Here is a 284778-nt window from a genome sequence, read left to right as displayed (position 1 = left end):
GGGCAGGCTACATTCGGTAGCCTGCCAGTTTGTCCAAAGTAGGAATGAGAAAATAAGATGTCATAATAAGATGTCGCGCGGCCGAGGATTACACGGCGCCAGGGGGCCAGTTGGTGGGTGTAATCCCCGCCTACTGTTGGAGGATCTGGGTGGAGGATGCTCGGCCCAAATCCGAGTAGGCTTGGAGATCTCGGCCTCGGAACCCGCGTGACTTTGTCCCTCTGCCAGTACCTTCATGTGTGCGGAGAGTGGTCTCAGCATGGTGGTGGCTGGTCCTGGAGGTCTTTAGCTGCTGGGGCCCTGGTCAGGGCGGGGAGGAAAGCTCAACCCGATCCCCTCCAAGGGGTCCCGGCGAGCTAGGACAGTCAGGCGCGGGGGCAGAAGACTCCCCCCCACCGCGCCTTACAAGATCAAACTACATAAATAATTTCCCCTGGCTAGAAAGTACTTCCAATGGATCCTGGGAAACAAAGTTTATGACCCAAAATTTAAGTAAGTCAGTAATGTTTTCACCAGGTAGACTTTGTCATACATATTTTACAAGATGTAAATAGAGGGCCAGAGATAATACAGGAGTTAAGACACTTTCCTTGTACACTATTCGACCAGTGGTCAATACCTGGCAACACATATGGTCCCCTGAGCATCACCAAGAAATGGTCCCTGAGCACAGAGGCAAGTAAGCCCTGAGCACTCCTGGATCAGGCCAGAAACCAAAAGACACACACACACACACACACACACACACACACACACACACACACAGAGCAGTCAATAGATCACAGACAGTCTCCATTCTTTTCAGAGTGTAATAGAGTTCATTTGACTGCTGTGTTTTCTCTTGAACTCACCAATATGAGATACTTGAAAATCCCGAGGTGTCCTGTGAAGAGAAACTGGGAAATGGGTAATTGAGGGTTTAACAGCATTAGGATCATTTAGTCATTTAGTCAGGGAAGAGTCAACAATCTAAGCATCACTTAATCACTTAATCACTTAACTTCCCGTTAGTCGTCGATTTGCTCGAGCGGGCGCCAGTAACGTCTCCATTTGTCCCTGTCGCGTGCTAGTGTAGCCCAATGGCATCTGTTCGCTCCGGGAACATGAAGGGCCTCAAACCGATCGCTCATGATCTTGACGAAGAAGTCTGACCATCTGGTAGGTGGGCAGCCACGCAGTCTCTTGACATCCCGTGGAATCCAATCAGTAACAGCTCTAGTCCAACGGTCGTCTTTAAATCTCATTACGTGACCAGCCCATCTGATTTTCGACACCTTGGCAAATGAGACAGCGTCCCTGATCCTTGATCGTCGACGGATGTCAGAACTCCGGATTCGTTCTCTCATTTGAGTGAAGCGTGATATTCCAAGCATAGCTCTTTCTATTCTTCTTTGGGAGACCTGAATGGCATTCTCATCTTGTTTGCGTAGGGCCCAGGTCTCTGAGGCATATGTTAATGCAGGAAGAACAGTGGAATCAAAGAGATGTGCCCGGAGCCGGAGGTTCTTCGTCCTCTTAGCTATTTCTTCGACGTTCTTGAAGGCGTTCCAAGCCGCTCTCTTCCTCCTGCGCAGCTCGGGTGCCAGGTCATTTCTCATGTTGACCTCTCGACCTAGGTACACATAGCTGTTGCATTCGGAGATGGTCGTTCCATTGAGAGCGAATGGGGCGTCAGGAACAAGGCTGTTTCTCATAAACATTGTCTTCGTAAGATTCAGCTGTAGTCCTATCTTTCCACACTCACGGTCAAAGTCGGCCAGCATTTGTGCCGCTTGGCTGATGTTTGGTGTTATTAAAACAATGTCATCAGCAAAGCGGAGGTGGTGTAGTTGCCGACCATCTATCTTCACTCCCATTCCTTCCCATTCCAGTCGTCGCATGATGTTCTCGAGGGTGGCACTGAAGAGTTTCGGTGAAATGGTATCACCCTGCCGCACCCCTCTCTTGACATCAACGATCACTTCTTTGTAGAATGGTGAGATCCTGGTAGTGAATCCGCAATACAGCTCACGGAGGATCCTGATGTATTGGGCTTGAATGCCCCGATTGGCTAGGGCTTCAATGACCGCTTCTGTCTCAACAGAATCAAAGGCCTTCTTTAAATCAATGAACGTTAAGCAGAGCGGCATCTTGAACTCCCGAGAAACCTCAATGAGCTTGGTTATCGTGTGGATATGGTCGATGGTGCTGAATCCTTTGCGGAACGCTGCTTGCTCGCATGGTTGTCCTTCATCTAATGTTCTGCCAATCCTATTCAGGATGACTCGAGTGAACAACTTGTAGATGACAGACAATAGGCAGATCGGGCGATAGTTGCCAATGTCATGGATGTCTCCCTTCTTGAACAGTAGTACGGTCCTGCTGGTTTTCCATTGGGACGGAACCTTGCATTCAGACAGGTAGCGAGTGAAGAGCCGAGCCAGTGTATTGATGAGTACTGACGGCAGGTTCTTCAGGTGTTCAGGTCTGACCTTGTCTGGGCCGGGTGCTGTTTGTTTCTTTACCGACGAAATGGCGTGTCGGATTTCGGAGGGGAGAACGTTGGGAACAACATACTACTTCCACTACTTCCACTACCCAGCCGTCTCCACACTCCAGGACGCTTTCCGGACCCGCGCGGCCGCGCGACACATCATAAGACACTAAATACCCGTCTTCTGGAATTGTCGTACCATATTTGACAGGGTTCAAATATGGTAACACCTACAAGGGTGATTAGAGGTCACCCCAAAAGCCTCTATCCCTCTCAGAAAGACTGGCAAGCTACCGAGAGTATTCCGCCCGCATGGAAGAGCCTGGCAAGCTATCCGCTGTGTACTCGATATGCCAAAACCAGTAACTACAACTGGTCTCATTCACCTGACCCTGAAGGCTTCACCGACATGGCAGCACTGAGAAGGATGAGAAAGGAGAGGCCGACAAAATCTCAAGGCCGATCTAGGCTGCCACAACGAAGGAAGACAAAAATGATCATCTGTACTTTCAATGCACGTACGCTAGCATCAGATGCATCCATCGAGGACCTGATGGTACAAGCACGAATGATCAAGTACGACATCATTGGTCTGACCGAGACAAGAAGGCACGAATCTCACCATGCTGTTTTCGACACTGGAGAAGAATTGTTCCTCGGAACATGCGATAAAAGAGGTGTTGGAGGCGTCGATGTCCTTGTCAACACAAACTTGGCCAAGAGCATTGATTCATTCGAATGCCTAACAACCCGAATCGGACGTTTACATTTGAATAGATGTGGCTCACTGCCTGCAGTTTCTATCTTCGTTGTCTACGCACCAACATCTCATTATGATGAAAGAGAAATCGAGAAGTTCTACATGGAGCTAGAGAAGTTCTATAAAGAAGACCACACCTTCTACAAGATCATTGTGGGTGATTTTAATGCCAAGATAGGACCGAGAAGATCAGCTGAAGAACTTCACATCGGGACCCATGGCCTAGAATGGAACGAACAGGGTGAGAGACTGTCGGAGTTCATCATGTCGACCAAGACCATCCATGGTAACTCACAGTTCCAGAAGGCAGAATCTAAACGATGGACATGGGAGTCTCCCGGTGGACGATTCCACAACGAAATAGACCACATCATATTCAATCGACGGTTTTGCCTGACTGATGTCGCTGTTGTCCCAAAATTTTGAACGGGATCGGACCACCGTCTCCTTCGTGCAAAATTCTACTTCACAGAGCGAGGAGAAAGGGCTGCAAAGTTCAAAAAGAGAACTCCCAGAATGACCACCAACTGGGAACTCTTTGGTACTATTGCGGCAACATGGGAAGATGCCATTGTTGACAACATTGACGAGGAATACGATCGACTGGTTCAGCACCTCCATGAATGTGCGAGGAACGCCAAGAGAGAGATAGCCACAAAAAGTCGCCTATCTTCGAAAACTCTTGAGCTAATTCGCCAGCGTGGTTTAGCGCATGCCTCAGGCAACCGCAAGCTAACGTCCGAGCTTGCAAAGCAGTGCAGAGATGCGATCAAGGAAGACCTCAAAGAGAGAAGAGCAGAAGTACTGGTAGATGTGGCAGAAGCCGGGAAAAGTATTCGTAAGGCCCGCCTGTCCTTCGCCAACTATAAGACCAAGATGACTGCCCTCCGACGTCCTGATGGTTCTATCACATCCTCCAGAACGGCAATGGAGAAGATTATCCATGACTTCTACTCAAATCTCTTCGATAGCCATGTCCACTTGCCAACATACCAAATTCCACAGGATGGAATCTAAGCATATATTTTTAAAAAAGATGATAATGTTGGAGATTTTAAAGACATAGGGGAAACGTGAGCTAAACAATATTGTCTAGAGAAGCACTCTCAAGTAATTAAACTATTAAAATACAAAACGTTAATCCCGATAAGTACCAGGATTTGGGCACTGTGGGGACTAAGGGCACTAAGGGGAACTTTCCCAGTGGGTTGCTGGTGTTGTTTCCACCTGTGACTCAGTTCCAGGCATATTCATCTAAAACTACTCAGAGTCCCAGCTTTTCCCTCTTAAGAAGAAAAGAGCCTGAGTTGGACTACAAAGAAGAATCCCTGAGCTCATCATAGAAGGAAGGACGATGCATTGACCATGGGAAAGAAGGCGCTGGCCCCATCTCTCTTACCAACGTAATGGAATAGGCCGGTGTGGTACTGCAGAGGGATCACAGGGCAGGGTCGACTCCTGACTTCTGAGTTCCCTCACGACTTTGAAAGGCCACTCCCTTTGGGATTCCCAAGTCTATCTGAACCTTAGGCGGTCAAGACAAACGCAGCTAGAGACCATAGTTGGAAGCTGATGTGTACTTCTGCCTTTGGAGTTAGCTGATTCAGCGTGTACAGTTTGCTCATGGGTGTTTCTGTAAAGACACTTGTGTGTTTTCAGGTTACGCAAACTGTGTCCGCATCCCAATCAGCTCCAGATCATCTTGACTAACTCACCAAGTGAATGATGTAGGAGTAAAGGAAAAACAGGGGAGCAAGGGGGAGAGTAGGTGAATCGTTTTTAAGTTTTATAATTGCATGTGACCCAGATGTCTCAAGTGTTTGCACAAGATGGGCCTCACCCCTGCATCTGAGGAAGTCTTAGCTTTGTTTAACATATGAAGGGCCTGAGACACAAAGAGTTTCCATGACTGGTTGCCCAGAACACGTTGCTATCAACTGGCAACTAAAATTTTATCCCAAGCACGTTGAGTTCAGATTCTGTGACCTTCACACTTGATCTCACTCACATCCCACCGCACAGAAGCAAAACACTCACTCCTTCAGGAACTCAATTTCTGTTGTGCCTTATAAAAATTACATCTCTCTCTTAACCCCTTGATCCTGACAGTTTCTTCTTCATGGTTCTAACATCAAAGGATTTTGTTTTCAAGTTCATTTTTAATTAATACACTGAGGTTTACTATAATGGTAAGGATGGGATTTCATGCATAACACAATCCTGCGCCATCCCAGCCCCCATGGTGTCATTTCACCACTGTTGTCCCAGCATCTCTCCAATCTAATCTCTGCCCTGCTCCCTTTGCTGTACACTTCCTGTTGAAGATCATTTCTCCTTCTCTGTTGCCTTGGGCCTCTGTTGTTATGGACCACTTTTCTTTGTATCCCTCCCATGAGAGAGTTCATTCTGGGCCTCTCCCTCCCCTTCTGAGTAACTTCAGTCATCCTGACACTTTCCACATCTATCCACATAGCAGCAAATGCATGACTTCATCTTTCCTTATGGCTAAGAAGTATTTCATCATGTACACATACCCTAGTTTCTTTGTCTGCTCACCTATGATCAGACAGCTGGGTCGCTCCCAGATTTAATCATCTGTGAATAGTGCTATAATGGACATAGGTCTGCAGATGTCTTACCCGAGTAGATTTTGGGTCCTTGGATAAACACAAAGAAGTGGAATTTCTGGGTCCTATGAAAGCTTCGATTTCTAGTTTTTTGAGGAGTTTCCAGATTGTTTTCCAAAAAATCATGGCTATTCCCCACCAGCGCGAATGAGGGTCCCTTCACAGCCACGCCAACACAGGTCGTTTTGTTCTTTGTGATGTTGGCCAGTCTCACCAGAGTGAGATAATATCTCATTGCTATTTTAATTATCATTTCCCTCATAAGTTATGTTGAGTATTTTTTTCATAATCTTTTGGGCATCTGTAGATCTTCTCTGAGAAAGTTTCTGTTCATTTCTACACCTCTCTTCTGTTCATTTCTACAATATATTGGTAAATTCCATGGGAAAAACGACACACTGGTTGCTTAATGAATTCTTTGTTGTCGAATTTCCTGCCTTGCTAATTTTGCTAAATGGTCAGGATAGGAGGCATCAGCACAATCTGCTACTGCCAGTATATTGTGACTGAACACTCCTGAAATTGGTTCAATTTTAAGTTAGTAAGTAAAAAATACATCTTATCCTTAAAATCATTAAATTAACCTTCTGCTCTCCGAGAGGGGCAGAGGAATCGAACTCGGGTCGGCCCAGCAAGCTACCGAGAGTATTCGATATGCCAGACACAGTAACAACAAAGTCTCCAATGGAGACATTACTGGGCCCGCTCGAGCAAATCGAGCAAACCTTCTGCATCTAGTGCTTTGCCATAATACATGGAACCATTGGTGACACATCATCTGGAATATTTCCAGTGATTTACATTCAGTTTATGAAATTTGACTAATACTGTTGAAAATGGGCTGGAGTGATAGCCCAGTGGGTAGGGCGTTTGCCTTGCACGCGGCCAACCTGGCTGACTCGGGTTCAATTTCTCCGCCCCTCTTGGAGAGACTGGCAAGCTACCGAGAGTATCTCACCCGCACGGCAAAGCCTGGCAAGATGCCCGTGACATATTTGATATGCCAAACACAGTAAAAACAAGTCTCACAATGGAGATATTACTGGGCCCACTCAAGCAAATCGATGAACAACAGGAGGACAGTGTGACATTGCTATGATTGATTTAATATACATGATTTAAATATGAAGAGACTTGGGATGTGGCCGACCCAGGTTCCATCCCCAGCCGCCCATATGGTCCCCCAAGCACTGCCATTGCTTGAGTAATTCCTAAGCCAGGAGTAAGCCCTGAGCATCACTGAGCGAAACCCAAAAAGTACACGAGAGAGAGAGAGAGAGAGAGAGAGAGAGAGAGAGAGACTTTGAACTCTTGACTCAGAGAAAGTGTTCAAAGAGATTTTCCATGGGGGGGGGGGGGGGAGACATGCAGTTAAACTGAGTTTTAGATACCCACCCACTCTAGAGATTTTGAGTTGTCTTGATTGGATATTGCTGTTGTTGACAATATGTTGTTATTATTGTTGTTGCTAACATGGTATTATCTACTCACTTCCTAAAGAACTGTCACTGTCCTTCCTTTGTTCATCGATTTGCTCGATCGGGCCCAGTAATGTCTCTATCATGAGACTTGTTGCTACTGAGCTTGCCAGGCTCTGCCATGCAGGCGAGATACTCTCGGGAGCTTGTGGGGCTCTCTGAGAGGGGCGGAGGAATCGAACCTGAGTCAGCCAGATTGGCCGCGTGCAAGGAAAACGCCCTACCACTGTGCTATCGTTCCAGCCCTTCCTAAAGAACAATGGACATAAACTATGAGAGTTCTGGGACAGACTTCATCCTTCTGGGGTTTTCTGACCGACCCCAACTAGAACGCATCATCTCCGTGGTGGTTGTCATCTCCTATCTCGTGACTCTGGTGGGAAACTCAACCATCATCCTGGTGTCTCACCTGGACGCCCAGCTCCACACGCCCATGTACTTCTTCCTCTCCAACCTCTCGCTCTTGGATCTCTGCTATACAACTGCCATTGTCACCCAGATGCTGGTGAATATGTGGGGGCCAAAAAGGTCGATCACATATGGAGGGTGTGTGCTCCAGTTCTTCTGTGCCCTGGACCTGAGCGCCACAGAGTGTCTGCTCTTGGCCATGATGGCCTATGACCGCTATGTTGCTGTGTGCCAGCCTCTGCACTACCCGGTGATAAAGCACCCTCGGTTCTGCCACAAGATGAATGGCCTTGAAAGTGCCATAGTTGTTTGCTCCTTGACTTTGAGCTTGCCAAAATGTGGACACCGAGAGGTGGATAATTTTTTCTGTTAGATGCAGGCGTTGATCAAGATTACTTGTGCTTATTCCAAAGTCATTGAGGTGGTAGCTTTTACTCTTGGAGTGGTGTTTCTCCTAGTTCCTCTGTCACTAATTTTCATCTCCTACGTGGTCTCATTCGCGACGTGATGAGGATCAAGTTCAAAGGAAGATGGAGAAAAATCCTCAACACCTGTGGCTCCCACTTCGCTGTGGTGACTCTATTCTCCAGAACACTCATGTCTATGTACATGAAGCCCCAGAGTAACAGCACAGCCCCCAATGAAGGCAAGTTCCTGATTCTTCTACACCATCATCACTCCCAGCCTGAACCCTGTGATCTACATACTGAGAAACAAAGATGTCAAGAGTGCAGTGAAGATGGGACTAGAGCAATGGCACAGCTTGTAGGGCGTTTGCCTTGCACGCAGCCAAAACAGGTTCAAATCCCAGCATCCCATATGGTCCCCTGAGCACCGCTAGGAGTTCCTGAGTGCAGACCCAGGAGTAACCTCTGTACATCGCCAGGTGTGACCCAAAAAGTAAAAAAAATAAAATAAAATAAAGAGTGCAGTGAAGAGGCTGCTGTAAAGAAATGCTCAGCACAGCTATGAGTTGCATGGAAAGGGGCGGGGGGGGGGGGGGGACTCTATCTAGGGAAGCACCCGGAAATAATACTGAACTGGTGCAACGGAATTTTACTCATCTATTGAATGAGCATTTATTCTATTCATCTATTCTGGGCCTCCTACACCCAGATCCCCCATCTTCCAGTAGCTAGACAGTTACACCCACCAACTGCCCCTGGCCCTGTGGAATTCCATCAACGGCCAAGATCCAGAGACTATAAAACCAAGCTCCGGGAAGCAACCGCTTATTGTCTAGTTCTTGCCTCGGAGAACCCAGCAGACTTCCAAGAGTATCCTGCCCACACGGCAGAGTCCGGCAAGCTCCCCATGGGGCTGGAGCGATAGCACAGCGGTAGGGCGTTTGCCTTGCACACAGCCAACATGGCCAACCCGAGTTCGATTCCTCCGCCCCTCTCGGAGAACCTGGCAAGCTACCGAGAGTATCTCGCCAGCACAGCAGAGCCTGGCAAGCTCCCCGTGACGTATTCGATATGCCAAACACAGTAACATGGTGTATTAGATATGCCAAAACCCAGTAAAAGTGATGGGTCTCATTTCCCTGACCTTGAAAAAGCCTCCAATGTGGCACTTGCTAAACTCTCAGGGCAAGGACGAATGGAGACATTACTGGTGCCTGCTAGAAGAAATCAATGAACAACGGGATGACAGTGATACAGTGATTCAATGAGCATCTCTTGATTCAGGGGAAGCCAAACCCAGTTTATGATTTTGTGAGTCCACTGAAATATCCAAAGAATCATTGGCTGCATCCTGGCTATCATTGTCATCCCGCTGGTAGACGAGAGCGCAAGGGTCCAGCCGACATGGTCATTATTTTCGCCGTATTCATCACGCCCAGTTAAGGTAGTAACCCAGTGCCCAGGGTCTCCACGGGGCCTGCCCTGCCCCAGAACAATTTCCAAATTCCTGATCCCGGGAGCGAGCACGACTACGTCCTCTCCTGCCGTGTCCGCTCAGGGCCACCAGGTGGCGGTGTTGAGAACTGACCGCGCCGCGGGCACTGCCACGGACCCGAGACCACGCAGTCTCCGCACAGGCTGCATCTCTGCTCCGGCCACTGCGGTCTGTCTGCAGGAGACCCTCCACCCACTTTTGCACGACACATTTCCCCCCCCCCAGGTGGACCCCGGGGGGCTCTCTGCGTAGCAGGATCCTATTTTCAGATCTTCCATCAGAAAAGCACGCAGTGCCGTCTCTCCCAGAGCCTGCGGCCTGGTCATTCTGGCAGAACTGCCTTGGGCCTGATGTTCTTGACGTCCGGATCAAAGTTCCCTCTTACAGTTCCATATCCGTGGACCGTTTGGGGGTTTTTTTCCCCTTCATCCATCCCGCAGTGTCCCGCGTTACCCCGCGTGCCCAGCAGAGGGCGCGCCGGACCGCCGCTGCCCGCAAGGGGCCTAGAGCTCATTGTCCATCTAAACCAATTTGAGGGTGGGGGAGAACTTTCCCGGACCCCCTGGGCCAGCGAGCAGGCGGAGGGAGGTGCGGAAAACGTGCACACGCCTGGATCTCCCCACACTCAGCCAACAGGGAAGCGTGTGGGTGCCTGAGCTTGCACGCCTGAGTCGGGGGGGGGGGGGGGGGCGGGAGGGGATGGTCACTGAGGGTCCCAGCCTAGACCACGGGTCCTGTTGTCCCTCTTCACGCATCTAAGGAGTCAAGAATCGAGTCCTCTACAGTGTCTCTGGCCTTACCGAGACTCAGAGGTGACTGTTACCCGTGAGATATGACCCTGAGCACCAACACACTGGCCTGGTGTCCACCCACGCTGGCCCCACGTGTGCCCAAAACTCAGGAGAAGTGCCACTGATCCAGCTGCAAGAAGGAGCCCTGAGCCACAAGCTGTTCGCAGTGCACCACCGTGGGCTGTGTGTGAGCACCACTCAAAGGGTTGTGACCCAGAAACAGGAGGATGTGCCAGCCGCAGCCAGCAGTTACTTGTGTGTGTGACATGACCACGTGGCTGAACAGGCCAGAGCGTGGTCTGCAGTGAAGCACTTGGGCAAGCACCACAACCAGGGGTGAGAACCCCACAACTGGAGCAGCAGTCCCCCGCGGGCACCACAGACGAAAAATTAAGAACAATATATGTGGGTCAGCACCAGAGACCTCTGGCTCCCACCACCGCAACAAGGAAGGGAAGTGGGGGAGAGGGAAGGTCGAGAAAGGAGTAAAAACTTGTCGATGCGTTTAAAATCGATGTTGTGTATGACCCAGTTGCTGCCCTCTGGCTGTGCGCCTGACAGTGTGGAATGGCTCATTTGAAGACATGCCTGGCATCCTGTGTCCAGTGTGGCTTTATTTACCGTCATCAGGGGTCCGAAACTACCGTGTGCCCATCAGCAGGTGACCGGGTAAAGAACTTAGAGGAGATGCTTCAAGGATACTATGAAGCTCTGAAGGATGACGTTCTGCCATTAACCACAGTGGACCGACCTTTCATGATGCTGAGTGAAACAGCTCAGACAAGGAGGACAAATACGTGTGGTCCCATTGTTGGGATCGGTAGTCCCCTGGCCCTGGGAGGCGCGGAGAGTCCAGACAGACACAATTCCTGCAGAAGTACAAATGGGGTTTATTTAGACCAGCATGCTGGGGCTCCACAGCATACCCCAGAGTGGGCAGTGGCTGAGACCCCCGAGCTTCTTCAAAGGAGGTCTTATATAGGCCTTCACTGGCCGTTACAGCAAGGCCCGCACATTTCATAGCCAATAGATTTGTAACAACATATACTTTCTTAACCAATCCATTTAAAAGTACCTCACTCCTTAGCCTATAGATTCAAAGATCAGCATTTACGTACATCGATTGTCAGCACAAGCAAGGTTATAGACGGAATCATTAAGCCTTAGGTAATCTCCCTCGACCATCCACATTTTGAGTTATCCTTTACCCAAGACATCTGCAGGGGTCTTTGCTAAAGACAACACGTTCCCGGAATGGGCAATCTACCCACATCCTGAGTTATCCTTTACCCAAGTCTGCAGGGTGCTTTACTGAGACAATACATTTCAGGAACAGTAAATACACCTGAATCCTGTCACACTTGGTTTGGAAAGAAGTTATGCCCTGTTCACATTCCAAGTCCCCCCCCAAGGTGCAAAGCAGCCAAGCAGTTTTACAGAAAGCAATGTTGCAAGGTAGCTGAAGCATGCAAAAATTTGATGCCCTAATATGGATTCTTTCACCATCAGGTATGGAACACGAAGAAACGAAGCAAAGAAACTGAATAAGACAAAGATAGACTTTTTTTGAGGGGGGGTCACACCCAGCGATGCTCAGGGGTTATTCCTGGCTCTGCACTGAGGAATTACTCCTGGCGGTGCTTGGGGGACCATATGGGATGCCAGGGATCGAACCCAGGTCAGCCGCATGCAAGGCAAACGCCCTACCCGCTGTGCTATCGCTCCGGCCCCAAAGACAGACTTTTAAACTACAAAATATAGCGATGTTCAGAAGAAGGCATCAGTGGGTGGGTCAGTTGGGGGAGGGGGTGAACCTTGAGGGGGGATGAAAATTGCTGCAATGAGCAGATGTTGAGGTGGAAGGTGGTACAGCTGCCTTTCCTCCCTGCTCTGGAGAAGCCCGTGTTCTCTCTTGAACACCTCTCTCTCTCTCTCTCTCTCTCTCTCTCTCTCTCTCTCTCTCTCTCTCTCTCTCTCCCCCTCTCTCCAGGCATTGTGTTTGCAATATGGATACTGAAAGGTTATCAGGAATATCCTTTGCCTACTTTTAATCCTCAGCTCTTGTCCAATGAGATCATTCCCAGCTGTTGTCATAGCGGTCTCTTCTCTATCTTACCTACCCTCAGCCCCACACACACTTGCGGTTAGTTCCAACCACTGACCAGTTCTCCTGTTTTCCCTGGCCTTGGATATTAATCTCATACTATTTTTTTTTACAATTACCACAAATGAATGCCATCATTCTATAGCTAACCCTCTTCTTCTGACTCATTCATTTCACTCAGCATGATCCTCTCCATTTCCATCCATTTGTAGGCAAATTTCATGACTTCATTTTTCCTGGTGGCTGCATAGTGTTCCACTGTGTAGATGTGCCATCGTTTCTTTATCCAGTCGTCTGTTCTCGGGCACTCAGGTTGTTTCTCAGATTCTGGTTCTGGTGAATAGTGCTGCAGTGCCCATAGGAGTCTAGATGGTGAATGAACTGCTTCTTGTCTCAGGCTTGACTCCGTGTATGTGTCTATGTGTGTGTGGCAGGGGTGAGAAGGCTGGTGGGCTCACCACAGCCAAACCCACTGCCACGTGGAGGCTCCAGACCCTGACTCAGCATTGCTGCTCCCTAGTTCCACATCTGATTCAAACGAGCTCCGTGGTGCAGGGTTTCCACCCACATATGGACCTGAGATGTGTACCCTTGCTTTTGCTCCCTCTGAATAATCCAACACCCTGTTTCATCAGTAAAGATGCGAACAACACCAAGCCCAGACAAGGTCAGGCCCGAACACTTGAAGAATCTGCCCTCAGTACTCATCAATACACTGGCTCAGCTCTTCACACGCTACCTGTCTGAATGCACGGTTCCGTCCCAATGGAAAACCAGCAGGACTGTACTACTGTACAAGAAAGGAGATATCCATGACATTGGCAGCTATCGCCCAATCTGCCTATTGTCTGTCATCCACAAGCTGTTCACTTGAGACATCCTGAATAGAATTGGAAGAACACTAGATTAAAGGACAACCATACAAGCAAGCTGGGTTCCTCAAAGGATTTGGCACGATCCACCATATTCGCACAATAACCAAGCTCATTGAGGTTTCTCAGGAGATCAAGATGCCACTCTGTCTAACGTTCATTGATTTAAAGAAGGCCTTTGACTCTGTTGAGACGGAAGCAGTCATCAAAGCCCTAGCCAAACAGGGCGTTCAAACTCAATACATCAGGATCCTCCGTGAACTGTAGGATTCACTACCAGGATCTCACCATTCTACAAAGAAGTGATCATCCATGTCAAGAGAGGGATTCGACAGGACGATACCATTTCACTGAAACTCTTCAGTGCCACCTCGAAACGTCATGCGACAACTAGAATGGGAAGGAATGGGAGTGAAGATAGATGGTCGGCAACTACACCACCTCCGCTTTGCTGATGACATCATTCTAATAACACCAAACATTAGCCAAGCAGCACAAATGCTGGCTGACTTCAACCGTGAGTGTGGAAACGTCGGACTCCAGCTGAATCTCACGAAGACAATGTTTATGAGAAACAGTTTTGTTCCTGACGTTCCATTCACTCTCAACAGGACGAACATCTCCGAATACAGCAGTTATGTGTACCTAGGTCGAGAAGTCAACATGATGAATGACCTGGCATCTGAGTTGCCCAGAAGGAAGAAGCGGCTTGGAACACCTTCAAGAGCATTGAAGAAATAGCTAAGAAGACGAAGAACCTCCGGCTCCAGGCACATCTCTTCGATTCCACTGTTCTTCCTGCATTAACATATGCCTCAGAGACCTGGGCCCTATAAAAACAGAATGAGAACACTATTCTGGTCTCCCAAAGAGGAATCGAAAGAGCTATGCTTGGAGTAACCTGCTTCACTCAAATGAGAGAAAGAATCCAGAGTTCCAACCTCCATCGATGGTCAAGAATCAGGGACGCTGTCTCGTTTTCCAAGGCGTCGAAAATCAGATGGGCTGGACACATAATGAGATTTTGAGATGACCGCTGGACTAGAGCTATAACCAACTGGATTCCATGGAACGTCAAAAGATTGCATGGCCGCCCACCTACAAGATGGTCAGACTTCTTCGTCAAGACCCTGAAAGATCGGTTTGAGGCTCTTCGAAATTCCTAGAATGAGCAGACACCATTGGGCTACACAAGCACACGACAGGGATGAATGGAGACATTACTGGTGCCCGCTCAAGCAAATCGATGAGTAACGGAATATCAAATGATCAAGTGATCAAGTGAAGAATCCTGAGTTATTTTCTTTTCCATTTTGGTGTTTTGAGTCACACCCTGCAGTGCTCAGGGCTTACTCCTGGGACCATGTGGTCGGTAACATGCTAACAGGGATTGAACCTAAATCAGCCGTGTGAAAAGCATGCGCCAAAACCCCCGTACAGTGTCCTCAGCCCCGCCCGTGACTTCTCTTGCTCTCTCCCCTCATACCTCTTTTAAGTAAATTTCTCTAAATAAAACTATTTTAAAAATTTTAACGGAGAGAACAATGCTCGTAAAATGAAATATGTATCTATAGCCCATCAGTACCTCTTAAATATATTCCCACCCAGAAGATATGCTTGGGTCAGAGCAATAGTACAGCGAGTACTTGCATGCAGCCAACCCAGGTTGAATACCTGCACCCCCCAAATGCCCCCATGCCTGTCAGAAGTAATCCCTGTGTGCAGAGTCAGCCCTAAGCACCACCAGGTATGGCCCCCTCTCTCAAAAAAAAAAAAAAAAGAGATGCTTACATGCAGATCAACAAATAAAATTTTCTTAAAGGAGCAGGGGAGGGCAGAAGACTGAGGTAATGTGGAGCAATGGTGGAGCAGGTCTACCTAAAGGGTGCGGTGTGGAGATGTTGCATGCATGAAAGCTCCACTGTCTGTCTGTCTGTCTGTCCTCCCGTTGTTCATCAAATTGCTCGAGCAGGCCCAGTAACATCTCCATTTTGAGACTTGTTGTTACTGTGTTTGGCATATTGAATACATCACAAGGAGCTTGCCAGGCTCTGCAGTGCAGGCGAGCTACTCTTGGTAGCTACTCTTGCTGGCGGGCTCTCCGAGAGGGGCAAAGGAATCCAACCCAGATCGGCCCGGCTGTCTGCGGGCAAGGCAAACGCCCTACCGCTGTGCTATCACTCCAGCATGAAAGCTTATCATTAGCTAAATTGTGGTACTTCGAATAAAAATTTTTGAGTTTATATGTCATCTTCATGTGAGTAAAAATCTGTGATTATCAAAAATGTCCAATGGTGGTGGGATTGGTGTTGGGATATTGAATGTAACAAATCATCATGAACAATGTTATTTTTAAAATAATTAAATAAAATTTTTTATGTCCATCAGTGAGTGAAGAGGAAATGATTGCACTGCATTCACGCCATGGAATGTTGTGCAACAATGGAAGGAAAGATACTGGATCTTAGCGATTCAAAGACAAGTGAATATAGGAAATTCCCAAAAGGATAGATAAAATTTGCTATCCTTTGGGGAGACTAAAAAAAGCAACTAAATATATTATCTATGTATTTGTATGCATGTGAACATATTAACACATAAATTTTATTCGAATTCAAGTATGTCAAGGACACACAAGCCAAGATCATGATTTCTTGGGGTCAAGAAGGAAAGAAGAGAGTAAAAATATGCAAGGTTGAAACTGAACTTAGTTTCTAGATTTTCATCTGAGTGGTAAGGAAATCCGAGTATCACTTTTAAAGCATTTTTGATTACTTTGAAAAGGCAATAGTCTTTAAGTAGGATAAATTGATAAAGCCAACTTGGAGAGAAAATGCTTGTAAAATTTGATATATATTTCATGTTCCATCAGTTCTGTTTTATGTATATTCACTACTACTTAGAATTACTTATTTTATATTGATCAACAAGTAGCTTCCTTCCTGTGCACATAGAAACTAGATAATTGCAGGATTTCTCAATATTTGCTGCCTCTCCTGTATAATTAACTAAATGCAATTAAATGTATTAATTTCTATATAGGGTTTACCATTATATTTTCAATGTTCAATATAATGCACAAGAACTTCATTTCTTGCATTAACTTCCATCGATAATTTTTTAATGGAAAGGAAAAGAAAATGTGAGACAACATCTTAAGGGATCTTTGTATAAAATTGCTGCTTGGATAAAGCCTCTGCCCATAGTCATAGATTTCTTAATCACCTCTGGGAGCACCAATTCCCAAGGTAGAAATCACTTCAGCAAAGCAAGCTTTAGACATGCATAAATGCCTCCTTCCACTAAGAAATGATTCTCGCTGTACATACGGAGACCATGCTGAGCATTTTGCTTAGTTAGGCAGAATCTATCTACAAAGGTCCTAGTGATACTCTGTCAAACTATACTTAACAAAACCTGGCTGACCAGCCCTACATTTGCCTGTGATTCCTCATCCACATTAGAGACCTGAGTGAAATCTCAGTTCGGCTGGCAGTCAAAGGTGAACGTGATTTTGGCAGTAGTACATAGAGCTGATGGTTAACACAAAATTTCTGGTAATATTGTAAGTGCTAACTGAGACACTAAATTCTCGGTGAAATGGAGAATAATCCGACTTGGAACAGCAGCACAGTTAGATGACAGGAGAGTTTGATTGCTGTGAGGTCTTCCCTCAGGGAGCAAAAATATGCTCTGATATCATTGGCTCCTAGTAAGTATTGTCTGTGGCCTCAACATGTTAGCAGTCAGAGTAGAAAACAGGTCTCAAAGAGCATAAACTTCACTCAAATATGAAAGGAGAAAGAGGAAAGGTATGTGAGATATTAATAAATATGGATATTCTATTGCCTCTCAGGGTTGGGGACTATATTAAATTTCGACAAGAGCAGCAGTGGGTTTTGATATTATTGAATGTTTTTTGTGTGCCAAGGATCTTGGTTAATGATTTGTATGTAACTGGGGGAGGGGAGTCCCTTGGGCTGCATTCAGCAGAGATCAGGGCTTACTTCTGACTCTACTCTCAGGGATCACTCCTGACAGTACGTGGGGGACAATGTGGGGTGCCAGGTATTGAATCCAGGTCAGCCACATTTAAGGCAGGTACCCAGATGGCCATACTACCTCTCTGGATCCTGTATATTTTATTTGGTTGTTTGTTTCTTTTTTTTTTCTTTTTTTTTTCTTTTTTTTTTCTTTTTTTTTTGCTTTTCGGGTTACACCTGGTGATGCTCTGGGATTACTCCTGGCTTTGCACTCAGAAATCATTCCTAGCAGTGCTCAGAGGACCATATGGGATGCTGGGAATTGAACCCAGGTTGGCTGCATGCAAGACAAACGCTCTACCCACTGTGCTATCACTCCAGCCCCTGGATCCTGTATATTTTAGATAATGTAGGTTGATCATAAGTTTTCATTCTCTTATAGCATCACAGCTCATCTGAACTGCTCTCTTAACTCTTAAACTCATCAAAATGCACCTTTTGAAAATCCATGTGTGTCAGTTAGAAAGAAATCAGGAAAGCTGGATAATTAAGGATTAGACATTTTTTCAGAAGAGCCAACAGTGACCAGTACCATTAATTAGGGAAAATCAATCTTGTATATATCTGATAACAGATTCTAATAGTAACAGACTCGAGAGACATGGGAGAAATATGAGTTAAACTAGATCGTCTAGAGAAGCTCACTCAGGTAATTAGGCTATTAAAATACAAGGAGTCGACCACTGAAAAGATCAGGAAATGGATATGAAGGAGAGGGGCAGGGGTCCTGGTCAGAGTCTTCTGAGCTGGAGGGGCTCTCAGAGGAGCTCCCAAGTGCTCATTCATGCTCTGCTTGCACCTGGGGATTGGTTACCAGAACATTCATTTTAATCATACAGCAACAGCATTTTTTGTCACTGAAAATTAAGCTCTTCCTGTCTCATGAGCTGGAGGAGAAGGCAGCTGGGATAGAGAAGGGATCACTAAGTCAATGGTGGTTGTAGGGATGGGAGATGTGTGCTGAAAGGAGATAAAGGACCAAACATGATGGCCTCTCAGTATCTGTATTGCAAACCATAATGCCCAAAAGTAGAGAGAGAATATGGGGGAAATTGTCTGCCATGGAGGCAGGGGGAGAATTGGAAGTGGGGGAGGGGGTAATACTGGGGGCATTAGTGGAGAATGTGCACTGGTGGAGGGATGGGTGTTCAATCATTGTATGATTGAAACTCAAACATGGAAGCATATAACTTTATCTCACGGTGATTCAAAAAAGAAGAAGAAAAGAAGAAGAAGAAGAAGAAGAAGAAGAAGAAGAAGAAGAAGAAGAAGAAGAAGAAGAAGAAGAAGAAGATTAAAGCACTTGTGTGGATATCACAAACAAGCATCTTTGAGTCCATCACTGGAAGGAAGTCAGAGTACTGATGAGGGGAAGCCCCCGTCCCGGCACCCCGATTCCTGATGGATGAGTTGGGAGACATGAACACCTATGGAAGACTCCCTAGGCTGGCCAGAGGCTGGACTCCAAATCTATCCCAGCCTTCAGTGGTTTAAAAAAATTTCAGTTGGGGACAGCGAGATAGTGCAGTGGAGAGGGTGTTTCCCTTGCACACAGTCCCATAAAAAGAAGAAAAGCTCAATTGTATTTTTTGTCATGGAAGCTTTGGGAAGCTCAAGCCCTCTCTTGCCTCTAGGGTTTGTGATATGTTTAGTTTGTTCATGTGCACGCTTACATACATATATATGCATATATATATGTACATATGTTGGTTTGGGGGTCACACCTGACAATGCTCAGTTTTACTCCTGGCTCTGCACTCAGGAATTATTCCTGGCAGTACTCAGGTGACTGTATGGGGCGCTGGAGATCTAACCTGGCTCCACTGAGTGCAAGGCAAGTGCCCTACCCTCTGTACTATCTCTCTGGCTCCATATTTTTGTGTTTTCTAGTAGTGCAATTTTCAACATTTCAATTAACTCAGATCATCATGACCAACTCACCAAAAGAAAAATAGAGAATAAAATAATAAAAGTATTTTGTATTTTATAATTAAATATGACCAATGTGCTCCAAAGTTTTTATAAGATGAAACTTCCCCACGAATTTGAGAAAAGAAGTACTATTGCCTTCATTTAAACATCAGAACTTCAAAGTTTGACTGCAGAGGATGCCTTGCCTCCAAATGGTGAACCTGGGATTTGCCTTCCTGAATGTGGTTTTTCGTTTTGGGGGCCACTCCTGGCCATGCTCATGCTAAACTCCTGGCCCTGCAGTCAAGAATCACTCCAGGTGATTCTCAGAGGGCCACATGGGATGCCAGAGACCGAACCCAGATGGGTCCCACAAAGCAGCCAGAGGTTTTGCATAGATTGGTACATTCCATCAGAAATTCAGTACACTGATTACTGAATGAATTCTTTTTGTTAAATTCTTTTTATTGAATTATCCTTGTTAATTTTTCTGAAGTCAGGTGATTAGATGCCAACACAAATGTTGCCACCCAAACATTGTAACCTAACACCTCTTAAATTAGATGAATTTTAACTCAGTAAATAAGACTATATATAATTCTTAAAATGATTCAACGACTTCCTGGATGTAGTGAATCATCATAATACATGAAGCATAAATAAATTGCATATTGAACCTTTTCAGTGATTTGTAATCACTATATCTGGTTTAACATACATGATTTAAACATGAAGAGTCTGGGGCTCTGAACTCAAGACACATTTTCTCTTTTTTCTTTTTTTTTATTAGTGAAACACCATGAAGTACAGTTATAGACTTACAAATTTTTGTGCTTGGGTTTCAGTTATACAATGATCAAGTACCCATCCCTCCACCAGTGCCCATTTCCCACCACCAGGGATCCCAGTATCCCTCCCTCCCCATACCCCGCCCCCAATCCCACCCTGCATCTGTGACAGGGCATTCTGTTTGTTCCCTCTCTCCTTTTGGGTGTTGTTGTTTGCAAAAGAGGCAATGCGTGGCAATCATGTTTGGTCTATAGTCTATTTTCAGCATGCTTCTCCCATCCTGGGAGGATCCTCCCAACACCCTTTTTTGGTGCTCCCTTCTCTATCTGAGCTTCCTTTTCCCCTAGCATGTGTGGCTGGCCTCCAAGTCATGGAGCAAAATTCCTGGTACTAATCTCAGCCACTCCTGGGTATTAGTCTCCCGTTTTGTTACTTTATGCTCCCCAGATGAATGCAATCTTCCTGAGGACACATTTTCTAAGTGTTGCTTCAAATGAGAAAATCATGAAATTAGTGCGTCTTGGATATCTACAACAGTTGATAGAGTTTTTTAGTTCTAACTGAAGCTGGCATATTTTGCTGTTATTGTTGTTGCTAACAAGCTATTATCTCCTCACTTCCTAAAGAACAATGGACGTAAACAATGAGAGTTATGGGACAGACTTCATCCTTCTGGGATTTTCTGACAGACCCCAATTAGAACGCATCATCTCCGCGGTGGTCGTCCTCTCCTATCTCGTGACTCTGGTAGGAAACTCAACCATCATCCTGGTGTCTCACCTGGACGCCCAGCTCCACACGCCCATGTACTTCTTCCTCTCCAACCTGTCGCTCTTGGATCTCTGCTATACAACCACCATTGTCCCCCAGATGCTGGTGAATATGTGGGGGCCAAAGAGGTCGATCACATACGGAGGGTGTGTGCTCCAGTTCTTCATTGCCCTGGACCTGGGCGCCACAGAGTGTCTGCTCTTGGCTGTGATGGCCTATGACCGCTATGCAGCTGTGTGCCAGCCTCTGCACTACACGGTGATCATGCACCCTCAGCTCTGCCACAAGATGGTGCTGGCTGCATGGTTAACCACTCTTGGCTGTGCAATAGTTGTTTCCACTTTGACTTTGATGTTGCCAAGATGTGGGCACCGAGAGGTGGATAATTTTTTTTGTGAAATGCCAGCATTGATCAAGATGGCTTGTGCGTCTTCAAAAGTAGTCGAGACTGTGGTCTTTTCTCTCGGAGTGATATATTTTCTAGTGCCATTATCACTAATTATCATATCTTATGGCATCATCATTCGTGCTGTGACGAGGATCAAGTCTGCAGGAAGATGGAGAAAAATCCTCAACACCTGCGGCTCCCACCTCACTGTGGTGACTCTCTTTTATGGAACAGCCATTTCTATGTACATGAAACCACAGAATAACAGTAAATCCCAAGAGAAGTTCCTGACTCTCTTCTACACCATCATCACTCCCAGCCTCAACCCTCTGATCTACACTCTAAGAAACAAAGATGTCAAGAGTGCAGTGAAGAGGCTGCTGTTTGCAAAGAAACGCTCAGCAGTTCTCTGAGTTATTTATTTAAATATTCAGGGTGTAGAGAAACAAGAAAATATTATGGACCTACAGAATATGGTGATTTCTTTATACAAAGAACAAAGAACCTTCTTCTTCTTCTACTTCTTCTTCCTCTTGTTCTTCTTCTTCTTCTTCTCCTCCTCCTCCTTCTTCTTCTTCTCCTCTTCCTCCTTCTCTTCCTTCTCCTTGTCCTCCTCCTTCTCCTCCTCTTCCTCTTCCTCTCCCACATCCTTCTTCTTTCTCCTCCTTCTCTTTCTTCTCTTCCTTCTCTTCTTCCACCTTCTTCTCGTCCTCCTCTTCCTACTTTTCCTCCTCCTCCTCCTCCTTTTTTATTTTTTGGTTTTGTTCTGTTTTGTTTTATTTTTGGCCACACCCAGTGGTGCTCAGGGGATACTCCCACTGTGCCCTGGAGGCTGCTCCCAGAAGCCACACACACATCTTCCGCTTGCAAAGAATTAGCCTGCTGCACTATCTCTCAGGGCACTCAAAAGCATCTCTTGGATGTTTTCTATGTAACAAGAGTTGAAATACCTGCCGATTTATAAATATAAGGAACTCATATAAATAAAGAGAAATAGATGGATAAACAAAGATCTAAATGCAAACCAAAATATACAAAAATCAAGGCTAATGAGAGACCCAGGTAGATAAACATGTCAGTATGAAATTTGATAATTACAATAATAAGGATATTAGTCTCTCATCCATGTGCTGACATCACATTCTCCAGGACCAGGCCTAAGTTGTGCCACATGAAGGACTGATATTCATGTGCTTTTGGGGTTGTTTTGTTTTGTTTTGTTTTTGGCTTTTTGGGTCACACCCAGCGATGCACAGGGGTTACTCCTGGCTTTGCACTCAGGAATCACTCCTGGAGGTCCTCAGGGGATCATATGGGATGCTGGGAATCGAACCTGGTTCGGCTGCGTGCAAGGCGAATGCCCAACCCTCTGTGCTATCATTCCAGCCCCTCATGTACTTTTGTTTTAATTTGGTTTTTGTTTGGGGGCCACCACCAGATATTCTCCAGAATTACTCAGTGCTCTGCACTCAGGAATTACTCCTGGCAGCTTCAGGGGACCATATGAGATGCCAGTGATCGAAGGGCCAGGAAGGGAAGTGCCTTACCTGCTACACTATCTTCCCAGCCCCTCACATACTTTTTTAAATAAATAAATAGCAGTCCTTTTTAGGAGATTGCCTTCCCCCGCGTGCGCGCACACACATAAATACATACACACACACACACACACACACACACACACACACCCCAATAATCTGGGAGTGTCCTGCTTTTCTTTACCTTCCCTTATAGAAAGTTTTTCCTGAATAAATAAATAAGGATAATAAAACACATTTATCAAAGATTATATAATAACTTGTATTCTAATGTCAGACCATAAAGACACTGTTATCGTCCATCCCGACTCCCTCTTCTACTTTCTTTTTTCAAAAATCACTCCCTGCCCTTCACCTAACATTGTCAAACGAGTCTTTGTCTTGTGAAAAGGAGCACAGAAATCTCCACTACATGCTTGCTTCAAGCTCTTTAGGGCCGAGGACCACCAAGATGCAATTTTCACTTCTTTCTCTGACCCAGTCACACACACAGAAGTCGGGTCTCATCTCCTCAGTTGTCTGCTCTCCTGAGACGCTACTTGCCATCAGCTCCCTCCAACCCCTTCCTCTTGGCCACAGTGTGCATCTAGAGAGTTTCCGGTCTATACCCCACCACCACCGCAGCACCGCCACCAAAAATAAACCCTAGATGTTGCAACAGTAAAGCAAGAACAGAGAACTGTACATGCAGATAAGTGCCTCCAAATATTTAAGGAGACAAAAGTCTGAATCATCTGAATCTGAGTTGAGCCATAGAACGTTAAGGTCTCTTTACTATAGTAGCTTTTGTATATTTTATATAAAATATATTAATATAAAGCTTTTGTATAAAAATACTACTATTTTTAGTAGTAAACCCTGAGAATCTCTTGATATGGCTCATAAAAAGAACAAAAAATGTTTTTGAAAAGAAAGAAAAAGAAATTTTTAAAAAGTGTGGTTTTTTTTAATGTAGGAGTACTGCTATTTATTCAGTAATCAGATTAGCTGATTGAATTGGGCATGAACTCCACCTTACTTTTTCATTTTCATAATTTTATTTATTTTTCTTCTTATATTTATTTATTGAATCACTGTGGGAAAAGTTACTAAGCTTTCAGGTTTAAGTCCCGGTCATACAATGATCAAACACCTTTCCCTTCACCAGTACTCATTTTTCACCACTAAGAACCCCAATATGCTCCCCCTCCCACCCCTCCCAATGCCTGTGAGACAGATGATTTCTACTTAACTCTTCTCTACATTGATTACATTCATTATTTCGACAAAAGATGCGCCATTATTGTTTAGAATTTTCCCCCCAACAATCAGAATTGCTGAAAAGGCATTGTGAAATACTTTGTTTTCTATTGCTGGTTATGGGAATCATATAATCTTGCGTGGCCGCAATAGCAGCCTTGCGATTTTGGATTTCTGCAAAGAGTCAGATAATTACGAGATTGGTTTCTGTGTGTCTGATGTTATGGCTGTGCCAGAGAGCCGCTCGTGGGGGGCAACTCGTGACCTCGGTAGGGCGTGAAGGATGAGCTGGTACCGCCCCCCTTCCCATGAAACTGCAGTTGCCCCGTCAACACCGGCTCATACCTGGCTTTTCAGAAAGCTCTGAGGTGGTGGCCACCTTGCTGTTGGGCGGGGAAAAGGCAGAAGGGAGCAACACCCTTTCCCTCCCAGGAAGGCATGGAGCCATAGTTTAATGCATGGTCCATTCACTTTTCTGCCACAAGCTGCCAGACTCTGGATTAAGTCCTTTTGCCTCTGGAGCCATGGCCGTGCCAGAGAGCCGCTCATGGGGGGCAACGCATGACCTCGGTAGGGCGAGAAGGACGAGCCAGTACCGCCCCCCTTCCCATGAGACTGCAGTTGCCCCATCAACGCCTGCTCATACCTGGCTTCCAAGAAGTTCTGAGGCAGTGACCACCTTGTATGCGGTCCAGATGCATTTCTGCCAAAAGCCACTGGGTTTCGAGATTTGTTTCTGAGTCTCTGGGATCATGGCCATTAATTAGGTTGATCAGGAGCCCAAGAGGCCGTTTGTAGGAGGCAACTTGGGGTCTCGCTGTGATGGGGAGGAAAGAGCTGGTTCCACCCCCATCTGGTGAGGCCCCGCGTGTCTCATCACTGCAGGCCCAAACCTGACTGTCCAGTAGCCTCTGGAGGATGGTGGTCACTGGGCTGCCAAGGGGAACAGGCCAAGGCACGAAACCTAGTCCCACCTGGATTGGCCCAGAGCCAGTAACCTACTGCAGGAACAGGACGCATTTCTGCCAAAAGCCTTTGGGTTCCAAGATTCGTTTCTGAGTCTCTGGGATTATGGCCATTTAGCAGTTCGATCAGGAACCAAAGAGGCCTTGCCTCCAATTATATAGCTGAGCGAGAGGTGGTTTGTGGGTGTGTCTCCCACATACCTAACTTTTGGCCTTTTACTTTCTTGGTAAACTTTGTCCCAAGTTTTTGGGGTCTGGCCAAAGGCAGAGCAGCAATTTTGGGGTATCTGAAAGCCTGATGGTGCCATCAGGCTGCTGATGCACTTACCTCACAGGTACAAATTGACCTGCTGGCGGCATCATACCCCCAAAAAAAGTTTTTTTAAGGTAACAATATAACTTATTTCTCATCTCAACTGATGTTACTGTAATATTTACATATATTAAAAAATTATGTAATCTAAATCTTGAGACACAAGTCGTAAAAGCAATATGGAAAATGTCTAAAAACTACAGAGAAAAGATCTCTATTGGGTTTACAAGATCAAACTATATAAAGAATTTCTCCTGGCTAGAAGGTAATTCCAATGGATCCTGGGAAACAAAGTTTATGACCCAAAATTTAATTAATTCAGTAATGTTTTCACCAGGTAGGCTTTGTCATATATATTTTACAAGATGTGACTAGAGGGCCAGAGATAGTACAGGAGTTAGGACACCTTCCTTGCACACAAGTCACCCAGGGTCAATACCTGGCACCACAGATGGTCACCTGAGCATCACCAGGAATGATCCCTGAGCACAGAGCCAGGAGTAAGCCCTGAGCACTGTTGGATTAGGCCAAACACCAATAGACACAAACACACACACATAAACACACACACACATGCACACACACACACAGAGCCGTCAATAGGTCACAGTCGTTCTCCATTATTTTCAGAGCATAATAGAGTTCATTTGACTGTTATGTTTTCTTTTGAATTTGCCAGTATGGGATATTTGAAAATCCCAAGGTGTCCTGTGAAGAGAAACTGGGAACTGGGTAGAACAGGGTTGAACAGCAATAGGCTCATTTAGTCCTTTATTCAGAGAAGAGTCAGCAATCTAAGCATATATTTTCGTATTAGATAATAATATTAAGGGATTTTAAAGACATAGGGGAAATGTTAGCTACATTGTCTAGAGAAGCACATCCGGTAATTAAATATAAGGCATCAATCCCAATAAGAACCAGGATCTGAGCACTGTGGATGGGGCACTAAAGGGAACTTTCCTGGGTGGTAGTCGATTTTGTTTCCACCTGGGTCTCAGTTCCAGGCATATTCACCTTAAACCACTCAGAGTCACAGCTTTTTCCTCTTAGAAAGAGCCTGGGGCTGGAGCGATAGCACAGCTTGTAGGGCATTTACCTTGCACAAGGCCAACCTGCGTTGAATTCCCAGCATCCCATATAGTCCCACAGCCACTGCCAGGAGTAATTCCTGAGTGCATGAGCCAGGTGTGACCCAAAAAGCGAAAGAAAGAAAGAAAGAAAGAAAGAAAGAAAGAAAGAAAGAAAGAAAGAAAAAGAAAAGAGCTTGAGTTGGTTTACAAAGAAGAATCCCTGAGCTCATCATAGAAAGAGGGAAGAGGCACTGACGGTGGGAAAGAAGGTGTTGGCCCCATCTCTGTTACCAAGGTGATGGAATAGGCCCGTGTGGTCCTGCAGAGGGATCACAGGGCAGGACTTCTGGATTCCATTGTGATTTTGAAATGTAGTCTGAGGAAGATTTCTGAAGAAGTCTTAACTTTGTTTAACATATAAAGGGCCTGAGACACAAAGAGTTTCCGTGACTGGTTGCCCAGAACACTTTGCTTCCAACTGGCAACGTGAATTTTATTCCAAGTACGTTGAGTCCAGATTCTGTGACCACCACATTTGATCTAACTCACATCCCACCCCACAGAAGCAGAACGCTCACTCCTTCGGGAAACTAAATTTATGTTGTGTCTTATAAAAATTACGTCTCTCCAGGGCTGGAGCGATAGCAAGTGGGTAGGGCATTTGCCTTGCACACAGCCAACCGGGATTCAATTCCCAGCATCCCACGTGGTTCCCTGAGCACTGCCAGGGGTAATTCCTGAGTGCAGAGCCAGGAGTGACCCTTGTGCATCACTAGATGTGACCTAAAGAGAAAAAAAAAACCTTACATCTCTCTCTTAACCTTTTGATCCTGACAGTTTATTTCTTCATGATTCTAACTGCAAAGGATTTTGCTTTCATTGTTCATTTTTATTTTAGACACCGAGGTTTACTATAATGGTAAGGATGGCATTTCATGCATAACACAATCCTGCACCATCCCGCCTCCATGACGTCACTTCACCCCACCTTTGTCCCAGCAAACCTCCAGCCTAATCTCTGCCCAGCTCCCTTTGCTGTAAACTTCCTTTTCTGTTGCCTTGGGCCTTTGTTATGGATCACTTTTCTTTGTAACCCTCACATGAGAGAGTTCATTCTGGGTCTGCCCCCCCCCCCCCCTTGCTTAAAGAATTCTTTGTTGTTGAATTTCCTGCCTTGCTAATTTTGCTAAATGACACTTCTGAAATTGGTTCAATTTTAAGTAAGTAAAAATACATCTTATCTTTAAAATCATTAAACTAACCTTATGCATTTAGTGCTTTGCCATAATACATGGAACCATTGGTGACATGTCATCTGGAAATACTTTCAGTGATTTACATTCAGTATGATTGGTTTAATATACATGATTTAAATATGAAGAGACTTGGGATGCAGCCAACCCAGAATCCATCCCCAGCCGCCCATATGGTCCCCCAAGCACTGCCAGGAGTAATTACTGAGTGCAGAGCCAGGAGTGAGCTCCGAGCATTACTGAGTGAAACTCTAAAAGTATACACACACACACATATACATATATATGAGAGAGAGATAAGAGACTTTAAACTCAAAACATGCAGTTAATCTGAGTTTTAGATACCCATCCACTCTAGAGATTTTGAGTTGTCTTGATTGTATATTGCTGTTGTTGACAATATGCTGTTGTTATTGTTGTTGCTAACACGGTGTTATCTCCTCACTTCCTAAAGAACAATGGACGTAAACAATGAGAGTTCTGGGACAGACTTCATCCTGCTGGGGTTTTCTGACAGATCCCAATTAGAACGCATCATCTCCGCGGTGGTCGTCCTCTCCTATCTCGTGACTCTGGTAGGAAACTCAACCATCATCCTGGTGTCTCACCTGGACGCCCAGCTCCACACGCCCATGTACTTCTTCCTCTCCAACCTGTCACTTTTGGGTATTTTTGTGGTTTTTTTTTTGTTTTGGGGGTCACACCTGGCAATGCACAGGGGTTACTCTTGGCTCTGCACTCAGGAGTTACTTCCTGGCAGTGCTCAGGGGACCATATGGGATGCTGGGAATCGAACTCAAGTTGCCCGCGTGCAAGGCAAACGCCCTACCGGCTGTGCTATCTCTCCAGCCCCTCCAACCTGTCGCTCTTGGATCTCTGCTATACAACCGCCATTGTCTCCCAGATGCTGGTGAATATGTGGGGGCCAAAAACGTCGATCACATACGGAGGGTGTGTGCTCCAGATCTTCTGTGCCCTGGGCCTGGGCGCCACAGAGTGTCTGCTCTTGGCTGTGATGGCCTATGACCGCTATGCAGCTGTGTGCCAGCCTCTGCACTACACGGTGATCATGCACCCCCAGCTATGCCACAATACGATCCGATCATAACATCCTGGTTAAGTGGCCTTGGAAGTGTCATAGTTATTTGCTCCCTAACTTTGAAATTGCCAAGAAGTGGACACCGAAAAGTGGATAATTTTTTTCTGTGAGATGCCAGCGTTGATCAAGATGGCTTGTGCTTCTTCAAAACTAGTTGAGACTGTGGTCTTTTCTCTTGGAGTGATATATCTTCTAGTGCCATTATGACTAATTCTCATATCTTATAGGGTCATCACTCATGCTTTGATGAGGAGCAAGTCCACAGGAAGATGGAGAAAGCATAGAGAAGCGCCCCTTGGCCCCTTTTATTTTGTATCCTACATACACACATCTAATGCACTCAATACAGAGAAATCATTAAGTGGGGGAGGGGGGCGTTTACAGGAGGTACAATAAAACATCAAGGAATATTTTGTCTTTCGTATCTGTACTCCCAATGGTCAACAAGCTAGGGATCCTGGCACCATGGGTAACAGCCGGCCCCTGGGGCCTTAAGGGTGTGTGAGGCAATGTCTGCATTCTGAAGCCCAGCTGGGTTAGGAGTCTGTGAGAAAGGGAAGATTGCTTCTATGTGATACTAAGATCTAAAAGGCAGCCAAAGGAAGAAATGTTTAACTCTTTCCAAACCAGTCCGGACACATGAGTCATAGCTCTCCCATTTTCAGGGTCCCTATGGTCCTGCCCTGTGCGGGTCAGTCTCTACGGGCTCATCCTGACAGTCTGGGTGGGCACCAACAATCTCCATGATCTCAGCTCCGCCTGAAACTCTTCTGTGATGGTGATGCGCCCAGAGAAGGTCTGGACCGCGGTGGCCGACTTCCCTTCCCTCGCCCCAGAAGGAACCCAGGGTTCCTTGAAAACTCAAGCGCTGGGCCCAGCTTCCATGTCCTGAGAACTAAGCGGGTTTCAGGCACAGCCTGATGGCTGGTGGAACGCGAGGGTCCGTGCCGCGTGCGTGCTGGTGGCAAATTTTACCATCCTAACCCAAGAGTTTCCCTGCAAGGCTGACATTGAGGTGACGCTGTCTTCGCTAGAAGAATTTCTGTGTATGTTGAGTAGGATAAAGGGACAGACCCTCCGTGGCTCCGCCAGAGCAACAGGGATGGGAGAAGCGCAGAGCGGAATCCTGGGGCCCAAGAGCACAGCTGTGTCACCTCGCCAATAAACTGTTTCTTTTTATTTTAACTTTTTTATTTAATCATCGTGAGATAGACGCTTACAAAACTGTTCATGATTGCATTTCAGTCATACAGTGTTCCAACACCCATCCCTCCACCAGTGTGCATTTCCTAGTCCCCAGGTTCCCTCCCATCACCCCCACCCCCAACCCCTGCCTGCCTCTATAATAGGCACTTTTCCTCTTCCCTCCCTCTCTCCCTCTCTCCCTCCCTCCCTCCCTCCCTCCCCCTCTCTCCCTGCCTCTCTTTCTCTCTCTCTGTCTCTGTCTGTGTCTCTCTGTCTCTCTCTGTCTCTCTCTCTGTCTCTCTCTCTGTCTCTCTCTCTCCTCTCTCTCCTATCAGGCATTGTGTTTGAAATATTGATACTCAAAGGTTATCAAGAATATCCCTTACCTACTTTTAACCCTCACTCAGATCTTGTCCAGCGTGATCATTCCCAACTATTATTGTCACACTGGTCTTTTTTCTATCTTACTTACCCTCAGCCCCACACACACTTGTGGTTAGTTCCAACCATTGACTAATCCTCCTAACCCCTGCTTACCCTGGCTTTGGATATTAATCTCTATTGGTGCCCAACCAGATTGTTAGGATGAGTTCTCGGAGACCTACTCGCAAACAGGCAAAACCTTGGACCACACTTTCACGAGTGGGCAAGTGAAGGCTTGTGTATCCGAACTGGTCTGGAAAGGGTTAACATTTGTCTTTAAGTGCCCTCAGCTTTAACCTATCTCCTAGTATAACAAAGCAATCTTCCCTTTCTCACAGATCCCTAACCCAGCCTGGTTTTGGAATGAAGACATTCTCCACATCCCCTATGGCTCCAGGTGTGGGGCTGTCACCTATGCCACCAAGATCCCTAAGTTGTTGACCACTGGGATTACATATTCAACAGGACAAAATATCCCTTGATGTCTTGTTGTCCCTCCTGTAGACTCCTTTTCCCCGTTAATGATTTCTCTGTACTGAGTGCATTAGATGTGTGTAAGTAAGATGGTAAATAAAAGGGTCTGAGGGGCGCTTCTCCATGCTTCTCTGCCGGAGCTAGCAAGAAGCCTCTCCAGAAAATCTCATTTCTCTCGTGTCTGTTATCTGAGCGTCCCCAACTGAAAGAACATTCACACAACAAATCTCATACTACATATATATATATATATATATATATATCACGAATAAATACCATCATTCTATAGCTGTCCCTCTCCTTCTGACTCATTCATTTCACTCAGTATGATACTCCATGTCCATCCACTTACAGGCAAATTTCATGACTTTATTTTTCCTGGCAGCTGTACAGTATTCCATTGTGTAGATGTGCCATGTATCTGTATCCAGTTTCTGTATCCAGTCGTCTGTTCTCTGGCACTCGGGTTGTTTCCAGATTCTGGTTCTGGTGAATAATGCTAAAGTGCCATAGGAGTGCAGATGGTGAATGAACTACTTCTGGTCTGAGGCTTCGACTCTGTGTGCTTGTGTGTGTCTGGCAGGGGTGAGAAGACTTGTGGGCTCACCACAGCCAAACCCACCACCACGTGAAGGCTCCAGACCCTGACTCAGCATTGCTGCTCCCTAGCTCCACATCTGGTTAAAACGAGCTCAGTGCAGGGTTCCCACCCACATCTGGACCTGAGATGTATCCCCCTGCTTTTTCCCCCTCTGGAGAAGCCTGGATTCTTTTCTTTTCCATTTTTGGTGTTTTGAGCTACACCCTGCAGTGCTCAGGGATTACTCCTGGGACCGTGTTGTCGGTAACATGCTAACAGGGATTGAGCCTGGACCAGCTATGTACAAGGCAAGCGCCAAAATCCCTGTACAGTGTCCTCGACCCCACATGTGGCTTCTCTTGCTCTCTCCCCTCCTACGCCTTTTAACTAAATTTCTCTAAATATAACGATTTAAAAACATTAATGGAAGGTTGGAGCAACAGCACGGCAGATAGGGCATTTGCCTTGCACGTGGCAGACCCAGGCCAATTTCCAGCATCCCATGTGATCCCCAGAGCACTGGCAGTAGTAATTCCTTAGTGCAGAGCCAGGAGTAACCCCTGTGCATCACCTGTTGTATCTCAAAAAGCAAAAAAAAAAATTTAATGGAAATAAAATGCATCCATGGTCCATAAGTACCTCTTAAATATACATCCAGAAGATATGCTTGTACTAGCATGCAGCCAACCCAAGTTGAAACCCGCACCCCCTACAGTCCCCTGAGTCTGTCAAGAGTGATCTCTGTGTGCAGGGTTAGGCGTAAGCCCTGAGCACCACCAGGTATGGAACCCTCTCCCAAAAAAAGAAAATAGATGCTTGAATGCAGATCAACAAATAAAATGTTCTTAATCGAGCAGGGAGAGGGTAGGATGCTGAGACAATGGAACAAATGGAAACTTTGGTGAAGGTGTGGTGTGGGGGACGTTGCATGTATGAAAGTTTTTCATTGGCTAAATTGTGCTGCTTCAAATAAAACCTTTTGAGTTCATATGTCATCTTAAAGTGAGTGAAAATCTGTAATTATCAAAGATGTTCTGTGGTGGTGGGATTCGTTTTGGGATATTGAACGTAACAAATCTTCATGAACAATTTTATCACTGGATCACTGTCATCCCGCTGCTCATGGATTTGCTTGAGCAGGCACCAGTAACGTCTCCATTCGTTCTAGCCCTGAGATTTTAGCAAGTGCCACTTTGGAGGCACTTTCAGGGTCAGGGAAATGAGACCCATCGTTGTTACTGGGTTTTGGCACATCGAATATGCCACGGGGACCTTGCCAGACTCTTCCATACAGGCAGAATACTCTCAGCAGCCTGCCGGGTTCTCCAACTGCAAGAACTAGACAATAAGAGGTTGCTTCCAGGAGCTTGGTTTTATAGTCTCTGGATCTTGGACGCTGATGGGATTACATGGCGCTGGCGGCAGTTGGAGGGTGTAACTGTCTAACTAACAGAAGATGGGGGATCTGGGTGGAGGAGGCCCAGTCCCAGTCTGAGTAGGCTTGGAGATCTCAGCCCCAGGTCCCACACACCTGGGTTCCTCTACCGGTTCCTTCATGCATGAGGCTCTTCCAAGTGTGTGGAGAGTGGTCTTGAGAATGGCTGTGACTGGTTCCAGAGATCTTCAGCTGTCAGGGTTCTGCTCAGGGTGGGGACGGAAACTCAACCCACCCACCTTCAAGGGCCCCCGGTGCGGACAGCCAGGACCGGGGCAGAAGACTCTTTATAAGTAAGTAAATAAATAAATAAATAAAATGTCTTACGTTCATCAGTGAGTAAAGAGGAAATGATTGCACTGCATTCACAGCATGGAATATTGCACAACAATGGAAGGGAAAATATTGAATCTTAGCGATTCGAAGGCAAGTGAAAATAGGAAATTCCCAAAAGGACATATAAAATAAGCTATCCTTTGGGGAGAATAAAAAACAACTAAATATGTTAGCTACGTATTCAAAAGTGTGTGATTATATTAACACATAAATTTTATCCTAAATCAAGTATGTCAAGGACAGACAAGCCATGACCATGATTTCTTGGGGTCAAGATGGAAGGGATAGAGTTAAAATATGCAAGGTTGGAACTGAGCTAAGTTTCTAGATTTTCATCTGAGTGGTAAGATCACAGGTACCAGACTATCAATTTTAAAGTATTTTTGATTACTTTGGAAAGTCTTTGAGTAGGATAAATTGATAAAGCCACCTTGGAGAGAAAATGCTTGTGAGATTTATTAAATATTTCATGCTCCATCATGTCTGTTTTATGTATATTCACTACTACAGCGGTAGGGCGTTTGCCTTGCACGCAGACAACATGGCCGACCCGAGTTCGAATCCTCCGCCCCTCTCGGAGAGCCCGGCAAGCTACCGAGAGTATCTCGCCCGCATGGCAGAGCCTGGCAAGCTCCCCGTGACGTATTCGATATGCCAAACACAGTAACAAGAAGTCTCCAATGGAGACGTTACTGGGCCCGCTCGAGCAAATCGATGAACAACGGGAGGACAGTGACAGTGACAATTAGAATTACCAATTTTATATTTATCAACAAATATCTTCTTTCCTGTGCACACAGAAACTAGATAATTGCAAGTTTTCTCCTCTTCTGTGTAATTAACTAAATTCCAATTAAATGTATTAATTTTTATAAATGGTTTACCATTATATTTTCAATGTTCAGTATAATGTATAAAAAGTTCACTTCTAACATTAACTTCCATCAATAATTTTTTTTGTCACACCTGGCGATGCACAGGGGTTACTCCTGGCTCTGCACTCAGAAATTACTCCTGGCGGTGCTCAGGGGATCATATGGGATGCTAGGAATCGAATCCGGGTTAGCTGCGTGCAAGGCAAACGCCCTACCCGCTGTGCTACTGTTCCAGCCCCCATCAATAATTTTTAAATGTAAAGAAAAAGAAAACATGGGACAACGTCTTAAGGGATTTTTGCATAAAATTGCTGCTTGGATAAAGCCTCTGCCCATTGTCAGAGATTTCTTAATCACCTCTGGGAGCACCAGTCCCCAAGGTAGAAATCACTTCAACAAAGTAGCCTTTGGACATGCATAAATGCTTCCTGCTGCTAAGGAATGATCTCACAGAACATACAGAGTCCATGCTGGGCATTTTGCTTAGTTTGGCAGAATCTACCTACAAAGGTGTCTAGAGATGCTCCATCAATCTACACTTTAGCAAAACCTGGCTGACCATCCACCAGTCCTACATTTACTTGTGATTCCTCATCCATATTAGAGATTTGAGTGAAGTCTCAGTTCATTTGGCAGTCAAAGGTGAACGTGATTTTGGCAGTCATATGTAGAGTTGGTCGTTAACCCACTATTTCTGACACTCAGTAAGTGGCTAAATGAGACACTAAATGCTCCGTGAAGTGGGAACAACAGAACAGCTGGATGACAGGAGAGTGTGATTGCTGTGAGTTCTTCCCTCAGGGAGCGAAAATATGCCCTGATATCTCCTATTGGCTCCTAGTAAGTATTCTCTGTGACCTCAACATGTTGGCAGCCAGAGTAGAAAACAGATCTCAAAGACCATAAACTTCATTCAAACATGAAAGGAGAAAGAGGAAAGGTATGTAAGGTATTAATAAAGATGAATATTCTATTGCCTCTCAGGGTTGGGGGCTATATTAAATTTCAACAAGAACAGTAGTGGGTTTTGACATCACTGAATGTTCTTTTTGTGCCAAGGATCTTGGTTAATGATTTGTATGTAATGGGGGGAAGGGGTCCTTTGGGCTGTATCCAGCAGAGGTCAGGTCTTAACTTCTGACTCTACTCTCAGGGATCATTCCTAACAGTGCTTGAGGGACAATGTGAGGTGCCAGGTATTGAATCCAGGTCAGCCACACTTAAGGCAAGCACCCTGATGGCCATACTACCTCTCTGGACCCTGCATATTTTAGATAATGTTACGTTGATCATAGAAGTTTTTGTTCTCTTATGATATCACAGCTCATCTAAAGTGCCCTCTTAGCTTTTGAATTCATCAAAATGAGGTTTTTGAAAATCCATGTGTGTCAGGTAGAGAGAAGCCAGGAAAGCTGGATAATTAAGGATTAGACACTATTCAGAAGAGCCAACAGTGTTCGATACCAATTATTAGGGAAGATCAATCTAGTGTATATCTGATAACAGATTCTAACAGTAACAGACCTGAGAGACATAGGAGAAATACGAGCTAAACCAGATTGTCTAGAGAAGCTCCCCCAGGTAACCAGGTTATTAAAATACAAGGAGTCGATCACTGTGAAGATCAGGATATAGATACTCAGTGGTCAGAGTGTTATGAGTGGGTAAGGCTCTCAGAGAAACTCCCGAATGCTTGGTCATGTTTCTGCTTGTACCTGGGGTCAGTTACAGGAACATTCATTTCAATCATCCAGCAGCACAATTTTTTTTTACTCCTTGGGTCAACCTGGTGATGCTCAGGGGTTACTCCTGGCTCTGCACTCAGGAGTTACTCCTGGTGGTGCTTGGGGGACCATGTGGGATGCTGAGAATCGAACCCGGGTCAATCACGTGCAAGGCAAGCACCCTACCCGCTGTGCTATCACTCCAGTCCCAGCAGCAGTAATTTTTGTTGCTGAAAATAAAAGCTCTTCTTGTCTCTTGAGCTGGGGAAGAAGGCAGCTGGAATAGAGAAGGGATCACTAAGACAATGATGGTTGGAGGAATTGTTCAGGATAGGAGATGTGTGCTGAAAGTAGATAAAAGACCAAACATGATAGCCTCTCAATATCTGTATTACAAACCATAATGCCCCAAAGTAGAGAGAGTATGGGGGAAATTGTCTGACATGGAGACTGGGGGGAGGGCTGGGAAGAGGGAATATGCTGGGGATATTGGTGGTGGAGAAATGTGCACTAGTGGACGGACGGGAGTTTGATCATTGTATGATTGAAACTCAAACATGAAATCTTACAACTTTATCTCACAGTGATTCAATAATAATAAAAAGAAAATAAAAGCTCTTGTCTGGATCTCACAAACAAGCATCTTGAGCCGATCACAGGAAGGAGGGCAGAATACTGATGAGGGGAAGCCACCATCCCGGGGCACACCAATTCCTGACAGATGAGTGAGCCATGAGCACCCATGGAAGGCTCCCTAGGATGGCCAGAGGCTGGACTCCAAGTCTATCCCAGCCTTCAGCGATTTAAAATAAATTTCAGTTGGGGAACAGTGAGATAGTGCAGTGGAGAGGGTGTTTCCCTTGCATTGAGTCCGATGGAGGGGAGAAAAGCTCATTTGTATTTTCTGTCATGGAAGCTTTTGGAAGCTCAAACCTCTCTTGCCTCTAGGGTTTGTCAATTCGGCATGGTTAGTTTGTTCATACACACTTTTACAAACATATCTATTAGTTTTGGGGTCACACCTGGCAATGCTCAGTTTTACTCCTGGATCTGCACTCAGAAATTATTCCTGGCGGTGCTCAGGCGACTTTATGGGGTGCCAGAGATCTAACCCAGCTCCGCTGAGTGCAAAGCAAGTGCCCTACCCTCTGTACTATCTCTCTGGATCCATATTTTTGTGTTTTAAAGTAGTGCAATTTTGAACACTTCAATTAACTCAGACCATCATGACCAATATACCAAGACAGCAGTGGATACTTACAGGGTAGACGGAATAAAAAAGTGAAGAGAGTTTTGTAATTTATAATTAAATATGACCAATATTCTCAAAGATTTCATAAGATGAAACTTCCCCATTAATTTGAAAAAATGAAATACTATTGTCTTCATTTAACACATCAGAACTTTAAAGACTGACTGCGGAGGATGCCTTGCTTCCAAATGGTGAACCAGGGATTTGCCCCCTTGCATGTTGTTTTTTCAGTTTGGGGGCCACTCCTGGCCATGCTCATGGTTAACTCCTGGCTCTGCACTCAAAAATCACTCCAGGTGGTGCTCAGAGGGTCATAAGGAATGCCAGGGATAGAACCCAGATGGGTCTAACAAAGCAGACAGAGATTTTGCATAGATTGGTGCATTCCATGGGGAATTCAATACACTGATACTGAATGAATTCATCCCCACCTCGACCCCCGCCTCTGTGACAGGGCATTCCCTTTTATTCTCTCTCTCTCTCTTCTTTTGGGTATTATGGTTCGCAATACAGGTATTAAATGACCATTGTGCTTGGTCCATAGTCTACTTTCAGCATGCATCTCCCATCCTGAGCTATCCCTCCAAGCATCATTGAACTTGGTGGTCCCTTCTCGATCTCAGCTGTCTTTTCCCCCAGCATGTGACCTAACACTTCTTAAACTAGTTGAATTTTAACTCAGTAAATAAGACTATATCTCATTCTTAAAATAATTCAACGACTTCCTGGATGTAGTAAATTATCATAATACATAAAGCATGGATGAAATAGTATATTGAACCTCTTCAGTGGTTTAGAATCAGTATATCAGGTTTAACATACATGACTTAAATATGGAGAGGCTGGGGCTCTGAATTCAGGACACATGTTGAAAGTGCGGTTTCATATGAGAAAATCATGAAATTAGTGAGTCTTGGACATCTATAAGAGTCTATAGAGATTTTCAGATCTAACTGAAGTTGGCATATTTTGCTGTTATTTTTGTTGCTAACAAGCTATAATCTTCTCGCTTCCTAAAGAACAATGGACGTAAACAATGAGAGTTCTGGGACAGACTTCATCCTTCTGGGGTTTTCTGACAGACCCCAATTAGAACGCATCATCTCCGTGGTGGTTGTCGTCTCCTATCTCGTGACTCTGGTGGGAAACTCAACCATCATCCTGGTGTCTCACCTGGACGCCCAGCTCCACACGCCCATGTACTTCTTCCTCTCCAACCTGTCGCTCTTGGATCTCTGCTATACAACTGCCATTGTACCCCAGATGCTGGTGAATATGTGGGGGTCAAAAAAGTCGATCACATACAGAGGGTGTGTGCTCCAGTTCTTCTGTGCCCTGGACCTGGGCGCCACAGAGTGTCTGCTCTTGGCCGTGATGGCCTATGACCGCTATGCTGCTGTGTGCCAGCCTCTGCACTACACAGTGATCATGCACCCTCAGCTCTGCCACCAGATGGTATTGGTCGCCTGGTTAACTACTCTTGGCGGTACCATAGTTGTTTCCACATTGACTTTGATGTTGCCAAGATGTGGGCACCGAAAAGTGGATAATTTTTTCTGTGAGATGCCAGCGTTGATCAAGATGGCTTGTGCATCTTCAAAAGTAGTTGAGACTGTGGTCTTTTCTCTTGGAGTGATATATCTTCTAGTGCCATTATCACTAATTTTCGTATCTTATGGCATCATCACTCGTGCCGTGATGAAGATCAAATCCGCAGGAAGATGGAGAAAAATCCTCAATACCTGCGGTTCCCACCTCACTGTGGTGACTCTCTTTTATGGAACAGCTATTTCTATGTACATGAAACCACAGAATAACAGTAAATCCCAAGACAAGTTCCTGACTCTCTTCTACACCGTCATCACTCCCAGCCTCAACCCTCTGATCTATACTCTAAGAAACAAAGATGTCAAGAGTGCAGTGAAGAGACTGCTGTTTGCAAAGAAATTCTAGGCAGAGTCATGAGTTATATATTTAAAAATTCATAGTGTAGAGAATCAAGGAAATATTATTGACCTACAGAAGATGGTGTGTTTTGTTTATACAAAAAAACCTTCTTCTTCTTCTTCTTCTTCTTCTTCTTCTTCTTCTTCTTCTTCTTCTTCTTCTTCTTCTTCTTCTTCTTCTCCTCCTCCTCCTCCTCCTCCTCCTCCTCTTCCTCCTTCTCCTCCTTCCCCTCCTCTCCTCCTTCTCCTTCTCTTCCTTCTCCTTCTTCTCCTTCTGTTCCTCCTCCTCCTTCTTTTCCTCCTTCTTCTTCTTATTCTCTTCCCCCTCCCCTCTTTCTCATTCTCCTCCTTCTCTTTCTCCTTCTTTTTTCTTTTTTGGCTTTGTTCAGGCACAGCCAGTGGTGTTCAGGGGATACTCCCAGCTGTGCCCTGGAGGCTGCTCCCAAAGGCCACACACAGATCTGCTGCTTGCAAAGAATTAGCCTGCTGCACTATGTCTCAGGGCACTCAAAAGTCTCTCTTGTATGTTTTCTATGTATCAAGAGTTGAACTACCGCTGAATTTATTAATAAATATGAGAGAAATCATATAAATAAAGAAAAATAAATAGATAAATACAAACCAAAATATACCCCATATTCAAAAATCAGTCACAATGGAGATGTTACTGGACCCACCTGAGCAAATCGATGAACAACGGGAGGACAGTGGCAGGACAGTGACAAAAATCAAGGCTAGGGGGGCTGGAGCAGTAGCACAGCGAGTAGGGCATTTGCCTTGAATGAGGCTGACCTGGGTTCAATTCCTAACATTCCATATGGTCCCCTAAGAACCGCCAGGGATAAGTCCTAAGTGAAGAGCCAGGAGTAACCCCTGTGCATCGCCGGGTGTGACCCAAAAAGCAAAATAAATAAATAAATAAAAATAAATCAAGGCTAATGAGAGACCCACGTAGGTAAACATGTCAGTATAAAATTTGATAATTACAATAATAAAGATTTAGTTTTTCATCACACTTTCCCAGACCAGGCCTAAATTGTGTCAGATGAGGCACTGATATTCGTGTGCTTTTGTTTTGGTTTAGTTTTTGTTTGGGGGTCACCACCAGAGATTCTCCGGGATTAGTCAGGGCTCTGCACTCAGGAATTACTCCTGGAAGTCTCAGGGGACCATATGAGATGCCAGTGATCAAATCACCAGGAAGGCAAGTGCCTTACCCACTCTACTATCTTTGCAGCCCCTCACATCACTTGCATCACTTTGTGTCCCATTGTTCATCAATTTGCTTGAGCAGGTGCCAGTAATGTCTCCATTCGTCCCTATCACATGCTAGCATAGCTCAATGGCATATTGGAGGCTCTTTCAGGGTCAGGGGAATGAGACCCGTTATTGTGACTGTTTTTGGCATATCGAATACATCACAGGTAGCTTGCCAGGCTCTGCCGTGCAGGCGGGATACTCTTGGTAGCTTTCCGGGTTCTCCAAGAGGGAGAAACTACATCACTCTCTTCCGGGAGCTTTGTTTTATACTCTCTGGATCTTGGTTGTTGAGATTACACGATGCCAGGGTCAGTTTGTAGGTATGACTGCCAAGCTACTTGAAAATCGGGGATCTGGGTGGAGGAGACCCAGTCCCAATCCAAGCAGGCTTGGAGATCTCAGCCATGGGTGCACATACCTGGGTTCCTCTGCCAGCAGAGGAGCACCTTCACACATTTTTTTAAATAAATAAATAAATAAATCACAGCCCTTTTTACGAGATTTCCTTTCCACACCCCATCCCCACACACACATACACCCCAATAATCTGGAAACTTCCTGCTTTTCTTTACCTTCCCTTAAAGTCTTTCCTAAATAAATAAATAAGGATAATAAAATATATTTATCAAAGCTTATATGAGAACTTGTATTCTAGGAGCTGGAGCGATAGCACAGCAGGTAGGGCATTTGCCTTGCACTCAACCGACCTGGGTTCGATTCCCAGAATCCCATATGGTTCCCTGAGCACTGCCAGGAGTAATTCCTGAGTGCAGAGCCAGGAGTAACCCTTGTGCATAGCCGGGTATGATTCAAAAAGAAAAAAAAAGAACCTGTATTCTAATGTCAGACCCATAAGGACATTGATATCTTCCATCCCGACTTCCTCTTCTACTTTCTTTTTTCAAAAATCACTCCCTGACTTTCACCTAACATTGTCAAACGAGTCCTTGTCCTGGAAAATGGAGCCCAGAAGCCTCCACTACATGCTTGCTTCATGCTCTTTAGGGCCGAGGATCACCGAGCTGCAAATTCAACTTTCTTCTCTGACTCAGTCACACACACAGAAGTCGGGTCTCATCTCCTCAGCTCTCATGAGTCGCTACTTGCCATCACCACCCTCCAGTCCCTTTCTCTTGGCCACAGTGAGAATCTGGAGAGTTTCTGGTCTATACCCCACCACCACCACCACCAGCATCACCACCAAAAATAAACCTTTGGAGATGTTGAAACAGTAAAGCAAAAACAGAGTACTGCTACCTGCAGAGTAGTGCCTCTTAAGATTTACAGGGAAAAAAAGTCTGAATCATCTCATATGAATTCAGCCATAGAACCTTGAGGTCTCTCTACTATAGTAGCTTTTCTTTCACCTTTTTCTAGCCTGTTAAAGAGTTTAGGCATTTATTCCATCAAGCAATGTGGTCCCTAATCAAATAGAATCACCATCACCAGGTAAGTATTTATCAGAAATACAGCTCTGGGGGCCTCATCTCAGATCTCACAAGCTCTCAAGGAGATGAGGCTGATGCCTTGAGATCTTGTGCAAGAATCAATAGGACAGGCCAAATAGGCCAGACCCAGTATAGACACAGCAAAAGGAACAATGCACGCAAATGTTTCTGCGTTGTTGAAAAGTTCATCGATCAAGTCGGAGCTGGGGATGAGGGTCAGGGGGTAGAACACTTGCTTTGCATGAACCTCAGCAGGCAAAAAAAGAAAAAATCTGGAGCAGCACGTGATAACTGAATACACAGGAGAAGACACTTTGATTTTATAAAATAGAAGTCAAAATTGGACAGGCCTGAGTTCCATCCCCACCACTCTCAAAATAGAAGAATTGCACAATCGCACATTGGCTTCCCAGTTTTCACTCTATTTTACTGACAACTGTAATCCAGTAAGTCTGGAGATCCCTATGCTGGAGAATGAGCGATAGGTACGTGAAAACAAAAATTGAAAAAAATGAACAGTCAGCAGATAACCAACAGGCACATGAAAGAGTACTCGTTGTTATTGATCCTCAGGAAGTTCAAATTTCAAAAAGCAATGATGTATCACCTCACACCAGTGAAATTGGTACACAACACATCTGAGGATAAAAACAAGCAACACTGTGTAGGATTGAAAGAAAAAAGACTTTCCTCCCCATCCCGGAGACCTGGAGTCCCTGCCCACAAAGGAACTCTCTGGCTCCTGTTCAAGCTACTTAACGACCATGATCCCAGAGACTCAGAAACGGATCTCGAAACCCAACGGCTTTTGGCAGAAATGCCTCTGGTCCCTGCAGTAGGTTACCGACGCTGGGCCACCCCAAGTGGGAATAGGTTTCGTGCCTTGGCCACCATCCTCCAGAGGCCACTGGATGGTCAGATTTGGGCCCTCTGTGGGGAGACACACGGGGCCTCACGGGATGGTGGTGGAGCCGACCCTTTCCTCCCCATCCCAATGAGACCCCAAGTCACTGCCCACAAATGGCCTCTCTGGCTCTTCATCAAGCTGCTTAACGGCCATGATCCCAGACTCAGAAACAAATCTTGAAACCCAGCGACTTTTGGCAGAAATGTGTCTGGACCGTGCGGTAGGTTACTGTTGTCAGGCCACCCCAAGGGGGAAAGAGTGCTGTCCCCCCGCCTGCTCCACCTTGGTGGCTCTGTGGCCGCCATCCACCAGAGGCCATTGGACAGTTAGGTTTGGGCCCGCAGTGATGAGACACATGGGGCCTCACGGGATGGAGGTGGAGCCGGCCCTTTCCTCCCCACCCCAATGAGACCTAGAGTCACCGCCCATGAACAGCCTCTCAAGCTCCTGATCAAGCTGCTTAACGGCCATGATCCCAGAGACTCAAGAAAAAATATCGGAACCCAGCAGGTTTTGGCAAGAAATCCCTCCAGATTTAAGTGTTAAAATTTCGGAATTTCAAAATTGCACTGCCACTACTGCAGCCACGCGACATCATGTTACTCATAACCAGTAATAGAAAACAAATTGTCTATTGTTGCCTTTGCGGCAGATCTGAGTGTTGGGGTAAAATCCCAAATAATAATGGTGGGTGTGGTGTCAAAATGTTGAGTGTAATCAAAGCATAGAGAGAGTAATTTGGAAATCATCTGCCCCACAGGTAAGGGGAGGGTGTGGGATGGGGGTATACTGAGGAGTTTGGTGGTGGACAGTGGGCACTGTTGAAGGTACAGGTGTTTCATTGTATGACCAAGACTTAAACCCGAAAGCTTTGTAACTGCTCTCACAGTGATTGAATAAATAAAATTATAAAAAATGGAGGAAAAAAAGTTAGGTGGAGTTCATGCACAATTCAATCAGCCTAATCAGTGGCTGAATAAAAAGCAGTACTCCTACATAAGAAAGAAAGAAAAAAAGAATAGCTTTTCAAGGAGGGTGCATAGTTTAAGTAATCAGAAATATCATTACAATTAAAAGGCCAGTCTAATATCATAAAGTATTTGCAAGGTGATGCTGAAGGAAGTTTTGTCAGTGGTTTTGGTTGACAAGCATCAACTCAATTAAAGGAATTCATTCTTATTCAAAAAAAAAACAAGCAATATTAGTGGAGTGTGGGGGGAAGGAATTCTCATCCAGTGATGATGGAATATCATCTGGATCCATCACTATGGAAAGCAGGGTGGAGATAGCTTAAAAAACTAAGAATTGATATACATGTGAATACATTTATGTATACATTATAACCTAAAATATGTGTGTGATGGTCCTAAGATTCATGATTTCCTTCGGCCAGGCAGAAAGAATAGTGTATGGGGACAAGAATCTAAGTTTCCAGTTCTTCACTGAGTAGTCAGCTCAAAGGCAACAAGGATATTAAATTTAACTCCTTAAAAATATAATAATCATGACACATCATGAATAACTATAAATTAAAATTAATGGTTCCATAATTCTGAACAAATACTTTTCTTCCCTCTGCACAGAAAACCTAGATAATTGTCAGTTTTTCTTCATTATGTTTGCTCTCTTTTTCTGTGGAATAAACCAAATTTTGATTAAATGTGTTGATTTTATAGATATAGTTTAACATTATATTTGCAATCTTCAATGAGAAATACACAATCTGGCTGGAGTGATAGCACAGCGCGTAGGGCATTTGCCTTGCACGTGGCTGACCTGCGTTCTATTCCCAACATCTTATATGGCCGCCCCCTGAGCAACGCCAGGAGTAATTCCTGAGTGTATGTGCCAGGAGTAACCCCTGTGCATCGCTGGGTTTGACCCAAAAAAAAAAAAGAAATACACAACCATGATCACCTTTGTGAATGTATATCTCATGTTGATTTAATTTTTTTTTAATTTTTTTAAATTTTAATAAGAAATATATACTACATAAATTGATTCATTTCTGAAATGAATTTCCATGGGAAAAAATTTTAATGCAGAAAGAAAGAAAGAAAGAAAGAAAGAAAGAAAGAAAGAAAACAATGTCTTAAGGGAACTTCTAATAAAATTGCTCCTTGGATAAGCCTCTGCCTGTAGTCATAGATTTCTTAATCACCTCTGTGAGCACCAGTCCCCAAGGTCAAAATCACTTCAACCAAGTAGACTTTAGACTTGTGCATAAGTGTTTTCTACTACTATGAAATTATTCTCACTGCACATATGGAGTCCATGCTGAGGATTTTGCTTAGTTAGAATCTACCTACAAATGCATCCTGTGATACTCCACCAACACACACTTAACAAAACTGGGCTGAACAACCACCAGCCTTAATTTTTGTTTCATCACCCACATTAGACAGAGACTTGTATGAAATCTCCCATCAGCTGGCTCTTGAAAGTGAGTGTGATTTTGGTGGGAGTAGAAGATACGCTGGTGGGTAAGTCAGTATTTCTGCTACACAGTAAGCAGTTAAATGAGACTTCATCTGTATTATCAGTGACCTGGAGGATCATCTCTCTGGAAAGAGCATTCCATTTAGACAGCATGAGGACATGTAGGCCGCGAGGTCTTCCCTGAGGAAACACAAGTAGAACCTAATGTTCTTGCCTTGCAGTAAGTATTCTCTGCTATCCAAATAAATATTAAGTACTTTACTAAAAAAGAACTAGGCATAGGTTTTATTCGAACCTGAAAGCAAAGGCATAGGTTTTATTTGAACCTGAAAGCAAAAAGAGGAAAGTTAGGTGAGATGTAAATAAATGCCAATATCCTATTGCCTCCCAGGATCGGGGAACTGTATTTGTAGGATAACACTATTTTGTCCTTCCTGCATAGCCTCAAGTAGTTTAGGTTTATTGGGTTGCTCCCATCACAGTGCTCCCATTCCTCTGTGTTTATTTGTAACTTCTTTCTTTGTGCTCTGTTGACGTGTAAATATTGTTTTTCTCTTCTCCGAAGTCCTTTGCATAGTCTATGCAAAGGAGCAATCTCCTTTTTGTATGGACACAAGAAGACATGCTTTTGCAATGTGACTCTCAGTGATATTTTCCTCCTAAGCATCTGTTCTCTCACCTAAGCCTCAGCTGCCTTTACTTCCTAGAGCCCCCCAAAGCAGGGTCCCCACGAGGGACTGGATGGAACCAGGGCAAGCAGTAAGCTATATGCTACCCTGGCATCAAGATGGGCCTGGCCAAAGCACCATAGTGCTTCACTATAAGTTAAGAGCTTGGTCATGGACAAATGCTGTCATGATCCAAAACGTAATAACTAGATTTGGACCCTGCTAGGGTTAGGAAAGATTAATCTGGCCTGAGCGCTGTAGCCTGAGTCTGTGGCAAAATGTTCCCAGGAAAGCTGCCCTACAAGCCTCAATGTTATCTCTTACTGTGTCCATACAAAAATAACTAGTATTAAGAGGTTGATAGTTCTTGGACTGAGGAAAGGAGAAAAACACCTTAGGAGGTATTTTGCCTGGGGTAGTCAGGAAGGGCTTTAGAGTACCTATTAGGTGGGCCCTCAGGAAGGGCTTTATTTTTTTTTTAATTTTTATTAGTGAAACACCAGGAGGTACAGTTGTAGACTTATAAATTTTTGTGCTTGGGTTTCGTTTATACACTGATCAAATACCCATCCCTCCACCAGTGCCCATTTTCCGCCACCATGGATAATATCCCTCCCCCCATCCCCCCCATCCCACCCTGCCACTGTGGCAGGGCATTCCCCCCTGTTCTTTCTCTCCTTTTGGGTGTCGTGGTCAGCAAAAAAAGGCATTGATTGGCAAACATGTTCAGTCCATAGTCTACTTTCAGCCTGCATCTCCTCTCCTGGGAGTATCCTCCAAACACCCTTTATTTGGTGCTCCCTTTCTCTATCTGAACTGCGCTTTCCCCTAGAATACCCAGCTGGCCTCTAAGCTATGGAGTAATCCTCCTGGTGTTGATCTCAGCTATTCTTGGGTATTAATCTCATATTTTGTTATCTTATATCCCCCAGATGAATGTAATCTTTCTATGTCTATCCCTCTCTTTCTGACTCATTTCGCTTAGCATGATACTTTCCATGCTGTACCACTTGTATGTAAATTTCGTGACTTCATTTTTTGCTAACAGCTACATAGTACTCTACATAGTACTCCATTGTGTAGATGTACCAAAATTTCTTTAACCAGTCATCTGTTCTCGGGCACTCAGGTTTAGGAAAGGCTTTCTTATGTTGATTTTGCTACCTGACTGGGTGCAGTGTCAGGCAGAGAGCGGGGAGTTGGAGAGGCAAGAGAGTTGGAAAGAAAGCAGGGATTCACGATGAACTGTGGAGAGGCTAGCAAGGGGGACAGAGAGAGAAGAATGTAGAAGAAGAATACAGGAGCAAGCACATGGAGAGACAGAGAGAGAGAGAGAGATCCCAGGTTGCAAGATGGAGTGGAGAGATGAGCGGGAGAGACAGAAGGAGACAGTAATGAGAGGCAGTGTGAGACCAGAATGGGAGGCTAAGAGAGACTGGGCAGGCGCATGGCGAGAATGGAATAAATGGCAACTGAAAATCAACCGGCTTGGCCCTCGCTTCCTCTGCTGTCTGCCCCAGGGCCCAGTTGCCCTGGCTGCGGGAGTGGGAGCAGAGCCGTCGGGGACGCCCTCAAAGATTTTGTACATGTACTGATTCAACAAGAGGAGTTAGTGGTTATTGCAGTTCTGAGTGTCCTTAGGAGCCAGTAGCATGCTTAGTAATTTACATTTAGCAATATTTCAACATCCCTCCCTTAAGGTGATTGTACTGTTAAGAGAACTCTTTGACAACTAGGGCAACTGAGGAATGGGAGAAGTGTATTATCTTAAAGTTCACACACAGAAGGAGTGAGCAAGACAGGCTCTCCTGCATTCACAATGGTCTGGGGTTTTGCTTGCTTTACTTTTATTTTCTGTTCTACTTTAGATAACTGTTCTCAGAATGGAGACGGTGCCTGCTCAAGCAAATCGAAGAATGAAGGGACAACAGTGACAGTGACAGTTTAGATAACAGGGTTATAATACTGTTGTCTTTTATGGTTTTGTTGTATAACGTCACTGCTCTGTTACCACCACCCAAGTGTCCCAGATGCTCCATCTCTGTCCTTAAGCCCCCTCTGGTCTGCCCCGTCCTTCCTCCCTTCCGCCTCCCCTCTCTCCTTGGTCTTCTCAGAGAACAAGAATTTGTCCTTATTTCTCATTGCCAAGGCAGGTGGTTAGTTCTTTTCTGTTTTACCTTTGCATGCCACTTCAATATACTTCTTGAAAATTATGAAATCAAGAAATTATTTGGGGTGGGGGGTGGAGCGTTAATATAGCGTGTTGGGCATTTGCCTTGCACACTGTGACGTGGGTTTGATCCCCAGCATCTCATATGGTCCCCTGAGCACCACCAGGAGTAATTTCTGAGTGAAGATCCAGGAGTAAATCCTGAACATCCATGGGTGTGACCCGAAAATCAAAAAAAAAACCGGAGTAAGAAGTTATTTGGGGGGACTCACACCCAAGGTTTTCAGAAATTGGTGCCGGGGAGGAAATTCAGGTAGAAGGCAAGTGACCTACCCACTATTCTATCTTCCTGGTCCCTACTTGATGTTCTCTAATCTAATTTAGACAGCTAGAACTTTTTATAATTCTAACTTTTCTCTTCATATTATTGTGTCCATTCAAATAACATTGAGTTGGTGCAGTTCATTGTTCCGATTTTACTGAAGAAAATGTAATGTTACTGCATTATTAGAAACTGAAATACAACGATGAAAGATAAAAAAAAAAAGAGTTTTAAGAGCCAGAGCGATAGTACATTGCCCAGGTCCCACCTGGGTTCTCCCAAATGGTCCCCCGGGCACTGCCAGGAGTAACTGATGGCAGGGCCAAGAGTAACCCCTGAGTATCTCCTGATGTGGCTCAAAAACAGAACAAAAATAGTTTTAAAAAGAAAGAAAAAAGAAATCTAAAAGGAGTTTTTTAAAGAGAGCAATATAACTTATTTCTCATCTCACCTGATTTTAGTATCATATTCACATATACTAAAAAAATTATGTAATCAAAATCTTAAGACACAAGACTTAAAATCAGTATGGAAAATGTCTAAAAGCTAGAGAGGAAAGATCTCTATTTGGGTTTACCAGATCAAACTACATAAAGAATTTCTCCTGGCTAGAAGGTACTTCCTATGGCTCCTGGGAGACAAAGTTTATGACCCAAAATTTAATTAACTCAGTAATTTTTTCACCAGGTAGACTTTGTCATGTATATTTTACAAGATGTGACCAGAGGGCCAGAGATAGTACAGGAGTTAAGACACTTTCCTTCTACACAATTTGACCCATGATCAATACCTGGCACCACAGATGGTCACCTGAGCATCACCAGGAATGATCCCTGATTACAGAGCCAGGAATAAGCCCTGAGCACTGCTGAATCAGGCCAAAAACCAACAGACACATACAAATACACAAACACATACACATACACATGCACACACACACACAGTCAATAGATCACAGATGTTCTCCATCCTTTTCAGAGTTTAATAGAGTTCATTTGACTGCTGTGTTTTCTCTTGAGCTCACCAATATGAAATATTTGAAAAGCCCAAGGTGTCCTGTGAAGAGGAACTGGAAAGTGGGTTGAACAGCGTTAGGATTATTTAGTCATTTAGTCATGGAAGAATCAGCAATTTAAGCATATATTTTAATAAAAGATGATAATGTTAAGAGATTTGGGGGCTGGAGTGATAGCAAAGTGGGTGGGCATTTGCCTTGCATGTGGCCATCTCATATGATTGATTCCCAGCATCCCATATGGTCCACTGAGCACTGCCAGGAGTAATTCCTGAGTGCAGAGCCAGGAGTAGCCCCTGTGCATCGCCAGGTGTGACCCAAAAAGCAAATATATATATGACATAGGATATATGTGAGCTAAACTATATTGTCTAGAAAAGCACAATCGGATGATTAAGCTTTTAAAATACAAGGCATCAATCCCGATAAGCAACATGATCTGGGCACTTTGGACAAGGCTCTAAGGGGAACTTTCCTGGGTGGTAGCCAGTGTTGTTTCCACCTGGGTCTCATGTCCAAACATATTCACCTTAAGCCACTCAGATCACAGCTTTTTACTCTTAAAAAGAAAAGAGCCTGAGTTGGGTTACGAAGAAGAATCCCTGAGCTCATAATCAGGAAGGAAGAGGCATTGACCATGGGAAAGAAGGTGCTGGCCCCATCACTGTTACCAAGATGATGGCATAGGCCCGTGTGATCCTGCAAAGGGATCACTGGGCAGGGCCAGCTCCTTACTACTGAGTTTCATCGCAACTTTGAAAGGCCGCGCCCTTTGGGATTCCCAAGTCTATCTGAACCTTGAGCTGTCAAGACAAACGCAACTAGACACCGTAGTTGTAAGCTGACATGCACATCTGCCTCTGCCAACTCAGTGTGTACATTTTGCAAATGAGTGTTTCTGTAAAGATGCTTGTGTGTTTCCAGGTATGCAAACTGTATGAGTATCCCAAGCAGCTCCAGACCATCTTGATTAACTCACCCAAGTGAATGTTAAAGGAGTAAAGGAAAAACAGGGAGGCAGTGGGGAAGCGTAGGTGAATCGTTTTTAATTTTTATAATTGAATTTGATCCATATGTCTCAATTGTTTGCACAAGATGGGTCTCACCCCTCCATCAGAGGAGTCTTCTCCTTCTTTAACATATAAAGGGCCTGAGACACAAAGAGTTTCCATGATTAGTTGCCCAGAACACTTTATTTTCAGCTGGCAACTAAAATTTTATCCCAAGCACATTGAGTTTAGATTCTGTGACCTTCACACTTGACCTAACTCACTTATCACTCCACAGAAGCAGAACATTCACTCCTTTGGGAAACCAAATTTCCCTTGTGTCTTGTAAAAATTACATCTGTCTCTTAACCCCTTGATATTGACAGCTTTTTTCCTCATGGTTCTAACAGCAAAGGATATTGTTTTCATTGTTCATTTTTATTTTAGACACCGAGGTTTACTCTAATGGTAAGGATGGGATTTCATGCATAACGCAATCCTGCTCCATCCCCACCCCCATGGCGTCACTTAGCCCCACCATTGTCCCAGTGTCCCTCCAGCCTAATCTCTCTGCTCAGCTCCCTTTGCTGTAAGCTTCCTGTTGAAGACCATTTCTCCCTTTCTATCGCCTTGGGCCTTTGTTATGGACCACTTTTCTTTGTAGCCCTCCCTTGAGAGAGTTCCTTCTGGGCCTCTCCCTCCCCTTCTGAGTAACTTCAGTCATCCAGACACTTGCCAGATCTATCCACATAGCAGCAAATGCTTGACTTCATCTTTCCTTATGGCTGAGAAGTATTTCATCATGTACACGTACCCTAGTTTCTTTGTCTGCTCATCTATGCTCAGACAGCTGGGTCACTCCCAGGTTTGATCATCTGTGAGTAGTGCTATAATGGACATAGGACTGCAGACATCTTACCAGAATAGTCTTTGGGGTCCTTGGGTGGACACCAAGAAGTGGAATTTCTGGGTCCTATGAAAGCTTCAATTTCTAGTTTTTTTGAGGAGTTTCCAGATTGTTTGCCAACAAGTCATGGCTATTCCCCACCAGCAGCGAATGAGGGTCCCTTCAGAGCCACACCAACACTGTTGTTTTGTTCTTTGTGATGTTGGCCAGTCTCACCAGTTGTGAGATAATATCTCATTGCTATTCTGATTAGCATTTCTCTCGTAAGTTGAGTATTTTTTCGTAATCTTTTGGACATCTGTAGATCTTCTCTGAGAAAGTTCCTGTTCATTTCTACCCCGCCCCCCATTTTTTGATGGAGTTGACTGGTTTTTTCCTTGTAAGAGTCTATCAGTGCTTTATATATCTTGGATATTAACTCTTTATCATATTCTCAAAAAAATTGTATTCTAACTCAAATGCTTATGGCAGTAATATCACTGTATCACTGTATCACTGTTATCCTATTCATCAACTTGCTCAAGCGGGCACCAATAACGTCTTTGTTCATCCCTGTCGCTTGCTAGTGTAGCTCGGTGGCATACTGGGGGCTCTTTCAGAATCAGGGGAATGAGGACCGTCATTGTTTCTGTTTTTTACATATTGAATACGACATGGGTAGCTTGCCAGGCTTTGCCATGCCAGCAGGATACTCTCAGTAGCTTGCCGGGCTCTCCGAGAGGGACAGAGGCTTTCAGGGAGGCCTCCAATCATCTTTACAGGTGTTCTCACTATACCAAATGTAAGCTTTTGGTTGACTGGCATGTTGTAACAATCTGACAAACTGACAAACACACACCTGCCTGGGTCTCTGGGCAGCACCTGGAACATCTGCGGCCTCAGGTTGATCTCCTTGAGGTTGATGGAGTGTGCCCGGTGAGCAGCTGGCAGAGCAGGGCCCTATCGCAGAGGGTCTGTGCCAGGTCGAATACCTACACCGAGTCCCAGGTCACCCAGTGGTTAGCTGACAGGACCCACAGTGGAAGAGCCACTGCGCACACTGCCACCATGGCTCTATGTCCAACAACACTGCGACTTGGCCAGGAATAATAATAATAATAATAATAATAATGGCTCAATCACACCACAGAACTGGACTTGGTACGGCATCACTAGATAATTTTTCTATACTCATTTCACTATGACTGAGACTAAATAGTGTTCCATAACCTCAAAAAAATAATTCTAGGTCTGAAGTTTATGGCCACAAATTAAAGGTATCAACAATACATAAATTATTTCAATTGTTAATCAACCTATTTTATCATATGGTACATTACCATATAGAGTGAGACTATTTCTCCATGCCCCTAATTTTAATTTTTATCTTATTATTTTAGAGTTGTAATGGTGATGGATTAATTATCCTGGTCAGAGAGATAAAACAGTGAGTAAGGCACTTGCCTTGCATGCAGCCAACCCGAGTTTGATTCACAGCACCCCATTTGGTACCCCAAACCTGACAGGAGTGATTCCTGAGCACAGATCCAGGAGTAAGCCTTGAGTACCACCAGCTGTGACAAAAAAAAAAATTAGACCCAGAAAACTGACTTATATATTGGTAAATTCTATGGGGAAAACAGCACATTACTTGCTTAATGAATTCTTTGTTGTTGAATTTCCTGCCTTGCTAATTTTGCTAAATGGCCAGGAGAGGAGGCATTAGCACAATCTGCTGCTGCCTGTATATTGTGACTGAACACTTCTGAAATTATTTCAATTTTAAGTTAACAAGTAAAAATACATCTTATCCTTAAAAATCATTAAACTAACCTAATGTATTTAGTGCTTTGCCATAATACATGGAACCATTGGTGACACATCATCTGGAATATTTTCAGTGATTTACATTCAGTATGATTGGTTTAGAAACTGCCAGCAATGAGCTACATCTATTCAAACATAAGCATCCGAGTCGGGTTGTTAGGCATTCAAACGAATCAATGCTCATGGCCAAGTTCGAGTTGACAAGGACACAGACACCACCGACGCCTCTACTGTCGCATGTTCCATCTATGCTCCAACATCCAGCTATGACAAAGGAGAAATTGAGAAGTTATACATGAAGCTGGAGAAGTTCTATAAAGAAGACCGCACCTTCTACAAGGTCATTTGCAGTGATTTTAATGCCAAGGACTGAGAAGGTCTCCCAAAGAACTCCACATTGGGACCCATGGCCTAGAATGGAACAAACAGGGTGAGAGACTCTCTGAGTTCATCAAGTTGACCAAGACCATCCATGGTAACTCACAGTTCCAGAAGGCTGAATCTAAACGTTGAACATGGGAGTCTCCTGGTGGACAGTTCCACAATGAAATTGATCATATATTCAATCGATGGTTTTGCCTGACCGATGCTGCTGTTGTCCCAAAATTCCAAACGGGATCAGACCACCATCTCCTTTGTGTGAAATTCTACTTCACGGAGGAGGGATAAAGGACTGAAAAGTTTAAGAAGAGAACTCCCAGAACGACCACCAACTGGGAGTTCTTTGGCACTATTGCGGCAATATGGGAAGATGCCGTCGTTGACAACATCCACAAAGAATGCAATAGACTGGTTCAGCACCTCCATGATTGTGTGAGGAGCACTGAGAGAGAGAAATCCACAAAAAGACACCTGTCTTCAGAAACTTTCAAGCTCATTCAACAACGGGGTTTGGCTTGAGCTGACGTCCGAGCTCACAAAGCTGTGCAGAGAAGCGATAAAAGAAGACCTCAAAGAGAGAAGAGCAGCAATGTTGGCTGATTCAGCAGAAGCTGGAAAAAGTATTCACATCGCCTGCCTGTCCTTCCCCAACTACAAGATCAAGATGACTGCCCTCAGACATCCTGATGGATCTATCACATCTTCCATAAGGGCAATGGAAAAGGTTATCCAGGACTTCTACTCGGATCTCTTCGATAGCCACGTCCACCTGCCCACATACCAAATTCCGCAGATAGATATGTCATTCCCAGTGGTCTCCCTTCCAAAATCCGACATGCCATTTTGTCAGCAAAGAAGTGAACAGCACCTGGCCCAGACAAGGTCAGATGCGAACACCTGAAGAATCTGCTGCCAGTACTCGTCAATACAGTGGCTTGGCTCTTCACATGCTACCTGTCTAAATGCAAGGTTCCGTCCCAGTGGAAAACCAGCAGGACTGTCCTGTTGTACAATAAGGGAGATACCCACGACATTGGCAACTATCGCCCAATCTGCCTGTTGTCCATCGTCTACAAGCTGTTCACTCGAGTCATCCTGAATAGGACTGGCAGAACACTAGACAAAGGACAACCATCCGAGCAATCTGGGTTCCAAAAAGGATTCAGCACGATCGACCATATTCACAGTGACCAAGTTCATTGAGGTTTCGCAAGAGTTCAAGATGCCACTCTGTCTAATGTTCATCAATTTGAAGAAGGTCTTTGATTCTGTTGAGACTAAAGCACTAAAGCAGTCATCGAAGCCCTAGCCAAACAGGGCATTCAAAGTCAGTACATTGAGATCCTCCGCGAGCTGTATTACGGATTCACCACCAGGATCTCATCATTCTATAAGAAAGTGATCATCAACATAAAGAGAAGGCTTCAGCAGGGCAGTACCATTTCACCGAAACTCTTTTTTTTTTTTTGGTCACACCTGGTGATGCTCAGGGGTTACTCCTGACTCTGCACTCGGGAATTACTTCTGGCAGTGCTCGGGGGACCATATGGGATGCTGGGAACCGAACTCAGGTCAGCCACATGCAAGACAAATGCCCTACCCGCTATGCTATTGTTCCAGCCCCTCACTGAAACTCTTAAGTGCCACCCTGGATAACGTCATGCAACGACTGGAATGGGAAGGAATGGGAGTGAAGATAGAGACAGTGAACAACTACACCACCTCCACTTCACTGATTACATCATTCTAATAACACCAAATATCAGCCAAGCAGCACGAATGCTGGCCAACTTTGACCGTGAGTGTGGAAAGGTCGGACTGCTGATGAATCTCATGAAGACAATGTTCATGAGAAATAAACTAGTTCCTGATGTTCCATTTGCTCTCAACAGAACAAACATCTCTGAATGCAGCAGTTATGCATACCTAGGTCAAGAAATCAACATAACGAATGACCTGGTACCTGAACTGCGCAATAGGGAGAGAGCAGCGTGGAACACCTTCAAGAGAGTCAAAGAAGTTGTTAAGAGGACGAAGAACCTCTGGCTCTGGGGACATCTTTTCAACTCCACCATACTTCCTAGAGTAACATATGCCTCAGAGACCTGGGCCCTATGGAAACAGAATGAGAACGCTATTTGGGTATCCTAAAGAGGAATCAAAAGAGCTATGCTTGCAATATCACCTTTCACTCAAGTGAGAGAAGGAATCTGGAGTTCCGACTTCTGTCGACGATGAAGAATCAGGGACGCTGTCTTGTTTGCCAAGGCATCAAAAATCAAATGGGTCACGATGTCTCACTAATAAAAAAATTTAAAAAATAAAATAAAATGAGCTGGACATGTAATGCGATTTAGATATGACCGCTGGACTAGAGCTGTTACTGCCTGGATTCCAGGTCAGACTTCTTTGTCAAAACCCTGAATGAACAGTTTGAGGCTCTCTGTGTTCCTGGAGTAAGCAGACGCCATTGGACTACACTAGCATGCGACAGAGATTAATGGAGACTTTACTGGCACCCACTCAAGCAAATCGATGAGCAACGGGATGACAAGTGATACAAGTAATACAAGTGATGATTGGTTTAACATACATGGTTTAAATATGAAGAGACTTGGGATGTAGCTGACCCAGGTTCCATTCCCAGAAGCCCACATGGTCCCCCGGACACTGCCAGGAGTAATCCCTGACTGCAGAGCCAGGAGTAAACCCTGAGCTCACTGAGCGTAACCCAAAAAGTACACACACACACACACACACACACACACACACACACACACGAGAGAGAGAGAGAGACAGAGACAGAGACAGAGACAGAGACAGAGACAGAGAGTTAGACTTTGAACTTTTAACTCAAGGAAAATGTTCAGAGATTTTTTTCATAGAAAAAAAAACATGCAGTTAAAATGAGTTTTAAGTACCCATCCACTCTTCAAGATGTTGAAATGTCTTGATTGTACATCAGTATTGTTGACAATATTTTGTTATTGTTGTTGCTAATATGGTGTTATCTCCTCGCTTTCAAAAGAACAATGGATGCAAACAATGAGAGTTATGGGACAGACTTCATCCTTCTGGGGTTTTCTGACAGACCCCGAGTAGAACGTGTCATCTCCGTGGTGGTCATCCTCTCCTATCTCGTGACTCTGGTGGGAAACTCGGTCATCATCCTTGTATCTAACCTGGACGCCCAGCTCCACACGCCCATGTACTTCTTCCTCTCCAACCTGTCGCTTTTGGATCTCTGCTATTCAACTTCTATTGTCCCCCAGATGCTGGTGAATATGTGGGGGTCAAAAAAGTCGATCACATACGGAGGGTGTGTGCTCCAGTTCTTCTGTGCCCTGGACCTGGGAGCCACAGAGTGTCTGCTCTTGGCTGTGATGGCCTATGACCGCTATGTTGCTGTGTGCCAGCCTCTGCACTACACAGTGATCATGCACCCTCGGCTCTGCCACCAGATGGTCCTGGCTGCCTGGTTAACTACTGTTGGCTGTACCACACTTGTTTGCACTTTAACTTTGAGGTTGCCAAGATGTGGGCACCGAGAGATGGATAATTTTTTCTGTGAGATGCCAACATTGATCGAGATGGCTTGTGTTTCATCAAAAGTACTTGAGACTGTGGTCTTTTCTCTTGGAGTGGTGTATCTTCTAGTGCCATTATCAACCATTCTCATATCTTATGGCATTATCACTCATGCTGTGATGAAGATCAAGTCCACAGGAAGATGGAGAAAAATCCTCAATACCTGCGGCTCCCACCTCACTGTGGTGACTCTCTTTTATGGAACAGCCATTTCTATGTACATGAACCCAAAGAATAACAGTAAATCCCAAGAGAAGAAGTTCCTGACTCTCTTCTACACCATCATCACTCCCGGCCTCAACCCTCTGATCTACACTCTAAGAAACAAAGATGTCAAGAGAGCAGTGAAGAGGCTGCTGTTTGCAAAGAAATGCTCAGCAGAGTCATGAGTTATATATTTAAAAATTCAGAGTGTAGAGAATCAAGGAAATATTATTGACCTACAAAAGATGGTGTGTTTTGTTTATACAAAGAACCTTCTTCTTCTTCTTCTTCTTCTTCTTCTTCTTCTTCTTCTTCTTCTTCTTCTTCTTCTTCCTCTTCTTCTCCTTCTCCTCCTCCTCCTTCCCCTTCCCCTCCTTCTCCTCCTCCTCTTCCTCCTCCTTCTTCTTCTTTGCTTCTTCTTATTATTCTTATTCTTATTCTCCTCCTTCTCTTTCTTCTCCATCTCCTTCTCCTTCTCCTCCTCCTCCTTCTTCTTATTCTCCTCCTTCTCTTCTCCTCCTTATCCTCCTTCTCTTTCCCCTTTTTTTATTTTTTGGCTTTGTTCCGTTTTGTTTTATTTTTGGTCTCATCCAGTGGTGCTCAGGGTATACTCCCAGCTATAGTCTGGAGGTTGCTCCCAGAGGCCACACACACATCTTCCACTTGCGAAGGATTAGCCTGCTGCACTATGCTTAAGGCCCTCAAAATCATCTCTTGGATGTTATATATGCACCAAGATTTGAACTACCTGCTGAATTTATAAATAAATCACTGTATCACTGTAATCCCATTGTTCCTTGAGCAGGCACCTGTAACGTCTCCATTTGTCCTAGCCCTGAGATTTTAGGAAGTGCCACATTGGAGGCTCTTTCAGGGTCAGGGGAATGAGACCCATCATTGTTACTGGGTTTTGGCATATCTAATACACCCTGGGGAGCTTTCCAGACTCTGCCGTGCTCAGAGGATACTCTTGGTAGCCTGCCGTGTTCTCTGAGAGCAAGAACTAGACAATAAGAGGTCGCTTCCAGGAGCTTGGTTTTATAGTGTCTGGATCTTGATTGATGGGATTACATGGGGATGGGGGCAGTTGGTAGGTGTAACTGTCTAGCTACTGGAAGATGGGGGATCTGGGTGGAGGAGGCCCAGTCCCGATCTGAGCAGCCTTGGAGATCTCAGCCCCTGGGTTCCTCTGCTGGTTCCTTCATGTGTGAGGCTTGTCTGAGCATGTGGAGAGTGGTCTTAAGCATGGCTTGGCTGGGTGCCGGAGGTCTTCAGTTGCCAGGACTCTGCTCAGCGTGGGGAAGGAAACTCAACCTGCCCCACTCCAAGGGGCCCTGGTGAGAACAACCAGGCATGGGGCAGGAGACTCTGCATTGCTCTCTCCCAGGAGCTTGTTTTATAGTCTCTGGATCTTGGCCCTTGATGGTATTTTACCTCTCTTAAATAAAGAGAGTAAAATCTTTTCTGAATAAATAAATAAATAAATAAATAAGAATAATAAAACACATTTTCAAAGATTATATAAGAATTTTTTTTCTCAGGATGCTCCTCCCAGACAGAAGGTGTAACTGTCTAGCTACTGGACAAAGGAGGCTTTGTATAAAAGGAGGCTCCCAGAACCATGTCACCCTAATCCGTGCCAGGCTGTGGGGCGGGTGAGAGCCCTCCCCACCCCAAGGGACCCAGCCCCAACATGCAACCTCCACTATGTCCTCACAAGCTCTCCAGGAGATGAGGCTGATGCCTTGAGATCTAGCACAAGAGACAACTTCTGCCATGCTCCAGGCTGCTTTCTGGACTCCGAAGACATTATAAGACACTTCCTACCCATTTTCCACCATTATTACACCATATCTGATAGGTTTCAGACAGTAGAAAAATTATTGAGAAAAAATATATAAATATATGCCTCTCAGAGAGCCCAGCAAGCTACCAAAAGTATTCTGCCCACACAGGCAGAGCCTAGCAAGCTCCTCGTGGTGTATTTGATATATGCCAAATACAGTAACGACAACAGGTCTCATTCCCCTGACCCTGAAAGAGCCTTCAATCTTTGGGAAAATACGAGTAAGAAGAGGCTGGTAAAATCTCAGAGCTGGGACAAATAAAGACATTACTGTTGCCCGCTCGTGTTAATTCGACGATCAACGGAATGACAGTGATGACAGTGATTCAGTGATATAAGAAATTGTATTCTAATGTCAGACCATAAGGGCACTGCCTTCCTGACTCCCTCTTCTACTTTCTTTTTTCAAATATGACTCCCTGCCATTCACCTAACATTATGAAGGAGTCTTTGTCCTGGAAAATGGAGCCCAGAAGCCTCTACTACATGTTTGTTTCAAGATCCTTAGGGCCGAGGACCACCGAGCTGCAAATTCCACTTCCTTCTCTGACCCAGTCACACACACAGAAGTTGGGTCTCATGTTCCCAGTCGTCTGCTCTCCTGAGACGCTACTTGCCATCACCTCCCTCCAACTCCTTCCTCTTGGCCTCTTGGTGTGAATCTGGAGAGTTTTTGGTCTATGCCCCACCACCACCAGCAGCAGCACCACCAAAAATAAACCCTAGGAGACGTTGCAACAGTAAAGCAAAAACAGAGTACTACTACCTGCAGATGAGTGTCTCCAGATATTTACAGGAGACTAAAGTCTGAAACATCTCACGTGAATTGAGCCATAGAACCTTGAGGTATCTCTACTATAGTAGCTTTTCTTTCACCCTTTTCTGACCTGTTAAAGATTTTAGACATTTTTTCCATCAAGCAATGTGGTCCCTAATCAAATAGCATCACCAACACCACGTGAGTATTCATCATAAATACACCTCTGGGGGCTTCATCTCAGATCTCCTCTATCAAAACTCTGAGGGTCAACCCACTGGTCTATGTCCTCACAAGCTCTCCAGGAGATGAGGCTGATGCCTTGAGATCTAGCACGAGAGACAATAAGGACAGGCCAAATAGGCCAGACCCTGTTGAGACACAGCAAAATCAACAATACACGCAAATGTTTCTACGTTGTTGAAAAGTTCATCGATCATGTATGAGCTGAGGATGAGGGTCAGGAGTAGAACAATTGCTTTACATGAGCCTCGGTAGGCAAAAAAAAAGAAAAAGAACTGAAGCAGCATATGGTAACTGAATATACAGAAGAGAAAACACTTTGATTTTATATAATAGAGTCAAAGTTGGACAGGCCTGAGTCCCATCCCTACCACTCTCGAAATAGAAGAATTGCACAATCCCACGTTGGCTTGCCTGTTCTTACTATTTTACCGACAAATGTAATCCAATAAGTCTGGAGATCCCTATGCTGGGAAATGAGCAATAAGTACAAGAAAACAAAAATAGAAAAAATTGAATGGTCAGCAGATAACCAATAGGCACATGAAAAAGTACTCATTGTTACTGATCCTCAGGAAGTTCAAATTTCAAAAAGCAATGATGTATCACCTCACACCAGTGAAATTGGTGCACATCACATCTGGGGATAAAAACAAACAACCCTGGGTACAATTCAAAGGAAAAGGAAGAGCTTTTTAAGGAGGGTGCATGGTATGCATAATCAGAGACATCATTACAATTAAAAGGCCAGTCTAATATCATGAAGTATTTGCAAGGTGATGTTGCAGGAAGTTTTGGCAGTGGTTTTGGTTGACAAGAATCAACTCAATTAAAAGATTGTGTTCTTATTCAAAAAAAATACAAGCAACATTGGTGGGAATATTAGGGGAAGGAATTCTCATCCACTGATGATGGAATGCCATCTGGGTGAATCATTATGGCTAGCAGAGTGAAGATAGCTAAAATATTTAAGAATTGAGCTTTCACATGACCCAGCCATATTAATTCTTGGCATCTACCCCTAGTATCCAAATTAAAACCCACTATTTCAAAAGACATTGCAGGAGCCAGAATGATAGTCCATCAAGTAACACACGAACCTTGCATGCAGCCCACCCAGGTTTGATCTCTGGCATCCCTTATGATCCCCCAAGCACTGTCAGGAGTAATTACTGAGAACATAGCCAGGGCTAAACCCTGAGCACCACCAGGTGTGGCCTAAAAACAAAAAAAATTAAAAAATGCACTTACATTCTTGTGCTCATTACAGTGATATTCACAATAGCCATGTTACAAAAACAACCCAAGTACCCAAAATAGAGGAGTATATAAACAAACAGTGGCACATAAGAAACACAGTGAAAACCTACTCAGCTATAAAAAATGCCTGTAAATTTTAATGCTATTTATTCTTCCAAGAATATACCCAGAAGATACACTTGTGTGTGTATGTTCTCAAAAGATATGTAATGCAATGTCTTCTTGAGTTAGTCTTTCATGGAAGCAAAAGGCTACAATCCTCAAAAATGACCAGCAACAGTGAAGACAAAAGGATTGTACCACATTCACAAGGTGGAATGCTGTATTACAGTGGAAGGGAAACAACCACAGCTTCGAAATCTATTGGACCATTTGAACAACCATAAGGCTGTGACAAAAAAGTCTCAAAACACATGTAAAATACAACACCCTTGTGGAAACGAAAAATAACTAAGCATTCTACTTAGGTATTCAAATATGCACGTAAATACATTCACATATAAATTATAACCTAAAATATGTGTGCGATGGGCCTACGATTCATGATTTCCTTGGGCCAGGCAGAAAGGAGAATGTATGGGGACAAGAATCTAAGTTTCCAGTTCTTCACTGGGTAGTCAACTCAAAGGCAACAAGGGTATGAAATTTCTTGAAAATACAATAATCATGATATGTCTCATCAATAATTATTTGTTTTTTTGTTTTGTTTTTTATTTGTAATGTCTCCATTGGAGACTTTGTTGTTACTGTGTCTGGCATATCGAATACTCTCGGTAGCTTGCCGGGCTTTAATTAGAATTAATGGTTCCATAATTCTGAACAAATACTTTCCTTCCCTCTGCACAGAAAACCTAGATAATTGTCAGTTTTTCTTCATTATGTTTGCTCTCTTTTCTGTGAAATAAACCAAATTTTGATTAAATGTGTTGATTTTATAGATAGAGTTTAACATTATATTTGCAATCTTCAATAAGAAATACACAATCATGATCACATTTGTAACTGTATATCTCATGGTGACTTAATTTTTTTATTTTAATAAGAAATATATACTACAAGGCGAAGTGACATCTGCAATTGTCTATTTATTGCAGCACTCTTTACAATAGCCAGAATCTGGAAAAAACCTGAGTGCCCGAGAACAGATGACTGGTTAAAGAAACTCTGGTACATTTACACAATGGAGTACTATGTAGCTGTTAGAAAAGACGGAGTCATGAAATTTACATACAAGTGGTACTACATGGAAAGTATCATGTTAAGCGAAATGACTCAGAAAGAAAGGGATAGACATAGAAAAATTGCATTCATCTGGGGAACATAAAGTAACAAAATAGGAAACTAACACCCAAGAATGGCCGAGATTAGTATCAGGAATTTTACTCCATGACCTGGAGGCCATCCACACATACTAGGGGAAAAGGGAGCTCAGATAAAGAGGAGAACACCAAATAAAGGTGTTGGGAGGATCCTCCCAGGATGGGAGAAGCATGCTGAAAGTAGATTATAGACCAAACATGAATACCACTCAATGTCTCTTTTGCAAACCACAACACCCAAAAGGAGAGAGAGAACAGAGGGGAATGCCCTGCCACAGAGACAGGGTGAGATGGGGGGCATGGGGGGTGGGAGGGATACTGGGATCCGTGGTGGTGGGAAATGCGCACTGGTGGAGGGATGGGTGTTTGATCATTGTGTAATTGAAACCCAAGCACAAAAATGTGTAAGTCTGCAACTGTACCTCATGATGTCTCACTATTAAAAAAAATTTAATAAAAAAATAAAGAAAGAAAGAAAGAAAAAAAAGAAATATATACTACATAAATTGATTCATTTCTGAAATGAATTTCCATGGGAAAAATTTTAATGCAGAAAGAAAGAAAGAAAGAAAGAAAGAAAGAAAGAAAGAAAGAAAACAATGTCTTAAGGGAACTTCTAATAAAATTGCTGCTTGGATAAGCCTCTGCCCATAGTCATAGTTTCCTTAATTACCTCTGTGAGCACCAGTCCCCAAGGTCAAAATCACTTCAACCAAGTAGCCTTTAGACTTGTGCATAAATGCTTTCTACTACTATGAAATGATTCTCACTGCACATATGGAGTCCATGCTGAGCATTTCGCTTAGTTAGACAGAATCAACCTACAAATGCATCTTGTGATACCCCACCAAAACACACTTAACAAAACTGGGCTGACCGACCACCAGCCTTAATTTTTGTTTTCATCCACATGAGACAGAGACTTGTATGAAATCTCCCATCAACTGGCAGTTGAAAGTGAGTGTGATTCTGATGGGAGTAGGAAAAACGCTGGTGGCTAACCCAGCGTTTCTGCGACACAGTAAGCAGTTAAATGAGACTTCGTCTGTATTATCAGTGACCTGGAGGATCATCTTCCTGGGAAGAACATTCCATTTAGACAGCATGAGGGCGTGAAGGACACGAGGTCTTCCCTGACACAAGTAGAACCTAATGTTCTTACCTCGTGGTAAGTCTTTTCTGCTATCCCAATAAATACAAAGTTCTTAACTTGAAAACAGTCTCCAAAAGCACAGGTTTTATTCAAACCTGAAAGCAAACAGAGGAAAATTAGGTAAGATGTAAATAAATGCCAATACATGGGTAAGGCGTTTGCCTGGCACGCAACTGACTTGGCCGACCGGGTTGATTCCTCTGCTGGGAGAGCCCGGCAAGCTACCAAGAGTATTTCGCCCGCCTGGCAGAGCCTGCCAAGCTCCCTGTGACATATTCAATATGCCAAAAACAGTAACAACAAGTCTCACAATTTGTTGTGAGAGGTTACTGGTGCCCGCTCGAGCAAATCAATGAAAAACGGGAGTGCTACAGTGCTACCCTACTGCCTCCCAGGATCAGGAATTGTAAATATTCAACAGGAGGAGTTAGTGGTTATTGCAGTTCTGAGTGTCTATTATGAGCCAAGTAGCGTGCTCAGTAATTTACATTTGACGTTATCTCAACATCCCTCCCATAAGGTGGTTGTACTGTTAGAGGAACTCTTTGACAGCTAGGGAAACTGAGGAACGGGAGAAGTGTATTATCTTAAAGTTCATGCACTGAGGGAGTGAGCAAGATGGGCTCTCCTGCATTCACAATGGTCTGGGGTTTTCTTTGCTTTACTTTTATTTTCTGTTCTAGTTTAGATAACGTGGTTATAATGCTCTTGTCTTTCCTGGTCTCATTGTATAAAGTCACTGCTCTGTCACCACCACCCAGATGCTCCTTCTTGTCCTTAAGACCCCTCTGGTCTGCCCCGTCCTTCCTCTCTTCCGCCTCCCCTCTCTACTTGTTCTACTCAGAGATCAAGGATTTGTCCTTATTTCTCATTGCCAAGGCAGGGGGTGAGTTCTTTTCTGTTTTGCCTTTGCATGCTACTTCAATATACCTCTTGAAAATATGAAATCGAGAAATTATTTGCGGGGCTCACACTGGAGATGTTCAGAACTTTCTCTCTTGGTTCTGCGTCAGGAATCACTCTTTGCAGTGATAGAAATTGGTACTGGGGAGGGAGTTCTGGTGGAAGGCAAGTGACTGACCCACTACTCTCTCTCCCCAGTTCCTATTGATGTCTACTAACCTTATTTAGACAGCTAGAACTTTTTATAATTCTAAATTTTCTCTCCATATTATTGTGTCCATTCAAATAACATTGAATTGGTGCAGTTAGTTCATTGTCCTAATTTTGCTGAAGAAAATGTTACATGTTACTACATAATTAGAAACTGGAATCCAATAATGAAAAGTAAAAAAGAGTTTTAAGGGCCAAAGTGATAGTACATTGCACGTGTCCCACCTGAGTTCACCCATATGGTCCCCCAGAAACTGCCAGGAGTAATTCCAGATCGCACAATCAAGAGTAACCCCTGAGTATCTCCAAGTGTGTTCAAAAACAGGACAAAAAATATTTTAAAAAGAGAAATTAAAACGGAGGTTTTTTTCTTTTTAAATAATGTAGGAGTACTGCTGTTTGTTCAGCCATTGATTAAGCTGATTGAACAGGGCATGAACTCCACAAAAGGAGTTTTTTAAAGGTAGCAATATAGCTTAGTTCTCATCTCACCTGGTATTAGTATTATATTCACATATATTAAAAATTATGTAATCTAAATCGGCCGCGCGACATCTTAACAGAACTTTTTTTTAATGACATCTTATTGTCTTATTTCTACTTTGGACAAACTTGCAGGCTATCGAATGTAGCCTGCCCACAGGGCAGAGTCTGGCAAACTCCCCGTGGCGTACCAAATATGCCAAATACCAGTAACAATGATGGGTCTCACTCTCCTAAACAGCCTTGAATATAATCTCAGGGCTAGGATGAAAGAGACGTTACTGGGGCCTGCTCGAGGCAATCGACGAATAACAGGATGATGAAATGAAAAATGAAAAAAAAATCTAAATCTTGAGACACAAGACTTAAAATCAGTATGTAAAATGTCTAAAAGCTAGAGAGGAAAGATCTCTATTTGGGTTTACCAGATCAAACTACATAAAGAATTTCTCCTGGCTAGAAGGTACTTTCAATGGATCCTGGGAGACAAAGTTTATGACCCAAAATTTAATTAACTCAGTAATGTTTTCACCAAGTAGACTTTGTCATATATATTTTATAAGGTGTGACTAGAGAGCCAGAGATAGTATAGGAGTTAAGAAACATTACACAATTCGACCCATGGTCCATACCTGGCACCACGTATGGTCCCCTGAGCATTACCAGGAATGGTCCCTGAGCACAGAGCCAAGTAAACCTTGAGCACTGTAGGATCAGGCCAAAAACCATCAGACACACACACACACACACACACACACACACACACACACACACATACACACAGAGCAGTCAATAGATCACAGATATTCTCCATTCTTTTCAGAGTGTTACAGAGTTCATTTGACTGTTGTGTTTTCTCTTGAACTCACCAATATGAGATACTTGGAAATCCCGAGGTGTCCTGTGAAGAGAAACTGGGAAGTGGGTAGTTGAGGGTTGAACAGCATTTAGCCATTTGATCAGGGAAGAGTCAGCAATCTAAGGATATGTTTTAATAAAAGATGAAAATGTTAAGAAATTTTATAGACATAAGGGAAATGTGAGCTAAACTATGTTGTCGAAAGAAGCACACTTTGGTGATTAAACTGTTAAAATACAAAGCTTCAATCCCAATAAGCACCAGGAAATGGGCACTGTGAATGAATCACTAAGAGGAACTTCCCTGGGTGGTAGCCGGTTTTGTTTCCACCTGAATCTCAATTCCAGGCATGTTCACCTTAAACCACTCAGATTACAGCTTTTTCCTCTTAAAAAGAAAAGAGTCTTAGTTGGGCTACAAAGAAGAATCTTTAGCTCATCATAGAAGGAGGGAAGAGGCATTGACTGTGGGAAAGAAGGTGCTGGCCATCTCTGTTACCAAGGTGATGGAATAGGCTGGTGCGGTCCTGCAGAGGGTTCACAGGGCAGGGCTGACTCCTGACTTCTGAATTCCATATCAAGACTTTGAAAGGCCGCACCCTTTGGAATTCCCAAGTCTATCTGAACCTTGAGTCATCAAGACAAACGCAAGTAGATACCGTCGTTAGAAGCTGACATGTGCTTCTGCCTCTGGAGTTTGTCGAAACAGTGTGTACACTTTGCTCATGGGTGTTTCTGTAAACATGCTTGTGTGTTTCCAGGTTATACAAACTGTGTCTGCATCCCGATCAGCTCCAGACCGTCTTGACTAACTCACCCAAGTGAATGATGGAGAAGTAAAGAAAAAAATAGAAGAGCAGGGGGCAGAGTAGGTGAATCGTTTTTAATTTTTATAATTGAATGTGACCCAGATGTCTCAAGTGTTTGCACAAGATGGGCCTCACCCCTGCGTCCGAGAAAGTCTTAGCTTTGTTTAACATTTAAAGGGCCTGAGACACAAAGAGTTTTCATAACTGGTTGACCAGAACACGTTGCTTCCAACTGGCGACACGAATTTTATCCCAAGCACGTTGAGTTCAGATTCTGTGACCATCACACTTGATCTAACTCACATCCCACCACACAGAAGCAGAACACTCACTCCTTTGGGAAACTAAATCTCCAGTGTGTCTTATAAAAATTACATCTCTCTCTTAACTCTTGATCCTGATAGTTTTTTTCTTCATGATTCTAACAGCAAAGGATATTGTTTTCATTGTTCATTTTTATTTTAGACACCGAGGTTTACTCTAATGATAAGGATAGGATTTCGTGCATAACGCAATCCTGCTCCATCCTCGCCCCCATGGTGTCACTTAACCTCACCATTGTCCCAGTGTCCCTCCAGCCTAATCTCTCTGCCCAGCTCCCTTTGCTGTAAGCTTCCTGTTGAAGACCATTTCTCTTTTTCTGTTGCGTTGGGTCTTTCTTATGGACCACTTTTCTTTGTGGTCCTCCCATGAGAGAGTTCATTCTGGGCCTCTCCCTCCCCTTCTGAGTAACTTCAGACATCCTGACACTTTCCACATCTATCCACATAGCAGCAAATGCATGACTTCATCTTTCCTTATGGCTAAGAAGTATTTCATCATGTACACATACCCTAGTTTCTTTGTCTGCTCATCTATGATCAGACAGCTGGGTCGCTCCCAGATTTAATCATCTGTGAATAGTGCTATAATGAACATAGTCTGCAGATGTCTTACCCAAGTAGATTTTGGGTCCTTGGGTAAATACAAAGAAGTGGAATTTCTGGGTCCTATGAAAGCTTCGATTTCTTGTTTTTTGAGGAGTTTCCAGATTGTTTTCCAAAAAATCATGGCTATTCCCCACCAACAGCAAATGAGGGTCCCTTCATTGCCACGCCAACACTGGTCGTTTTGTGCTCTGTGATGTTGGCCAGTCTCACCAGCGTGAGATAATATCTCATTGTTATTTTAATTGTAATTTCCCTCATAAGTTATGTTGAGTAGTTTTTCATAATCTTTTGGGCATCTGTAGATCTTCTCTGAAAAAGTTTCTGTTCATTTCTACCTCTCCCCCATTTTTGGATGGGGTTAATTGGTTTTTTTCCTTGTAAAATTATCAGTGTTTTATATATCTTGGATATTAACTCTATATCAGTATTCTCAAAAACATAGCATTCTAACTCAAATGCTTATGGCAGTAATATACCATAGATCATTTTTCCATACTCATTACACTATGACTGAGACAAATAGTGTTCCTTAACCTCAAAAAATAATTCAAGGTGCTGGAGCAATAACACAGCAGTCGGGTGTTTGCCATGCTAGTGGCCAACCTGGGTTCAATTTTCAGCATCCTATATGGTTCCCTGAGCACCACCAAGGATAATTCCTGAGTGCAAAGCCAGGAGTAACCCCTGTGCATTATCAGGTGTGACCCAAAAAGCAAATAATAATAATAATAATTCTAGGTCTGAGTTTATGACTACAAATTAAAGATATCATCAATATATAAATTGTTCAGTTGTTAATCAACCTATTTACTCATATGATACATTACCATAAATAGTGAGACTATATTTCTCCATGCCCTTAATTTTTAATTTTTATCTTATTATTTTAGAGTTGTGATGGATTAATATCCTGGCCAGAGCGATAATACAGTGAGTAAGACACGTGCCTTGCATGCAGTCAACCCGAGTTCAATTCACAGCACCCCATCTGATGCCCCAACTGACAGGAGTGATTCCTGAGAATAGAGACAGGACTATGTCCTGAGCACCACCAGGTGTGGCCTAAAAAAACAAAAATAAACTCAGAAAACTGACATATATTGGTAAATTCCATGGGGAAAACGATACACTGGTTGCTTCAAGAATTCTTTGTTTTTGAATTTCCTGCCTTGCTAATTTTGCTAAATGGCCAGGAGAGGAGGCATTAGCACAATCTGCTACTGCCAGTATATTGTGACTGAACACTTCTGAAATTGGTTCAATTTTAAGTTAGTAAGTAAAAATACACCTTATCCTTAAAATCATTAAAACTAACCTTATGTATTTAGAGCCCGGCAAGCTACCGAGAGTATCGAGCCCGCACGGCAAAGCCTGGCAAGCTCCCCGTGAAGTATTTGATATGCCAAACACAGTAACAATGAGTCTCAAAATAGAGACGTTACTGGGCCCGCTTCAGCAAATCGATGAACAACGGGAGGACGGTGCTACAGGGCTATGTATGTAGTGCTTTGCCATAATACATGGAACCATTGGTGACATGTCATCTGGATATTTTTCAGTGATTTACATTCAGTATGATTGGTTTAATATACATGATTTAAATATGAAGAGACCTGGAATGCGGCTGACCCAGGTTCCATCCCCAGCCGCCCATAGGGTCCCCCAAGCACTGCCAGGAGTAATTACTGAGTGCAGAGCCAGGAGTGAGCCCCAAGCATCACTGAGTGAAACCCTAAAAGTACACACGCACACACACACACACACACATACACATATATATATATATATATGTATATATATTGCTCGAGCGGGCCCAGTAACGTCTCCATTGGAGACTTTGTTGTTACTGTGTCTGGCATATCGAATACTCTCGGTAGCTTGCCGGGCTCTCTGAGAGGGGCGGAGGAATCGAACTCGGGTCGGCCATGTTGGCTGCTTGTAAGGCGAACGCCCTACCCGCTGTGCTATATATGAGAGAGAGAGAGAGAGAGATAAGAGACTTTAAACTCTTAACTCAGGGAAAATGTTCAAAGAGATTTTCCATAGGAAAAGCATGCAGTTAAACTGAGTTTTAAATACCCATCCACTCTAGAGATTTTGAGTTGTCTTGATTGTATATCACTGTTGTTGACAATACGTTGCTGTTATTATTGTTGCTAACACGGTATTATCTCCTCGCTTCCTAAAGAACAATGGACGTAAACAATGAGAGTTCTGGGACAGACTTCATCCTTCTGGGGTTTTCTGACTGACCCCAACTAGAACGCATCATCTCCCTGGTGGTTGTCATCTCCTATCTCGTGACTCTGGTGGGAAACTCAACCATCATCCTGGTGTCTCACCTGGACGCCCAGCTCCACACGCCCATGTACTTCTTCCTCTCCAACCTGTCGCTCTTGGATCTCTGCTATACAACCACCATTGTCCCCCAGATGCTGGTGAATATGTGGGGGCCAAAGAGGTCGATCACATACGGAGGGTGTGTGCTCCAGTTCTTCTTTGCTCTGGACCTGGGCGCCACAGAGTGTCTGCTCTTGGCCGTGATGGCCTATGACCACTATACTGCTGTGTGCCAGCCTCTGCACTACACGGTGATCATGCACCCTCGGCTCTGCCACAAGATGGTCATAACTTGCTGGTTGGGTGGCCTTGGAAGTGCCATAGTTATTTGCTCCTTGACTTTGAAGTTGCCAAGATGTGGACACCGAGAGGTGGATAATTTTTTCTGTGAGATGCCAGCGTTGATCAAGATGGCTTGTGCTTATTCCAAAGTCATTGAGGTGGTAGTTTTCACTCTTGGAGTGGTGTTTCTCCTAGTTCCTCTGTCACTGATCTTTGTCTCCTATGTGGTCATCACTCGCGCTGTGATGAAGATCAAATCCACAGGAAGATGGAGAAAAATCCTCAACACCTGCGGTTCCCACCTCACCGTGGTGACTCTCTTCTATGGAACAGCCATGTCTATGTACATGAAGCCCCAGAGTAACAGCACAGCCCCGGATCAGGGCAAGTTCCTGACCCTCTTCTACACCATCATCACTCCCAGCCTGAACCCTCTGATCTACACGCTGAGAAACAAAGACGTCAAGAGTGCAGTCAAGAGGCTGCTGTTGGCAAAAAAATGCTCAGCACACCTATGAGTTGCATGGAGGTGGGGGAAAAAATTCTAGGAAAGCACGGGAAATAATACTGAGCTGGTGCAACAGAATTTGACTCGTCGATTCAATGAGCACCTCTTGATTCAGGGGAAGCCAAACCCTGGTCCCAGTTTACAATTTTGTGAGTCCACTGAAAAATAACCAAAGAATCATTGGCTGTATCCTGGCTATCATTGTCATCCCGCTGGTAGACGAGAGCGCACGGGACCAGCGGACGTGGTCATTCTTTTCGCCTTATTCATCACGCCCAGTTAAGGTAGTGACCCAATGCCCGGGGTCTCCACGGGGCCTCCACGGGGCCTCCCCTGCCCCAGAACAATTTCCAAATTTCTGATTCTGGGAGCAAGCTCTGCTCGGTCCTCTGCCGCCGTGTCCGCTCGGCGCCACCAGGTGGCGGTGTCTCCGCACAGGCTGCATCTCTGCACCAGCCAAGGTGGTCTGTCTGCTGGAATCCACCTGAATGAAACAAAGATAGACTTTTTACTACAAAATATAGCGATGTCGGGAGCTGGAGTCATAGCACAGTGGGTAGGGCCTTTGTCTTGCACGCAGCCGACCTGGGTTCGATTCCCAGCATCCCATATGGTCCCCCGAGCACCGCCAGGAGTAATTCCTGAGAGCATGAGCCAGGAGTAACGCTTGTGCATCGCCGGGTGTGACCCAAAAAAAGAAGAAAAAAAAAAAATATATATATATATATAGCGATGTCCAGAAGAGAAGGCTGCAGTGGGTGGGTCAGTTAAGGGAGGAGGTCATTAAGGGGGGGGGGGGGGCGGAGGGTGGAAACTGTTGCAGTGAGCGGATGCTGGGATGGAGGGTGGCACAGCTGCCATTCGTCCCCTCTTTGGAGAAGCCCATGTTCTCTCTTGAACACCTCTCTCTCTCCCTTTCTTGCAAGGCGCTTGCCTTGCACAGAGCTGACCCAGGTTCAATCCCTGTTAGCCTGTTACTGACCACACAGTCCCAGGAGTAAGCCCTGAGCACTGCAGGCTGTGGCTCAAAACACCAAAAATGGAAGAGAAAAGAACTCAGGCTTCTCCAGAGGGGAACAAAGCAGGGGGACACATCTCAGGTCCAGATGTGGGTGCGAACCCTGCCCCATGGAGCTCGTTTTAACCAGATGTGGAGCTAGGGAGCAGCAATGCTGAGTCAGGGTCTGGAGCCTGTAGTGTAGTGTCCTTGGCCAAAATCCCTGTGTAATGTCCTTGGCCCCACCTTGCTCTCTTCTTCTTGCTTCTCTTGCTCTCTCTCTCCTCAGACCTCTTAAGTAAATTTCTCTATCTAAAACTATTTTTAAAAAGTTAATGGAGAGAAAAATGTGTGTAATGCAATATGTATCCATGGTCCATCAGTATCTCTTAAATAGACGTCCAGAAGATATACCTGGGTCAGAGCAAAAGTACAGTGAGTACATGCATGCAGCCAACCCAGGTTGAGGACCTGCACCCCCTAACTCCCCCGAGGCTGTCAGGAGTGAACTCTTTGTGCAGAGCCAGGCGTGAGCCCTGAGCACCACCAAGTATGGCCCTCTCTCTCAAAAAAAGAAAAGAGATGCTTGCATGCAGATCAACAAATAAAATCTTCTTAAGTGAGCAGGGGGAGGGTGGGATGCTGAGATAATGGTGGGGCAAGTAGACCCTCTGGTGAAGGGGTAGTGTGGGGATGTTGCATGCATGAAAGCTTATCATTAGCTAAATCATATTTTATTTTTCCAAATAAAAAAATTTTAGTTTCTATGTCATCTTCATGTGAGTAAAAATCTGTAATGATCAAAATGTCCGATGGTGGTGGGATTGGTGTTGGGATATTTTATGTAACAAATCATCATGAACAACTTTATTAAATAAATAAATAATCATTTTTTAATGTCCATCAGTGAGTAAAGAGGAAATGCTTGCACTGTATTCACACCACGGAATGTTGCACAGCAATGGAAGGAAAGATACTGGATCTTAGCGATTCAAAAGCAAGTGAAAAAAGGAAAGTCCCAAAAGAACGTATAAAATATGCTATCCTTTGGGGAGGCTAAAAAGACAATTAAATATATTATGTATGTATTCATATGTATGTGAGTACATTAACACCTGAATTTTATCCTAAATCAAGTATGTCAAGGACACAAAAGCCTAGATCATGATTTCCAGGGGCCAAGAAGGGAGTATTAATATGCAAGGTTGGAACTGAGGGGGTATGGTGCCACCAGCAGGTCAACTTGTATCTGCAGGGCGAGTGCATCAACAGCCTGATGGCGTCTTCAGACTTCCTGATACCCCTAAATTGCTGCTGTGCCTTTGGTCGAACCCCAACAACTTGAGGCCAAGTTCACCAAGAAATTAAACGGCCAAAAATTAGGTATGTGGAAGACACACCCACAAGCCACCTCTGGCTCAGCCATATAAGCTCATTTATTGGTCTTGTTTCAGAAACCCATAAATCACAAATGAGATCAAAAGATGCAGTTAGAGTCTGTAGCACAGAGGTAGGCAGGAACCCGTGACTGAGAGCTCCAGCCCTCTTGGATCAGGACTGAGCCTCCTCCCTTTAAGTCCCCAATTTTCCAGTAGCTTGGCAATCACACCCACAAACTGCCCCTGGCGCCATGTAATCTCATCAACGGCCAAGACCCAGAGATTATAAAGCTCCCAGAAGAGAGTGCCACAGGAATGTCCTGACCCCATGCCAGGCCGTCTTCACAGGGGCACCTCGGAGGGGGGCGGGTTCAGTTTCCCTCCCTCCCCCAAGCAGACCCAGCAGCCGAAAACTTCCAGAAGCCAACTGCTGCCATGCCCAAGGCCACTCTCCACATGCTTAGATGAGCCTCTCCCAAGACGGCATGAACCTCACCAGAGAGCAGACCGGCAGGAGAACCCAGATATGCGGGAACCTGTGACTGAGGTCTCCAAGCCCACTCGGATTGGGACTGGGCCTCCTCCCCCCAGATCCCCAGTTTTCCAGTAGCTTGGCAGTCACACCCACAAACTTCCCCTGGCGCCATGTAATCTCATCAATGGCCAAGACCCAGAGACTATAAACTAAAGCTCCTAGAAGATAATGACACAGAACTTCCTGGACATTATATTCTATTCATAACAAGCAATTCAAAACCGTCTGGTGATGGTGGGACTGAAATCAAAATACCGAATGTAACCAAAGTAGAGAGAGAGTATGGGGGAAATTGTCTGTCACACAGGCAGGGGAAGGGAGTTGGAATGGGGATGGGGGTGAGGATAATACTGGGAATTTCGGTAGTGAAGAACGTGCACTGGTGAAGGTATGGGTGTTTGATGGGTATATGACTGAAGCTCAAACATGAAAGCTTGTAACTATCTCACGGTGAATCAAAAAAAGGCGGGAATTTACATACAAGAGGTACTACATGGAAAGTATCATTTGAAGTGAAATGAGTCAGAAAGAGAGGGACAGACATAGAAAGATTGCATTCATCTGGGGAACATAAAGTAACAAAATAGGAGACGAACACCCAAGAATAGCCAAGATAAGTACCAGGAGTTTCACTCCATGGCTTGGAGTCCAGCCGCACATGCTAGGGGAAAAGTCAGCTCAGATAAAAAAGGAAGTGCCAAATAAAGGGTGTCGGGAGGATCCTCCCAGGATGGGAGAAGCATGCTAAAAATAGTCTGTAGACAGAACATGATTGCCTCTCAGTGCCTCTTTTGCAAACCACAGCATCCAAAAGTAGAGAGAGAATAAAGGGGAATGTCCTGCCACAAAGGCAGGGTGGGATGGGGGAGATGGAGGGCAGGAGGGGGATTGGGATCAGTGGTGGTGGAGAATGGGCACTGGTGGAGGGATGGGTACTCGATCATTGTATAATTGAAACCAAAGCACAAAAATTTGTAAGTCTACAACTGTACCTCAAGGTGCTTCACTAATAAATAAATAAATAAAATATTTTGAATGAAGAAGCAATAAATTTTCCAGTAAAAAAAAAAAGGCGGGAAACCAAAAGGAGAGAGAACAAAAGGGAATGCCCTGCCACAGAGGCGGAGGGGGGATGGGGGCGTGGGAAGGATACTGGGAACATTGGTGAAGGAGAATGGGCACTGGTGGAGGGATGGATAAATGATTATTGTATTACTGAAATATGAAAGTTTGTAAGTTTGTAACTGTGCCTCACGGTGATTCACTAAAAAAAAATTAAGGGGGGAAATAATAATAAAATTAAATTAACAACTGAATTTTTTAAAAAAAGAAGTAATGTGGAGTTCATGCCCAGTTCAATCAGCTTAATCAATGGATGAATAAATAGCATTACTCCTACCTTATTTAAAAAAAAGGTTGAAATTGAGCTACATTTCTAAATTTTCATCTGAGTAGTAAGATCAAAGGTAATCAAAGTATCATTTTAAAGTATTTTGATTACTTTGGAAAGCTAATAGTCTTTAAGTAGAATAACCTGATAGAACCATCTGAGGGAGAAAAATGCTTGTAAAATTTATTTCATGTTCCATCATGTCTGTTTTGTGTATTTTCACTACTAATTAGAATTATTAATTTTATATTTATCAACAAATTGGTTCGTTCCTGTGCACATAGAAACTAGATAATTGCAGGTTTTCTCAATATTTGCTGCCTCTCCTATATAATTAACTAAATTTAATTAAATATATTAATTTATATGTTTGGTTTACCATTATATCGTCAATGTTCTGTATAATGCATAAAAACCTCATTTCTGGCATTAACTTCCATCGATAATTTTTTTATGGAAAGGAAAAGAAAACATGAGACAACGTCTTAAGGGATCTTTGCATAAAATTGCTGCTTGGATAAAGCCTCTGCCCACAGTCATAGATGTCTTAATCACCTCTGTGAGCACCAGTCCCCAAGGTAGAAATCACTTCAACAAAGTAGCCTTTGGACATGCATAAATGCTTCCTGCCACTAAGCAATGATCTCACAGTACAAACAGCATCCATGCTGAGCATTTTGCTTAGTTAGGCAGAATCTATCGACAAAGGTCTCTACTGATACTCTATCAATCTGCACTTAGCAAAACCTGGCTGACCATCCACCAGGCCTACTTTTGCTTGTGATTCCTCATCCACATTAGAGATTTGAATAAAATCTCAGTTCAGCTGGCAGTCAAAGGTGAACGTGATTTTGGCAGTAGTACGTAGAGCTGGTGGTTAACCCAATATTTCTGACCACATTGTAAGTGGCTAAATGAGACACTAAGTGCTCGGGGAAGTGGAAGATCATCTGACTGGGAGCAGCAGCAGTTAGATGACAGGAGAGTGTGAGAGCTTTGAAGTCTTCCCTCAGAAGCAAAAATATGCCCTGATATCGTTGGCTCCTAGTAAGTATTCTCTGCGACCTCAACATGTTAGCAGCCAGAATAGAAAACAGATCTCAAAGAGCATAAACTTCATTCAAATGTGAAAGGAGAAAGAGGAAAGGTATGTGAGATATTAATAAATATAGATACTCTATTGCCTCTCAGGGTTGGGGACTATATTAAATTTTGACAAGAGCAACAGTGGGTTTTGACATCTCTGAATGTTCTTTATGTGCCAAGGATCTTGGTTAATGATTTGTATGTAACTGGGGGCAGGGGTGGGGGAGAGTCCCTTGGGCTGCATCCAGCGAGATCAGGGCTTACTTCTGACTCTACTCCCAGGGATAATTCCTGACAGTGCTTGAGGGACAATGTGGGGTGCCAGGTATTGAATCCAGGTCAGCCACACATAAGTCAAGTGCCCTGATGGCCATACTATCTCTCTGGACCCTGTATATTTTAGATAACGTAGGTTGATCATAGAAGTTTTCGTTCTCTTCTAGTATCACAGCTCTTCTGAACTGCTCTCTTAGCTCTTGAACTCATCAAAATGAGGCTTTTGAAAATCCATGTGTGTCAGGTGGAGAGGAACCAGGAAAGCCGAATAATTAAAGATTAGACACTGTTTGGAAGAGCCCACAGTGATCCATATGACTATTTAGGGAAGATCAATCTAGTGTATATTTGATAACAGATCCTAATAGTAACAGACCTGAGAGACGTGGGAGAAATATGAGCTAAACTAGATTGTCTAGAGAAGCTCACTCGGGTAATTAGGTTATTGAAATATAAGAAATTGAACACTGGAAAAATCAGGATATGGATACTTGGGGAGGGGGTGTCAGGGCGTTATGAGAGGGTAAGGCACTGAGAGAAGCTCCCGAATGTTCAGTCATATTCTGCATGTACCGGGTGGTCGGTTACAGGAACATTCATTTCAGTCATACAGCAGCAGCATTTTTTTGTCACTGAAAATAAAAGCTCTTGTCTGGGTATCACAAACAAGCATCTTTGAGCCCATCACCAGAAGGAGGGCAGAGTATTATGAGGGGAAGCAGCCCTTCAGGGAACCCCAATTCCTCACGAATGAGTGGGAGCTGTGAGCACCTGTGGAAGGCTCCCTAGGCTGGCCAGAGGCTGGACTCCAAGTCTATCCCGGCCTTCAGTGGTTTGAAATAAATTTCAATTGGGGACAGCGAGATAGTGCTGGGGAGAGGGTGTTTCCCTTGCATAGAGTCTCATGGAGGGGAGAAAAGCTCATTTGTATTTTCTGTCATGGAAGCATTTGGAAGCTCAAACCCTCTCTTGCCTCTAGGATTTGTCAGTTCAGCATGTTTAGTTTGTTCATATGCACTTTTATGTACACACACACACACACACACACACATATTGGATTTTGGGTCACACCTGACGATGCTTAGTTTTACTCCTCGCTCTGCCCTGAAGAATTATTTCTGGCGGTGCTCAGGGGACTTTATAGGGTGCCGGAGATCTAACCCAGCTCCGCTGGGTGCAAGGCAAGTGCCCTACCCTCTGTACTATCTCTCTGGCTCCATATTTTTGTGTCTTATAGTAGTGCAATTTTCAACATTTCAATTAACTCAGATCATCATGACCGGCTGGAGCGATAGCACAGCGGGTAGGGCGTTTGCCTTGCACGCAGCCAATATGGCCAACCAGAGTTCGATTCCTCCGCCCCTCTCGGATAGTCCGGCAAGCTACTGAGAGTATCTCGCCCACGGCAAGCTACCCATGGTGTATTCAATATGCCAAACACAGTAACAACAAGTCTCACGATGGAGACCTTACTGGGCCCGCTTGAGCAAATCAATGAACGGGAGGACAGTGACCAGTGACCAGATCATGACCAACTCATCAAAAGAACAATGGAGACCTACAGGGTAGATGGAATAAAAAGTTGAGGAGAATTTTGCACTTTATAATTAAATATGATCAATATGCTCCAAAGTTTTCATAAGATGAAACTTCCCGACAAATTTGAGAAAGGGAGTACTATTGCCTTCATGTAATACATCAGAACTTCAAAGATTGGCTACTGAGAATACCTTGCTTTCAAATGCTGAACTGGGATTTGCCCCCCTGCATGTTGTTTTTCAGTGTGGGGGCCACTCCTGCCCGTGCTCATGCTATTTCTGCACTCCAGAATCATTCCAGATGATGCTCAGAGGGCCACTTGGGATACCAGGTGGGTCCCACAAAGCAGCCAGATGTTTTGCACAGATTGGTGCATTCCAAGAGGAAAACAATACACTGATTACTGAATGAATTCTTTTTGTTGAATTCTTTTTATTGAATTAGCCTTGCTAATTTTTCTGAATAGTCAGGTAAGTCATCATTGTCATCACTGTCATGCCGTTGTTCATCAATTTGCTAGAGCGAACGCCAGTAACGTCTCCATTCATCCCAGCCCAGAGATTTATCAGCCTCTCCTTACTCGTTCTTCCCAGCCGTGCCAAATTGGAGGCTCTTTCAGGGTCAGGGGAATGAGACCCATCATTGTCATTTTTTTTTTGGCATATCAAATATGACACGAGGCGCTTGCCAGTCTCTGCAGTGTGGGCAGGAAACTCGGTAGCTTCCGGGTTCTATGACAGGGAGAACTAGACTAGAAGAGGTCCCGTGGCCGCAAATGCAGCTGTGTGCTTCCGGGAGCTTGGTTTATAGTGTCTGGATCTTGGTCGCTGATGGGATGACATTGCACCAGGGGCAGTTTGTGGGTGTAACTGCCTAGTTACTAGAAAATGGGAGATCTGGGTGGAGGAGGCCCCGTCCCAATCCAAGCAGCCTTGGAGGTCTCAGCCCTGGGTCCCGCACACCTGGGTTCCTCTGCCGGTTCTTTCATGCCGGAGGCTCCTATAAGTGTGTGGAGAGTGTTCTTAAGCATGACTTGGCTGGGTTCTGGAGGCCTTCAGCTGCCGGGGCTCTACTCCAGGCGGGGAGGGAATCTCAACACTCCCCCCCCAGGGGCCCCTGTGAGGACAGCCTGTCACAGGGGCAGGAGACTCTGCCAGGTAAGTAATATATGTGACGGAACATAAATGTTGCTATACATACATTGTAACCTAATACTTCTTTTTTTTTCTTTTTTCTGCTGCTTACTTTTTTTAAAATTTTTTTAATGAATCACCATGAGATAGTTACAGACTTACAAACTTTTGTGATTAAGTTTGAGTCAGACAATGATCAAGTACCCATCACTTCACCAGTGCCCATTCTCCACCACCAATGTTCCCAGTATCCCTCCCGCCACCCCACCCCTTCCCACCACATGCCTCTGTGGCAGGCACGTTCCCTCTTACTCTCTCTCTTTCTCTCTCTCTCTCTCTCTCTCTCTCTCTCTCTCTCTCTCTCTCTCTCTCCTTTTGGGTGTTATGGTTTGCAATACAGGTATTAAATGGTCATTGTGTTTGGTCCATAGTCTACTTTCAGCACACATCTCCCATCCCGAGCGAGCCCTCCAAGCATCATTGACTTGGTGGTCCCTTCTCAATCTCAGCTACCTTTTCCCCCCAGCATGTGACTTAACACTTCTTAAACTAGTTGAATTTTCACTCAGTAAATAAGACTATATCTCATTCCTAAAATAATTCAATGACTTCCTGGATGTAGTGAATCACCATAATACATAAAACATGGATAATATAGTATATTGAACTTCTTCCGTGGTTTAAAATCAGTATATCGGGTTTAGCATACATGATTTATAAATATGGAGAGGCTGGGGCTCTGAATTCAGGACACATGTTGAAAGTATTGTTTCATACAAGAAGATCATAAAATTAGTGAGTCTTGGATACCTAAAAGAGTCTACAGAGATTTTTAGTTCTAACTGAAATTGGCACATTTTGCTGATATTGTCGTTGCTAACACGGTATTATCTCCTCGCTTCCTAAAGAACAATGGACGTAAACAATGAGAGTTCTGGGACAGACTTCATCCTTCTGGGGTTTTCTGACCGACCCCAACTAGAACGCATCATCTCCCTGGTGGTTGTCATCTCCTATCTCGTGACTCTGTTGGGAAACTCAACCATCATCCTGGTGTCTCACCTGGACGCCCAGCTCCACACGCCCATGTACTTCTTCCTCTCCAACCTGTCGCTCTTGGATCTCTGCTATACAACCACCATTGTCCCCCAGATGCTGGTGAATCTGTGGGGGCCAAAGAGGTCGATCACATACGGAGGGTGTGTGCTCCAGTTCTTCATCGCCCTGGACCTGGGCGCCACAGAGTGTCTGCTCTTGGCCGTGATGGCCTATGACCGCTATGCTGCTGTGTGCCAGCCTCTGCACTACACGGTGATCATGCACCCCCAGCTCTGCCACAGGATGTTGCTGGCTGCCTGGTTAACTACTGCTGGCTGTGCCGTACTGGTTTCCACTTTGACTTTGAGGTTGCCAAGATGTGGGCACCGAGAAGTGGATAATTTTTTTTGTGAGATGCCAGCATTCGTCAAGATTGCTTGTGCTTCTTCAAAAGTAGTTGAGACTGTGGTCTTTTCTCTCGGAGTGATATATTTTCTAGTGCCATTATCACTAATTATCATATCTTATGGCATCATCATTCGTGCTGTGACGAGGATCAAGTCTGCAGGAAGATGGAGAAAAATCCTCAATACCTGCGGCTCCCACCTCACTGTGGTGACTCTCTTTTATGGAACAGCCATTTCTATATACATGAAACCACAGAATAACAGTAAATCCCAGGAGAAGTTCCTAACTCTCTTCTATACCATCATCACTCCTGGCCTCAACCCTCTGATCTACACTCTAAGAAACAAAGATGTCAAGAGTGCAGTGAAGAGGCTGCTGTTTGCAAAGAAATGTTCAGCAGGGTCATGAGTTATATATTTAAAAATTCAGAATTTAGAGAAACAAGGAAATACTATTGACCTACAGAAGATGATGTGTTTTTTATACACAAAGAAACTTCTTCTTCTTCTTCTTCTTCTTCTTCTTCTTCTTCTTCTTCTTCTTCTTCTTCTTCTTCTTCTTCTTCTTCTTCTTCTTCTTCTTCTTCTTCTCTTCCTCCTCCTCCTCCTTCCCTTCTCCTTCTCCTCCTTCGCCTTCTCCTTCTCTTCCTTTTCTTCTTCTCCTTCTCCTCCTCCTCCTCCTCTTTTTCTTTCTTTTTCTTGTTCTTCTTCTTCTTGTTGTTGTTCTCCTCCTCCCTCGCCTTCTCCTTCTCCTCCTTTGCCTTCTCCTTCTCTTCTTCTTCTTCTTCTCCTTCTCCTCCTCCTCCTCCTCCTCTTCTTCTTTCTTCTTCTTGTTCTTGTTGTTGTTGTTGTTCTCCTCCTCCTCCTCCTCCTCCTTCTCCTCCTTTTCCTTCTCCTTCTCTTCCTCTTCTTCCTTCCCCACCTACTTCTCCTACTCCTCCTCCTCCTTCTCCTTCTCTCCTTCTTCTTATCATTCTCCTCCTCCTTCTCTCTTCCTCCTCCTCCTCCTCCTTCTCCCTCTTTTTTTTATTTTTTGTCTTTGTTCTATTTTGTTTTATTTTTGGCCACATCAGTGGTTACTCCCAGCTGTGCCCTGGAGGCTGCTCCCAGAGGCCACACAGAGATCTGCTGCTTGCAAAGGATTAGCCTGCTGCACTATGTCTCAGGGCCCTCAAAAGCATCTCTTGGATGTTTTCTATGTATCAAGAGTTGAACTATCTGCTGTATTTATAAATAAATATGAGAGAACTCATATAAATAAATAGAAATGGATGGATAACAAAGATCTAAATAGAACTAAAATATACCCATATACAAAAATCAAGGCTAATGAGAAACACAGGTAGATAAACATGTCTCTATGAAATTTGATAATTACGATAATAAGCATATTAGTCTCTCATCCATGTGCTGGCATCACACGCTCCAGGGCCAGGCCTAAGTTGTGTCAGATGAAGGACTGATATTCATGTGCTTTTGTTTTGTTTTGGTTTTGGTTTTTGGGGCCACCACCAGAGATTCTCGGGGAGTACTCAGGGCTCTGCACTCAGGAATTACTCCTGGCAGCCTCAGGGGACCATATGGGATGCCAGGGATCACACCATCAGGAAGGCAAGTACCTTACCCACTGAACTATCTTTCCAGTCCCTCACATACTTTTTAACTAAATAAATAAATAGTAGCCCTTTTTAGTAGATTGACTGCCCCCGTCCCCCGACCCTCCCGCCACATACACATACACTCTATTAATCTAGAAGCTTCCTGCTTTTCTTTACCTCCCTTAAATGAAGTCTTTTCTGAATAAATGAATTAGGATAATAAAACGCATTCATCAAAGATTATATAAGAACTTGTATTCTAATGTCAGACCATAAGGACATTGATATCTTCCTTCCCAACTCCCTCTTCTTTCTTTTTTCAAAAATCACTACCTGCTATTTGCCTAACATTGTCTAAGGAGTCTTTGTCCTGTAAAATGGAGCCCAGAAACCTCCACTACACGCTTGCTTCAAGCTCATTAAGGCCAGGACCACCAAGCTGCAAATTCCACTTTCTTCCCTGGCCCAGTCACACAACAGAAGTTGTGTCTGATCTACTCAGCCGTCTGCTCTCATGGACACTACTTGCCATCACCTCCTCCAAACCCTTCCTCTTGGCCACAGTGTGACTCTGGAAAGTTTCTGGTCTATACCCCACCATCACCAGCAGCACCACCAGAAATAAACCCTAGAAAACGTTGCAACAATAAAACATAAACAGAGAACTACTACCTTCAGATCCATGTCTCCAAATATTTACAGGAGACTGAAGTCTGAATCATCTCATGTGAGTTGAGCCATAGAACCTTGAGGTCTCTCTACTATAGTAGCTTCTCTTTTACCCTTTTCTGGCCTGTTAAAGAGTTTAGGCAAATTTTTCCAACAAGCAATGTGGTCCCTCAACAAATAGCATCACCATCATCACATAAGTATTCATCAGAAATGCAGCTCTGAGGGTTTCATCTTAGACCACCTGTATCAAAACTCAGGGGTCAGAGTGTCAACCCACGGGTCTATGTCCTCACAAGCTCCCCAGGAGATGAGGCTGATGCCTTGAGATCTAGTGCGAGAAACAATAAAGACAGGCCAAAATAGGTCAGATGCAGTATAGACACAACAAAATCACCAATGCACGCAAAATGTTTCTGCATTGTTGAAAAGTTCATCGATCAGGTTGGAGCTGGGGATGAGGGTCAGGGGTAGAACATTTGCTTTGCATGAGCCTCGGCAGGCAAAAAAAAAGGAAAAAGAAAAAAACTGGAGAAGCACATGGCAACTGAATATACAGAAGAGAAAACACTTTAATTTTATAAAATAGAAGTTGCGGTTTAACGGGCCTGAGTCCCATCTCCGCCCCTCTCGGAATCATTCTCGGGCCAGAATGATAGTCCAGCAAGTAACATACTTGCCTTGCAAGCAGCCCACCCAGGTTTGATCCCTGGCATCCCATATGGTCCCCCAAGCACTTCCAGGAGTAATTACTGAGAAAAGAGCCAGGACTAACCCTCTCGAAATAGGAGAATTGCACAATCCCACATTGGCTTGCCAGTTTTCACTCTATTTTACTGACAACTGTAATCCAGTAAGTCTGGAGATCCCTATGCTGGGGAATGAGCGATAGGTACATGAAAACAAAAATAGAAAAAATTGAACTGTCAGCAGGTAACCAAAGAGCACATGAAAAAAAGTACTCGTTATTACAGATCCTCAGGGAAGTTCAAATTTCAAAATGCAAAGATGTATCACTTCACACCAGTGAAATTGGTGCACATCACATCTGAGAATAAAAACAAGAAACACTGGATATGATTCAAAAGAAAAGGAAAAGCGTTTCAAGGAGGGTGCATGGCTTGAGTAATCAGATAACCTTACAATGGAAAGGTCAGTCTAATTTCATAAAGTATTTGCAAGGTGATGTTGCAGGAAGTTTTGGCAGTGGTTTTGGTTGACAAGCATCAACTCAATTAAAGGAAATTGTTCTTATTTTAAAAAATTAAAAAGCTACATTGGTGGGTATGGTGGGGGTGGGAGACTTTCATCCACTGATGGTGGAATATCATCTGGGTCCATCACTATGGAAAGCAGGGTAGAGATAGATAAAAACTTTAAGAATTGAGATTTTCCGGGGCTGAAGAGATAGCACAGCGGGTAGGGCATTTGCCTTGCACGCGGCCGACCTGGGTTCGATTCCCAGCATCCCATATGGTCCCCTGAGCACCACCATGAGTGACTCTTGAGTGCAGAGCCAGAAGTAACCCCTGTGCATCGCCAGGTGTGACCCAAAAAGAAAAAAAAAAGAATTGAGATTTTCCATGAGCCAGACACTTTAGTTCTAGGCATCTACCCCTAATACCCCCCCTCAAAAAAAACCCCACTATTTCAAAAGACATTGCAGGGGCCAGAATGATAGCCCAGCAAGTAACACACTTGCCTTGCATGCAGCCCACCCAGGTTTGATCCCTGGCATCCCATATGGTCTCCCAAGCACTTCCAGGAGTAATTACTGAGAATAGAGCCAGGACTAAACCCTGAGCACCACCAGGTGTGACCCAAAAACAAAAAAAAATGCACTTACACTCTTGTGCTCATTGCAGTGTTATTCACAATAGCCATGTTAAAAAAACAACCCAACTATCCAAGAATAGAGAAGTATATAAACAAACAGTGGTATATAAGAAACACAGTGGAATACTGCTCAGCTATAAAAAATACCTGTAAAGTTTAATACTTATTTATTCTTCCAAGAATATGCCCAGAAGATATATTTGCATGAGTGCGTCCTCAAAAGATATGTAATGCAATGTTCTTCATGATTTAGTCTTTCATGGAAGCAGAAGGCTACAATCCTCAAAATTGACCATCAGTACTGAAGACAGTAAGATTGTACCACATTCACATGGGGGAATGTTGTATTACAGTGGAAGGGAAACAACCACAGCTTCAAAATCTATTGGATCATTTGAACTATAAGGCAAGTGACAAAAAAAGTCTCAAAACACATGTAAAATGCAACACCTTTGTGTGGAAGCCAAAAATAACTAAGAATACTATTTATGTGTTCAAATATACATGTGAATACATTTATATGTAAATTGTAACCTAAAATATGTGCATGGTGGCCTTAAGATTCATGATTTCCTTGGGCCAGGCAGGACAGTGTATGGAAAAAGTAATCTAAGTTTCCAGTTCTCCACTGAGTAGTCAGCTTAAAGGTATCAAGGGCATTAAATTTAATTTCTTCAAACTATGATAGGGCTGGAGCGATAGCACAGCGGTAGGGCGTTTGCCTTGCACGCAGCCAACATGGCCGACCCGAGTTCGATTCCTCCGCCCCTCTCGGAGAGCCCAGCAAGCTACCAAGTATCTTGCCGCACAGCAAAGCCTGGCAAGCTACCCGTGATGTATCCGATATGCCAAACACAGTAACAACAAAGTCTCCAATGGAGACGTTACTGGGCCCGCTCGAGCAAATCGATGAACAACGGGAGGACAGTGACAGTGAAACTATAATAATCATGACATGTCTCACGAATAGCTATAAATTAGAATTTTAATGATTCCATAGTTCTAAACAAATGCTTTCCTTCCTTCTGCACATAAAACCTAAATAATTGTCAGCTTTTCTTCATTATGTTTGCTCTCTCTTCTGTGAAATCAACTAAATTTCGATTAAATGTGTTGTTTTTATAGATATAGTTTAACATTATATTTGCAGTCTTCAATAAAAAATACACGCTCATGATCAACTTTGTAACCATATATCTCACGGTGATTTAATTTTTTTAATTTTAATAAGAAATATACACTACATAAATGGATTCATTTCTGAAATGAATTTCCATGGGAAAAATTTTAATGCAGAAAAGAAAGAAGGAAGGAAAGAAGGAAGGAAGGAAGGAAGGAAGGAAGGAAGGAGGGAGGGAGGGAGGGAGGGAGGGAGGGAGGGAGGGAAGAAAGGAAGGAAGGAAGAAAGGAAGGAAGGAGAGAAAGAAAACAAGGTCTTAAGGGAACTTCAAATAAAATTGCTGCTTGGATGAGGCTCTGCCCCTAGTCATAGTTTCCTTAATCACCTCTGTGAGCACCAGTCCCCAAGGTCAAAATCACTTCAACCAAGTAGCCTTTAGACTTGTGCATAAATGCTTTCTACTATTATGAAATGATTCTCGCCGTAGATATGGAGTCCATGCTGAGCATTTCGCTTAGTTAGGCAGAATCTACCTACAAATGCATCCTGTGATACTCCACCAAAACACACTTAACAAAACTGGGCTGAACAACCACCAGCCTTAACTTTTGTTTCATCATCCACATTAGACAGAGACTTGAATGAAATCTCCCATCAGCTGGCTGTTGACAGTGAGTGTGATTCTGGTGGGAGCAGGACAAATGCTGGTGGCTAACCCAGTGTTTCTGCGACGCAGTAAGCAGTTAAATGAGACTTCGTCTGTATTATCAGTGACCTGGAGGATCATCTCCCTGGGAAGAGCATTCCATTCAGACAGCATGAGGATGTGACAGCCGCGAGGTCTTCCCTGAAGAAAACACAAATAGAATCTAATGTTCTTGCCTTGCAGTAAGTGTTCTCTGCTATCGGATAAATATAAAATTCTTTACTAGAAAATGGTCTCCAAAAGCATAGGTTTTATTCTAATCTGAAAGCAAAAAGAGGAAAGTTAGGAGAGATGTAAATAAATGCCAGTTTTCTGCTGTCTACCAGGATCGGAGTTAGTGGTTATGCAGTTCTAAATGTTCGTTATAAGACAAGTAGTGTGCTCGAGTAGGATTTACATTTAACATTATTTCAACATTCCTCCCTTAAAGTGGTTGTACTGTTAGAGGAACTCTTTAACAGTTAGGGAAACTGAGGAATGGGAGAAGTGTATTATTTTAAAGTTCACACACCGAGGGAGTGAGCAAGACGGACTCTCCTGCATTCACAATGGTCTGAGGTTTTGTTTACACTTTTATTTTCGTGTTCTAGTGGGTTTTTTTTTTTTTTTTTTTTTTTTTTTTTTTTTGCTTTTTGGGTCACACCTGGCGACACACAGGAGTTACTCCTGGCTCTGCACTCAGGAATCAGCCCTGGCAGTGCTCAGGGGACCATATGGGATGCTGGGAATCGAACCTGGGTTGGCTGCTGCAAGGCAAACGCCCTACCCGCTATGCTATTGCTCCAGCCTCACGTGTTCTAGTTAAGATCACTGTCACTGTATCACTGTCATCCCATTATTTGTCGATTTACTCGAGCAGGCGCCAGTAACATCTCCATTCCTCCCAGCCCTGAGATTTCAGCAGTCTTTCCTTACTTGTCTTTCCCAATGATTGGAGGCTCTTTCAGGGTCAGGGGAATGAGATTGGTTATCATTACTGTTTTTGGCATATCGAATATGACACGGGGAGCTTGCCCGGCTCTGCCCATGCAGGCAGGATACTCTCAGTAGCTTGCCGGGCTCTCCAAGATATAGATAGAGATATATATATACATATTTATGTGTGTATATATTTCTCTCTAATGACTATGATTATGCATATTATATAATATAAACCATGTATACTTATGTACAATACATGTATGTATATATGTATGTATCTCCAACTCCAGCACCCTGGGTGTGGCCCCCAAGTGAACAAATATAAAATATCTCAAAGCATCAAAATCCAGAAAATGAAGGTCTCCAAGACCCTTACAATGAATGACCCCCTTATCACTCCCTGGCACATTTCCAACTTGCAAGTGAAGAAAGTCAGTATGTTTCAACAATTCCCATCCCTCCCAGAAACACATCCTTTCAGACTATGGAGCAGAATAATCGGTGCAAGGCATCAGGGTAGCCAGGTGAGTCATTTGTAAACAGACTGTGTACAGCAATTTTATCTGGGGTGCCAGATCAGGGAAAAGAGGAAAGATAATCACAAAAGAAATGTAATTCAGATCAGTGGCCTTTAACCCCAGATTCTCTAGACCAGTTTCTTTTGTTGTTGTTGTTGTTCTTAGAGCAATACCCGAATGGTTTTAGTGACCCTGTGGGGTGCCAAGGACCATTTGTTGTGCCAGGGATTGAGCCTGGGTTGGCTGTGTGCAATGCAATCACCCTTTCTGCTGTACTATCACTTGGGCAACCCAGCAAGATATTTTTTTGTTTCTTTTTTTTTTAATTTTTATTAGTGAAACACCATGAGGTACAGTTGTAGATTTACAAATTTTTGTGCTTGGGTTTCGGTTATACGATGATCAAATACCCATCCCTCCACCAGTGCCCATTTCCCACCACCATGGATAATATCCCTCCCACCCCCATCCCCCCATCCCCCCTGCCTCTGTGGCAGGGCATTCCCTTGTGTTCTCTCTCTCCTTTTGGGTGTTGTGGTCTGCAAAAGAGGCATTGAGTGGCAAACATGTTCAGTCCATAGTCTACTTTCAACATGCATCTCCCCTCCTGGGAGGATCCTCCAAACACCCTTTATTTGGTGCTCCCTTCTCTATCTGAACTGCCCTTTCCCCTAGAATACCCGGCTGGCCTCTAAGCTATGGAGTAATCCTCCTGGTGTTGATCTCAGCTATTCTTGGGTATTAATCTCATATTTTGTTACTTGATATCCCCCAGATGAATGTAATCTTTCTATGTCTATCCCTCTCTTTCTGACTCATTTCGCTTAGCATGATACTTTCCATGTTGTACCACTTGTATGTAAATTTCATGACTCCATCTTTTCTAACAGCTACATAGTACTCCATTGTGTTGATGTACCAAAGTTTCTTTAACCAGTCATCTGTTCTTGGGCACTCAGATTTCTTCCAGTTTCTGGCTATTGTAAAGAGTGCTGCAATGAACAAACAAGTGCAGATGTCACTTCGACTATACATTTTTGCCTCTCTGGGATATATTCCCAGGAGTGGTATCCAGCAAGATATTTTTTTAAAAAGTTATGGGGGGCTGGAGCGATAGGGCGTTTGCCTTGTGCGCAGCCGACCTGGGTGTGATCCCCAGCATACCATATGATCCCCTAAGCACCTCCAGGAGTAATTTCTGAATGCATGAACCAGGAGTAACCCATGTGCAATGCCAGGTGTGACCCAAAAATCAAAAAAAAAATAATAAAATTTACTGAAAGATCGCGATTTACAAAGTTATTCATAGTTGAGTTTAGACGTACAACATGGTTATAATAATGTTGTCTTTTGTGGTTTTGTTGTATAAAGTCACTGCTCTGTCACCACCACCCAAGCATCTCAGATGCTCCATCTCTGTCCTTAAGCCGCCTCTGGTCTGCCCCATCCTTCCTCCCTTCCGCCTTCCCTCTCTACCTGGTCCTCTCAGAGGACAAGGATTATTTCTCATTGCCAAGGGAGGAGGTTAGTTCTTTTCTGTTTTGCCTTTGCGTGCTACTTTGATATACCTTTTGAAAATTATGAAATCCAGAAATTATTTGGAGGGCCAGAGCAATAGTATAGCAGGTAGGGCATTTGCCTTGCACGCGGCCAACGTAGGTTCAATGCCCAGTATCTCATATGGTCCCCTGAGCACTGCCAGCAGTAATTCCTGAGTTAAGAGTCAAGAATAAATCTTGAGCATCTATGGGTGTGACCCGAAAAAAGAAACTGAGTAAGAAATTATTTGGGGGCGCTCACACCGAGGTGTTCAGAAATTGGTGCCAGGGAAGGGGCTCGGGTGGAAGGCAAGTGACCTACCCACTATTCATCTCCTTGGTCCCTACTTGATGTTCTCTAACCTTATTTAGACAGCTAGAACTTTTTATAATTCTAACTTTTCTCTCCATATTACTGTGTCCATTCAAATAACACTGAATTGGTGCAGTTCACTGTCCTAATTTTACTGAAGAAAATGTAATGTCACTACATTATTAGAAACTGGAAGCCAATAATGAAAAATAAAAGAGTTTTAAGGGCCAGAACGATAGTGCATTGCACAGGTCCCACCTGGGTTCTCCCATATGGTCCCCCGGGCACCTCCAGGCGTAATTCCTGATGGCAGGGCCAAGGGTAACCCCTGAGTATCTCCAGGTGTGGCTTAAAAACAGAACAAAAAAAAAAAAGAAAGAAAAATAAATAAAGACGAGGGGTTTTTTTTGGTTTTTGTTTTTTTTTTAAATTTTTATTAGTGGATCACCATGAGGTACAGTTGTAGACTTACAAATTTTTGTCCTTGGGTTTCAGTTATACAATGATCCAGTACCCATCCCTCCACCAGTGCCCATTTTCCACCACCACAGATCCCAGTATCCCTCCCACTCCCTATTCCCCCATCCCACCCTGCCTCTGTGAAAAAGGAGTTTTTTATAGTAGCAATATAACTTATTTCTCATCTCACCTGATTTTAGTATCATATTCACATATATTAAAAAATTATGTAATCTAAATCTTGAGACACAAGACTTAAAAACAGTATGGAGGGCTGGAGCAATAGCACAGCGGGTAGGGCATTTGCCTTGCATGTGGCCAACCTGGGTTCAATTCCCGGCATCCCATATGGTCCCCTGAGCACCACCAGGAGTGATTCTTGAGTGCAGAGCCAGGAGTAACCCCTGTGCATCACCGGGTGTGACCCAAAAAGCAAAAAAAAAAAAGACCGATATGGAAAATGTCTAAATGCTAAAGAGGAAAGATCTCTATTTGGGTTTATGAGATCAAACTACATAAAGGATTTCTCCTGGCTAGAAAGTACTCCAATGGATCCTGGGAGACAAAGTTTATGACCCAAATTTTAAATAAGTCGGTAATGTTTTCACTGGGTAGACTTTGTCACAAATATTTTGCAAGATGTGAACAGAGGGCCAGCAATAGTATAGGAGTTAAGACACTTTCCTTGCACACAAGCCGACCCAGGGTCAATACCTGGCACCACCTATGGTCACCTGAGCATCACCAGAAATGATCCCTGAGCACAAAGCCAGGAGTAAGCCCTGAGCACTGCTGGATAAATTCAAAAGCCAACATACACATACACACACACAGAGCAGTCAATAGATCACAGACATTCTCCATTTTTTTCAGAGTGTAATAGAGTTCATTTGACTGCTGTGTTTTCTCTTGAACACACCATCGTATGAGATATTTGACAATCCCAAGGTGTCCTGTGAAGAGAAAACTGAGACGTGGGTAGTTGAAGGTTAAACAGCATTAGGGTCATTTAGTCATTTAGTTTGGGAAGAGTCAGCAATCTAAGCATATATTTTAATAAGAGATGATAATGTTAAGAGATTTTAAAGACATAGGGTAAATGTGAGCTAAACTATATTGTCTAGATAAGCACACTAGAGTAATTTCACTATTAAAACACAAAGCATCAATCCCAATAGGGATGGAGCGATAGCCCAGCAGTAGGGCGTTTGCCTTGCGCTCAGCCAGCCCGGCCGAGCCAGGTTCGATTTCTCCACCCCTCTTGGAGAGCCCAGCAAGCTACCGAGAGTATCTCGCCCGCACGGCAAAGCCTGGCAAGCTACCCATGACGTATTCGATATGCCAAACACAGTAACAACAAGTCTCACGATGGAGATGTTACTGGGTCCGCTGGAGCAAATCAATGAACAACGGGAGGACAGTGCTACACTGCTACAATCCCAATAAGCACCAGGATTTGAGCACTGTGGATGATGCGCTAAGGAGAACTTTCCTGGTCGGTTGCCATTGTTGTTTCCACCCATGTCTAAGTTCCAGGTATATACACCTTAAACCACTCAGAGTCACAGCTTTTTACTATTAAAAAGAAAAGAACCTCAAAGAATCTTTGTGCTCATCATAGAAGGAGGGAAGAGGCATTGACCGTGGGAAAGAAGGTGCTGGCCCCATCTCTGTTACCAAGGTGATGGAATAGGCCGGTGTGGTCCTGCAGAGGGATTACAGGGCAGGGTCGACTCCTGACTTCTGAGTTCCATCATGACTTTGAGAGGCAGCACCCTTTGGGATTCCCAAGTCTATCTGAACCTTGAGTGGCCAAGACAGACAAACACAACTAGACATTGTAGTTTGAAGCTGACATATGCTTTTGCTTCTGGAGTTTGTTGACTCAGTGTATACACTTTGCTCATGGGCATTTCTGTGTGTTTCCAGGTATGCAAACTGTGTGAGCATTCCAATCAGCTCCAGACCATCTTGACTAACTCACCGAGTGAATGATGTAGGAGTAAAGGAAAAACAGGGGGGCAAGGGGGAGAGTAGGTGAATCGTTTTTAAGTTTTATAATTGAATGTGACCCAGATGTCTCAAGTGTTTGCACAAGATGGGCCTCACCCCTGCGTCTGAGGAAGTCTTAGCTTTGTTTAACATATGAAGGGCCTGAGACACAAAGAGTTTCCATGACTGGTTGCCCAGAACACTTTAATTTCAACTGGCAACAAAAATTTTATCCCAAGCACGTTGAGTTCAGATTCTGTGACCTTCACACTTGACCTAACTCACATCCCACCGCACAGAAGCAGAACACTCACTCCTTCAGGAACTCAATTTCTGTTGTGTCTTATAAAAATTACATCTCTCTCTTAACCCCTTGATCCTGACAGTTTCTTCTTCATGGTTCTAATATCAAAGGATTTTGTTTTCAAGTTCATTTTTAATTAATACACTGAGGTTTACTGTAATGGTAAGGATGGGATTTCATGCGTAACACAATCCTGCGCCATCCCAGCCCCCATGGTGTCATTTCATCACACTGTTGTCCCAGCATTCCTCCAACCTAATCTCTGCCCTGCTCCCTTTGCTGTAAGCTTCCTGTTGAAGACCATTTCTCCTTTTCTGTTGCCTTGGTGCGGGGGGTCCCCGCCAGACCAATCCTCCAGTCCGTGGAGGTGGCCCTAGGGTCCGTAGGTGCAAGGAGGGACCAATCGAATGAACACAAGACACAAGAGACAGAGTGCAGTTTAGAAACAGAAAAAGGGACAGACTTTATTGAGGGCTACAGGCTGTTTATATAGGGTCCAGAGCGGCCCAGTCACGAGCAGAAGCAATATAACCATACATGGTAAAGCCAGCAACAAGAACTTTACATAGCATTCAAGGTAAAACGTCTGTACATCAAAGGGTCTTATGGCAGCAGCTGCAACCTGGGCATATCTATAGATAAGTCCAGATTTACGCAAGTATCTGCCTGCCTGTTCATGGTCACCGGACAAACATCCGTCAGGGTCAGAGAGTCCTGGGGAGCCTCTAAGGAGGAAGCTCTCAGGGTCTGTGTGGGCCCCTCAAAGGGGGCTCAGTAATTCAAGGTCTCACAGAGCAGTCTTGGCTCCCGACACCTTGGGCCTTTGTTATGGACCACTTTTCTTTGTAGCCCTCCCTTGAGAGAGTTCCTTCTGGGTCTGCCCCTCCCCTTCTGAGTAACTTCAGTCATCCTGACACTTTCCGGATCTATCCACATAGCAGCAAATGCATGACTTCATCTTTCCTTACAGCTAAGTATTACACCATGTACCCTAGTTTCTTTGTCTGCTCATCTATGCTCAGACAGCTGGGTCACTCCCAGGTTTGATCATCTGTGAGTAGTGCTATAATGGACATAGGACTGCAGACTGCAGTATTCTAACTCAAATGCTTATATCAGCAATATACCATAGATAATTTTTCTAAACTCAGTTCATTATGACTGAGACTTAATAGTTTTCCTTGTACAGCAGTGTAGCACTGTTGTCCTGTTGTTCATCTGTTTGCTTGAGCGGACATCAGTAACATCTCCATTGTAAGACTTGTTACTGTTTGGCATATCGAATATGCCGCAGGGACCTTGCCAGGCTCTGCCACGTGGGCGGGATACTCTCGGTAGCTTGCCGGGCTCTCCAAGAGGGACGGAGGAATGAAACCCGGGTTGGCCGCATGCAAGGCAAATGCCCTACCCACTGTACTATCACCCCATAGTATTCCTTAACCTCAAAAAAATAATTCTAGGTCTGAAGTTTATGACCACAAACTAAAGGTATTAATCAACAATATATTTCAGTTGTTAATCAACCTATTTAATCATAGGATGCATTACCATGTTTAGTGAAACTATTACTCCATACCCCTATTTTTTTTCTTGGGTCACACCTGGTGAAGCACAGGGGTTATCCCTGACTCATGCACTCAGGAATTACTCCTGGCGGTGCTCGGGGGACCACATGGGGTGCTGGGATTCAAACCTAGGTCAGTCGCATGCAAGGCAAATGCCCTACCCGCTGTGCTATTGCTCCAGCCCCTTCATGCACTGCACTGGACTGCACTGTCCTCCCATTGTTCATCGATTTGCTCGAGGGGACCCAGTAACGTCTCCATCATGAGACTTGTTACTGTGTTTGGCATATTGAATACGTCACAGATAGCTTGCCAGGCTTTGCTGTGCCCCTCCATACCCCTAATTTTTAATTTTTATCTTATTATTTTAGACTTGTAATAGTGATGGATGAATTATCCTGGCTAGAGAGATAATACAGTGAGTAAGGCACTTTCCTTTCATGCAGTCAACCCGAGTTTGATTCCAGCATCCCATATGGTGCCCCAAGCTTGATAGGAGTGATTCCTGAGCACAGAGCCAGGAGTAAGCCCTGAGCACCACAAGCTGTGGCCAAAAAAAAAAAATAGACCCAGAAAACTGAGTTATATATTGGTAAATTCCATGGGGAAAACAACACACTGCTGGTTGCTTAATGAATTCTTTGTTGTTGAATTTCCTGCCTTGCTAATTTTGCTAAATGGCCAGGAGAGGAGACATTAGCACAATCTGCTGCTGCCTGTATATTGTGGCAAACACTTCTGAAATTGGTTCAATTTTAAGTAAGTAAAAATACATCTTATCTTTAAAATCATTAAACTAACCTTATGCATTTAGTGCTTTGCCATAGTACATGGAACCATTGGTGACATGTCATCTGGAAATACTTTCAGTGATTTACATTCAGTATGATTGGTTTAACATACATGATTTAAATATGAAGAGACTTGGGATGCGGCTGACCCAGGTTCCATCCCCAGCCACCCATAGGGTCCCCCAAGCACTGCCAGGAGTAATTCCTGAGTGCAGAGCCAGGAGTAACCACTGAGCATCACTGAGTGAAACCCAAAAAGTATACACACACACACACACACACACACACACACACACAACTCTTGAACTCTTGAACTCTTGACTCAAGGAAAATGTTCAAAGAGATTTTCCATGGCTGGGGGAGAGGGGGAGAAACATGCAGTTAAAATGAGTTTTAGATACCCAGCCGCTCTAGAGATTTTGAGTTGTCTTGATTGTATATTGCTATTGTTGACAATACGTTGCTGTCATTATTGTTGCTAACACGGTTTTATCTCCTCGCTTCCTAAAGAACAATGGACGTAAACAATGAGAGTTCTGGGACAGACTTCATCCTTCTGGGGTTTTCTGACAGACCCCAACTAGAACGCATCATCTCCCTGGTGGTTGTCATCTCCTATCTCGTGACTCTGGTGGGAAACTCGACCATCATCCTGGTGTCTCACCTGGACGCCCAGCTCCACACGCCCGTGTACTTCTTCCTCTCCAACCTGTCGCTCTTGGATCTCTGCTATACAACCACCATTGTCCCCCAGATGCTGGTGAATATGTGGGGGCCAAAGAGGTCGATCACATACGGAGGGTGTGTGCTCCAGTTCTTCATTGCCCTGGACCTGGGCGCCACAGAGTGTCTGCTCTTGGCTGTGATGGCCTATGACCGCTATGCTGCTGTGTGCCAGCCTCTGCACTACATGGTGATCATGCACCCCCAGCTATGCCACAAGATGGTCATAACTTCCTGGCTGGGTGGCCTTGGAAGTGCCATAGTTATCTGCTCCTTGACTTTGAAATTGCCAAGATGTGGACACCGAAAAGTGGATAATTTTTTCTGCGAGATGCCAGCGTTGATCAAGATGGCTTGTGCTTATTCCAAAGTCATTGAGGTGGTAGTTTTCACTCTTGGAGTGGTGTTTCTCCTAGTTCCTCTGTCACTGATTCTTGTCTCCTACGGGGTCATCACCCGCGCCGTGATGAGAATCAAGTCTGAAGGAAGATGGAGAAAACTCCTCAACACCTGCGGTTCCCACCTCACCGTGGTGACTCTCTTCTACGGAACACTCATCTCTATGTACATGAAGCCCCAGAGTAACAGCACAGCCCCCAACGAGGGCAAGTTCCTGACTCTCTTCTACACCATCATCACTCCCAGCCTGAACCCTCTGATCTACACGCTGAGAAACAAAGACGTCAAGAGTGCAGTCAAGAGGCTGCTGTTGGCAAAAAAATGCTCAGCACAGCTGTGAATACACGGAAGGATTCCGAGCAAGGAATCATAATTACCCTGAGCAACAAAAGACGATTTGTTTGATGGTTTCAAAGAGTGTCTCTTGGCGGGAGAGAGTAGGGACCACACCCAGAGAAGCTCTGGGGCTCCTCTGGTCCCAGGGGGCAGCTCTTTGAGGTGGGTCCCAGGCATCCCCACACATAAGGCAATCTTACCTACTCTTCTTCCTCTCGGCACCACAACAGAATTTTATTTTGATCAACCTGGTGGGGAGAGGAGTGAGGGAGGAAAATAAGAAGTTTCACCTTAGGTTAAATCAACTCCATCAAAAATCCAGTACATTCCTGATTTAGTATTATATCCTTGCATTTTGATTTTCTGGTGTTGTTCTATTGAAAAAGGACAGTAGGGCTGCAGACGTAGCTCAGTGGTAGAGAACTTGCCTTGTGGTGTGAAGCCCTGGGCTCAGTCCCCATCACTGCACAAAAGAAAAGAAAATAATAATGGCAAAGGCTGGGTGATATGATAGTCCAGCGGGGAGGGCATTTGCTTCGCAACCAGCCAACCTGGGTTCCATCCAGGCATCCCCCAGGGTCCCCTCAGCACTACCAGGAGCAATTCCTGAGTGCAGAGCCAGGAAGAACCCCCCAAGCACCATCAGGTGTGACCCAAAAACATAAAAAGAATTTAAAAATTAAAAAGACAATGTCAATAATAGATGATCAGAAAGGAGCATCACACTTGGACTCTACAAAACGGAAGTTGAGTCTGAACTGGTGTCTCTAGGGTTCGTGTGTGAAGGCCCCAGCTCGATTTCTGCCAAGAAGAGAAAAATTGCACCATCTTGAAAATGCTGACCTACTTTTACTTCATGTGAGTGAGGAAACTGAAAAAGAGGTTTTCAGTGAGACATGTTTGATGGCATTTAGCATCGTCTGTTCTCAGAAAGAAGGCTGATATATACTTCCCTGTGGCTACGGTTCTCCCAGTGTACAAATTTCTCCTCTTCTGGTCTTTAGCATAGCTGTCAGCTTATCCTGTCATTCTGTTCACAATCTTTCGTTAGCCTCATCACCTACAATATTCGAAGTCGGGAAATCTCTGTGCTGGAAAATGAACCACCCTGTCTCTACCTGCCTGAAAATCCCCTCTGCACAGTGACCAGGTCACAGCATCTCAGAGGACAGCTGCCTGAAGTTCTGGGGTGGGATGAAGGGGCTGTGTGTAGTCACCTCCTCCCATCCCCCACCCCCGTGCTCCCCAAATGTCCACACTGGGTCAGCACACCTATATATATTTTTTGATATTAGCAGTATTTATTAAGTATGCTAAGGATACCATAAATTTTGTTAGCATCCTAATCTTTTAAGATATTCTTTTGGCATATCAGAATGTTTGGTATCTCTTCTGATTTGTTTGCATTCACGAATAGAATGAGACTTTACCTTTAATATCACTATCACTATCACGATCATCCTGTTGTTCGCCGATTGCCTCGAGCACGCCCCAGTAACGTCTCCTTCATCCTAGCCCTGAGATTTTAAAAAGTGCCATATTCAAGGCTCTTTCAGGGTTAGGAGAATGAGAGCCATCATTGTTACTGGTATTTGGCACATTGGGTACGCCACGGGGAGTTTGCCAGACTCTGCCGTGTGGACAGGTTACATTCGGTAGCCTGCCAGGTTGTCCAAAGTAAGAATGAGATAATAAGAGGTCGCGCAGCCGCAAATGCGGCCATGCACTTCCGGGAGCTGGGTTTTATAGTCTCTGGGTCTTGGCCGGTGATGGGATTACATGGCACCAGGGGGTCAGTTAGTGGGTATGACCCCTGCCTACTGAAAGATGGAGGATCTGGGTGGAGGCAGAGTCTCCTGCTCCCTCGCCTGGCTGTCCTCATTGGGGCCCCTTGGAGGGAGTGGGTTGAGTTTCCCTCCCCGCCCCGAGCAGAGCTCCAGCAGCCAAAGACCTCCAGAACCAGTCACCACCATGCTGAGACCACTCTCTACATGCATGAAGGTACCGGAAGAGGAACAAAGGCATGCGGTTCCCGGGGCTGAGATCTCCAAGCCTGCTCTGATTGGGGCTGAACATCCTCCACCTTTAATATATGTTATAAAATTAAGAACACACACACATAGGCAAAGTCTCCATGTGTGACTATTATACATTTACCTTGAGACAACATATAATTCATGTTCCCATTGAATCTTAATTTGAGAATGAAGTTAGTGACTCCTTTCTTAATTTCTACATGGTTTGCTTGGACTCACAGGTTAGTCTTTGAAATAATAATTCTGGCATTCAAGTAGGAAAGGCTGATACTCCAAGCTAGGTCAGGGCTAGATTGAGAATATTAAATGTGAAAGAGAAACTCCAGTGTACTTTAGAGAGAGTAAAAGCTAAAAGAAGGAGATCTGGGAGAAGGAACTGTAACAGACAGATGGCGGGAAAGAGGAGCCTTGGGTACAGAGTTATTGCATTTATTTAAATTTGTTACAATGAAGTTATCACACCTATATTTTAAAGTTTTGATTCCTTTCTCAAGGATTAGTTCTTTTAAATTTGTCAGTTGTATAAACCACATTTAAAAAAAAGAATTGTTAAAATAATAAAGACCCTAATAGGTGATGAGGTTAACACAGGATTGCAAACAGAGAGTGACAGGGTAAATTTCCAGGTATGCTAAAGACCAGAAAAGGAGAAATTTGTACATTGGGAGAACAGTAGCCACAGGAAATACTTATCAGTCTTCTTTCTGAGAACGGAAAACGCTCAATGCCATCAAACGTGTCTCAGTTAAAACCTCTTCTTTGGTCTTAAAAAAATAATAATAAAATAAAATAAAAAGTTAAACCTCTTCTTCAGTCTTATGCACTCAGTTGAAATCTTGCATCACCCCAAAGACCTTACAAATCCCATCAATGCTTCTACTTGAATTTTCCCCAGAATCTGACCGCATCAGTATCAAGGTATTATCAAATTTTATTTCTATATCTGTAAGTATATTTGCAGAAAATGCAGCAATCGGCTTTTTAACAACATAGACACTTTTGTAAACACTGGTGATCTTGCTCTGCGACAATTGGGCCTGGCATGAATAACATATTTAATAAATACCTATAAATGGTGGCCTCAAATAAGTTTTGAACACATCTCCATGGAAGTGTGACAAATTCTTCAGCCTATGGTGCTATCCCACAGATAATGTGTACGGCTGCAATCTTGGGATTTTGTTAACACCCAAGACAGGAGACACTTAAGATTAAGGATGGGGGGGCTGGAGAGAGAGCACAGCGGGTAAGGCGTTTGCCTTGCATGCGGCAGACCCGGGTTCGATTCCCAGCATCCCATATGGTCCTCTGAGCTCTGTCAGGAGTAACTCCTGAGTGCAAAGCCAGGAGTAACCCCTGTGCATCGCCAGGTGTGATACAAAAAGATTAAGGAGAGGGAAGAACAGAGAAGTTTTTTTTCTCACATGCTAGTTTCTCACCCCCAAGAGCTGCACATAACTGGGCCTGTGAGAACCAGAAATGAGGGGGAATTCAAGAAAATGCTGATTTCTTCGAGTCCAGAAACAATGACTGCTGACTTACTTAACTTTTTAATTGGACAATTCCTCGTATGTATTGTTAGCCACATTAAAGACTAATCGTGTTCAGAATCCGGCTTTATCTCTTCCAATATATGCTTCAACAACCAGTATAGATCCCCAAGAGGCATAAATGACTTTGGGCAGTGCCAGGGACCACAGATTACACAATGACTGCTGGCCCAAAAAGCCAACTGACAGAGACATACAAGCATAACCATGGCTTTACACTTTTTATTAAGACAAAGATAACAAACAAACAAAAAAAAAGACAGGCGAAACAGTACCTTGTTATAACTTGCACTTCTCCATTTGACAGAGTTGACAAAAGTAACACATCGCAGACCTAGTGATGGGCGTTTACCCATCCCCAGCACTCCGGAGACTTTTATAGTCTCACTTAATCACTTAATCACTTAACTTCCCGTTAGTCGTCGATTTGCTCCAGCAACGTCTCCATTTGTCCCTGTCGCGTGCTAGTGTAGCCCAATGGCATCTGTTCGCTCCGGGAACATGAAGGGCCTCAAACCGATCGTTCATGATCTTGACGAAGAAGTCTGACCATCTGGTAGGCGGGCGGCCACGCGGTCTTTTGACATCCCGTGGAATCCAATCGGTAACAGCTCTAGTCCAGCGGTCGTCTCTAAATCTCATTATGTGACCAGCCCATATGATTTTCGACACCTTGGCAAACGAGACAGCGTCCCTGATTCTTGATCGTCGATGGATTTCGGAACTCCGGATTCTTTCTCTCATTTGAGTGAAACGTGATATTCCAAGCATAGCTCTTTATATTCTTCTTTGGGAGACCTGAATAGTCTCAAGATCACTAAAAAAAAACTTGATTTTGATTATGGTGTCAGTTATAAATTATTGCAACTCCCTAACATCTCATAAAAAGTTTGATAACACCATGTACTTACTATTGGAATGTGGGTGAACAGAGATCTCATGGAAACTGGTTAAAATTTTACTGGAACTACGCAAACTCTTTTAAATCAAATGACAAGGACATCTAGAAATGTTCTATCTTGGCATAAAATACCTTGTCCACAATTTTGACTAGAAAAGCTTTGAAAAAGCAAAAAATTATAACACTTAACAGCACAACCTTGACCTAAACTTCTCCTCCTGCCCTTTACTTTGGGGTATTTTTACAGAAGCAGATCATATATGCCAAAATATATATATATATCTTTTAACGTAAAATATTAGCGATTCTATATATTCCTGAAATAGCAGCTACATTTTAGCAGATACTCACAAATATAAATATTAACTTATAAAACTTACAAATTCTATTTGGCGTCCAGAAAGACATAGTACTAGCACTAAGTACTGTCAAAAAATAACAGTTTAACCTGCTTTTCTTCAAAGGGTTTCAACGCACATTAAGGTGGCCGCATTAAAAAAAAAAAAAAATACGTTTTTGTGAACCCACCGAAATGGTAGAAAACGTCCCAGCTTCAGAGGACGTGGTCATTGTTTTCGCCTTATTCATCACGCCCAGTTGCGGTAGTCACCCAATGCCCGGGGTCTCCACGGGGCCTCCCCTACCCCAGAACAATATCCAAATTCCAGATTGCAGAAGCGAGCGCGGCTCGGGGTGCACTGCTGCCGTGTCCGCTTAGTGCCACCAGGTGGCGCTGTGGATAGCGGTTCCCACAGAAACCGCGCCAGTGCCACTGTCCCGAGGACCCAGCGTTCCCGCCCGGTGCACAGGCAACGGCGGTCCTTCTGAGACCAGGCAAACCCACCCCATGCCCACTTTTGCATGGCAAATGCGTCACACTGAGCCCACGGTTGGGCTTCCCCGGGTGGCAGGATCCCACTTTCAGATCTCCCATCGGAAAAGCAGACAGCGCCCTCCACCCCCAAGCCTGCGGCCCGGCCACTCTGGCAGAACTGCCTTCGTCCTGAGGTTCTTGAGGCCCGGATCAAAGTTCCCTCGGGCTCCCTTGGAACTGCCTTTCTCCCACACGGTGGGGCAGTTTTTCTCTGGCGCCTCCTGCAGCCAAAATACAAAGCGTCGCTCATTACACTGTGTTCCCAGCAGAGGGCGCGCAAGCGCTGCAGCCAACTAGCCTCCCGCCTAATCCTTGCAACTCTTCTTTTCTTTGCAGATTATAATCTGGTGGACCCATTTCTAGGGCATCAACAAGGCCTTGAACCCTGTTGGAAAAGGCCACAGTGCTTAAAAAGCACACACCCATCTCCGTGCTTTGTCTTGCTCTTCCTCTTTAGGTCCAGGGACGCCAGACAGGTAAATTTGCATCTTTTTTTTGGTCGACTCCATCATCTCCTTTCCCTTTCTGTTCTCAAACTGGTTTATCCATGCAGTCAGCCAAGAGGTGAAATGAGTCTCACATGAAGGGGGTGATTATTTAAAGTTTTAGAATTCCAATGTTATAAATTATTGCAACTCCCTAACATCTCATAATAAGTTTGATAACACCATGTACTATTGGAATGAAAAGCTTTGAAAAGGCAAAAAATTATAACACTCATACTATTCATAACAAGCAATACAAAATAAATTATTTAGCATCTACCTACGGGACAGGCTTGAGTGGTGGTGGGAAGGGGTAATGGTGGTGGGATCGGTGTTGAAATATTGAATGCTATCAGTTATTGTGAAAAAAACTTTATGAAAAATAAAATTTAAATTTAAAAAAATAAAATTTAAAATAAATAAATCAAATGAAGGGGGAAATTGAAGGTATCCTGGGATGGCATCTAGGTTGCATGTTCCGGTGTCTGAATTGATATCTAAGCTACTGCATTGGGGCTTGAGAATGAGACCTTGGAAACTCATGGACCTCCTTACGCACTGACTCAAACATTGAGTTTCAGAGATGTTTCAATTAGAGGCTCAGGAATCCCATGACGTGGAACATCCCACCACTTCCAAGTTATGTGGCCTTTTCTAGCGCTCTTATTCCTGTCGTGAAAGTGCAAATCGTACAAATTTCGAGTGTTTGCTCTGGTTTGGTTTTGGAACCACAGGCAGCTGGTTCTGTGTGCGCAGGGAGTCACGGTCACAGTCCTCCCGTTGTTCATCGATTTGCTCAAGCGGACCCAGTAACGTCTCCATCATGAGACTTGTTGTTACTGTGTTTGGCATATCGAATACGTGCGCAGGGAGAACTCCTGGAAAATCAAGCCAGGGAAAAAGAGAGGGAGCTCAAAGCACCCTCGGGGTTAAAGTGAAACTCTTGCACTCAGTCACCCAGGGCAGCATTTTGAGAGTTTCTCCAAAAACTTAAAATAGCATCAACAATCAAAAATAGCATCCAGCAATCCTGTCGGTTTAAACCTAGTGGAAGAAAAACAGGAGAGCCAAGCGATCCAACATTAAGAGGTTTTGCATTAAAAGGTCCTACTGGATGAGAACTAGAGAAATTGCATCAATCTCCTTCTTAAGAAAATGAAAACCTAGGTCACAGCTAAGTAGGATTTATAAACCGAAAATAATTTAGAAGTCTGCAAGGTGGATTATTGGAAAATATAAATTGGTAGAATAATTTATACAAATCAAGAGTACAATTGGTATCATAATTTGGGGAGAAAACTATTTTTTTGTTCTGTTTCTTTTTAATTTTATTTACAGTACTAAGAATTCAACTCTCCAAGGGCCGGAGTGATAGCACGGCGGGTAGGGCATTTGCCTTGCATGCGGCCAACCTGGGTTCGATCCCAGCATCCCATATGGTCCCCCAAGCACCGCCAGGAGTAATTCCTGAGTGCAGAGCCAGGAGGTACTCCTGAGCATCGCTGGGTGTGGCCCAAAAAGCAAAAAAAAAAAAAAAAAAAAAGAATTCAACTCTCCCACCCTAACATTTAAAGTACTTTATCTCTGAGCCTTGTTCCCAACCCTTTAAAAAAATTTTTTCTTATTTTTTTAATTGAATCATAATGAGATACATAGTTACAAAGTTGCTCATGATAGGAGATCAGTCATGCAATATTCCAACACCCATCCCTTCACCAGTGTACATTTTCTACCACCAATATCCCCAATTTCCCTCCCACCCACTCCCGCAGCCAGATTTCTTTTTTTATTTAAACTTTATTATATTTTTACAAATTTCACAGTAATTCATTACATTTACTATTCAAACACCAATCCCACCACCCATGCACCTTCCCACCAACGTATTTTGAATGTTTTCACCCCAAATCCCAAACCATGCCCTGAAAAGCAGAACAAAACTATTGATTTTGTATTGCTTGTTATGAAATATGTCACTAAAAATGGTCCAATGAAAGTTTCCTTAGAGGAAAGTGTGTGAAGATTGCCGTGTTTCACCCTGGAGCCATTGAGCCCTTGTATAAGAGATTACTAACATGTTTGTTTTTTGGCGTTTTTTTCCTTTTTGGGTCACACCCAACAATGCTCATGGGTTACTCCTGGCTTTGCACTCAGGAATTACTCCTGACAGTGCTCAGGGGACCATATGGGATGCCAGGGTCGACCGCGTGCAAGGCAAACGCCCTCCCCACTGTGCTATCACTACGGCCCCTAACGTGTGTTAAACCCCATCAGATGTTGTGTGCTATTCTTAGTACATCAGTCCAACCTGATTTCTTAATCCAAGAATTCCTCTTCTAGTTATATACCTGGAATACAATCTTGCAAATGTGCCCCGCAAAAAACATAGGCAAGACTGTGAGCATTCCCTTTCTGGGAACCAAATACTGTTCTTGTTTGGTTTGGGGTGACACCTGGTGGTGCTCAGGACTTAGTCCTGGCTCTGAGCTCAGGGTGCCAGGGAGCCAACCGAGGTCAGCCCTGCACGCAGGCAAGCACCCTATCTGCTGTACTGTCCCTCGGGGCCCCTAGAACCAAAACTTGTTACCAACAAAAATATTCATTGAGAGAAATAAAATGTGATGTACGCACAGAATGAAACACTGCACAGAAGAAAATATAAGTGCACAGTAACTTTTTGTTTGTAGATGATCTTACAAACAAAAAGTCAATAAGTGGGGTGGAGAGGGGACAGCGGGTGGGACTCTCGCCTTGCACGTGGCCACCCCAAGCTCTGTCCACAGCATCCAGTCGGTGACATCCTATTGATACCCTGAGTGACAGCTGCTAACTCTTCCCTGGTGGAACATAAACGGGTTCAAGGATTTTTGTCCTCTGGTAAATATTCTCTCCACAGAAGAGACAAAATCGAATTTAAATCCTATATGGCCTAGATCTCAGAGAACATAGAACTCAACAGGAAAGAAGGAAATGGGATAGACGAGAGCTTGGAATAAATGCCAATACCCTAACGCCTCTCGGGATGGGGGATTAGAGTCCGTTTCAACCAGAGCATGTGGCTGACTCTGAAGTCACTCAGTGACTTCTGTGACAAGCACCATCCTTAAGAGTTTATATTAATGCACCATATCCCTCCTACAAAGTAAGTGCTGTTGAATCCAGCGTTTTGTGGATGAGTGAAACTGAGACCTTAAGGAACTTGGCCTCAATTCATGCACCAAGGAAGTGGCCAAGGTCCACGGGGACAATAAAACCCAGAGCTCTTTGGCCAGTCTCAGCTCCTACTTTCTAGGTCATATTTTTCAGCTACGATTTTGCATACTTTACCGCAATTGACTTCTTAAAACTAGTAAGAGATCCATTTAGTATGGTTTCATTTGTCTTTTATTATTATTTATCTTCTATTATTATTGGTTATTATTATATGATTATTGGTTATTATTATATGGTTTCATTTGTCTTTTATTATTATTATTATCTCATTCTTACTTTGGACAACCTGGCAGGCTACCGAATGTAACCTGCCCACACAGCAGAGTCCTACAAACTCCCCGTGGCTACCCAATATGTCAAATACCAGTAACAATGATGGGTCTCATTCTCCTAACCCCGAAAGAGCCTTGAATATGTCACTTTTTAAAATCTCAGGGCTAGGACGAAGAAGACGTTACTGGGGCCTGCTCGAGGCAATCGTCGAACAACAGGATGGTCGTGATTGATTGTCTTTTGATTTTTTTTTTTTAGACAACCGGAAACCTTCATTTGTCTTGTTTTCTCTTCCTGTAATGGGTCCACGTTCAAATTTTTGTTTGGGTTCGCTTGTCCTAAACTTCACAGAGGAAAGCTAAATGTAAAATTAGGGTTTTATCAGGAACTTGAAGTGCGTGCATGGGAGTTGTGAAAACTGGGTTGCAAATAAAACGCCCCCGAGTTTGTGCTTTTTCTGGGGCAAAAGCTTGCGTTGCCCCCTCTGAGGTTCGAACTCAGGACCTTCAGATTATGAGACTGACGCGCTGCCTACTGCGCTAAGGAGGCAACCCTGAAAAGGGGCCGTCTATTTTCTCCACACAAACTCTTGATTCCACGCTCCCATTTGCTATTAAATCGGAATTTTCATGCTACTTAAGCTTGGAGACCTGCAGCTCAAGACAGATGGAAAATGCTGTCCTTGGGTTTCCAGCTTTCAACCCCTACAAGCCACTTCCTGCCGTCTGTGACAGCGCTTCTAGAAAGATCCGTGGGACCTGGCGTTACCCAAAGCTTCAGTTGCACCAAAAATGTTTTGGTTAACCTTGAACATCTATTTAATATTTTAGTCGAGAAATGTACGTTTTCGTAGACTCCGTTCTCCGTGCTCTGCACAGCTCGGACCTGGAGCACCGAGTTCTCTCTCTTTTTCTTTTCTTTTTTTTTTTTCTCGCACCAATCAGGGGTGTTTGAGACCCCGCGGGTGCCCTGGGAACCAGCAAAGTTCGATAATTAAGGTCAAAGTTAGGAAAATGTCCATTTCCAGCCTACTCGTTTCTGGCGTCCAGTGTTAGGAAGGATTCCATGCATTTAGTAGATCAAGTAGATTTTTTTTCATTAAAAATGTTACCCACCCAGATTGGTGTTTGAATATTAAACGTAATCACATATTGTGAACTACCCGATAAATTTTTTTTAAGTTTAAAAAATATATGTATATGTAAACCATTAGGTCATTGAAACTTTTCTGGTAACCCCAATAAGGAATTCGTAAAGTAAAAAAGAAATAAAAATTAAAATTTTACCCACCCAGACCCTGGAGCCGCACATTTGCGATCAGGACCTTCAGATTATGAGACTGATAACTGCTCTAAGGAGGCAACCCTGGAAAAAAATTTATAGCAATTTTTTATTTGCCATAAAAAATAAAAAAGGTGATTATATTTTTTACACAATAACCTTCTTTTATTTTTATACAATTTTATTTGTATATAAAAATTTTATTCTCTATACAATTTTTAAAACGTATTAAAATATATTAATACAAAATATTTGCATAAAATATTGATTTTTGTAATTTTTATTTTTATACAATTTACATAAATTTTATTTTTTATACAATTTTTTTTATAAATCGCTGCTTTCGGAATGAAGAAGGTACAACCGTCGTGGCGGTGCTAAAAGAAGTCCCCAAGTCGTCGGTGACAGTCTCAGGCCTGACCTGGATGCAGAAGACTCACCCACATGCCTTTGTCTGGCTTTTGATTTTCTAATCCACCTGATTCTGTTTGGCTTTTCTCTGCTTTGTTTTCTTTTGATGAAGCTGGGGGAGTTGGCTTAGTACGATTTCCGGAATAAATCAGAGTTAGTGCCTGGGTGTTGGAGTCAAAAGTCAAGAAGTCCTTTAATGCATCTCCCTGTTCCTGTACCTATGGAAATAGGAGTTGCGAGAACATTCTGTGGCAGCACCTATACTGGGCAGAGACTGGATTCAAAAAAGGTCCAACTCTGAAATTCTCGGACCTTTAATGTCTTAACTTTCCAGCAGTCGGGAAAAGGAAAAGTGAGTGCATTTCACAGTCAAAACACACACAGAGATCCCAGCGTGCTTCTATCTTGAGATTTATCAGTATAGAGATATGTACAAATATGTTATATTTGTGGGTATTTTTGTGTATGTATTTTTGTGCATTTTCTTATAAAAAAAATATTAAAGCTCAAGCAGGGGTCAGGGATGCAACGAGGCCTAGAGGGGATGCTTTACCAGAGTGAAATGCTGTGTTCTAATCCTTGGCACCCCATAACATAAAATAAAAGTTCTCATATTATGTTTCAGTGTAGCTCTACCCCATCATTATGAAATCAATAGAGTGGAACATAATGGCTCTTTTATGACCTTAATTGTTAAATATAAACATGGTCTATATAATATGAGATTATATAATATAATATATAATATATCTCTAATATGAGATAATGACGTTGGTGAATCTGTTGTTTGGGGGGGGGGCAGTGCCACATCCCGTGAAGCTGAGTCCTAGGGGCTCCCATTCGTGGGATCCAGTCACTCTCTCTGGCCCAGGATAAATTTTGTTTCATAATTGAAGGAACATCAGTTGTAGCATTATACAGGTGTCAGGTATACACACATATGTTTATGACGCATTAAGATCTTCCCCAAAGCCCAGTTCCCATCTACCACCAAACAATTGACTCCTTTTACACCATTTGTTCTCTCCTTTCTTTTCATAACCACTATTTTGTTCTAATAGTTTGCGTTTATTTTTATTTTGTTCGTTCACGATCACGATCTTCCTGTTGTTCGTCGATTGCCTCGAGCAGGCCCCAGGAACGTCTCCTTCGTCCTAGCCCTGAGATTTTAAAAAGTGCCACATTCAAGGCTCTTTCAGGGTTAGGAGAATGAGACCCATCATTGTTACTGGTATTTGGCATATTGGGTATGCCACCCAATATGGAAAGTTGTTACTGGTATTTGGCATATTGGGTATGCCACGGGGAGTTTGCCAGACTCTGCCGTGTGGGCAGGTTACATTCGGTAACCTGCCAGGTTGTCCAAAGTAAGAAAGAGATAAGATGTTGCGTGGCTGCTAATGCAGCCACACGCTTCCAGGAGCTGTGTTTTATAGTCTCCGGGTCATGGCCGTTGATGGGATTACACGGTGCAGGGGAGGGGGCAGTTGGTAGGTGTGACCCCTGGCTACTGGAAGATGGAGGATCTGGGTGGAGGATGCTCAGCCCTGATCTCAGCAGGCTTGGAGATCTCAGCCCCGGGACCCACATGCCTTTGTTTCTCTGCCGGTACCTTCCTTCATGCATGTGGAGAGTGGTCTCAGCATGGTGGTGGCTGATTCTGGAGGTCTTCGGCTGCCAGAGCTCTGCTCGGGGCAGGGAGGGAAACTCAACCTGCCCCCCTCCAAGGGGCACCTGCGAGGACAGCCAGGCACAGGGGCAGTAACTGTTCGTTACTCTGGTTTATTTTCTACATGTGTGAAATCAGACAGTAGTTTTCTTTCAATGTCTATGTCATTTAGCATCATTCCTAGTAGGACTATCCAACCTGTTGCAGATGGCAGGATCCCATCTCTGCATAGCTGACTGGTGTTCCTTTGCGTCTCTATGTCACATTCTTAGCCACCCATCTGGCGCTAGGCACTCACTTCAGTTCCAAATGAAGAACATGAGGCTATCTCATGTAAGTCGCTGCATAGTTGCTTCATATTCTTCAAGTTAATGCATAGAAGTGAAATCGTTGAGTTGGATGATAAGTCTATTCTTTTTTTTGGGGGGGGGGGGGGGTGGGCAGACCTGGTGCTCAGGGATTACTCCTGGCTCTGCCCTAAGGGATCTCTCCTGGTGATGCTCAGGGTCCATATGTGGTACTGGGGATCAAACCTGGGTCAGCTGCATGCAAGGCAAATACCATACCAGCTACCCTATCACTCCCACCCCTATTCTGTAGTTCTTAAGGAGTCTCCCTCTGCTTTCCGTTACGGCTTATTTATTTGCATTCTACCAACTGTTTATGAAGCTTCCCCTTTCTCCATTTATTATATATAATATATATGTCCCCCACCCCCATGAGAGAGGAGAGACAGGCAGACAGACACACACACAGAAAGAGAGAGAGAGAGAGAGAGAGAGAGAGAGAGAGAGAGAGAGAGAGAGAGAGAATCAAAACCCAGGGGATCAGGTATGTGGCCCAGCTGTGTGTATGAGGTTATGGTTTGATCCCTGGTACCATAAACAAATAAATAAATAAAATGCTGAGAATTTTTTATGAGCCCCTTTGTTCATTTGTCTTCTTTGGAGAAGCATCTATTCATATCCCGTATCAATTTTTAAAATGGGTTCTTTTGAATATTTTGGTTCCCAACTAATACTTGACTTCTTTATATATTTGGATATTTATTAACCTTTTGTCTAGCATATGACTGGAAAATACTTTTCCCATATTTGGTTACTTTTGTTTCATTTCCCTTGTCATTGCCCACATATTCATAAAGACATCAGGAAAGCAAACATCTGAGAGCTTATCACCTGTTTTCTTCTCCCTTTCATGATTTGATTCTATTATTCTACTTCTATTCTTATATTCTTGTATCTTGGACATATTGTAGGTTAAACTTTGTTGTAAGATAGATTAATTTCTTTGTCTTGGCTGTCCAGTTTTCCTAACATCATTTATTGAAGAGACTTTCCACTTTATGTTCTGTCATCTTTTAGTATAAATTAGCTATTTATGTGTACCTTCATTTCTGGTCTGTTCTGTCCCATTGATTCATATTTCTGCCTTAATTTCAGTACCATGCTATTTTGATTACCACTGCTTTGTAATACAGCTTGAAACCAGGGAGCATGCTACCTCCAACTCCCCCACCCCAGAATTGTGGGGTAGGGGTGATTTTGGAATACCAGCTCATTCTCTGGATCCGATCTTCCGCATCACATGGACCCTAGAGGGAGGCAGAGAAGGTGGCTTAGTCATGGAGTACTACTGTGTGACAGCGCTAATCCTCAGGGATAAAGAGCCAGCCCACCGGCCGACTGGCTCTCACTGGTCCAAGCCTTGATCACCTGCATCATTCAAAGGTGATAACCCGGGCATCAATCTTCTGCTTCTGTCGTGTATGCATTCTGCAAGACCAACTAAGAGAAGGGAAAGGGATACATGAAGAAATACACTGAGACCGGGTGACTGGACGCAGGCGGGCACCACGAGTCTGTTCACTCCTTCCACAGGTATGGCCCGAGCGCCTGCCGCACACCTGGGCACTCAACTGGGCAGCAGAAAAAACAAAGGGTGGAGCGTCCTCGCGCTCAGAAACTGCAGGAAGGCCAACGCGCATCAAAAAATCGCTGTACAAAAAAAAAAAAAAAAAATATGAAGTCTGAGAATCCAGAGAATGTATGACACCTGTTCAAACTATAGAGTCAAATAAATAAAATATTTATTAATTAAAGAAAGATAGAATAAAATAAGGGCCCTAAAGACTGCAGTGGGTTAAAAAAAAAAAAGGAAATAAAAGAAAAGAAAGAAGGAAAAGAAATCACTTTATGAGCTGGGGGTCAAGTTCACATTCCGAGAAAAATCAGGCCCAAGGGCGACCTCTGGCAGTGCCAGGTAGGGATGAACTGCACCTGCCAAACCGACTGAGCACCGGAAGCGAAGCCGGATGCTGGAAGAGTTTTCTTCCTGGTTCTAGGTGGCCCCTCTAGCTTACGATCCGCTCAGTGGGTACTCTCTGGGCAGGAGGAGGACTGCGGGGTCTCGCTGGTTTATTTCAGTCCAGGGTCCAGAAGAATTTTAGTTCAATTTGTTGGCTTGGTTGGGTCAGTAAGCCGAAGGTGAGATCTGGAATCCCAGACTCCTGGACGTCCAACGAAGAGCTCTGGTGTGATCTTCGCTTCCAGGACTACATTGATTCCCCTTCCCCTCCAACTGACTTTAAGCATTTGAAGCCAGTTTCCCAGAGATGCCCTACTTGAGAAATGTTCTGGGATGCAATCACCGACCTTTAGCTGCAGGATTTGTCAAAAACTGGCCTTGGAACAAAGAAATGCAAAGTACCAAAGGGGACCAATCCTTGGCCCTAGATTACAGAAATAAGAGCAGAGGAAAGAAATTGAACGGGAAGAGGCAGATGGGGTGTTAAGAGGGCCTTGGACACATCATATACACATACGGTATCCAAGGCACGGAGTCAACAGTACACTTAAGCGTAGCGTCCAAACTACAATAATCAAACGGTAAAGTGTGCCTGTCTAGGAAGCCGGCTGGGGGGATGGGAGGGACCCAGGGGATTGAGAGGGAAAAAAGGGTGGGAAACACCCAGTACGGTCACCACATATTACGCGAAGGTTGCAGGGGCGGAGCCGAAATAGCTCAGTTGGGAGAGCGTTAGACTGAAGATCTAAAGGTCCCTGGTTCGATCCCGGGTTTCGGCAGACCGGGTTTTCTTTTTCTTTCAGAGCCTCGGACTAACTATTCGAGTTTACCTACTACAAATATAAGGACAATTTTCTAAATTTAACTTTTGTTGCAGTTTAGTTAACAGTTACAACAATGTTGAAGTTTATGAACTTTTATTTATAAAGTATTACCTACTGTAGACATAGAGAAGGCTTTTTAATTATCGTTTCGGTAACAAGGTCGCAATAGTTTCAGTGTTTACGGTACTGCTGTATAGTCACTGCACCCCACTACCACCAAAGTGCCTGTGACCCCCACCCCAAGTTTCTATACCTCTCTAGTCGGCCTGTCCATTCCCCTGCTCCAGCCCTTTCCTGTCCCTCGCTTTAGTAGTCAGGGTTTTGTAATACAAGGCCAAGGTTTGTTTGCCCTGATTAGATACTTCCTGTTCCCTTGCGAAAACACTTCTCCAATAGGAAGGATGGAGGAAGGTCATTGCCCCCCTCAAAGTTAGAGGGAGTCACACAGTGGTTTCTGGGATAACTTGTTTTGGGGAAAACTAGGAGAATTCTAGGGAGGGTCATCACTGTCTCACCAAATAGAAAAGACACACAAATAAGGACAGGGAAAACCACTTGTCTTTGTTCTTTGTAATGGTTCGTATCTTCATTCTTGGTTCCGACTCCAAGCTACGCATTTCTTCCTCCAGTGGAGGGTTCTTGGGCCCAGAGACTTGCTTCTCTCCATCGTCGCCCCAGGAAGCATCTTTCCCTGCTGGGGGTCCTCTCTGCCCACTCCTCTTACAAGGGAACCAGCCCTCCCCAAGGACGTGGAAGAGAGACAGCTACTAGGAGGGAGGCTAATTGCATTATTTTCGGCTTCATGTTCCCTCTTTTAAGAGGTCTTCGGGAGGAAGAGGATTTCTGTGCGACTCTGTTGTCTGGCAGCTCCAGCTCACTTTCCCCTCTAAGGATTTTCACAACGACTACTTCGCAGTTCTCTGTCAGTTAAAAAACAAGTTTAAAAAGATCTTTTTCAGTTTTTCCCTCCACTACCATTATCCAAATTCTTTTCTCTCTTTTTATTTTTTTTTTATTTTGATGTTGTCTTCGTACCAATTGGAAAAATTGAAGTTCCAAAAAAAAGAACAAAGGGAAACTGTTTTCTTTTGCCGTAATTGGATTCGTCACTGGAAAGTGATACATTGACGCGAGAAAGGTCATTAGACGGATTCACCTTCCTCTGTAAGATACATAGTTTCCACCTCTTAGAAGCGCCCGCTGAGATAACTTTGTTCTAGTTCAGCAGAGGCCCAGAGCGCTTGTCAATTGCATTTAGGGACCGCTCTGCTGTGGATGCTGGACAAGGCCTTGCTGGTCTCCTAGAGGACCGGTGAGTGACAGTCTTGCTTCACGGCCTTGTTTTGATTAGTGACCTTTGAAATCTAGTCTCTGCCCCCGCGCTTGGGTGTTCCTTCCCGGAGTCCCTTGGAGGGGAGCGGGTTGAGCTTTCCTCCCCGCCCCGACCAGGGCTACGGCAGCCGAAGACCTCCAGGACCAGCCACCACCATGCTGAGACCACTCTCCGCACACGTGAAGGTACTGGCAGAGGGACAAAGCCACGCGGGTTCCGGGGCCGAGACCTCCAAGCCTACTCGATTTGGAGTCGAGCATCTTCCACCCAGATCCTCCAAATTCCAGTAGGCGGGGGTCACACCCACCACCTGGCCCCCTGGCGCCGTGTAATCCCATCAGCGGCCAAGACTCAGAGACTATAAAATCCAGATCCCGAAACCTATTATTATCTTATTATCTCATTCCTACTTTGGACAAACTTGCAGGCTATCGAATGTAGCCTGCCCACAGGGCAGAGTCTGGCAAACTCCCCGTGGCCTACCAAATATGCCAAATACCAGTAACAATGATGGGTCTCATTCTCCTAAAGAGCCGTGAATATAATCTCAGGGCTAGGATGAAAGAGACGTTACTGGGGCCTGCTCGAGGCAATCGACGATTAACAGGATGATGAAATGAAATGAAATGAAATCTAGGGGCACGTGTGCACCCATGTGTCAACTAGTTAACATGTTCTTTCATCTGTGTCTAGTAGTGCCTTGGGGAACAATGAAGTTGAGAGGAGCATCCCTTTCTTGGCCAGCATCTCCCACTTTTTAATAAGCGTACTCCTCCGTTCTCCCTTGAATGTGTTTTTTTTCTCTTCCCTCAGTCCCATACTTCCTGGTTTACATTTTTAAAAAAAGAAAAGAAAAAGAAAACAATAGTTTGCGCCTTCCGAGTGAGATGCACGGAATAAGGATTTGTCATTTGCACTAGCATGGTTCATTTTATTGAGCCAGGAGAGAAAAACTTTGCTGCCCCCTCTGAGGTTCGAACTCAGGACCTTCAGATTATGAGACTGACGCGCTGCCTACTGCGCTAAGGAGGCAACTGTCCCTCCCCCTGGCGCAGAGCATCTATCAACCTCACACCAAGCAAGCCCGCCTTGACGTCTTCGCCTCCGAATGGTTCCAAATAAGGCGGCACTGAGATCGAATTCGCGGCTCAGATACGCAAGCAGAGACGAGGAGCCCCGGCAGGGGAGGCCGAGGGGCAGCCCTGCGGCCCCGCGGTCTTTTGGCGGAGACATGGCAGCGTCTGGACCTGGAGGGGACAGTCGCCCCCAGCCGGGCCCGCACGCCAAGGCTCGCTCGCTCGACTCCTTCGCTTCCGGGAGTCCCAGGACCCCGTTTCAGGGTCAACCTGGGATCCTAAGTAAGCGGGATGCAGGGGCCGGACGAGACCCGGTCCCAGTTAGCGCTGGGAGGGGCGGGGAGGGCGCGGGGCGACGAGGCCCGGGCGGGAGGGGCGGGAGGACCCAGACGTGCCGGGTTCAGGCTGGAGGAAGTGCAGGGAAGCGGCGTCCCGCACGAGGTAGCGTGGCCGAGCGGTCTAAGGCGCTGGATTAAGGCTCCAGTCTCTTCGGGGGCGTGGGTTCGAATCCCACCGCTGCCAGGGTAAACCTTTTATTTTTTTCTTCCTACAGCGAAAAAATGTCTTCTGAGTCTAAACCCAAGAAAAACTGAAGCAACACGACCACCTTCCCTGTTTTCTAGGTGCTGTTCTTTCCTGAGATTGCATGTCCTAAATTGGAAGAAAGTCACCTAGTTCCCTTCCACTTTGTCTCCTCCCAGAGAGCAGTTTATAGCTACTGTTGAACTGTGAGCCTTTGAGGTTTTGATTATCACTCAGCGGACAGTTTCCTTTTGCCTTAAAAAATAAACTGTAGCTCATGAAATTAAAAAAAAAAAAAAGATCCTGTGCCAAGGAAGAAAGATTCGGTCCATTGTTCACCAAGCTCTGAGATGCCTTAAATCAGTTTTTAAGACTGTAGGGGGGAGGAAAGAAAGTGGAGAGTTCATGTGTGTGGAAAGAGACACAGGAGAATTATCTCAGCAATTAGCTCTGAATTTCCTCATCTCCCAAAGATGCTTCCAATTCAGTTTTAAGCATTGAGCAGCTATTTGGTCATAGGCATCTTGGTTGATTGGAGACACAGCAAAAGGATGAAAGAAAATGTTTCAGGGTTTCCTGAGCAACTCAGCCTTGGGGGGCTATCACCGGGCGCATTAAGGGTAGGTGTGCGGGTGGCGGATGGCCAGACACCCCCCAGACTCGGATCACAACTGAGCTTACCAAGTGGGGCAAAGGGGGATTGGGGAGGAAGGGCACAAAGCAGAAGCGACCAAGGGGCAGCGGTGCCAAGTGTGGCAAAAAGTAACACTGTGCTCAGAGTGACACTTGCTGTAACAGTGGCAGGGTTATGCAATTTTAAAAAATCATTGAAAAATTTAAAAATGTCCAAAACTCACAGTTTAACTGAAGAAGTTATTCCCCCTTGCGCGTTTCTTCCAAACTCAGTACAATGTGTGGCCTCTTCATTATCTGTGGCTCTTACAGTGACTAGGTGGCGTCATAATAAAGTTAAGGTTGAGAAAAATAAGTGGCTGAGCGCTGCACGAGTGACACCCTCTCTCCCGGTCTTCCACTCCCGGGGACCTGTCTGTGTGACTATGGACTGTTCATCTGGGCGCTGGAACCTGGCCAGGCCAAAAGGTGAAATGATGCCCCAGTCCTTCCTTTAGACTTGTCAGAGGAGGCCTAGGGGCTAGCGCGGGGCTGGACCCCTGAACATCCATGCATGCCCTTGCTCCTTCTTCTCACTCATCACCGTCTCATTCCCATGCAACCAGCAACCACTCCAGAGACCTCCTTGTGGGGGTCCCTCCCTTTCTCCATCTCGGGGCGGGGAGGTAGATTTTCACTTCCCAGCCCGGGGAAAGCTGAGGAATAAGCCCCACGAGGGCTCCAGGCTGCTCTCCAGGAGTCTGGGGGGTTTCCGGGGATGTGCAAAAGGCTCCCGTTTGCAAGGCGAGTCTGCAGCCCCTTAGCCCTGGGCAGGGGCAGCGAGGGAAAGCGGAAGCCAAAGAGTCAGAGGTCATTTCGGGGCAGGGTCTGGTCCCCCGGGGCCCTCCAGGGAGCGCAGGCTGCAGGGGCCCTCCAGGGAGCGCAGGTTGGGGACTCCGAGGAAGCCCCCCACACCCGCTCCACGCCGATCAAACTCGTCCTTCGCCTTCAAACTCAATGCACAGATCTTTTTTCTTTCTGGGGCGAGTGGGAAAAGTTTTAGGCGACGTGGACTGTGCAAGAAGAGTTTTAATTTTAAGTAGTATCAGAGGGACCAGTGCGCAAGTCAAACCAAGGGTGGTTCCATGGTGTAATGGTTAGCACTCTGGACTCTGAATCCAGCGATCCGAGTTCAAATCTCGGTGGAACCTTTATTGCACACGGCCCCTCACACTTTTGCTGCTGCCCAGGGCAAGGGAACCCAACGGCGTCCAACCCTGCAATTTGCTTTTCATTGTGCTGGAGCAGTGAGCACGGACGCGGAGACCACGGTCCTGCTGAGCCGCGCGCGGCGGGGAAGCCTGTGCTCAAGCCGTGGCCTTGGCCCGGTTCCCAGCAGCCGGATTTTTAACCCCTCCAAGGCCACGCTGAGCGCTGGGCCTGCGGTAAACACGCCTGTAGCGGACGGTCAGGGCGCCCGGGCAGAAGGTGGGGAGGAGCAGCAAACGAAAAGCAAAAGCAAAAGTAACAAAAGTAAAAGCCAGAGCTCACCAACAACCGTCATTCCCGGTGGACAAGAAAAACATGTGTCAGAAGTGGGATTCGAACCCACGCCTCCATTCGGAGACCAGAATCCCCGGGCTGGGGAAGCGGAGCTTGAGTCTGGCGCCTTAGACCACTCGGCCATCCTGACACCCGGAAAACGTGTGCGTCTAAACCGTCTTAGTCGTCTCTGCTGCTGAACTCGCCTCCGCAACGGAGCCTCGACTTCCCTTTTATTCCGACACCCGGCCCGAGACCCTTTACGAATAAACTGCCCCTTCTTTTTCTTTTCTTTTCTTTTCTTTTCTTTTCTTTTCTTTTCTTTTCTTTTCTTCTCTTCTCTTCTCTTTTCTTTTCTTTTCTTTTCTTTTTTCCCCCCCCATTGGGATCCAGAAGCTTTTCCCCGGACCAGGCACCGTTTCTGGCCTCTCTCGACCCCTCCCTGCACCCCTCCCGGGCACCCAAGCTCGGGGATGCGCGGGGACCCCATTCTGGACTCTGCCAAGGTAAAAACTCATTGATCCGGGACGAGAAAGAACAGAGGCTGCGGATGCCGCCGCGGAGAAGCTGCCTGGCCAGCGACCGGATCGTCCGCTGCCCAGAGGGGATGGAGTGAGCCAGGGTAGACCCAAGGGGGTGGGGAGGAGGAGGCGGTTTACACCCCAGGGACCAGGTGACCCGGATGCGCCCTTGAGTTGCAGCCGCGGCCACTCGAGAAGATGAAACGGCGGGAAAGCAAGACTGAGAAACCCGGGCAGGGAGCGGGGCGTCCGCGCTCCCGTCCCCCCACATCCCCTAGACTCCCAGAACTGACCCACAGGTTGGTCCTCGCTGGACCCGAGGAGGTTGCAGTCGGTGGCCACGGGTCTCAGAGGTGAAGCCCCACGCTGATGTCTGAAGGCCCCTTAATGAAACGACTCCAGAATTACTGCAGGTGAATGCGACCCCATGAAACTTCTACAATCAGGTGTAAGTTCTGTGTTTCAAATATGAAAGGCCACCAAAGAGCATCAGAGTTGGTGAAACAGTGTCACCCTAACGACAGGCCTAGCACAGATGGGGAGGCGGGGGAGGGGGGGGACACACCTAACAGGCACAAAGCCAGGATTTTTAATTGTATGTGTAAATAATTTAATCCTCTGCCAAATAACAGGAGATAAACTGCATCCGTGAAAGAAGTGAGAACGAGTTTTTAAAATTAATACTGGGATGCCAGACTATTTTTTAAGTTTCAAAATGAAATTGTACAAGTGTCCTTTAATAGTGAGGACGGAAAATAAGAAACCAAGGATGAGGTCAAATGGTATGTAGTGAAAAGAGTCATCACGTTACCTACTCAGGCTTCAAGAAATTTAAAGGCAAGAAGGAGACACAAGGGGCCAGAGCAATAGCACTGCAGATAGGGCGGAGTGCGGGGCCAGGAGTAACCCCTGAGCATTGCTGGGTTTGACCCAAAAGAGCAAAAAAAAAGGAGACACAAACAAAATCCAAGATTATATTCCACAACTGAAGATCTTAAATCTTCATCTTTTAAATTATTTTATATTTTATTTGTTTTATTAAATATTTACTTATATTATTATTTTTCCCTTAAATTTTTATTAGTGAAACACCATGAGGTACAGTTGTAGACTTACAAATTTTTGTGCTTGGGTTTCAGTTATACAATGATCGAATACCCATCCCTCCACCAGTGCCCATTCTCCACCACCACCAGTCCCAGTATCCCTCCCACCCCCCTTCTCCCCATTATATTATTTTTTTAATCTTTGGATTTTTTATGAGTGAAATATCATGATGTACAGTTGTAGACTTACAAACTTTGATCTTTGTTTTTTTTTTTTTTTTAATATAGCACTTGGGGCCAGAGCAAAAGTACAGTGGGTGGGGCATTTGCCTATCATCATCCCTGGCATCCCATATGATCTCCCAGCACCACCAGCACTGATTCCTGCATGCAGAGCTCAATCCCTCGAACAGCATCAGGTGCAGCCCAAATCACAAAAAATGGTTTTCAGGTTGTGTGTCCCCTTTCTCAGGACGCTTGAGAGAAATGATTCCCCCCAACAGAATGAAACTAAGATGTACTTTATTAAACTAGTTAATTTAGAATGTGTAGAATTAAGCTGAGCTGCAGACCTATGGGCAAAGGGACTTTTCCCCAAGAAGTGACAAATGGGTCTCGCTAAAATCTGTCCCTTTGGCAAGAGGATAATTATGAACAGAGACCAGCAGAGGCCCTGAAAGCTCACAGACAAATCTTATCACTCCCTGGGACCGAAGGGATAGGAGAGCAGTTGGGGCATTTGCCTTGCACTCAGCTGATTGGGTTCAGTTCCCTGAGCACCACCAGAGGTGATCCCTGAGCACTGCCAGCTGTGGCCCCAAAACAAAAATTATTACAACTCAATTACCTAAAAGAATAAAAATTGGGAGTATGGCCTTGAACTACGTTTTTATAAGAAATAACTTATAGGGGCTGGAGCAATAGCACAGCCGGTAGGGCGATTGCCTTGGACGCGGGTTCGATTCCCAGCATCCCATGTAGTTCCCTGAGCAATGCCAGGGGTAATTCCTGAACGCAGAGCCAGGAGTAACCCCTGTGTGTCGCTGGGTGTGACCCAAAAAGCAAAAAATAAAAAAATAAAATAAAGAGAAATAACATAAACTAAAGGTTTATAAGAAATAACTTTTAAGGGTCTCTGATGGGGAGAAGGGGCGTTTGCAGGCAGGTGGCAGGAAAGTACAGATGCAGAAATTCTCAAACACACATGCAGAGCAAGGTCGAGAGGATCTCAAGGACACAAGCACACTGGGAGCTCTGTGTTCTGCAGTTACAAAGTGAGACTCTGACCCTCTCAAGGGCATCCTGCGTGCAATTCCGGGAACTTGCGTGTTGCCCAGACCTGGCAACCCCTGGCAGCTCCTGCTCCTCCGCTGTCGGTCGGCTTGATATGTGCCAAGGGGTCTTTTTCTCATCAGTTGATGAGATATCAGCCTCTTCTCTCCTTAAAGGCCCAGGTCCCCTTTCCCACTCCCTAATTCAGAATGAATTAGAACTGGAACTAGATCCCATCCTTGCAGATTCCCTTATGGATGTAATAAAATTTGGGTTTTTTTCCCCACTACTAGTCTATCATATGTTAATTTGATTGCTTAATCACCCTGAGAAGAACCCAGGGTACAAAGAGAAATTTCCTCTCTACCTCAATCAGTTTAAAATGGAACAACAACAGCAACAAAAAAAAAAAAAAACCTGTAGAAAGACTATTTCCAAGGAAGAAAATGGAACTGACATCTTGTCTTCTGTCTGACCATAAAATAGTCATAAAATAGTGTCCAGTTCTCCAGGTGATTCAATAAATACAAAATTTAAAAAAAATAGTGTCCAAAGCCGGTGCTGATTTAAGAAGAAATGTTTTAGAAAACAAGTAAAGACACAGGTGGCAATTTTTAATTCCAGGAAAACAAAAAGGTTATCAAAGAAAGAAAAAGTGAATTACGATAGAACAAGCTGAGCTGCAGAATATATTATGAAATCAGAATGATGAAAATTTTGAATACTGATTTAACTAAAAATGAAACGGATGCATGTAAATTAATATATTCAAGAATTTACTTAACAATTTGTTGCATTAATGAATTAGTTAAGCCACACAAGGAAATGCATAAATAACATGCTTAAGCTTTCAGAAAGGGGTTTTTGGTTTGGAGGCCACCCCTGGCAGTGCTCAGTTCTGACTTACTCCTGGCAGGCTCAGGAAACCATATGGCTGACCTGGGTTTGATTCCCACACCGTGCAGATCAGGTGGGACTCAACACAGTTCAATGATTGCTTAGTGGAGCTGAGCTGGTGATACACAAATGACACACCGTTTATGTTTTTGTGGTATACCTGATCAGAGCCGATGCTCCGAAGCATCTCCCAGGTGACCAAGGTGCGTGAAGCTGGAGGAGAAACCCTTCTCCTCTCTTGTGGTTATTAGTCTCTTATTACTTTACTAAGTATTCAATATGCCAGACACAGTAACAACAAAGTCTCCAATGGAGACGTTACTGGACCCGCCTGCTGGAGCAAGCCCTCTACAAGTCCAAGGCAGAGGATGTCAGTTGTGTTTTAGACTATGCCAGTCCTTAGTGGAACCACTCTGCTACCCTCTCTTACTGGTCAGAATATTCATGCGCCAGTCTGGATTCTGGGACACAATGCACCTCTCCACCATGTAGTTATCAGGTACATGTGGGGAGGAAGGTGCTGCCCATCTTGGAGAAAGCTACTTCCTATCTCCACCCAGCCCCCATTGACCTGAAAGTTCCCCAAAGGCAGGAATGTTGTCTGCAGTGTTTCTGTTCTCTTCACACAGAGTATCTAGAATCAGCAACACAGCACCAAATCCTAATTTTTTGAAAGCTTTCTGCTAGGAATGGCGGAAATAGACAACAGTTAAATGTTTGGGAATCAAATGATCAACTCAAAATGACACTGAAAGCTCTCTTTGGCAACACAGAAACTAAAATTAAAGGACACTGAAAGGGAGAAGGGGAGAAGGGCCGGGAGCTGGCGATCACTTGCCTTGCCCTCTCTCAGGACTCTCAGTTCAATGCCCAGCACCATAAAACACAAGTATAATTCCTCTGCACTCCCTCACCCACCACTGCAAAGGGAAAAAAATTAATAAAATAGCTAAAGATAATTACATTTTTCTTGACAGTTTTAGTTGAGTATACCTGGTTCTTCCATCCTGTCCTCAATTGCTGATATAGTCTAGGACTCTGCTGGTCCCTATGCCAGGCGATGTTGATATGAGAATTAAGGCCAGCAATGCACATATCTTTATCTTTCTTACGTGTCTGGCAGATACCGAGTCAGTCTGGGTTAGATGAAAAGAAGTCATGTGGTAGATAAAGCCCAGATCCTGGAAACAGTCCTCCTGGACTCACTGGTTCTGTTATCTTTGACGATTTATTTCATTGCTTCCCAGCCTATCAAAAGGGAAATCAGAATAATAGCATCTACTTCACTAGATCTAGAATGATTTTATTCCAAAACTTGGACCTATTTAGAAGCCCAGTATAGAATACCTGTTGGATAAACAACTCCTCTCTCCTCCATCAACCTGAATGAGTAAGAGCACAAATTATTCTTAAAAGTTTCCTGCTTTTCCCCCCTCCTACTCATTCATTTCCCCTTCCTACTTATTCCAACTTATTCCTCACCTTGAGACACAGCATCCCATTCTGAGAGGGTTCTTTTGGAGGCCTGCGGGGTGGGGAGGGGAGATGAGGCCAGACCAATTGGTGCATTGGGCCTACTCCTGTCCCCACACTTCCAGGTCAGTCTCAGTGCTGCTCAGGGCACCCTACACGGAGCCCAGGATTGAAGGACCCAGAGTCAGCTGCATGCAAGGCAAGTGCCTTAACCTCCATGCCAGCTCCAGCTATGTTTACAGTTTGCCACCTGGGTTCTGTGAAGGGCCACTGAGAGATAGTCAGAAAGCTAAGTCAAACCTTGTCAATAGGAGAATTTCACTATCCTCCCCCAAAGGGAAACAAACCCCTCTATGAAATCTTCTCTTCTTTCTCTCTGCATCTAGCTCGCCTTGTTGACATGTCTCTCTTCCTCGTCCATTCCAGCTTCATTCCCATAAACAGTGGAGGAGAATGGCGCTGACTGCTCTGCTTCTTCCTCAGCCTCTGCTCACCCTTTTTCCATTTCTCTTCCCCTACACTTGCACTGGCCGCATTACTGCGGTCACCTCCTAAGCAGCCCTCGGGATGCTGTTGCCATTCAGCGCCCAGACATGGGCTGTCCAGGCCGCTGCTGACTCCAGGACCCTCCCTACTCTTGAGTGGCCAGACTCAGAACTGGAGCTCCAACACCCATTTCTCAGCATTCTCCTTTCTCCAAGGCTTTACCTAGTGCCCTCTCCCACCCACTCAACCTACCCGGGGATATTTCTATTTATCTACTAAATAAAAGTAAAGTAAAGGCCCTCCCGTTGATCATCGATTTGCTCGAGCAGGCCCAGTAACGTCTCCATTGGAGACTTCGTTGTTACTGTGTTTGGCATATCGAATACGTCATGGGGAGCTTGCCAGAAATAGTTTAAATATTTCTATTTCTATTTATTAAATAGAAATATTTAATAAAATATTTATTGTATTTATTATAATAGAAATATCACGGGGATATTTCTTTTTTTACCCCTCCCGGAGAGCCCGGCAAGCTACCGAGAGTATCTCGCCCGCATGGCAAAGCCTGGCAAGCTACCTGTGACGTATTCAATATGTCAAGCACAGTAACAACAAGTCTCACGATGAAGACATTACCAGGCCCGCTCGAGTAAATGGATGAACAACGGGAGGACCGTGGCCATGATTTCTTTTTAAAATATTTAAACATTTTAAATATTTTAAATATTTAATATTTTTATATTTAATATTTTTTAATATTTAATATTTTAAATATTTTACATATTTCTATTTCTATTTATTTATCAGTAATGCCGTCCTAATTTTTCCTCACATATTCACTCTGAATAATTGCAGATCAGATACTTCTTTTGGGGAATTGTTTGTTTTTGGTTTGGGGCTACACAGGGTAGTGTTCAGAGATTACTCCTGGTGGGGCTCAGGGGAGCATATGCATATGGGGTACCAGGCATCAGGCTGGACACGTGCTAGGTAAGCACCCCACCAGCTGTACTATTGCTATGTCATTAGTCATTTATTTCTTCTTGCTATTTATAGGTCGACAGAAAAAGATTAGAGGTGGTTGAAATGGCTCCTAAGGACTGAACAGAAAAGAGATCTGGTTGTTTTGCTTGCTTTGTTTAGAGACCACACCCAGTAATGCTCTGGTTTACTCCTGCTCTGCAATCAGGGATCACTCCTGGCTCTGGCTCAGGGGACCACCTGTGGTGCTGGAGCTGGAACCCTAGTCGCCCAAGTCAGTCGTGTTCAAGGCAAGCACCTAAACCCCTGTACTGTCCCTTCAGCCCCTCGATTCCCCTCTGGAAGTTGCTATTTCTCTTCTCCAAACTTCACATAAGCCAGGGAGAGAAATTCATCAAGAAAGTAAAATACAGAATGATCCTGGCTGGTAGCAGATAAAATACGGACATTGTGGTCTGCAGAAATTGATTTTAAACTTCTAATTTTGGGATTATCATAGATGTATAGACTTGTCATAAATGTTAGAAATCTTGTATGACAACAAGCCTCTTCCAAGCGTAGCACCATATGTAAGCAGAGTCTAATATCATAAGCAGGAAACTGGCATCACTGCACCACGCTTATTCCATTTCACTCACTGTTGTAAGTACTTGTGCATTTCTGTGTCTATTTTACCCTAGTAAATTATATTTTACTAGATGTCCCCAATACCACATCGGACATCAGGTGACAGAATGTTCTACCTCAAGGACCACTGCCACCCTTCTATGGTCACAGACTGCCTCCCTTTGCCACTCCCTAAATTGTGACAACTTCTATTATTTTCTATATCTTTATGACTCTGTCATTTAAACAATGTTATTAAGGGCATCATATGGACTGTAACCTTTGAGACTGACTTTTTCTCCCCTCAACATAATTCCCTTGACATACATCTAAACTGGGGTGTGTTTTAATAGTTCATTCCTTTTTATTGCCGTGAAGCAGGTCATGATATGGATATGCCCACTTATCTAATCATTAACACCAAAGGGCTTATGGGCTATTAAAATTTAAAAACCTTATGCAGGTTTTTGTGTGAATACATGTTTTCTCTGAGATAAATGCCCTGTGACATTCCTTTCTGAGACTGAAAGTGACAGCAGTTATTTGACAATCTCATTAGAGAGACTTCCCAATCACACATACAAAATGAAATAATGTCTTTAGCACTCTGAAGCCGTCATATCCTGGTTCAGTTTTCTCCATAGCATTTTTCACATTATAGTGCTTGGTTTTCTTTTTGTCCCTCTTTGCCTCTAAAAGTCCTCTATGAGCCTAGAAACTTGTTTTGTTTAGTTTTGTTTGGGGGCCAAACCCAACAATGCTCAGGGCAAACTCCTGGCTCTGTGCTCAAGGGTCATTCCTGCTTGGGGGACCAAATGAGTATGCTTGGTGTTTGGGATCAAAAGCATGTATTCCAGCCTGTTGAGCTATTTCTCCACCCCTGAGTTTCTTTTTCTAGTTTTTCCATGAAAACTTTAGTAGCCCTTGGAAAAGGCAACTTAGAGACCCAGGGAACAGAAACAACTTAGGTTTTATCAGTGTACTGGAACAAAGAGTCAAGGGAGAGACCAAGAGAGTCAAATGACTCCAGAACAGTAAGATAAAGATGGTCAAGTGCTCTGTGAATCCTTAGGGTATTCTTAGGGCCAATAAAAGGAGGTAGGGATTCATTTTTTAAATATTTTATTAAGAAAACATGTACTTTAGGGGATGAAGTTATAGAACAAAGGGAAAGGCCCTGACTTTACACACAGCCAACCCAGGTTCAATCCCCAGCACCCTATATGGTCCTCTCCAGCCCTGCCGGGGGTGATCCTGAGTGCAAAGGCAGAAGTAAAAACCCTGAGTACAACCATAAAAAAAAAAAAAAGAAAAAAAAACAGTAACTGTGCTTTGGGGGCTGGGGATGTAACTCAGTGATGGACTGATGGATGAGAGAGAGACAGAGACAGAGACAGAGAGAAGAGAAAAGAGAAGATAAAGTGTTTCATCAGGTGGGTTTAGTTTCTGCTGCATACACAGAACATCCAAATAAATGGCTTAAACAAGATAATGGCTTCAGTCTTCCTCACCTGTGCGATGTTGAGACTCAGACATGCTGCAATGACAAAAAAGCCAGGGTATTTGTGCTTTTCACAATACCATGTCTGTGTTGGGTTTCACCTTCCAGACTGCCTCATGGTCCAGATAGTTGCTCAAGCTCTTATTATCACGGATGTAACAGTCCAGGCTTGAAGTAGAAGAAATAGAGAAGATTAAAAAGGAACAAAAAAAAATTTTTTTTTTAAAGGTACAATTCCCAGTTGAGTTGACTTAAGAAGCTTTCTCATAATTCCCACCTCGATTTCCTTGGCCACCACAAGCTCAAGACTGTGTTGATGCGTGGAGGAAGTTATGAGTTGATTGTATTCCTGGATATCCATGATCAACTGGACAAGTTTTCATACTGTAGCATTAGCATTACCATTATGAATTTACCACAGGACTGAATACAAGGAGGTCTGGCAAGAATCTTTTAGCTAGGCATGTTATGGCCTATTATAAAATATTAAGGAAGGAGTAAAGCCTGCTATAAAATAACAAATAGTCCTTTCCATATTTTGGCAAGATTGATAAGCACCTATTAAAATAAGTAACTGGGGTGAGAGATAATACAGCTGGTAGAGAACTTGCCTTATACGCAGGGGAACCTGGTATGATCCCTGGCCCCCCTATGGTCCTTTGAGCTCTGCCATGAGTGATTCCTGAACACGGGGACAGAAGTAAGCTTTGAGCACCACCGGGAGTACCCCCAAATCAAATAATCAGCTGTACTCAAACCCCAAAATGGAGATTAGGAAACCAATTTCATCTTACAGGGATGATTTCTACCATTTTTAGATGATTACTTTTTTTTTTCCCCCAAACTCAGAGCAGCTCAGAAGTTTCTCCTGGTTCTGCATTCAGGGATCCCTCCTGGTGGTGCTCAGACCATATGGGATACTCTAGATTGAACCTGGGTTAGTCTCAAGCAAGGCAAGCACCCAACCCACTGTACTTTATCTCTGTACTTCAACCGATTTCTAACTCTTTAAAGTCAGTAAATTCTACATAAAACACGTTTCTGCTTTCTCTTGAAAATCTAAATATTTGGCAGTACCCTGGGTCCATGTTCTCAATGGATACTTTCAGCTAGAAATAAGAGACTGCAGCTCAGTCTGTATATTCAACCTCTTAGTCATCAACGTCCCCACATTTTCCTATTGAGTCCCTTGTTATTTAAGTGACATTCAGTTATTGTGCCTACAACTGTCATTTTACAAATGATTAAGTAAGAACAGTTATAAAGGCCAGACTATGGTGTGGTCCAGTTGAAATCCAATTCTACTTTTTTCTGGAAATGGGCTGGGACTATTGGTGTTATTGGACCTAAATTTGGGTATTGGCAGCTTGAAGGCACTAGGTAAGAGTTGGTGCAAGTACAACAGATTTATTCGGGAGATGGCAATGTGAGGTGGTGGTACACTCATGACCCCCCAAAGAAGCCAATCTTGTCTGCATGGTGAAGAAGCCATTTTTAAAGGGAAAGACAGCAGGAAGCACATTTTTAGGCAGGGTGGGTTACAGGCCAGTGGGCCACAGGGTGGTTAATCAATTCCTTCATTTCCTGTGTCTCTACAAATAATAATTTGATTAAGGTTTCAAGCCCCCTATCCTTCACAATAAGTTCAGAGAAACGCTCTCAATATTTCCAACCACCCCTTAACCAGAGAGGCTTTCTGGTGTCTTCCTGGTGAAAGTCAACTCTTATATTTGCTTTAATAGGAACCTGAGATTTCAAAGCCTCATACTGAGGACGGAGGATCAGAGGGGCGTGGGGGTTTGAGGTTGTTCAAGTCTTTCTTTAGGCTCTTGCGCCTTTGGAGACGGAGACCAGAGAAAAAGAAATCAGATACGGGAGACTAAGAGCACAGCAGGCAAAGGAAATTCGAAGATGGGGATGAGGGATCAAGGCAAACGATGATAAAGCCACCGTGGGATAAATCTCCCTACAACTGGGGACCGGGCAAGCACTTGCGGTACCACTCGGTGGGCTTCCGGGCAGTATGATTTTACCGGATGAGACAACCCTCTAAGGTTCGAAAAAAGAAAAGATGCGCCGAAATCCTCTTTCTGGCGGCCGCGCAACACATTGCACCAGCGGGGAAACTGAGGCTCGGCAGGGGTGGAACCACTTCAGGCAGGGGCCGGAAGTAGCGGACCTGGGTTTGCCCTGAGGCGATTCTGGACCTATTAAGCATGATCACTTCCCAACAAAACCTGTCAATTGGGGGGGAGGTTGGGGGGTCGCTAATAAAACGCTTCCGAGAGCGCGGGGGATCCCCGGGCTTGCTGAGGGCGGGTCGCCCGCTTCTTCCTCAGCAGCCCGGTCCCGCCCGAGCGGCGGCCGCGGCACCGGACCGGAACCTCAACTGAGGCCCGGGAGGGCTCGGCGTGACCCGGTCTCCGCCGCCTCCAGCGACCCTCCGTGGGGGGAGGGAGAGGGGGAGGGAAGGGAAAGGGGGGCGGGGTCGCGGCGCCGGCGCAGTCGCGCGAGGGAGCCGGAGCCGCCACCGGAAGCCGCGTCGCGCGGGGGGCGGGGGGAGGGGCCCGCCTCCCGGCACGGCGCAGGCGCGTCACAGAGGCCCGAGCCCCGCCCCCGCCCCGCCCCTTCCGCTCGCGCCGCCGAGGTGGGGCCTGCGAGGCGGCCGCGCTCCGGTGGGACGCGGCCACGTCGTGTCGCGCGCTCCGAGCGCCGGTTCGGCCCGCCGGACCCGCACCGGCACCGCCGCCACCGCCGCGTTGTGTGGGGCCGCCGGCTTCCCGAGTTCGCGTCGCCGGACGCTGTCGCGCCCCGGGCCCTCGGAGGTGCCGGGCCCGGGAGGCGCCGCCCTCGGCCCGCCGCGGGGCGACGGCGGCGGCGGCGGCGGCGGCGGCGGCGGCGACGGGAGCGCGGCGCGGGGCCCGGAGCCGGGGGCCCATGCCCCAGCGGCCCGCAGCCCCGGCGCCATGGCCTCCGGGAGCGTGGCCGAGTGCCTGCAGCAGGAGACCACCTGCCCCGTGTGCCTGCAGTACTTCGCCGAGCCCATGATGCTCGACTGCGGCCACAACATCTGTTGCGCGTGCCTGGCCCGCTGCTGGGGCGCGGCCGAGACCAACGTGTCGTGCCCGCAGTGCCGGGAGACCTTCCCGCAGCGCCACATGCGGCCCAACCGGCACCTGGCCAACGTGACCCAGCTGGTGAAGCAGCTGCGCACCGAGCGGCCGTCGGGGCCCGGCGGCGAGATGGGCGTGTGCGAGAAGCACCGCGAGCCGCTCAAGCTGTACTGCGAGGAGGACCAGATGCCCATCTGCGTGGTGTGCGACCGCTCGCGCGAGCACCGCGGCCACAGCGTGCTGCCGCTCGAGGAGGCCGTGGAGGGCTTCAAGGTGAGGCCACACAAAGGCCGCGCGCGGGGCCGCCGCCGGGGCGAAGCTGGCCGGGGCGGAGCCGGACGCGGGGCCGCCGGCCCGCCGTCATTTCCTCCCCCGGCCGGCCGGCCGCCCCGAGGGGGTCCTCCCGCCGCCCCGCCCCCGCCCCAGCCGTGGTCCTCCCGGCGCCCCTGGTGCTCGGCCCCTCCGGAGGAGGAGGAGGAGGAGGAGGAGCCCGGGAGACCCGCGCGACTCGGTGTGTGTGGTGGGGACACACACACACACACACACACACACACACACACCCCTCGAGGGCGCCCCCGACGGACCCCCTCCCTGAAAGGCTCGTCCCGGCACTTGCCTCTCCCCATCCCATCCCCCCCCACACACTCTCTGCAGTCCTGGGAGCTTGAGGAGAAGCAACAGCTTTTTTTGTGCAGCCCGAGGGGGGCCGCAGAGCCCCTGGGATGTGAGCCGGCAGGGGCTTGGGGGAGTGGCGTGAACGGTCGGGTGCGGGCAGGCAGGACCACACACACACACACACACACACACATACACAGATACACACAGGCACGGGCAGGCGGGACCCCCCCCCCCCCCACACACACACACACACCGCCCCCTGGGATGTGAGCGGGCAGGGGTGAACGGTCGGGTGTGGGCAGGCAGGACCCACACACACACACATACACACATATACACACGGGCAGGCAGGATCCCCCTCCCCCCCCACACACACACCGCCCCCTGGGATGTGACCGGGTGACCGGTCGGATGTGGGTAGGCAGGACCCACATACACATACACACGGGTGCGGGCAGGCAGGACCCACACGCACACACACACCCGCCCCCTGGGATGTGAGCGGGCAGGGGTGAACGGTCGGGTGCGGGCAGGCAGGACCCCACACACACAAACACATACATTTATACGCACGGGTATGGGCAGGCAGGATCCCCCCCTCCCCCAACACACACACACACACACATACACACGGGTATGGGCAGGCAGGACTCCACACACACACACACCCCGCCCCCTGGAAATCGTGGCCTCGCGCTGGCCATGGCAGCGTCTGGTAGGGGGAGGGTCCCCTGGGGCAAACGGGTCCCTAGGGGTGTCGGTGGGGCCACCCTCTTGCCCAGTTCACCGCTTGGCATGTGGGGTTGCTTTCCCATACGTATGCCCGACAGCGATGACCATCCCAAAAACGCTGGCCCGGCGGGAGCCTGCCCCTGCCCGCCCCCCCCCCAGAAGAAAGAGCAACATCAAGAGTTCCTTCAGGCTTCTGGGGGAGGGAACTACCCCCCTTCCTCGGGGTCTGTCCGCTTACACGGTCTTGCGTTTTCCTCCCTGAGGCTGATCACAGAGCAGTGATCCTCCCCCCCTTTGGAGTCCCTGGTGTGGTGAGACCCTGGACTATTGGTGGTGGGGGGCGGGGCAAGGTCAGCTTCTCCCCTCCCCCCCCCCAGGGAAAGCAAGGGGTGTGAGGTGGTGACCCGGCCTGATCTGGACCACCCCCGTTGTTTTTGCTTTTCTCAGGAGCAAATTCAGAATCAGCTGGACCATCTCAAAAGAGTGAAAGACTTAAAGAAGAGGCGGCGGGCTCAGGGCGAGCAGGCACGCGCAGAACTCTTGGTAAGGGCATGTGCCACCCCTCCCCCTTTTTTTTTTTTAGCCGAGGAGGGACCATGAGGGATGCCAGGGATCAAACTCAGGTAGGCCACGTGCAAGGCAACCGGCCTACCTGCTGTACTGTCACTCTGGCCCCGGTGCATGCTCCTCTTCCGTCTTGCTTGTTGGGAGGCTGATGTTGCATCCAGGCATTTGTGCTGCTCACCTGCCCCAAAGGTGGGTCAGTAGAGGCGTGGCCGTGGAGAGCTCAGCCTGGAGAACCAAGGGCTTCCTCCATTTGGGGGTCAGACCTGGAGGCCTCTTCCACCGAGATCTTTGTATTGACCAGGGTTGGTCTTTGACAGGGCTGGTGGCAGCGAGCTGACTGCACAGGCAGCCGCGTGGCACTTTGTGTCCCCTCCCTGCTGTCCCTTCTCTCGGGGGTAATGACTTCCTGCCTCCGTACTGTTGTGCTCACGGTAGCTGAGGTTTTCTTTGAACACTCAAAAGTAAACCCAAAAGCCACGACGTCAATAACATACATCACCACTTAGGTCTCTGAAGGTTTTTTGGGGGGAGGGGAAGAAAAATACTAAAAGTTTTTTGTTGTTTGTTTTGATTGGGGGGGTGGAGGGGGGCACACCCCATGGCTGCCCAGCCCTTAGTCCTGGCTCTGCACTCAGGAATCATCCTGCTGGTGCTGGGGGATCAAAAGGATCATACCTCGGAGAGCCGCACAGCCTCGGGCAAGGCCACCACCTTAACCCTACCCACTGCAGTGTCTCCAGCCCCTAAAAGCTTTTTTTTTTTTAAATAAAAATATTATATTCTCCCATTAAAGCTGTTTGTACTTGAAAAGAAAACATTTGTTTTTCAGTTTTATTTTCATGAAGTCGTTCACAGTAATTGATTACACTCAATATTTCAGCATCAATCCCACCATCATTACAGGTGCCCTCCACCATTGTGTTGAATTTTCTTACCATCACTAAAGCCTGCCTCATAGGCAGATGTAAATGATTTATTTTGTATTGCTTGTTGTGAATAGTATGGGATGTTGTGCGGCCACATGCTCCTGGGAGAAATGGAGAGACAGCCCATACCCATCTCCATGTAAAGGAAACTTGTAGACTAATAACAGTCCCCCCACCCCCTTTTTTTTTAAATTTTTATTATTGAAACACCATGAGGTACAGCTGTGGACTTAATAAGTTTTTGTGCTTGGGTTTCAGTTATACAATGATCGAGTACCCATCCCTCCACCAGTGCCATTCTCCACCTCCAGTGCTCCCAGTATTCCTCCCACCTCCCAATCCCACCCTGCCTCTGTGGCAGGACATTCCCTTTTGTTCTCTCTCTCCTTTTGGGTCCTGTGGTTTGCAAGAGAGGCATTGAGTGGCAGTCATGCTCGGTCTAGAGTCTACTTTCAGCATGCTTCTCCCATCCTGGGAGGATCCTCCCAACACCCTTTACTTGGTGCCCCCTTCTCTATCTGAGCTGCCTTTTCCCCTAGTATGTGCGGCTGGTCTCAAGCCATGGAGTGAACCTCCTGGTGTTCCCCTTTCCTTTTGATGGTTTGGTGCCACGGGGCTACTCCTGCAGGGGTCACGGGGGTGTGGATCATACCACGCTTGGCTGCATGCACGATCCCTGTATTCTCTCCCATGTAAGCTAGTGGTGTCTAGCGAGAAAACGTTTGGTCCTGGCTGGGGTAGAGGATGTGTAATAAAAGATTCGAGGATGGGGGGGGATTTACTGCAGCGCCCAATTATGTGGGGGTGTCCTAGCGGGGCCACCAGTTGGCTTCCCCAGCTTCAGTGGTCTTCTGAGCTCACAGCCAGGAGCAAGCCCTGAGCACTGTCAGTTGTTGCCTAAAAAACAACTCCCCCAAAAGGAAATAGATGTGGAGAACGGAGAACCTTCCCCAAGAGCCTGCGGGACGCATGTCGCACGGTGGCACTGTCTGGGAGGTCTGAGAAGGGGGCTCTGCCATTCCGCCCTTGTCCGAGAAGCACCAGCTGGCGGTAGAGATGGAGAGAGCAATGCAGTCTCTGGCCTTCAGTTTCCTTATCTGTAGGATGGAAGGTTCTAGGCTGGTGGTTCTCCAGCCAAGTCAGTAACTGCCCTCTGGGGCTGGAGCCTAGACCAGGAGCCCAGGGGGTCAGGTGTTGGTTTGCCTTGCAAGTTCGTTCCTGGTGTCCCATCCCAAACCTGCCAGGAGTTATCCCTGAGCCCTCCTTGCGCCCTCTCCCTCCCTCCTAGAGCTCACATGCAAGGCGGGCACTGTGCTTCTGAGCTGCATCTCTGGCGCCTCTGAATGTCTTTCGAGTGAGGCAGTTGGGGAAGGGGTGCTGTGTCCTGAGTATGGAACATCCCAAGCTGGGCACAGTTACCCAGCTAAGATGGCAGTAGCACCCGCCCTTTTTGGGTGGCGCTCAACTAACTGCCCTTTAAGGTCTCCCTCAACTCATCTTTTGTTTCTGTTATTGCTGTGACTTCGACTTGTCCAGCTGAGGGGTTAGGAGCAAATGAGAAATTCTCAGCAAAGGTCCTCTGCGTGTCGCTAGTGAGTGACCCGGAAGGGTGGCTGGAGGGAAGGATTCGAGTTGAAATAGGCACCAACAAACCCTCTGGGTCCTGCCGTCTCCGTTCCAGCAGCCGCGGCCATAAATAGTGAGTGTATGTGGCGTTATCCCCATAAACCTTTACTGCAAGAGACTACACAAAGGGACCTGGCTGACCTTTGTCTGGAACAGAGCTTCAGGGCTGGGCATAGCGCACAACGGAGCACTGGCTTCATCTGTACAAGGTCCGGGTCTTGGTCCAGACACCACCGAGTCACAAAGGGCACAGCTAGAACATCCCTGTCGCGAAGTGGCTGCAGAAGGAAGGGCCAACAGGCTCTGGCGAGCAAATCACCAAGAGGGAGCCACGCCCCAGGCCAGTGCTCGGCCCCCGAGAGCCCAGAGAGAAGGTGCGCGTTCCTGGCAGGGCTGGTGTGCTGCCCTCCCAGACTGTGTTCCCAGAACCTCCCTGCGTAAGCTCCAGGCTCCGTGCCCCTCTCAGCCTGTCCCGCAAGCCAGGTCCCAGGTTCCTTCTCTGACCTCCGGCTTGGCTTCAACCAGAAAGAACCACTGGTTTTCTCTCCCTCTTCCTTGGTCCTGAAAGCTCTCCTGGTCTTTTTTTTTCCCCCTTCACTTTGGGTTTGGGGGCACACCTGACTATACTCCGGGCTTACCCCCAGCTCTGCATTCAGGGATCACCTCTGGCAGGCTTGGGGGACAATCTGGGGTGCTGGGGATTGAGCCCGGTCTGCTGCCTTCAGGGCAAGCACCCTACCTACTTTACTATCTCTTTGGCCCCCCCTCCTATTCTTTAATTTTTAAATTTTGTTTGTTTGTTTGTTTGTTTCGGGGTCATACCAGGCTGTGGTCAGGGATCATTCCTGGCAGGTTTGAGGGGATCACCTGGGTGCTGGGGATTAAACCTGAGCGTGCAGCCTGGTGCTGTCTTGCCGGCCCGCCTTCCGGTCTTCAGAGAACCAAGGTGAGCTGCCGCTCCGCCCGCAGGTGATGGGAGCCTGACTTCTGTGGGACACAGGTGCCCACTCCTCCCTCCTCGCCATCACCCCCTCTCAAAAGCCTGGCCCCAGGACTACCGCCAACGGCCAAGATGCCTATTGGGTGTCCAGAGCGCCTCGGGGCCCTCTTGCAGCGGCATCGAGGTGGGGGAGTCCCCTCTGCTCAGGCCCCTTCCTGTCCTCGCTCAGAGCCTGACCCAGATGGAGCGGGAGAAGATCGTGTGGGAGTTCGAGCAGCTCTACCACGCGCTCAAGGAGCACGAGTACCGCCTCCTGGCGCGCCTGGAGGAGCTGGACCTGGCCATCTACAACAGCATCAACGGCGCCATCACGCAGTTCTCCTGCAACATCTCCCACCTCAGCGGCCTCATCGCCCAGCTGGAGGAGAAGCAGCAGCAGCCGACGCGGGAACTCCTGCAGGTGGGACCCCGGCTGGGCGGGTGGGGCTCGTAGGTGGTGCCCGGACTTGAATCCGGGTTTTGCATGTGCACGACGAGCGTCCCACCTGGCCCGCTCAGTCCAGCAGTTACTGGTTCCATGTCTGAAGTTTTCGTAGTTGATGAAGGATTCTGCACTCGGGGATCACTCCCAGCGGGGGACAAGGGGTCATATGGAATGCCGGGGATGGAACCTGGGTCGGCCACAAGCATGGCAAATGCCCTGCCTACCCTGTCATCTCCTGGGCCCTCTCCCTGACTTGATCTGAAATCTGTCACTTCATTTCAGACACACAAAAGCTGCTTGTGCAGAGAGGAGTCTTACGTCCTCATCCCAGACTGACCATGTCATTGGACGCCACCTTCAGTACCACTAGATAGATGGTCGTTACCGCGATCGCTTGCTCCCTTGTCTTTTGGTATTTGGGCCACACCTACCGGTGCTCATAACTCCTTGCTCTGCACTCGGGGATCACTCGTGGCAATGCTCAGGAGACCATATGGGGTGCCCTGTCCGCTGTACTCTTTTCTCCAGCCCTGGTTGTTGCATTTTTATATTCTTGGTATGTTTCCTCAGAACAAGTACATTTCTTGTATAATGACCAGACCGTCAAACTTACGAACTGAAACAGCAGTACGTGATGCCCAGCCCATACTGTAATCCAACCAGTTGCCATAATTTCATTGGTCTTCGACTCCCGGACCCCCATTTTTATTTTTGTTTGGGGGCCACACCCACAGGGTTTCAGGGTCTATCTCTGGCTCTGGGTTGCTTCGGGCAGTGTAAGAGGACATGCCCCCTGCATGTTACTCCAGCCACTTCCGGGTGTGTAGGAAATCGGCAGCTTCGTGCACCCGTCCCACTCTCAGTTTGCAGAACGCTGTCCCCCGAGCAGGAAACCTCGTACCCATTTAATAGGCGTCCTGCCAACCGGTCTTCTCTGTCTGGGCTTGGGTGTGGGATCTGGTGCGCGTGGAGCCGTGGCCAGCTCTCAGGTGGGCCACGATGAGTGCCCAGGGTGACCTAGAGTCAGCTGCAGGCAGGGCACACATCTCAGGGCCCTCGGGTGGACTTTCTCAAGCCTCGTTGCACATTGTTGCAGGTGTCAGCACTGGCACAGTACTCCCTGGTGTGGGTTTGTGCCCGTTTTGTTCACACATCTGTGAGTTGATAGCGCTTGGTTAGTTTCTACTCTTTGGCCGTGGTGCCCTGGGCTGCTGTGAACCTTAAAACAGGCCGCGGAGATGTGCACGTCACCTGCCCAGGTCGCGCTCGGCTCCTGTGCCTGCTGTCTGTGCGGTTACGGATGTGCCGCCAGGGTGAGCGCACTGTGGGGTTTGCGGTACTCCTTCACGGGACGGGGTACTGTGAGAATCCGAGGAGACATGCCCTGGGAGAGGAGAGAGGACTGAAGCTTACTGGAGAAATTCGCGGGGCATTTTCCACTGAGGCTGGGTCTGAGCCAGGTGCTGCCTTCACACTGTGCTGGCGGTTCTAACTAAAAGAGAAAAAGATTGTAAGTGCAAGAATTAGAAAGCTTCCGGAGAGATAGTACAGCTGGGAGGGGTCTTGCCTGGCATGCACCCTACGTGCCCCCCTGAGTCCCTTCAAGAGTAACTCCCGAGTGCAGGGCCAGCGCCCCGAGCACTCTAGGGTGTATAGCTTAAAGAATAGGAAAGCGAAACTGGGTTTTTTTGGAGATAATTTGTAAATTCAGGAGTCAGTGCATGCCTTGCAGAAGCAGGGCCGTGAGTTAGACCTGTAATGACCCTGGCCTTCCACCCAGACCATTTGGTCTCCATCAACACTGGGCTGAAACCATTTCTGGCCTGAGTGTTGAATCGTCCAATATTGCTGAGTTTCCCCTGTGCTTCTTGTTCTGGAGCCCCAGACTCTGTCCCCTGGCACTGCCACCGTTGGGAACGCCCCTCCAAACCAAGAAAAGAACGGCTTATGGATTAGCTCAGTATATTTTATCAGTCTTCACTTTGAGATCGAGGTCTGCTGTAGGTAGTTCCATAAGAAAATGTACTTGTTCTTAGGCAATATACTCAGAATATAAGGGTGTATAATATTAAGTGATTCTGAAAAGATTCTAAAATTAAGATCGTTTGATCTGTCTAGTAGTTTTTCTGTGTGTGTGAAATTACGGGACTGCAACACCAAAGCCTCCGAGCAGTAGGCCCTTGTTGGGGAAGGGGCTTGAGTTAGCCGATCTGAAATCACCACGTTGTTGTCAAGAAGACCCAGAAAGTGGTTGACATCCCTGTGCTGAACCTGTTTGTCACTCCTCACCTCTGAGGAATTGTCATTTCTCCGGGGAGGGCTAGGCTACAGGTGGGTTCTCAGCAGACGTCTGCGAAGAGAACCAAAGAACGATGACCTCACGGTTTGTCTTTCCTTTCTTTCACAGGACATCGGGGACACACTCAACAGGTACAGTTGCTTCCCCTGCGCTCGACCTCGCCCACAGCTGGCACTGCCAAAACCCAGAAGGGCCCAGGTGACATAGACGGCTGCAGACAGGCGTGAACTGCAGTCCCTCTTGGTCACACCCGGGGTTCCGGGCTGGGGTGGGGTGGAGTAGAGGGAGCCCCAGGAGGTGCTGATGGTCCTTGAGGACAGTCCTGGGAAAGGCTCGAAACTGACAGGTTTGTCCACATTGCCAGGGCCGCCTCCCGGTGCCATGCTGGGCAGTTCACTGTCTCGCCCCCGCCTCTTTGTTCAGTACTGGGGGGACAAGGGGCCTAAGGCCAGTATGCAGCTAGGAGTCTCCTGTTGCTCCACTGGCATCAATGGAGAGAAAGAGTCCCCCGGGCTCACCACATGCTGATGACAAGAAGCCAGGGCCGGCTGTGCTCGCACACAGAGGCGAGAGCCCATGGGGCAGCCTCAGTGCCGTGCTCAGGCGGGCCTGGAGAGAAACTGGCATCAGGTGCTAAAATAAGATGTGGGGTGATGAAAATTCCCTAGAAAATGCAGATTGACAGTCCAGGAACTTCTGAGATGTTGGGGGGGCCAGGAGGGCCTTACAGATTGAATCAAGGTGACAGAATTGAGGTCCTTGGCTGGGGATGTGTTTCAGAGGATGGAGCTGTGGGTTCAGTCCTCTGTACTCTCTGGTCCCTAAACACTGCAGGAACACAAACAGAAAATCTTGAGGTTCTTAAGGCTCCCAGGGGTGGAGACAAACTAAAGTTTGTCCGAGTTCCACCAGATGACCCCAGCAAAGTGGCCCTTTACCTGACCCATTTTATTGGTTTCTTCTTGAGCTGTGGGCCACACCCGGTAAAGTCTCAGACTTACTCCTGGGAAGTGGGCAGGGGTCCCTACGACAGCAGGGATTGAAGCCCTGTTTGCCCAGTACAAAGTACGTGCTTTACCCACTGTACTGCCTCCAGCCACCTGTCCCTTTTCCATGCCAGTCTAGTTCTGCCCTCACTGGGCAGTAGAGTCCGAAGAGACTGGAATTTTCTCTCATTCGGGTTTTGGTGAGTTCTGCAAGACAGGAAACTTGGGAATTTCATGGACCTGAGACTTATGCTTAATTGAGAGATCTGAAGAAATAGTACAGTGAGTGGGGCGCTTGCCTTACATGTGGCCAATGTAGCTTCAACTCCCGGCATCCCATATGGTCCCCCAAGCCCCCCAGGAATGATCCCCGAGCATTGCCAGTCCTGTGTGGTGGTTCCTGGCAACATTGGTTACTTTCTTTCTTACTTTTTTAAATTTTATTTTTATATTTTCCCACCACCATTCAAGCCTGCCTCCCAGAGGCAGATGTTAGATAATTTATTTTCTGTTGCTTATTATGAATATCATGGGAGGTCACAGGACCACGTGCTTCTGGAATTCTAAAATTGTAGACAGTTGGGGTCCAGAGATATCTCTGTAGGGAGCTAATCCATCTTGAGATTCCTTTGGGAGTCTCTGGTTCTAGGCGATGGATGTGCTGAGATGGCAGATGGTGGGCGTGACAGCCAGGACCCCAAGCGGGCAGGGAGACGGGAAGGGCCGGCCTGTCTGAGCTGCTGCCCGGTGGCCTGGAGTCTTAGTCCCTGAACCCGGCTTTACTGTTCCTATTGAGGCACTGTGACTTGCTGTTGTTAGTTGTACCTCCTGTGCACCTTTTTCCCAACACCACAAGCTCCCAAATGTCGACTCCCTCCTCGGAGCTCTAGTCGCTTAGCCTGGGCACTTCTGCTCACATGAGGAAGCGCCAGGTCGCCTCCGATTCTCAGCTCTTTCCTGACCAGGGCCCCTAAGACCAGGCTTCCTTCCCTGGGATTCCCCTTTGATGACATCTGTCACAGGGACCACAGAGGGACCCTATCGTCCATGGTTAAGGAACCATGGAATGATGGGGCGGAGGGTCTTAAGAGTCTGGCTGCAGCTTCGGGACACCTCCTGTTTGTTGGCTTTAGGTCGATTTCCAGAAGGGCGCTGAGGAATGTTTTTTCTGAAAGCGGGATGCAGGCCAAATAAGTGTGGGGACCTAATCAAGAAGAGTCCGGAGCAGGCTCCTCGCTGGCCTGTGTAATGGCTGGGCTACAAGGGGTCACTTGTGTTTTGTTTTCCTCTTTGAACTCAGGGCTGAAAGGATCAGGATCCCGGAACCTTGGATCACACCTCCAGATCTGCAGGAGAAAATCCACATTTTTGCCCAGAAATGCCTGTTCTTGACCGAGAGTCTGAAGCAATTCACAGGTAATGTGAGATAGAGCTCCGTGAGGCGGAGGACTTAGCCTCTGAAGGTCTGTGTGGAGCCCGGAATGCTGTGGGGGGTGTTTTCCATCCAGAGGGAAATGCAAACTCAAGATCTTCTTTTCTCCCTTTAGAAAAAATGCAGTCGGATATGGAGAAAATCCAAGGTAAATTTCTTTACTTAATGGCTTTTGGTGCCGGTTTCCTCGGAGGTGCACATTCGCATTAGAAGTGGGGGAGGAGGGGAGGGTCGCCCCACAGGCCAGCCTTCCCTGGTATTTCGTATCGTTTGCTTTGGGAGTGGTTTTTAGCTAATAGCCTCTTGGGAGGCCATTCTCTCATCTACCTTGACGGGGGAAATAGGCGTTCCAAAATGAATTAGTACAGAAAGAGTTCGTTTCTATTTTTCTTGGGGAAGAGAGTGAACAGAAATTGTCCCAGATAACATTCCCCTGAAGCCAGTATTTCCAGCTCTCGTGCTGGTGGGCATCTGTGTGACCAGCACCCCTGAGGCAGCCCCTCCAGGGAAAGCGGGAGCAGAGAACGGCGGGATCAGTGTCTGGACTAGGGCCTGCCGCTCCTGACAGGTCGTCAGCACAGCAGGCTGCTGCTCTTGGAGAGGGAACAGTAGTTCCTGTCTTGGCGCTGTCTGTTTCAGTGCCTTTAGACCTAGAGTCCCAGGTCCTTAGACCAGCTCTTCCTCAGGCGCCTCCTTCCCTCGGCAGCTGGCCGTCTCCTCAGCGCTGCGGCCCCTGCCAGGCGTGTGGGATCTGGAATCCTTCCGTGAGAGAGCCTCTTGCCCGTTTGCTTCCTGGTCCTCTCCTGTACTGTGTGTGCTGACTCCGTGTTCGCGTTGTATCTTTGCAGACGTGTCCTGTCTGGACTGCTAGCGATCTAGATTTAGGAGAGGCCTACATGGTCCCCCAAGCAGAGCGTGTGGAGAGAAACCCCGTTTGGACTGGATGAGAGCACTTGTGCACTTGCTTTAGAACGGACCCTCCTTGATCTCTTCCCATTAATTTTGACTTTTCTCCTGCCTCTTAGAGGGTGATTGAGAAAGTATGTGCGTGAATGCTTTGTCCGTTACAGACCGCCTGCCTTTTAGGTAGTGTGCTTTGCCCTGACGTAGTGCGTGCTGCCCAAGCCTCCGCCGGGAGCAGGGATGGCCAGCAGGGCCTGGGGACCAGGGTTCCCCTGCAGAGCTGCCACGTCCGTGGACTCTTCAGTCCCTGGTCTCACACCTCTGTCGCCCAGTCAGGCCTGTGGTGGTAGTTGTGCCAAAGTGGCCCGTCCCTCTTCCTTCCAGCGTGTGTCTGGAGGGTGGAGTCAGCAATTGTGTGAAGAAGTGGGGGCGTGGCTCACGTAGTCAGGTTTCTAAGGCGGGCCCGGCTTCCGGAAGCTTCTGAGCTGAGCCCCCTCAGGTGCTCCTGGGATGCTCTAGGCCTGCCGTAACTGCTCTTTTCTCTTTTGTTCTTTCAGAATTGAGAGAGGCTCAGTTATACTCAGGTAGGTGACAGGAGGCAGAAGGTCCAGGGAAAGGAGTAAAGACCTCCGAGCCTAACACTGCCGCGAGCGCTAACGAAAACGGCCTAAGTTTCCATCTTCAGGTCCCACGCGTTGTAAAAGCGACCGGCCACCACTCCAAAACACCCCGGTCGCTTTTCATGTGTTTGCGGTCCCAGACTGCAGTGTGTAGAGGGGATGAAAGCGCGTGAGGCGTCCTGCCCTGGGAGTTCCAGGCTCCGGTTTACCCGTGACCTGAGCCGAGACCTGGAGGCTGTTGTAGAGTTGACCCAGGACAGGTGGCCTCCACGCACTTCCTGTCCCGGATCTTAGCCTGTCTGCACTCAGCCTTGGAAGGATAAGGTTGGAGGATCTTCCTCCTGAACACGAGGTGAGGAACACAGGAGAGAACGTGGCCCAGTAGTTTCGGGTTTTTTGTTTTGGGCTCCCAACTGGCAGTGCTCGGGTACTCCTACCTCTGCACCCAGGAAGTACTCCTGGCCGTGCTCAGGGACCGGATGGATGCGGAGGCTCGAACCCCGGTTGGCCGTGTGCAAGGCAAGCGCCCTTCCCGCCGTGTCCTTGTGCTTTCGAAGCAAGAGAGCTTTGCCCAGTGACTGCAGGCAGCTCTCCATACCAGGGCTAGTGACGGAGAGAAGGGAAGGGAAGCGTGACGCTTGTGCACCCTCACAGCAACCCAAACACCCCGTCACTTTGACAGCAATGCGGGTCCTGACCTAGATTTAAGAAGATCCTGGCGCCTGGGTAGGATGAGTCCAGATTCTGTGGAAAGGAGGGACTGAAGCGGGATTGAAAGATGGGCGGACGAATACAAGTTCAGTCCCTTGCCCTCGGCCCGAGCTGCCTGGCTCCAGCGTGTTTTCCCCACGTCCACACGTTACCACCGGCTTGATCTTGCCGGCCAGTCCACACGGTGATTCGGGGCGGGTTCCCGCGGCCCCTGGCTGACCCGCCCCTTGCTCTGTCTCCGCAGTGGACGTGACGCTGGATCCCGACACGGCCTACCCCAGCCTCATCCTGTCCGAGAACCTGCGGCAGGTGCGCTACAGTTACCTCCAGCAGGACCTGCCCGACAACCCCGAGCGCTTCAACCTCTTCCCCTGCGTGCTGGGCTCCCCGTGCTTCATCGCCGGCCGCCACTACTGGGAGGTGGAGGTGGGCGACAAGGCCAAGTGGACGATCGGCGTGTGCGAAGACTCCGTGTGCAGGAAGGGCGGCGTGACCTCGGCCCCCCAGAACGGATTCTGGGCCGTGTCCCTGTGGTACGGCAAGGAGTACTGGGCCCTGACCTCCCCGATGACGGCCCTGCCCCTGCGGACCCCTCTCCAGCGGGTGGGCATCTTCTTGGACTATGACGCGGGAGAGGTCTCCTTCTACAACGTGACCGAGCGGTGTCACACCTTCACGTTCTCGCACGCCACCTTCTGCGGGCCCGTGCGGCCCTACTTCAGCCTGAGCTACTCGGGCGGGAAGAGCGCGGCGCCGCTCATCATCTGCCCCATGAGCGGCATCGCCGGCTTCTCCGGCCATGTGGGCAGTCACGGCCATTCCATGGAGACCTCCCCGTGAGGAGGCCGGCCAGGCCAGAGGGGCCGCTGGCCACACCCCACCCGGCTGGGGGCATCTAGCTGCTGTCGCGGCCAGATCACCTTCCCGCCCTCCGTGCCCTTGCGGTGGGGACATGATGTCCAGCTGGTTCTCGGCCCTCCTCTCCCCACGCAGATTGGGAGCTGTCCCCAGATGCCTCCAGGCTCCACCTCCAGTGCTCCACCCGCTCTCCGAGGCGTGAGAGTCTCTGAGGAGGGAGCACCTTCTTTCTGGGGATCTGCCTCTTCCCTGGTCCCAGCCTGCCCTAGTTTGGTTAACTCCGTGCCAGAGGCCTCCGTGTTTGGGTTAGTTACAGTTCGTTTACGGTTATGGTGGGAAATGGCCCCACCTCCCTCATGAGATAATGCTCTAACCCACGTGCTCTTCGGTCCGATCTGTTCTGAGGTCCCTCTGCTCCCTTCATTCTAATGAAAAGTTATCCCGGTGCTGGATACACATTCCCCAGAATAAATTTTTATCCCAAACCACCCAGTGTTCGCTTCCGTCTCACCTCTGTGGACTGACCGTCAGTCCGCCACCATCCGTGCACCTCCTCCGGGGAGTCTTCAACTTTTCCCTCCTTTCCTCTGCCATCTCCTTCAGGGGTGGGGGAATTGACCTTTCTGACGTGTACATGGGGGGCTTTCCTTCCCGTGACCATTGGATCCTGGAGCATTCTGGGGTCAGAGCACTTTGAGCAACCCCCTGTGATGGTTCTTAGTCCTAATTCTCTTTGAGTACATGCCTTTCTGTTTGAGAATAAAGTGAATATGGATGTTGTTTACATGGTGGTGGTTTCGTTGGTCTTGGTATTCCTTATTGGTTCAGAGTCTTGATTGGCCAGTGACTTACTTCCATGTAAATGAACTTACTTTCTTGTCCTATCCGATGCAAGAAAAATGTTCAGACTTGCACAGCTCTACTGGTTCATCCTGTGATTGTGAGTTGGTCAGGTTCTGATTCATTGCCTTACCAGGTTTAAGTTAGCTTTTGCTATACCTATGACAATATAAGTGTGTGAAGGAGGCCAGAGAGTTAGTACAGTGGGTGTATTGTACTGGGGGGTGGGATGCTTGCCTTGCATGCAGCTGACCGGGTTTGGTCCCTGGCATCACCACTGCCAGAATATTTTAAGTGAGTATTTTTAATACATCTTATTAAATATATTTTGTTAAAATGTCTAAAATATTTTTGTTGTTTGGCCTAAAACTTGGCTAGGTACAGGAACTACTAGCCAGTTGCCCAGGGATCACTTGTTCTGGGGATTGAACCAGTGAGTTTATGTAGAACACATGCCCCAACCATGCCTTCTGTATTAGCGTTAAAAATCTTTAATCATACAGGGGGCTGGAGCATTAGCACAGCAGGTAGGGCGTTCGCCTTGCACACAGCTGACCCAGGTTCGATTCCGAGCATCGCATATCGTCCCTGAGCACTGCCAGGAGTAATTCCTGAGCGCAGAACCAGGAGTAACCCCTGTGCAATGCCGTGTGACCCAAAAAGCAAAAAAAAAAAAAAAATCAGCATACATAAAAATACCTAGGAAAGTTCAACTATCAGTTTATGATAAATCCCATTTCAAATAATAACTGCATCTCAATTTGTATCTCTGTATTTTAAATTACTCGAGCCTCTCAAAATCCACAAAAGATGTTTTCATAAAAATATAATATGGGCTGGAGCAGATAGGGTGCTTGGTTTGCACACAGCTGACCCAGGTTGGATTCCCTGACACCCCATATGATCTCCCCAGTTCATCAGGAGTGAGCCCTGAGCACTCTGGTGGCCGCAAAAATCAAAAAGATGCATGTGTGTGTGTCTGTGTGTCCGTGTAGCCAGTGTAGAATGTTAATAAATAGTAAAATATTTAGATTAATTTATTTCACGTAATTACCCAAAAGACACTGTACTTTGAAAAAAAAACAAGGATGGAACATAAGGTAACAGGTAGTAAATGCCCAGGCCAGGGAGATGGCTCAGAGGGCTAGAGTTCATGCTTTGCACAGGGGACGCTGGGATGGATTGCAATCATGACATGGTCTACACAGGTACTGCTGGGCTTGGCCCCCAAACCAAAACCACAGTATACTCTACAAGGACCACTGCATGTGCTTGGCTACTGAAGACCGTGCAGCTTCAGTTTTATGACATGGATTCACTAAATATTTAAGGAACTAAATGGATTCTTATCAGTGAAGTTTCTGCCCGGGTTCTTAATGAGCTATCACAAAGGCTTATATATTTTATAAAAAAAAAGATGAACAATAAAATGTTGGTAGGCAGTTCACTAAGGAAGAAGTAAAAATTTCTTACGTATTAAGGTTGAACCTCAATAATAAAAATGTATAGAACATGGGACCAGAGTGATACAGATAGCAGGTAGGGCGTTAGCCTTGCACACAGCCAACCCCTGGTTTATCTCCCATCTGGGCACCTGAGCCCACTACGAGTGATTTTTGAGCGCAGATCCAGGAGCATCAGTGGGTACAGCCTTTTGCCCCACCCCCAAAATATATATGTATCAAACAGTGCCTTATTTTCACTTATTACAATATTTAACCATACTATATTCTACATTGGTCATGTTTGAAATACCTACGCCTGAAGCATTTGGTAGGCAGGTGGGTAGTGAGTATAAAAGCTTTGAAAGAAAGAAACTAGTTAATTCCACCTGGGGAAATTTATGGAAGCAATGGGATTTGAAAAAAATTTTTTTCTTAGCACTTCTCATGAAAGTGAAAATAATTCAACACTCTGTCGAACTTTGTACTAGAAAAATGATTGAAAGGCAGCAAGAGCACTTGTCAAGCCCTTCTCAGAAAATTGCTTTTTTCACATTTATTGGTTACTGATTAAATATATAATAATAAAGGCCCAACATGAAATTGTTCTTTCCAAGTCCCATTATAATTCATCTAGTAGCAGTTTTCTCTTTCCCAAAAGTGGAAATTGAATCTGGGGTTTTCAGATCAGTGCTAGTGAGTTTGACCAACCGCCCCTGCTTTCCCCTAAGGGAAGGGGTTTTGTTTTTACCTAAAATAAACTTTCCTTTGCTAATAACTATCTGCATCCCCTTTGACTACAAAATTCCTCCAGTCTGTTTTTTTTTCCCTTAAGACTTTCCATTTGTCAGATTCATGTGATGCTGTCCAGGTTAACGTTTGATAAAGCCTATCAGATCTTTCAAATTGAATAAGAACAATGAAAAGAATGTGAAGCTTACTTTGCCAGTTTGGGTGTTACTTACTGTTCCATTTCCAACAGAACTACTGCAACAAACCTATCTGGAGGAAGGGAGATTAGAAAACTTTTGTTCCCTCGGCATCTCGCACTCATTTCCTCTAACTATCAGAGAGGTTATCTTTGATTTGACTAGCTGTAAATCTAAAATAAAACCAAAGAAAAAATTTTTTCTTTCATGCAAGAAAAAAAAAGTCTTTGTTTTCCAGGAAGTAAAGTTGTGGGAGTGGATCTTTGAATGTTAGTCAGCAGTAAAGCATTTATAGGGACGAAATAAATTTACTTCCTTTGCTCTATTTTATTCTCCAAATGTCCACAGCAGTGCGAGTCGGCGAGTCAACTATGTGGATGGCACCGCTGCTATGAGTTTAGCACCGTTTAGCAGAACCCTAAATTGTTTAGTCCCGGGTCTTCATGAAAGAAAGAAGGAAGGAAGGAAGGAGGGGGGGAGGGAGGGAGGAAGGAAGGAAGGAAGGAAGGAAGGAAGGAAGGAAGGAAGGAAGGAAGGAAGGAAGGGAGGGAGGGAGGGAGGGAGGAGGGAGGAAGGGAGGGAGGGAGGGAGGGAGGAAGGAAAGGAGGGAGGGAGGGAGGGAGGAAGGAAGGGAGGGAAGGAGGGAGGAAGGGAGGGAGGGAGGGAGGAAGGAAGAGAGGGAAGGAGGGAGGAAGGAAGGAAGGAAGGGAGGGAGGGAGGGAGGGAGGAAGGAAGGGAGAGAAGGAGGGAGGAAGGGAGGAAGGGAGGAAGGGAGGGAGGAAAGGAGGAAGGAAGGAAGGAGAGAACGAGAGAAAGAGAAAGAGAGAGAAAGAAAGTAAAGGAAGAAAGAAAGGAAAGAAGAAAGAGAGGAAAGAGGAAAGAAAGAAAAAGAAAGAAAGAAGGAAAGAAAGAGAAAGAAAGCAAGAAAGAAAGAAAGAAAGAGAAAGAAAGTAAAGGAAGAAAGGAAAGAAGAAAGAAAAGGAAAGAAGAGAAAGAAGGAAAGAGAAGGAAAGTAAAGGAAGAAAGGAAAGAAGAAAAAGGAAAGAAGAGAAAGAAAGAGAAGGAAAGTAAAGGAAGAAAGGAAAGAAGAAAAAGGAAAGAAGAGAAAGAAAGAGAAGGAAAGTAAAGGAAGAAAGGAAAGAAGAAAAAGGAAAGAAGAGAAAGAGAAGGAAAGTAAGAAAGAAAGAAAGAAAGAAAGAAAGAAAGAAAGAAAGAAAGAAAGAAAGAAAGAAAGAAAGAAGGAGCCTTGCAGGTGGCGCCCTCCAGACTCGGGCGCGGTGAGCCCCGGGGCGTGTGAGCCCGGAGCTGCCCCGTTCCCCTGGGGTCGCCTGAGTGGGCGACGGACGCCCGAGGATGCCCACGGGCCCCCTGGACCCGGCCTTCTGCCGCGACCCTCCAGCGGCCCCCGTGGGAGCCCCGAGCAACATCGGGAGCCAGGCAGCTCCGTGCCGCGAGTCCTGCTCGGTTTCCCCGGGTCGGCGAGCGCTGGAAACCCGGGCCGGGGGTCGGGCCCGAATGGGACCACCCCAAGGAAACTCTGCAGAGCTCCGGGCGAAAGACACACGTTTCCTTGCTCCGCATCTTCCTTTTCATCGGCCGCAGGCGGTTGGCGTCTCCGCCAGCGGTTCCGCAGCGGGGCTGAGTGCAACCGCGCTGGTCTGCAAAGCTCTTTAGGGAAAAAATTCGCCCGTGGTACAGAGTGTCAGGATGGCCGAGTGGTCTAAGGCGCCAGACTCAAGCTTAGCTTCCCCAGCGCTGGGGGTTCTGGTCTCCGAATGGAGGCGTGGGTTCGAATCCCACTTCTGACACATGGTCTTTTTCGGCCATCCTGTAATTTTTACAATTAATCTATTTAACTAAATAACTTCACGAGCACCTGTTCCACCATGTTGTGTACAAGATTGATGTTTAAAATACTCCCCTAGGCGCTCATAACAGCAACAAAAAAATTGTAAGTGGAGTATCGCGATACTTTAGGAAATAACGAGATTTGGGTGGGGGTGGGAGGGGAAACGCAAGAGGAGCCGGAAATGCAGAGATTCGAGACCAGGAGTCCAGGCGGGCGGGCTGCTTGTGCACCCTGTGCTGTCTTTAATCTGCTCTTCTCCTGCCCTGATTTGTCGCAGGCTGAACGTTCCCCACAGCACTTTTCCTGCAGTCCCGGTGGCTTCTGGCTCGTGGCTCCCTCTAAAGAAATCCTGCACAGATCCTCCGTTATTCTCTCCATCTTAAAAATGTATGGAACTAGATCTCCAACATTTCCTCTGTAATCGAGGCACGTCCAGGCTAAGATTGGCATCTGGTAATTCCTGTTTCGTCTCCTGGTCAAACTGAGTTTCATTTTAACTCAAAGTATAAAATCTGTGCTTCTCCAAATGGAATCACCATAACATCTTTTTTTTTCACACTTGTTTTCTCTGCATTTGCACATACGTATTCATAACTTTTGGGGAGGTGTATGCTTAAGGAAACGAGATATCAAGAATGTAATTGTGTCTTTTACTTAACTGGGACTTTTCTCATGTGAAGACTAAAGCTTTTACTTGCAAAGGAAATATTGTAAGTCATTTCACAGAGTAGATACGTTCCACTTCATTTATCTGCTTTTGCGGAACATTTAAAATACTTCCAATTATCATTAATCCAACAAGTACTTAATGAGATTTATTATATGCCAGGGACCCAGAGTAGTAAAATAAACTTTATTAGGGTAATTGGTTGGGCTAGGTTCGGTTTATTTAAATTAACATATGTGTGTATAATTACACACCTATAGATCTTCTATAAAAACAAAATTAATAGGGTTTGGGGGAGAGGAGGGCAGTTATGGGCTCCCAAGCAGTGCTTAGGGGACCCCAGGATCAAAGCTCTCCGCCCACAAATAAATTTTCTTAATCCTGTCAATATCCAGGGAGTGATTAATTCCGTCTCACTGGACGTAACTAATTTGCATTTCTGTGAATGTAACTGTAGGTATCCTGAAATAGTTTTCCAAAAGAGGTAGGCAGTTCTGACTGTCTCTCCAAATGTAGGTGATTTGAGTGAAATGGGGAGTGAGGGAGGTAACAGCCTAGAAACTACCTTCCTGCTGCTGGACCCACCTCATACTTGTACTTAGTGGTCACTGGTGTCCCTTCAGCCCAGTTAACTGGGTTAGGGCGGGTCAGAAGTTTTCAAAGTTCTGTGGCTTTTCAGCTCTCCTGGTTCTGGACTGGCCCAGGAGGGAACGACCGCAAAGTTGAGACCTCCAGCGTCCTAGAGAGGACCGGAAGTAAAAGTGGTTGCGGGCTCTAGGTAGGTTGCTCTAGGATCGGCCTCTTTCTGGTCGGAAGTGACTCTTCGTCTGGGCTCCGCGCTGCTTCGCGGCTGCGGGCTGGTGGCGGCGGGTGTGCAGGGAAGGGTCCTGGGTTCCCCGAGGAAGGGGCAGCGGTGCCGGGTGATGGGGACGCCGCTCGGCGTTCAGTTTTCTGCTCTAACATCCTGGCACGTTTCTAACTCCCTCCGCCCCGGGGGTCCACCTAGGTTCTGATCCGAAGCACCCGCCTGGACATTTGTCGCTTGCAATAAGTTTAAACCAGGGGCTTTCCTGATGATTTTTTTTAAAGATAAATGATAATTTTATTCAATGAAAGAGTAAAACAAGGTGATTTTACATTTTAAAACACCATTTCTGCTTATATCCAAATTGATTCTTTTTCTTTAAAAATTACAAATTTTTAAAATTTTTATTAGTGAAACACCATAAGGTACAGTTGTAGACTTATAAATTTTTGTGCTTTCAGTTTTTGGGTTTCAGTTATACAATGATGGAGTACCCATCCCTCCACCAGTGCCCATTCTCCACCACCACTGATCCCAGTAATCCTCCCACCCACCCCCATATTCCCCCCCCACCCTCCCCCATCCCACCCTGCCTCTGTGGCAGGGCATTTCCATTTTGGAACCCTAGAGGTATTCGGGGTTACAGAGTAAAGTTTTCCTGTTAGCACTCCTCCGGATATTTCTTTGTTTCAGAGAGCACTTGGCAGACTCAATGTAAACACAGGAGGGGAGAAACCAGCTCCTGGGAGGAAGGGGACTTTAAGGATTGTTCCAGCGGCTCCTGGTAGATACGATGGAGATGAACAAAAGCTGTGAACCACAGTGGAAGGAGCAGTTAGTTTGTTTGGGAAGCAGGAAAAGCCAGAATTGCCTTAGCCACGATTTAGGTGTAGATTTGTGGCCCGTTGTGTCATTCAGGCGTTGTTTGTCTGAGGACAGCGCCTCTGAAATTGTCTTCTGGTAGCACAAAACTCATTTTAGCAGAATTTGGGTTTGTTTCTGTTTTCCTAACAGGGGCTTCTTAACCCTTCCCAGTGTCAGAAAGTATCTGGTCTTTGGGCGGTCCTCTTCATCATAGTGGATTCCTATTCCCCATCACACTGGAGAGAACTTGAAGGCCTATGCAGGGAGTTTAAGGAATTGTTTCTGGGTGTGATTTCAGCCCAGCTGACTTTGAAGCCAAGAGAGTCAGGAACTTATCCCAGAGAAGCCGGGAGGGGCTTATGATCCTGAAGAGAAGAAAACGTTATCTGGGGAGGAAGCCACCATTCAAAAGGGGTCTTTTACCAACCTTTTACTTTTTTTTTTCCTTTTTGGGTCACACCCGGCAATGCACAGGGGTTACTCCTGGCTCTGCACTCAGGAATTACTCCTGGCAGTGCTCAGGGGACTGTGTTGCTTGCTGGGAATTGAACCCAGGTCGGCCTTGGTCAAGGCAAATACCCTACCCATTGTGCTATCGCTCCAGCCCCATTACCGTTCAGTTTTGCTCTCAAGAGGTATGGGTGCCTAAGGGCTCTCAGGCAAGGTCCTAAAACTCCACTGAAAAGTGGGTCCTTGGGTTGCTGGCAGGAGAGAATAGATCTGGTGCTTGCCTCACTGCTGAGTCTAATCCCTGGGTACCTAGAGCCTGTCAGGAGTGATCCCCAAGTGCAGAGCCAGGAGTAAACCCTGAACACTGTTGAGTGTAGCCCCAAAACTAAATAAAATGAATTTTTAAAATGTGCATTGGGTGTGCCCTTAGCAATAAAAGTATCAGTAAGCAAAATTAGGAAGGGAATTCCTACACATTCACACACACACACACACACACACACACACACACACACACACACACACTTCAGACTTAGGAAAAAAATCACCTCTAATATTCACTCCAGATACGGAGAATATGGATACACCCAATGAACTAAAATTAAAGTTGAGGCAAATTCCTGCTTTCTTGCCTCTTTTATGGCAGCAGGCATAACTATGTTAGAAATTTTAGGATTATGTTTGCATAAGAACACATTAGACAAATCTATCTACGGTCCACATATCCCTCCCACTAGTGGGCATCCCATATGGTGGGTGTCCCACACAGTCAGGAGTGATCCCTGAGTTCAGAGCCAGCAGTAAGTCCTGAACTTTGCTGGGTGTGTGTGACCCCAAAACAATAATATTGTGATTTGGTGTTGCTTGGGCAACATTCTGGACTCAAAACTTTCAGGTGTATCACAAAGAAAGGCACAAATCTACTTTTATTTGTTTTGGGGCCATAGCTATCTGTGCTCAGGGCTTAGTGGAGAGAGAGAGAGAGAGAGAGAGAGAGAGAGAGAGAGAGAGAGATGTGTGTATGTATGTAAATAAAGAACCTAAACTTCTTGGTTGTGGAGTCCACACATTTATGGTGCTCACTGGGGTCACACATTAGCTTGAACAAAACTCACCAGGGTCCACACTCAGCTTGCTCATACATTCTGGCTGGAGTGCTCACTGGGCAGGGTCCTTGTGGTGATCACACACATGCTCACGGGGAAGGGGGGTCACACTCCTGATTGTGGGGCTCATACAACTAGTGCTTATGTTCACCAGGTGGTGCCAGACGGTCTCGGTGCCAGAACTAACAAACGGTGTACGTATATGGGCAGCATCACACAGTATCACCAGTGGAACCAACAACCTTACAGTCGCACTTGCCTCTGAGCTATTCCCCAGGGCCCAGTGCAAATTTTTTAATTAATTAATTAATTTTATTGGGTTTGGGGCACCAGTCACACCTGATGATGTTCAGGAGTAACTCATTACTGCACTCAGGAATCACTCCTAGCATGCCAATGGACCATATAGGATGCCAGGAATGGAACCAAGGTGGGCCGCGCGCAGTGCAAGCCATCCTACCCGCTGAACTTTTGCCCCGCTATACTATCGCACTAACCCATGCAAACTCTCTTAGGTTAAAAACTGCAGGTATGGGCGCATCTGCTGCCCGAGCCCATGTATGCTTGCACCCACGTGGCCAAGAACATGTGGCAACTGAGCACATGTGTCGCCCGTATCTCCCCTCTTGAGATGTGTACTTTCATGCTTTTGTGTCAAATGCTAGGATGTGTGTAAGGGCTCTCTCCGCCCTTGGAGAAGTCCGTGTTCTCTCTTGAGTACATTACTCTCTCTCACTCTCTCCCCCTCCACAAATCACAAATCACAAATCAACCTGTTAATCGTCGATTGCCTCGAGCAGGCCCCAGTAATGTCTCCTTCATCCTAGCCCTGAGATTATATTCAAGGCTCTTTAGGAGAATGAGACCCATCATTGTTACTGGTATTTGGCATATTGGGTACGCCACGGGGAGTTTGCCAGACTCTGCCGTGTGGGCAGGTTACATTCGGTAGCCTGCCAGTTTGTCCAAAGTAGGAATGAGATAATAAGATGTCATAATAGGGTGTTGCGCGGCCGCAAATGTGGCCATGCGGTTCCGAGAGCTGGTTTTTATAGTCTCTGAGTCTTGGCCGTTGATGGGATTACACGGTGCCAGGGGGCCAGTTGGTGGGTGTGACCCCCGCTTACTGGAATTTGGAGGATCTGGGTGGAGGATGCTCGGCCCAAATCCGAGTAGGCTTGGAGATCTCGGCCCCGGAACCCGCGTGACTTTGTCCCTCTGCCAGTACCTTCATGTGTGCGGAGAGTGGTCTCAGCATGGTGGTGGCTGGTCCTGGACCAGCCCCCTCCATACCTTAAAAATCCTCCAAATAAAATCTGTTTATTTCACTGAAATAAATAAATAAATAAGAAACTGCAGGTATGGGAGACTGTTGGCTGCGAGCAAGGCAAACACCTTACTCGCTGTGCTATCGCTCCAGCAAGCTCCCCGTGACATATTCGATATGCCAAACACAGTAACAACAAAGTCTCCAATGGAGACGTTACTGGACCCACTCGAGCAAATCGATGAACAATGGGAGAACAGTGATACAACAGTGATGGGAGACTGAAGCGATAAAATAGTGAGTTGGGTGTTTGCCTTGCAGGTGGCTGACCTGGATTCGACCCCCAACATCCTATGTGGTCTCCTGAGTAATTACTGGCCAGGAGTAATTCCTGAGTGCAGAGCCAAGCAAGAGTAACCCCTCAGCATTGCTGGGTCTGTCCCCTCCCCCTCCAAATAAAAAAGGAAAGAAAACTTACTTGGACAGAAGTTACACATAAAAAGAGGAAATTTTGTTTTAATTTGTATCTTTCATTCTCTGACATACACAAAATTCCAATTATAGTAGGTTATAAGAGTAAAATACTGGAAATGAATTTAACAGAGAAGAGAGACTTGTACACAAAAAGTTTAAAAATATTTGATGATCAAATATTTGAGCAAAAGATTGCTATAGAGGGCTGGAGTGATAAAGCAGTTTCTAGGCTGTTTGCTTTGAATGCAACCAACCCGGGTTCCATCCCAGGCATCCCATATGGTTCTCCAGCCCACCAGGAGTGATTCATGAGCACAGAGCCAGGAGTAAGCCCTGAGTATTGCCAGGTATTGCTGCAAACAAACAAACAAAAAAAAATTGCTAAAGAAATGGAAGACAAGGAAAAGGCACCCCAAGTACCTAATCAGGAGGCCCCGAGCAGAGCACCTGCCTTGTAACTATGAGAGCCTGGATTTATGCCACCTGGCATAAAAACAAAATCTAAGTAGCACTGCACTGTCCTCCCGTTATTCATCGATTTGCTCGAGTGGGCCCAGTAGCCTAAGTAAGGAGATTTAACATTGATGCTTTACCCAAAGTGATCTACGGATTCAGTGTACTCCTGATCACAATTCCAAGAGAATGTGGAATTGTGATTGCCCATGGTTCATCAAAGCCAGCATAAATGCAGTGAGGTTTAGCCATCCTTAGGGTCTTCATCTCCCTGTGAAGGCTCCGGTGTCCTAGAAAACATTAAATAAACATGTATTCTTTTTTCCTGTTATTCTGACTTTGCCATTTTGATTCTCAGACAATCAGAGGCCCACAGAGTGCCCAGGAAAACTTTTTCCTCAACCCCTTTACTTTCCTAAAATGAACCTGGGTATTTTTACTCCTTTTTGGGAGGCTCTGAAACAACTTCTAGAATCCTGTATGAGAACGACAGGGAAGCACCCTTGTCTTTTCTGCACCACATAATGTTTTCTGGGGCCCCTCCGTCACCCCTGGCGTCTCCCTTAGCAGCCCCCTAGATCCCAAGCCTGAGCTGGCCGTCTTGTCTGCAGTGGGTGCTCCACAAAGTTGATGCAAGCAGTGTGCGTGGTTGAGTTTTGCTTTAATCCCAAATACAGAATCTGTAGGAGAGAATATTGAGTCAGAAGAATTGGAGGCTTTTTATTCTATCTGCAGTCCTGATGACACTGAGGGTCTTTAAAAACAAAAAAACCTCCAAACCCCCAAACCCTATCATTCTGTGGATTAATGGATATCTCTGAATTCCTCAATAATCACAAGCTTCATCTCTCAAAACCTTGGGTAAATTTTGAATAGTGCTGGAATGAACGTAAGAGTGCAGATGGCATGTCTGTTGTGTGTTTTTTGAGTCCCCGGGGACTCAAAATTCCTGGAAGTGGAATTGCTGGGTCAAATGGGAGCTCAACTTCTAGTCGTTTGAGGAAAGTTCACATTGTTTTCCCAAAAGGGTGGCCCAGTTGGCATTCCTAGCAGCTGTGAAGGAGAGTCCCTTTCTCACCGCATCTGCACCAGTGGTTGCTCATGTTCTTTTTGATGTGTCTCTGTGGTGTGAGATAGCTTATTGTTTTGATTCCCATCTCCCTGGTGATTAGTGATGTAGAGCATTTTTTTTTTTCCATGTGCGTTTTGGCCACTTGGATTTCTTCTTTATTTCTTCTCCCCATTTTTTGATGAAGTTGGATGTTCTTTTCTTGTAAATTTCTACCAGTATGAGACTAAAAAGTAAAGTAACTTTTACTTATGAGACTAAAATTCAAGGCCAGGGAAAACAGGGGCCAGGAGGACTGGTCAGTGCTTGAAAGTTTGGCACAGGTGTGTGTACAGAGGGCAGTTAGGATGGAGAAGGGACCAATACGATAATAAGAGTTAGAATTAGAAATGGTCACTCTGGACAACTGTCGACAGGAACCGAGTGTTGAAAGCAGATAAAAGGATATACAGGATAACCTTTCAGGATCTGTATTGCAAACCATAATGCCCCAAAGGGGGGGGGGGGGGGGGAGAGGGAGAGAGAGACAGAGAGACAGAGAGCCAGAGAGCCAGAATCAGACAGAGAGACAGAGAGAGAGAGACAGAGAGAGAGACAAAGAGACAGAGACAGAGAGACAGAGAGGAGAGAGAGACAGAAACAGAGAGAGAGAGAGAGAGAGAGAGAGAGAGAGAGAGAAGTCTCTCCACAGAGGCGGGGTGGAAGTGGTGAGATCGGGCGGGAAATAAAAATTAAAAATAAATACGTAGAATCTTCGGCACAGACTGAGTATGCAGAATAAACTGCTTCCTCCCAGGCTTAAGCCAACCTTGCCCTTGCGGGCGGAGCTTCCTTCCGGGTTCTGCAGAGGGGGCGGCTGCAGCTGCTCCCAGCGACTCCCACACACACACCCGGAGCCCCCCGCTCTTGGTCCCTCGCTCGGGTCTGCATCACCGGCAGCTCAGTCTCTTCCCTCCAAGTCTTTCACCGAACACTTGGGCGGGTGGGCACGCAGTGATCAGTTCGATGTCGCTTCCTGATGCCCGAGCATCATTGTGGAAGGCGTGGCAAGAAGTTTTTAAGAGTTGGAGAATTTTCCTCGTCAACCTGCGACTTCTTTTCTGCATCCCTGAGATCAACGGTTGGGGAAGAAAAAAAAAGGAAAAAAAGCCCATCCACGCCTCCTCTAGGCTGTATTCTGTCTGCACCCTTTGTAGCTAACACGGCAAAAATCTCTGCAGCCGGCTGGCCGCGTGGCCTAATGGATAAGGCGTCTGATTCCGGATCAGAAGATTGAGGGTTCGAGTCCCTTCGTGGTCGTGCTTGGTCTTTTCTTTTGTAACTTGTTGGTTTGCATTTAGAGGAGGTTCTTGCCATGTGAAAAATACTTTGAGCAAAGGCTAAGTACCCTCAGAAGTGAGGTAGCTCAAAGGTGTGTGACACAGAAACCCACACTACCACCACACACACACACACACACGCTGTTTTATATGGGACCAGCATATGGGGTGCTGGGCCATGTGATAAATACTTTGAACAAAGGCTAAGCACGGCCAGAAGAGAGGTAGCTCAAAGGCGTGTGACACAGAAACGCACAACACACCACCACCATCACCACACACACACACACACACACACACACACACACACACAGATACTGTTCTATATGGGACCAGCATGTGGGGTGCTGGAAATAGAACCTGCTCTCTCTCAGACCGCCCAAGCAGGTTTCCTAACTTAAACATACAGGAAAAAGGCAGTTTGCACGTCCCAGGTAGGAAGGGCCTCCTCCTCCTCAGATCCTGCCAGGAACAGTGTGTATGTGTAGGTACCAGCTCAGAAACATGCTGTTTTTTTTTGTTGTTGTTGTTGTCGTTGTTGTCGTTGTTGTTGTTATTTTCCCTTTTGGAGATTCTTGTAAAGCACATGCATTTATTTTACAGTCTTTCTTTTCTGTCCATCTGCTTGGGGTTTCCAGCTAAGCTTTAGAAATATAAGAAATCAGCAATAATCACCTTTACCACTATCACCCGGGTCGCTCAAACCCAAGTTGGCTCACTTCCCACCATGGCATCTGACTGACTTTAAATGCCATCTTTGAGGCCAGAAAGGTAGTACAGGTACTGTAGGCAGGTAGATTAGAGATTAGGGAAGCCGTTCCCGCCCTCCCCTCCCCCCCCCCCACACACATACACACACAACACGGCAATGAAATTTCTGGGAAGCAATACAGCCACTAGTCCTAAGGCTGTCGGCTGACCCACCTTGTGGTAGAAAGCAAGTTCTATATGGGACCACCATGTGGGTCCTGATAAGACCTCCCCCGGCAACAGCCCCTGAGGAGACTGGGCCCCTCCCTACAGAACGGGCTGGAAGGAAATTACTGACAACCCTCAATTCTTTCCTTTAATCCAATTAACCCTCAGCTAGCCCAGACCAGAGAAGGCTGGATCCATCCTCCAGAGAAGATCCAGCAGGATTAAAGGTCAAGAAAAGGAGTTTCAAAGATGACCACTATCAACTCAACCCCATTGGCAACAACCCTAGCCATGGACTCTTACCTAGCTAGAAAGCCCCACATGGGACGACTTAGGAGAAACCCTATAAAAGCCAAGAAAAGTTTAAGGAAGGGCACACGTATGCTGCCCGAGCCTATGTGCTGCCTATGCCCACATGACCGCGCACATGTGATGCCTGAGCACATGTGTTGCTAACATCTCCCCTCTTGAGATGTTGACTTTCATGCTTTCATAAAAATGCTGGGGTGTGTATAGGGGTGCTTTCCACCTTTTGCCCGAATTCTCTCTTTGAGCACATTACTCTTTCTCTCTCTTCTCTCCTCCCCCTTTCTAAAACCCTCCAAATAAAATGTTTTCCTTCACTGCTTGTCACTCCTGAAATCCTTTTCTTCGAGGCAAGACAAGAACCCGGTAACCCTGGGTCAGGCCTAGGACCGGCTTTCCTTTTCTGCAGAGAGCAATTCCTTGCTCCAACCTGAGCCCCTGGCTCCCCAAGAAATGGGGTGGTGGGGACCAACTCCTGTGCTAAGATGACCAAGTGGAAGTCAGGTGTGGCCTAACGGCCACCGAGTGGGGCTGGCAGGGCCTCTGATCCGTGCTGCACAGGGGCTCATCACACACAGACTTTCTCAGTCCTGGCCTTCCCAGCAGGTCCCGGGGTGACCGAGAGAGATCGGGAGAAAGTGACTGTCTTTCTCCTTTCTGCCTCACATAAGCCACCCGTGGGACCCATCTACTTCACAGGGGTTAAGCCACTTGCCTTGCATGCTGCCCGTCCCAGTTCAGATCCCTGGTCTATGGTCCCCCACACACTGCCAGGGGTTACTTCTGAGCACAGGACCAAAAATAACTCCTGAGTAATGCTGGGTGTGACCCCAAAACAAAAAAGCAAACACCAAAATGCTAGCTCAAGACAAAGAATGTAAGATGTGGAAAGAGGCCCGGGGAATTAACAAGAAAAACCCAGCCAAACACAGATCAAATGTGGAGAGAGAGAGGGAGAGAGAGAAAGAGAGAGAGAGAGAGAGAGAGAGAGAGTAGGGCTCTTGCCTTGCACACGGCCAACCTGGGCTCCGTCTCCGCTACCACATATGGTCCCTTAGCCTTCCAGGGGTAATCTGTGAGCACTGAGTAATGCCCGCCCCCACCCACCCACAAACAAACAAACAAACAACAATCACTACCACAATCATCCTGTTGTTCCTCACTGCTTCAAGCAGGCACCAGTAATGTCTCCTTCGTTCTAGCTCTGAGATTTTAAAAAGTGCCATATTCAAGGCTCTTTCAGGGTCAGGAGAATGAGACCCATCATCATTACTGGTATTTGTCATATTGGGTACGCCATGGGGAGTTTGCCAGACTCTGCCATGTGGGCAGGTTACATTCAGTAGCCTGCCAGGTTGTTCAAAGTAAGAATAAGATAATAAGATGTCACGTATTCGCAAATGCGGCTGCACACTTCCGGAATCTGGGTTTTATAGTCTCTGGGTCTTGGCCGTTGATGGGATTACACAGCGCCAGGGGGCCAGCTGGTGGGTGTGACCCCTGCCTACTGGTGGAGGATCTGGGTGGGGGATGCTCAGCCCCGATCCAAGCAGGCTTGGAGATCTCAGCCCCGGGACTCGCATGCCTTTGTTCCTCTGACAGTACATTTATGCGTGTGGAGAGTGGTCTCAGCATGGTTGTGGCTGGTTCTGGAGGTCTTCGGCTGCAGGTAAAGTTTGTTACATGTTTCTAAGTCAAACAGCAGGGTCTCTAGCCAAAATTCCTTCCCACCTGAAGGTTCCCTGGGTATATCAAACTTCCCTTTCAGAAAGAACCACCAGGTTTTCAGGACTTCTTCCCGATGAGCTGTTTCTTCCTTTCCAGGTCTCCTCCTAAGTATGTACTCCAGCAGTTGCTCTCTAAGCCTGTCCAGGGACGGATGACCTCAGAGCTGGTACCCCCGATCTCTTCTACATTTGGTCCCGGGATCATCAGCAGTGGAAGCTCAGGGCCTGAGTTGGGGTAGTAGGCCAACCCCCCACCCTTCTGCTTTCTTCTTGAGCTGGACAAGAGTCAAAATAACGTGAGAGGTTCAGCTGAGGAAACATATAGACCTAGGGCACCACCAGTGGGTTGTGAGTCCTGGTTTCAGCAGGGTGGGCGGGCTCCCAAGCCAAGTGAAAGACTCCCGGGTGCCCAAGAGTGAGAATGTCCCAGGACAGGCAGGGGATGACATCATAGGACAAAACCTCAGCTCTGGATGTTTGCCCACGTTCTGGCAGGTTTCTCAGCTAAAAAAAAAAAAAATAATAATTTCTGTCAGTCAAGGTCTATGGATTTAGGGAATCTGAGTTTAAATTTAGGGAATCTGAATTCTTTAAGAAATGGTGACACTTTCACCCTAGGGTCTCAGTCAGCCAGAGTCCCCATAACAAGATGCTACTTAACATATAACGTATAGCAAAGTAGATAACAAGAAGCATCTACTTTGGACACACTGAGAAAAGCCAATGTGATTTTTTTTGGGGAGAGCGGTGGGGGAGGACAGTCCCAGTACTACTAATTCTTGCAGCCTCCCCTAATCCACTGAATTCTGGGGATGGTGTCCCCAATTTATGTTTCAACAGGTGAGTTTTGATGCATGTAAGTTTCCAGAGGAAACAAGGCCTTCTGCTTCCTGTGTTTTTACTAGGTACCAGATGTGAAAGCAAGCTCTTGGCTGGAAGGCGCAGGAGGAGACCCTGGGCCCACCTGTTGCCCACCTCTGAGCCCTGGGCCCTCAGGAACCAGCCCACACCTCCCTCCACCTCTTCCAGAACCTTCTGCTTCTCCCCCTTTGTCTTCCTGCTTCCTTCCCATGTTCACTTTCCTGAGATGCCAGTTCATCTCTGTTTCCAAAGGAAGAGTTTTCTAACCCACTGGTTCCCAGACTGTTCTGCTGAGAGAGATTTGAATCAGGAGTTCCCTGGACGGTGATGAGAAGGCACTGAGTGTCTGGAGATCGGAGGTGGGAAATCTATATTTTATTAAGGTCTCCTGGATAATTTTTTCTCTTTAGGTACACCCTCTGAGTTATGTACAAAGCATCGACGTCTTTCAGTCCCTAAGGAAGCATTGCCTGTGACCCAGGCATTGCCAGTTCCAATTTCCTGCAGGAGAGGAAAAAAAGGTCTTTTCACGATTCTAAGATCTTTGGCTGGTCTAATAATTGAAATGTCCCAAACTAGATCAGCAGAGGCTGTTAGATCAGGGGTCAGGGGTATGCCTTGCATGTATGGAACATGGGTTCAAGCCATGGCACAAAGGCAAACGGGTGAAAACTTCACTCCCCCCTTTCTCTCAGATTAATGGGAGTGGTGGGGAGGTAGTGGGGGGGGGAGGGTTTAATTTCACAGGTGCAAGGACCCCAAAAGCCGAGACAGCCAGGTAATTTTTATTTTTTATGATGAGCTACTGAGAAAGTAAGGGGGTTCTGAGACTTCCAAGGAAGAAGACGAATTATAGGAAGACGGGAAAGCAAATGTTCGTAAACAAATGTTTACTGTGCCACCGCAAACTGGATACATTTGATCCACTTGCAGATAAAACGTGGCGAAAGTGATCAAGAGACTCAATCTGAACTGTCAGTTCCTCGCTTATTGCCAAAGGGCCCAGTCATTAGAGTCGGCTGCCTGGCTTCGCTTCAAATAAATAAATCTACCTGTCCCAAAGGCGTTTTTTGAGGGGGGCGGGGGGCAGCCCCCTGTCGGCGCCCCCAACGTGAGCGGGTTGCCAGTCCCGGGTCTGGCCGGGAGGCGACGGTGCATGCAGTGCCCGCTGGACTCCTGCCGGGGATGGACACAGAAAGTCTCCAGGAAACGGCTTAGGACTCGCCCCGGGCTGATCCTTCATCCAAAAGCTGCGACCCGGGCAGCGCTCGGCGACCGTGGACGGGGTGGACCCGCTGGGCCCGGGTCTCTGCAGACCCCGGCCGCGCGCCCCGAGCCTGCCCGCCGCCCTTCAGCCGGGGTGCAGAAAGGGGGTGCGCCAAGGGCCCCCAGCGAGGGGCCTGGGAGTCCGGGGCGGCGACCCTGGGACAGGGGCAGGGTCCTTGTCGTGGGGAGCGTGCTTTTCCCCCTCTCTGTCCGGCAGACGCTCTTGGCTTCCAGACCCCAGGACTCTCCCCAGTTGCGGGGTGGCCGGGTGCGACTGTCCGCATCCCAAGCGATCGCGATGCGCAGCCGTCCCGGACAGCTCCGATGCAGGAGAGGAAGGTCAGCGTGATGCTGCAGCCTCCGCCGCGGGGAGCCAGGAGCGTCCCAGCCAGGAACGTGCCAAATTGGAGCGAACCAGAGAGTTGCATCGTTGGCACCGAGCAAAAAGGTAGTCACGGGTCATAGAAATATTTCCGAGCCCTTCCGAGCGCGAGGGGGTGTAGCTCAGTGGTAGAGCGCGTGCTTAGCATGCACGAGGCCCCGGGTTCAATCCCCGGCACCTCCACTTTTGGTGATGGCTCCAAACCGGGTCCTTAGCTTTAGGATTTTTGGGGAAAGAGCTTATGATCACTGCAGAGGGCCACAGAGTGATGTTTTTTTCAAACAGTAACTTTGGAAAAACGAGGAATTTGCCATTGCCGTTTACAAGTGCGTTCATGTTATGCCAGCGTCACAGTGTCTGGAGAATGACTCAGGCGCCACCTAATGGCCTTACTGAGTACTGAGATGGCCAAATCTGTAGACCGGTACATTCATTGTTGGTGTTTTTCTGTTACATTATTCTGGATTCTTTTAAAATCCTACTGGGAAATATTTTTACAGATGAAATAATCTATATTTGCTACTTTCAATAGAGCTTATTAAGACATTAGAATATTTTCCCATATAATAACACTTCAAAAATCACAACCTGAAGTCTTTGTCATTTCAGTATAGTCGTTAAGTTCACACCCTTGGCTAGGCCGCTCTGTTCCAATTGGAAAGATTAATTCTGTCCGCTTAGTAGAGTCTAACAGATGGGAGCTTCCGTTATGGCATCTTTAGAAATTATACAAATCTAGAGCCTTGAATTTTTAAAGCTATGAGCCATTTTCTAAAGCTATGAACCACCATCAGTCAGAGTTGAGAGGGTATATGATCCTCAGGCTATATTTCCTCTTTACCTAATAAAGGGATCAAGGGAGGCTCATTTGCACATTCATAGAGATTCTTCCTTTCACTCAGTCTTCATCACCTGCTGGTAAATGCCTCATGCCTAACTTCAGTGGTTCTTTTGTCACTGCAAAACTTGAGTGTCGGCAAGGCAAAAGTTCCTCTAGCCAGAATCCAAAATAGAATTGTTTGAGGATTTCCCTTTTCATTTTTTATGGTCATATGATGAATGACTCTGTAATGTACAAAAGCAAAGACTCAGAGGGAAGTTTTCCCTGCCTCACCTTTTCCCATATTCTTTCTTCTGGAAAACTTTAAGCTTTGCTTAGGGAAAATCACATAAGCACTAAAAGTGCCAGCCTTGACTTTCAAGAGAAGCTGACAAACCCTGAAATGAGCCCGTGTACCAGCACTTCAGGGGCAGGTTCTAGTTCTCACTGCATCACTGCTGTGATCTCCGCCACAGAGAGGAGAGTCCTTCCTGTGGTAAAGCAGTTCCACACAGACCTTAAGCCCTGCTCTCAGGTCAAGTTCCAGGAGGAGGCTGATGCCAAATCAGACCTTAGTTTTTCATCAGGAAACAAAAGAGTTATCAGACCTCCTAGCCTGTGTATGTTTTTTCCTTTTATTCTTTTGTTTAAAACAGCCATCAGAACCAAGGAAACTTTGATTTACTTCTGTTCCATCCCACAAGTCTACTCTCTAACCCATTCTTGCTTTGACTAATTCTTCCAGGACTGTATTGAATCATAGAACCATAGTGGAAACTAGTCAAGAACTTGCCTTGTTTGTGATCCGCTGTGGGAAAGTTTTCAATCTTTCGCCCATAATTACACATGCTAATGGTGGCTTTTCATCTATAATTTATTTCACTCGTGTAATAAATTGCTGAGTGTTTTTGAAAAACAAAATCTAGTTAAGTTTGTCAATTTCATTAATCTCCTTTTTTAAAAATCATTCTTTGACTTCCTGGATTTTTTTCTTGCAATTATATTTATTTTTTTTCACATGGTAAATAATTTTAATTTGTTTAATAAAATCACCGTGAGATACACAGTTGCAAAGTTGTTCATGATTGGATTTCAGTCACAGAATGATCCAATATTCATTCTCTCACCAGTCTCACCAGTATACATTTGCCACCACCAAGGTCCTCAGTTTCCCTCCTGCCACCCTCCCCCACCCTCCCCCATCCCCCCAGCCTCCCTTATGGCAGGCACTTTTCTTCTCTCTCTTTCTCTCTCTGTCATATATTCATGTATTATATTCTCTCTCTCCTATGCACTACATATATTCTCTCTCCTATGAACTATTCTCTCTCTCTGAACTATTCTCTCTCTCTCTCTCTCTTTCTCTCTCTCTCTCTCTCCCTCTCCTTCTGGGCATTATGATTTGCAATACAGGTTCTGAAAGTTAGCATGTATATCCCTTTACATACTTTCAGCACTCAGTTCTTGTCCAGAGTGATCATTTCCAACTATCATCGTCATCGTGGTCCTTCCTCTATCCTTAAGTGCCCTGGAGATCTTAATTTGCTTTTATATTCTTTAACTTAGCTCTCATCTTTATTATCTTCTTCCTTCAGCTCGCTTTTAGTTTGTTGTTTGAGTTTGTTCTTTGTTAAGTTCCCTGAAGCATCACGTTAGATGATTGATTTTGAGATCTTCCTACTCATTAAAATATATGCGCTCTATTTTAAACACCGTGAAATTCCCCGTTAGTGTTTTCTCTGAGTCCTGTCAGCTTGCATGGGTGTGCTGTGATGCTGTGTTCGCATTTTGATTTGTCTTTGCTCTGAGTCTGCAGAGCTGAATGAGACTCGGAAAGGATGCAGTGCTTGGGGCAGGGCAGAGTTGCCTAGGGTGACAGCGGAGGACTGAAGCCACCCCCCTGTGTTGCTCCTCTCCGGGACAGCATCTACCCCAGGTGGGCGCGATTCCGGGTCCCGATGCTCGACGACCCCCCGCCGGGCAGCGCAACAAGGGTCCCCACCCCGACTTCCATCCCTCGCCCTGTGGATGCTTGGAGGCGGGGTGGGGCTCCCTGGCAGCCGGTTCAAGCCGCCAGGAGAGAGACAGAGAGAGAGAGAGAGAGAGAGAGAGAGAGAGAGAGAGAGAGAGAGAGAGAGAGAGAGAGAGAGAGACAGAGAGAGAGAGAGACAGAGAGAGAGAGACAGAGACAGAGAGAGACAGAGAGAGACAGAGAGAGACAGAGAGAGAGACAGAGAGACAGAGACAGAGAGACAGAGACAGAGAGACAGAGAGACAGAGACAGAGAGAGAGACAGAGAGAGAGACAGAGAGAGAGAGAGAGAGAGGGAGAGAGAGAATGCCGAGCTCTTCGGGGGACACCGAAGGGGTGACATCAGACGGACTGAGGCCCCTAGAGGGACTTTGGGCCAAGAATGCAATTTTTGCAATTTGCTCTTCTTGCAGCAGAGCGTGAATTCGGATGGAGGATTCCGGGGAGAGCGCAGCCGGGCGGAAGGGGCCGGCAGCCGGATGCCAATTCTTGCAAAATCGACCCCGAAAATAGCTGGATTGTGTCTTGAGCAAATTCCCGAGGGTTTGGCCGCGTGGAGGGGGTGTAGCTCAGTGGTAGAGCGCGTGCTTAGCATGCACGAGGCCCCGGGTTCAATCCCCGGCACCTCCAATTTTTATAATTTTTTTTTCCCAAACTTTCACTCTCGGTTTCCAAAGACAGCGAAGCGGTCTCACAACGCGCCGTTGAGCTGACCGCGGTCGCGTCTCTGCTTCTCGGGCTGCTGGCGACCTCCGCAGCGGCCGTGCAGCGGGAGCGAAGGATGCAGCACCAAGGCCCAAGCGCGTCCTCAGCCCGCGCATCTGCAAGGCCCGCGCCCTTTCCCCGGGGCTGGCTCCGTTCTGCATTGCCTTCAGCATCGCGGGCCAGAAAAGATAAGGCTGGCATCACCTCCCGAAGCCACAGCACGAGCCCGCAGCCTTCTTTCTCTCCCTTTCTTTTGTCTTCGGAGCCGAGTCGGTCGCGTTTCACCGCGCAGGCGGAGCTAGGAGCAGAACTGAGCGCTGCGGGACGGGAGTCCGGGCGCCTCCTTGTCATCGATGCACCAGGAGGCTCAGAACTCAGAGTAGGTTGCCACCCAAGACGTCAAAAATCATGGGTTGATTTTCCATTTTTGTTCCTTTCCCCCGCCTGATTCCCGTCTGAATTTAACTAGATGCAGAAGAGGATTTGCAAACTGTTAGCAGTTGCGCCCCCTGTCGGTGGGGAATTTTTCCAGTGGCGTTTCTTGGAGCGGTCCTTGGATAGACAAGTTGGTAATAACTGAGTTTTCTTAGAATCGTTGGACCTCATCATCTCCACACCCCATCGACAGGTCTAGAAACAGCATTTCAGTGAACCCCCCAGCTGACTCCTTTGCACATTTTGGGACGTTTGAGAAGCAGTGGTTTGAATGTTGTAACTTTGGTGGTAAGGACAGATAGCTTTTTTTTTGGGGGGGGGTTGTTTGTTTTTTTAAGTTGTTTTTTTAATTTTTATTAATGAAACACCATGAGGTACAGTTGTAGACTTACAATTTTTTGCTTGGTTTTCAGTTACACAATGATTGAGTACCCATCCCTCCACCAGTGCCCATCCTCCACCACCAATGATCCCAGTATTCCTCCCACCCACCCCCAAGGACAGATAGCTTTATGACATTTTTGTGTGTGTGTTTTATTTTCTTATTCCAATATAGAGCAATAAATGCAAAAATATTTTTATATTATTGAACACTTTTTGTGTTCCAGTAACTGGAGTAGAGAGGGCACTTGCCTTACACGAGGACAATCTGGGTTGGATTCTTAGTATCCCATAGGATCTCCAGCACCGCCAGGAGTGATCCCTGAGTGCAGAACCAGGAGTCACCCCTGAGCATCGCCAGATGTGGCCCCAAAACAAAAAACAATTTTTGTGTTCACAGTGACACTTTTTATTGTTCTTAATCTCTATGATACAATTTTATATGCAATTTTATCATCTCTTTAATTTTCTTTGCAATTGTGCTCATTTGCAGTGCAAACTGGAAAAGTTGTATCTTTGTTTCGGTAGTGTTATCAGTAGGACAAGGTTTTGTCTTCTGATTTCTTTAAAACCCTGAACTACTTGTTACTTACCAAATCTTCAGGAATTTGTTTAACACTCTTTGTGTACTAATCCCAGTATATAATATTTATATAAATACATCATTTTGATGATCCCAAATTTCTTAGCAACTGTGATGAAAGAACCCACCTCTCGTCCTGTGAAGTTATTAGGGAGTTTTCTCTTTGTAGGGTGTGGGAGGGGGCACACCCAGCGATGCTGAAGGGTTTTCCTAAGTTTGCACTCAGAAATTACTCCTGGAGGTCCAGGGGAACTTTATGGGAAGCTGGGGATCTCTAGCCCAGGTCAACTGCATGCTAGCCAAGGGCCCCACTGTACTATCTCTCCAGCCCCTGTTAGGGAATTTTCAAAGGAGAAAATAAATCACAAAAGACACTCTTTTGCAGGTCAAATTATCTTGGTTTGATAATTTACTCCTCCCCCTCCACATTTCTGTTGCTTTAGGGAACAATTTTCTATTGTATGACATATTCTTTGTCTTCTTGTTTGCAGTGACTTTTTGCCACTCATAGCTACTGTGTCAGGAGAAATTCCTATTCACATGTTCCTATCGCTGGAATTCATCAGGCTGCGCAATAAAACTAGAGAAAGCGTGAAAAAGAATGTCGTGAATTATTAACACTGCTTTTTTTTCCTCTTATGTTTTTTTGCGGGTAGGAGAGCCCCACTGGCCCAGAGGAGCTCAGGACGTACTCCTAACTAAATCTGCGTCAGAGTTTACTCCTGACTCTGTGCTCAGGACTTAGTCCTGGTGGGCTCAGGGTACAGGGGTTGAAACAGGGATCTGCCTCGTGGAAAGCAAGGATCTTTCCCTCTGTACTCTCTGACCCTAACACTGCTTTTCTGTATTATATTGGGGTCCAGGAATACGTGTTTTCAAACATGCTTGCCAGTCTTTGTGGAATCTGCAAAACATTAATGTGTCCTAACGACAGAGAACACGGAAAGTAACGTTGAAAAAAAGATTGCTGGAGAATGTTGTATCTGAGGAAACAACATAGTTAGCAAGGGAAGACGGTTCCAGGCCATCGAAATGGGAGTAAGGGAGCCGACTTTGGGGGGGTGGGGAGGCGAGTCCATTGCAAAACTGACCCGAATCAAGAACTGCTTTTTCTTTCTACCGTTTTGGCTCCTTTCTCCTGGGGCAGACATGGGTTTAAGAGGAAGAGGATGAAAAAGAAAGAATTGAAAATGAAATAGTTTTGTTTGAACACCAACCTCAGATTCAGACAATAACCCTCAAAGTTGGTAGATGCTTCCTAGGTTGTCATGGAGACACAGGGGGTATAGCTCAGTGGTAGAGCGCGTGCTTAGCATGCACGAGGTCCTGGGTTCGATCCCCAGTACCTCCACTTGGATGTTCTTTTCTTATTATCAACGCGTACTCCAACGTATGTGTGAAACCGAGAGGTTTCAATTGCAATGTACTCTTAAACTCTTTGGAATCGAAGGACGTAATAGGTGCTCATTCACCAAAATTATTTTAGTTAGGTCTCTTATTCACCCAATCTCTCCAAATATTTGACAATTTCTAGCTCTGGGCCACTGTATTTGAGCAATAGAAGACGTTTTCCCACCACCCAGGCAACTTCCAGGTGTAAGGAGTCTTCTGAAAGCATCAGGAAATGTGAGTCTGTGGTCTTCATGAACGCGGATCAGAGTTAAAGACTCAAGTTCTCCTGCAGTTCCTGACTTCATTCCGCCTCTCTCCGAATCCAGGTTGCAGACGCCTCCCCAACCCCACCCCAGGCGTTTACTGAAACCTCCGTTCTACTTGCACGGCCGGTGGGTAATCCTGGGTGGATGTGCTGGTTGGGAACGTTGGGGCCGAGACTCAAGCAGGAACCCGTTAGCTATGAACATCGCAAGTGTCAGAGAGGACAGTCCTTCCTGCTCACGCGTCCTTCTGGGAGGAAATAATACTTGGGCCTTAGCAGTTTCTTCTGGAGAGGCAACGCTGGGTTGCAAGATCAGCCTAGTGGAAGATCAGTCTTCAGTGGAAATCTACAGCAAAGAGTGAGTGAGTGTGTGTGTGTGTATGTGTGTGTGTGAGAGAGAGAGAGAGAGAGAGAGAGAGAGAGAGAGAGAGAGAGAGAGAGAGAGAGAGAGAGAGAGAGAAACAGAGAGAGGACCCTTATTGATTTATTTTTAAATTTTATTTCATTATTATAAAGTTGTTCACACTAATTTATTACATTCAATACTCCAACACCAATCCCACCACGATTACCCCTTCCTTCTATTAGATTTCTAATTTTTTCACCCTGACAACCAAAGTCTGCCCCAAACCAGGACCTAAATCATTTATTTTGCATTGCTTGTTATGAATAATGAGTTAAAAACTGATCAAAAAAGGTTTCCTTAGAGGAAAGTGTGAAGATTGTTGTATCTCACTCTGGATCCTGTTAGGCCCTTGTGTGAGAAATTACTAACATGTTGTTAAAGGTTGAGCCTTGTGTGCTAATATAATATATATACATATATTTGTGGATTTATATTATATATAAATATATATGTGTGTTAATATAATATATATACATATATTTGTGGATTTATAAAGTAAAAGTAAAGGCACTCCCGTTGATCGTCGATTTGCTCGAGCGGGCCCAGTAACGTCTCCATTGGAGACTTTGTTGTTACTGTGTCTGGCATATCGAATACTCCCGGTAGCTTGCCGGGCTCTCCGAGAGGGGCGGAGGAATCGAACTCGGGTCGGCCATGTTGGCCGCTTGTAAGGCGAACGCCCTACCCGCTGTTATATATACATATATTTGTGGATTTATATTAAATATATATATATATCACGATCATCCTGTTTTCATCGATTTCCTCGAGCAGGCACCAGTAACGTCTCCTTCTTCATAGCCCTGAGATTTTAAAAGAGCCATTTCAATGCTCTTTCAGGATTAGGAGAATGAGACCCATCATTGTTACTGGTATTTGGCATATTGAGTACAACATGGGAAGTTTGCCAGACTCTGCCTTGCGGGCAGGATACTTTTGGTAGTCTGCCAGGTTGTCCAAAGGAAAAAATAAAGATTATATATATATATATATATATATATAGAGAGAGAGAGAGAGAGAGAGAGAGAGAGCAAGTCTCACGATGGAGATGTTACTGGGCCCGCTCGAGCAAATCGATGAATAACGGGAGGACCGTGACCGTTAATATATATATTTAATATATATTAACCGAGATTGGTGCTTCTACTTTCCACCCCATCAAATGTGGGATGATATCTTGCTTGGTCCATCAGTGACACAGAGTTTGAGATGTCCTGCAGTGGCAAAGGAGGCTGTACCCTCTACCATTTTAAATAGGGTGATGCAGCTAGAATTAAATTTTTAACTGGAGGGTGACTTTGGAGGACCCTCGTTTCATTGCTTTCAGTCACCCAGGTTACAAACAACCGAGCCACAGCCTCCTCCCCCTCCTCCACCCCAGAAACCGAGAACCCCGCAGGTTTCCTAGAGAGCATCCCTAACCCTCTTAGCTGTGTCACCCCGAGGGTCCCAAGGCACCGCTGGAAGAGACCCCGAGTGCGGTCTCTGTGCGGGTATTGGGACCGGGGACCACCCGGGACCTGGGGAACCCAAGGATGCGGATTCTTCTAAAGGATCCGGATTCTTTCCAGCCAGGCCTGGACGCAGAGGGTCGACGTGGAAGGCCCGGGGACTGGAGATAGCGACCCCAGGACTCCCGGAGACTGGTCAGCGGGGGTGGGGGGGTGTGGGGAGGACAGGCCGGGGGTCCCAGCGGCTGCCGTCGGGGCCGCGGGCAGGGGGACACGCCGCGGACGCGCGGTGGCCTTGTCGCCGGAAGCGCAGGGCAGAAAAAGAAGAGGGGACCGGACAGGCTTGTCATCACCTGAAAGCCCCCCACCCCCCGGCTCCTGCCGCGGCTCTGAGGGGGTCGCGCTCCCCAGCCGGCCAGGCCCACCTGCCGCTCCTGCCCGCTCTTTGCTCCTCCTCGTCGGTGCCAGCCCGGTCCGTCCAGCAATCCCGACACCGGGACTGGTTGCAGGTTTCAGCAGAGCCCGGGTTGCTCTGCGGGGGGAAGATGACATCCGACGGGACACCAGGAAATAGCGATGAGCGCAAACGATCCCCGCAAAGAAAAAAATAACAACAATGAAATCCCTGATGAACTATTACTTTTTTTTTTTTTTTAGGAAAGTAACTAATGACCAAGTCCTTATGTAGCCGAAATAGCTCAGTTGGGAGAGCGTTAGACTGAAGATCTAAAGGTCCCTGGTTCAATCCCGGGTTTCGGCAGTTGGCATGGTTTTTTTTTTTTTTTTTTTTATTATTCCCCATTGCTTTTCGCAACAATTGAAGCAGTTCCAGAAGTGTTCCTACACACCGATCCGTTTCTGGTGGCCGTGCAGGAAGAAATCCTGTTTTATTTATTTTTTTTTAAGAATGGGAAATATGCATTTATAGAGGAATTGTTTTGTTGAACTAGAGGGCCGGCCGGTACTGAAATGAAAGCGAATGATCAGGTCATGGCGATAGGTATAGTGATCCCGTGGTCCCTTCTTTATTTTTCTTCACTTCTAGGGATAAGTATCATTCAGATAGTTTCTTCTTTTTAAATGTCTGTTTTGGTCACTGTGTCTCTTCTGCTAATAACTCCGGGACAGTGTGTTAGGAGAAGACAATCCAACCTCAGAACTGCATCAAGTGGCAAATGGAAAACTGACCCAAAACGAAAAGCAGCCTTCGGGTAGAAACATCAGGGTACAGGAACCAGGAGTCAGACCGTTTTCCCACTAGCCACTTAGCAATAGTTTTTACCAACTCTCAGCACTATCTTTGTCATATTGGCAAAAGCTCCTATATTGACACAGAATGAGAGAAAGTGTGAAATGCCAGGGAATTGGTATGTGATCAAAAGAACAGTCTTAGCCAGGATAAGCCTCGGAGTTCAAGCCATGTCCAGGAGTAAACTTTTCCCCACATCATATTCAAGTAGAAGACTGGGGCAAAGGAGAGTTGCCTGAATTGCCAGCCACTTCTTCATTTCCTTCTGGTTGCTAATGCCTGGTATGTTTTAAAAAAAAAAAAAAAACTTTTTTTTTTTTTTAAGATGTGACGTTTTAAAACACCTTGTGGCTTTTTCTTACCAAAGCTCTGGCCTCAACAATTCTCTTCATCACGCATCTGTGTTTCATTCCTGCCTCAGGAAGGCTTTGTCAGAGAGATGTAAGCTATTGGCAGTTCCCTAAATTCCCCAGGAGCCGGATCAGAAGGGACAAAGAGCCTCGCAGTGGGGTGCTCGGGGCTATTCTTCTGGGGGTGGTTTTCCTCCCACAGATCTGGTCGCTGATATCCCGTGGGAACAAAGAACAAATACCATAAAGGCAGGGGGAAAAAAACTCAATTTCAAAAGCCTTGAATTTCAGGTTTAAACATATTTGGAGGAAATTAAAAAGGTCGAAAAACTGGTCCTTGATTCCTTCTTGGCGAAATAGGAGACTCGAACCTTGTTTTAAGCCCATCAGGGAAACTCATGTGGTTAATTTTCACTATTTACTGTCTACTTTAAGTGGTCGCCTGGAAAGAATCGGTTCCTTCTTTGCTTCCTGAGGGTCTAAAATCAACAGAATCATTTCGACGCCGGGGAGGCTGGGAGCGAAATCCCTTTTCTGCAGATAATCAGGAAACCTAGCACAGGAGAAGGGGGTGTAGCTCAGTGGTAGAGCGCATGCTTTGCATGTATGAGGCCCCGGGTTCGATCCCCGGCACCTCCACTTGTTTTTCTTTCTCCAACTAATCACAACTGGGCGCACAGATAGTAGATCATTGCAATGGGCCTTACCATTACCAAGAAAATACTGCAGTGCTCCAAGTGTGTTTTCCTGCTCGTTTTGTTTGACAGAGGGAAAGCGGGCCACATCCTGGTGCACAAAGGTTGATACACCATGACCCCAATGCTGAAACTTAAATTAAAGAAATTAAAAGAGAAGAAATCCAGACTGATGGCTGAGTATGCTGGTGGGCAGCTGACTGGGGACTGTCCTATTTCTAACAGAGTCACGTGACTGTCACAGCATCAGCAGGGCTGGGAGAGTGGAAATACCTTGTTCACAATGGCGTGTGTGTGTGTGTGTGTGTGCGTGTTGTGTGTGTGTCTTTCTGTCTTCTTTTTCTCACACAAGTATCTAAAATAGACACTCGGTGGTTTAAAAAAAACTGTTGTCTATATACACAATGGAATACCACTCAGTCATGAGAACAGATGATATCGTGCAGTTTTCTGCAATTTGAGTGGAATTGGAGGGAACCATGCTAAGTGAAGTGAGCCAGCAGGTCAAAAGACAAACACCAGAGGATCTCAGTCGCTAGCAGAGGATAAGGAAACAAAGGGGTTAAACAACTCCCCGTGGAAACAGCCCTGAGATGCAACTGGACTATGCTTTGTTGTGGGGAATGCGGGGCTGAGGATGGATATTGGGGTAAAGGCAGAGGGACTCAGACACTCAGGGGTGGGAATGGGGTAGCGGCATTGCACGTAGGAGTTTGAAACAAACACTCGTTCTATCTCTACGGCACAATTAAAAAACAATAAATTCTGTGGAGTTCATGCGAAATTCAATCAGCCTAATCAGTGGCTGAATAAATAGCAGGACTCATAAATAAATAAATAAATAAATAAATAAATAAATTCCATACAGAAAAGGCATTCAGGAAGAAGACTGGCTTCAAAAGACTGCTTTGTAGAAGGGAGTGCCCTGCCACAGAGGCAGGGTGGGATGGGGAGGATGGGGTGTGGGAGGGATACTGGGACCCATGGTGGTGGGAAATGGGCACTGGTGGAGGGATGGGTATTTGATCATTGTATAATTGAAACCCACGCACAAAAATTTGTAAGTCTACAACTGTACCTCATGGTGTTTCACTAATAAAAATTAAAGAAAAAAAAAGGACTGCTTTGTTGCTGATTGGTCACGTACCTGGGGGGTTAATTGTATGCTTTATTATGCTTTTCTTATAATTTTAATTTATTAGTGTTATTATAGGTTATTTGGGTCACAATCAGCGACGCTCAGGGATTACTCCTGGCTCTTTGCATTCAGGAATTACTCTGGGTGATACTCAGGGAACCATATGAAAAGCCAGGGATAGAACCCAGACCAGCTGCGAACCAGGCAAACACCTTGCCTTATACTATCACCCAGCCCCTGCCTTAAATTAAAAAAAAAAAAAGGGAAATGTATCATTCCATATTTTAAAAACTTTGTTTATCTATTTATTATTAGTTTTGGTGTTATACCCAGCAGTGCTTAGGTCTTACTCCTAGCTCTGTGCTCAGGGATCATTCCAGGTTATGGACCATATGCGGTGCTGGGAATCAAACTGGGGTTGGCTGTGTGCAAGGCCCCTGTTTGCTTAATTTGGAGGGACAGCATCCCCGGGAGTGCTCAGGAGCATCGGGGCCATTCCCAGAGACTCTTCATACATCTATCAGGCAGTGAGGCTGGACGGATGTGGCTTTGCTCCCGGCGAGGCCAAGCCTGGAGAGATACTGCAGAGTTATCCGAGAAGGACTCGGCCCTGCGCTGTCTCCCTGTCCACCACATCGTGCAGTTACTGATATGTTACCACTGAAGTTTAACATTTTATTTTCTGTTTGTTCTCTGTTATGCTCCATTTTTGTTCTTTTTTGCCTTTTTACGAACTATGTTTTCAGAATTCTGTTTATCTGCAAAACTTTTTTTCTTTCAATGTCTTTTGATGCAGAATTTAATTTTTAGTAATTTTAGTAATTACTGTAAGACTTTCATATATTTATCAATGTGCACTCATCATTTTTAAAGTATAGCAACCTTACCTCTTTTTTTGTCACATGACCCTTCCTCATTTGTAGTTAATTGCCTTAATTATTTCTCTTTGTTTTGGGCTTTTTGGGGGGTCACACCCAGTGATGCTCAGGTGTTACTCCTGGCGGTGCTTGGGGGACCGTATGAGATGCTGGGGACCCAACCTGGGTCAGCTTCATGCAAGGTTAACGTCCTACGCACTGTACTATCACTCCAGCCCCTTAACTATTTCTTTTACATACTTAGAGCTATATAAGATGAGTAGTGTTGTACTTTTTGCTTTAACTGCCAAATCTAATTTTAAAAGCTCAAGAGAAAGAAAACTTTGGTGGATATCATATAAACATTATAGTAAAAAAGTATTATATATTATATACAAACATATTTATACATATATAACATCCTATGTTTTCTATATTTACAAATATTTGTAGCTCCCTCCTTCCTGGTGCCTACAATTTCCTCGTCATTTTCTTTTGTCTGAAGAACTTTAATTGTCCCTTTAGGATTATTCTGCAGACTGTAAATTCTCTTAGCTTTCCTTCACCTTCTGAGAAGACCTTAATTTTTTAATTTTGTTTTGGTGTCACATTCAGCAGTGCTCTGGACTTACTCCTGGTTCTGCTCTCAGGGATCGCTCCTGATGGGACTTGCGGAACCATACGGAATTCCAGGGATTGAATCCAGGTCTGCTGCATGCAAGGCAAGTGCCCTGTCCTATCACTCTGGTCCAAGAATATTTTAATTTTTATTGAGATTTTATTTTAAAATAAATATATATTATATTTTATTGTAATAATTAATATTTTAAATTTTAATATTTAATTTTCTCTTCATTCTTGAGGGTATTTTCTCTGGTTATATATAGAATTCTGAAATGACAATTCTCTCTTTCTCTCTCTCTCTCCCCCCCCACCTCTCTCTCTCTCTCTCTCTCTCTCTCTCTGTCTGTCTCTGTCTCTGTCTTTCTCTCTGTGCACTCAGAAATTGCGTACTGGAGCTAGAGAGATAGTTTAGTGGCTAAGGAGCTTGCCTTGCATGTGGCCAACCCAGGTTCATATATATATATATATATATATATGTGTGTGTATATATGTATATATATGTGTATATACATATGTATTTGTCTTATTCTCCTGATGTCTCACATGGTCCTAAGCATTTTCAGAGGTAATTCCTGAGCGAATGACTTACCAGCTGTACTATTGCTCTAGTCTCAAATTTAAAGATTTTAATATTTTTTTCTCTAGTCAACTGAGTATAGACTCTTCTCCAAAAGTGATCTAAAAACCTAGCTCTCCCTTGAAACAAAAATCTAACCATTGATATCTGTCCGTCTCTAACCAAACAGAGGATCCTTCCCACACTTCAATTTAGGGAAAGAGGTGGATAAGAAAAGGTAAGCGCCTGAACAGGGACTTGAACCCTGGACCCTCAGATTAAAAGTCTGATGCTCTACCGACTGAGCTATCCAGGCCCACTGTGTGGGTGTGAGACACTTTTAAATTTCACCTAGATTCACATATTCAATCACTTAAAAAATACACATATATATATGTACATACATATGTATTTGTCTTATTCTCCGAAATATATCCTTTGAGATCTCCCTATTCCAAAGGACGTCTTATTTGAGGGATGTTCTTATCACTTCCAGAACATTTCGCCTCTTTATCTCATCTTTCTCTCCCCACCTCTAGGTTTTCATAAACCAGGCATGCAGAGTCCTGCCGTCGGGGCTCAGAACGCATTTCTAGATACCATTTCTTGCCAAATACAGTGCCACATTTCTCGAGCCAACACTCAGTTCTTTTGTTCTCTTTCTCTCTCTGCATTGCCCTGTGCAGTCTTCTTGCTGCCGTAATCGCCAGAACTGAAGGAAAAATAGCCGAGAGCACGCTCCGCAACGCGCCCCTTTCCATAGGGGGTTGGGAGTGCCCGCCAGGTTTGCAGGGGGACAAAGACTGGGACGAAAGTGAGAGCCACGGGCGACCCTGACATCACTTCCCACGGCCCAGGTGGTCGCTGTGCAAAGATCTGACTGAGAAACAGCAATGCCAAAACGCCAACCTTGTCCGACGGTCACGCTCCAAACACCCGTGGACGAAAAGTGATCATCAGGCTTAAGACTCAAGTGCCTAGGGGCTGGAAAGATGGTGCAGTGGGCAGGGCTCTTATCCATGCCGCAGACGTGAGCACCGCCGGGATTAGACGTGAGCGCCCTGACCCTCGAGGGGGAGGAGGAAGTATCCAGCAAGCACAAGTGCCTGTGTTGAATTCTCAGTACCTCCAGCCCTTCTTTCCAGACAAAATTTCATGTATAGGCTCTTCCTTTCCTTGTCCTCCTCTTCTTTCTCACTCTTTCCCCTCATTTTTTCCCTCGTTCTTATTTTTTTCTTATTCTGATAAATTCACCTTCTTTCCGCTTTCTCTCTCCATGTCTTTCTTTACTCACCGTATGCTGTTGCCAGCATAAGGGATATTCCAGGGGGAAGCTTGCACAGAGGGCGTACTCAGGACCTCTTAACCAGGAGGCAATCAGTCTGTTAATTCTTCACCACAGGCACCATGTAATTGCTACAAAAGAACAAGTATTCTCCAGGAGTACTTCTAAAAAGGAGAAAAAAGTGTTGTTAATGACAGGCGAGATATGATTATTACCATAAAGAGAACCCAGGTAGAAAATAAAATTTAATGCAATATACTTTAGGTTCCAGAGTTGAAAATGTATCTATGTCAACGAGAATAGGCGTTTTTATAGTTAATGAAATGGTTTTAATTTTCTTATTTACATAGATCAAAATCATATAGTAATCACTAATTGGCCCATCCTGATTTATCTCTGGTCATTTTATTTGCTAGTTCTTAAAGTTTTGTTGGAATAAGCCATATAAAGGAAATTTGTGATGTGCCAACGGGGCAGGTTGGGATGGGTGGGCATCTGGAGATATTGATGGAGGGAAGTTCACCCTGGGGGTGTTGGGACACCAGACGCCTGAAACAACTGTTTAATGAACAACTTTGTAAATCACGGTGATTTTTTTTAAAATGAAAATCAATTTTAAAAAAGGAAAGAAAGAGCCCCCAGGAAAGACAATCACAAAAGTTCCTATCCCTACCCCCACCACCACCCCTTCTTAGCGATGCCTACGTTCAAGAAAGTAGCAGAAAGAATAGAGAAACGACTGTCACTTCATTATCTCATCCCTCGGCTTCATGATCTGAGCCTGTCTTTATCCACTCTACAGAAGTTGGATGGCTCACCAGATCCCGAGGATCTAGACCATTCTCTTCTGCAGAACGGATGAAACTTTTCTTGCACAACAGAATGAACCTTCCAGGTCGTGCAGTGCGTTCCTAGCCGCAAAAGTTGAGAAAACGATTACGGAGCTGGATCGTAAGGTTTTGTGGCTCTGTGGTGTGAGTTTTAGGTCGATGTGGTGTGATTTTTTAGGTCGAAAGCACTCTTGAATTTGAGTTAGGTTTTGGCAGATGGAAGATAGTTTGATTAGAAAAAAGAAGACGAGAAAGAGGGGATGAAGAAGACCCCCTCTCCCGTCCAGTCTGCTGCCTCTTCTTCCCGCGATGCTCCTACATCAGCTGCAAGCCAGACTGGCGTCTGTTGCGTCCCCCTTCTCCGCTCCTGCCCGGGACGTGGGTGATCCTTCGACTTCTTCCTGGGGACCTGATGCAGTTCACGAGCGTGCCCGGGCGCAGGGAAAGTTTACGCAGAGAACTTCTTCCCCAGATTGCGTCCAGATGCCTTCCCGGCGCGAAGAATTTGGTGAAACCCCAGACGTGGCCAACAACGCCCTGAGATTTTTCCACTGTTCTTCTCCGGCATCGACCCCTCGTGGATTGTCTGCAGCGCCAGGGCCGAGACCCAAAACCCCGGGAGCCTTTGCAAGGCCGGTTGGCGGGTGCGCGGGAACCTCACGCGCGGTCCGGGTGCACCTGCCGTCGGGTCGCGCTGCCTCAACGTTCAACGGGATGGGCATCGCGTTTCTGCGTTCCTTGCATCGCCTTTAGTCTCCTCCTGACGGCTTTGTAGGCAGAGGAAGACATTTGGTTCCCTTTTTTCTTTTCTTTCTTTTAAAGAGGAAGCGATCTGAAGATTTTGCAGTGTTCATGCCCAATTCAATCAGCTTAATAGCTGAACAAATAGCAGTACTCCTACATTATTTAAGAAAGAAAGAAAGAAAGAAAGAAAGAAAGAAAGAAAGAGAAAGAAAAAACGATTTTGCAGCAGATTCACCCTTCCTGATGGATCGGGACGGAGTTATAGGCTTTTGGTTAAAAACAGTTCTAGCAGGGAAGGAGGGAGGAGGCGGTTTTTGTTGACTGGTTCACATGTCTCCCGGGACAGTGGTGAGACACGATTCCGCCTTGGAGGTTTAGACCAAGATCTGTAACTGAATCTACTATGACTTGGCTACACCTGCGGCTATAAAGTATCATAAAATGCAACAAGACGAGAGTTCCCGTCGGGGGTGTAGCTCAGTGGTAGAGCGCGTGCTTAGCATGCACGAGGCCCTGGGTTCAATCCCCAGCACCTCCACAGCTTAAGAGCTAAGGAAATGGATCTTTTTACCCTTTGCCTTATTTTGTGCACGCCGTCACGCGCGTCCCCTTGGACACTTACCCACGGACACCAGGCTGAGCGTTTTTTGCACCTTGGAAACTGGAAGAGTGGGGTTCAGGAACCTTTTCATGAATCCGGTTCACCCTGCATGAGTCTCCTGCAAGGTAAACGCCAGGAACGCCCCCACCTTCAAAGACCCTTTCCCCTTTGCTCCCCTTTCTCTTGTAGGATGCAGAAGCCCCCACAAAACAGGGGGACAGAAAGGGGCGCGTGGGGCACCGCGGGCTTGGGAAACGTCCCGCAGACTCGCCCTTCCCGTTCCCGGTCAGTTCCCGCGCTCGGAGGAAGGTTCTCGCACCGTTCCCTCCGCCACCCTCCGACCCCCAGACTCTCTGAACGCTTTCCCAGCACTTCCCACTAGGATGCCCGGTGGGAAACGTCGGAGGTGCGGACGCCCCAGGGAAGCCCCCGCGCCGTCGAAGCTGCAACGTGTGCGTTAACCTGGGCTCCCCTGGCCGTGGCTAGAGCCCACGGGTTAGAACCCGGGGATCTGCCCCAGGGTGGAGGTGCGAGAAAAGTGGGGTTCTCGGGGGGTGTGGCAGCTTTCCCGAGCTCACTGCGGTGACTTCCTGGGGAACCTGGCCCAGGTGCGCGTCCCAGAGCGGTTCATCACTGGTCCTGCACTTGCACCCACCCCGCCTCCTGGAGCTGGGAGGAACCAGTATGCTCAGGCTTCTCGTTTCTAACTAAGGGGCTGCCAGGATTCGAAAACAAAAACGGAAGGTCAGCGAGGAAACGGAGGTGGCGAGGGATGGAGAGCCAGGATTTGCCGTCGTTCCGTTTTAGCGCAGCGAGGGGGTTTTGGTAGCGGGGCAAGCGGGTACTTTGGAGGGTCTTCCAGTATGCATTTGCGCGAACTCCAAGTGCAAATCGATTTCATATGGCGCGAAAGGAGCTGCCCTGCTCAAACGTGGGATCTAACCTTTAAAATCCACTGGCTGATCGCTGGATCCTCTAAAATGCTCCAGAGAACTTGGGCCAGCAATCTCGGGTCTTTCGTATTATTTGGGGGATCGCTTCTCGGCCTTTTGGCTAAAGTCAAGTGGAATAGCACATTCTATGGGGAAAGTTTGCACGGCAGATGCTTTGCTCAGTGCCACTTGGTGTTGGTCCAGCGTGCGCCCCCGCTCACTCGCCGAGGACCACGCGAGACCCGTGGCCAGCTGGGAGCAAGGGGCTCTGCGAGGGGCATCAGAAACCCAGAGGGACGCTTGGCTGCTTCTCTTCCTCCTCCTCCTCCTCCTCCCCCTCCCCGCCCGGTTCTTTTCTGTCCCGCTCTTTTTAGGGGGACCTTTACTGCGGCTGCAGAGTTCGTGCTTGCACGGGAGATGCTAATGAATGTCTTTGCGTTTCTTCTTTCTTGGCCCGTCCGTGAATGCCCGCCTCCCCGGTGGCCGACACCAAAGCCTCCGTCAGGAGAGTAAAATATTGAAGGCGATTCTTTGATTTGTGTCCTTTATCACGACAGTCAGAGAAACAGGACAAAATCGAGGTCGAAAAAAGAATGCAAAAGACAAAAAACACGAGTGGAGGAGCCGGGGTTTGAACCCGGGACCTCGTACATGCGAAGCACGCGCTCTACCACTGAGCTACACCCCCAGCCGCCAGAAGGGGCTTCATGGAGCATCTATAATGTGGATCCTTCTCTGCCCCGCCTCGCCCCGCCTCGCCCCGCCCCGCTCCGCCCCGCCCACGCCTCCCCCTTCTTCTCCCCTCCCCCCCCCCCCCCCCCCCCCGCGCAGCTTCCTGCTCTCGTTTCCTGCCGGAGAAAGTCCCCTGCGTTAAATCAAACCGGTTATGAATGATTGAACCGTTTCTAGGCGTAGGACTTTCCCGTTCGCTTTAGAGTGAGGATTTTTTTTTTTCCTTCGGGAAAGGCCGAGAATTTCCAGCACACATCTCTGCAGGGCTGGATCGCTGCCCTGCAGCATGCATTTTGCTGCAGCTGACCTCGAGGATTACTCTTACAAAGAATTTCGGGGGGTGGGGGTGGGGAAAGACCTCGATTCCTCCAACTTCAAACAATTCTCTTTTTTTTTTTTTTCCCTCCCTCCCCAGACTAGGCAGACACAGGAACCGAACAAGACTGTCAAACTGCTCTCTTTTCCTTGGGGACTTCCTTAGGACAAGGGCGGGAAAAGCCTTCTGCAGGAGGAGTTGAAAGAAAAAGCCACATTTGTGGGGTGGGAGGGCCCATCACTGAGTATGAAAATTCTAGAAAGTTCTGACCTGGCAGAAGCGTGGCCTTCTCTGAGCAGGTGAGAAGAGAAGTCAATAGCAAATCTGCTGATGCTTAAGGCGCCTGCAGACGGGAGCCTGACGCTGCTGCTTGATGATTTTGAGCCAAGTTGCAAGCTGGAGGCAGGGAATTCACACCCGGCGACACTCAGAGGGTCGAATCCACTAGGCTTTGAACTCGAAGAGCACTCCTGACAGTGCTCGGGGCACTGGGAGCATCGGGGATGCTGGGAAATGGAACCTAGGACGGTCATATGTAAGCAAACGCCCCAGTAGCTGTACTGGCTCTTCAGTTTCATACGCAACAGCCTCTATGTGGGGGGTGGGGGTATTCAAAACGCAGAAAAAGTAGACACTGAAGAACTCTAAAGTCTCTAAGCATGGTCTATGGTCCCACCAATCTTCAAAGGGCAGTATTTGAACTGAGGTGTTGCCCAACTTCACAGTTTTATTGAGAGGGATGTCTTCTACCTCCAGCTCTGGTGCTGAACATAGTTCTCAACGTTTCTTGGCACAGAGAAAGGGGCGGGAAGAAAACTAGGAGATGGTTGGCTTTTTAGAAGCTAAGCCCTCTTCATGGCTTAAATTTACCAAAAGCCAAGATTTTTTTCATCACAAGAGATGAACTTTTTTTTTTTTTTTTTGGCCTTGTGGGTCACACCGGCAATGCTCAGGACTGACTCCCGGCTCTGCACTCCGGAATCATTCCTGGCAGTGCTCAGGAGACCATATGGGAATGCTGGGAATCGAACCCGGGTTGGCCTGGTGCAAGGCAAATGCCCTTCCCACTGTGCTATCGCTCCAGCCCCAAGGATGAACATATTTTTGTCTTCAAAATTAAGGCAGATTTATAATGGAGTTTGATACTTGAACCCAAGAATGATTTTGTTGTTGTTGTTGTTTTTATTGATTTGTTTTGTTTTGGGGCCGCACCCTAAAGTGCTGAGGGGTTGCTTCTGGCTCTGCACTCAGCCCAGCACCAAAGCCAGTTGGTTGTGTGCAAGGCAAGCACCCTACCTGCTATGCTATCTCTCCAGCCCCCAATAATGATTTAACATGCATAATCATGTTAAAATAACAATTCTTAACATGCAAAATTCAATACTCAAGAGATTGGTGAGAGAAAAGCCCATTTATTCAAAGAAGACTGTGGGCCTGTAGATTTGAAAAATCACCAGGCTTTCATACCAAAGTTAGAAGTTCATATAGGGTTGCTAGATTAAAAAAAAAATTCAAACAGGAAAATGTTGCATAGAGGGCTGGAGAGATAGCACAGTGGGTAGGGCGTTTGCCTTGCACGCGGCCAACCCCGGCTCAATTCCCAGCATCCCATATGGTCCTCTGAGCACTGCCAGGTGTAACTCCTGAGAGCAGAGCCAGGAGTAAGCCCTGTGCATCGCCGGATGTGAGCCAAAATGCAAAAAAAAAAAAAAAAAGTTATAAAATGTTGCATAGAGAGAAGGTGCATAGAGAGAAGGGGCTCAGTCACATGGTCATTTGGCTGGTGTCAGTGGCTTAATGAGTCGTGGGGATAAATGTGAGTGCTTTATAAAACCTAGCAATAACCTTGTAAAGCAACACTTGCCCCTGGGGGTCTATGTGATGGGTTTCAGGGATCTCTCTGGGAGGCCACGTGCCTTTTCTTCCCCTTTCATGCGTGACAGAACCTAATTTAACATCAAACACAATCTAGGAAACACTCCTTAGTATTAGGAGACAGGGCAAGGCCAAGAGGGAGAGAGAGGCTATCAGAAGTATATGTGTGGAGAACAAGATGCAGCCTCTAATTCTTTTGCTGACTTCTAACTCCCACAGTCAAGGATTCCATTTTTATGGAAAATGGGACATCGATCCTAGTCTGGTGAACTTCCTGCTGAATAGGGCCGATATGGAAGAGACTGAAGTGATGGAATCTAGCACAAGATGAGGGAGTTAGTCTCGAGATTTTCTAATCTTGTCGGTCTTCTTACTATTTTCATGCATTCATATCAGCTCCGGTGGCTGGAGTGATAGCACAGCAGGTAGGGCATTTGCCTTGCATGCGGCTGACCCATGTTCAATCCCAGCATCCCATATGGTCCCCCAAGCACTGCCAGGAGTAATTCCTGAGTGCAGAGCCAGGAATAACCCCTGAGCATTGATGGGTGTGACCCAAAAAGCAAAAAATAATTAAAAAAAAATTAAAAAAAAAGAATCAGATTCAGTAGGAGCCCAAGATTACGAAGACTCAGGATCCCCTCCCACAAACTGCCCTTCTCTGCTCCGCCCAAACATGGCTGGGCTACACACACTCCCAGCTTACTGAGCAGGCTCAGTAGACTTCCTCTCCCCACTTTCTCATGGAAACCCCAGAACTAAAATTGCAATTAAAAAAAGTTTGAGTCTGGGGGTATGGTGCAGCCGGCAGGTCAATCTGTACCTTTGAGGTGAGTGCATCAGCAGCCTGATGGCGCCTTCAGACTTTCAGACACCCCCAAATTGCTGCTGTGCCTTTGGCCAGACACCAACAACTTGGGGCAAAGTTTACCAGAAAGTAAATGGCCAGAAGTTAGTTATGTGGGAGCAACACCCACAAACCACCTCCTGCTCAGCTATATTATTGGAGGAATGGCCTCTATGGTTTCTGATCGAACTGCTTAATGGCCATGATCCCAGAGACTCAGAAACAAATCTCAAACCGAATAGCTTTTGGCAGAAATGCATCTGGTCCCGGCAGTAGGCGACCGGCGCTGGGCCACCCCAGGGGGGAAAGAATGCTGTCCCTCCACCTGCTCCCCCTAGGTGGCTCAGTGGCCGCCATCCTCCAGAGGCCATTGGACAGTCAGGTTTGGGCCTGCAGTGATGAGACACATGGGACCTCACGGGATGGGGGTGGAACCGGCCCTTTCCTCTCCGTTCCGTTGAGACCCCAAGTCGCCATCCACAAATGGCCTCTCTAGCTCCTATCAAGCCGCTTAATGGCCATGATCCTAGAGACTCAGAAACAAATCTTAGAACCCAGCGGCTTTTGGCAGAAATGTGTCCAGTCTCTGCAGTAGGTTACTGGCACTGGGCCATTCCAGGTGGGAATAGGTTTCGTGCCTTGGCCTCTTCCCCCTGGCGGCCCGGTGGCCGCCATCCTCCAGAGGCCACTGGACAATCAGGTTTGGGCCCAAAGTAGTGAGACACGGGGCCTCACGGATAGGGGTGGAGCCGGCCCTTTCCTCCCCATCCCAAGAAGACCCTGAGTCGCTGCCCATGAACAGCCTCTCTGGCTCCTGATCAAACTGCTTCATGGCCATGATCCCAGAGACTCAGAAACAAATCTTGAAACCGAGCGGCTTCTGGCAGATATGCGTCCGGACCACACAGTAGGTTACTGTTGCCAGGTCACCCCAGGGGAGAAAGGGTGCTGTTCCTTAGTTTGCTACCCTTTCGTGGCTTGGTGGCCGCCATCCACCAGAAGCCATTGGACAGTCAGGTTTGGGCCTGCAGTGACAAGACAAGCGGGACCTCACGAGATGGGGGTGGAGCCGGACCTTTCCTCCCCACCCCAACAAGATCCCAAGTCACTGCCCACTAATGGCCTCTCTGGCTCCTGATCAAGCTGCTTAACGGCCATGAACCCAGAGGCTCAGAAACAAATCTCAGAAACCAGTGGCTTTTGGCAGAAATGCATCTGGACCCCGCAGTAGGTTACTGTTGCCAGGCCATTCAGGGGGGAAAGGGTGCTGGCCCTCCACCAGCTCCCTCTAGGCGGCTCACTGGCTGCCATCCTCCAGAGGCCATTGGACAGTCAGGTTTGGGCCCTCAGTGATGAGACACGCGGGGCCTCACAGGATGGGAGTGGAGCCGGCCCTTTCCTCCCCGTCCCAACAAGACTCTGAGTCGCCACCCACTAATGGCCTTTCTGGCTCCTGAGCAAGCTGCTTAATAGCCATGATCCAAGAGACTCAGGAATAAATCTCGAAACCCAGCAGGTTTTGGCAAGAAATCCCTCCAGATTTAATTGTTAAAATTTCAGAATTTCAAAATCGTGCGGCCACTACTGCAGCCACGTGACATCATATGTCATTCATAACCAGAAATAGAAAACAAATTGTCTACTGTTGCCTTTTTGGAAAATATGAGTGTGGGGTAAAATCCCAAATAATAATGTTGGGTCTGGTGTCAAAATGTTGAATGTGATCAAAATAGAGAGAGAGTAATGTGGAAATCATCTGCCCCACAGGTAGGAGGAGGGTGTGGGATGGGAGTATAGTGGGGGTTTTGGTGGTGGAGAATGGGCACTGGTGAAGGTACAGGCGTTTCATTGTATGACCGAGACTTAAACCCAAAAGCTTTGTAACTGCTTTCACGGTGATTCAATAAATAAAATTATATAAAATGAAAAAAAGTTTGAGTCTTTGGGCTCAATCTCAATTGCACACACACACACACACACACACACACACACACACACACACCACACAAAGGTCCAGGATGATGAACCCTATTTCAAAATGTCTTCTAATATGAATAGAATTCCCATCTGGAATCCACAATAAGACCCAGTTATATTCACCTGTAAACCGTGGTTTATGTTGATCCACAGTCTGTGGCGGCCAGGTGACTTATTATCTGGTTTTATTAACCTTAGTCTTAGCCTGGGCAAAAGATATTAGATGGAAACAGTAAAAATAGTTTATAGATACACAGATATCTCCTTTTTCTGCTAAAGTATAATCTTGGGCTATTTATTATTCAGAACTATTTGAGTTTTTGAATCTAAATAGTTCTGTATATTAAGAAGAGCAGGTTGGAGTGATAGCACAGTAGGTAGCCAAAAAGCAACAACAACAAAAAAAAGCAAAAAGCTCAAAAGTTTTAAAAGTTTTGTCAGTGTGAGGCTGAAGAGGAGCCATTGACAGGCTCCACTTTAAGACTGAAGCTCAGCAGGCCTAAGTCTCAGTTTCCCCCATCAGAAAGTCCTTACTTCTCAGAAAACAATATCACCCTGGGCAGATAAATCGCCCCATGCCAACAGCCTATCAGAGTAGGGAGCAAGGGCAGAGGCGCCCAGCCAAGCAGAGAGAGCCGAGGGAGTGGAGTTACCAGACAGGACAAGGACCAAGAATTGGAAACATAGTGGTGGTCCCTAAAGTCAGAGGACCAGACAGATACAAGAATTGGAAACATATTGACAGTTCCTAGAAAAAAATGCTGTTATGTAACCAACCCCTATATAAACTGCTCAGAATTCGGAGTCGGGGTCTTTCTCAAGACTCCAACGATGGATGAGACTTGGACCCTAGCTCGAGCTAGCGATAAAAGGGCCTTGCATTTGCATCCTCTTGTCTGATCTGGTCAATGTGTGAGCGAAACTCCCTTCCCGGGACATAACATCAGCAATGCTTATAAGGGCTTCAGATAAGTTCCTTAACATATTTTAGTTGATCTCTACTTCCCACCAAGGAAATAAAATATGCCCAAAGAAATATTGGTCTTTATTCACTCTACCCTCAGGAAAATAATTGCTGGTGAGTAGGCTTTGGAAATTATACAACTGTCTCATTACATTATCAGGGATGTGGGTAAATGAGATTATCAAGTGCCCAGAAAATACTGTCCCAAATCTGTGACATTCCATCTGCAGTTATATGTCCGTGGGATTCCATCTTTGTCACATAGAAATACATAACCATCAGGAGAACGAGAAATAGATTCCTTTTTCTCACTGACCCAAATAGTTATGTTTTTCTCCCCAGGCCTTTCCAAGATTATCTGTTGAATTATGAGTTCTGGGTATGACAACTAATTTTTGGCCACAAAGGAGCAATGTTTTCCCTGATCGTGAATCCATGATGCGACTTTTCTTCTTATTATTATTGATCTTTACTGGGATAGAGAAACATGCAAGTTTGCAAACCCCTTCAGAAGGGAACTGGGCTATTCTGACACATATGTGAGTCTGGACTTTTCATTGAGTTTATGCCATGAGCAGCTAATGCGGGCGACATCATATTTACAGTAAATAAGTGGGTCCCCAGGACCATAAACTGATGATATTTTGGATGCCGTGTCCACAAGAGAGTGAGTTTGGTAGCACATGCTATGGGCTGAGCGATTGTACCTAAATAACGGTCCTTCCTGGCATCAGTACCTGGAAAGAGTAAGGGAAGGAAAAGCGACATCACGACTTGTGTCTCTTTTTTTTTTTTTTTTTTTTTTTTTTTTTTTTTTTTAAATTTATTTATTGAATCACTGTGGGAAAGGTTACAAAGCTTTCAGGTTTATGTCTCAGTCATGCAAATATCAAACACATTTCCCTTTACCAATACTTATTTTTTACCATGAAGAACCCCAATAAAACCCCACCCCCCACCCCTCCCCGTCCCTGTGAAGCAGATGAATTCTAGTTAACACTCTATCTGCTTTGATTAGATTCATTGTTTCAATAAAAGATTCACCACTATTATTTAGAGTTTACCCCCCCCCCCCCCAAATCAGACATGCTGAAAAAGCATTGTGAAGTGATTTGCTTTCTACGGCTGGGTTCAAGAATTAAATGTTGGTTTTGGATTTCTGCTCTTTTACCTATTGACCCTGGAAGTATTTCTACTGAAAGTCAGATAGTTAAGAAATTGGTTTCTGTGTTCTGGAGTCCTGGCCGTGCTGGAGAGCCGCTCGTGGGGGGCAACCGGTGGCCTCGGTAGGGCGTGAAGGGCGGACCGAAACGCCCCCCTTCCCATGAGGTTTTAGTCGCCCCCACACTCCCGGCTCATACCTGCTGTCCACAAGGCTCCCATGTGGCCGCCATCTTTCTTTCCAAAGAGGAGAGGGCGAATGGGGCAACACCCTTTCCCCTCCGGCAGACTTGATGGCCTGGATCAATGCAGAGTCCGTTCACTTTTCTGCTCCAAGCTGCTGGGTTCTGCATTAAGTCCTTGTGCTTCTGGGGCCGTGGCCGTGCTGGAGAGCCGCTCGCGGGGGGCAACTGGTGACCTCGGTAGGGCGTGAAGGACGGACCAGAACGCCCCCCTTCCCATGAGGTTTTAGTCGCCCCCACACCCCCGGCTCATACCTGCTGTCCACAAGGCTCCCATGTGGCCGCCATCTTTCTTTCCAGAGGGAGGAGGGCGGAAGGGAGCAACACCCTTTCCCCTCTGGGCAGAAATGATTGCCTGGATCAACGCATAGTCCTTTCACTTTTCTGCTCCAAGCTGCTGGGTTCTGCATTAAGCCCTTGTGCTTCTGGGGCTGTGGCCGTGCTGGAGAGCCGCTCGTGGGGGGTGACTGGTGGCCTCGGTAGGGCGTGAAGGGCGGACCGAAACGCCCCCCTTCCCATGAGGTTTTAGTCGCCCCCACACTCCCGGCTCATACCTGCTGTCCACAAGGCTCCCATGTGGCCGCCATCTTTCTTTCCAGAGAGGAGAGGGCGAATGGGGCAACACCCTTTCCCCTCCGGCAGACTTGATGGCCTGGATCAATGCATAGTCCTTTCACTTTTCTGCTCCAAGCTGCTGGGTTCTGCATTAAGTCCTTGTGCTTCTGGGGCCGTGGCTGTGCTGGAGAGCCGCTCGTGGGGGGCAACTGGTGACCTCGGTAGGGCGTGAAGGACGGACCAGAACGCCCCCCTTCCCATGAGGTTTTAGTCGCCCCCACACCCCCGGCTCATATCTGCTGTCCACAAGGCCCCCATGTGGCCGCCATCTTTCTTTCCAGAGGGAGGAGGGCGGAAGGGAGCGACACCCTTTCCCCTCTGGGCAGAAATGATTGCCTGGATTAATGCATAGTCCTTTCACTTTTCTGCTCCAAGCTGCTGGGTTCTGCATTAAGCCCTTGTGCTTCTGGGGCTGTGGCCGTGCTGGAGAGCCGTTCGTGGGGGGCAACTGGTGACCTCGGTAGGGCGTGAAGGACGGACCAGAACGCCCCCCTTCCCATGAGGTTTTAGTCGCCCCCACACTCCCGGCTCATACCTGCTGTCCACAAGGCTCCCATGTGGCCGCCATCTTTCTTTCCAGAGAGGAGAGGGCGAATGGGGCAACACCCTTTCCCCTCCAGCAGACTTGATGGGCTGGATCAACGCATAGTCCGTTCACTTTTCTGCTCCAAGCTGCTGGGTTCTGCATTAAGTCCTTGTGCTTCTGGGGCCGTGGCCGTGCTGGAGAGCCGCTCGTGAGGGGTGACTGGTGACCTCGGTAGGGCGTGAAGGACGGACTGGAACGCCCCCCTTCCCATGAGGTTTTAGTCGCCCCCACACCCCCGGCTCATACCTGCTGTCCACAAGGCTCCCATGCGGCCGCCATCCTTCTTTCCAGAGAAGAGAGGGCGAATGGGGCAACACCCTTTCCCCTCCAGCAGACTTGATGGGCTGGATCAACGCATAGTCCGTTCACTTTTCTGCTCCAAGCTGCTGGGTTCTGCATTAAGTCCTTGTGCTTCTGGGGCCGTGGCCGTGCTGGAGAGCCGCTCGTGAGGGGTGACTGGTGACCTCGGTAGGGCGTGAAGGACGGACTGGAACGCCCCCCTTCCCATGAGGTTTTAGTCGCCCCCACACCCCCGGCTCATACCTGCTGTCCACAAGGCTCCCATGCGGCCGCCATCCTTCTTTCCCGAGAAGAGAGGGCGAATGGGGCAACACCCTTTTCCCCTCTGGGCAGAAATGATGGCCTGGGTTAACGCATCGTCCGTTCACTTTTCTGCTCTAAGCTGCTGGTTTCTGCATTAAGTCCTTGTGTTTCTGGGGCTGTGGCCATGCTCCAAACTTAACTCTGATTTTCAGGGAGAAATATTGGGTGGTTTACTTCTCATTGATCACTTTGTATATAGAGAGATGTCGCGCGGCCGCGTAAGCGGCCGCGCGGTTTTGAGAAAAAGTCCTCGTTCCCGCATACTCGAGCTGTGTTTGTAGAGGCTTCTGGTCACCAGGGTTCCATCTGGGGGAGGCGGGATGCGGCGCCTACTCCATCTGGAACTTCCCGGTGCTCTCGGCTCTTTTTGGAACCTGTTTTTTCTTTTTTCTTTTCCTCCGGGATCCCGCACCCTCCATGTCTTCCTTCTCTTATTCTGAACGTTTCAAAGATGGCGCTGGGGGGCGGGCTGTGGGCATGACTTCCGGGATCAGAGGTTACCTGGGAGGTGTAGTCCGGCAGATTTGAGAAAAAGTCCTCGTTCCCGCATACTCGAGCTGTGTTTGTAGAGGCTTCTGGTCACCAGGGTTCCATCTGGGGGAGGCGGGATGCGGCGCCTACTCCATCTGGAACTTCCCGGTGCTCTCGGCTCTTTTTGGAACCTGTTTTTTCTTTTTTCTTTTCCTCCGGGATCCCGCACCCTCCATGTCTTCCTTCTCTTATTCTGAACGTTTCAAAGATGGCGCTGGGGGGCGGGCTGTGGGCATGACTTCCGGGATCAGAGGTTACCTGGGAGGTGTAGTCCGGCAGATTTGAGAAAAAGTCCTCGTTCCCGCATACTCGAGCTGTGTTTGTAGAGGCTTCTGGTCACCAGGGTTCCATCTGGGGGAGGCGGGATGCGGCGCCTACTCCATCTGGAACTTCCCGGTGCTCTCGGCTCTTTTTGGAACCTGTTTTTTCTTTTTTCTTTTCCTCCGGGATCCCGCACCCTCCATGTCTTCCTTCTCTTAACGACTTGTGTCTCTTAAAGAGATATTTCAACCCATCAATACGTTCAGAGCTCCAGGTCTCTTCTGAAAGCGGCAGTTCCCCCAACTTCATTTCGAGAGGCGCCTTCTTGACTTTGGAATGGTGAATCCAAGATCTAATGCCTTCCAGCTTCACAGTGGAATGAGCTGTTACCAGTACATCATAGGGACCTGTCCACTGCGCATTCAGCTGCTCTTGTGGTCCAGTATTCCTCCAGGTTTTCATCAAAACTTGATCCCCTGGCTTGAAGGGATGAAGGGGTTCACTAACCGGGGAAGAGGACCTAGAAAGAAAGGGAGGCAAAACTCAATTGATCTGTTGTACAATATGAGTATATTGTGATTTCCCCAGAAGTTTATAACAATCTCCTAAGGGAAACTGGACTCATTTTAAGTCTGGTTCTGAGAGGTAACCTAGTCCAAAGAAAAGCAATAGGCAACACTGTCCCTTTTCCAGTAGGGTTCCTGACAGCTTGGCAGCTATCTTGATCTTCTTCTTCTTTTTTTTTTTTTTTTCTCTTTGGTCATATACAGCAATGCTCTCAGGTTACTCCTGGCTCTATACTCAGAAATTACTCCTGGCAGTGCTCGGGGGACCATATGGGATTGAATCTGGGTCAGCCGCATTCAAGGCAGACGCACTCCCCACTGTACTATCACTTTGACCCCTATCTTGATCTTCTGCTTCTGTTCTCACTGAGATCTCTATGATGCATAAAGTTCCCATTTGCTTTGTCCTGCCCTGCTTACCTTCTGGGTAACTTCAGACACAAACACTAACTAATCTATTGTCACTTAAAGTGGACTTGGGAGACCAAATCAGAGAATTAAAAACAAAAACAAAAACAAAAAAAAGAACAACAGAGATTTGATTGATTTCTTTGATCTGATGGAAAAGATCTTGACCCATCTTGAAAAAGTATCACAAGTATTAAAAGGTACTTTAAATTTCCTCTGTCTGAGGCACTTATGTTCACTTCTGAGTCCTCAAGGTCCATTTGCAAGTCTTCAAAAGGTCCAAGTCCTTTATAGTTCATCATTTTGTAAGAGTACACCTCAGTCTTGGTGTTATTACTTGCATGCGGATAACATCCCTGGGGGATTATGTGAGTGGTCCTTGCAAATGGTCCCTTCAAATAAGGTCCAAGCTTCATGAGATCATCCCTACCCTAATGGCAGTCTTCATGTAAGTGTCTAATAACAGGGTACCCCAGAGGCTCAGAGAGCAAAATTATGATTTATGAGTTCAACTTCCATGTGAAGGTTGAGTTTATGTTGGAAAAATCTTCACTCCTGGGCACATTGTTCAGAGTAACGAGACTTAAACTGTGAAGGCCAGAGGCAGAATCCAAGCTCCTTACATGTCTGGGCTGTCTACAGCTTGTTTGGCAGCCTCGTCAGCAGCCTGGTTTCTTTTGGTTATCAGAAATCCAATGTCTGATGCCTTGGATGACGCGTGATGGCTACCCCCATGGAAAGCAACACAGTTTTCACAAGGGCGAAGATTTCCAGGGAAACCTCATGTCCTCACCAATGGCCATTTCAGATTGCATATACCACAAGCATACAGTATCATGAAGGCATATGTGGAGTCTGAATACAGACTAATCCTTTTTTTTTTTTTTAATGTAGGAGTACTGCTATTTATTCAGCCACTGATTAGGCTGATTGAACTGTGCATCAGACTAATCTTTTTTACTGGAATAGAGCTCCAGAGGGAAGCTGCAGTCATAGGAATGACAGAGTCAAGTCCATGAATCACACCACACACAACCACTCCTGAAAATGGCACGGAAGTGGCATGAAGAGGGGCTGGCAAGATAGAACAGCAGGCAGGGCTCTTGCCTTGCCCAGTGCTGACCCAGGCACACCAGGAGTGATCCCTGAGCACAGAGACAAGAGTAAGCCTCAGGCATAGCCTTGTTATGCGGTCCCCATACAAAACAAAACAAAATAAGTGGCATTAAGAAACCATGATCAGGGGCTGGAGCGATAGTACAGCAGGTAGGGCATTTGCCTTGCATGTAGCTGACCCGGGTTCAATCTCCAGTATCCCATATGGTTCCCCAAGCAGCGCCAGGAGAAATTCCTGAGCGCAGAGCCAAGATTAACCCCTGAGCATTGCTTGGTGTTACCCAAAAAGAAAAAAAAAAAAAGAAAAGAAAAGAAACCATGATCAGGGGCAGGAGTTACAGTGGGTTGGGCACTCGCCTTACAAGATTTGATCTCTGGTATCCCATATGGCCCACAAGGAGGTGATCCTTGAGCACAAAGCTAGGAGTAAGGAGAGGAAGGAGGAGGAGGAGGATGAGAGGGAGCAGTTAGAAAGCTAGGAGTCTCTTCTATGGGTGGACTCCAAATCCCTAAGGAACATGTGCTTTGCCAAGAAGCACAAAAGAAGAGTTTGATCTTCGATGATCGTCGATTTGCTCGAGCGGGCCCAGTAACGTCTCCATTGGAGACTTTGTTGTTACTGTGTCTGGCATATCGAATACTCTCGGTAGCTTGCCAGGCTCTCCGAGAGGGGCAGAGGAATCGAACTCGGGTCGGCCATGTTGGCTGCTTGTAAGGCGAACGCCCTACCGCTGTGCTATCGCTCCAGCCCTAAAGAAGAACTAAAAAAAAATTGCAGACCAGTAGTGCCAAGACCACAAGTTCTTGTGATCTTGAACCTGAACTTGCGACTCACAATGCCTTCATAAAGCCTGAGGAGACCAGGCCCAATGTCCCGAGTTTAGTCAAGTTTTCTCCACGGCTCACTCCGAGCTTGGGGAAGACTCATGCCTGCATTGCCCATGGTCTTAGGCTCCGCTGGCCCAAGATCAAGGTCCGAACCAAAACCCAAAGTAAGACGCAGGTGAGTGCTGCAGGTCCAGCACTCACTCAGGGTCCAGGGCGCCCACGGAGCTCTGCCGTTGGGGAATGAAGCCCAGTCAGATTAGTCAAAGCCTGTGAGACAAGTCTGGGCAGTGTCCGAGGCTGCAGTCCTCCTCTGGGTACACAGCCCAGTGTCTTCCTCCTCCTCTGCTGGGTCTAATGTTGTGGCAGTCCTCGGGACAGCGTTGAGATTGTCCAACAGGATTTGGACAGGGTCCTAGTGTTTTCTTGGCCATTCTACAGTGAGTTAATAGGTGCTTCTCTGCTCCAGAAGAGTCAACAGAGGGTGGAATATAAACTGTTACCAGCTGTCCCAAAGTGAATTGTTGGCCTCTTGGAGAACATCCCAAGTGGAAGCCACCTCGGAAGGCTGGGGTCCAGGTTGCAGTGATAGTAAGGCAGGCAGGATGCTGACCTTGCATGCAGCTGCCCCGGGTTCAATTCCTGGCGCCACAAGTGATCTCTTGAACCCTGCCATGAGTGAAACCTGAGCATTGCCAGGTTTGATTCCAAATCCAAGGGGAATAAAAGAACATTGGGGGCGGGGGGGGGGCAGAGCGGAAATCTATCTTTTTATAGAATCTTTCACTTGCTTAGAGTGCAATGAGAAATTAGGTTGTCCTAAACATCAGGATAAATACTCCTTACCCCATGACTTACTTTTCAAGGTTATATAAATTTCTTCAGAAGTTAAAAGAGGTTTTATTTGGGGTTTTGAGTAGAGAGGTAGAGAGAGAGAATGTTGGCTCCCAGTGGAGAGAGAACCCTGGTACACAATCCAGTGCTGGACATGAAACTCAGCATCTCAAGAGGGGAGATGCGGGCACCACATGCAGCAGCACCTGGACACAGGTAGCACATGGGCACAGGCAGCACACGGGCACAGGTAGCACATGTATGTCACAAGGTCATATAACTTAAAGGGCCTCAAGAGATTTGGAAAACCTAGCAATAGATGATGTTAATTTTTCTTTGACAATGTGGAAAGTTTTTGGGTATTCAGTTGAGCAAGTGAAAAATTCAGTCTATTCCCTTTAAGGTCATTTAAAATTTTGGGGGGGGAGTGCTGGAGCAATAGCACAGTGGGTAGGACGTTTGCCTTGCACGCAGCGGACCCGGATTCAATTCTCAGCATCCCACATGGTCCCCCGAGCACCGACAGGAATAATTCCTGAGTGAAGAGCCAGGAGGAGTCCCTGTGCATCGCTGGGTGTGACCCAAAAAGCAAAAATTAAAAAATAAAATTGTTTTTTTTATTTGGGAGGCCGGAGTCATAGTACAGCAGGGAGGGCATTTGCCTTTGTCTTGCCTGTGGCTGACCCAGGTTCAATCCCTGGCATCCCATATGATCCCTCAAGCACTGCCAGGAGTAATTCCGGAGAGCCAGGAATTACTGGGTTACTGCAGAGCATTGATAAGTGTGACCCAAAAAGCCAAAAAAAAAAAACCCTCATAAAATTATTTTTTTAGGGGTGTGTGATTTTGGGGCTGCTCCCAAAATTTTGGGGAGCAGCCCCAAAATCACACAGGTGCTCAGGCTTTACTCCTGACTCTGTGCCCAGGAATTACTCTGGGTGGGCTTGGGGGACCATATGGGCTGCTAGAGATTGAACCAAAGTTGGCAAGGCGAGAACCCTATCCTCTCTACTCTCTCCAACCCCACTTAGGGTCTTTTTAAAGGGACTTTGCAATAATTTCAAAGTTTGGAATCCAGACACAAGTCCAGCATTCCTCATGAAACTCTTGGCTTCCAGTGGGCTGAACTGTGACTCTTTCTTGCCTGCTTACAATTAGCCATGAACTCCTTTTTCCTTGTCTTACTTTCAATCCTAAAGCAGTTATGTTTCCCTTTCATTTCTACCCTTTTGAGGAAGATATTTCATACCTACAGAATACCAATGATTAAGTACCTGAATGATATTTTCTAAATAGTTCATAGCTGGGTTGGCCAAGAAATAGATCATTCGCTTCTGATAAAAGATTTCCCTAAATTGTAGGGCTCTGAGATGTTTAGTCACTACCTTCCCCAAATCGTTGAAAAGTTCTTAAATCTTTGAGGAAGGATTGTTCAACAGTACTGTGGTCTTTGTCATTCAAAGATTATATATATATATATATATATATATATATATGTGTGTGTGTGTGTGTGTGTGTGTGTGTATCACAATTCAATGGCAATTTTTTTTTGTCATTCAAACATATCTGTGCCTTTTCCCTACTGGGTATGCTGAAGAAGGCGGTTTTGGGGTCACAGCAATGCACAGGGGTACTCCTGGCTCTGCACTCAGGAATTACTCCTAGAGCTGCTCAGGGGACCATATGGGATGCTGGGAATCAAACCAGGGTCAGCATGCAAGGCAAATGCCCTACCTGCTGTGCTATCACTCCAGCCAGCGCCAGAAGAAATTGTGTTTTAAGTCTAGCGTGAGAAGCGGCCTGAGTCTCCTGGAATAGTCATCAGTGAAGTATATGGGTCAGGCAAAGATGCGTATCTTGCATATTAGTGATGCCTATCAGTGACTCTTAAATCCTGTACAAACTTTTTTTTTTTTGCTGGCAATATGGGTGCCTTGTAGGGGAACAGTCATTATGATGAAATGAGTCCAAATTTCAAAACCTTTTGCAAAATGGGTTATACGCCACTGGGATCTTTTCTCTTCCAGGAGTATTGTTTCTTTGGGGAAGACTTGATCACTCTTTTAGTTTGATAGTGATTTGTGGTCATTCTTAGCCCCTCCCAGAGTCCCCTGGGCTCAGCAGAGCCACTCACCCTCTGGCTGGTCTCCCCAGGCAAGAGTTCCTCCTTTCACTTTCCGGGCTGTGTGAGCAGTCTTTGAAAATGCAGTGCATTTTCCGCATTTCCCGGAGGTACCTGTAGATACAGCTGTTGCCCTTCAAGGGAGAATGTAACTTGAACATCTCATTTGTTTTTGTTTGTTTTGTTTGGGGGCCACGCCCTGATAATGCTCAGGGGCCTGGCTCTGCACTCGGGAATCGCTCCAGGTATATGGATTACTGGATGTGAACTGGCCTCGGGCAAGGCAAATGCCCTACCTGCTGGGAACTGTTTATTTATGGATTCAGTCTTATTCCAAGAGCAGCACAGGACCTTTTGACGTATTCAAAAAGTGTGGCTAAGATGCAGCCTCCAACCTCATCTCTCGCCCATCCCACTGACATTCTATAAATTGTAAAAACCATTGTGAGTGTGTGTGTGTGTGTGTGTGTGTGTGTTCTCTTAGTGACTCTAGTAGCCAGTAAGGTGTGTTATTGTTTTTAGTCAATTTTTTGTTCAAAACAGAGTAATTAGCACTGGTAATATTAAGAAATTAATCATTTGGTGGGGCTGGAGTGATAGCACAGCGGGTGGGTCATGTGCCTTGCACGTGGCCAACCCGGGTTCGAATCCCAGCATTCCATATGGTCCTCCGAGCACTGCCAGGAGTAATTCCTGAGTGCAGAGCCAGGAGTAACCCCTGAGCATCGCTGGGTGTGACCCAAAAAGCAAAAAAAAAAAAAAAATAAAGAAAGAAAGAAATTAATCATCTGGGCTGGAGAGGGAGTGTGGTGGGTAGGGCACTTGCCTTACATACGGCCAACCTGGGCTTGATCCCCAGCATCCCATATAGTCCCTCAAGCACAACCAGGAGTAATTTCTGAGTGGCAGAACTAGGAGTAACCCCTGAACATTGACAGGTGTAGTCCTAAAACAAAACAAACAAAAAATAAAACAAAACAAAAGAAACTCATCATTTGGTTCCCACTGTAAATTTACCCAGGGCTCCTGTAGGGCAATTAAAATTGACCTGGGTGGGTCAACCAGAGCCCTTGGACCTCTCAATTTATCTCAGTCACAACTTTGATCCTCATCTTCCTCTTGTCTTTCTTTCCAGCTTCCTCTTTCTTTTTTTTTAAACGTAGGAGCACTGCTATTTATTCAGCCATTGATGAAGCGATTGACACTGGATATCTTTATTTATTTACTTGGTTTATTTGAGTCACACCTGATGATGCTCAGTGGTTACTCCAGACTCTGCACTCAGGAATTACTCCTGGCAGTGCTGGGGGACCATCCGAATGCCGGGGATGGAACCCGGGTGAATTTTGTGCAAGTCAAAACCCCTACTTGCTGTACTACTGCGCCGACCCACAACTTCCTAGATTTTTTTTCCTCCTCCTTTCAGATTGGGACATCTATTTTTCCCCATTTTTTTTTTCTTTTAAATACAACAGACACTGTCTGTAACACTCTAACACTGTCCTCCCGTTGTTCATCGATTTGCTCGAGCGGGCCCAGTAACGTCTCCATCGTGAGACCTCTTGGACACATTCATCCTTATTCGTCCTTATTCAAGGACACATTTGTCCTTATTCAAGGACATTCCCTTCCTCTCTTTCTGGGCCACCCATGAATCATCCTGTTTGCTGCTCTTCCTCCCAGAATTCCAGCTGGTCTGTGTTTTATTTCTTCCCTAGCATTATAAACCTTAAGGCGATGTCCACAAACCCACCATGAGTTCCTGACAATAGTTCCTTGTGCTGTATTCATCTTCCTTTGAATGTCTTTGGCACATTGTCCCGTGGAGCTTAGATATTCAGGTACCCTTGGGGGCCTCCAGATCAATATGCAGGCTGGGTGGTAGGCTCAGTATGCCTTATCGATCCACTTTAGGAATTCAGAAGTTTAAAAAAAAATTTTTATTCAGGTTCTTTGGTTTTCCTACCCCTCTTTGAGTCCTGGAAGAATTCGCTTCTTACAGTTCATTCTTCCCTTCTCTGGGTGCTGAGAACATGGTTTCCTGATCAAGGTGTCCCTTGGGAATCTTCCTGATGGAAATGTTCTGCTTGCTTATTGCCTTAGCAAGCCTCGTGCAAGGCAATGAGACGCAAGTAGCAAAGAATAAATCAGCCATTCTTTAGGGATCCTTATGACAAGCTGAGTTTGGATCTTCCCATTTAATAGGTGTGAGGCAGAGAGAAGCTTCGAGAACAATCCTCTCTGGCTGGCGACCCTTGACTCCCAGTCTGCCTGTGGGGAGCTCCCACAGAGGAGACTGCTTTACCCCAGCTCCCTGCTACACCTGGGTGCCTTGTTGGGGGCTCACTGGGAAGACCCTTCCAAACCCCGCTACATTTGGTGGAGGAAGCCTGCAATCACCTCCTCTTGGTGGATTTGTGATTTAGGGTGTTGGACCAGGGCCGTAGGAACAGAAGGATTTACACTTCCTGTCCTCTTCGTCTCTTGCTTCCTGTGTCCTACTTCCTGCAAAGGGATGGCATCTTCCACCCCTCTACACCATCCACTGGGACCGTTATGAGAAGAATCTTTGCCATGTAACAACATAAAAGCCAAGACCTCAGATATCTTTATCCCCATGTGCTAGATCTTTGACCAAATAACTCGAGGCGTAAAATTGTGTCCCAGTTTAGAGGTTTACTCAGGAGACATCTCTCTCCTAGACCCCAGCATACACGCAGGGCAGGCAGCCTCACAGTCGAGATCATCCTTCTATTCGTAGGCCCATGTTCGCAGACTTGTAGACCCGAGGGAGACAGAACTACCCACTTTTAGCAAGACAGTCGAGACAAAAGTTTGAAATCAAGCACAGAAGAAATTCTTCCAAACATAAATCCTCTCACCAATGAGCCTGTTAGAGGTTCCAAAACCTTGTCACACACCTCCCGGTACCACAAGGGATCCAAGGGTGTTCCAAATAGCAAAAGCCCAGACTCCCAGCACACAGAGCCTCAGATTATATGCACGGGGACTTACCTGGACTTGGCGCTGGGAAGTCGTTCCAAGCTGAAACTCCTCTTCCTTCCCCAACTTTGGGCAATGGTTCCTGTGAGGAGAAGAAAAAGGAGAGTCTTTAAGACAGGTGGATCTGATCTTGGCTGGGAGTCGGATTAGGCTGTGAACAGTTGGCACCCATTGTAACTCCCAGGGAGCCGATGACTGCCCAAAGTGGCCGCCCTCAGCCTCCTGGAGTTGAGGAGTTCCCACGGGCTCACCAAAATCTGTTCCTGAATCCAGGTCTAGATGGTTGCTGATCAAAATCCAAAACTGGAGAGAGATAGTTGGGTGCGAGAAGAGCACGTTTACTCAGTTGTCACAATCCGAGATGCTGGGGCCTTGTCTGAAAACAAGTTTGGCCCTAAGACCCGGGGTTGTCATAGGCCGGCTGGCTGGGGTGTGTTAACACAGGAGAGTGTGATGGTCACGAGAGAAAGGACCACCAGGCATCAGTGGTTTAATGAATGGCTGGAATGGTCATTTCTCTCTTGAGATAACACCGTTAAACAACATCTTCTGCCTCCAGGGGATCCACGCGATCTCTCTGGAGGACTGAGTATTTGTTCTTTCCTCTCCATCCATGACCGGACCTAGTTTAACATGACGGATGATGCATGAGAACATTCCTTAGTATTTGGAGATGAGGCAAAGGTCAAGAGGAAGTGTGTGTGTGTGTGTGTGTGTGTGTGTGTGTGTGTGCGCGCGCGCGTATGTGCGTGAGTGTGTGTGTGTAGGGTTTTACCATTATTTCTGGTTCTTCTGCTTTTCCTTTTCTTGTGGATTTTGGGCCACACAAGCCCAGGGTATACTCCTGGCTCTGCACTCAGGAATTTCTCCTGTGGTGCCATATGGGGTGCCAGGGTTGGCCGCATGCAAGGCAAGCACTCAATATGCTGCACTCTCTCTCCAGCTACAATAAATATTTTTCTAACATAAAAACTATCTTTGATTTTCCCAATTAGTTATAGGTTGACAGTAAAGATATTATAAATAATTAGATACATTAAATAATTGTTTATGCTCCACACTTTTATTCGATCGACAACAATTTTTACACTGACGAACTTGGCAGTACGAAAGACAAGAAAGCAACTGAACTTTTCAACTTAAAAAAGAAACATTGCGAGTCAGAAAGAGAGGGATAGACATAGAAAGATTGCATTCATCTGGGGGATATAAAGTAACAAAGTATGAGATTAATACCCAAGAATAGCTGAGATCAGCACCAGGAGGATTACTCCATAATTTAGAGGCCAGCCGGGTATCCTAGAGGAAAGGGCAGTTCAGATAGAGAAGGGAGCACCAAATAAAGGGTGTTTGGAGGATCCTCCCAGGAGGGGAGATGCATGTCGAAAGTAGACTATGGACTGAACATGTTTGCCACTCAATGCCTCTTTTGCAGACCACAACATCCAAAAGGAGAGAGAGAACACAGGGGATTGCCCTGCCACAGAGACAGGGGGGATGGGGGGTTGGGGGTGGGAGGGATATTATCCATGGTGGTGGAAAATGGGCACTGGTGGAGGGATGGGTATCTGATCATTGTATAATCGAAACCCAAGCACAAAAAATTGTAAATCTACAACTGTAAAAAAAATAAAAAATAAAAAAATAAAAAACCTAATAACAACAAAAAAAAAAGAAACATTGCCAGTTTAATGAGGTATATGTCAGCAGATCTCACTATATTTTCAACTATCATGTCTACTTTTGAGGTTGAATGGGGACTGTCCAAGGCGCAGAAGCAGAGCAGTTTGCTCTGAAATCCTTTCCAGGGTGACTATTAGACAAGACCTGGTTTAGTGATTTCAAAGCCAGTGAAATCCATCTCAGAGAATTTTCTCCTGCTGATTCCTGGGATTTTGAGGATTAGAGCTTCCGGCACTAATATTTCAAGGTGTAGCTCCAAGAGATTATTTGGAATTTATTTAAGAGAGTGAGACAGATTCTGTGCCCTAATTGTGCACTTTCCACTTGTCCGAATCTTAGTATGTGTTTCTCAGCTGTTCGCCAACAATCTACATGGACTTGGACCCACTTTTCTAATTTTTTTTTTTTTGCTGCCTGCTTACATACAATCTGATGCAGTCCTTTTATCGCTGTCCTATTTGCACACAGTATACTTTTACATCACCCAGGGGGACGGACTATGGAAAGAGTAGATGAAAAGGGATAAGGAGAAGAACCTGCTCACACAAAATCATCACCAGGAAACAGAATTTGAGTCCACATCAACAAAATCAAGCAAACAAGAAAAAGAATGTAATAAGGGACCCAAAGATGACACCCTCATCTTTTGTTTTCTCCAGTTTTTCAGTTTTCTTAAATAACTGAGTTGTCTTGGGGTTGGCCAACAGGATGTGGTGAGGTATGGACACTTCTCATCAACTCTGACTTTCTGAACAGGCCCACCGTGCTTCCAGGAATCAGGAATTAGATCCTAATAATGTACATGCAGGACTATGGAATAGAATTCAAACTTTTCTGAGTGGTTAAATATATTGGGTTAGACAAAATACTTTATATATGAAATTTTTTGAGAAAGAGAAGCCCAAAACATCTAGGTATTGAAAAGTAAATGGCCAGAAGTGCCACTGACAGGGAGCTGAACAGAGTGCTTGGACGCGTTCAACGGTAGCTCTACAGGTCTCGGGCTCAACGCCAGGATCTTTGGCAAGTGAGTGCTTGGAAACCTTAGGATGGCACACAAGCAAAGGTTACTCGGGCAACTTCTATGTCTGGTTTTTCTTGTTCTGCCTTATGCTTCCTTAAAACACAATTCCTTATGACTTGAAATCAACAATATAAAAATATTCAGTAAAATCTATGCTGATAATTTACAATCTTAGTTTTCTCAATTAGATTGCTATTAAATAGTGAAAATGTAAAAACCATTACAAAGAGATCAAGAAAGAAAAAATGCTTTATATTTTACTATCTTAAGTACACTATTTCCTTGTTTTTATGTGTGTTTATTTAGCATTGGGTCGGGTGCCCTGGTGAGCACAAAATCCACATAACAGTAGGTGAGCATAAAATCCACATACATAGTAGGCTTTCACAAATTTTTTGAGTCAAATGTATGCATTTCCACCCTCAGTCGAATTATAGTTGAATTATAATCTCCAGGACACGGATGAATCTAATACTAAACCCCAGGTCCTCTCTGTGTTCCTCTCTCTTACATGAAATCAGGAGTGGAATTCCCTAAATTAAAGCTGCACAGAAAATCATAAGGGAAGATAAGGTTTGTTTTTGCAACAAAGTCCACCGGTATGTTAGTAAGTATATGAGCACTGCAGTCCTGAGCCTTGCTTACTGACTTGCAAAGTTCCTGCGTTGCAAAGAGGAATCAAGTCCCCTTCCACTTTAGAAAGTGTTTGGAGACTACTTGTGTCCCAAATGTGTGTGCGTTGTGTGTGTGTGTGGGGGGGGGGGCTTATAGGCGGGGAAGGTGAGGGAAAGGAGAACTGTAAAAATAGAATGCTGGAGAACAGACAAGCAAATAAAAATCACTAAAAACACAAAAGCTGGCTGCTTTGCAAAGCAGCGTGAAGGCCCCGCTGGGATTCGAACCCAGGATCTCCTGTTTACTAGACAGGCGCTTTAACCAACTAAGCCACGGAGCCACGCCGGGGGCGACGTCCGCGTTTGCGTTCTCGGGGAGCCCGTCTGGGCCGTGGCCTAGTTCCGCGTCGAGTGCGAGACTTTTTTTTTTTTTTTTTTTTTCAAACACCGTCGGTGAAAACTAGTAAATCGATACCAAGAAGCTCCTCCTCGTCGCGTCGCCTTTGGGTGCGGCTCGGCGCCAGCTGCCCGGCGGCCGACTCGGACTTTGCTCCCCGCTCCGCGGCGCGGCCGTCGGGCAAGGACGGGTGGGGCCGCGGCCGGAAAGTTTCCTCCGGGACCCCCGGGGACCCCGGCCGCCGCCTCCGCAGACGGCTGCTGCCTCTCGAGGACCAGCCGAGCAAACGGAAAGTCGCGCCACTTCCTCCCAGTGCGCCTGGGGCCGCGGCGTTGGAGGCGTTGCGGGGCGTTTGGAGGCGTTGCGGGGCGTTGGAGGCGGCGTTGCTGGGCGTTGGAGGCGTTGCTGGGCGTTTGCGGGCGCCCGGGGTCCCGGGTCGGATTCTCGCTGGGTCGCAGCGTCTCTGCAAGAGGCCCTGAGCGCTCAGGCGCGTCTTTCCCCCGGGATCCAGGTCCCGCCACTGCCCCAGACTGTCCCCGTCATCCAGGAGCTTCCCCCGGTAGAACCGCAAACGGGGTTCCCCCCCCGAAAAAAAAACTCCCCGAGAAGCCGATCCAGGTGCGGGGAGGCCCGGGGTGGTCCCCGAGCACCCCAGACCCGGAGACGGTCGCGGCTCGCAGCATCTCCAGCCAGGCGCAGCTGCGGCTCTTTGCAGAACAGCCGCGAGGTCCAAGGGCGACGCGCCCAGAAACGCCACTTAACTTGCGGGTTGGTCCTTTGTGCCCCTGGACGGGTTCCCGCACCTCTAGGGCGGCTCTCAGTGACCGCTTGGGGCCTGTGGCCAGAACTTGACGGGAGGTTTTAAAGGTTCTGGATTTGCACAGGCGTGCGATTTTCTGCCTTGCTGGAAGTTTCCTCTGCGAGCGCCCGTGCAGGTGCGCGCCGTCGTTCTTTCTGAAGACGAAGCTCCCCTTCCTCCCCAGGACCCCCTGCACGACGCCCAGCAGCTGCCCCTCCTCGGGGTGCAACTGAAGCGCAGCTGGGCTGGGGATGCCCCGAACCCCGAGACTCTTTCTTAGCTTGCTAAACCGTCCTGAGCTGGAGTAAGCGCATTGGAAACCGTTAACGTGAAAGCGGTGCTCAGTAACAAGGCCAACCTCCAGCAACCTTCCCAGGTGGAGAGAAGGGTCGCAGACAGACTGCAGGGTCCCTCGCCGTCCGTGGGCCAGAGACAAGGCGGACAGGGCAGGAATCTTGATCATCAGAGATCCTCTTCCTCTTCTGGCGGTCGGGTGGGAGCCACTGGTCGGTAAGGTCCAGGGAGTGGAAACGAGACCATTGGCAGGCAAACTCGGGTGCAAGGGTAGTTGGGAAGGGGGAGGGCAGGGCAGGATGACACCTGGAGTCTGGAGCAGGGGGTATTGACGGAGAGGGAGGCCGAGGACCAGGCAGGAGGAAGAGAAGAAGCAATTTGGTGGCCAGGAGTGGTCTAGCACACTGTATTGTTTAGATGATAATGAGAGAAAAGTTTGAGCATGTTCAAAGCAGCAACCACTGAACCAGAATAGAATTGTCCCGCCTGGAGTTTGGCTCACACCGAGGGCTGGTAGCCTTAGGGGAAATCCACTGAATAGGAAGAACAAAAACTGCCGAAACCCGGGATTGAACCAGGGACCTTTAGATCTTCAGTCTAACGCTCTCCCAACTGAGCTATTTCAGCTACACATAGAGAGTACGTTCTCTCTTTTCTTTTGCAACTCATTCTTAAATTTCTTTTAAATACATTTTCAAGTTGTCCCACACACTTGACCACCCAGAAAGACTTAGAGTTTATTGTTTTCCACTCGCGCAAATTGGGTACAATTTCTGGACCAATACCTGGAAGATAGAGACTTTGGAGAGAAACAAAGTGAAGAATTAACAGGAAAACCTTCCACCTAACGAGTTCACTTAGACACAACTCAGAACATAAAAGAAACGAAAAGGAATGTTTCCTATAGTTCCTCATTTTCCTCTTTTTTACGTTCTTTGGTTTCTCATAAACGTCAAAATGGCTGAGAAATGTAATTCAGTGGAAACTCGTCGTAAACAGGAGTATGAAAATTAGCACATTAAAAATGACAGATCTCACAAAAATATCTTTGTAATGAAAAGGAGACTAAACTCAAGCAAATTTCTGAATGGTGCTTGACTTTAAAATCTATTTGATCGTGAATATTGAAAATTGAATGGAATTGGTTACTTTGCAGTCCTGAAAGACTGTTATCAAGGGTCTATTAGAAATATTGAAATGTCTTCTGTTCAATAGATACATTAAAATAATAGATTGATATGGGAATTTTGACAGTTCCTATATCTGTGCAATGACATGTTCAAAGTCAGTATATATAAAATCTCATTACAGAAATTACAGAGAATTCAACTTTGATCACAAGGAGCACTAACTTAAACTCTAGTTAAGCAAAATATCCTCTTGCAAGGCGCTTCCAGTCTCTTCACCTTTTCCTTTCTTATTGGTAAGGGCTAGAGTATTCTTATTTTATCTGTTAGATTAGGTCCCTTTTTTTTGCATTCTAATGTCAACGTGTCTGCGAGTCCTTTTGAGCCTACCTTCTTATCTGGAGCACTTTCTTGCATGTGGGCACAGGGGAATGTCCTAGGCTCTTTTGTGCTTTGTCCCAGGAAATACTTTCAGGAACTGTAGTTCCTTCTAGTGGAAATAAGTTTTTAGAAACGGAAGAAATCGGATTAACTCTCCTCCTTTGTTTTCTGAGCTCTTTCAGTGACAGAGCTAGGGAGGGGGTTTTGCCTTCTTCTATTCAAATGTTGCCTGGAATTTAGAGAACTGGGTTTAACATTAGGAAATCTATAAAAGACTTGGCATTATTTTGATTTTCTTTTGATGTAGCTGCCGATGTGATTAAGGAGTTCAGCAGCAGCGGTGTAACTGTGTATAAAAATCTTTGCAAATCATCAAATCACAGAAAGTTCGATAAAATATGTAGAAAGGCTGAGGTCGCCGCGGGGGTGTAGCTCAGTGGTAGAGCGCGTGCTTAGCATGCACGAGGCCCCGGGTTCAATCCCCGGCACCTCCATCTCCTGGATTCTGCAGGGAACTCCACTAAACGAAGTTGTGGTGGGAAGTACTTTTTGAAAGCTGAAAATTTACTTCAACTTAAAAGGATATCACCAAAGGCACTTCCCCTCATCTTGCCTGCCCCTCAAAATAGCGATAGAAACCACTTCAAGGGATTTTGTTTTCTTGAATTTGAGGGAAATTTTAAAATCAAGACTTTAGGGGCTCATTAGGATCGTGGCTCGATGAAAAACACACGCCTTGCATGCATGAGACCTGGGTTTGATGCCCTACACTGGAAAAAAAAATTATTGAGCTAGAAAGGTGGCCTGCCAGATGCAGCAACTTGTCCTCTACTAGTTCCAGAAGCCACTAATATTTGTTCCAAAGTGTCAGGTTTTTAAATTTTTGTATTTTCCCCCCCTTCTCTCTCTATAGGGCCAGTTTCTTACTAAAGTATCTAAAGCAATTGCTTCTTTCAGACCAGGAATCAAAAGCAGTTCAGTAGGATTACATTATCAATATATTGTACCAGTGTGATATCCTACAAAATGGAGACATGATCAGTAGGTCTGCAAGCTCTATTATGACACAGGCTGGGAAATGCAAATGAGTCTGAATATTAATATGTAGATATTATGCAAACACAGAGGCATAATTCATATGCATGCAAATGTTATATGAATAAATGCAGATTACCCTACGACAGTATCAAGTTTTGACTGGGATGGGGCTGCGGAGAGAGTACAGTGGGTAGAGCCTTGCACACAGCATGCTCTGGTTTGATCCCTTGGCCCCCTAAGTGGTCCCCCAACCCTGCCAGGAATGATCCCCAAAGAGTAAGCCCTGAGCACAACTGATGTGGCCCCAAAACAAAACAATACAAAAAAGTCAACAAAGTTTGCAGTAGCTGTCAAGAAACAGGGACCTTTAAACTGAAGTTTGAATTGAGAACCCTAAAGAGATTTGTTAGCCATGCGTTGAATCACTTAATCACTTAACTTCCCGTTAGTCGTCGATTTGCTTGAGCGGGCGCCAGTAACGTCTCCATTTGTCCCTGTCGCGTGCTAGTGTAGCCCAATGGCATCTGTTCGCTCTGGGAACATGAAGAGCCTCAAACCAATCGTTCATGATCTTGATGAAGAAGTCTGACCATCTGGTAGGTGGGCGGCCATGCGGTCTTTTGACATCCCGTGGAATCCAGTCGGTAACAGCTCTAGTCCAGCGGTTGTCTTTAAATCTCATTACGTGACCAGCCCATCTGATTTTCGACACCTTGGCAAATGAGACAGCGTCCCTGATTCTTGATCGTCGACGGATGTCAGAACTCCGGATTCTTTCTCTCATTTGAGTGAAACATGATATTCCAAGCATAGCTCTTTCTATTCTTCTTTGGGAGACCTGAATAGCGTTCTCATCTTGTTTACATAGGGCCCAGGTCTCTGAGGCATATGTTAATGCAGGAAGAACAGTGGAATCAAAGAGATGTGCCCAGAGCCGGAGGTTCTTCATCCTCTTAGCTATTTCCTCAACGCTCTTGAAGACGTTCCAAGCCGCTCTCTTCCTCCTGCGCAGCTCGGGTGCCAGGTCATTTGTCATGTTGACCTCTCGACCTAGGTACACATAGCTGTCGCATTCAGAGATGGTCGTTCCGTTGAGAGCGAATGGGACGTCAGGAACGAGGCTGTTTCTCATAAACATTGTCTTCGTAAGATTCAGCTGTAGTCCTACCTTTCCACCCTCACGGTCAAAGTCGGCCAGCATTTGTGCCGCTTGGCTGATGTTTGGTGTTATTAAAACAATGTCATCAGCAAAGTGGAGGTGGTGTAGTTGCCGACCATCTATCTTCACTCCCATTCCTTCCCATTCCAGTCGTCGCATGATGTTCTCGAGGGTGGCACTGAAGAGTTTCGGTGAAATGGTATCACCCTGCCGCACCCCTCTCTTGGCATCAACGATCATTTCTTTGTAGAATGGTGAGATTCATGCGTTGAATAAGATTCTAGTATTTTGGTAGAGGGAGGGAGGGTGATTCCAAAAGTTCTTTGTGAATTCATTCATAGAAAATAATCTAGGACCATTCATGTAACAATCAACATTTAAAAAAATAGATGTACAAGAAGGCATGAGACTAACACTCCTAAAACAAGGCTATTATTGTTGGTCTCTCTACCTCTTGATTTTTCCTTCTTCTCTTACATCTAAGTTACTTACTAGTGGGGTGGGAATGGTTGGAGGGATACTGGGAACATTGGTGGTGGAGAATGGGCACTGGTGGAGGGATGAGTTCTTGACTGTTGTATGACTGAAATGTAATCATGAAAGTGTGTAAGTCTAATCCTATCTCATGGTGTTTCATTAATAATTTTTTAAAAAAGACTTAAAAAAGATGTGTTCAAGATAAGCTTAAAAAATAAGCATTTCACAGACTTAATTCATAGAATAAGAAGGTTGTCAGACGTAAAAAATGATAACTTTTAAAAATACCTGGTTAATTTAGCAGGGAACTAGAACTTATATGTATTTTGTAAGCAATGTTATGCAGTAGGTATTATCATCCTCAACTTATAGAGAATATCAGATCCATCTTTGAATTTTTAAAGTTTTGCTCTAAATATAAATACAGGTGTTTATGTAAATGTAGCGCTGACAGCACTGTCCTCCCATTGTTCATCGATTTGCTCGAGCGGGCCCAGTAACGTCTCCATCATGAGACTTGTTGTTACTGTGTTTGGCATATTGAATACATTACAGGCAGCTTTCCAGGCTTTGCCGTGCGGGATGTAAATATAGAATTATAAAAATTAAAATTAAATAAATTGCTTACAAGTTACATTGCTATGTCTATACTATCTTATCTTGAAGATGAGCTTTACCATTAAGTACTTCTGGAAGAGGATACGCTATAACTCAGTTCTGAAGTGTATTATAAACCAGGTTTCTCTGTTCAAACTATTGCTCTTCAGATAATTGCTGAGACAAATGCAGAATATGAAAAGCAAGAAAGAACACTATATATGTTCCCAAAGACCCCTAGGAAGTCTTTCAGAGGACTTTTGTACATGAGTAAGAAACAAAATGGGAAGCAGTGGAAATTCTGGATTGTAACTTAAAGCTCCATCCTTGAATTAACATTTTTGTTGGGTTTTATGTTTATTTTTATTGTTTTATTATGGTTTAAACAGTTTCAACTTTTGAAATTTATGGTGTCCGGGCACAAAATCTGTGCCTCAGTTAGAATATAACTGCGCTCTCCAAGGTGCTGAACGTTTATTCTTGAAACTATCCAACATCAGGAGTTGGCTTAGAGTCTGCTTTATCTGTCTTTCTCGATTACTACTTCTATTCCATGCCCGTTGCACTAGAAATTCAGCTCCCACCTCATCCTCACTAGCTCAGAGCCACCAACCACACAGGCTTCTACGGACATTGTTCCCACAAGTCACACTGCGTTGGGCTGAGACTTTCCTGCTCCTGTGATTATTTCCTGCTTCTACTCCTGCACCACTGCTTGGCCAACAGCAAGCCAACCACAGAAGTGCCCGTGAGCAAAGCAAACCAGATCTTCTTCTGAGACGTGGGTTTTTGGGCACCTTGGTTAAGAATAACCGGGCCGTTTCTTGCATTAGGAGACGCAGGAGAGATGAGGAGCTTGGAAAGGTCCACGTCTACTTATCCAAATCCTATCCGTGTTTAAAGTCCCATTCCCACACCTTCTGGTCTTCCGGTAGCTCCTCCTGGCTGCCTCTTCTCTCCTCTGCTCATTTTTTAGCCACTTCTCTTTGCTCTCCGTTGTCCTTTGTTCCCCATTTTTCCTCAGTTGCACCATTTTAGCAGTAAGTGGATTTGGGATGATTTTTTAGAATCACCTCCTGGGAGTGACTAAAAACTATCATCTCCCTCCTCCATCCCAAGGACTTCCTTCAAGATTCTTCATGGTATCTGGGTTCCTATGTTCATGGCAGTATAGGAATTCATAATAGCTAATATCTGGAAACAACCCAAATGCCCAAAAATATCTGGAAACAACCCAAATGCCCAAAAATAAATGAGGGGATAAAGAAACTGTGGTCCTCGCATGGCCACAAATCCGCGAGACACTTCATACCACACACCACTTCATACCACACACCCTACCCATCACTGCCACTGTCACTGTCCTCCCGTTGTTCATCGATTTTGCTCAAGTGGGCCCAGTAACATTGTGAGACTTGTTACTCTGTTTGGTATATCGAATACGTCACGGGTAGCTTGCCAGGCTATACTCCAAGAATATTGCATCACATTTGATGAGGTTCAAAGTAGGAGGCAATCGACACTACCTCCAATCGATCTTAGAGAGAAATATTTTTTTACAAATACATATATATGCATACAAGGCTCAACATTTTACAACATATTAGTGATCTCTTATTAAAGGGCTTAATGGCCCCTGGGTGAAATACAACAATCTTCACACTCTTTTCCCTAAGGAAATCTTTTTGTAGCATTTTCAATGTTTTTTTTAATAACAAACAATACAAAATGTATTATTTCAGTTCTTTGAGGAGGGGTTGGGGCTTGGGATGGAAACATCCGAAATATGGTTGTGGGAAGGTGCAATGGTGGTGGGATGGATGTTGGAATATTAAATGTAATCAAGTATTGTGAACTACTTTTATAAAATAAAAAAATTTAAAAAGAAACTGTGGTCTATACACACACTGGAGTATTGCTCAGCGATAAGATGAAAAGACGGAATTTGCCACTAAGTGGATGGATCTAGAGGGTGTCATGCTGAGTGAAGTGAGTCAGAAGGAGAGGATAAATACAGAGTGATTTCTTTTAGATGTGGAATCCAAACATATTAAGGGGATCACAAATGGCCAATGGCCACAGATGCTGAGAGTTGGCTTACAGAACTGATGTTACCAAGGAGGTAGGGGGGTGGGGAATGGGAGGGAACATGAGACTTTGGTGGAAGGACACTGATGCTGGCGTTGGTTGTGGTGTTGGAACATTGTGTGCATGAAATTTTATGAACTGTATTATAAATCACATTGCCTCAATAAAAATGGGGAAAAGAACATTTAAGTTTCTGTCAGGGGGCTGGAACAGTAGTACAGCAGGTAAGATGTTTGCCTTGCACATGGCTGACTGGGTTCGATCCCCAGCATCCCATATGGTTCTCTGAGCACTCTAGGAGTTATTTCTGATCACAGAGCCAGGCATAACCACTGAGTACGGGCAGGTGTTGCCCAAAAAGCCAAAAACCAAACCAACAATAACAACAGAAAAAAATCCATTCTGTCTGGTTCATTTGTAGCACACACTTTGATTTAAGGTGTAAAACATCTACTGCATGTCCCAGGTACAGCTGTATTTGAGGATCTATCTAGGCATAGACAGATCTTATGAAAGCTCATTGATTTCACCTCCTTCCTTTGGTGTTCTTCCTATTTGTGGAAATCTTCGTCTAGCACAGTTGTTATCCCAGCAGATGTATCTTCCTCAATCTTCTTTTAGTTGCCTTCTATTACCAGGGGTCTCAGAACTAGAGACGCAGCCCTCTCAGGAACACGGGTGGCAGTCATAGTTTTATACCCCTGCATCAGCTTTTTTTTTTAATTGTTTCTGAAAGCACTGTCAACAAGATGGAAGGGAGTTGAAGAGTGAAGAGAATGTCCCTACCTGGAACTCACCTTCGTGGAAGACAGGAAGTCCTGGTGGACTCCGAGGAGAGAGAGTGCAGCGGAGAAAGCCCTCAACTTGCAGCCTGACATGGGTCTGATACCTGGCACCCTAAATAGTCCCTTGAGCACTGCCAGAAGTGACAAACAACCAAATTCAAAGAAGTCTGCAAAACAAAATCAACGCACAAGGTCCCTTGGCTTTTCCATATACAAACAATGAAATAGAAGACATGCACATTGCCTCTGAGTATTTCTTTCACAATAATTTACTGATCAATATGAAAAGATCATAAAATAATTTTCATTCTTTTAAAGTTTTGTTTTATGGGCCGCACCTGGCGGTGCTCAGGGCTTCCTCTGTTTGGGGAACACTATGGGGTGCCAGGCATTAAACCTGGGTTGACTTCAAGCAAGGAAAGCGCCCTGCTCACCTTACTATCTGTCTGGTTCCTAATTTTCATTCTTAAAATGTGCAAAATTTACAACTCCTCCCAGTTTGAATGAGAATTTTGGATTAATTAATTTGGTTTTAGGGCCAGTCCGGGCCCACCTTCATGCAAAGCTTGTGCTTAGCCCACCCAGTTCTCTCCAGTCCCAGCAAGGGAAATTTTGAAAGAAAATTTTAAATTTGAAAAACGGAAAAATTTAAAAAATGTTCCCAAATCAGTGTGACTCTTTAGCAACAGATACAAATTCTGGCTAGGACTGTGTGTATATAGGGGATGTTCAAAGAAATATAAAGAACAGTTGGAATAAACATTGAACGATGGTATTTAAATAAAATCACTGGTACTGCTAAAAGATTTCCCAATAGTGGGGCTGGAGATACTATGTAGTGATTTAGATGCTAGCTTTGCACCTGGCTGACTGGGGTTCAATCCCCAGCACCACATATAATCAATCTGTGCCACACAGCCAGGAATGATTTAATAATCCCTGAGCTCAGCTGAATGTGGTTAAGAAGCAAGCAAATGAAGAAAAAAAAAATCTCAATAATGTGGGTGTTTTTCTACTTTATTGTTGTTTATTGAGTATCGTTTCAAAGCTGTTTTCTTTGGTTATGTTCTTGTTGTGTGTGTGTGTGTGTGTGTGTGTGTAGTTTTTTAGCCGTTTAAACTTTTTCTTCTTATTATACTTTACTGCATTCCTCTTGTTTGTATGAATTTCCTGCTGGCAATAAACAATTGTTTATCAATAAATATATTGCAGCTAAAGATGCTGTGCTAGATATAACAGATAAAGAACTGTGATTAAAACACAGTTTCTTCACCAAATAAAGGGTGTTTGGAGGATCCTCCCAGGAGGGGAGATGCATGTCGAAAGTAGACTATGGACTGAACATGTTTGCCACTCAATGCCTCTTTTGCAGACCACAACACCCAAAAGGAGAGAGAGAACACAAGGGATTGCCCTGCCACAGAGGCAGGGGGGGATGGGGGGATGTGGGTGGGGGGATATTATCCATGGTGGTGGAAAATGGGCACTGGTGGAGGGATGGGTATCTGATCATTGTATAATCGAAACCCAAGCACAAAAAATTGTAAATCTACGACTGTACTTCATGGTGTTTCACTAATAAAAAATAAATTAATTTTAAAAAAAACGCTTTTTTTGTTTCTAACAGGAAGGAAACTTGAGCTTTGTGAAGCCGGAAAAAAAAAAAGGCCCAAATAACCATGATAGATTAAAATATATAGAACAAGACTCCAGTTGCCTTTAAAAAGATGAAGTAAAACACATAAACATACACGGGAAAAATATACAAAATCACATACAACAAAATGTCAACAGATTTTTAAAATACTGATTTTAAATCCTGCGAGTGATGCTTTCTTATGCGCATAATCCCAGCACCCAGTGGTACCCACCTCCCTTCCCCCAGGAACCAGTGCTCGTCTCTTTCAACCCCTCAACAGATTTGCTTTTTCAATCAGTGGTTCTTGGAGGCATTCCTAGGAGGAATTTGCTTCTGGTTTGTGTCTTTTCTGCGCTGCGAACCGCACCATAAAGTACCCAAGAAGTGTCCAGGGATGAAGGCGGAGGCTAGCTAAGCCAGGAGAGAAAAAGAGCCTGCTGGTGGCTAATGACTCGACTTAAAGGAAAAACAATAATGACCAAAAAATGAAGAAGGACTGAAATATTGTATTTACTAATAATTAGGCCAAGAGTGGGGGGGAAAAAAATAAGCAACCTTGGAGATGCCGGGGATCGAACCCGGGGCCTCATACATGCGAAGCATGCGCTCTACCACTGAGCTACATCCCCTGGCAGTGGAATCAACCTGGAGAGACATCCTGTCCTGGTATAGCTGCAACGTTCTGCACAATTACTTTGTGGTTTCGTGTTCCACCGCAGAGCGGCGATCTCTGAAGGTGAATGCAAGTGGTCGGACCCGAGCCCCGCTCCTTGGCTAGCCTGCACCCCGGGACACCGCGGCAGAAGCCTCGCACGGTTGTCGATCCCTCTCAAATCGGAAGCCAGACAGAAATGAGCAAAAGGCTACTCCCTGGCCCTTCAAAGAAGGTTCTACTTGCTCAAGCTTCAGAGCGGTGCAGCGAAGTGGTGACGCGTTTGGTCACGCGCGAAAGGTGCAAAAGCACAGCGACAGCCCAGGAGCAAATCCATCCCCCGATCGCTTCCAGGGAGAGAAAACAGTGGCCTGGAAAGAATGGTATTGCTCCACTCAGTGAGGTACATCCGTTTCCACCTTCCACTGGAAAATAACCAGGAAAAAGAAATGTTTTACTAGTCTTTCATGGCAACCTCTTAATCTACAGAAAACCTGTGTTCGGGAAATACAGTTAACATCCTAACACTCGGTCTCGAAAGTGGAGGCAGTTTTAGGGGACTAAAGCGTTAATCTCTGGGTTCTCAGGCACCTCCAGGTAGTGGGATTAGAGTCCTAGGATACCCCGTTAGTGTTGGAGAATTGCTTGGTTATATTGGAGGAAACACATCAGATCTTCTTGAAAACTCTTAAAAATCTGCCTGTTCTCTCTCCAGTGTTCACACCCAGCTGATACTCAGGCTTCAGGTACATGAAATACAAAGAAGCAATCTCATAAAAGTCTTATCATCCTCCTATTATGCTCACTTATAAATATATACCCAATACACAAAAATCCTATTTCTTATCAGTTACTGTAACGTACTATTAGCTTCTTTGGAAAGTTTTATTTCTGTTCCTGATTCTCTCTCTTCTCTGCTGAAGATATATTCTCTTATATTTATTTTTCTACTATATTAATTATTGTGGCACTGGTGTTATAACTGAAGAACCAGTATTGGCATCTAACTAGTAACTAACCCATAGGGTTAGTTCTTTGCATTTTATATTCCTTGGGTTTTGACAAATGTCTGATTTGCACCCACTATTATAGCATCATACTAGACAGTTTTCTACTCTGAAAGTTCCCTCTCTTCTATCCGTCTTTCCCAGAAATCTTGAAAACCAGTACTATTTTTCTTTCTCTCCAGTTTTACGTTTTCCAGTACGCCATGTAGTTGGAGTCATATAGTATGTTAGCCTTTTCAGAGTCTTCCTCACTTCTTTCATTTAGTAATATGCATTTAAGAGTCAGTCCTGTCTTTGCTTGAAAACTCATTTCTTTTTCAGTGCTAAATAATATTCCTTTTGAGGATATTTCTCCATTGTGTTTATTTTCTAAACAAATTCACTATTAAAGTACATTTTGGTTGCTTCCAGACTTTGGCAGCTATGGCTCACATTCTATAACCGTCTATATGCAGGTTTTTATGAGAACATAAAATTTCAGCTCTTTTTTGGTAACTATAAAGGAATGTAAGTACTAAAAATTATGGCAATAAAGTGTCCAGTTTTGTAAGGAATACCAAATTGCAATCCAGGATGACGATACCATTTTCCATTCTCATCAACAACAAATGAGAATTCCTGTTAGACCACATCTGTTAGTCAGTATGCTAGATTTTGGCCACTAATAAATTCACAGTAGTGTCTCACTTTTCCCTTAATCTTCAATTCCCTAATGACACATGATTTTGAGCATCTTTTCATATGCTTACTTGCTGTCTCTATATCTTCTTTGGTCAGGAATCTCTTCTGATCTAGACATTTTTTTAATTAGATTTTTTTCTTTTTAGGCCATGCCTGGTGATGCTCAGGGGTTACTCCTGGCTCTGTGCTCTGGAATCACTCCTGCCCGGTGACCATATAGGATATCAGAGATCAAACCTGGGTCAGCTGCATGCAAGGCAAGCACCTTATCCACTGTACTATCCCTCTGACCCCAGGATTTTTTTCCCCCGTGGAGTTTTAAGAGTTATTTGTCTATTTTTGATACTACTGTTTGCTTAGCAATGTGTTTTGCAAAACATCTTCCTAAGTCTATGATTTGTCTTCCAAATCTCTTACTAGTCTTTCATGCAGTGGAAGTTTAAAAGTATATCCAGTTATTTTTTCTATTCATGGGTTCTTCTTTTTGGAAGGAGCTATGCTCACCACTCACTATACCTGCAATGCTCATGAACTGTTCTTTTTGACAAAGACAAAGTTACCCAGACTTTCTTCTATGTTGTCTTCAAGAGGTTATATAACTTTGAAATTTAGAATTAATTCTATGGTCCACGTTTTGAGTTAATTTTTGTGTAGCACTGCCCATAGCACTGTCCTCCCATTGTTTATCAAGCAGGTCCGGTAACATTGTGAGACTTGTTACTGTGTTTGGCATATAGAATACGTCACGGGTAGCTTGCCAGGCTTTGCCGTGCTGGTGAGATACTCTCGATAGCTTGCCAGGCTCGCCTAGAGGGGCGGAGAAATCGAACCTGGGCCAACCGGGTCGGCTGCGTGCAAGGCAAATGCCTTATCTGCTGTGCTATGGCTCTAGCCCGTGGTACGTCTACACAATGGAATACTATGCAGCTATTAGGAGAGATGAAGTCATGAAATTTGCTTATAAGTGCATGGATACAGAGTATCATGCTAAGTGAAATGAGTCAGAAAGAGAGTGACAGAACCAGAAGGACTGCACTCATCTGTGAAATATAAAATAACATAGTATGAGACTGACACCCAAGGACAGTAGAGACAAGGGCCAGGAAGATTGCTCCATGGTTGGAAGTCTGCCTTATGAGCTGGGGGGGAAGGCATCTGGGATAGAGAAGGGATCACCAAGTCAGTGATGGTTGGCGGAATCGCTGGGAAATGGAAGAAATGTGCTGAAAATAAAGGACCAAACATGTTGGCCTCTCATTATCTGTATTGCAAACCATAATGCCCAAAAGTAGAGAGAAAGAGGGAAATTGTCTGCCATAGAGGCAGGGGGTAGAGTTGGGTGAGGGTGGTGGGAGGGATACTGGGGACATTGGTGATGGAACAGATACACTGATGGAGGGATGGATGTTCGATCATTGTATGACTGAAACTCAAATCATGAAAGCTTTGTAACTATCTAATGGTGATTCACACAAAAAAATGTTGTGAAAGGTATAAAATCTGTGTTGACTCATTGTTTTGCACATGGACGACCAAGTGGCTGTAGCCCCACTTGTTAAACAGACCAACGCTCTCTTCGGTATTGCCTTTATCTCTTGCCAAAGAGAAGCTGACGCCCTCTGTCACTGCTGCTGCACAACTTTGCAAGCTCCTGTCAAGAATCCAGATGTTCTATATTGCAAACCATAATGCCCCAAAGTAGAGAGAGAGTATGGGGGAAATTGCCTGCCATAGAGGCAGGGGGAGGGTTGGAAAGTGGGGGAAGGGGGCATAATTGATGGTGGAGAATGTGCACTGGTGGAGGGATGCATGTTCCATCATTGTATGACTGAAACCCAAACATGAAAGTTTTGTAACTGTAGCTCCCGGAAGAGAACAAGGCAGAGTCTCCTGCCCCCGTGCCTGGCTGTCCTCACCGGGGCCCCTTGGAGGAGGGTGGGTTGAGTTTCCCTCTCCGCCCTGAGCTGAAGACCTCCGGGACCCATCCAAAGCCATGCTGAGACCACTCTCCGCACTCTTGGCCGAGGAACCGGCAGAGGAACCCAGGTGCACGGGACCCCGGGCTGAGATCTCCAAGCCTGCTGGGTTTGGGACTGGGCCTTCTCCACCCAGCTCCCACACCTTCCAGTAGCTAGACAGTTACACCCACCAACTGCCGTGTAACCCCATCAACGGCCATCTAGAGACTATAAAACCAAGCTCCCGGAAGCTTTTTCTCTTATTCTCTAGTTCTCACTCTCAGAGAACCCGGCAGGCTACTGAGAGTATCATACCCGCCTAGAGAAACACCTCCAAAGGTGATTAGAGGCTACCCCAAAAGCCTCCATCCGTCCGGAGAGCACGCAAGCTACCGAGAGTATCCCACCCACAGGCAGAGCCTGACAAGCTACCCGTGGGTTACTCAATATGTCAAAAACAGTAACAATGAATGGTCCTCATTCCCCTGACCCTGAAGGAGCCCCCAATATGTCTTCGGGCTACACTTGCACGTGACAGGGATGAATGGAGACGTTACTGGGCCCGCTGGAGCGAACTGAAGAACAATGGGGTGATTGATAGTGATAGTGATCTCACAGTGATTCAACTGAAAAAAGAGAGAATCTAGATGTTCACAGGGATGTCTGCATGTTCATTTCCATCAAGTTATGTTGATGGACACGTCCTTTTTAATGCACCCCCACTAATTTCCCACCTGAGAACCCCTTTAAAGCGTTCAGATTTCCATTTCTTCCTGCCTGGCTCTATGGCCTGGCTACCTCGTGACCCCAAGATAGAACTCCAAACACGGAGAATAACCATTTCCTACTGGGGTGTCCCAGCCCAGTTTCTTTTCCTTCTACTTAGTTACCCCACGTATGTAAAATAGAAGCGATTCAGAATTTCTACCCTAAAATGGAAAGGTGGAAATGTTTCATTCCCAGAAAATATAAACTTACGGAAATTTAGGAGAAAAATGATTTTCTGTTTATTTCATGAAGACGGTTTAGGTAAAAGCTCCTCTCTGCAGTGGGGATGTAGCTCAGTGGTAGAGCGCATGCTTAGCATGCATGAGGTCCCGGGTTCGATCCCCAGCATCTCCATCTCTTTTGTCCCGCATCCCCGATGAATTTCTGTGTCACGCGCGGGCATATTGCTGCAGAATCCGAAATCCACAAAATCCAATCGCCGAATACTTGCATTTGGTTGCATTTTGCTCCGTTTATGCTTACAAACGCCCTGCTTTTTAATTTTATTCTCTGTCCTTCACAGCGTCTACATCCTGTCTTCCACAAAGCAAAGCTAAGTGGCTTTGGGTCCCTGTCCCGGGGTGCAGATCCCTGATCCCAGGAAAGCCTAAGTGAGGCTCCGGGCTGGGGTTTGGGGCGTGGCGCCGGGAGGGGTGCAGGGGGCGGGGCCGGGAGAGGCTCAGGGTGCGGGGACCCCCTGCAAAGCCCCTTCGCTCTCCAGGCCCGAGCAAGCAAAGGCTCGATTTCGCTCCCCCGACCCGGCGGTGCCCTGAGACGAGGAGCACAAAGAGCGGAGCAGGAGCGGGCGGGGGGCGGGTCCTTCCCGCACAGCCTCGAGCCCGGTAACGGCCCCGCCCACCGCCCCGCGGGTCCCTCCGCCCGCGCCCGCGCCCGCTGTTGTCCCAGGCCCCTCCGGACCCGGCGGTCGGCCACGCCGCTAGGACGCCCGGGCCTTGGCATTGCACTGCCAGCCTCTGTCTCAGGAACTTCACGCCTGGACCCCGACCTGCTGTATGCTTCTCTTCCTTCCTTCCTTCCTTCCTTCCTTCCTTCCTTCCTTCCTTCCTTCTTTCCTTCCTTCCTTCCTTCCTTCCTTCTCTCCCTCCCTCTTTCCTTCCCTCCCTCCTCCCTTTATTCCCTCCTCCCTCCCTCCCTCCCTTCCTTCCTTCCTTCCTTCCTTCCTTCCTTCCTTCCTTCCTTCCTTCCTTCCTTCCTTCCTTCCTTCCTCTCATTCTGTCTTTCTTTCATATTTCTCTTTCTTTCTTTCTTTCTTTCTTTCTTTCTTTCTTTCTTTCTTTCTTTCTTTCTTTCTCTTTCTTTCCTTTCTCTCTCTTTCTCTCTTCTTTATCTCCTTCCTTCCTTCCTTCCTTCCTCTCTTTCTTTCATATTTCTCTTTCTTTATTTCTTCCTTTCTTTTTCTTTCTTTCCTTTCTCTCTCTCTTTCTCTCTTCTTTCTCTCCTTCCTTCCTTCCTTCCTTCCTTCCTCTCTTTCTTTCATCTTTCTTTCTTTCTTTCTTTCTTTCTTTCCTTCCTCCTTCTTCCTTCCTTTCTTCTTCCTTCTTTCCTTCCTTCCTACCTTTCTTTTTCCTTCCTTCCTTCCTTCCTTCCTTCCTTCCTTCCTTCCTTCCTTCCTTCCCTCTCTCCCTCCTTCCTCCCTCCCTCCCTTCCCTTTCCCTCTTTTCCTCCCTCCTATCTTTCCCTCCATCCATCCTTCTCTTCCTCTTTCCCTTCCTCCATCCTTCCTTCTCTCCTCTCCCTCCTTCTCTCCTTCCCTCTTCCTCCTTTTCTCCTCCCCCCTTCTTTTTGTTTTTAGACTCTCGTGTTTGTTCCATTTTTTCAGCTGCCCTCACTTCCCATGACTCTCCATTCCCTTGCCCTCTCTTCAGTCTTCACAAATACAACAGGAAGGGCTGGCAGAGATAGTGCAGGGTGGGCGGGGGTCTCAGGGTGAGGCACTTGCCTTGTTCCACACATGGTCCTCAAGCACTACCAGAGTGACTGCACACCGCTGGCCTGGGTCCTGCTCACTGCTGCGTGTGGCCCTCAAACCCGCACAGGAAGCGTGCTTTAATTCATTTTGTAGATGGGAAAGCTAAGAATTGGAGAAAAATGACGTAACTTGCCTAAGTCACAGTTCATCAATAAATGATCATGCTAAGGGTTAAACTTAACATTTATCAGTACAAGGTCTTAAATATCAAATAGTGAAATTATTTATAAAATCCAATATATACTCGGTGTAGCTTTGCATAGCTACACTTCAAATTGTTTGGCGCATGAGCTCCTTGGATTATGTGAAAAAAATCTTGCCTCTGATAACCACTCTCTGGCCCAGCCCCCCGGGAAAAAAAAGAGACATAAACATAAATTTTTGTATGTTTTAAGGTGTTCATGAATTTCCTTAGTATCTAAGGTGTCCTTGAGGCACCAAGGAAAAAGAATTTTTGCTTTCGTGAGGTGTGGTATCTCTTTCCCAAGACCAGAAATGTTAAACACACCACTGTAAACAAATCACCGTCACGTCAACAATAAAAATCTAATTAAAAAAAAATCAATTGCTTTTAAGCCTCGTGGAAAAACAAAACAAAAAATGCTTTGCTTACCAAATATTTGTAGATTAGGGGCCAGAGTGACAGGAAGTGAAAGACATCAACACGGAAAACTTATTTATTTATTTCAAATAATAAATAAATAATAATCAAAAATTTATTTATGAAAGACATAAGTAAAAAAAAATTAAAAACAATTTATAGGTATTCTTATAACTGCAGAGAGTGGGTGGGACAGATTGCCCAGGAGATAAGGCCCTGAACCTCGCATGCAGCCAACCCCATGGAACCCGGGGCCATCGGTGGTCCTCTGAGCACCACCAGGGATCATTTCTGAGCTCAGAGCCCAGAACAGATCCTGAGCTAAGGGTGGCTTAAACAAGCGCCACCTCCAAGAAAAAAGTGTGAAGTGTACATTATACTCTGTGGATGACTCCTGCTATGTTAAGCGTCTATGAACTCCTTTTCTTTTTGGGAGTCTGTGTCCGAAGCTTGTTGAAGGTTGGAGATTTTTCACTGTGTTCCACAGTCCAAGATTTCCATCTTCTCCAGACCCGAAGGGGTGCCAAAAGGCTCTAGCTTCCTCCACCCCACCCCTACATCCACGTCCACTCTGCTCTGTGTCACCAGTGGACCAATGCCCAGCTCCAGAAAAGGTAACAAGAGCTCAAGGAGGGCGACTCCCAGCATCAGGCGTTTTCCGCAGCAAATGGGCAAAAGGCGAGCCCCCGTCCTGGGATGCCCAGGAGTGTTCCCTGGCACCGCCCAGAAAGCAGAAATCCAGAGATGCTCTGTTCAGGGGGGGCGAGGAAACGGTCCCTCCAGTCCAGAACACAGCATCAAACGGCCAAGAGCTGCTGGCTCGGGTGGGGTCTGCAAATCAGAGGAGAAATCTTGCCACGTTCATGTTCATTCATTCGTTCCTAAGGATCTGTGTATTTAACACCTAAGCGGTGCAGGTTTTACCTGTCCCGTTTTATTTGTGCCAATGAATGAACCGGGCTCAGTGTAGCTGATCAGTTCTGTGTTTGGCGTGAAGTGCACCTAAACACATTCGATTGTGGATATTTAGTTGTGGGTGTGACTATACAAATTAAACCCTGGAGAAGCCTGCAGGAGCCTGAGAAATGAATTGCAGAGATGGAGGAAGGAACAGCGTCTAAATTTTGTCTGACGAGGTGGCCGAGTGGTTAAGGCGATGGACTGCTAATCCATTGTGCTTTGCACGCGTGGGTTCGAATCCCACCCTCGTCGGAAGGGTTTTGAGTCGCGGACTGGAACTTTCCTGAACTCCTGGTGATAAGATTTGGGAGACAGTAACTTGTGTGGTACCAACTTGGCCTCTCAAATTCTTCAGGAGAAGGTTTTGTTTTGTCGGTTCTTTTTTCTTTTCTTTTCTTTTCTTTTCTTTTCTTTTCTTTTCTTTTCTTTTCTTTTCTTTTCCTTTCCTTTTCTTTTCTTCTTTTCTTTTCTCAGTTCTTTTCTTTTCTCATTCTTTTCTTTTCTCAGTTCTTTCCTTTTCTCAGTTCTTTTCTGTTCTTTTTTTTATCCTTTCCTTTCCCCCTTTCTCTTTCTCCTTTTCTTTTTTCTTACCCTTTCTCTTTTAAATCTAAGAAATTTAACAATTCACCACATTGGGCTGAATTTCTGTGCATTTCAGACACAAATTTAAATTCCATCTTTCAGATGACACAAAAGTTAACCTTTACAGAAATATGCATTTAGCTCTGGAGCCAAGCGGGGACTCATTCATTCTCAGTTAACTAAACTTCTACTCAGCTGAACACAGAAAATGAATTAGAACAGGCCAACAGAGGTGTAGAAAGTGCTCTATGAGCCCCATTTGAAGAAAACATCGAGACAGGAACAGCAAATAGTGACACTGAAGAGAAACTTTCTATTACTCCTAAAATACTTAGGTATTTTCTCTACTCCAAAGCACCCCTCCTGAAAACAGATTAAGGTTTTCTCCTTTGTAGTTTGTGACTAAGACTGCACAGACGCCAATAGTTGGAGATCATGTGCTAGACCTTCATCTGCAGAGTGTCTTCTCAATGTGAAACGGAGGGCTATCATTGCACATTAACCTGTGGTCTTTGCTCTGGGGCCACACAATGACAGGAAACATAATGAGATTTAATAAGGACTGTTCAAACTTCCAAAATGTCCAAGTTATCGAAGACTCCCTTATGATCAGAGTCGGAGACTGGGTAAGATTTTGCTGTAGATCAAAGCAGGGGAAGTGCTTCATCATACGTTATTCTCATTTTTTTCATTTCATTTCATCATCCTGTTATTCGCCGATTGCCTCGAGCAGGCCCCAGTAACGTCTCTTTCATCCTAGCCCTGAGATAATATTCAAGGCTCTTTAGAAGAATGAGACCCATCATTGTTACTGGTATTTGGCATATTTGGTACGCCACGGGGAGTTTGCCAGACTCTGCCCTGTGGGCAGGCTACATTCGATAGCCTGCAAGTTTGTCCAAAGTAGGAATGAGACAATAAGATGTCATAAAAAAAAGTTCTAATAAGATGTCCGGGATCTGGATTTTATACTCTCTGAGTCTTGGCCGCTGATGGCCGTTATTCTCATCATGGATAATTTTGGGGGGTGGAATGTCAGAGCACAATTAATGCCATCTTGGATATATTTGCCCCAGAGAAAGGCTAATTACTTCTTTGGTTTGTTTTGGGGGTGAAACTAAGAACCTCACACATTCGAGGCGTGGCCTCTACCTGTGAGCTACATCCCCAATCACCAAATTAATTACTTTAAATATTCACACTCAATTCCTCTTTCTAATTTAGAAGTTATAACCTTGAGTACTGCCTGCTGAAGCAATAGATAGGCCTGGGTGGTGAACAATATCTTTTTTTCCCCTTTCTGATGTCAGGTATTTCTAGGGGAGACTGAGAAAGTCAGAATTCAATAATAAATGTGGAACTCAAGAAAAAATAGAGAGGGTAAGGCAAACGCCCTGCATCACTCCAACCCCTTGTTCTTATTTTTAGTTAACTCAACTCCCCTTCCACACTTTCTTCTACTCCTTTTTTCAAGTACATAACAGCAACAGATTAAATTAACTGAATTTCCACAGTGCTTATACTAGTCCAATTTATCTTTATTAAATTGAAATCCATGTTTTTCAATATTCTTTTTTCTAAAAAAAAATAACAATTATAGCTTAGGTAATGTGGTTACCATAAAGTTAAAGTTTATGGTGCCAGGGACAAAGTTACTGCATCCCACCACAAGTGATCACAACTCTCCACAAGTGTTCACTGTCTTTATGGTACCTCTAGTTCAAGCAAAAAAAGAAAATTTTTAAAAGGAAAAGAAAAACCTAGATTTGCAATGAGAAACAGTTCCAGGTGGTAGTAGTAGTAGTAGTTGTTGTTGCTGTTGTTATTATTTGTGAGTTCAAGAGTGGGTGTGTAACGTGTTCAGTAGCTGAAAGCCATCTCCTGGCCTCCCCAGCAGAGGACCAAAGACAGGGGACCACAGATTGGTGGTCAAAATGGACCATTTAATGCAAAGATGCTAGCATACTTAAAGAACATCTGAGAGGGTTCGAGGTATAGGACTACAAGTAGGTGTGATTGATCATTTACACAGGTGCAATATTTACAGTGTCAAGGAGACACTCTGTCTCTCAGGGACATTTATAATGCTTTTCTCCATCCCTTTAATTGTACATATTAAACGATTAAGTTTACAACTTGCACTTACTTGGATAAGCACAATAAGAGATATAGATTCCAAAACTTTGTTCTCTGAGGGCAAGCAAGTATCTTACCGTAAACACCAGATTAAGTCCTCAGCAGACTGAGCTTGTCCTTCCCCATGCTCCTGTCTCTTAAGTCACAAAGGCTTGCATCAAGACTGTGCTTCTATGCTTTCTAGACTGTCCCCTTTTGATGCTGGAGTAACTTTGCTGCCTCATCCTGGCTCCATCCAAGGTCCACGGGGGCAGGGGGGGACCACCCTTTGTGGGGTGTTAGGAACTACAGCACAGAAGATTGAGTCAAGTAATTATGATGTATGCCCAAGACATATCAGAGTCAATTAACTTGCAAATATTAGGAACATAGCATTAATGGTCTTTCTGTGTTGAAGCAAAGAACATTGTTCTATAGTAAAATATGAAAAGGTTATAGGGGAAATATAAAAGCAAGTAATTCACTACAAAGTCCAGAGTGACCAGAGAGTTTGACTTTTAAGAAACCAATCCTGACTTGTGACAACGAGTGGTAAAGCACAAAAGAAAGGTTAAGGATAAATTCAGGGGATTAAGGGTGTTCATAAGAGCACTTTAAGCTTCTCTGTGGGAAGGCTTCACTGATGAAGCCTAAAACTCTTAGGGTTAATAGCCAACAATTATTATTTATTAGTGCTTACTGTTTCTACCTGGGGTAAGATTAGATTCCCTCATTCCATCAGATATAGTTCATTCACTCCAGTCTGGATAATGAATTTGGGCAGCTTTCGGTAAATTCTAAGGTTCTAATAAAATGTAAGCCACTGATAAAATTAGTGTTTTCTCTCCACATCTGTACTCTCTAGTATGTGGCCTCATTTTAGCTCTTATAAGAGGCAAATCTTAAGTCTTTATTTGGCACTGACACGAGTACATACAAAATAGTTGAATATAAGTTAAATGGGGAAATGAAGTCTCATTTCAAACTAAAATAATAAGAAAAAGAAGAGAAGGAAAATATAATAAGCAAAATAAAGGTTACTTTTTAAGCCACAGCTTCTGTTTGGCTCCATGGCTTAGTTGGTTAAAGCGCCTGTCTTGTAAACAGGAGATCCTGGGTTCGAATCCCAGTGGGGCCTCAAAAACTTCACTTTTCAAGCCTTAACATCACTTTTTCCCTTAAGAGGGCCTGAAGGAATCGACCGTATTTCAACACCAAAATGCCCCTTATTCCCCCCACTCCACCAAGGCAGAGCTCTAAAAAATAAATCTAAACCTCTACCTGTCTCTTCTAATTGCCGAAGGTCTCACAGGCCTTTGTCTGGGCGTTGAGCTCCCTGGACCTTCCAGCGGATGGTCCTGGGAAGGGGCTGGCTGCGAGGAGACGCTCTCCCCTGCCGGAAGGGCAAGTGCGGGCTCTCTCAGTTCCTTCTTACAATTTTACAACCCAAGCAGAGTTTCCATCAACTCATGATCTAACAATAGAGTTTTCTAAGAAGCCGAGTGTCTGGGGGGATAATCCCAGCGTTTTGCATTCACAAGAGAGCGAGGGAGAGAAATCAAGCTGAGTCGTGGGGTTTCTCCACGTTCATTTCAGCATCCAAAGAAAATTTCTCCTGTTCCTTTCTCCTCTGCCTCTTGGTCTTCCTTCCTCCCCCTCCCCCTGTTAAAAAAATCCACTTAAAAACAGCAACAGTTTTTATATGAGTTTATGTGAGTTCTGTGAACAACATGAAGCATTGCCTTTTTGTTTCTTAATATAGGAAAAACTGCAATTTACAGTATTACTCCAGGATGATTTCATTTCAGCACGTTGGAAAATCACATTGTATTGTTTGTAGAGGTACATTATTTGGTAAAGCAGGAAATATAGACAAGAAGGGTATGGATTAGGGGAGCTGTATCTTAATGCCTTATTTCTTAAACAACATATGAATAAAAATAAAAACCGTGAGCTCCTACAACTTAAGCAGCTAAGAATCCCCTGAATGATGCTTTCTCATGGAATCACCGATGCTTTTATCCATTGATATTTTTTCCAGAAGACATCACTTTCTGCAGTAACTCGGCTCTAGTATGAGAAATCAGAACCTGTTGATAGACTTCATGGCTGTCCTTGATTTGTTGTGCTGGCTAACAGCTTTGGACTTGGAGGAGAATAGAACCCTTTATGCAGAACATAATCAAATGGGATTATCCAGAACCAGTTCACAAGGTCTTCTCCTGGAGGTCTGAAGGGAAGGACATCACCTGGACGGTGTGAAAACATGAAGTTCTGCAATCCAACCTGTAAAGTCGATATCACCACTGATGCCAATAATAGTATTTGAAGGAAAAGATACATTTTTTATTAGAAATTATTTTATTGACGGTTCCTGTGCCATGCCAGGTACAAGTATATATATTTACATGTATATGTCTGTATCTATATATGCATGTGTGTATATGTATAATGACTATATTTATAGACATAAATAATGAAGCCAGTATTTTCTGAGAAATGGATCACTAGGAAATTTGGTCATTGTGCAAAGAACACAGAATGTACTTACACAACCCTAGAGGTAAGAAATATCATATATATATTTATTTATACTACTGAAACTGAGATGGGAACTGGTCATACAAAAATGTGTACATCGATAACGCTTTTCCCATGAGTTTTGAGTTGATGCGTTCCCCATGCTGAGTTGGAGAGGGGCCGCCTTCTCACTAAGGTTGCATTAAGAGGCAAGCAGTCAGTCTAACTTCCCCAGCATCTGCCCTTATTTTCGAGTGCGCGTTGGGGACGGTACTGGACAGCCCTGGCGCTTCTTCTACCCTGCGGTTCTCTGATTTCTTAAGGAGAGACACGTTGGCTATTTCTTGCTATGCTTCTCGTACCTAGGAGAGTGTGACACATGTTGTGGGATGAGGAAACTGAAGGCAGCAGAGAAACTTTAGCTGTCAACGTGGCCTGAGAAAGTAAAATTAATCTGGGCCAGAGAGCTAGTACAGTGGTTAGGGCGCTTTCCTTACCTGCTTTGCTCCCCTGCAACCCATAAGATTGATTCCACCAGCCCTGAGCACAGGACCAGGAGTAAGCCCTGAGCACCAGTGGGTGTGTTCCCCACCCACCTCCCCAAGAAACTCATCTTTCCCACCCACTTGTAGTGACGGTGCAGCAGGGTGAAGGGAAGCCCAGTATAAGCATCCAGGAACTTGACAGTGAGCTCAGATTCATGAAAAGCAATTATGGCTGAGAGAGATGGAGAAGGATCTACCTGCAACCGGATCAGCCCCCCCCAAAGGAATTTTCTTTTCTCGCTAAAGATTGGACATTTGGACATAAAGACCAAAATTCTCAGCCATGGACCGAGAAAATATACAACATTCAAATTACTATATAGAAAGGGAGGAAGACCAAAGCTCGAAAATAAAAAGAGATTTTTTTTCATCAGTGACTCCAGACTGAGCCTGGAATGGACCTTTTCATTCAGGCGGCGACTAATCAAAGGAGGACAAAAGCAATCAGGAGTGTTCTTCCTTGAGCAAATCAAGGAACCAGAGGCAAAAAAGACACCCTGCAGGGCATCCAGAAGGAAGATCCATTGAACAAAGAGTTTGGAAATGATCATAAATCGGATGCTTTGACTCTGTGATTTTTTTTTTAATTTTTTAATTTTTTATTAGTGAAAGACCATGATGGACAGTTGTAGATTTACAAATTTTTGTGCTTGGGTTTCGGTTATACAATGATCAAATACCCATCCCAACTCTGTGATTTTAATACAGAAAAATATATCCTCGGGGGTGGGGGGTGGGGGCGGGGGGGGGACCGCAAATAAGTGTTCAAATTAATTAAACAATGAAACAGACCCCCCAAAAAAGCCCTTTTTACAGAGCCCTTTTCACACTCTAATACATCTTCTGAACGGGTCCTTATTTGGGGGTCTACATCGCCACCTATCCCCCATTCCCCGTTGCCATTAACCCTTTCTCCTCCTTTAGGTCTCTGTTAGGCTCCTTGGGTGTCTACTCAAAGCTGGGTTAAGGCTCAAGCCCAGAGGTCACACGCTTGGACCCACGGGGGACAGAGAGCATGACTGATTGCCCCGTTGCTGAACAGATGCAGGATCCAGGAATAAAAGCAGCTTCTGAGGCTGCGATTGGAGAAAAAGGCGGCAGAAAACGAATCCAGCGCAGCCTTCCACCTAGTTCTCTCGGGATTTTTACTAAGATTCCCCCGAATCGGCGGGTCTGTCCTTAAAGCCGGTTTGGGCATCTCCAGGAAGACCCCAGACTCAGTCTTGCTTGCAGGCGGGTCGGGGCACAGAGATGAAGGGGGCTTCTCGCTCACTGCTGGTACATTAACAGGAAAAGAGCGTTTTGCAGCCAAGAGATGCATCACAGCAGCACATCAGCACCACTTGGCTCAGGAAGAAACTGTGGCGTTAAATGCAGGATCTGAGTGTGGAGAAAATCGGAAATCCCCGTTCGCCTTAACCCAGGAGGCGTCAGGTGCTTTTTAACTCTGAATATCAGTGAGCTCCCTAAAGAAGATGCATCAGAGCTGCAGGAAACAGCAAGCATGTAACCTTGGCGACGGGTCCTGGATTCTCGGTATTTGTTGTAATTTCCCGCATACAGAGTCGCGAGACCACGTGGCCTAATGGATAAGGCGTCTGACTTCGGATCAGAAGATTGAGGGTTCGAATCCCTTCGTGGTTGGGTTTCTTTTTCACGCGGCCCGTGGTCTGACATCCCTTCCACGATCCCACGTGGTGAGTGCGATTCCCTAGTCTCTCCCCGGCCGCTTCCCGCAAGGAAATCGGGTTAAAACCCGGAATTCCGTTTCTTCCCCGGCGCCAGCGGCCGGTGAGCGCAGACTTGGATGCGCGCCCCCAGGCGGGGAGGCCGGGTAGGGACCACGGTCCGCAGCGAGGACTCTTGGGCATCCCGTTAGCCTGTCATTTAACCTGCAGTGGGTCATTTAACCGTGATCCTGGGATCTTTGACTGACACCTACACGCGGGCACACACCCCACCCGTTTCCAGCTCCCGCAGTCTGTATCTTTAAGAAAAAAAATTTTTTTTTAAAAATTAAACAGATTTTTTTTGCATGCCTGTATCTTGAGAGATTTGTCATTTGGACATCAGCTTCCGCGTCGCCCTCCTGCGTAAGGACACTTTCACGAAATCCAGTTTCCCCGAGACAAAATCCTCTTTGCTGGTAGGATGTTAGAAATTAGAAATTGCACTCCATATAAAATAACATGAGAGTGCTGACACCCGAGGACAGTAGAGACAGGGCCAGGAATATTGGTCCATGGTTGGCAGCCTGCCTCATGAGCTGGGGGAGAAGGCAGCTGGGATGGAAAAGGGATCATTAAGCCAATGATGGTCGGAGGGCTAGTTCTGGATGGGAGATGTGTGCTGAAAGTCGATAAAGGACCAAACGTGATGGCCTATCAGTATCTCTATGGCAAACCTCAATGTCCAAAAGTAGAGAGGATGGGGGAAATTGTCAGCCATAGAGGCAGGGGGAGGAGTGAGAGGGAGGGTAGGAACTCTGGGGACACTGGTGATGGAGAATGTGCACTGGTGAAGGGATGGGTGTTCGATCATTGTATGACTGAACGCAAAATGAAAGATGATTTAAAAAAAGCGGGGGGGGGGGGGGCTAGAGCAATAGCACAGCGGGGAGGGCGTTTGCCTTGCACACAGCCGACCCGGGGTTCAATTCCCAGCATCCCATGTGGTCCCATGAGCCAGGAGTAACCCTGAACCCCAGCATCCCATGTGGTCCCCTGAGCCAGGAGTAACCCCTGTGCATCTTTGGGTGTGACCCCCCGCCCCCAAAAAGAGAAATAGCATCCCAATGTCAGAGGTGCTAAAACGTGAGACCATGAGTATCTTAGAATCATTATAGCGCAATGCTTGCTCTAGTCCTTAAAACATATCTGCATTTCATTGAAATTCTATCTTTATAAAGTGGTGGTAATAATTAGAATGATATTATCTAGCAATATTGAGAGGTTATTTGTACTTGGAGTTGTTCTAAACACTGCACAGATTCTTACTTGTCACAGGAGTGTCTTGTGAGACCACTTCTATTTTTCTCAGCCCTTATTATTGATGAGAAATTGACATATAGAAAGGTAAGGGATAGCTGGCTTGTGACCGATCAAGTAGGATCCAAACTCATTGAACTAAATGTAAAGGCCAGACTCTTTATATGCAGATAGACTACTCATCATTGTGTTGCAAGTAATAAGAACTTATAAGGAAGTACCAATATTGCTTATAAGTAAGCAGTAATGTTATTTTCTGTTTAAAAAAATGAGCCCCACCATGGTAACTTATAAAGTCAAATCTTCTGATGGCTCTGGATTATGTATATGTAAGTGAATTATTGCTTTTCCCTTTCCTTTATGTCCTTTGCATATTTTGATCTTAGAGCAAGGTCCTTTTTGTATAGACACAGGAAAACAGTTAATGTTATGCTTTTGTAATATGGGAGTTAATTGATTCTGAAAAATGTTTACTCTCGGGCATACATCAAACTTACATGACTTAAAGCTCAGTTGCCCTTAGATTGACCTTAGTTCCTTACACCCCAAAAGATAAGCCCCATTAAGGAAGTTGGGTGGACCTCCAGGCAAGCCACAAGCTGCCCTGGCTTCAGTATGGGACAGTGTAAGGGCCAAGAGAAATACAAGTTAAGAACACAATCATGGAACAAACTCTGTCATGACCCAAAAAGAAACAACTGAATAGGGACCCTGTTGGAGTTAGGAAAAACTAACCTGGCCTGAGGACTGCAGTCTGGGAAATACAGCGAGATGTCCCCAGGAGAAGCAAATTCTTTACCTTGAGTCAGAGAGACTATTTAAGCCTAATCTAGGGTTTGGATAAAAGTCTATATCTCTTACTGTGTTTATAAAAAATGACTAAAAATGTTATGAAGAAGTAAATTTAAGATAGTTGTTTAAATGAATTATCAGTATAGGAAAGGAGAAAGCAATATGCCCCTCGATGGTTGTCATCCATGGGTGGATCTCCTAAAAGAATTTCCCCAGAAGGAAGAGCTTTACATCTGTTCATTATTTATGTTAATGTTCAACCACACCTGTGTGTCACTGCTGCCCCTGAATACTTCACAATTTCTCTAGAATAATACTGATTGACCTGAATAATGTCACCACTGGTTATCAACGGCTTGTGGACCGTTCCTTCATTCATCAGCCAGGGGGGTGGTCATTGACCCTGAAAGCACTAGGGAACCCCAATCACCGAGGGATGATGACCCAAATAACTGATGCCTGAACAGGGGCGCTGGTAATCAGACAATATACTTTTTGTTGTTCTTTTTGTTGTTTGTCGAGAACTTAGAGATTCTCCTGGCTCTGCACTCAGGAGAGCATATGGAGTGCTAGGGATTAAACCTGGACCAGCCACATGCAAGATAAGTACCTTACCCACTGTACCATCTCTCTGGCTCCAATCGATATACTTTAAATTCCCAGACATGAATTTTGTTATTTGGAATTAGCAATGACAATTTCAATATCCTCTGCCTCAAGAAACTTCATTTTAATGATGTCAATAACCAGAAGAACTCCTGATTTTAAAGAAATGATTCTCCTGTGATTCTCCATGACGTGTGTGTGTGTGTGTGTGTGTGTGTGTGTGTGTGTGTAAGATGTTCACAGCAGAAAGGAAAGAAGAGGTAAGCAGGAAAATGGTGAAATATAATCTCTGACAAAAGAAAGATTTATTATCAAATATCCATTTTGTTTTGTCTATTCCTAAAAGGAAAAGAATCTTTAGAATGGGGAAAAAAAGAAGATTAAACAGAAATATGAGACTAAAACTCTCAGAGGATAAGGGGTGTTTTCACCTGCTTACGCTATTTAAGGTCACACACCATAGAAATAGCATGTTGGGATATGAAAAGCCAACTCTAATCTGTTACTAAGTCTGTGAATTTATAAAGTCTATAAATTTATAGACACATATAAGAATGCCCTGAATTTAAAAAGGGGCTAAAGGATATGATATAGACTGACACGAAAACTCAGTTCTGTAGACCAGTTATCAGGTTCTGCTGCTTTCTGTTTGGTCTGGAAGTTCTTAGAGTGTTTTTATTTGTTTTTACTTTGCAGTGCTGGGGATCAATTGTGGGCGCCTTATATTTAAGGGATGTCTCCGGGGTCCCTCTCAGTGATGTTCAGGGGACCAAAGCTGGAGCACCTGCATGCAGTGCTCAGCAGCGCCAGAAGTCTAACCCAGGGTTCCTGCAATGCGTCCCAGTCCATTGAACTCTGCCCCTAGCCTTCACTGTTGCTTTCCGTAATGCAACCCAGTCCCCATGATTTCTGTCATCTGTTTTCATCTGTTTGACATCATTTAAGGAGTTGGTAACACCTTGAAGTGGCTTAACATGCTTTCTTAAGAGAAAGTTTGCAATCTGATATTTCTGTCTCTGCAATTTCCCACACAAGATCTAATGGCATTGATTATCAGCGATATTAAGTGACAGAGAAGGGTTTTTTTTGTCTCACTGAGTCCAAAGTTTAAGTCTTTACTTAATTGTTTTTAAAAGTATTTGTATTACTGCTTTTTTTTTTTTTCTAAAGAAGAGATTTAAACATTTATTAAAAAATGCTCCTCGGGGGTATGGTGCCGCCAGCAGGTCAATCTGTACCTGTGAGGCGAGTGCATCAGCAGCCTCATGGCGCCTTCAGACTTCCAGATACCCCAAAATTGCTGCTGTGCCTTTGGCCAGACCCCAAAAACTTGGGGCAAAGTTTACCAAGAAAGTAAACGGCCAAAAGTTAGGTATGTGGGAAACACACCCACAAACCACCTCCGACTCTGCTATATAACTGGAGGCAAGGCCTCTTTGGTTCCTGATTGAACTGCTTAATGGACATGATCCCAGAGACTCAGAAACGAATCTCAGAACCCAGTGGCTTTAGGTAGAAATGCGTCTAGTCTCTGCAGTAGGCTCCCGGCGCTGGGCCAACCCAGGTGGGAATAGGTTTCGTGCCTTGGCCTGTTCCCCCTGGCAGCGCAGTGGCTGCCATCCGTCTGAGGCCACTGGATAGTCACATTTGGGCCCCCAGTGACGAGACACACAGGGCCTCACGGGATGAGGGTGGAGCTGGGCTTGTCCTCCCCACCCCAACGAGACCCCAAGTCATTGCCCACGAACGGCCTCTCTGGCTCCTGATCAAGCTGCTTAACGGCCATGATCCCAGAGACTCAGAAACAAATCTCAAAACCCAGTGGCGTTTGGCAGAAATGCATCTGGACTCCACAGTACGTTACTGTCGCTGGGCCACCCCTGGGAGGAAAGGGTGATGTCCCTCCGCCTGCTCCCTCTTGGCGACTTGGTAGCTGTCATCCTCCACAGGCCATTGGACAGTTAGGCTTGGGCCCGCAATGACGAAACTTGTTGGGTCTCACGGGATGGGGGGGGAGGTGGAGCCAGGCCTGTCCTCCCCACCCTAACGAGACCCCAAATCATTGCCCACGAACGGCCTCTCTGGCTCCTGATCAAGCTGCTCAACGGCCATGATCCCAGAGACTCAGAAACAAATCTCAAAACCCAGCGGCTTTTGTCAGAAATGTGTCCGGACCCCGCAGTAGGTTACTGTCACCGGGCCACCCCAGGGGGGAATGGGTGCTGTCCCTCCGCCTGCTCCCTCTTGGCGACTTGGTGGCTGTCATCCTCCAGAGGCCATTGGACAGTCAGGCTTGGGCCCACAGTGACAAAACTTGTTGGGTCTTACGGGATGGGGGGGGGAGGTGGAGCCGGGCCTGTCTTCCCCACCCCAATGAGACCCCAAGTCATCGCCCACGAACGGCCTCTTTGGCTCCTCATCAAGCTGCTCAACGGCCATGATCCCAGAGACTCAGGAGCAGATCTCTAAACCCAGTGGCTTTTGGCAGAAATCCCTCCAGATTTAAGTGTTAAAATTTCAGAATTTCAAAACCACATGGCCCTACTGCAGCCACACGACATCATATGTTATTCATAACCAGCAATAGAACACAAATTGTCTATTATTGCCTTTTCAGCAGATCTGAGTGTTGGGGTAAAATCTTAAATAATGGTGGGTCTGGTGTCAAAATAGTGAATGTGATCAAAGTAGAGAGAGAGTAATGTAGAAATCATCTGCCCCACAGGTAGGGGGAGGGTGTGGGATGGGGGTATACTGGGATTTTTGGTGGTGGAGAATGGGCACTGGTGAAGGTACGGGTGTTTCATTGTATGACTGAGACTTAGACCCAAAAGCTTTGTAACTGCTCTCACGGTGATTCAATAAATAAACTTATAAAAAAATGGAAAAAGAAAAAAAAAGTAAAGTGGAGTTCATGCACAATTCAATCAGCTAATCAGTGGCTGAATAAATAGCAGTACTACTACAAAAAACGAAAAAAAAAATGCTCCTGCCCCCGCGCCTGGCTGTCCTCACTGGGGCCCTTTGGAGGGGGGAGGGTTGAGTTTCTCTCCCCCCCCCCCCCCGCCCCGCCCCGAGCAGAGCCCCAGCAGCTGAGGACCTCCGGAGCCAGCCACGGCCATGCTGGGACCACTCTACACGTCCGGACGGGTTTCATGCATAAAAGAACTGGCAGAGGAACCCAGGCATGTGGGTTCCTGGGGCTGAGGTCTCCAAGCCTACTCGGATTGGGACTGGGCCTTTGAGGTCTCCAAACCTACTTGGATTGGGACTGGGCCTTCTCCACCCAGACCCCCCCATCTTCCAGTAGGTAGGCGTCACACCCACCAGCTGCCACCAGCTCCAGGTTGGTCCCATCAATGGCCAAGATGCAGAGACTATAAAACCCAGCTCCCGGAAGCCCGCATGGCCTCATTCACAGCTGTGCGACATCTTATTTTTACCTTTGGAGAACCTGGCAGGCACCAAAAGTATCCTGCCCGCACAGCAGAGTCTGGCAAACTTCCGTGTCATACTCAATCTGCCAAATACCAGTAACAACATGGGTATCATTCTCCTAATCCTGAAAGAGCACTGAAATGGCTCTTTTAAAATCTCAGGGCTAGGAAGAAGGAGACGTTACTGGTGCCTGCTCGAGGAAATTGACGAACAACAGGATGATCGTGATCGTGATTAAAAAAAAAAACACTAGAAAATAATTTCTGTGGATTTTCTTGGAGGAATAAAACGTCCTTGGGACTTACTTATTTTTATTTAGGTGCTTGGGGCCCACACCGAGCGGCACTCAGGACTTACTCCCGGGTCGCTCAGGCATCAAACTAGAGGCAGCTGTGTGCAAGGAAGCTCCTGTACTGTCACTTTGGTTACTATTTTCTTGAACCTGTTTTGTCTTTTAAAAAAAGACACAATAATAAACTTCTGAAAAGGTTCATATAAATTCAGAGTCCATTATATAGAAAAATATGAGTTAAGACTTCAGTGTAAAAGACAATAGATAAAAAAAAATTTTAGAAAATTCTAAGAAAGAATGTGTTTGTGATCCTATAGTAGGGAAGAATTTCACAATTAACCACACCATATTGGGCTGGAATGATAGTATAGTGGGTAGGGCGCTTGCCTTACACAAAGCTGATCTAAATTTGATCCCTGGCACTCTATGTGGTCCCAGAAACTCCTCCTGGAGAGATTCCTGAACCCGGGACAAAGAGTAAGTCTTGAGCACTATTGGGTGTGGCACAAAAACAACAAAAATTTTATTGAAATAAGCAATATAAAGTGAATTTGTTATATATACCAAAGGGGGAATTTGTAATTGGGAGGGAAACTGGGGGTATCGGTGGAGGGAAAGTCACATTGATGGTGTTGGAAAACTAAACGCTTGAAACAACTGTATAATAAACAACTTTGTAAATCACTGTGTGTCTGAGGTGTTCCTGATTGGGTGCCAGTTGTCTGAGACCAGGGTCTCCTGGCCCATTAGGGGTGATGGCTGTCCCCCTGACGGATGAACGAAGGAACAGGTCCACAGTCCACAAGGTGTGAGCAGTGGTGACTATATTCAAATAAATCAGGGTTATCATGGAGAAATCGTGAAAGGTTGGGATACAGCAGTTGCACGTAGGTGTGAATGAACATTAACATACATATGAGCAGATGTAGAGCACTTATTTTCAGGGAAACTCTTTTAGGAGATCCATCCAAGGCTGGCATACCATCTAGGGGCATATTGCTTTCTCCTTTTCTTTACTGGTAATCCATTTAAACAATCATATTGAATTTACTTCTTAATACTATTTCTAGTCGTTTTGTATATAGTAAGAGATATAGATTTCTATATATACCTTAGATTAAGCTTAAAAATGGTTTCTTTGGACTCATGGTAAAGGATGGCTTCTTCTGGGGACAGCTTGCTATATTTCCAAGACTGCAGTCCTCAGGCCTGGTTAGTTTTTCCTAACTCCAATAGGGTTCTTATTCAGTTGCTTCTTTTTGGGTCATGACAGAGTTTGTTCCATGACTGCTTTTATTTCTTATGACCCTTAGACGGTCTCAAGTCAAAGCCAGGATAGCTTACAGTTTGACCCAGGCCCATCCAAGTCCCTCAGTGGGACTCACCTTTTGGGGTGTAAGAAACTAAGGTCAATCTAAGGGCAACTGAGGCTTAACTCAAGTAAATATGACAAATCCTCAGGAGTAAATATTTCAGAGGCAATTAAATCTCATATTACAAAAACATCGCATTGTCTTCCTGTGCCTACACACACAAAAAAACACTGTTCTAAAATAAGCTATGCAAAGGCTATAAAGGAAAGAGAAAGGCAATATTTCACTTACACATAAAAAAAAATCAAGAGCCTTCAGAAGATTTGACTTTGCAAATTACCGTGTCTGATTTGGAGATATCTGTGGCTAACAGACAGAGGGAGTAGGACACAAAGGAGAAGATAAAGATAAACACGGAAGATTAGGAGTTCCCTGATGGAATTTGGTGTACCCCCAGGAGCACTGTAGTGGGAGTAACTCAAATAAAAGATGCACCCTGTGGAAGGAAAAAGAACAGCACAATGCTAATTCTAAGATGCTTGGAACTATATAATCCAATAAAGGTGTTTTTAATAAAAATTAGTAAAAAATAAGTATAACAAGCTAGCAATAAAGGAAAAGGTTGACAAATTTGCTTTTGGTTTTGGTTTTACTCCTGGTTCTGTGCTCAGAGATCATGCTTAGTGATGCTCAGGAATTGGACTAGGATCGTCTTAAATGCAAGGAAAGCATCTTAAATCCTGTCGATCTCTTGGGTCCTAAATTTAAACTTTGTAATTAACTACCAGCATATAACACAAGGAGAAAAAAATTGGCTTTCATCATAGTTTTGACTGTGAGGTTTCTTCACAGCTGCCTTTTTCGAGGTTGAGATGGTTGCTTTCTAATCTTTGTTTCTTGGAGATTTTAGTAGGAAAGCATGTTGGATTTTAGTAGGAGAGCATGTTGGAATACTTACCCTGCAGCTACTGAGATCCTTACATAACTTTAGTTTGTGTATTGTTGTTTAATAGTATCGGTGTGGTACATTAAGTTTATTGATTTTGGTGGTGTTAAACCAGCCATGCATTCCAGGGATAATTTCCACTTGGTCTTTTTTTTTTTTTTTCCTATGTAGGAGTACTGCTATTTATTCAGCCACTGATTAGGCTGATTGAATTGTGCATGAACTCCACCTTACCTTTTCCCCCCCATTTTTTATAATTTTATTTATTGAATCACCATGAGAGCAGTTACAAAGCTTTCAGGTTTAAGTCATAGTCATACAATGAAACACCCGTACATTCACCAGTGCCCATTATCCAACACCAAAATCCCCAGTATAGAAAGGGTGTTGCCCCAGTCGCCTTCTCCTCTCTGGAAAGAAAGATGGCAGCCGCAGGGGAGCCTTGTGGACAGCAGGTATAAGCTGGGGGAGTAGGGGGGACTAAAACCTCATGGGAAGGGGGGCGTTTCGGTCTGCCCTTCACGCCCTACCGAGGTCACCAGTTGCTCCCCATGAGTGGCTCTCCAGCACGGCCACAGCCCCAGAAGCACAAGGACTTAATGCAGAACCCAGCAGCTTGGAGCAGAAAAGTGAAAGGACTATCCGTTAATCCAGGCCATCATGTCTGCCCGGAGGGGAAAGGGTGTTGGTCCCTTCTGCCCTCCTCCCTCTGGAAAGAAAGATGGCGGCCACATGGGAGCCTTGTGGACAGCAGGTATGAGCCGGGGATGTGGGGGCGACTAAAACCTCATGGGAAGGGGGGCGTTCCGGTCCGTCCTTCACGCCCTACCGAGGTCACCAGTTGCCCCCCGCGAGCGGCTCTCCAGCATGGCCACGGCCCCAGAAGCACAAGGACTTAATGCAGAACCCGGCAGCTTGGAGCAGAAAAGTGAACGGACTATGCGTTAATCCAGGCCATCAGGTCTGTCCGGAGGGGAAAGGGTGTTGCCCCAGTCACCTTCTCCTCTCTGGAAAGAAAGATGGCGGCCGCATGGGAGCCTTGGGGACAGCAGGTATGAGCCGGGGGAGTGGGCGCGACTAAAACCTCATGGGAAGGGGGGCGTTTCGGTCCGCCCTTCACGCCCTACGGAGGCCACCAGTTGCCCCCCACTAGCGGCTCTCCAGCACGGCCACGACTCCAGAGCACAGAAACCAATTTCTTAACTATCTGACTTTCAGTAGAAATACTTCCAGGGTCAATAAGTAAAATAGCAGAAATCCAAAACCAACATTTAATCTTGAACCCAGCTGTAGAAAGCAAATCACTTCACAATGCTTTTTCAGCATGTCTGATTGGGGGGGGGGGTAAACTCTAAATAATAGTGGTGAATCTTTTATTGAAACAATGAATCTAATCAAAGCAGATAGAGTATTAACTAGAATTCATCTGCCCCACAGGGACTGGGAGGGGTGGGGGGTGGGGTTTTATTGGGGTTCTTCATGGTAAAAAATAAGTATTGGTAAAGGGAAATGTGTTTGATATTTGCATGACTGAGACCTAAACCTGAAAGCTTTGTAACCTTTCCCACGGTGATTCAATAAATAAATAAATAAATAAATAAATAAAAATCCCCAGTATACCCCCCATTCCACACCCTCCCCCTACCTGTGAGGCAGATGATTTCCAAATTACTCTCTCTATATTTTGATTACATTCAACATTTTGACACCACACCCACCATTATTATTTGGGATTTTACCCCAAAACGCAGTTCTGCCCCAAAGGCAACAGTAGACAATTTGTTTTCTATTGTTTGTCATGAATAACATGGATGTCACATGGCTGCAGTAGTGGCCACGTGATTTCAAAATTTTGAAATTTTAACAATTAAATCTGGAGGGATTTTTTGCCCAAACCTGCTGGGTTCCGAGATTTGTTCCTGAGTCTCTGGGATCATGGCCATTAAGCAGCTTGATCAGGAGCCAGAGAGGCCATTCGTGGGCAGTGACTCGGGGTCTCTTTGGGACGGAGAGGAAAGGGCCGGCTCCACCCCATCCCATGAGGCCCTGTGTGTCTTGTCACTGCAGGCCCAAACCTGACTGTCCAGTGGCCTCTGGAGGATGACAGCCACCGGGCCGCCAGGGGGAACGGGCCAAGCCACGAAACCTATTCCCACCTGGGATGGCCCAGTGCTGGTAGCCTACTGCAGGGACCGGATGCATTTCTGCCAAAAGCCATTGGGTTTCGAGATTTGTTTCTGAATCTCTGGGATCATGGCCGTTAAGTAGTTCAATCAGGAACCAGAGAGGCCATGCCTCCCATTATATAGCTGAGCCGGAGGTGGTTTGTGGGTATGGCTCCCACATACCTAACTTTTGGCCATTTACTTTCTTGGTAAACTTTACCCCAAGTTTTTGGGGTCTGGCCAAAGGCACAGCAGCAATTTTGGGGTATCTGGAAGTCTGAAGGTGCCATCATGCTGCTGATGCACTCGCCTCACAGGTACAGATTGACCTGCTGGCAGCACCATACCCTGGCACTTGGTCTTGATATATTCTTTTTTAGATGTTGCTGGGTTTTGTTTAATAATATTTTGTTGAGGATGTTTGCATCCGTCTAGGAGACTGGATGGCATTTCATGTGCTGGGCCCTGGGTTAGAGAAGACAGAAGGAAGGTTGTAGCAAAAGGTGGGTTGATCTGTCTGCTGTGCCTCGTAGTAAGTAAACTATTCAGTATCACTTCTTTACCACATGTTAATGAAAGCCATTCTGTGAGCCTTGTTTTGAAACCTTTTACATGGTGGGCAGCTGTTGTCCCGCTATTTCTCAAGCTAGAACTTCATGCCTGTGTGTCCAGAATGAATGTCTCTCATAACCTTTAAAATCCAGAGGATGAGATGACACACTAACTTCCACACACTGATTTCGGGATGGACTGGGAGACTGTAGCAAGTTAGTTTGTTTCCTGGAACTGAACCCCGATGTCTCGGTGGTCAGTTCTGAGCATCACGATGTTCTAAGATAGGAAAGCCAGAGAGAAAAACTGAAGTAAGGAAAGGAGTTCAAGGCACTGGGGATTTCCAACCAACGTAGTTCTAAAAACCAAGACCATCTGCATTTCCAGAATCTATACTTCATAGTTTTTTTTTGTTATTGTTATTTGTTTGTTTGTTTTTTAAGTTGACATAGGATTTTTTTATGTTTGAACTCTGGATCTGAAACTGGTCTCTTACTGAACCGAACATGCAAAACTATCAAACACTGGTGGGGGCCGGTTGAAAGAAGGCAGGCCTGGGATGCTTGGTCAGTCCTTCTTGGACATGAGCACGATTTAGCCTGAAGACAAATACAAATCACAAGCTCTAAGATATAAAAATAACCCCAATTTAACCTCCTAGAAAGATTATAACCGCATCTAGCTTGGAATTAGGATTGGCAGGCATGGAAGGGAGTAAAAACTGCTCCAGGTGAGGCTCGAACTCACAACCTCGGCATGGCTCACAAGCGTACTGTCTTATAAGTACCGCGCGCTAACCGATTGCGCCACTGGAGCCACACCGGATGTGGTCGCCGGAATGTGGAAGTGAAGATACTTTTATAGGGGCAGCCTGCAGCTATTTCCGGTCATGGTCATCACTTCCGAGGGACGGACGGCACCCGCCAATGTGGGGCGTCCCCCCACGGCGTTGCATGCAGCAGCCGGGGGATCCCAGGATCAGCCGGTGCTGAGCCACACGGCGGAGAGATGCTGGGGGTAGCGGGATGGGGCACTGGGGACCCCCGTCCTCGGTCACTTGCCTTCCTTGGGCAGGACCCTGCGATGACCGCATGCAAAACCCATCACCGCCACACTCGGGTGGGCGTTCGGCTCCCGAGGGTGGATTCGGTCCCCAAGAAACCGTGCAAGCTCCTGGCCCCGGATTCCCGCGCGCTCTGCAGCCTGGACCCTGCAGCATCTTCCATCCGCTCCTCTCTCCCCTGCGCAACGCTTTGGAGTTGCTTCCTCCGTTTCTGCTCTTGGGGACAAAGACACTTTGTCTCTGCAGGATTTGGCCTTTCCCAGGCACACCCCAGCAAAGCGGAGACAAGTCTGAAGACAGTATTAGATGAAACCATCCACCTTGATCTTCCTGTGCTTGGCTCCAAGCTAAACGTTTTTAAGAACTTGCCCTTTTTAATTTCTTCGCTCCTGTAATGAAGTGTACTGATGGGTACCAGAATATGAGAACTTGAGGGGCTTTGGAGATTTGACTTGAAGATTCCTTTTAGATGTGCTTTTAATTCAGAGTCAGGAATATTCTTATTCCTGATCTTCATAGCTGCTCCAATTTCATTTCAGTCTGTACGATATTGTCTCAAATGCCTCGACTTCTATTATGAAAATTCTACAGCCCAGGGTCTACATAACCAAGTAAGCAGCACAAGGTCATATAAAATCCTTATCAGTTCTCAGAAATATCAAGATATCCAGAAGGAGATTCAGTCAACTTCACAGAGAAGGAGAAAGACCTTATCAGAGTTTCCTTCTAGAATACATTATAAGCTTACAGTTGACTCTTGAAAAACTTGATAATTGAGCAGCTGTAGGGGTTCCAATCAGACATCCCCCACCAGCTGAAATCTGCATTTAACTTTTGATTTCCTCAAAACTGAATCTCTGGTATTCCATGGGGGTGTTGGTTTCAGGAAGCCCAGTAGATATCAAAATCTTCAGTTCCCTCTGGTGAGTACTCTGCATCTGGGGTGGATTCTACATTCTCAGATTAAAATCATTCATAGGCAGTTGACTCCCTGAATGTAGATCCTCATTTAGAAAAAAAAAATCCATTTAAGTGAGTCACAACAGTTCAAAGCCAGGTTGTTCAGGAGCAACTGTAATGCTGACCCATCCATAAGGTACATCTTGTTACCCACAGATTTTTTTTTTTTTTTTTTTTTGCTTTTCAGGTCACACCCGGCAATGCACAGGGGTTACTCCTGGCTCTGCAAACAGGAATTACTCCTGGTGGTGCTCAGGGGACCATATGGGATGCTGGGAAATCAAGCCCCGTTGGCCTTGTGCAAAGCAAACGCCCTACTTGCTGTGCTATCACTCCAGCCCTTACTCACAGATTTTCAATGAGAAAAATGACAGCGAGAAGCTGACAGTGGCTAGGTGTGTGTCCCCAAGTCACTCACATTTTTTATCTTTCAGAGGTCTGGCAAGGAAAGAGCTTTCACAGACCGGAAAGTTGGCGGTCTTTGTCAGATTGACAAAACATTTGGTAAAACTGTTGCCCCATGAGCTCTACTACTAAAAGAAGGACAGATGTTAGTGGGGGTTGGCTGTTGGCATCGTTTTGAAATTACAAGCAAGGGATGGACGTGGGCTCTGATGAGACAATGAACAAAGGGATTATTTGAAAATATTTGCCTGAGTTGAAGAAGCTTGGGTTGTTTTCCCTTCTCACTCCTCCGTCTCGCTCCCTCTCCCATCGTTGACTGGATCTCCTAGCTCGTTCTTTCCTAATTTTTTAATTTTTTAATTTTTTGCTTTTTGCGTCATACCCGTTGATGCACAGGGGTTACTCCTGGCTCTGCACTCAGGAATTACTCCTGGCTGTGCTCAGGGGACCATATGGGATGCTGGGAATGGAAGCCGGGTTGACCGCGTGCAAGGCAAACGCCCTATCTGCTGTACTATCACTCTAGTCCCTCCTAATTTTTTTTTTAATTTTATTTTAATGAATCACTGTGAGATACAGTTACAGACTTAAAAATTTTCGTGATTACATTTCAATCAAACAATGTTCGAGTACCCATTCCTCCACCAGTGCCTACCCTCCACCACCAATATTCCCAGGGTCCCTCCCGTTACCCCCACCCCTTCCCACCCCCTGCCTCTGTGGCAGACACATTCCCTCTTATTCTCTCTCTCTCCGTTTGGGTGTTATGGTTTGCAATATAGGCACTAAGCAGCCAACATGTTTGGTCCATAGTCTACTTTCAGCACGCATCTCCCATCCCAAGTGAGCCCTCCAATCATCATTTACTTAGTGGATTCTTCTCCGTCCCAGCACAGGAGATCGGCTTCCAAGCTGTGGGGCGATCTTCCTGGCTCTTATCTCTACAGTCCTTAGGTGTTATTCTCCGATATCTTTTCCAATTCTTGTGTGTTTGAAATGGTAAATTCTTCCTCTCTAGTTGGAAGTTTCTTTCCCACCAGCTCTGCCTCATCCCGGGTCCCACAAAGAGCTGCCCCCCTCCTTAAGACTGAAGACTGAAAGAGCTTTCATTCTTGCTGCTGGAGTAGAACAGACTTGTTATTCCTGGCTTCTGATCTCTTCTCAGCGACCTCTAATCTAGGGGGCCGAACCCAAGATAGCGTTCTCTGAGCCAGCCACAAAGCTCCCCAAACGGCAGCGGCAGCGGGAGCAGCGCAGGTTCCTTGTGTTAGTTCCTCCTTGGCCCCTGGCTGTCACAGTTCCAAGGATGGCGGAGACGAAAATACCAAGCCTCAAACATATTATTAGGCTTCAGTTCCGTCTTCCTTTCCAGGCTTCCTGAATTTGGACAGAATTGGCCATCTCTGCCTGTGGCTTTCATTTGTCGAAGTGGAAGAACAATCTGGACTTCATAGAGCCCATCAAAAAGGGGAAATAATTCATTTAAATGTTTATACTGGACTTGGCCTAAGGCATTGTTAATTCAACAATATAGAAAATAACTGATTCCTTTCCATTCATATGTTTAGTGAGAGCAGCTAGGGTCCGAGTGATAGTGGGTAGAGGTCTTGCCTTGCATGGAGCTGACCGGAGCTTGGTGCAACATAGGGTCTCTGAGCCCTGCCAGGAGTCATCCTTGAGCACTGCCCTGTGTGACTCAAAAACAAACATAAAAGAATTATGAGCTGTTCTACATTCCTTGCCTTCTCATTATCTCTTTCCTCATCACACACCCAGTAACATTCTTGAGATAAATTCTTCTGCAATTGTTGTATCAAGGGGCCTAAAACCTCTGCCTTTCCCATCATTTCCCTGGAAGCAGGAAGTCTGAATATAAAGGAAGGTTCTAGAGCTCACGGTCATGAGGGACTGAGGGTGTGTCTCTCATGGGCTCCCAAGTTCTGTCATGCTTCCTCTTCGTACCGTCCATCAGGGTCTCTGCTAAGAGGTTTCAGATCTTCAAAGTGTCGCACACTGCACAGCACAAGCCAATCACGTACCATCATTGCGATGCAACTTCTCGGAGGGACCCACATTACAATAACAAGCTCAGTCCTCCCTGAGGGGCAAAATCGTAGTTTCTTGCCCTGAAAGGTCTCTCCCTTCCTTACGACCAGTGGGTACAAATGCAGGTCACTCCTAGGTGACCCGAGACAACTCTGGCTCATTTTATAGTCATAACAATGCTTTGACACACCCAGCTTGCACCCACCAGAGCCATGAGAGTTTCATAGTTACCATGGCAACCAATTAAAACGGCCAAATATGGTCAGGATCTCAGACTGCAGTGGGGGTGGGGTGGATGAGTGGAAGGAATAGGAAAGGCATCTAAAACCACAAAAAGAAGCCAAGCATAAAAAAAAAAAGGTGGATCCTTTTTTGACTTTAGCCCTTAAAAAAACTCTGCTTTAGGGGGCTGGAGTGTTTGCCTTACGTACAGCGACTCTGGTTCCATCCGCAGCTCCATATGTGGTCCCTTGAACCCTCCAGTATGAAACCCTGAGCACCTCCAGGTGTGGTCCCCAAATACAAATAGAAATAAGTAAGTAAACACTTAGAATAAGTAAATAAGTGCCATGTACAATAAGCTGTTTATTTACAGTAAGCTGCTCCCCTCCCCTCAGTCATTGCCGAGTTTTCCCACGCTGACTCCATTATTTCCTTGAGGCAGAATTTTTTTTTTTCTTTTGGCTTTTTGTGTCTCATCTGGTGATGCTCAGAGGTTACTTCCTGGCTTGCACTCAGAAATTTCTCCATTAACCATTCACTTGACTTTTTGTTTAATTATTGTCTTTTTATGTTGTTTTGGGGTTTTTTTGGCTTTTTTTTATCACACCCAGCAATGCACAGGGGTTACTCCTGGCTCTGCACTCAAGAATTACTCCTGGCAGTGCTCAGGGAACCATATGGGATATTGGGGATCGAACCCAGGTCGGCCGCATGTAAGGCAAATGCCCTACCCACTGTGCTATCATTCCAGCCCTGTCTTTTTATGTTATCGATGTGTTTGTTTTTGCACCACACCAGACTGTGCTCAGGGCTTTCACTCAGGGATCACTTGTGGCGGCTCAGGGAACCCTGTGGGGTGCCCGGGATTGACACTGGGTCAACTGCATGCAAGGCAAGCGCCTTATCCACTCACTGTACTATCTCTCTAGTACAACTTTGTACTTCAAATTACTTTTTTCTTTAGGTGCATCATTTTCTCATAAATGTGTTTGGTAAGGTAGGAAAGTTCTAAAGAGACCACTCTGATTTACACTTAATTTTTGATCCTCATGCATTTTTAACCTTCTAACCCTCCTCATCTTGAATTGGGTGAAGTTTGGGACTTTGGTGTCATCTGCACAGGTCCCTGGGCTTTCACGGAGGCATCTGGGCCTGCCACATACTTTCTGAAGGTGTGTTACTGATGCTAAGGCCTCCTCCCCCAATCTGCTCCCGGAAGAACCTGGATTCTTGGAAACTGGGAAGGGGGAAGAGGGGAAGAATGGTGTGTTCTTTCCTAGCTAGCTTTCTTATCTATTGCTCCTGTCTTAGTACCAGGGCAGGGGATCGGGAGAGAACCAGGCTCCCACATAAACCAAGGACGTTCCCAATGCCATCCAAAGTCAGCTGCCTGCCTGCTTAGTTCTCGGGTCTCTAGGCCCTGCTGTTTCCAGGGAGAGAAGAAATTGCTCCATATCACTAATACAGACTGTAAACCGTTACCCACCATTCTAGGGTATGGCCCAATGGGGGAAATAACTCTACGGAGCTCAGTTTGCACAATTAGAGAGGAAATTGCATCAGAAATCACCAAAGTAGGGGGCTGGAGAGAGCACAGTGGGTAGGGGGCTCTCCTTGCATGCGGCCGACCCAGGTTTGCTCCTCAGCACCCCCGTAGGGTCCCCCCAGCCTCTAGATTCCTTAACCACCTATTTCCTGTGTAAATCCCTCTTGATAGAACTCAGTCCTCACCCAGATAATCCAGGCTAATCTCTGGGAGGGATCAAGAGCCTTAATCGCACCTTCCCATCTTTGCCACAGAAGATAACATTCACAGGTCCCAGAGATTAAAATCTCATCTCTTTGAACAGCCATTATTTCAGAGTTGGGATTTTGGATCAGAACGCACTTGACTGTGAATTTCAGGTTGACAAATAATGGGTCTATAACACTGTGAAATTACCTAGTTGTGATCTCTGATCATATTCTTGTTTAGGAGGGGGACAAAGTACTAACCTTCTGGTTATTTGGGTGATGGTTTTTTTTTTTAAGTTCCTAGATGTGCCTGATCGAGTTCTCTTCTTCTTCTTCTTCTTCTTCTTCTTCTTCTTCTTCTTCTTCTTCTTCTTCTTCTTCTTCTTCTTCTTCTTCTTCTTCTTCTTCTTCTTCTTCTTCTTCTTCTTCTTCTTCTTCTTTTTCCTCCTCCTCCTCCTTCTCCTCCTCCTCCTCCTCCTTCTCCTCCTCCTCCTCCTCCTCCACCTCCTCCTCCTCCTCCTCCTTCTTCTATCTGTGATTATTGATGGGGGGGGGAGTGTGGGAGGCTGGGGTGCACACTTGGGGCAATTCTCAGCAATGCCTCAATTGCTCAGGGACTATTCCTAGCTCTGTGTTCAATAGTGACCATTAGTGGGCTTGGGTTGGAACTTGGATAAGCCACACACAAGGCAAGCGTCCTACCCCCCCCCTACTGTTTCTCCTGTCCAAATATGAACCTATTTTGTACTCACAACATCCAGGAAGTTACCCAAGTGTCACAAAGATGGAAAATTAAGACACATAGATATTCACACTTCCAGAGACAAGGAAGCGGATCGGTCCTCCAAAGGGGTTAAAAAAAAAAAACTCCAAAGACTGAGTCCTAGTCTAAGTGACACTGAGCTTTGAGCTGGCAATGGTAACAGGCCAGAGATGGGAACGTGTGTGGGCTGTGCCCGAAGAAGGAAGGGCGCTTTCCGCGTGGCTGCACAGGGGACCGGCTGCCGGATCCGGTTTTAGTCAGGGCTCAGGCCTCTGAGATCAGAAATCGGAGATAAGGAGCCTTGCCTTGCGAGGGAGAGAGCGAGAATCCAATCCTCGCCAACCCCAGAGAAAGCCTTTTTGTGCGAACCTGAAAAGCAGCTTAGAAGTGGGGGGAGACGTTCTCATCCAGTCAATAGGAGGGAAGCGGAAATGGAAAACTCCTGCAGACAGCCCTCTGGTCAGCGTCTCACCAGGGTCTCACTAGGGCCTCCGGGAGACCACGGTCCCTTTCAGAGCCCGGGACCCGCGCGCAAGACCGTCCCCAGCTCCGTTGCCAACGCGCGCGCCCCTTCCGTAGCGCTCCTGTTGCAACAAGCCGGGCTCCGGGTGCAGAGACCGCTGGGCCAGCTAAGTGCAAAGTGCGTTTGTTGTGTAGGAACTGCAACGTGCTGGCTGAGCGAGCACGGTTGGAGGCGACTCGTGCCACCCTAAAGAGCCGTCGGACTAGCAAAGCCCGCTCCAAGTCCCGGCTGCGCGGGAGGGGGGCGTGCGCGACCCTGTTTCAAAAGCGGACCCGGATGGGGGGGGCGGTTTGCACTCCTGGGGGATCCGCATCTGGGAACTGCCGGTCACTGGGAGGGGCCGAGAAAGTGATAATGACGATGATGATGGTGATGATGATGATGAGATAAAATTGGACAAAACCCAAAGCATCACTCCCACCCCGCCTGCAACCGGTGGTCCAGCGCGCGGGGCGGGGGGGAGGGGGGGGCGAACAGGTCCGGGTGGGGACCAGGTCGGGGTGGGGTTTCGGCTCCGGGTGGGGGGTGGGTCGGAGTGCTGGCAGGTCCGGGAGGGGGCAGAGCGGGGGGCTGGGCTGATGGGCGGCAGCAGGAGGATTAGGGGGCGGGGAGGGTTAGGGGCGCGTCGTGAGTGCGGCGCAGCGATTGGAGGGCGCGTTGTGGGCGGTACCCCCCAGGGGTTCATCAGCACCCCGGGGCGCTCAGAGTGACCCTCGGGACTCCCCAGCCGGACCATGGTACGACCCTGGGCCTCTGGGCTCGTCGCGCTCCTCCTCGCGGGCTTGACCCAGGCGGTCCGGCAGCCGCAGCAGCAGCCGATGAAGGTCAGCGTCCCGCGGGTGGGGGGCTGGCAGGGGGTCTCGCTTGGCCTGACCCCAGAACCCCAGCCGCCAGCCCAGCTCCAGCAAACACGTGCCCGGACCCTGCCCCGCCCCTGGGGAGAAGCTCCCCTCCCCCATCCCCGGGCATTCTTCCCTCCCTGGAAGGCGGCCGGACTCCTGGCTGGACCCCCGCCCGGCCCCTCGACTAGACCTGGACCTTGGGGCAACCTTGGGGGGCCCGGGAAAAGGGGAAACCGAGCAAGTGGCAGGACGCTCTTGGGCAGGCTGGAACCCCAGGGGAGGAGGAAAAGCCAACGGTGCTGAACGTGCTCAGAAGAGTTCCAGGGACAGAAGTTTATCGGGGCACAGAGAGGTCCTTAAGTTGGGGCCTGGGTCGGTTTGATTTTAGGGGACAAGGACTCGCTCTGAAGTCTTGATGCTGTTCTTCCCCCCCCCCCCTCCAGCCCTTCAGATCTGTCCCTTCCTCGGATGCCGGGGGGAGCATCCTATGAAGACCCCGTGTGTTGGGGGTGGGGAGGTAACAGGGTCCAGCCTTCAGGGTTCGAATCTCTCACCAGCGCTTTCTCTCCCTTGTCAAAGGTAGAGTGAATCCAGCCTTTCTCAGTTTTCCGGCTCCTAATCATTACCTGGAGGGCTTGTGAGAACAAGATTGCTGGGTCCCCTGGCCCAGGTTTTGGATTCAGTAGATCTTTGGGGTGTCTAGGAATTTGCCCCCCTTTCTGACATGCTCCCAGCTAATATGTGCTGGGGATGGAGTCTCCTCAGACCACTGCCCAGTTACTGGGTTGTGTGAAATAGATGATGCTTTCAACTGCCCTGGGCCTGTGTACAGGGGCTGAAGCACTTGCCTTGCACAAGGATCAATCCCTGGCACCTGTTGGGGTGTAGTACTGAGTACCACCAGGTGTGATCCCTGAGCACAGCACCAGGAGTAAGCCCTGAGCACTGCTGAGTGTGGCTTAAAAAATAAAAAACAAACAATAGAACAATAAAATGTCCTAGACAGGGGGCCGGAGAAATAGTACAGTGGGTAAGGTGCTTGCTTTGCAGGCAGCTGGCCTGGGTTCAATCCTGGGCAGCCCATATGATCCCCCTATGAGCACTGCCTAGGGTGACTCCTGAGGGCAAAGCCGCGAGTAACCGCTGAGCATCTCCAGGTGTGTGGTGCGCCCCCTCTCCCCCAAGAAAAGAATGTTCTAGGTTGTTGAACATCCGTTTCCGGTTATGAAAGAATGCAAGGCAGCACCTGGGTCTTCGTCAGTCATAGCTCCCTGGTGAGGGTGGAATTTGTTGGAGAAACTCAACGCTAAGCATAAAAGCTGTTTTGTGGCCTCCTCCCCCAAATAGCCCTCAGCAAACTGGAACGGAACTGAAAGGTGAGCCAGAAAGTCAGAACTCATCAAACCTGCAGTGTTCTTGGGGTTTTCTGCCTCACTTCACAGGGTGATAGCCAGGTAGGGGACCCAGCAGGAGGTAACAGGAAGGCAAGGACAGGGCAGACACACACACGTGGTGTCCCCATCCCAGGGTTTCTGTGGTTTGGTATTTAAGTATCAAGAAAGGCAAATGCTAGAAATTGTTAACCCAGAGCTGAGAGCGCATGGAGGAATTCGGAGGTGCGGCCGTAGGTGAGCTCCCCTCCCCCAACCACCCAAAGTGGTTCTCTTGGGCTAATGTTCCCATGTATGGATTCTTGAATGTGCACATGTGTCTGTCGATTCCTGGACACGGGTCAGGCTTGGCTTTCTTCTGTCCAGGGCTTGTCAAGGAGACAGTACACCTCACACCCTGATAAGAGGTGCACAGGTGAATGAACAGGCTTACATTGCCTGCTGGCTTCTCTCTTCCTTTTAAATTACCCAGAAACTCTGTCGTTTTTCTCCTCATGTCCTGAGATCTCTTCCAGGCCCTGCCTCCCCTGGGCTTGCTTCTGGGGAGGGAGTCTCTTTCTTTGGCTTCCTATTCTGTAATCTCAAATCAATGAGTAGTCCAAGCTGTTTCTCCCAAATTTGGGCATGAGAGGAGTGTGTCAAGAATGAGCTTTTAAAAAAATACTTTCTTCAAACACCACGGTTTACAAATATAATATAGTTGTGATGGGCTTTCAGTATTCTAACACCAATCCCACCACCAGAGTGGCCTTCTTTTCCACTTTTCCCATTTTCCCAACCCTGCTCCTTAGCAGACACACAATAACTTATTTCCTATTTCTGGTTACAACTAAGGGGCTAAATGGATTATCAAAAATACTTTAGTAATAGAAAACTTGTGAAAATTATTATATCTCATCACTGGGTTGTTGTCTTTGAGGATTTACTAAGATGTCTATTGCTAGTTGAGCCTTCTGTGTTATTGTTTTTGTTTGCTGAGTTTAGTTGGCTTCTATTTTACTTTCCTGTCTAATTTGGTGTGCTCTTTTTTTTTTTTCGTTTTGGGTCACACCTGGCTATGCACAGGGGTTACTCCTGGCTCTGCACTCAGGAATTACTCCTGGCGGTGGTTGGGGGACCATATGGGATGCTGGGAATTGAACCTGGGTCGGCCACGTGCAAGGCAAATGCCCTACCCTCTGTACTATCGCTCCAGCCCCTAATTTGGGGTGCTCATAATGAAATTTCAGTATTGTGGAGTTTGGAGGTGTTGTGCAGTCACATATGCGGCCGCATGGTCCAGAAACTTCAGGATCTGAAGGACTGGGCTGATGAGTTGACATGGCTGCCTGCCTTGAATCTGAGAAGACCCCAGAGTTAGCCCTTGCCTTGCATGTGACTGACCTGGGTACAATCTCTGGCATCCTACACAGTCCCCCAAGCACTGCTATGAGTGATACTTGAGTGCAGAGATAGGAGTAATAACAGCTGAACACTGCTGGGTGTGCTGCCCCAGCCCCCCCCCCCCCCCCAAAAAAAAAAGGAGTGAGGTTTTGTACGTAATAGTAAGTACTGATATTGGCAAAACACATGTGGGTGTCAGCCTCAGGAGGAGCTAAATTTGGGGCCTGGGAGGATTACAGTGTAAGAAGATATGGATGAGAAATACATGTAAAGTTTATTTCTGCTGCAAGAAACTAGAAATTCTGTTGAGATTACTCGAGAACCTGGTCAGAACGATAAAATAGCAGATAGGGTGTTTGCAATGGTTAGTTCTGGCATCCCATATGGTTGTTGAACTTGATAAGAGTGATCCCTGAGTACAGGGGCAAGCCCTGAGCACTGCCAGTGCAACCCCATAACAAAAACAAACAGAGTGCTTGAGAAGGGCTGGAAGGACCAGAAGTGAGTTTTGGGCTGTGGAAGAGAGCATGATGTAGGAACATGGAGATACTGTGTATGAATCTGGGGCCAGAGAGTTTGGACAGGCGTTAAAGCGCTTCCCTTGCATGAGGCCAACTGCAGGTCTATCCTGCACACCACATCTGATCACCAGAGTGAAGCCAGGACTGACTCCTGAACACAGTTGGGTATAACCCAAAGAACGAACAAAATAAATGGTTGGACTCTTCCAGAAATAAGGAGAACATTCTGAAGTGCTTGCTCACCACACTCCAAAGGATTTTACGTGAGAAGACATTTTCTAGCTGTGGCAACAGCCATGACTCAAATCATTACTTGACACAATCTCTCTAATTCTTAAGAGCTTGGGGGCATAGCCAGGGAGTTCTTTGATACCTTTGAAAAACTCCACGGATGTTTTTCTTAGGGTTATTTTCATTCCATTCCAGGTGGATTGCTATGAGGGGGTGACGGGCACCATCTATGAATACGGGGCACTCACCCTCAACGGTGAGGAGTATATCCAGTTCAAGCAGTACGCGGGCCAGCACGTCCTCTTCTTCAACGTGGCCACCTTCTGAGGCTTGACAGCTCAGTATGTTGGTGAGAACTCATGTTCCAATTCCTTGGGGATGAGCTTCATCCGATGGACCTGTGCCCACTCAGAAACTCTGCATTTTGCTAAGATGTGAGAGCAGGGAAAAGTGGTTATTCTGTGATTCTACCCCTAACCTCTCCCTCTGCTCTACTCCTTCAAAAGCCAGAATTTTCAGCAGATCTGAGAATTCTCCTAGAGATTTAGTCAAAGACCATCTGGAACATACCAGTAAGGGTGGAGTTGTTGAGTTTGTAGCCCAAATGTTTTTTATTTATTTTTTGCTTTTTGGGTCACACCCGGTGATGCTCAGGGGTTACTCCTGGTTCTGCACTCAGGAATCACTCCTGGTGGTGGGTGGGGGACCATATGGGATGCTGGGGATGGAACCCAGTCTGGCCGCGTGCAAGGCAAACGCCCTACCCACTGTGCTATCGCTCCAGTCCCTGTAGCCCAAAGTCTTGAGGGAGAGCATATCCGGTAGGAAGCAGCAGGATCGCTCAGGAAGATGTTCCATGTTTGGTACTTTAGACAGAACAGGTGTTCTCTACAAAGCTACGGTCTCAGCTTCTTTTTATCTCCTTTCATAAAACACATCGTTTCAGTGTAAAGCAAACTGCAATTTCATAAGACATATGGTTTACAAAATGTTGATATTTAAAGTGGACATTCAGCAGGTGTAATGATGTGAATGTTGATGTCCCCCTAAAATTCACATGTTGCAATTCTTTCCTGTGTGGGCAGGGAGGATGTTGAATCACTCTCAGGGTGGCACTCAGGGGCTATTTCCAGTTCTGTGTTCAGTGCTGCCAGGGATCAAACATATGCGCTTTAAGTGCCTTACCCCCTGCATTTGCTCCCTGCCTTCATATCTTGATTTATTTATTTATTTATTTGCTGGAGCGATAGCCCAGTGGTAGGGCATTTGCCTTGCACGCAGCCAACATGGCCGACCCGAGTTCGATTCCTCCGCCCCTCTCGGAGAGCCTGGCAAGCTACCGAGAGTATCTTGCCCGCAGGGCAGAGCCCGGCAAGCTCCCCGTGAAGTATGTGACATGCCAAACACAGTAACACAAAGTCTCCAATAGAGACGTTACTGGGCCCGCTCGAGCAAATTGATGAACAACGGGAGGACAGTGATACAGTGACAGTGATTTATTTATTTATTTTTTGGTCACGCCTGAAGATGCTCAGGGGTTATTCCTGGCTCTGGAACCATATGGGATGCCAGGGCTCAAACCCAGGTTGGCCACGTGCGAGGCAAATATCCTACCAGCCATACTATCGCTCCAGCACCATATCTTGAAATTCTAATCCCCATATGATAGAAGTAAATCCCCATATGACAGCCAGGGACCTTTGAGAGATGCTTTAGCTGGGGTGGAGATGTCATGAATGACGTTAGTCACTTTTATCCATTAGTTAATAAGTAATGAAATAATTCACGATAGTTTCATGTGTTCTAACTACGGTCAGAGTTTGGCTGCTAGCCAGGCTATTCATGCTGCTCAATCTTCACCTCCAGAACTGAATGCACTACAGGAAGAGCTGAAGCCTTTGGGTGTTGTTCTCTTGGGCTTTCCCTGCAATCAATTTGGAAAACAAGAACCCGGAAAGAACTCAGAGATTCTTGCTGGGCTCAAGTGAGTGCCTGTATGGGTCGCTGTGAAGTCTCTACCAATATTTCTCTCCCACATTCTGCTTAGAGAGGCTCTCATTCTGGAAATATCTGGGGTGAATCATAAATCAATAGGTTTGAAAACATCACCGTGATGCCTTGAATTCAATCTTAGCCTCCTGGTACTCAAGTGTACTATCTTTGAGTTCTCTGAGATCAAGGAAAAATCCTACAGAGAAGAAGGTCAGGAGCAAGGAGACAGCTTTTGAAACAAATGAACCAGGAATTCTGACTTTGAATTATTGTCTTTAAAGTTTTTGGGGGGATACACTCTTTGGGGCTTGGGGGATGCTACAGTGTTGGAATTGAACTTGGGGGTCCCACATGCAAAACATACACTTCAGCCGTTTGAGCTATCCTTGCCTTCCACTTATTTTATTTATTTATTTATTTATCTATTTATTTATTTAATTTTTAAATTTTTTTTTTATTATTGAAACACCATGAGGTACAGTTATAGACTTGTAAAGTTTTTGTGCTTGGGGCCTTCCACTTTTTTAGAATTCTCTACCGGTCCCATAAGCCTATATATAAAGCCCTGGTCCCCAGAGACCACTCTTTCCTACCTCCCCTGTCTAACACATCTTCCTCTTCACCTCTAACTTTCTTTCTAATGCAGGTGGGCAGCCATTGCCATTTAATCTTGTCTTAACTTGGTTCCTGGGAATATTCTGCTTTATGTAGGTATGTACGTCCAGGTGGTGGATTTGTCCCCAACTTTCAACTCTTTGAGAAAGGAGATGTAAATGGAGAAAAAGAGCAGAAGATCTTTACCTTCCTGAAGGTAAGTGAACAGAAACCTCCCTCGGACTGGCCCAGTAGGGGATGTCAGGAAAGCATGGAGCTTGTGTCTAGGACTGAGGTTAGACTACTTCAAATAAATGTTCAAATAAGTTCAAGTTTATGACAATATCTGTTGTGAGACCTTTGTCTCAAGTAGGGAAGCATGTGGTGTCATAGTTCTGACATGAACTACAGTAATTTATTTAGCAGTCATTTGTCATACCCTAGTATATAAAAGGAACTGTGCTGTGCTCCCCAGCAAGCAAATAAATAATTAAAAGGCAGAGCCTCTTTCCTGAAGAAAATAGTATCTTATCAGGGATACAGAAATAGATCATGTAGAGTGGTGGATGGTAAATGCTGGAGTCACAGAATGTTAGGGCCACAGAAGACTAGAATGGAGGAATCACAAGTATCTTTTAGTCCAAGTTTCCTAAATGGGGGTCTTCAGAATAACAAGGTCTTTTTCAAACTTTCACCCAATCGTGGGCAGGGTCCAGTTAAGCACTGACCTTGCATGTGATCCATCCCTGGCATTGCCAAGAGTGATTTTTAAGCACAGAGCAAGGAGTGAACTCTGAGTGCAGTAGGGTGCAGTAAAACAGAGAGAGAGAGAGAGAGAGAGAGAGAGAGAGAGAGAGAGAGAGAGAGAACACTTGGACTCATCCACAATAAACTGCAAAAATAAAGACAATGTAGAGAGTGTTTTTAAAACAAAGTTTAACTTACTGAATATAAAATACCACCATTTAGCCTCATATTGATATTAGGTGGATATAAATCGTCATCATGTTGCTTAAATCTGGTGATGCTCTCAGTTTTATATTCTTCAAATACAGAAAATTGTGGAGTTCATGCCCAATTCAATCAGCCTAATCAGTGGCTGAATAAATAGCAGTACTCCTACATTAAAAAAATAAAATAAAATAAAATACTGGGGCTGGAGAGATAGCACAGCGGGTAGGGCGTTTGCCTTGCACGCGGCCAATCGGGGTTCGATTCCCAGCATCCCATATAGCCCCCTGAGCACCGCCAGGAGTAACTCCTGAGTGCAGAGCCAGGAGTAACCCCTGTGCATCGCCAGGTGTGACCCAAAAAGCATAAAAAAATACTGAAAGTCTGTTACTTTTTGGGGTCACACCGAGCTGTGCTGGGGGCCGCCTCTGACGGTGCTTTTGCCTCAAGGAGCTCAAGCCCAAACTCCTGCCTGTGAAGCCTACTCAGCCGCGAGCCCTCCCCACCCCCAGCCTCCGTCTGCTACTGTTGATGGGACAGCTATGATGAGCTTCTTTTTATTTTTTTTTAATTAAAAAAATCCATGCTCAGGAGACCCCCAGGCCACTCCCTGTAATACTCGTCCAGTTCAGTGTGGGGTAGACTTAACTTTCACATTTTCAAAAAGAATTTGTTGGTTATTCTACATTAACTACCAAAAGGCAGTTCTTCTGGTACCTTGAATTTAAATGGAGCCTCCCCCCCCCCACCTTTTTTTTCTAGACAAGAAAACTAAGATTACAGAGGCCCAAGAGATAGGACAGGGGCTAAAGTACTTGACCTTGCACACGGCAGACCCTGGTTTGGTTCTCTGAGAACCACCAGGTCATGTTCAAACCACCCACCCACCCACCCACTCTCATCTCAAACCATAGAAACGTTCTAACTAACTAGCGGAAACGGTCTTTTGCTGGCATGCCATGGGTAAATCCCAGCGGTGGTGGAGACGCGAGGAAAGAACCGTTTTCTAGTCATCCTGGTTCTCTGATACTCAGTTGTTTGCATCGCAGCTGCTGTGTTAGTGCTGGGTGTGTAGAAAGGTCTGCGGTTCACTGGGAGTCTGTCCGGGGCAGATACACACTGGCTTATGTATGCTGAGAAAAATAACGGGGATTCAATTTAGAGTGAAATCTAGCCCAAACGGTGTGGAAACGGAGGAGCAAAGAAATCAGGTTGCCTTTCCGTGCTTTGTGTCTCTCTCCAGAACTCCTGCCCCCCGACTTCTGATGTTCTGGGCTCCCCGGACCACCTCTTCTGGCAGCCCATGAAGGTCCACGACATTCGCTGGAACTTCGAGAAGTTCCTGGTGGGGCCGGACGGTGTGCCGGTCATGCGCTGGTTCCATCAGGCCCCCGTGAGCACCGTCAAGTCTGACATCCTGGAGTACCTGAAGCGGACTGAGTAGCCAGCCAGACCCCCGCCCCGCCCCTCTTTCTGCTAGAGCAGAGCCCCCCCTCCAAGGAAGAACAGGTTTAGGGGAGTCCCCCTTGCTCTGCCTTCCTCCCCCAGCCCTCCGCGTAGCACACCCCCCAGAACCACCCACGGATGCAAATGTGAGTGTGTTTGAAGGTGAAAGAAAAGCAAAAGACCAAATCTTTGGCCCCCAACATCCAACTTCCCCTGCCCTCGCCCCCTAATTTGATCTCCACTCCAAAGAAAAATCTTTTTTCAAGGTAGATGCTCACCCTACCCTGTGTTGCTAAGAAAGGCAACTCCAACCCTAGTTTCTCCTTGCTGAAAGTTAAAAAACAAAACAAAAAAACCAAGGAATCAGATGCTCAAGATGCCTCCCACAGACTCTGCCACCAAGTCCTGCACTGCTGGACCCTTGATCAACTCTCCTGTGTGATTCTCTTGAGGAAACGAGGGCAGAAAGCTCACCTCAGAGGGAAGGAGGGACATCTCCATGATGGTGGGTCCCCAAGCCCCTCGGGGTTGGACCCTCCCTGACCCCTGCCCGGTGTCTGTCCCTTTGTGCATTCAGGTCACGGCACCCTGGCACTGATGTCCCCTCGTTCTCAAGGAGGAGTTTTTGCCTCACCCCGAGTGCCCGTAACTCTGATCCCTGTCTCAAATTAAAACTCTCTGTTGCAGCTGCACTTCCTGTGATGCTCCCGATTTCGTATTGTGTCTGGAGTCAGATTACTTCTTTTCCCTTTATTTCCACCCTGGGTTGGGGCTCTGGAGGGCACGCTGGCAGTGCTCAGGACTCTTCCTGGTAGGGCTTGGAGGAACCAGGATGGATGCTGGGGATTGAACCCGGGCTGGCCACCAGCGCCCTACCCACTGCACTATCTCTGTGGCCCTTGAAGTCAAATTACTTCTTTCTCTCTCACTTTGCCCCTACCCTCTTGACCACCTTACCGAATGCTTCAGCATTTTGTTTTTCTGAAGATGACCATGACGAATGAGGTGATGATGCAAAAATCTTTATAAAGAGATAAACTTTTGGGGGCTGGAGTGATAGCACAGCGGGTAGGGCATTTGCCTTGCACACAGCCGAACTGGGTTCAATTTCCAGCATCCCATATGTCCCACATGGTCCCCCGAGCACTGCCAGGAGTAATTTCTGAGTGTATGAGCCAGGAGTAACCCCTGTGCATCTCCGGGTGTGACCCAAAAAGAAAAAAATAAAAGAGAGAGAGAGAAACTTTTCTGTTTCTTCTCTCCTCACCAACCCCTAGAACAGTTCTTACTCTCCACAGAAAGTCCCATATAGGCCCCAGGGTTTGGGGTAGGGGTGGAGAGTCACCCTGATTCCTGCTCTCATGGGGAGGGTCTTGGGACTGTTTGTCTCTTACAATAACTAAAGCTTTCCTGTCACTGTCATGGTGCTCATCCTCCTCCCCATCACGGGCACTGCTACTACTGCAGAAATTTTCCTTCTGGGTAGATATGCCAGAGTAAAGGAGCCTGAGACGGGTCTTCCCAGAGATGTCCGACCCGCCGACCAGGCATCTAGCACCGCCAAGGTGATGCTGAGCACACTGTGTTTTTGTTCTGTTTTGAGGAGGGTGGGTTGGGCCACAACTGTGCTCAGGGTTTACAGTGAGCACAAAATGTTCTTTTTCTGCCCTCCCCCCATTTTTTGGCCACACCCCAGCTGTTCTCAGACCTCGCTCCTGGCAGTGCCCAGGAGACCCTAGGTAGAGCTGGGAATCTAACGCACCCACTGCATTTCCCTTCCAGTGTAAGATTTTTTTTTGTTGTTGTTCTTTTGGACCACACTCGGCTGTGCTCATTGCTCAGGGGTCATTTCTGGTGAGTTTGGGAACCATACAGGCTGCAGGGACCAAACCCAGGTAGGCTGGGTGCAAGGCAAGTGCCCGACTTGCTGTTCTATCGCTGTGGGCCAGACGAGGCTTTTTAAGAGTTTCCAAAGCTCTAAAGTCTCAGAAGCAGGATTCAGACCTTCGCCTCACTCCCAGCTTTGCTAAGCAGCCGGTTCCTGGAGGGGGAACCTCTAAAGCATCACCCCTGTGGCAGTTACTATATTGTGTGGTTTTTTTTTTTTTGCCACATCCAGGAGGCTACTCCAAGATCAGTGCTTGCTTCCAGCAGTGCTCAAGAGATCTCATGCAGCATCAGGGATCAAACTCAGGGTTCCAATATGCAAAACCCGCACCCCAGTTCTTTGTGCTATCTCTCCCATGCCAGTGACCGTGTAGACGCTCTATCTGCTCATGGTCTGCATAGACAGTGGTGGTCGCTGGACCCCAAGGACCTCTGGTCACCGGATTCCACCAAGCTGAGACTGGATGGCCAAAGGCCCAGATTGGGTATTAAATGTCTTGCTCTAGAGACTCCGCATTCCCCTTAGACCGTTTGGCTTCTGTTTCCTGTAAACAGAGGCTGAGATTAGGGTCCAGTTACTGAGAGAGTTGGGGGCCGGGACACAGGAGTGAATTTTGCAGGGGGGTTGGCAGCAGAACAAATAACCTTATGAGGATTTGGGGGGAGGGGAAGGCTTTCGCTAACTGGGGTCCAGCAAACGTGGACTCTGGGGGTCCCCACAGAGGGACCCCGCGCTCGCTCCCAGGGGAGACGGTTTCGTGGGACCCAAGGAAACTGGAGCTGCCAAAGCTGCGCCCCGTCCAAGCAAACCCGGGCGAGGCGACTGTGCGCCCCTGTCACCTTCTGCAAACTGTTCGTTATTGGAGGACTCCCCGAGAGGTGCTCGCCTGTCCTCAGCCGCTCCCGCCGCGAGACTCAGTCTCTAATTCTTCAGTGCTCTCGGCGCGGTCACACCCACTTTTAGCTCAGTCTGTTCACGGCCCCAGTCCCAAAGTCAGGCGGGGATCTGTGGACATTATTGGGGATGCTGGGGGGGAGGGGAAACTTCAGGTCCCCCGGGACCCCGAAAGAATTGTCGTGCGGGTTCCAGGAGGGCTGGGCGCCCTCAGTCTCTGCGTGCAGTTCCCGGTCGCCCCGTCCAACACCCCTGCAGTCCTGGGGTCCCCGTGCACGCACACTCATCCCTCATCCCACTCATCCCACTCTCCCCGCCCTCCTCCTGCTCTAAGCCTCGGCCCGGTGACCGCCCAGGTGGGGGTGACCCCGGGAGAAGCGGGGGAGGGGGTAGTGGTGGTGGGGGTCCCTGCCGGGTGCAAGCACCGAGCGGGGAACTGCGCCCCCGGAGCAGGCGAGGACCCAGCACGAGGGGAACCCCGGGCCCCAGGGTGCGTTTCCCACATCCTCATTAGATTTCGGGGGTCCCCGACCCCACTCGCATCCCGCACTACTCCGCAGAGGCTCCTCGGGGCTCGGGTCCCGCCTCTCCCGCACCCCGGAAGGAATCGAGGCACGTGGCGGGGCTGCGTTGGTTTCCCCTCGGCTGTCGATCACCCTAGATCCTGCAAATTCGGGGTTGGGGGTGCAAATGGGAGGGGTGGGCAGGAGGGGGGGGGGGCCTCGCCCAGGGAAACGAGGTAGATTCCGCGGCAGCCGCCGCTTCCGGACGGCTCTATGGCTTAGTTGGTTAAAGCGCCTGTCTCGTAAACAGGAGATCCTGGGTTCGACTCCCAGTAGGGCCTTCTCTTTTCCCCAGGTAAGGGCTGCGGCAAGAGCATTTTAGGTCTCCAGAATTACACCGAGCTTAAACAGCCGCAGAACCTGCAAGCCACTAACCTGACAAAGCGCTCCTTACTTTTGCAAAAAGAGAAGAATTTTAAAGAAATGGTTGAGCATTTTAATCGAAGCCCCGAGCTTTACGATACTGCTTCTCCCACTTTGCATGCATGGGTCTCTCCGACATCACACCCATCACCAGGGACCGCTCTCTCCCGGGCGCTCCTTCTCCACCCAAAGACACTTCTGTAGACAACATCTCCAGTTCCGAGGACCTGTAGTAGTTGCTATTTTATCCCACATGTGGGAGATCTTTTCTTTTGTGTTGTGGAAGTGCTGATAATACAGTTATCAAATAGATAAATACAGTTCATCTCCTGAAATTCCACAAAATTGTAAATCAATAAAATTATTTTTTTCAAAATCTAACCTTTTTGAAAAAAAACCTATCCTTTTTGAGGTATATGATTTTAAAAAATTAATATTACGAATAATTCTATGCCAGTGCATTTTACATTTTAAATGAAAATAGGTAGAGACTACAAATGTAAAATTTATTGAGTGAAAAGAATCAAGAGAAAATCTGAATAGGCCTCAAAAGGAAAAACGTGTTTTTATCCTACACAAATGAATATGGACTTTCTATATGGCTTGAGCTTTTGTATTAATAAAAGATCGTGATAGAATCTCTATGGCTGTGATAATAACTGACAAATCTGATCAGATATAGAACATTTAACGTAAATGAAACATAAATTCATTATTAAAATATATAAAATCCCTTATAATTTAGCAGTAAAGATACCTTTTTTAATCTAGTAGCCAGAAACATCATGAGTGAGTGCCACACTCAGTGCCACGTGCTGGAAGTTTCTCCTGTCCTTTGAAGAAGCTCCTTTAATTCTTGTTGCAAAACTGGTGTCAAGGTTCTGCATTCCCTAAGCTGTAGGAAGCTCTGTATTATCCCTTCAGATCACTGCATCAATGTCGTCCCGTTGTTCATCGATTTACTCGAGTGGGCACCAGTAATGTCTGCATTTGTCTCAGCCCTGAAATCTTAGCAGCCTCTCCTTACTCGTCTTTCCCAATGCTGCCGTATTGGAGGCTCTTTCAGGGTCAGGGGAATGAGACTCTTTATTGCTACTGTTTTTGGCATATCGAATACGTCACGGATAGTTTGCCAGGCTCTGCCGTGATATATATGTACGTATACATGTAAACTGTAATATATGTATACAATATACATATACATATATATAAACACAATGGATATTATATTGCTATAAGAAATGATGGCGAATGAGACCAGTTGTAGTTACTGGTCTTGGCATATCGAATACACAGCGGGTAGCTTGCCAGGCTCTTCCGTGCGGGCGGAATACTCTCGGTAGCTTGCCAGTCTTTCCGAGAGGGATAGAGGCTTTGGGGGTGACCTCTAATCACCCTTGTAGGTGTTACCGTATTTGAACCCTGTCAAATATGGTGCGACAATTCCGGAAGATGGGTATTTAGTGTCTTAGGATGTGTTGCGCGACCACGAAAGCGTCCTGGAGTGTGGCGACGGCTGGGTAGTGGAAGTAGTGTCAGATGGACTGGTCACGTAATGAGATTTAAAGACGACCGCTGGACTAGAGCTGTTACCGACTGGATTCCATGGGATGTCAAACGACCGCGTGGCCGCCCACCTACCAGATGGTCAGACTTCTTCGTCAAGATCATGAACGATCTGTTTGAGGCCCTTCATGTTCCCGGAGCGAAGAGATGCCATTGGGCTACACTAGCATGCGACAGGGACAAAAGGAGACGTTACTGGCGCCCGCTCGAGCAAATTGACGACTAACGGGAAGTTAAGCGATCAAGTGATTAAGTGAAGAAATGATGGAATTGGGGCCAAGCAATAGTACAATGGGTAGGGCACTTGCTTGTGACACAGCAGCTGGTCTTCAGATATGAACAGTAATGTAGCTGAAAAGAAGATTCTGGGTGAGCAGTTCATTTCCTTGAATTTTTTACTATATGGACTTTCCTTTGTATATAAGCTACCTTTTTTTTTTCTTACCTTGCTGCTTTCAAAGATTCTTCCCAGATGTGTTACAGAGTCTTCCCAGATGTGTTAAGTGACAGGATCATTAATTGGGAAGATTATATTGGAAATTCTGGTGCGATCAAAGCTCCCTAGGGTGCTCATCTATGGGTAATAGGAGGGTCAGTGTTGAAGGAGATGAACAGAAGCAGAGGCTGGAGTGTTTGTGATCTGAGGCAAGGGGAGGGTAGACCCAGAAGCTGGAAAAAGGAAGGAATGAATTCTCTCCATGGCCTTCAGAAGGCTACGCTGCCACCTTGTGGTTTTAACTCTGAAAACTGCTTTTCAGCTTTCTGACCTCCAGGACTTCGGAATAATGAAATTTGGTCAGGTTTAAGAGACTCAATTTTTTGGGCAGCAAAAGATGATCTCACACACAGAGACATGTAGAAAATTTGCAGTCAAAGGCAAATGGCTACAAGTGAGGTTTGCGAATAGTATTGAGACCAGGAATTGAGAAGGTTAATTAATTTCCTGTGTGGAAACGCTTTTCTCTTTAATGAAAGTTTTGCACAAAACTCTCTGCCCTCTCTGAGGCTCGAACTCAGGACCTTCAGATTATGAGACTGACGCGCTGCCTACTGCGCTAAGAAGGCACGTAGGCTCCAAGCTCCCCGCAGAAGACTCAGTTCCAGTCTTTCCAAGCTTGCGTTAAACTTTCACTTTTTCTACAGTAAGTTATAAAATCAAAAGGTCGGCTCTGCTCTGTGTTTACCGGAACCCCGTGTAAGTCACAGTAGCCGATACCGATTATTTCAGAATTTTATTCTTAACGTGAGACAGCAGATTGTCCCACAACGCCACGAAGCACTTCTTGCTGCCGTTCACTCTAGTTCACGTGGCCCCACGTCGCAGCCCACGTCTAAAGGGCCGCTGTGGCTTGCAGAGCTCTAGCCTGCAACACAAAGGAACACAGTGAGTTTGTGAGTGCCAAGACCCTTGTCAGGGCCACAGGTAAGATGGGAGGGGACAGAGAAGGTAAGATGACAGGAAATGCACATCTGGGACTTCAAGGGAAGGCCGGCTTAGCTGGGACACTGGTGGAGGGATGGGTGTTGGAACTCCGGTGACTGAAACCTTATCATGAACAGCTTTATAAGGGTCTAACTCACAGTGAGTCAATTTAAAAAAATTTAAAAGAATAAGAAAAAAAAAAGACAGCCCGGCTTAGTGGAAAACGTCCTAAATCTGAAATTGTACTGGAGTCTAAAAACCTTTCGTGGGCATGCATTAAGTTAGGGGAAAAAAAATAATCATTTATCTTTCTCGCAATACGTTGTTTAATTTTATCAGCTGCATTATCGGCCCAACGGGACAATAGTTCATACCGCATCATTTAAGAGACTGAATACTTGACGCGAAAATTTGTTCAGCGACTGCAAATAACAACTCACAGGCTTTTTGTTTGTTTTTCTAAGCAGTCCTTCTCTGAGCAAGTTTTATTATTGTCCGCATTTTGCACAGAAGGAAAGAGCGACCCAGTAAACTCGAGTCACTTGCCTGGATCGCCCCAAAGGGAATCTGAGCTTGTGCCTAAGGGCCCAGCGCCAGCGGGACGAGACATTGCAGCGTCCAGAGACTCGGGGTCCCGTAGCTAATGCAAACTGACCTCCGCCCTGAACCTCGTAAACGAAGGCCGGGGAGACTTGCAGCCAAGGGCCGCTCTGTTTGCACGGGGCTTGGCTTCCACGCTAGCCCAGACGCACCAAGCCCAGAGCTGGGATGCAGTTTCTCTGAGCTGGAAAGGAGCCCAGGGGACAGATTGGACGCTCTGGATCTCGGTGAATCCACGTGGGTCGGCTTTCCAGCTCCGGACGGGGGGAGTGGCGAGGAGGAACCTAGGTGTGGGTTTCCTGAATCCGAAAGGATAAACAAAAGCAAAGCAAAACGTTCGGAAGAAGAGAACAAACACGTGGCAAAAGTGTTCCATTAGGGAGAGGTACAACGCACACCAGATGTGGTAGCGTGGCCGAGCGGTCTAAGGCGCTGGATTAAGGCTCCAGTCTCTTCGGGGGCGTGGGTTCGAATCCCACCGCTGCCAAATTTCTTTGCTACAGATTAGAACACTCTGGGTTTTCATCCAGGTTGTTTCGGGTTCCTTCCTGCCTTCCAAATGTGACTCAGAAGAAAGTTCATTCCCTCCCACTAGTTACAGGCTTTAGGGGGCAAGAAATTCTGACACTGTTATTTCTTTCTCCAGGAGAGAAAGCTTTTGCATATTTGTACTATGAAATAAGGAGAATTTACACACGTTCAAAAAGATGGAAATCTAAGAGTAGCATACTGAGAAAGTCTTCCCTCTTCCCACCCACAACACCCTCTTCTGGCTCCCCACACAACTGTATTAGGGTTTGTATTGATCTTCAAGGTATGCTTTTTGCAGAGGCAAGCCCACAGAAACCTACTGTTTGGTTTTACACTTGCCAAACCTATTCTACTGACTGGACCTGACTTTATGATTTCATGTATGGTGCAGTGACTTCCTCATCAATACAGGCAGTGAGTTGCCTGTCTCCTTAGCATTCCATCTTATGGATATATATATATATATATATATATATATATATATATATATATATATGGCTGGAGTGATAGCACAGCGGTAAGGTGTTTGCCTTGTATGCAGCCAACATGGCCGACTCAAGTTTGACTCCTCTGCCCCTCTCGGAGAGCCTGGCAAGCTACCAAGAGTATCTTGCCCACAAGGTAGAGCCTGGCAAGCTACCCGTGACGTATTCGATATGCCAAACACAGTAACAACAAGTCTCATGATTGAGACGTTACTGGACCCGCTCGAGCAAATCGATGAACAATGGGAGGACTGTGACTGTGATACATATATATATGGATACCCATATATATATATATATTACCAATCATAATTTGACTTAGTTGGCTTAGTTGGCTAAAGTGCCTGACTTATAAACAGGATCCCAGGAGATTCTGGGTTTGAGTCTCTGGGATTCTAGGAGAACCTGAGACTTTGGGTTTCTCATACTTGTTGGAAAGTCCATTTCTGCTACATAGTGTGGTTCAGTCACTTATGAGCAATTGTGGCTGCAAGAGAGACTAATGGTACTTTATATTGTCAAGAATGAAAATAGTGGGTAATAAAGATGTTCAGACTCAGTGTTTGAAGATAGACAAGTTTATTGGAAAAGGGCTGGAGCAATAGTATAGCAGGTAGGGCATCTGCCTTGCATGTGGCTGACCCAGGTTCGATCCTCAGTACTGCATAGGATTCCTTGAACTTACCAGGAGTGATCCCTGGTAAGTGATTCCAGAACCAGGAACCACTGGGTGTGGCCCCAAAATAAAAACAACAACAAATAGTATATTGGAAAGTCAAAAAGGAAAGAATCTCGGGGCTGGAGTGATAACACAGTGGGTAGGGCGTTTGCCTTGCATGCTGCCGACCCGGGTTCGATTCCCAGCATCCCATATGGTCCCCCAAGCATGGCCAGGACTAATTCCTGAGTGCATGAACCAGGAGTAACTCCTGTGCATCGCTGGGTGTGACCCAAAAAGGGAAAACAAAAGGAAAGAATCTCCCCAGCTGGGGTCTGGCTTCCTGATATTTTGGCTACTTGACTTCAGGTATTGCCCATTGTCTCTTAGCTTTGATAGGCCTAAGGCTTGGGGTAGAATCTATAACCTTTCTAATGAAAGTTAACAATTCCATTCATTAGAAAGAGCCTAGAGTTCACTGGAATGTTAAAAATATAGGATGGGGGTAGTCAAAAATGGGACAGCTCCAAACAGCTGGCAAGGAGAAATCTGAGGCTTCCTCTTTTACCTGCCCAAACAATGCTACACCATGTGGTAGCTGGGGAGTTTTGAGGGATCATATGGTGCCGGGGATGTAACCCCAGATTCTGCCATGCAAAACATGTTCCAGCCCTTTGAACCATCTCTGCAGTCCTATGTGTTCTACGTGTTAAAAAAAATGATTTTGCACAGGCTGGAGAGATAATAGAGGTGGTAAGGGACCTGACTTGCATGTGGTGAACTCCAGTCTGAAACTCCCCCAGGGGTCAGAAGCAAAAGAACATGATGTGAACAGTGTGGGAAAAGCTTCATGCATCACATCAGTCTCAGTGGGCACAGGAGAATGCACAAAGGAACAGCCCTTTGAACATAGAGTGTGGGAGAGCTTTCAGTGAAAACACAATTCTTTTGAAACACCTCATCACTCACACTCATGAAAAACCTTATCAGTGTAATCAGTGTAACAAAATGTCACAGGTCAGTTCCTCTTGAGCATAAAAAAACCACCTTGGGGAGGATCTTTGGAGAGTAGCAATGTGGAAAACTCTTCAGGAGCAGTGCAGACTCAGCACCAGAGAGGCCGCACTGTAATTAATACTACCAGTGCAATGATGGTGGGAAGGCTTCAGGGACAGTTCAAACATCACTGTAACAGCTGTGGAGTCACACAGGAGGAAAATCGCCCTAGGAGTGTAACGAATGTGTAGAAGCCTTCAGTGGAAGTTCTGGCCTTACTGGACATCACAGAATCGACATTGGAGAGAAACTTGAACTTAATCTATTGTTTGAGTTTCAACTGGAAATTTCTGTAGGAAGCAAAGGTGGATTCCAGGCGTAACGGGGAGAAAGTATGACACGAGTGTACCTTGGCTGAGAAAGTGAGAAATAATATATTCCAGAATATATACATATATTATTGTGGAAGGAATATGTTTGTTGCTTCATCTGTTAACTGTGGGTAATTGTACCTAACCCACAGGACTGTGATTTTGATTAAATGAGTTAATCTATCTGTATCTGTATCACATTCCGTTAGCCACGGAATTGTTTCCCATGATAATGTTGTTTCATTATTGTTTTTATATATATTTTTAAATTTTTATGCTGTTCTCATATTGCTCCCCGTGAGAATACGGCACCAAGAACAGGTCACCAGAATTCAACCTGGCGACCACCGAGATGGGGAAACCTCCGGGCGGGCTAGAGGGAACGTGCCTGGTCCTTGGAGGGCGACGGCGGGCGTGACGCGCTTCCGGTCTTTGTGGTTCCTGGTCTCCGGGCTGCGGTTGTCAAGGACTCCGAGGCGCTCCGGTGCGGTCGGGGCGGGGTGTCCTCTGCTCCCACGGGTGCCCGGTGAGCTTCGGAGTCGGTCTCGGCCCCCGGTCTGGGTGTGTGTGTGTGTGGGGAAAGGGGGGCGGCCGCGGGACCTTATCGGGCCGAGCCTAGCTGCACCCTCGAGGGGCGAGGCGGCTGCCCCCGACCCCGGGGGGCGACCTGGCCACCGGCCTCCTCCTCCCGGTCGGGGCCTTCTGCACTGCCCCCCGCGATGTGGGATCCGGTGGGTGTTGCCCCGCCTGCAGCCTCGTTTCAGCCTGTGAACCAGGACCCTGATTTGGAAATACTGAAAGATTACCCGGTGCCAGCAGGCGCTTCCCAAATAACTATTCTCTTAACTCCCCGAAGGGACCCCTTGTGTCCTTTCCCCTTATTTATTTATTTAAATTTTTATTAGTGAAACACCATGAGGTACAGTTGTAGACTTACAAATTTTCGTGCTTGGGTTTCAGTTATACAATGATCGAGTACCCATCCCTCCACCAGTGCCCATTCTCCACCACCAATGAGCCCAGTATCCCTCCCTTCCCCTCTCTTAAAGTTTATTATCTATCCTTATTTAGATTTTTGTTCCATGTCCGGCGGTGCCCGGGCTTCCTCCCGCCTCTGTGCTCAGGGATCACTCCTGGCGGGCTCGGGGCATCATATGTGGTGCCCTGAATCGAGCCCTTGTGGACCGCAAAACAATCACCCTCCCCGCCATATGAGCTCTTCGGCCCCAGATGCGTTTTTAGGGTAGGGAGAAGGATGCTGAGACGAGTTCTACACCTCGCGTTCACAGTGGGATGTTCTGAATAGGGGGTTCATAATTGTGGGTGTCCAAGAGGACCGCGGGATGCGACCTTGCTTGGAAAGTCTCTCAGAGATACTGGGTTCAAGAAAGGAATAATATGTGCTGCTGAAGAGGAAATGGCTATTCAGGCCATCTAAGGCAAAACCCGGGGAAGGAAGGCAAAAATGAAAGGAGCCTTGGATAGACAGAGAAGAGAGGGAAATTGATTGTAGTGAAACGGAAGCAAGGCCTGAAAAGTCACAGACCGGAAATACTCACTGAGCAGAGTCCAAACTTGAAGTCTTTCTGTGAATAGAAAAACTTTGTTTCATTATGGGTCGCACCCCGGCAATGCTCAGGGGTTACTCCTGGCTTTGTGCTCAGGAACGACTCCTGGTGGTGCTCTGGGGACATCCATATGGGATGTCAGGGATGGAACCCAGGTCAGCCGCCTGCAAGGCAGATACCCTGCCCACTGTACTATCTTTCCCCAACAGAAAAACTTTGACTTGAAACCAAGGTGATGGCCACAAAGGAAAAAGTCTTACAAGGTCGTATAAAGCAAGATCACAAATAACTGTTTAATCTTTTGAACCCCTCTGAGGTCAGTTGAGTCACATGACAGCACAGATTCTTAATTTTTTTGTTTGTTTGTTTCTGCTCTACACTCATGAATTAGCCCTGGCGGTGCTCAGGGGACCATATGGGATGCTGGGAACCGAACCCGGGTTGGCCGCATGCAAGGCAAACGCCCTACCTGCTGTGCTATTGCTCCAGCCCCCACAGATTCTTAATTTTTCTTTTTGATTTTTCTACCCCAAAGTTTCTTAAACTGGAATAAACCTCGCTGACCGCCTCTGTTAGCCTCGCCCTGGATTATTGCCTTAGCTCCTCTCCAGGCTCCCACTTTCCCAATGATCTACTGACATAACAGTCTGCTGTGATTAGTTATTTAACATGTGAATAAAATTTGATCATCCATCTGCCGCCTTTTCACATCTCTTAAGGGATCAGGCAGAGCCTTTACCGTGGCTTTCCATGAGCTGAACCCAACCTGACTTCATGTCCTAGCACTTGACTTTTCTGCGCCAGCTGCAGAACTCCTCCAGCTGTCCCTTGAGTCTAGGCCTGCACTTGCCTCCAGGGATGAATTCAGCATTGGCTTCGCAAGGAACAGCTTTTGTCCACACAGTCAAATGGCTTGTTCCTCGGCTGGCCAGGTACAGGTTCTGTCTCTCTGCTTATGTAGCAGTGAAGGACAGGTGTGAGTCTCTGCCGGCGAGAACAGTCAGATTCGTCCAGGCTCCCTGAACATTAACAGCTGGATGCGAGATTCAGAGTTGAAGTTGCAAAGACATGGAAGCTTGTTGACGTTAAAGATGGGACCACTCTCACCCCCAGGAGGAGCATGAGAGCGAGAGAGTGGCGTATAATGGTGTGGTGGTTGTTTAGGGCTTTTATAGCTTTGACCGCAGCTTTATGACTACCTGTTGATCGCAGTTGCCAGGCTAGGTTAGGGTCGCCAACACCCCAGATAGGACTTGGAGAGAAGTGCCTGCCATTTCATTGTCTGCGTTTTATTGGAATCTTTTAACCCTCCCACCCTACCCCCACCCCTCTGTAAATTATTATTATTATTACTTTGCTTTTTGTGTCACAGGGGTCAGGGCGATGCACAGGGGTTACCTATGCTGGGAATCGAACCGGGTCGGCCACGTGCAAGGCAAACGCCCTACCCGCTGTGCTATTGCTCCAGCCCCTGTAAATTAACTTTTTTAAACTTCGGAATTCCCGGAAGCAAGGATCAGGAGGAGTCACCCAGAATAGATTCTTTTTTTTTTCCCCCCAGAGTGACCTCGGAGATGGCCACTGCCTTGGGGGCCCTGCATCCCCGGGAGGCGCCGGAGGACCCCGTGGCCGGGAGAACCGCGAAGGAGGCCGGCGGGAAGAGGGAGCGGCGAGAACCGGGCGCCGGCGGGGCCGAGGCCGAGGCCGCCGGGGCCGGGGAGCTCTTCGGCCAGCGGTTCCGGCAGTTCAGCTACCGGGAGGTCCCGGGGCCCCGCCAGGCGCTGGGGCGGCTCCGCGAGCTCTGCCGGCGCTGGCTGCGGCCCGACGTGCACAGCAAGGAGCAGATGCTGGAGCTGCTGGTGCTGGAGCAGTTCCTCAGCATCCTGCCCGCCCAGCTGCAGGCCCGGGTGCGCGCGCGGCGCCCGGGGAGCGGCGAGGAGGCCGTGGCCGCGCTGGAGGCCCTGGAGCGGGAGCTGGAGGAGCCCGGCCAGCAGGTGGGCGCCCCTCCCCTGCCCGCGGCTCCCCGGGACCTGTTCCTCGCGCATTCTCCCCCCCACCCCCTTCCTTCCTCGTTATCCGAAGAAGAGCCGACTGCATGCTCTTCGCCACGAGGTGAACCCCAATTGTCCATATTCCCCCCTCCCCAGGCCCCAGCCCGTGCTCGTGAGCAAGAAGCGTCTGAGCAGGAGAGGGGGACAGCGGCCCAGGAGCTGGACAGCGCCCTGCGGGAGCAGCAGCAGCAGCGCCACCTGGCGGCAGCGCGCCCAGTGCAGCGGAGGGGTGAGAGCCGGCGCTTCCTGGTGGGTGGGTGGTGGGGGGGGGGGGGGGGGTGGTCATCGATCCCCTCATTTGATCAGATTGTTCGGATCAGGACAGCTGGCAGGGCCCCTGCCTTCGAAGAGTTGACGGTTCAGTGGGAGAGACAGACAGCCAGCCAGCAGTTGCTGTACACGGCCTCTCCCGGAGCTCCGGGGCACGGGTGGGCTCACAGCTACTCACTGCCCTAATGCACCCGGAGTGTATCTCAGGGAGTAGGAAGACCCCAAGAAAGGGAGAGGAATCAGGGCTGTGGTGGGGGACTCGGAACACAGCAGCACTTCTCAGTTACAGTCACCGTCTTATGCAGGTGCTGCTTGTGCTATTACAGAACTCACCAGAGTGTGAGGCAGAGACAGGAAGTAATTGGATGCTGCTGGAAAATGGGGCCCGATGAATTTTTCTTGTGCAGGTCGCCACACACCTGCGTGTCGGGGATCACGGCACTAAAGCCAGCTGAACAGGTACCTTCAGCTCTGCACGCAGAGAATAGAACAGACACAGCGGTCTGTCCAGGTAGCAGGTTCGCCTCACAGCCCTCAGCAGACGATTTTTCCAGTCACACGCATCATTTATTACAAGCAGTACAGAAGTAACACAATATATTTTAGCTGCCAGAGCTGAAGACTTATTTATGTAAGAGAATAGGCATTATATTATATTGCATTGAATGGTTTGGATTTCTTTATTTACATGGGTTAAAATCATATAGCAGGGGCTGGAGCAATAGCACAGCGGGTAGGGCATTTGCCTTGCACGCCCGGGTTCGATTCCCAGCGTCCCATATGGTCCCCTGAGCACCGCCAGGAGTAATTCCTGAGTGCAGAGCCAGGAGTAACCCCTGAGCATCGCCGGGTGTGACCCAAAAAGAAAAAAAAATCATATAGCAGTCAATCATCACAAATTGACTTTTATTATTTTCTGATAATTCCATTTGCCATTCCTTTAAGTTTTGTTGAAGCAAGCAATATGAGTATGTTACATAACTGCAAAGGATGCAGGGTGGGGGTGACGGGGGGGGGGGGGAAACCAGGGAACATTAGTGGAGGGAAGGTCACTCTGGTGGTAAGATTGGTGTTGGAATATTTTATGCCTTCAATAACCGTATTATGAACAACTTAGTAAATAGTTGTAAACCATGGTGTCTTAATAAAAAACCGATTTTTTTTTCACGTGTTGGAAAATTTGCCCTGCCCTTTATTTAAAAAAATTTTTTTTTATTAGTGAAACACCATGAGGTACAATTATAGACTTATAAATTTTTGTGCTTGGGTTTCAGTTATACAATGATCAAGTACCCATCCCTCCACCAGTGCCCATCCTCCCCCACTACCGGTCCCAGCATCCCTCCCACCCCCCCAACCCCCCCTTCCACCCTGCCGCTGTAGCAGGGCATTCCTCCCTGTTCTCTCTCTCTTCTTTTGGGTACTGTGCTCTGCAAGAGAGGCATTGAGTGGCAATCATGTTTGGTCCACAGACCACTTTCAGCATGTCTCTCCCACCCTGGGAGGGTCTTCACAGCACCCTTTATTTGGTGCTCTCTTCTCTATCTGAGCTTCCTTTTCACCTAGCACATGTGGCTGGCCTTCAAGTCATGGAGCAAAATTCCTGGTACTAATCTCAGCCATTCCTGTTGCTTCTATGTTCCCCAGATGAATGCAATCTTTCTGTGTCTATCCCGCTCTTTCTGACTCATTTTGCTTAACATGATCCTTTCCATGTAGTACCACTTGTATGTAAATTTCATAACTTCATCTTTTCTAACGGCTACATAGTACTCCATTGTGTAAATGTACCAAAGTTTCTTTAACCAGTCATCTGTTCTCGGGCACTCAGGTTTTTTCCAGATTCTGGCTATTGTAAAGAGTGCTGCAATGAACAAACAATTGCAGATGTCACTTTGACTATACTTTTTTGCCTCTCTGGGATATATTCCCAGGAGTGCTATAGCTGGGTCAAATGGGAGATCAAATTCTAATTTTTTGAGAATCGTCCATACTGTTTTCCAAAAGGGTTGGACCAGTCTGCATTCCCACCAGCAGTGAAGGAAGGTCCCTTTCTCGCCACATCCGCGCCAGCATCTGTTGCTTTTGTGGATGTGGGCCAGTCTCTGTGGTGTGAAATGAAATCTCATTGTTGTTTTGATCTGCATCTCTCTGATGATTAGTGATGTAGAGCATATTCTCATGTGCCTTTTACCCATTCGGTTTTCTTCTTTGCGAAAGTTTCTGTTCATTTCCTCGCCCCATTTTTTGATGGGGTTGGGTGATTTCTTCTTGTGGAGTTTAACCAGTACCTTGTATATCCTTGATATCAACCCCTTGTTGGATGTGTATTTGATGAATATTCTTTCCCATTCTGTAGGCTGTCTTTGTATTTTGGTCAATGTTTCTTTTGAGGTGCAGAAGCTTCTTAGTTTAAGATAGTCCCATTTGTCTATCTCTGTTTTCACTTACTCGGCCAGTGGCATGACATCTTTGAAGATACCATTAACTTCAATATCATGGAGAATTTTGCCAACTTTGTCTTCAATAAACGTTATGGATTCCGGTCTGATATTGAGGTCATAAATCCATTTCGATCTTACTTTTGTGCATGGCGTTAGGTAGAGATCTGAGCCCACTTTTTTGCATGTAGCCATCCAGTTTTGCCAGCACAATTTATTAAAGAGGCTTTCCCTGCTCCATTTCACTTTTCTTGCCCCCTTATTGAAGATTAGATGATTATATGTTTGGGAGGAGATGTCCGTATATTCAACTCTGTTCCATTGGTCTGCAGCTCTGCCTTTGTTCCAGTACCATGCTGTTTTGATTATTACTGCTTTGTAGTAGAACTTGAAGTTAGGTAGGTTGATTCCTCCCATTTTCTTTTCCCCAAGAATTGCTTTAGCTATTCGTGGGGGCTTATTGTTCCATATAAATTTCAGGAGTGTTTGCTCCATTTCTTTGAAGAATGTCATGGGTATCCTTATAGGGATTGCATTGAATTTGTACAGTGCCTTGGGAAGTATTGCCATTTTGACAATGTTGATTCTCCCCATCCATGAACAGGGGATATTTTTGCATTTCCTCGTGTCCTCTTTTATTTCCTGAAGTAGCGTTTTGTAGTTTTCTTTGTACAGATCCTTTACTTCCTTTGTTAAGGCGATTCCTAGGTACTTGATTTTCTGGGGCACAATTGTGAATGGAATTGTTTTCTTCATGTCACTTTCTTCTCTTTCACTATTTGCATATAGGAAAGCCATGGATTTTTGGGTATTGATTTTATAGCCTGCCACTTTACTATACAAGCCTATTGTTTCTAGGAGTTTCTTGGTAGAGGTTTTAGGGTTCTCTAAGTATAGTATCATATCATCTGCGAATAGTGAGAGCTTGATTTCTTCCTTTCCTACCTGGATGCCCTTAATATCTTTTTCTTGCCTAATCGCTATTGCAAGTACTTTCAGTACTATATTGAACAGCAGTGGAGAGAGTGGGCATCCTTGTCTCGTCCCTGACCTTAGGGGGAAGGCTCTCAGTTTTTCCCCATTGAGGATGATGTTTGCTGTAGGTTCGTGGTAGATGGCTTTAACTATATTGAGGAAAGTCCCCTCTATCCCCATTTTGGCAAGGGAAAAACCAATTTTTTAATTAAAAACAACAACAGGGACTGAGCGATAGATAGTACAGTGGGTAGGTCTTTCTCCTTGAATGCGGCTGACCCAGGTTTGATCCCTGGCATCCCATATGGTCCCCTAAGCACTGCCACGAGTAATTCCTGAGTGCAGAGCCAGGAGGAATCCGTGAGTGTTGCTGGGTTTGTCCCCAAAAGCAAAAACCCCAAAATAACAAGAACCAGTTAGTACAGAAAACAAATGCTAAACTGACAGCATAGCTGTGGGCAGGTGATAGAGAAGCAACAGCCTGGAGACGATGGGGATGCTCGGTTCTTCTTGGCAGGACTCCCCCTGCAGGGCCTTGGTTGTAGCCCCTGTAAGTGTGTCCACTACCTCGCAGGATGACCTTTCCCGCTTCAGTCTGAACTCTCCTTAGTCGGATGCAAATACGCTGAAGCCTAACCCTTCCCTCTCCCTCGAAGGGCGTTTCCTGCCTGGCTGCACAATGAGAGGTGAATATTAAGTGCAACAGTGAATGTGAGGTGCAATAACGGAAGGCATATCTGTAATTCTTTAGAGAAGGAAGGAAAAAGAAAACAGGTTCATTGTCCCACCCGTTCTTCACCCCTTCCCCCGCCTTTTAAAATTTTTGGTGGCAGAACATTCATATCCTCTGTTATTTTTTCAGATGATGAGACACAGACATGGGATGTGGAGTTAGCCCGGGAAAAGAAACTTTCTAAAGAAACTCCATCTCCTGTGGAAGCACCTAGACAACTGAATGGCCACATTATTCAGCTGCCCAAAGGTGGAGACATCTGCAGCCACGAGGGACGATCGGAAAGACAACGGGTCAGCTCCACGGCGGAGAGGCCCTATGTCTGTGGGGAATGTGGGAAAAGCTTCACTCAGAATTCCATCCTTACCGAGCACCAGAGAACTCACACGGGCGAGAAGCCCTACGGGTGCGAGGAGTGCGGGCGGGCCTTTAGCCAGCGGTCAGGCCTGTTCCAGCACCAGAGACTCCACACGGGGGAGAAGCGCTACCAGTGCCGGGTGTGTGGCAAGGCCTTCAGCCAGAACGCCGGCCTGTTCCACCACCTCAGGGTCCACACCGGAGAGAAGCCGTACCAGTGCGGTCAGTGCCGCAAGAGTTTTAGCCGGAGATCGGTCCTCATGAAGCACCAGCGAATTCACACAGGAGAGAGACCCTACGCATGTGAAGAATGTGGCAAGAACTTCATCTACCACTGCAACCTCATCCAGCACCGGAAGGTCCATGCTGTGAGTGGGTCCTGCTAGCTCCCAGTATGCAGGGAGGCGACCTCTCCTGACCTCAGCTCTAGGTAAGGCGGCAGGAGCAACTCCTTCCTACTTGATCTCTTCGAGAACAATATTGCTGAAAAAAAAAATCCAGGCTTTCATAGAAATTTTCAAACATATACAATTGCAGAGAGAAAAATGTGTTCTTCCTTTGCTTGTTTTTTTTTTTTTGTTACAAACTTTTATACTTCTCAGGTTTTAGCCTCTTGATTGTATGTAAATTACAGACATCATTTTCTTTGAGTATTTAGCACACTTATAACTAAGCCCAGAAGACAAAATAAAGTAAAACTTATGGTAATAGTAGTTTGGATTTAAGAACAAGACATGTTGCAGAAAATACAAATAATAGAAACGGGGCCAGATGCAGGAGATTCAGGTGTCCTGTGCACTGCCAGGAGTGACACTTTAGCACTGAGCCAGGAGGAGTCCCTGAGCACCCTGGATGTGACTCAACAACAAACAAAAAATATTAAGGGGATGTGGCTGGAGAGAGAGTAGGTAGGGCACACAGCTGAAATGGGTTTGGTTCCTGGTATCACATTTGGTCCCCGAACACTGCCAGGAGCAATCCCAGAGTGCAGAACCAAGATTAACCCCTGAGAATCCACATGTGTGGCCCAAAAAAACCAAAGAGAACAAGATTTTTTTATTATCCTGGAGAACGTTTGTTTTCTCCTGAACACGTATCGCGCATTCCCTTTATTTTCCCAAATAAACTTGTCTTCACACAAAAAGGGGTGGGAGTAGGGAAGAAGAGGACAACCATGATGACTAAGAAGAATAAGAACACTGAAGTGTAGTAGCCCTGTTTGACAGAGTACAGAAATGGAGGCTTTGGGAGGTAACTGTATGAGCTCAAGTACTTAATGGAGTTGCCTCCCTCCTCTCATTTCTAGTGTGATACTCTTTGAAGCCACAGGAAAGCTTGCTTATACTTACCAGATAGAAGTTGCAAGTGTAGGACCGGAGGGATAGTACAATGGGTAGGGCGTTTGCTTTGCGTTTGGCTGACCCAGGTTCAGTCCCTGACATCCCATATGGTTCCCCAAGCACTGCCAGGAGTAATTCCTGAGTGCAGATCCAGGAGTAACCCTTGAGCATTGCTGGGTGTGACCCACTTAATCACTTAATCACTTAACTTCCCTTTAGTCGTCGATTTGCTCGAGTGGGCGCCAGTAACGTCTCCATTTGTCCCTGTCGCGTGCTAGTGTAGCCCAATGGCATCTCTTCGCTCCTCGGTGAAGCCTTCAGGGTCAGGTGAATGAGACCAGTTGTAGTTACTGGTTTTGGCATATCGAATACACAGCGGATAGCTTGCCAGGCTCTTCCGTGCGGGCGGAATACTCTCAGTAGCTTGCCAGTCTTTCCGAGAGGTATAGAGGCTTTTGGGGTGACCTCTAATCACCCTTGTAGGTGTTACCATATTTGAACCCTATCAAATATGGTATGACAATTCCAGAAGATGGGTATTTAGTGTCTTATGATGTGTCGCGCGGCCGCTTGCGGCCGCGCGGGTCCGGAAAGCGTCCTGGAGTGTGGCGACGGCTGGGTAGTGGAAGTAGTGTCGAGAGTGGAAGTCTGCCAGTGGGGTATTTATCCAGGACGCTTTCCGGACCCACGCGGCAGCTCCGGCCGAGACCCACGCACAACTGAAGACCCACAGAACAAGGGATCGAATTGTGCACAGGAGACCCACCCTACCCAGATAAATACCCCACTGGCAGACTTCCACTCTCGACACTACTTCCACTACCCAGCCGTCGCCACACTCCAGGACGCTTTCCGGACCCGCGCGGCCGCTCCGGCCGAGACCCACGCACAACTGAAGACCCACAGAACAAGGTAAGCGGAACTCTCTGAGACCTTGGACTCCAGGCTCGGTGGACCCAGGGACAGAGCTTCTCTGCTTGCTCCCACCACCACAGGTGACAAAGGGATTCTAATCAGGAGCCCCACCCTACCCTGCCCTGTCTGCTTCCATCAACCACCCAGGGATCGAATTGTGCACAGGAGACCCACCCTACCCAGATAAATACCCCACTGGGTGTGACCCAAAAAGAAAAAAAGAAATTGCAAGTATATGGAAGTTACAGGACTTATAATTCACTGAGGTTTTACCCTTTTTAAAAAAATTTTTTTTTAAGCTACAGTCTCTCCCGTGTAATTTGTTGGTTTTGTTTATTCGGGGGCTTACTCCTGACTCCAGGCACAGGGCTCCCTCCTGCGGTAGTCGGGGAGCAGGCTGGAGTGCACTGCGTGTGCTGTCTCTCCAGCCCACCTCACATGCGCAGTTCCTTGACTGGCAGAGGAATTCCAGAAAGCTTCCTTCTACCTACCCCTCATTTGGAGAATTTTATTTATTTTTATGATGATTATTTTACCTTTTTTTTTCCTTGGCCACATCTAGTGATGCTCAAGGGCACTCAGGGATCACTCCTGGTGGGCTCGGGACCACATGGGGTCTTGGGGATGGAACCCCAGGTCAGCTGTGTGCAAGACTGTCACCCTAGCTGCTGTGCTATTTCTCTGGCCTCCTGTTTCATTTTTGAGAAATTTGTTTTGCTCAGTTACATTCCATTACATCATGTTATCAGACTGTAACTGAGCCTGGTGGTGCTGGGGACCCGTCAGTGTGGAAGAGTGACCCGAGCCGCCTCTGAGGCGCCTACACTCTGCCTGCTGAGTGTGGTTTATTTTTAACTTTTCAGTTCTTTAGAGGGGCTTCTAAAAATCCCTTCTGGTTCAAAATCAGACAAAAATTACCTGGCTCAAAAATCAAAACAAAAATTAGCTCCTGCCTTTTTCAATCTATGCAGCCATTTTACCAAGTTATTACATATCCTTTATTTCTGTATTAAAAACTATGAAGTACAAGAATATGTGAACATAAATTCTATTTTCTTTATTACACAGAAAGATAGTATGCTATATATATGCTTTAATACTTTGATATTTTTATAAAATAGTCTTTACAGTGATTTTGTCATAATAGTTTCCTCATTGTGTTTACAACTAGAAAATATTTTATTTCTTCACACTCCAAAGTTAATATATTCTTATAGATAGAGCATTATGGGGGCAGAGTGATAGTTCAGCAGGTAGGGTGCTTACCTTGCAAGTTGCCAACCCAGGTTCTGTCCTCAACACCAGGAGTAAGTCCTGGGCACCACTGGGTATAGTTCCAGTCCCATCACATTTCTAAGTTTACCTTCTCTCTTCTTTTTTTCCACTCTGAGTTCTTTAATCAACCTGTGAAGTCTCAATTCTTGATCATTTTTCAGATAATTGCCTGGACTGATTTCTATCCCCCTGAAAAGTCCATCCTGAAGAGCAGGGTAAGTTAAAGGGGTTTTTGTTGTTGTTGTTTCTTACTTTTTTGATTTTGGGGGTCACACTTGCCAATGCTCAGGGCTTACTCCTGGCTCTGCACTCAGGAATTATTCCTGGAGCTGCTGCTCAGGGGACCATATAGGATGCGGGAGATCGAACCCGGGTCAGCCGTGTGCAAGGCAAACACCCTACTCGCTGTACTATCAATCTCTCCAGCTCCTAAGTCAAAGTTTTATAGAGGAATAAGATATAAGAAATATTGATAACGGCCAGAAAGCTACTCAGGAGATAAAGCACTCTCATCTGATTTGTTAGGCACACACAACCTTCTGGGCAACTTTTTTTTTCTTTGGCCCGGGGCTTATGCCTGTCTCTGCACTCAGGAATTATTCCTGGTAGGCTCGGTGAACTGTATGGGATGCTGGGAATTGAACCTGGTTCAGCTTCATGTAAGACAAGCACCTTACCTGCTATACGTTCTCTCTGGCCCCCAAAAGTTTTTAAATCTTAGAACTAATTTTATTTGTTTTTTGGGGGAGTATAATGTTAAATATTAGATCACTTAATCACTTAATCACTTAATCCCCGTTATTCATCGATTTATTCGAGCGGGTGCCAGTAACGTCTCCATTCATCCCGGTTGCGTGCTAGCGTAGCCCAATGGTATCTGTTCGTTTTAGGAACATGTAGAGCCTCAAACCGATCATTTAGGGTCTTGACGAAGAAGTCTGACCATCTTATAGGTGGGCGTCCACGTGATCTTTTGATGTCTCGTGGAATCCAATCAGTAATGGCTCTAGTCCAGCGGTTGTCTGTAAACCTCATTACATGTCCAGCCCATCTGATTTTTGATGTCTTGGCAAATGAGACAGCGTCCCTGATTCTTGAGCGTTGACGAAGATCAGAACTCCGGATTCTATCTCTCATTTGAGTGAATCGTGATATTCCAAGCATAGTTCTTTCGATTCCTCTTTGAGAGACCCGAATAGCGTTCTCATCCTGTTTTCGTAGGGTCCAGGTCTCTGAGGCATATGTTAATGCAGGAAGAATAGTGGAATCAAAGAGATGTGCTCGTAGCTGGAGGTTCTTTGTCCTTTTAGTTATTTCTTCAATGCTCTTGAAGGCATTCCAAGCCGCTCTCTTCCTCCTGCGCAACTCAGGTGCCAGGTCATTCATCATGTTGATTTCTCGACCTAGGTATATATAACTGTTGCATTCGGAGATGGTGGTTCCGTTGAGAGCGAATGGAGCGTCAGGAACAAGGCTGTTTCTCATAAACATTGTCTTCGTAAGATTCAGCTGTAGTCCGACCTTTCCACATTCACGGTCAAAGTCGTTCAGCATTTGTGCCACTTGGTTGATGTTTGGTGTTATTAGAACGATGTCATCAGCAAAGCGGAGGTGGTGTAGTTGCCGACCATCTATCTTCACTCCCATGTTTTCCCATTCCAGTCGTCGCATGATGTTCTCGAGGGTGGCACTGAAGAGTTTTGGTGAAATGGTATCACCCTGCCGAACCCCTCTCTTGATATGGATGATTACTTCTTTGTAGAATGGTGAGATCTTGGTAGTGAATCCGCAATAGAGCTCATGAAGGATCCTGATGTATTGAGTTTGTACGCCCTGATTGGCTAGGGCTTCCATGACTGCTTCCGTCTCAACAGAATCAAAGGCCTTCTTTAAATCAATGAACGTTAGACAGAGCGGCATCTTGAATTCCCGAGATACCTCAATGAGCTTGGTTATTGTGTGGATATGGTCAATGGTACTGAATCCTTTTCGGAATCCAGCTTGTTCACATGGTTGTCCTTCATCTAGTGTTCTGCTAATCCTATTCAGGATGACTCGAGTGAATAGTTTGTAGATGACAGACAATAGGCAGATTGGGCGATAGTTGCCAATGTCGTGGATGTCTCCTTTCTTGTATAGTAGTACAGTCTTGCTGGTTTTCCATTGGGATGGAAACTTGCATTCAGACAGGTAGCGTGTGAAGAGTCTAGCCAATGTATTGATGAGTACTGATGGTAAGTTCTTCAGGTGTTCAGGTCTGATCTTGTCTGGGCCAGGTGCTTTTTGTTTCTTTACCGACGAGACGGCATGTTGGATTTCAGAAGGGAGAACATTGGGAACGACATATCCATCATGTGGTATGTGGTATGTGGGCAAGTGGATGTGGCTATTAAAGAGATCTGAGTAGAAGTCATGAATAATCTTCTCCATTGCCCTTCTGGAAGATGTGATAGATCCATCATGATGTCGGAGGGCAGTCATCTTGGTTTTGTAGTTGGTGAAGGACAGGCGGGCATTACGAATGTTTTTCCCAGCTTCTGCTGCATCTACCAGTACTGCTGCTCTCCTGTTTTTGAGGTCATCCTTGATGGCTTTTCTACTGTTTTGCCAGTTCGGACGTTTGCTTGTGGTTGCCTGAGGCACGTGCCAAGCCACGTTGGCGAATAAGTTCAAGAGTGTTCGAAGAAAGACGGTTTTTTGTGGTTATCTCTCTCTTGGCATTCCTTGCACAATCATGGAGGTGCTGAATCATTCGATCGTATTCCTCATCAATGTTGTCAATGACGGCATCTTCCCATGTTGCCGCAACAGAGCCAAAGAGTTCCCAGTTGGTGGTTGTTCTGGGAGTCTTCTTCTTAAACCTTGCATTCTTTTCTCCTCATTCTGTGAGGTAGAATTTTGCACGAAGAAGACGGTGGTCTGATCCCGTTTGGAATTTTGGGACAACAGCAACATCGGTTAGGCAAAACTGCCGATTGAATATGATGTGGTCTATTTCATTGTGGAACCGTCCATCGGGAGACTCCCATGTCCAACGTTTAGATTCAGCCTTTTGGAATTGTGAGATTATTATATTAGATATAATGGATAAATGTTTTTCAATGACATGTATAATATGCATGTGAGTGTCTGTATGTGTAAAGTTATGTCTGTATGGTTCTTATGACTCAGCTATCAGAGTCCTCTGGAGAGGCAGGTTGTAAAGGATAGCTTTTATTTTTATTTCCCCCTTTCGAAGTCTTAAACAGTGGATATATTTACTGTATTTGATATTTTTATTTAAAAATTGATGATACCTACGGACCAGGGTGATAGTACAGTGGGTAGGGCGCTTGCCTTGCACCTGGCCAACTCAGGTTCAATCCCCGGCATCCCATATGGTTCGTGAAGCACCGCCAGTATTAATTCCTGAATGCAAAGCCAGGAGTAACCCCTGAGCACAGCCGGGTGTGGCCCCAAAGCAAACACACAAAAATTGGTGATCCTTAAAAGTAAGCAACCAAACAATGTCTTAATAGTAAAAAATTGAAAACTCTTTAAAAGCAACTAAAATAACTTTTAAAAGCAATTAAAATTGATTCCAATTCTAACTTGTAGGCAATTGTGTCAACTACTTGGAGCGGAAGAGGCCAGCAACCTGGAAATGCCAACAGGTGTTGATACAAAAAGTCTCGCCTGAAGAGCCTCTCTCCAGAAAGGATCGGGAAATGGTGGGACAGAAACCTCCACCATCCAACCACTGGGAGAAATGTGGCCCCAATCTTACCAGGAGTCAGCGAATAAAGAACACTGACTTCTACCTTTGTGAGATTAGCTGTGTCTGGGAATCCCTGTGGGATGACCTCACTAGGAAGCGTGTGGA

General features: G+C 46.2%; 8 protein-coding genes, 28 non-coding genes and 2 pseudogenes across 36 annotated transcripts; 28 read left to right on the top strand and 10 right to left on the bottom strand.

The window, feature by feature from the left end:
- Positions 1–7597: 7597 nt before the first annotated feature.
- On the top strand, positions 7598–8515 carry LOC130040173 (olfactory receptor 2W1-like; annotated as a pseudogene).
- Positions 8516–20788: 12273 nt separating this feature from the next.
- On the top strand, positions 20789–21730 carry LOC130040172 (olfactory receptor 2W1-like). The gene has a single exon (XM_056132180.1). The coding sequence runs from the start codon at positions 20789–20791 to the stop codon at positions 21728–21730; it is 942 nt and encodes a 313-aa protein (XP_055988155.1).
- Positions 21731–38104: 16374 nt separating this feature from the next.
- LOC130040171 (putative olfactory receptor 2W6) lies at positions 38105–39034 on the top strand. Its single transcript, XM_056132178.1, has one exon. The coding sequence runs from the start codon at positions 38105–38107 to the stop codon at positions 39032–39034; it is 930 nt and encodes a 309-aa protein (XP_055988153.1).
- A 17337-nt stretch (positions 39035–56371) lies between these two features.
- LOC130040170 (olfactory receptor 2W1-like) lies at positions 56372–57316 on the top strand. The gene has a single exon (XM_056132177.1). It carries the CDS (start codon positions 56372–56374, stop codon positions 57314–57316), a length of 945 nt encoding a protein of 314 aa, XP_055988152.1.
- A 12777-nt stretch (positions 57317–70093) lies between these two features.
- LOC130040169 (olfactory receptor 2W1-like) lies at positions 70094–71041 on the top strand (annotated as a pseudogene).
- Positions 71042–80278: 9237 nt separating this feature from the next.
- LOC130040168 (olfactory receptor 2W1-like) lies at positions 80279–81220 on the top strand. Its single transcript, XM_056132176.1, has one exon. It carries the CDS (start codon positions 80279–80281, stop codon positions 81218–81220), a length of 942 nt encoding a protein of 313 aa, XP_055988151.1.
- Positions 81221–95655: 14435 nt separating this feature from the next.
- On the top strand, positions 95656–96603 carry LOC130040482 (olfactory receptor 2W1-like). Its single transcript, XM_056132604.1, has one exon. The coding sequence runs from the start codon at positions 95656–95658 to the stop codon at positions 96601–96603; it is 948 nt and encodes a 315-aa protein (XP_055988579.1).
- A 9804-nt stretch (positions 96604–106407) lies between these two features.
- Positions 106408–106480, bottom strand: TRNAM-CAU (transfer RNA methionine (anticodon CAU)). Its single transcript has one exon. It is a non-coding gene; the product is annotated as a tRNA-Met (tRNA).
- Positions 106481–112305: 5825 nt separating this feature from the next.
- Positions 112306–112378, top strand: TRNAF-GAA (transfer RNA phenylalanine (anticodon GAA)). Its single transcript has one exon. It is a non-coding gene; the product is annotated as a tRNA-Phe (tRNA).
- Positions 112379–114715: 2337 nt separating this feature from the next.
- TRNAM-CAU (transfer RNA methionine (anticodon CAU)) lies at positions 114716–114788 on the bottom strand. The gene has a single exon. It is a non-coding gene; the product is annotated as a tRNA-Met (tRNA).
- Positions 114789–115272: 484 nt separating this feature from the next.
- Positions 115273–115354, top strand: TRNAL-AAG (transfer RNA leucine (anticodon AAG)). The gene has a single exon. It is a non-coding gene; the product is annotated as a tRNA-Leu (tRNA).
- Positions 115355–117105: 1751 nt separating this feature from the next.
- TRNAQ-CUG (transfer RNA glutamine (anticodon CUG)) lies at positions 117106–117177 on the top strand. Its single transcript has one exon. It is a non-coding gene; the product is annotated as a tRNA-Gln (tRNA).
- Positions 117178–117553: 376 nt separating this feature from the next.
- Positions 117554–117659, bottom strand: TRNAL-CAA (transfer RNA leucine (anticodon CAA)). The gene is made up of 2 exons: positions 117622–117659; positions 117554–117599 (listed from the first exon to the last, which is right to left on the bottom strand). It is a non-coding gene; the product is annotated as a tRNA-Leu (tRNA).
- Positions 117660–129187: 11528 nt separating this feature from the next.
- TRIM27 (tripartite motif containing 27) lies at positions 129188–143890 on the top strand. The gene is made up of 8 exons (XM_056132284.1): positions 129188–129677; positions 131202–131297; positions 135043–135273; positions 137705–137727; positions 139883–139998; positions 140130–140162; positions 141475–141501; positions 142493–143890. Exons 1-8 carry the CDS (start codon positions 129258–129260, stop codon positions 143086–143088), a joined length of 1542 nt encoding a protein of 513 aa, XP_055988259.1. The 5' UTR covers positions 129188–129257; the 3' UTR covers positions 143089–143890.
- A 4128-nt stretch (positions 143891–148018) lies between these two features.
- On the top strand, positions 148019–148125 carry TRNAL-CAA (transfer RNA leucine (anticodon CAA)). The gene is made up of 2 exons: positions 148019–148056; positions 148080–148125. It is a non-coding gene; the product is annotated as a tRNA-Leu (tRNA).
- Positions 148126–156547: 8422 nt separating this feature from the next.
- On the top strand, positions 156548–156620 carry TRNAR-CCG (transfer RNA arginine (anticodon CCG)). The gene has a single exon. It is a non-coding gene; the product is annotated as a tRNA-Arg (tRNA).
- A 5591-nt stretch (positions 156621–162211) lies between these two features.
- TRNAA-AGC (transfer RNA alanine (anticodon AGC)) lies at positions 162212–162283 on the top strand. Its single transcript has one exon. It is a non-coding gene; the product is annotated as a tRNA-Ala (tRNA).
- A 3226-nt stretch (positions 162284–165509) lies between these two features.
- TRNAA-AGC (transfer RNA alanine (anticodon AGC)) lies at positions 165510–165581 on the top strand. The gene has a single exon. It is a non-coding gene; the product is annotated as a tRNA-Ala (tRNA).
- Positions 165582–168334: 2753 nt separating this feature from the next.
- TRNAA-AGC (transfer RNA alanine (anticodon AGC)) lies at positions 168335–168406 on the top strand. Its single transcript has one exon. It is a non-coding gene; the product is annotated as a tRNA-Ala (tRNA).
- A 2850-nt stretch (positions 168407–171256) lies between these two features.
- On the top strand, positions 171257–171329 carry TRNAF-GAA (transfer RNA phenylalanine (anticodon GAA)). Its single transcript has one exon. It is a non-coding gene; the product is annotated as a tRNA-Phe (tRNA).
- A 1406-nt stretch (positions 171330–172735) lies between these two features.
- TRNAA-UGC (transfer RNA alanine (anticodon UGC)) lies at positions 172736–172807 on the top strand. Its single transcript has one exon. It is a non-coding gene; the product is annotated as a tRNA-Ala (tRNA).
- A 3474-nt stretch (positions 172808–176281) lies between these two features.
- Positions 176282–176354, bottom strand: TRNAK-UUU (transfer RNA lysine (anticodon UUU)). The gene has a single exon. It is a non-coding gene; the product is annotated as a tRNA-Lys (tRNA).
- A 3009-nt stretch (positions 176355–179363) lies between these two features.
- TRNAA-AGC (transfer RNA alanine (anticodon AGC)) lies at positions 179364–179435 on the top strand. Its single transcript has one exon. It is a non-coding gene; the product is annotated as a tRNA-Ala (tRNA).
- A 1611-nt stretch (positions 179436–181046) lies between these two features.
- On the bottom strand, positions 181047–181118 carry TRNAA-CGC (transfer RNA alanine (anticodon CGC)). Its single transcript has one exon. It is a non-coding gene; the product is annotated as a tRNA-Ala (tRNA).
- Positions 181119–203602: 22484 nt separating this feature from the next.
- TRNAT-AGU (transfer RNA threonine (anticodon AGU)) lies at positions 203603–203676 on the bottom strand. Its single transcript has one exon. It is a non-coding gene; the product is annotated as a tRNA-Thr (tRNA).
- Positions 203677–205379: 1703 nt separating this feature from the next.
- TRNAF-GAA (transfer RNA phenylalanine (anticodon GAA)) lies at positions 205380–205452 on the bottom strand. The gene has a single exon. It is a non-coding gene; the product is annotated as a tRNA-Phe (tRNA).
- Positions 205453–206755: 1303 nt separating this feature from the next.
- Positions 206756–206827, top strand: TRNAA-AGC (transfer RNA alanine (anticodon AGC)). The gene has a single exon. It is a non-coding gene; the product is annotated as a tRNA-Ala (tRNA).
- A 7846-nt stretch (positions 206828–214673) lies between these two features.
- On the bottom strand, positions 214674–214745 carry TRNAA-CGC (transfer RNA alanine (anticodon CGC)). Its single transcript has one exon. It is a non-coding gene; the product is annotated as a tRNA-Ala (tRNA).
- Positions 214746–219464: 4719 nt separating this feature from the next.
- TRNAA-AGC (transfer RNA alanine (anticodon AGC)) lies at positions 219465–219536 on the top strand. The gene has a single exon. It is a non-coding gene; the product is annotated as a tRNA-Ala (tRNA).
- A 3367-nt stretch (positions 219537–222903) lies between these two features.
- On the top strand, positions 222904–222985 carry TRNAS-GCU (transfer RNA serine (anticodon GCU)). The gene has a single exon. It is a non-coding gene; the product is annotated as a tRNA-Ser (tRNA).
- A 3509-nt stretch (positions 222986–226494) lies between these two features.
- Positions 226495–226568, top strand: TRNAT-UGU (transfer RNA threonine (anticodon UGU)). Its single transcript has one exon. It is a non-coding gene; the product is annotated as a tRNA-Thr (tRNA).
- A 3498-nt stretch (positions 226569–230066) lies between these two features.
- On the top strand, positions 230067–230139 carry TRNAR-UCG (transfer RNA arginine (anticodon UCG)). The gene has a single exon. It is a non-coding gene; the product is annotated as a tRNA-Arg (tRNA).
- Positions 230140–242308: 12169 nt separating this feature from the next.
- TRNAI-UAU (transfer RNA isoleucine (anticodon UAU)) lies at positions 242309–242402 on the bottom strand. Its single transcript has 2 exons — positions 242365–242402; positions 242309–242344 (listed from the first exon to the last, which is right to left on the bottom strand). It is a non-coding gene; the product is annotated as a tRNA-Ile (tRNA).
- A 7634-nt stretch (positions 242403–250036) lies between these two features.
- Positions 250037–258695, top strand: GPX6 (glutathione peroxidase 6). Its single transcript, XM_056132175.1, has 5 exons — positions 250037–250126; positions 253866–254019; positions 255537–255654; positions 256374–256473; positions 258451–258695. The coding sequence occupies exons 1-5, from the start codon at positions 250037–250039 to the stop codon at positions 258649–258651; spliced, it is 663 nt and encodes a 220-aa protein (XP_055988150.1). The 3' UTR covers positions 258652–258695.
- Positions 258696–262205: 3510 nt separating this feature from the next.
- TRNAT-CGU (transfer RNA threonine (anticodon CGU)) lies at positions 262206–262279 on the top strand. The gene has a single exon. It is a non-coding gene; the product is annotated as a tRNA-Thr (tRNA).
- A 2640-nt stretch (positions 262280–264919) lies between these two features.
- On the bottom strand, positions 264920–264992 carry TRNAM-CAU (transfer RNA methionine (anticodon CAU)). Its single transcript has one exon. It is a non-coding gene; the product is annotated as a tRNA-Met (tRNA).
- A 1363-nt stretch (positions 264993–266355) lies between these two features.
- TRNAL-AAG (transfer RNA leucine (anticodon AAG)) lies at positions 266356–266437 on the top strand. Its single transcript has one exon. It is a non-coding gene; the product is annotated as a tRNA-Leu (tRNA).
- A 5696-nt stretch (positions 266438–272133) lies between these two features.
- Positions 272134–279489, top strand: LOC130040166 (zinc finger and SCAN domain-containing protein 23-like). Its single transcript, XM_056132174.1, has 4 exons — positions 272134–272553; positions 272707–272839; positions 277159–277816; positions 279423–279489. The coding sequence occupies exons 1-3, from the start codon at positions 272134–272136 to the stop codon at positions 277770–277772; spliced, it is 1167 nt and encodes a 388-aa protein (XP_055988149.1). The 3' UTR covers positions 277773–277816; positions 279423–279489.
- Positions 279490–284778: the final 5289 nt, after the last annotated feature.

The sequence above is a fragment of the Sorex fumeus genome, unplaced genomic scaffold (genome assembly GCF_029834395.1).
Source record: "Sorex fumeus unplaced genomic scaffold, SorFum_2.1 ptg000094l, whole genome shotgun sequence".
Taxonomy (NCBI): domain Eukaryota; kingdom Metazoa; phylum Chordata; class Mammalia; order Eulipotyphla; family Soricidae; genus Sorex; species Sorex fumeus.
This window is presented reverse-complemented; position numbering and strand designations above follow the sequence as displayed.

Excerpts from the sequence above, each read along its gene's own strand:
- LOC130040172 (XM_056132180.1), top strand. The coding sequence starts at position 20,789 with ATGGACGTAAACAATGAGAGTTATGGGACAGACTTCATCCTTCTGGGA.
- LOC130040171 (XM_056132178.1), top strand. The coding sequence starts at position 38,105 with ATGGACGTAAACAATGAGAGTTCTGGGACAGACTTCATCCTTCTGGGG.
- LOC130040170 (XM_056132177.1), top strand. The coding sequence starts at position 56,372 with ATGGATGCAAACAATGAGAGTTATGGGACAGACTTCATCCTTCTGGGG.
- LOC130040168 (XM_056132176.1), top strand. The coding sequence starts at position 80,279 with ATGGACGTAAACAATGAGAGTTCTGGGACAGACTTCATCCTTCTGGGG.
- LOC130040482 (XM_056132604.1), top strand. The coding sequence starts at position 95,656 with ATGGACGTAAACAATGAGAGTTCTGGGACAGACTTCATCCTTCTGGGG.
- TRIM27 (XM_056132284.1), top strand. The coding sequence starts at position 129,258 with ATGGCCTCCGGGAGCGTGGCCGAGTGCCTGCAGCAGGAGACCACCTGC. Across the intron at positions 129,678-131,201 it reads AGGCCGTGGAGGGCTTCAAG|GAGCAAATTCAGAATCAGCT; the intron begins GTGAGGCCACAC and ends TGCTTTTCTCAG. Across the intron at positions 141,502-142,492 it reads AGAGGCTCAGTTATACTCAG|TGGACGTGACGCTGGATCCC; the intron begins GTAGGTGACAGG and ends CTGTCTCCGCAG.
- LOC130040166 (XM_056132174.1), top strand. The coding sequence starts at position 272,134 with ATGGCCACTGCCTTGGGGGCCCTGCATCCCCGGGAGGCGCCGGAGGAC. Across the intron at positions 272,554-272,706 it reads TGGAGGAGCCCGGCCAGCAG|GCCCCAGCCCGTGCTCGTGA; the intron begins GTGGGCGCCCCT and ends CCCCCTCCCCAG. Across the intron at positions 272,840-277,158 it reads GCGCCCAGTGCAGCGGAGGG|ATGATGAGACACAGACATGG; the intron begins GTGAGAGCCGGC and ends TTATTTTTTCAG.